This window comes from Prionailurus viverrinus, chromosome D1 (assembly GCF_022837055.1).
Source record: "Prionailurus viverrinus isolate Anna chromosome D1, UM_Priviv_1.0, whole genome shotgun sequence".
Classification (NCBI taxonomy): domain Eukaryota; kingdom Metazoa; phylum Chordata; class Mammalia; order Carnivora; family Felidae; genus Prionailurus; species Prionailurus viverrinus.
Window position 1 is genome coordinate 107539993 of NC_062570.1, and position 264854 is coordinate 107804846.

The 264854-nt window shown below is 54.4% G+C and overlaps 14 protein-coding genes and 4 long non-coding RNA genes across 39 annotated transcripts; 7 read left to right on the forward strand and 11 right to left on the reverse strand.

Moving 5' to 3' along the window:
- The first annotated feature begins 7630 nt into the window (after positions 1–7630).
- Positions 7631–10909, forward strand: AP5B1 (adaptor related protein complex 5 subunit beta 1). Its single transcript, XM_047824250.1, has 3 exons — positions 7631–7679; positions 8022–8189; positions 8293–10909. Exons 2-3 carry the CDS (start codon positions 8040–8042, stop codon positions 10777–10779), a joined length of 2637 nt encoding a protein of 878 aa, XP_047680206.1. The 5' UTR covers positions 7631–7679; positions 8022–8039; the 3' UTR covers positions 10780–10909.
- Positions 10910–29087: 18178 nt separating this feature from the next.
- On the forward strand, positions 29088–33045 carry RNASEH2C (ribonuclease H2 subunit C). 3 transcript variants are annotated; one of them, XM_047878080.1, is made up of 4 exons: positions 29088–29332; positions 29521–29714; positions 29827–29946; positions 32781–33045. In XM_047878080.1, exons 1-4 carry the CDS (start codon positions 29161–29163, stop codon positions 32919–32921), a joined length of 627 nt encoding a protein of 208 aa, XP_047734036.1. In that variant the 5' UTR covers positions 29088–29160; the 3' UTR covers positions 32922–33045. The 3 variants fall into 3 exon arrangements, with proteins under 3 accessions (XP_047734036.1, XP_047734035.1, XP_047734037.1); XM_047878081.1 differs by lacking the exon at positions 32781–33045 and adding an exon at positions 30259–30394 and having other exon boundaries at positions 29094–29332; XM_047878079.1 differs by lacking the exon at positions 32781–33045 and having other exon boundaries at positions 29090–29332; positions 29827–30251.
- On the reverse strand, positions 30562–38203 carry KAT5 (lysine acetyltransferase 5). Of its 4 annotated transcripts, XM_047878076.1 has the most exons (14): positions 38003–38203; positions 37837–37903; positions 37448–37516; positions 37220–37356; positions 36774–36929; positions 36610–36684; positions 36430–36504; positions 35609–35857; positions 35442–35531; positions 33947–34087; positions 33774–33867; positions 31317–31476; positions 31113–31194; positions 30563–31023 (listed from the first exon to the last, which is right to left on the reverse strand). In XM_047878076.1, exons 1-14 carry the CDS (start codon positions 38012–38014, stop codon positions 30889–30891), a joined length of 1542 nt encoding a protein of 513 aa, XP_047734032.1. In that variant the 5' UTR covers positions 38015–38203; the 3' UTR covers positions 30563–30888. The 4 variants fall into 4 exon arrangements, with proteins under 4 accessions (XP_047734031.1, XP_047734032.1, XP_047734033.1 ...); XM_047878075.1 differs by having other exon boundaries at positions 30562–31023; positions 37837–38029; XM_047878078.1 differs by lacking the exon at positions 36774–36929 and having other exon boundaries at positions 30565–31023; positions 38003–38201.
- On the forward strand, positions 38202–41201 carry LOC125176514 (uncharacterized). Its single transcript, XR_007156291.1, has 3 exons — positions 38202–38322; positions 38581–38713; positions 39425–41201. It is a non-coding gene; the product is annotated as an uncharacterized LOC125176514 (long non-coding RNA).
- A 25464-nt stretch (positions 41202–66665) lies between these two features.
- Positions 66666–75260, forward strand: RELA (RELA proto-oncogene, NF-kB subunit). The gene is made up of 11 exons (XM_047878073.1): positions 66666–66806; positions 67437–67463; positions 67566–67717; positions 67867–68015; positions 68669–68760; positions 69125–69256; positions 70093–70197; positions 70419–70631; positions 72840–72920; positions 73010–73084; positions 73839–75260. The coding sequence occupies exons 1-11, from the start codon at positions 66800–66802 to the stop codon at positions 74471–74473; spliced, it is 1668 nt and encodes a 555-aa protein (XP_047734029.1). The 5' UTR covers positions 66666–66799; the 3' UTR covers positions 74474–75260.
- Positions 75261–77103: 1843 nt separating this feature from the next.
- On the reverse strand, positions 77104–88810 carry SIPA1 (signal-induced proliferation-associated 1). 4 transcript variants are annotated; one of them, XM_047878005.1, is made up of 16 exons: positions 88714–88810; positions 85636–86396; positions 84808–84935; positions 84546–84722; positions 82322–82496; positions 81514–81617; positions 81099–81256; positions 80409–81018; positions 79804–80078; positions 78670–78891; positions 78444–78555; positions 78242–78350; positions 78042–78143; positions 77892–77946; positions 77591–77669; positions 77104–77496 (listed from the first exon to the last, which is right to left on the reverse strand). In XM_047878005.1, the coding sequence occupies exons 2-16, from the start codon at positions 86306–86308 to the stop codon at positions 77350–77352; spliced, it is 3126 nt and encodes a 1041-aa protein (XP_047733961.1). In that variant the 5' UTR covers positions 86309–86396; positions 88714–88810; the 3' UTR covers positions 77104–77349. The 4 variants fall into 4 exon arrangements, with proteins under 4 accessions (XP_047733961.1, XP_047733960.1, XP_047733959.1 ...); XM_047878004.1 differs by having other exon boundaries at positions 77892–77967; positions 88714–88809; XM_047878003.1 differs by having other exon boundaries at positions 78242–78555.
- A 685-nt stretch (positions 88811–89495) lies between these two features.
- PCNX3 (pecanex 3) lies at positions 89496–110231 on the reverse strand. Of its 5 annotated transcripts, none has more exons than XM_047877995.1 (35): positions 109432–110231; positions 108871–109058; positions 108542–108641; positions 108380–108419; positions 108185–108280; positions 106822–107949; positions 106190–106313; positions 105926–106104; positions 105372–105462; positions 104881–105016; positions 103465–103586; positions 102523–102676; positions 102202–102234; positions 101768–101939; positions 101549–101659; positions 101094–101185; positions 100810–100919; positions 100523–100628; positions 100323–100415; positions 99994–100144; positions 99056–99200; positions 98528–98705; positions 97388–97496; positions 97091–97220; positions 96641–96699; positions 96321–96536; positions 95159–95412; positions 92568–92798; positions 92293–92396; positions 91839–91986; positions 91516–91746; positions 91157–91431; positions 90641–90774; positions 90259–90557; positions 89496–90182 (listed from the first exon to the last, which is right to left on the reverse strand). In XM_047877995.1, exons 1-35 carry the CDS (start codon positions 109582–109584, stop codon positions 89985–89987), a joined length of 6090 nt encoding a protein of 2029 aa, XP_047733951.1. In that variant the 5' UTR covers positions 109585–110231; the 3' UTR covers positions 89496–89984. The 5 variants fall into 5 exon arrangements, 4 of the variants coding, with proteins under 4 accessions (XP_047733951.1, XP_047733950.1, XP_047733949.1 ...); XM_047877994.1 differs by having other exon boundaries at positions 103465–103607; XM_047877993.1 differs by having other exon boundaries at positions 103465–103625.
- A 69-nt stretch (positions 110232–110300) lies between these two features.
- On the forward strand, positions 110301–126670 carry MAP3K11 (mitogen-activated protein kinase kinase kinase 11). 4 transcript variants are annotated; one of them, XM_047878006.1, is made up of 12 exons: positions 110301–110387; positions 110621–112504; positions 116759–116939; positions 117135–117283; positions 117388–117563; positions 117700–117943; positions 118435–118548; positions 119083–119218; positions 119307–119398; positions 122152–122235; positions 124733–125152; positions 125801–126670. In XM_047878006.1, the coding sequence occupies exons 2-12, from the start codon at positions 111763–111765 to the stop codon at positions 126136–126138; spliced, it is 2676 nt and encodes an 891-aa protein (XP_047733962.1). In that variant the 5' UTR covers positions 110301–110387; positions 110621–111762; the 3' UTR covers positions 126139–126670. The 4 variants fall into 4 exon arrangements, with proteins under 4 accessions (XP_047733962.1, XP_047733964.1, XP_047733963.1 ...); XM_047878008.1 differs by lacking the exon at positions 110301–110387 and having other exon boundaries at positions 110677–110767; positions 110864–112504; XM_047878007.1 differs by lacking the exon at positions 110301–110387 and having other exon boundaries at positions 110891–110991; positions 111206–112504.
- LOC125176496 (uncharacterized) lies at positions 122855–129853 on the reverse strand. Its single transcript, XR_007156258.1, has 4 exons — positions 128635–129853; positions 127622–127793; positions 125427–125487; positions 122855–123394 (listed from the first exon to the last, which is right to left on the reverse strand). It is a non-coding gene; the product is annotated as an uncharacterized LOC125176496 (long non-coding RNA).
- KCNK7 (potassium two pore domain channel subfamily K member 7) lies at positions 127717–130996 on the forward strand. The gene is made up of 3 exons (XM_047878010.1): positions 127717–128482; positions 129841–130239; positions 130492–130996. Exons 1-3 carry the CDS (start codon positions 127966–127968, stop codon positions 130695–130697), a joined length of 1122 nt encoding a protein of 373 aa, XP_047733966.1. The 5' UTR covers positions 127717–127965; the 3' UTR covers positions 130698–130996.
- Positions 130997–131295: 299 nt separating this feature from the next.
- EHBP1L1 (EH domain binding protein 1 like 1) lies at positions 131296–147637 on the reverse strand. 4 transcript variants are annotated; one of them, XM_047877997.1, is made up of 19 exons: positions 147083–147637; positions 144307–144364; positions 143544–143639; positions 143192–143245; positions 142922–143100; positions 142689–142831; positions 142039–142107; positions 141784–141946; positions 139648–141649; positions 139030–139187; positions 138893–138941; positions 137780–138442; positions 133943–134012; positions 133767–133822; positions 133554–133677; positions 133188–133287; positions 132143–132216; positions 131943–132057; positions 131296–131809 (listed from the first exon to the last, which is right to left on the reverse strand). In XM_047877997.1, the coding sequence occupies exons 1-19, from the start codon at positions 147184–147186 to the stop codon at positions 131710–131712; spliced, it is 4377 nt and encodes a 1458-aa protein (XP_047733953.1). In that variant the 5' UTR covers positions 147187–147637; the 3' UTR covers positions 131296–131709. The 4 variants fall into 4 exon arrangements, with proteins under 4 accessions (XP_047733953.1, XP_047733954.1, XP_047733955.1 ...); XM_047877998.1 differs by having other exon boundaries at positions 140905–141649; positions 147083–147635; XM_047877999.1 differs by having other exon boundaries at positions 141625–141649; positions 147083–147631.
- A 2018-nt stretch (positions 147638–149655) lies between these two features.
- FAM89B (family with sequence similarity 89 member B) lies at positions 149656–151916 on the reverse strand. Its single transcript, XM_047823969.1, has 2 exons — positions 150891–151916; positions 149656–150482 (listed from the first exon to the last, which is right to left on the reverse strand). The coding sequence occupies exons 1-2, from the start codon at positions 151188–151190 to the stop codon at positions 150204–150206; spliced, it is 579 nt and encodes a 192-aa protein (XP_047679925.1). The 5' UTR covers positions 151191–151916; the 3' UTR covers positions 149656–150203.
- A 146-nt stretch (positions 151917–152062) lies between these two features.
- ZNRD2 (zinc ribbon domain containing 2) lies at positions 152063–153992 on the reverse strand. The gene is made up of 4 exons (XM_047823968.1): positions 153308–153992; positions 153060–153211; positions 152846–152930; positions 152063–152439 (listed from the first exon to the last, which is right to left on the reverse strand). The coding sequence occupies exons 1-4, from the start codon at positions 153324–153326 to the stop codon at positions 152096–152098; spliced, it is 600 nt and encodes a 199-aa protein (XP_047679924.1). The 5' UTR covers positions 153327–153992; the 3' UTR covers positions 152063–152095.
- Positions 153993–162947: 8955 nt separating this feature from the next.
- On the reverse strand, positions 162948–168450 carry LOC125147115 (uncharacterized). The gene is made up of 3 exons (XR_007145016.1): positions 167590–168450; positions 166601–166765; positions 162948–163004 (listed from the first exon to the last, which is right to left on the reverse strand). It is a non-coding gene; the product is annotated as an uncharacterized LOC125147115 (long non-coding RNA).
- Positions 168451–168514: 64 nt separating this feature from the next.
- LOC125147116 (uncharacterized) lies at positions 168515–172398 on the reverse strand. The gene is made up of 3 exons (XR_007145017.1): positions 171431–172398; positions 170752–170858; positions 168515–168570 (listed from the first exon to the last, which is right to left on the reverse strand). It is a non-coding gene; the product is annotated as an uncharacterized LOC125147116 (long non-coding RNA).
- An 817-nt stretch (positions 172399–173215) lies between these two features.
- LTBP3 (latent transforming growth factor beta binding protein 3) lies at positions 173216–190984 on the forward strand. 2 transcript variants are annotated; one of them, XM_047878365.1, is made up of 28 exons: positions 173216–174044; positions 177052–177381; positions 177517–177719; positions 177898–178003; positions 178223–178315; positions 178491–178613; positions 179116–179274; positions 179361–179546; positions 180124–180140; positions 180214–180286; positions 180464–180562; positions 182411–182536; positions 182626–182757; positions 182881–183009; positions 183248–183370; positions 183614–183736; positions 186332–186454; positions 186701–186820; positions 187695–187823; positions 188129–188296; positions 188474–188557; positions 188821–188949; positions 189054–189191; positions 189289–189429; positions 189579–189740; positions 189828–189908; positions 190025–190156; positions 190323–190984. In XM_047878365.1, exons 1-28 carry the CDS (start codon positions 173714–173716, stop codon positions 190472–190474), a joined length of 3912 nt encoding a protein of 1303 aa, XP_047734321.1. In that variant the 5' UTR covers positions 173216–173713; the 3' UTR covers positions 190475–190984. The 2 variants fall into 2 exon arrangements, with proteins under 2 accessions (XP_047734321.1, XP_047734322.1); XM_047878366.1 differs by lacking the exon at positions 180124–180140 and having other exon boundaries at positions 179361–179547; positions 180213–180286.
- SCYL1 (SCY1 like pseudokinase 1) lies at positions 190843–202157 on the reverse strand. Of its 2 annotated transcripts, none has more exons than XM_047878368.1 (18): positions 201975–202157; positions 201485–201625; positions 201171–201293; positions 200865–201091; positions 200433–200523; positions 200201–200356; positions 197686–197844; positions 196714–196821; positions 195828–195941; positions 194180–194335; positions 193429–193617; positions 193231–193306; positions 192787–192951; positions 192405–192547; positions 191693–191761; positions 191387–191596; positions 191244–191298; positions 190843–191106 (listed from the first exon to the last, which is right to left on the reverse strand). In XM_047878368.1, the coding sequence occupies exons 1-18, from the start codon at positions 202083–202085 to the stop codon at positions 190982–190984; spliced, it is 2418 nt and encodes an 805-aa protein (XP_047734324.1). In that variant the 5' UTR covers positions 202086–202157; the 3' UTR covers positions 190843–190981. The 2 variants fall into 2 exon arrangements, with proteins under 2 accessions (XP_047734324.1, XP_047734323.1); XM_047878367.1 differs by having other exon boundaries at positions 191693–191764.
- Positions 202158–256798: 54641 nt separating this feature from the next.
- On the reverse strand, positions 256799–259795 carry LOC125177065 (general transcription factor II-I repeat domain-containing protein 2-like). Of its 2 annotated transcripts, XM_047879095.1 has the most exons (4): positions 259721–259795; positions 259359–259441; positions 259108–259252; positions 256799–258702 (listed from the first exon to the last, which is right to left on the reverse strand). In XM_047879095.1, exons 2-4 carry the CDS (start codon positions 259431–259433, stop codon positions 256901–256903), a joined length of 2022 nt encoding a protein of 673 aa, XP_047735051.1. In that variant the 5' UTR covers positions 259434–259441; positions 259721–259795; the 3' UTR covers positions 256799–256900. The 2 variants fall into 2 exon arrangements, with proteins under 2 accessions (XP_047735051.1, XP_047735050.1); XM_047879094.1 differs by lacking the exon at positions 259721–259795 and having other exon boundaries at positions 259359–259695.
- Positions 259796–264854: the final 5059 nt, after the last annotated feature.

Here is a 264854-nt window from a genome sequence, read left to right on the forward strand (position 1 = left end):
AGGGAGCAGAGGAGGGGAGGGGGCAACGTTATTTGCACCGGCGCTCGCACGCTCCGCGGGTGATGAAATGGAACTCGCCCAACGGGGCCCGGGCCCGGCCCGGCGCGTCCCGGCGCCTGGGGAGGCGCGAAGCCGTCGGGGCGGGAACGCGCGGCCCCGCCCACACTTGTTGAACCGGGCCTGGGCCCAGGCGGCCCGGTTCCCGAAGGGCTGGCTGAGCAATTCGTGCTTCAGCCTAGAGGTATTCGCCGGGCTCCGGCTCCGTGCGGGAAGGCACGCGAGGCCTGAGTAGCGTGGGGGAGGACGCGGCCGCGGTGCAAAGCGGAGAGTGCCCTCGGAGAGAGCAGATCGGCTCATCACTGCCCAGAGCCCGCTTTCTGGCCAGGGAAGTGCGGAAGGCTTCGTGGAGGAAAGGGCGTTTGAACCGGTCTGAGTCCACCGAGATGCCGAAGGACCCCAGCGCCTTAGTCACTGGGACTTACATACCAGCAGACACCCTCATCCTGGTCCCAACTGGCCAGATTTCAGTGCAGCCAGGCCGGGGCCCAGGCCCTCTGGAATCAGACCCAATCTGCTTTGCTTGGTTGCAGCCACTGCAGGCAGGGAGCTCCTGTCTGCTTCCCCACTCCCCACCCCCCCATAGCCCACCCTGGCCCGAGGTTCAGCCTGGGACACACACCCTCCCTCTCCCCCCCAACCATTCATCATGCTCTGCCCAGTCCCCAGGCTTAGCTGGAGGGAAGCCCACCCTCAGAGCCCTTGTTGGCTTGTCGCCTTCGGTGTTACTGTGGCGCTTTGGCCCCGGGCCATGGCTGGGCTTCTCATCACTAAGGTCAGGAATGGGACCCCTTCCTCTTTTTAGCTCTCCTCCTACCCACCTGTAAAATAAACATTTCAGAATCTCTACCACACATACACCTTTCTCACGTATTAAATGTTTGCTGGAACAGGTTAGGAGGAAATGAGTCTGATAAATGAATGCACTCTATTCAAAAGCCAGAAGTCCAAGAGGAGCAGACCGCTGATGTCCGACTTCCGGGCAGGCCCTGTACATTGCCCCGCCCCCACTCCCAGGACTTTCTGGGAGCACCCCCTAGGTCAGCAGGGAGAGTGTGGACTTCAGGAGCAGATAGGCCCCCTCCCTCCCTCCCTCGTGGGGCCTGTGAGCTTGGCCAAGGGGCTTTCCTCTCCCCGCCTGTTTCCTAATGTCTATCACCTGAGAATCCTGTCACCTGCCTCCTGGGGTCACTGGCCTCTGGCAGGCGGTACTCTTAGTGCCTTCACCCTCCTCTCCCAGGGCTCTGCCGTCCTCCCCTCTTACCTGCACCCTTGGGTTCAAGTGACATGACTTGAGTGCCGGCCGCGGACTTAAGCGTTTGAATAAATCCTGGAGACACATCATTGACCAACCCTGCCTAGGAGGTAAATTCAGCTAATGAACTCAACAAACACTTACTGAGCATTTCGGTTGGTGCCAGACCCTTACAGGGGCTCGTCACCCGGTAGGTGCTTCGTGGAAACTATGACGAAGTCTTCACCGATGACCCTGGACACGAGAAGCATAGTCTTTCTCGTGGGGGGGGGGGGGCAGTGAGGAACAACTCAAATATCTCCACTTGTGAAAAGAATGTTACACAGTGTTTGGAATGTGGCCCCGGGAGGGAGGGATATTCATCCATGGTTTCCGCTGCCCTATCTACAACTGTTGCTGGCACATAGTGGATTATCAATAAATATTTGTTGAATGAACGAATATCTGGTTTTCTTGACTCATGGGACCCATTCAGCCTTTCGCGTTCCAACTCTTGGTAGAGGCATGGATACAGAGCAAATTTATCATAAGGAAAGCGATGGTGCAGGTTCAGTGATAAAAGGCTGTCAGGGAGAGAGAGAGGGTGGTGGGGACCATGGAGAACGTGCCTATCGGAAGGGTGTAGTAGCAATCATGTCATTTGAGCAGAGAAACCCGGTGTGGCCACATCTGTCCATTTTGGGAAAAGAAGCCCCCCCCCCCCCAAATATCCAGATTTGTACGTGAAATACACCAATGTTTAAAAGCTGGCTCAATTTTTTTAAAACCACGGAACGAGTCAAACACAATACCTCTGTAGGGCAGATGGGAGCCATAGACTGCTGGCGTGTCGCTTGTGGTTTGCTAGCAGCCCTGGAACCAGACGGCATGTGTGAACCTGGACGAACACCAGGCTAACCTGCGAGCTCCATGAGGGCAGGCACCTTCTGCTCTGTTCACACGGCATCCGTTAGATATCATTCGTTCAGTCCTTAAGCCAGTCAACAGATACTTCTCGAACACCCACCATTGGCTGAGCACTGGTGATTCTATGACGCGAGGCAGACAGAATACTAAGGAAACTTTTAGCGTGGTGCACGGCTTCGGTGATGGGATAGTGACGGGCCGGGGGTGCTGAGATCTACCCAGGAGCTGTGCAGAGCAGGGAAGAGCCTGACGGCTGGTGCAAAGACCCCAGAGCGGGAGTGAACCTAGTGTGCGTGAGATGCACAGAAAGACCAGGCAGCGATATTGTCAAGGGGATGGGAGGGTGTCGGAGCCGAGGTTGAAGAGGCAGGTGAGCCGTGTCACGTGAGGCTCAGAGTGGTGGGAAAGCCTTGGGGTCGGCTAAGGGGAACGGAGTATGTGTGTCCGGGGGAGGGTGATGAGGGTGGCCGTAGGGAGACCAGTAAGGAGGCTGCTGCAGTTGTCCAAGCAGGAGGTGGCCTGGGCCATCTGCTAATGGAGCCGTGAGCTCTGATTCTAGGCATTCTGAGTGGACATCTCTTGTTGGGGTGGCGGACAGGGGTGTAAAGGAAGCCAGAGCCCCAGCAAGCAAGCAAGCAAGGACCATGCTCCCCAAAAAGTAGTGGCCGGCTCCCGCCTTTGGTGCCCTGAGAAGCCCAGGGAGGCCCGAGGCAGAGTTGGATGGAGAAGGCTTGGAAGAGCCCCTTCCTGTTCTCAGAGAAAGCTTAGCAGGGGAGCCGGGACGGGGTGCAGGGAGGGGGCAGGGCTGGGAAGCACAGAGGCTGAAGGCAGAGGGTTTCTGGGAGATGAGATGTGCTGGGAGGAGAAGCAGGAAAGGGCCGGGAGTTGGGCTGCCCCAGACTTTTAGCCTCCGGGGACTCAAGCCAAGCCGCCTAACCTGGCAGGGCCTCAGTTTCCACATCTGTAAAGTGGGGCTCCTGGTTCCAGCTCTGTTCCTCCGAGCGGTCAAGAGACGCTGTTGATTTGTTTTTGAGCAGCCTCTAAGAATGGACCCAGCCTTAGAGCAGGCCGATGGGGCCCTGGCCACCAAGGCCTCTGCTCAAAAGGTGGCCTTTCCGGCCCCGTCTAGCAATGGCCTCGGGGAGGCCGCAAAGCCCTTGACAAAGTGTAAGTGCTGTGAGGACACCAACTCCTCCATGTCTGCTGAGGTCCTGCCCGTGGGCCTGCAGCCCTCCCACGGTCATCGTGGGCAAAAGGCTCAGCAGGTGGGGCTGGCGGGGGGACAGTGGGCAGAGGAGGAGGCTTCCTGGGCCATCTGGAACCTCTGGAGCAGTGCAGGGAGAAGCCAAAGCTTCCTGCTGGAGGAGACCAGGCAGCCAGGTGAGGCTCACCACTGTGGCCACCAGGCTTCACTCCATCCTTACTTCCCGTCGTGAAGACTGGAACTGTCAGCTCCCAAGTCCTCAGCACCCAAGCCCAGAGTCATCTGCCCCCCGCCTTTCCTCACCCTACACATCCACCCACCGGCAAGTCCCCTCCGCTCCCAGATCGTCCCGCATCTGCCCACGCCTCCGTCTCCACAGCTACCACCCTGGTCCAAAGCCCCGTCACATTTCACCTGGCCACGGGACAGCTCCCGCCCCCAGCTAGCTGTCTCCCCTCAGCTCAAGCCCTCCCGTGGCTCCCATGGCAGCTGGAAGAACGTCTTGGAGGCCGGTGCACCTTGATCGCGTGCTGACCTCCTGACACACGCGTCTCCCTTCCCGTGGGCTCTGTGTGCCCGCGTGGCCCGCCACCCACCCAGCCTGCTGAGGCCTGGTCCCGCTGAGGCCTCTCCTCCGCTGCGCCTTCCACCCGGAAGCCTTTTCCCCACCTGATGACTGGTTACCTCTTGTCATTCAGGTTTCGGCCAAGCGTCCCTGCTTCTGAGAGGCCTCTCTGGCCACCCTAGCTAAATCCTTGTGCCCCAGTCATCTCTGGTCCATTACCCTGTTCTGTTTCCCTGGAGGCATCTTTTAATCCGTGAAATTTTGGTTTGTCAGGTTTGTCCGTGGCCCTCCCCCGCCTGGCCCCCACAATGTACGTTCCGTACACGAGGGACCTCTTTCTTTTAACACTATTTTGCTAGCTTTGCTATTTGCTAGCTGGCTCAGTCAGTTAAGCATCCGACTTCAGCTCAGGTCATAATCTTGCAGTTCGTGGGTTCGAGCCCCGCGTCGGGCTCTGGGCTGACAGCTCGGAGCCCGGAGCCTGCTTCGGATTCTGTGTCTCCCTCTCTCTCTGCCCTTCCCTGCTCGCACTCGGTCTCTATCTCAAAAATAAGCATTAAAAGACTTGTTTTAAGGGGCATCTGGGTGGCTCAGTCGGTTGGGTGTCCAACTTTGGCTCAGGTCATGATTTCGCAGTTTGTGGGTTCAAGCCCCGTGTCAGGCTCTGTGCTGACAGCTCGGAGCCTGGAGCCTGCTTCGGATCCTGTGTCTCCCCCTCTCTCTGCAGTGTGCCCCTCCTATGTTCATGCTCTGTCTCTCTCTGTCTCTCAATAATAAGTAAACGTTAAAAAAATTTTTTAATGGTTTTAAGATATAATTCATATACCATAAGTTCACCCTTTTAACGTATATAATTTAGGGGGTTTGGTGTCTTCACAGAGTTGTGCAGCCATCACCAGTCTTCCAGAACATTCTCATCACCCCAAAAGAAACCCCGTACACATTAGCAGTCCTTCCCCTTCCTCCCTTCCACTAGCCCTTGGCATCTATTACTCTGCTTTCTCTCTATGGATTTGCCTATTGATGTGTTCTTTTTTTTTTTTTTTTAACATTTATTCATTTTTGAGAGTGAGAGAGACAGAGCATGAGCAGGGGAGGGGCAAAGAGAGAGGGAGACACAGAATCAGAAGCAGGCTCCAGGCTCCGAGCTGCCAGCCCAGAGCCCAACCTGGGGCTCGAACTCACGGACTGAGAGATCATGACCTGAGCCGAAGTCGGACGCTTGGACGCTCAACTGACTGAGCCACCCAGGCACCCCTGATGTGTTCTTTTTAAAGCATCCCTGTATACCCAGCGTTGGGAAGATGGGTTGGTCATGTCCCCATTTTACAGATGAGAAAACTGAGGCTCAGGACCCCTCAGAAAACTGACTTTCCCTTTCTAAGCCTTGTGTCTAGTGTCTTCCCCAGAGCTGGGCTACGCCTCTGGGGAGGATGGAAACTCAGCAGGAAGAGAGGGAGTGAGGTGTGAACATCGAGTAGGGAGTTCTGAGCAGGGAACCTGGCTGCGGCCCACACCTCTTGGCTGGGAGGCCACTTTCCAGGGCAGGCCTGCAGACCGCACATTCAGGGAACGTTTGCGCTCTCAGTGCTGGTGGGCCGAGCTTAACTCTCTGGCTGGCCTGCGCCACAGGGGAACGGGGCAGGGACTTCTGCACCAGCAGGTAAGGAGAAGGCCCATCCCGGGACCTGGACACCCAAGAGGGCTGAGGGCAGCTGGTTGTGGAAGGAGGCCGAGTCAGGGGCATGGAGGGGCTGTCTGCTGAGGTCCAGGCTCCACCTCTTAGGAGCTCTGTGACTTTGGGCTGGTGACTGTACTTCTCTGGGCCTTCCTTTCCTCATCTGTGAATGGCACCCACCCCCAGGTAGCCCAGGGTTGCTGTGAGCTTGGGAGTACATGTGGATGTGGCCACCACAACATCGGGAACCACACGTGGGTTCCCTCCCTCCAGACCCCTGGCCCCAAAGGAGCCAAGGCTCAGAAAGGCTGGCGACTGTCCGAGGCTGAATGAGGGCCAAAGTCAGTGGTGGATTTCCCGACCCTTTGAAGCCTGTCTCCTCAACTGTAAAAGAGGCTTAATAATCACTCCTCCCTCCCTGTGAGGGGTGAGGGCTAGGGGTATGTAGTTATCAGCACCCTCTGGGCCTCAGACAGGGAAACCAGACAGGCTTCTTGTTACCCCCAAGCTGACTTCCCTCTCAGGGCTGCTCTCATCTTGGCCTCTTTCATCTTAGGTTTAATTAGCCAGGCTGCCCCACCCCACAGTCTCTTGGGCGGCAGTCATCACTCCCATTTTATAGATGGGGAAACTGAGGCACCTAGAGGGAAGTGGTTTGGGGCTGCCGCCTGTGAGTCAACTGTGGAGCCAGGGCCCAGAGGAGTTGGGACCGGGCTTTCCAGCTGGACCTGTCCCTGGGGGTGGCTCCCTGTCTCCATCCCCCTGGCATCCCCGGCACCGTGGGCACCCAGACAGCCTCTTTTCCAGCTCTCTCTACCCAACCACTCCCTATCACCTCCCATCTGGAGGGCAGCAAGATGGGGTAGGGAGGGGCCTGCGAAGACTGGAGAAAGGAGAGAAACTAGTTGGCAGCGCTAAGGTGGGGGCTCAGGTCTGTTTCATCTTCAAAGCCGGCTAATTAGAGCCAAAGGCGTTACTGTAGCTGGTGGGGCCTGAACGCCCGAAGTTCTGGGCCCTGGAAGCCAGCAGTCAGCGGGGCATCTGCAGTGTGGGTCAGGGGCCCAGGAGATGCTGCTTGATGAGCCCCAGGCGAGCCCCTTCAGTGCCGCCAAACAGCTCTGATCCAGCCCCTTGAAAATCAAGAGTGCTGAGTTCGTGCACTGCTTGCCCCCAGGTCTTCAGTGGCGAGGTCTCGGTTTCTGAGTCCGTGCTAGACATGCCGTGAGCCCGGTGACCCGCCAGGCCCTGCCACTCTGCACGTCTGCATCCCGTTGTTTTCCGGCTTCACGGAAGCTTATGGCCTTGCCCTGCCAGCTTTACGCTGGCTCGGCTGCTGCCGCAATCCTTGCCGACGGTGGTGTGGCCTAAGGCAAAGGTCAGCGGCTTCCGCCCGCCGTGACCCCGGCGCCGGCTCCGCGCCCCCAAGCCGAGCGGGTGGGGGACCCGGCCGGCGTCGGAGAAGCGAAGCCAAGCCCTGAGGCGCCCGACCGACCGGTTCAGCCGGGACTGTGAGGAGCACTTCCTGCGGGCGCCCTGGGACCGCACCTTGCACCCCCCCCCCCCCCCCCCCCGCCCAGCGGGCACCCTGGGAGTCCAAAGACTCGCACCCGACGCCCCCCGCAGGGTGTGGTGCGCCGAGACGCCGGCGGGGGGCGCGCCGGTTGCCATCCTCGCCGGCCCGGTGGGCGCCGTCCACCCGAAGGCCCTGGGATCGCCGCCCGCGCGCGGACCGGACCCCGGCATCCGGGAGCCCGGGCCCACCCAATTCCACCGCCTCTGCCCGGGCCTGCGGCGGTTTCGGGGAAGGGGGGCCTGCGCGCAGCGGGACAGTTACTCAGCCCCAGCGAAACCGGCGAGTCGGCACCTGCTGGCTGGGCGGGAGGGGAAGGCGGTGGCCCCGTTACGGCCCCGCCTACGCCGCCCACGCGCCGCGCGCCCCGCCCCGCCCCGCCGCGCGCCGCCGCCCGGAAGGAGCCGGCCGGCCCCAGTGCCCACGGCGGCTGAGTCAGCTACGGTGAGAGCTGCCGGCCCGTTACCGCGGGCGCCGGGGGCCGGGGCGGCGCTGTGGTTTCGGTGCCGGCCGCGGGCGGGCGGCCTAATGAGCTCTCGGCACGCACCCCGCGCCGGCGGCCCTGCCCCGCGGGGACCCTCGGCTCCCCGCCCCGGCGTCACCCCCGAAACTTCTCGGTTTCATCCCGGGATCCAGGCGCGGGGTCTCCGCTGGCGTCCGCGCGTGGCAGAGGGCAGCTGGGATTTGCGAGGCGGCCCTGGGGTGGCCGTGCCCCTTTGGGGTGCAAGCAGGTGCCCGAGCGCCCTCTGGCGGCCGCGAGCCTGATGCTCCCTAGCTTCTTTGCAGGGACCTGCGTGCCGGACCATGGGACCCCTGAGCCGGGAAACCTGGGCGCAGCGCCTGGGCGCCTTCCGGGCCAGCCCGTCCGCCTTCATGGCAGGTCCCGAGGGTGAGGACCTGGGTCGTGAGCTGCTGAGCGAACTGAGAAGTGAGAAGCTGAGCGAACAGACCAAGGTAGGCCCTGCGTGCGCTCACTGCGCTGACCCATCTGGTCACTTCAGCCCACCGCGCCCTGAACCTCATTTTCGTGATTCCCACCCAAATCCCCCATCTCCAGGTTTCTTTGCTGGCCCTGAGCCTGGAGTATCCAGCCCAGCTGTGGCCGGACGCCACTGCAGCCGAGGCAGCCGCCACCTCCCTGTTGGACACCCTGGTCCTTCTACCCCCACGGCCCTCGGCCCTGCGGCGGCCCCTGCTGCTGGCGGCCACCACGGCCCTGGTGGCAGGAGATGCGCTGGGCCCCACTTCGGAAGCCTCCCGCCGGCTCCTGCCCCTTCTTCTCGGCTTGGCCTCCGGCCGCGATCTGGGGCGAGGCTTTGGCCCCGCCTCGGAGCAGCGCCCCCTGCAGGCCACGGCGTGTGAGTGCCTGCGGGAGCTGGAGAGCTGCAAGCCTGGGCTGCTGGGGGGCTGCCTGGGGCTGCTGCGGGGTCTGCTGGGGCAGGAAGGCCCGGTTCAGCCGCTCAGCCTGCTGCTGGCGCTCGCTCTGCGCAACACCTTGGCGATACAGGCCAGGGCCGGGGCCAGGGCCGGCCTGCAGGGCCTGCTCATGGCTGGGGATACTCCCTCTGGGGGTGATCCCTGGAACTGGGCGCTAGCCGAGGAGGGGGATGCCCGCCTTCAACCGCAGGCACCCAGCTGGCCAGCAGCGGAGGAGGAGTGTGGCCTTGCAGTGCTGGAACCCACTCCTGAGGAGGCCCGGGAGCTGCGGGCTGCTGTGGCCCAGCTTCTGGACACTTCCTGCCTGCTCACTCCTGTGGCTCAGGCCCAGCTTCTGTGGCTGCTGGGCTGGGCCTTGCGGGGTCTCCGGGGACAGACGCCAGTGCTCTTCAAGCCGCAGTTGGTGCGGCTGCTGGGCACAGCGCAGCTCACGCTGCTGCACGCTGTTCTGGCGCTTAAGGCAGCCTTTGGAGAAGCCCTGTTCACGGCCCAGGATGAGGCCTTGCTGCTCCGCCGGCTCACCGTGGCTGCCCAGCACCCGGCGCTGCCCCTGCCTGCCCACCTCTTCCACCTGCACTGCCTTCTGAGCTTCCCCGAGAACTGGCCCCTGGGCCCCACCGGTGAGGAGGCCGCGCCGCTGCTGCTGGGCCCCCGGCTATGCCGCGGCCTCCTGCCCAGTCTCCTGCACGACCCGATGGCCCTCCTGGCCCGCCTGCATCTGCTGTGCCTGCTCTGCGTGGAAGATGAAGAAAAGGAAGAGAAAGGCCAGGATTGGAGCCCCCGGCATTACCTGGAGGAGCTGCTGGCTGGCTTGCGGCAGAGGGCAGCCCTGGATGGGGGCCCCCGGGCCTCGGCCACCCTCTGCTTCCAGGCCTCCTACCTGGTTGTTCAGTGCCTAGCCACGCAGCCTACGGTGCTGACACCCTTGACCCACGGACTGGCCCGGCTGTACCGAGCCCGGCCGGTGCTGGCTCCGCATTTTGTGGACCTCTTGGATCGCGTGGGCCCGGAGCTGGGGGAGCCCCTGAGAGTGGCGTTGCGGCAGGAGGTGGTGTCCAGGCCGGGCAGAGATGAGGCCCTTCGTTGGCACCTGCAGATCCTGGCAGAAGTGGCAGACGGGAATGCTCAGAGTGCCACCCTCGGCTTCCTGGGAGCCGCAGCTGCGCACTGCACGGACTGGGGCCTCCAGCAGGCCCTGCTCCGGGTCTGCCGGGCCTTGCTGCGGGCGGGTGTTGGGGGTGGCCTGGCCGACTTGCTGCAGGCGCTGGCCAGGCAGTGGGAGGACCCTGACGGGCGGGACCATGCCCGCCTCTACTACATCCTCCTGGCCCACCTTGCGGGGCCCAAGCTGGGGGTGGCCCTGGGCCCCTCGCCTGCTGCACCCGCGTTGGCCTCCTCCCTGGTGGCCGAGAACCAGGGCTTTGCTGCGGTGCTGATGGTGCAGGAGGCCCCAGCCCCGATCCGGCTGAGCGTGGGGCCCCACAGAGCGGCGGGCCCGGGCCCGGTGCTGCAGCTCCACGTGGAGGTGCTGGAGCCGGCGTACTCGCTGGAGCTGCGCTTCCGCGTGGAAGGACAAGTGTACGCGCCCTTGGGGGCCGTCCACGTGCCCTGCCTGTGCCCCGGCCGCCCTTGCCGTCCTCTGCTCCTGCCTCTGCAGCCCCGACGCCCGGCCCCCACGAGGCTGGACGTGCGTGCCCTCTACACCACGCCCACCGGCCTCACGTGCCATGCCCACCTGCCACCGCTGCCCGTGAACTTCGCTGACCTTTTTCTGCCTTTCCCCCAGGCCCCCGAGGGGGACAAGCTGGGCTTCTTCGAGGAGCTCTGGGACTCCTGCCTGCCGAAGGGCGCCGAGAGTCGCCTCTGGTGCCCTCTTGGGCCACAGGGGCTGGAGGCCTTGGTGTCCCGCCATCTGGAGCCCTTCGTGGTGGTGGCCCAGCCCCCCACCAGCTACCACGTAGCCATCCGTCTGCCCCCGGACTCGAGGCTGCTGCTGCGACTGGAGGCGGCCCAGGAGGACGGGGTGCCCGTGGCCCTGCGGACCGATGACTGGGCTGTGCTGCCCCTGGCTGGGGATTACCTCCGTGGGCTGTCAGCTGCTGTCTGAGCCTGGAGGCCAGGCCGGGTGGGAGCAGGACGACTGTGGCCCTTACAGGGTCTTGTCCAAGAAGGGCACTGAGGGCCAGGACCCAGTCCTGTGGGTCCTTTCTTTAAAATAACCTACATTTCACCAGTGACTTTACTGGTTTGTTTTCTTTTGAACCCCACTTGGGGCCACGCACACTGGGGCGGGGGCGAGAGGCTCCAGGAAAACCTCCAGACTAGGAACCCCCACCCCTACTGCAGGGGCCCAACGTATCTTTCTGCCCCGGTATGCTGGGCTTCTCCAGAATCCCTGCCCAGCAAGTAGGAGAAAAAGTATCCTTGTCTCTGCTTCCCAGAGTGGGGCCGGCGGTGGCCCAGAGCCTTGCGGCAATTTAGAAACGAGGGAGCTGGATTTAGGCCTCCTCACCTGGGACTGGTCCTTTCTAATTCCAGAGCTTTGCCGGGTGCCTGCCCCAGGGAGCTCAGGCTAGCTAGCGCAACGGACCGGACCGGAGACCAGTCGCAGAGAGGGCTTAGCAGCTCCTTCCCGGGAGGGGGGGCTCCCCGTGCTGTGTCGACTGGAGCCAGCTCTAGGAAGGGCCTGTCAGTATATTTGGGGAGCTAAGACAGAAAGCCCATAACGTGGGCTAAAACTAAGCTGACTCTCCTTCACTGCAACCCGACCTGTGGACCTAAGAATCTTCTAGCTAAGAAAAACTAGTCCCTTTGTTCTCCAAATATGCAAGACAACTTTGAGTTCAAGTGTATTGGCGCCGACCCTGCTGCCGGGCACCAAGCTGGTATTTTCCACCTACACTGCCTCGTTTCATCCTTGCAACAGCTCAGTGGGGCCCCACACATGAGGAAATCTGTAGGCCAGAGGGGTTGAGTGATTTTCCTGTGGTCACCCAGCTGGTTAGTAATGGTGTTTCGTCATCTTGGAGCAGGCTGCCATCACCGCACCGTGAGGACAGAGACCTGCACGGATCACAGGGCAGCGGAGTCCCCAGGCCTCTCTGCCCTGGGCCAGCCCCTGGGGTGGCGGTGGGGGGTTGTGGTCCATCAGCGGTGATCAATCAGAGGTGCCGGGCAGAGGATGACCAGAGGCTGGGGCCTAACTATTCTGCTCCGGAAGGGCCTCTCGTGTGGCCCCTGCCTCCTGGGCTTCCAGCCCACAGGTTCCTCATGGGCCATTCCTGCCCCTCCTAACTGTGGCGGGCTGGGAAAGGAAAGCAGGGCCCGGGATAAGCGGGCTGTCACAGGTCAGGTCGGGAGGTCTGTCCCAAGTTGGGGCCACGGCGGTAACTTGCTGGGTGATCTGGGCACGCCATTGCCAAATCAGGAAGGGTTTGGTTCCAGGAAAGAATCCAGGAAAGGGATTTAAGACACCCGGCTACTTCCAAAGTGGCTGGGAAGGCTAGAGAAGGGGGCCCCCAGGAGCTGCCTGTGGCACTGCTGAGTTCCAGCACCCCCTGCCCTGCCTGCAGTCCAGCTCCTCTGAGCACCCAGAAGCTGGGCCTCGATCCTGAAATGTGGGTGGGCTGCCAGAGCCCAGGTTCCTCTTGGCACCCACAAAGCCAGAGCGCTGGCCCTGCTACAGACAGGCCGAGCCTCCCGCAGCCGCTGAGTGGCCTCCGTCTTGTTTCCTCTGCCCACGTCATTTAGAGGACATCTGTTTCTCACACAGACCTCTAGCACAAGGGAGCCTGGGAAGTGTACTCATTTTCTTTTTGACTTCAGATGCACTAAGTAGTGATAATCCTCAGCCTAAGATTAAGATCACTGGCCCATGGAAGGACTCACCAGCCATCCTTCTGTCCCATCTGTCCACCCATCCATGCATCCGTCCCATTTTGTCCACCCACTTCTCCAGTGCTGGGCACCAGATGACCTCCAGCTCCCCTGCCCCCACCACAGATATGCCACAGCGAGCGTCACAATATGTCCCTTCATGTGTCTATGTGGCAATTTCCCTGGGACACATGCTAGGAAGAGAATTGCTGAATCATAAGGCATGCGTGTGCTTAATTTGACTAAGAGGTGTCTGAGTAAAGTTTTCAGTTTCACATCCTCTCAGTACGCCTGGGAAGGTAGGGATGGACATGAGCCCATGGCATCCACCACAGTCCACCCCTTTGCATGCTCAGTCTCCACATACTTCTGCTCATACTTAAACTTCTTGAAGGTCATAGCAACAACGACATGCTCCCGCAACTACCCCTCTTCCAACCACGACTTCTTCCCAAAGGGAAGACCCCAAGTTCCATCAGCCACTGGCCACCTGTCTGGACATTAGCAATGTTGCTGGCTCTCCACTTCTAGGTACATTAGTCCCCTTCCCCACCTCCCTGAACTTAGGCCTGGACATGAGACCAGCTCTGGCTAATGAAACGTAGAATGTCAGTTCTGGGGCAAAGCACTAACTGCTAGCGCTCAGCCTCCCGGCCCTCTCTCCCCCCAGCATGGCAACTGTGGAAGTGTAGATTGGTGTGGAGACGCTTGGTAGTTGAGTCATGATCCCATCTCGATACACTGTAACAGGTGCACTGGGTTATGAAGACAATCATCAATAACACACTTTACATAAGACAAGGGAAAGATACTGGCTAAGCTAGATTTTACTTGCAAGGAAGAAAGTGTTGTGTAATGAGTTACAAGGCCATCATTAGGGCTTCCAGCGTTAGCAAATAAAAATACTGTACAGGGTGCCCAGTTAACTTCAAAGAAACAACAAATAATTTTTTTAGGACACACTGATACTAAAACAAGCAAAAGTTGTTTCTCTGAAATTCAGGTATAACTGAGCATCCTGTATTTGATCTCTCAACCCCCTAGATTGGCATTTATAACTTATTTCTTCTATGATCCATTGCATGGGCTGTTTGTTTGTTTGTTTGTTTGTCTTCAAGGATCTTTACCTAGTGAGGTGACCTTCTTCCCCAAGAGGTCTAAGTCCTTGGTAAGTCTGCCTGTACTGGGTGTCTTTAGTTTTTTTAGTGAAGGTGATCACTGGGCCTGGCAGTCCTGGTGAGTCCTGGGGACTCCCCCCTCCACTGTATGGCAGCAACAATTTCTTCCTTTGATCATCAGGATCAATCATCCTTTTATTTTTTATTATTAAAAAAACATTTATTTTGAGAGAGAGAGAGAGAGAGAGAGCCCGAGCAAGGGCGGGGAAGAGAGAGAGGGAGAGAGAGAATCCCAAGCGGGCTCCACACTGTCAGCACAGAGCCCGATGCGGGGCTCGAACTCATGACCCATGAGATCACGACCTGATCCAAAACCAAGAGCTGGACACTTAACCGACCGAGCCACCCAGGCACCCCTCAGCCATCCTTTTAGAGCTGTTGGTACCCAGGCATGAAGAGGGCAAAAAGACAAGGTAGCAGTCTTCCCTTCCAGTTCAAAAGAACCACTAGCATTCTCTTGGGTACTAAGGACTCTAAACTGACAAGGGCCAAAGCTGGAGGGATGAGAAGCGAATTATTTTGAGAGAGAGACTTCCGGGTAGCTAAAGACAATGACAGTAGCAGCCTAGTTCCCATCTCCCCCCACCCCCCCCAAAAAAACCAATATGGAACGAAGAGAAGAGAAAGATATAATTACGCAAAACCAAGCCCCCAGTAGAGCCTGAAGGTCGAATGCTCAGACTTAAAAGTACCTGGAAGTAAAAACAAAAAACAGTGACAGCACACCATCTCCGGTGTCCCTGTCCCACCCTCACCCTGCCCACACGGGTTCTGAGCAGACCGGCTGAGAAAAGCTAGGAGAAGCAGGGAGCTGGTAGTGGCCCACACTTGATGGAAGACCTCACAGAAACACTGCGTCCACCTGACGTCTGAAAAATGTGAAACCCTGTCTGGAGTAGGTCAGACGTTTGACGCTAAGGGAGGGATTTCAAAGTACACAGTGATGTAACCGGCCCGTCTCTGAAAACCACAGATTCCTGGAGAGCAAAGGGCCACAAGGAAGGGAGAGGTACCCTTTGGCTGTCAAAGGGGAAGAAAACGGAGAGATTTCATGGTTCTGCAAGGCGAAAGAACAAAACCAAAGGACCCCCTCTCCAAACAAATCCATGAAAGCATCTGGACTTTGCCATGTTGGCAAAAGAAGGAGCATTCGATTAGGGAGAAAACACCCAACAGCACAGAAATGAGCAAGAAAAGACGAACGGATTCTTACAGAGTCACTGCAAAATATCGCAAAATGAATTTCATCACCTGTCAAACCAAGAACAATTTACATCCCCCCCTGAAGAAACAGCCACAGAGCAGCACTCTAACCAGAACGCAATACACCCCAAACAAGTGTTAGAAGATATGCAAAGCCACCTAGAATGAGAAAAAAAAAATTTTTTTATGTTTATTTATTTATTTTAAGAGAGAAAGAGGTCAAGGAAGGGGCAGAGAGAGAGGGAGAGAGAGAATCCCAAGCAGGCCCTGAACTGCCAGCTCGGAGCCCCACTCGGGGCTGGAACTCACCAACCATGAGATCATAGCCTGAGCAGAAACCAAGAGTCAGATGCTTAACTCACTGAGCTACCCGGGAGCCCCTGGAAGGAGAAATTTTAAACAGAATGGAAATAGATAACACCCAGGAAAAGAACGAAGAAGGTTGGTAGAACTCAGGAGAGAAATGGAAGAAACGCACAAAATTATCTAGAAATAAAGATTACGTTATAAGATGCCCAAGGGAGAATTGACTCAAACATACAATAAGGGTCATTGAAGAAAGACAGAAGAACAATCAAGAGAATGAAAACGTGATAAAGAAGTAGAAGAAGGAAATAATGGTAACAGAAGATTGTCAAAGAAGGAATCCCATTGGTATAATCGGAGTCCCTGAAGAAAAACCAAACAATGAACCAGAGCTGATATTTAACACTATAAGAAAAGAGCAAAAAACCTGTACCTTGAAAGGGCCCACTGGGAACCTTGGAAAACTAACCCAGAACAATCAGCGTTGAGACATATCCTCATAAAACTATTAGCTTTCAAGATATTTTTATACTTCTAGATTTTATTTATTTTTAAGTAGGCTTCTACTGGGTAGAAGGTAGGCTACTAACTTCTGTCAGCACAGAGCCCAGTGAAGGGCCTGAACTCATGATCCTGAGATCAAGAGTCAGATGCTTAACTGACTGAGCCACCCTGGTGCCCCTGAAAATACTCTTTATAAAGAATTCTTGGGGCGCCTGGGTGGCTCAGTCGGTTGAGCGTCCGACTTGGGCTCAGGTCATGATCTCCCGGTCTGTGATTTCAAGCCCCGCGTCTGGCTCTGTGCTGACAGCTCGGAGCCTGGAGCCTGTTTCAGATTCTGTGTCTCCCTCTCTCTCTGCCCCTCCCCCGTTCATGCTCTGTCTCTCTCTGTCTCAAAAATAAATACACGTTAAAAAAATTTTTTTTAAAGAATTCTTGGGGCGCCTGGGTGGCTCAGTCGGTTAAGCGTCTGACTTTGGCTCAAGTCACGATCTCATGGTCCGTGAGTTCGAGCCCCCTGTTGGGCTCTGTGCTGACAGCTCAAAGCCTGGAGCCTGTTTCAGATTCTGTGTCTCCCTCTCTCTCTCTGACCCTCCCCCGTTCATGCTCTTTCTCTCTCTGTCTCAAAAATAAAATAAATAAACATTAAAAAAAAAAAAGAATTCTTGGGGCACCTGGGTGGCTCAGTCGGTTGAGCGTCCAACTTCGGCTCAGGTCATGATCTCGCGGTCTGTGAGTTCAAGCCCCGCGTCTGGCTCTGTGCTGACAGCTCGGAGCCTGGAGACTGCTTCGGATTCTGTGTCTCCCTCTCTCTCTGCCCCTCCCCCGCTCATGCTCTGTCTCTCTCTGTCAAAAATAAATAAACATTAAACAAAATAAAAAAAAAGAATTCTTGGGGCGTCCAACTCTTGATTTCGGTTCAGGTCATGATCTCACAGCTCGAGAGTTCGAGCCCCACATCAGGCTCCATGCTGACTGTGCAGAGCCTGCTTAGGATTTTCTCTCTCTCTCTCTCTCTCTCCCTGCCCTTCCCCCACCCCCAAAAAAATCTTAAAAAAAAAAAAAGAATTCTTAAGATCTTCAGGAAGAAAGATCAAATAACTTACAAAGACAGAAGAATCAGAATGGCATCAGATTTTTAAAAGCCAAAATACAGGGGCACCTGGGTGACTCAGTCGGGTAAGCGTCCAACTCTTGATTTGGGTCCAGGTTATGTATGATCTCACGGTTTGTGAGATTGAGCCTCAAGTCAGGCTCTGTGCTGACAGAGTGGAGCCTGCTTGAGATTCTCTCTCTCCCTCTTTCTGCCCCTCACCCCTCTCAAAATAAATAAATAGACTTAAAAAAAAATAAAAGCCAATACAGCGATACAATAATGGAACAGCTTTTTTTTTTTTTAACGTTTATTGATTTTTGAGACAGAGAGAGAAAGAGCATGAACAGGGGAGGGTCAGAGAGAGGGAGACACAGAATCTGAAACAGGCTCCAGGCTCTGAGCTGTCAGCCCAGAGCCCGACGCGGGGCTCGAACTCACGGACCGCGACATCATGACCTGAGCGGAAGTCGGCCGCTTAACTGAGCCACCCAGGCGCCCCTAGCATTTTTTTTTAACCTTCTATTTTTTAAAGCATGAACCAAGGATTTTATATTCAAACAAGTTGTCCTTCAAGTATCAAGGCCATAGGAAACAGTTTTCTGTTTTTCAGCAACTACTTGGGGAAGTGTGCACCCGTGAGCCAATCTGGTAGAGAATGCACTTTACCCACCCTAGAGATGATGCAAATATATATACGTATGACTTTAAAACAAAGATGGCATGGGGGAAAAAGTAAACATGTAACATATTGTGATAATTAGTGTAATTCAAAGCGTGGGAGAAGAAGGGACAGGGAGAAAGGAAAATAGGATGAAATTCACTGATGTCTGTTTGGGTGCCTCTCCGCTCCAAATTCACTCTTAACGGACCTCTCTGTGAAAATACGCTGGGGCTATTTAAATCCGGGTCTTTGCCGGCTGGCTCACTCTTAAACTTGCCAGCAGAGGGCGCAGAGGAGCCAGGGCAGAAGGAAGTTTTCTTTCCACCTTCTGAAGGGTCTCACCAGACCGTCTCGTGAAGCTTCTCCAGGACCCGTGGCTCCTCGGGCATCAAGCACCCAGGGCACCCATGGCTCTGCCGGCACCAGCCTCCTCTAGCGCCCGACAGCCAGCCGTTAGCAGCTTCCCAGTACCTCCCCTTGGACTGTTTTGGCACAAAGTATCTCCACTGAGACACCTGCCCATAGACAGCTTTCCGTGGCACCCTACAGAATGGTTTTCCAGCAAGTTCCACCTGCACCACAGTTGACTTCGCTAACACCCTGTGAGCCACAGTCATGCTCTGTCCAACCAGATCTGGGTCTCAGACCTATGCGTGGGAAGAGAGGTATCTCCTGGGCACAGCCTTGCTGTAAATGGGGGTGGGAGGGCTGCTCCTTATATCTGCTATTTCTTTCTGTTTTTTTTTTTTTTAATGTTTATTTATTTTAGAGCTAAAGAGTGCCAGCGGGGGAAGGGCAGAGAGAGGAGGGGACAGAGGATCCAAAGCAGGCTCCACGTTGTCAGCACAGAGCGGCTGCAGGGCTCGAACTCGCGAACTATGAGATCCTGACCTGAGCCGGAATTGGACGCTTAACTGACTGAGACACCCAGGCACCCCAACATCTGCTATTTCTATATTCGTTGGAGTTATTATTGGCCAATGCCTTGGTACTTCGGTCCCTTGTTATAATTAATAATTCTTTATATCAAACTCCCCCTGTTCAAATTACTGTGTGATTTCTCTCCAGATTGGACTTTGACTGAAAGAACAGACAATAAGTAGGAGTTAAAGGTACCAGTAAAAATGGATAAGCCAGACAGAGTTTTGAAATTGAGGTTTTTGGTTTTTTTTTTAAGGTATAAATACAATGGTAAACACTAGAACAAAAATATAAGCCTTCCTAAATACCAATTTATCTTATAAATTAAAGATCAAAAAATACAACTCAAATATCAAATAGAACAAATAAGCATAATTATAAAATATTATGACAGAGAGTTATTACCAAACACACCAATTATATTGATAAGTGTAAATGTAAGGTTTAACTCACCTATTTTCTTCTTTAATTTTTAATGTGGCTGAAATAGCAAGACCCAACGATGTTATCTACAAGAAAAGCACCTCGAGCAACATGATTCAGAGAAACTAAAGATAAGGGACAAAGGTATACCAGGCAAATGGAAACAAAAAATCAGAGGTAGTGCTCTTGATCTAAAACAAAGTAGGATTCAAGCTGCAAAGCATTAAACCTGACAAAAAGGGCAATTTTAAATATTAAAAGCCACAATTTACAACCACGCTGTGACATTTGTCACGGTATTTATGCGCCACATAGCATAACAAACTTTTTTCTTTTAGTAACCTCTACGCCCAATGTGGGGCTTGAACTCCTGACGCGGAGATCAAGAGTCGCAGGCTCTTCCAACTGAGCCAGCCAGGTGCTCCAGTAAACACTTTCCAGATACAAAAACTACAGGTGATGCAAATAAATATAGATAGAAATACGCTAATTACAGGGGATTTTAATATATCACACTCAAAATAAGACAGAGGAAAAAAAGGACCCAAAATAAGGAATGACATTGAAGACATAAACAACATAATCAATATAGTAGATCTCAAGAATGCCTATTGAACTCTATACACTAGCAAGGAACAATCCAAGAAGGAAATTAAGGGGACACGTGGATGGCTCTATAGGTTAAGCGTCCAACTTCAGCTCAGGCCATGATCTCATGGTTCGTGAGTCTGAGCTCCACATCGGGTTCTGTGATGACAGCTCAGAGCCCGGAGCCTGCTTCAGATTCCGTGTCTCCCTCTCTCTCTGCCCCTCGCCTGCTCACCCTCTGTCTCTTTCTCAAAAATATATAAACACTAAAAAAAAAATTTCATCAAAAAGGAAATTAAGAAAAAATTCCATTTATAATAGCACCAAAAAGAATAAAATACTTCAGAATAAATTCGATCAAGGAAATGCAGGAGTTATACACTAAAAACTACAAAATATTTCTGAAAGAAATTAAACAAGACACAAATAATGGGAAGGCATCTATGTTTATGGATTGAAAGGCTGAATATTGTTAAGATGGCGATACTCCCGCCAAATGATCCACAGCTTCGGTGCGGTCCTTATATCACAATCTGAATGGCTTTTGCAGAAACAGAAATGCTGATCCTAAAATTCATATGTAACTTCAAAGGCAAAAAATAACTGACAATGGATCGAGGACCTAAATGTAGGAGCTAAAGCTATAAAACAGAAGAAAAGATAAGGGTAAATTTTCATGACCTTAGACTTGGCAATGGTTTCTTAGATATGACACCAAAAAGCATAAGCAGCAACATAGACAAACTGGACTTCATCAAAAATTCTAAGGGGCGCCTGGGTGACTCAGTCAGTTAAGCATCTGACTTCGGCTCAGGTCATGAGCTCATGGTTTGTGAGTTCGAGCCCTGTGTCGGGCTCTGTGCTGACAGCTCGGAGCCTGGAGCCTGCTTCGGATTCTCTGTCTCCCTCTCTCTCTGCCCCTCCCCCACTCATGCTCTCTCTCAAAAATAAATAAACTTAAAAAAAAAATCTAAACTTTGTGCATCGAGGGACACTCTCAGGAAAGTGAGAAGACAACCCAAAGAATGGGTTGCAAGTCATATATCTGAAATATTGAAAATTGCAAATATTTGCAAGTCATATATCTGAAAGGGTATAGTATCCAGACGTATCAAGAACAATTACAATTCAACAACAAAGAGACACACAACCCAATCAAAAAATGTGCAAAGGGCTAGAATAGATATTTCCCTTAAGGAGATATGTAAGTGGCCGAGAAGCACATGAAAAGATGCTCAGCCTAATAAGTCATCAGGGAAATACAAGTCCAGTTCAAAGCACCGAGAGAGAACTTGTGAAGATACAGTGAGAAGGCGACCATCTACAAGCCAGGAAAAGAAGGGTCACCAGAAACCAACCTTGATGGCACCTTGATCTTGGATTGCTAGCTTCCAGAGCTGTGAGAAAATGGATTTCTGTTGTGTAATCCACAAGTCTGTGGTCTTTGGTGACGGCAGCTCTAGCTAATACCCACTCGAGTACACACGCAAGAGAGATGAAAACATATGTTAACACGAAACGGGCACGTGAATGTTCATCATAGCATTGTTCATAATGGCCAAGAAGCAGGAACAACCTAATGGCCATCGCTAAATAAATGGATAAACCAAATAGGGTATATCTGTACAGTTGAATATTAGTCAACCATAAAAAGGAACGGAGTCCTGACACGTGCTATAACACAGATGAGCCTCGAACACGTGACACTAAGTGAGAGAAGCCAGAACCAAAAAGCCACGTACTGTGTGAGATCGTTGTTATGAAATTTCCAGAATAGGCAAATCCCCAAAGACGGAAAGCAAATTAATGGTTGCCAGAGACTGGAGGAAGTAGCCAACAAGAAGTGTCTGCAAATGGAAATAGCATTTCCCTTTGGCGGGATGGAAATACTCTGGAGTCTGATCATTGTGGTGGTTTCGTAATGGTGGGATTATACTAAAATGACTAAATTTTATACTTTAAAGGGGTGAATTTTACGGTATGTGAACTGTCAATAAGACATTTTTTTTTACATTTTTTAAACATTTATTCATTTTTGAGACAGACAGAGACAGAGCATGAACGGGGGAGGGGCAGAGAGAGAGGGAGACGCAGAATCGGAAGCAGGCTCCAGGCTCCGCCCGACGCGGGGCTCACGCTTCCCCCACCATTTAAGAACTGACGGGTGGGGCCCCTGGGTGGCTCAGTCGGTTAAGCGTCCGACTTCAGCTCAGGTCACGATCTCGCGGTCCGTGAATTCGAGCCCCTCGTCAGGCTCTGGGCTGATGGCTCAGAGCCTGGAGCCTGTTTCCGATTCTGTGTCTCCCTCTCTCTCTCTGCCCCTCCCCCGTTCATGCTCTGCCTCTCTCTGTCCCAAAAATAAATAAAAAAACGTTGAAAAAAAAATTAAAAATAAAATAAAATAAAAAGAAACAAAGAAAGTGCAACAAACAAAACAGTTGAAACATGGTTCAAATTGATCCAACTATATCAATAATCACTATCTTTTTGAGTACACCCAGTGAAAGACAGAAAGTGTCAGCATGAATTAAAAAAAAAAAAAAAAAAAAAGCCCCGGGCGGGCGCCTAGGTGGCTCCGTTAGTTGAGCATCCGAGACTCTTGGTTCCAGCTCAGGTCATGATCTCACGGTTCACGGATTCGTGCCCTACATTGTGTTCTGCAGCTGGCAGCACAGAGCCCGCTTGGGATTCTGTCTCTCTCTCCCTCTCTCTCTGTCCCTCCCCCTCTAGTGCTGTCTCTCTCAAAATAAATAAACTTAAAAAAAGAAAAAAAAGACCCAAGCCTATGTTGTCTGTAAGAGATCCACTCTAAATATCAAGACACCAGAGAAAAGGATAAAGACAGATAAACCATGCGGACGCTGCTCCAAACAAAGCTGGACCAGCTATGTTAATTTCAGACAAAGCAGGCTTCAGAACAAGGAAAATTATCAGGGATAAAGAAGGGCGTTATAGAATGATAAAAGGGTCAATTTTCCAAGAAGACTTAACAATCTTTAATGGGTATGCGATACGCCTAGCAACAGCATCAAAACATATGAGGCAAAAAACTTGACAGAACCGAAAGGAAAAAATAGATAAATGCACTACATGTGGGAGACTTCCATACCCTTTCATCAGGAACAGCCAGCTCAAGCAGGCAGAAGATCAGTGATGATGCAGTTGAACGGAACAGTACCACTAATCCATTGGACTTATAGAATACTTCTATAGATTATAGAATAGTTATAGATTACAGAGTACTGCATCCAACAGCAGAATACGTATTCTTCTCAAGTGCAGGTGGAGCATTCACCAAAAAAGACCACATCTGGAGCCATGAAACACACCTTAACAAATTAAAAAAAAAAAAAATAGAAATCTGTTCTTGGACCAGTAGAATTAAACTAAAAATCAATGACAGAAAGATAGCCGGAAAAGTCCCAAGTATTTGGAAAGTAACCAGCCCCCTTCTAAATAACACATGGGTGAAAGAAGTCTCAAGAGAAAATTTAAAATATCTTGAACTAAATGAAAATAAAATGTAACTTGTCAAAATCTGTGGGATGCAGTGAAAATTATACTTCGAGGTTTTTGGCATTGAATGCACGATTAGAAAAGAAGAAAGATCTAAGAATCAATAATCTAAGCTTCTGCTTTAGGAAACTCGAGAAAGAAGAGTAACATAAGCCTAAAGCAAGCAAAGGGAAAGAAATAACACAAATTAGAGCAGAAATCAATGAAATTGAAAGCAGGAAATCAACAGAGAAAATCAATGAAACCAAAAGTTGATTCTGTGAAAAGATCAGTAAAAATTGTTAAGCTTCTAGCCAAACTAAGAAAAAAAGAGTAAAGACACAAATCACTAATACCAGAAAGAAAAAGGGGTCATCACTACTGATCCCGTGGCCATTAAAAGGATAATAAAGGGGGTGCCTGCATGGCTCAGTCCAGCGTCTGACTCTTGATTTCGGCCTAGGGCATGATCTCACAGTTTGGGAGTTCGAGTCCTGAGTCAGGCTCAGTACTCTGCATTAACAGTGTGGAGCCTGCTTGGGATTCTCTGTCTCCCTCTCTCTCTCTCTGTCCCTCCTCTGCTCACTCTCTCTCTCTCTCTCAAAGTAAATAAACATTTAAAGTAAAATAAAGTAGAAAAATAAAGAAAAGACTAATAAAGAAATATTACAAACAACTCAATGTGGACAATCTGATAAATGAAATAGATCAATTCCTTGAATGATACAAAGTAACAAAACTTTTCCAAAAGCTTATTTTGAGAGAGAGAGAGAGACAGAGAGAGAGAGAGAGAGAGAGAGAGAATGTGAGGGGAAGGAGCAGAGAGGGAGAGAGAGAATCCCAAGCAGGCTCTGTGCTGTCAGTGATGGATGTCTTAATTAACTAAATGAGAGGAATCCTTCACAGTGTATACATGTATCAAATCATCATGATGTACAATTTAAATATCTCACAATTTAGCAATAATACTTCAATAAATCTGAAAAAGAAAAAATTATTAAAAAATTTTTTTAAACATTTATTTATTTTTGAGAGAGACAGAGAGACAGAGCATGAGCAGTGGAGGGGCAGAGAGACAGAGAGGGAGACACAGAATCTGAAACAGGCTTCAGGCTCTGAGCTGTCAGCACAGAACCCGACTCAGGGCTCAAACTCAGGAACGGCGAGATTGTGACCTAGGCCGAAGTCAGAAGCTTAACCAACTGAGCCACCCAGACACCCCTATTTTAAAATAAACAACACAAAATAATTAACAACCTTCAAAAAAAAAAAAAAAAAAAAAAAAAAAAAAAAAAAAAAGCAAGAAAGCACCAGGCCCAGATGGCTCTGCTAGTGAATTCTAGTGGGAAAGCAAGAAAGCACCAGGCCCAGATGGCTCTGCTAGTGAATTCTAGTGGTGAAAACCCATTTAAAAAAACTGAAAATTTTTTGTTTCCGATTCTGTGTCTCCCTCTCTCTCTGCCCCTCCCCTGTTCATGCTCTGTCTCTCTCTGTCCCAAAAATAAATAAAATGTTGAAAAAAAAAATTAAAAAAGGGGTGCCTGGGTGGCGCAGTCGGTTAAGCGTCCGACTTCAGCCAGGTCACGATCTTGCGGTCCGTGGGTTCGAGCCCCGCGTCAGGCTCTGGGCTGATGGCTCAGAGCCTGGAGCCTGTTTCCGATTCTGTGTCTCCCTCTCTCTCTGCCCCTCCCCCGTTCATGCTCTGTCTCTCTCTGTCCCAAAAATAAATAAAACGTTGAAAAAAAATTAAAAAAAAAAACTGAAAATTTTCTACGATCTCTTCCAGAAAATAGAAGCAGAGGTAATACTTTCTAACTTATTCTATGAGCTCAGCATTATTCCAAAACCAGATAAAGACATTCCAAGAAAAGAAAACTATAGACCAGTATCTCTCATGAACACAGGTGTAAAAGTTTTCAACAAAATATCAGGAACTTGAATTCAATATACATAAATTTATGCTAATGATTTAAAAGAATAAACAATGTACATGGGGCACCTGGGTGGCTCAGTCGGTTAAGCGTCCGGCTTCAGCTCAGGTCATGATCTCGAAGTTCATGGGTTTAAGCCCTGCATCGGGCTCTGTGCTGACAGTTCAGAGCCTGGAATCTGCTTCTGATTCTGTCTGTCTGTCTGTCTCTTTCTCTCTCTGCCCCTCCCCTCCCACTCTGTCTCTCTCTTCCTGCTTCTGATTCTGTCTGTCTGTCTCTCTCTCTCTGTCCCTCCCCCCCACACACTCTGTCTCTCTCTCGAAAATAAATAAACATTTAAAAACATAAAAAAAAAAGTTAGCTCAGGAGCTAACTTGAAGACATTTACATTGGCAATTGACATGACAATGTGAGGATCAATAAGAATAATAATCACAATTAGCTGAAACAGATCAAAATATTAAAAATCTATTTTTTAATAATGATACTTTAAAAAGGTCCAGTCAGAGCATGCCAGGAAAACAACTTATTATTTTATTTATTTATTTTTATTATTTTTTAAAATTTATTTGAGAGAGAGAGTGGGGGAGTGGGGGGGAGGGGGAGAGGGAGACTCTGAGAGAGAGAGAGAGAGAGAGAGAGAGAGAGAGAATCTTGAGCAAACTCCATGCTCAGCTCAGAGCTCAACGTGGAGCTCCATCCCACGACCCTGGGATCACGAGTCAGATGCTCGACCGACTGAGCCACCCAGGTACCTGTAAGACTTTATTTTTTTAAGTAATCTCTATAGCCATCGTGGGGCTTGGACCCACAACCCCGAGATCACGAGTTGCAGGTTCCACTACTGAGCCAGCCAGGCTCCCTTCCATTTAACTTTTAACTATGATTTACCTAAAGCAGAGGTTGGCCAATCACACATATGGTCTCTGTCGCAAGTACCCAACTCTGTCACTGTAGCATAAAACAGCCATAAACAATATGCAGATAAATAAGCATGGCTGTCTTCCAGTAAAACTTTATTTGCATAAAACAAGCAATGAGCAGGATTTGGTCTCCAAGCACCGTTTTCAGGAGAGCTATTGATTCTCACACATTTGTTTTTTAAGCCAGATATATACTAAAGTCTTTTGTTATTTCTAAGAATTTTCATTTTATTTTCTTGGGTTTCCCAGAATTAGTCCTTCCACTTCCAAACAATGATAACTTTGCCTCCTCATTGCTGCATGCAATTTGCTTTCTTTTCTAGCACTTTCGGAACAATCTCATATGCTGCTGGTTTCAGTGGACACCCTCTCCTTTTTCCTGAAGTTTTCGTGGGAATGCCTGTCTATTTCACCAATAATCATGAAACTGCCTTTTGATCTGTTATATATGTCTCATTAAAGCTACCCTACTAACTCTTTTTTAACTCAGGAGTAGATGTTGGATTTTATTTTTATATTTTTGATTCTGCAACTTTCCCATCATCTGGATTCTAGTGACTGCATTCCTAGTGTTATGGTCTTCTGTCCTATATTTCCTGCCAATTACTAATGAGATCTAGAAGTTTCATCTGATTCTGTGAGGGGAGGAGGCAAGACTGTTCCAAGGGGGTGCATAATACCTCATGTCTCCTTTTTGTGAGATTAGCAGCCATAGAGATCACCACGTAATCCGTTCATTCATTACGAGCTACGAAGCCAATATTCTAAGTCCACCATTTTTCTTTTACCATCTAGAATACTTCTAGAAAGACCATCCCCGCTGCCCTTAATCAACTATCTGGTTGCTCATTGGTAGAGTGAGTATAAGAAAGGCAAAAAAACTGCTTGATACTTTCATTTCCATTTTTAAAATAATAAGGAAAATATTTAAATTTTTAAATATGTAATTTAAATATTTACATTAAAATTTTTAAATAATCATTTCCATTTTTAAAATAAAAAGTTGAGGGGTGCCTGGGTGGCTCAGTGGTTAAGCGTCCGACTTCAGCTCAGGTCGTGATCTCGTGGTTCATGAGTTTGAGCCCCGTGTCGGGTTCTGTGCTGACAGCTCAGAGCCTGGAGCCTGCTTTGGAATCTGTGACTCCCCCCCACCCCTCTCTGTCCCCTCCCCAGATCATGCTCTGTCTCTGTCTCTCAAAAAATAAATGAACGTTTAAAAAAATTTTTTAAATAAAAAGTTGGTTGAGTGTCCGACTTCAGCTCAGGTCATGATCTCATGGTTTGTGGGTTCGAGCCCCGCATCGGGCTCCGTGCTGACAGCTCAGAGCCTGGAGCCTGCTTCGGATTCTGTGTCTCCTTCTATCTCTGCTTCTCTCCCACTCATGCTCTGTCTCTCTCTCTCTCAAAAATGAATAAACATTTTTAAAAATTAAAAATAAAATAAAGTAAAAATCAAATCAAATCAGATCAAATCAAATCAAATCTTAGGGGCACCTGGGTGGCTCAGTCAGTTGAGGATCTGACTCTTGGTTTTGGCTCAGGTCATAATCTCTCAATTTGTGGGTTCAAGCCCTGCATTGGGCTCTGTGCTGACCGTGTGGAGCCTGCTTGGGATTCTCTCTCTCTCTCTCTCTCTCTCTCTCTCTAGCTCTCTGCCCCTCCCCCACTTGCACTCTCTCTCTCTCCCCCAAAATAAATAAATAAATTTTTTTTTAAATTTTTTTTTTCAACGTTTATTCATTTTTGGGACAGAGAGAGACAGAGCATGAACAGGGGAGGGGCAGAGAGAGAGGGAGACACAGAATCGGAAACAGGCTCCAGGCTCTGAGCCATCAGCCCAGAGCCCGACGCGGGGCTCGAACTCCCAGACCGCGAGATCGTGACCTGGCTGAAGTCGGACGCTTAACCGACTGCGCCACCCAGGCGCCCCTAAATAAATAAATTTAAAAAATATTTTTAAAGTAATAAAAAATAAAATGGAAAATCTACTTAATAACAGAAACAAAAACTACCTAATAATAAAATATGTAAAAACTGGGGTGCCTGAGTGGCACAGTCTGTTGAGCATCCGACTCTTGATCTCTGCTCAGGTCATGATCTCATGGTTTGTGAGTTCAAGCCCCACATGGGGCTCTGCATTGATGGCATGGAGCCTGCTTGGGATTCTGTCTCTCCTTCTCTCTGCCCCTCATCTGCTTTGTTCTCTCTCCAAATAAATAAACTTTAAAACAGTGAATATATCAACAAACTTCACAATTGCACAGATGCAAAAGGAGACATGAATAAATGGTATTATGTATCTTATTCTTGATAGAAAACTAAAGAAAGACTCTCTAATTTACCAATACCCTCCAGCCAAAGACACCAAGAGCACCTCTATAGTTGCACAAATGGGTTTATTACTTTTGTGCTATGGGGCATCTCAGTAAAAGGGTGTTTAGGAAGGATTTATAGGATTTGGGCTTGTGCTAGGTGACTTGGGAAGGGTTTAAGAAGGTGAGAGTTCTTCTTTGTATTGGAGTTGTCAGGAAGTAGTATTTCGAAGACGGGATATGCTAACAAATCTTACCTAGACAAAGGCTAAAACTGTAATTGGTAAAGGTCACTTACATTACCCAAGATGCAAGGATGTTTCATCATCTTTGTGGTTTGGACAATGTTCCTGTCTTTTTTGGTGTTCACATGATTATAGAGTGATCTTGTTTTTACCTTGATCCCTCACATCACAGAAGAACTTTGTTTAATGTTGATGTTCTGTGAAATTGTTCATGTGTAACAGAATACCACCGCCAACACCTGGGTGTCTGGAGGTGTGTTTCGCTTTCTCAAATCTATAAATTAACTGCAGTTTTAACCTTAATTACCAGTTTTGTACATACTTGTGGTATGAAATAACTTGTCAAAACATATCTAAGTTGGGCATCTGAACAAATAAACATTACGGAAGAGTTAGGAAACTAAAAAAACAAATATTGCGAACACAAAAAAGACATAAGAGGAAAAGGTTGATAAATTTACAAAAAAACACAAAAAAACATGTCACAGTTGGAAAAACAAACCACAAACTCAGATAAAACATCTTCAACACATTTGAGGAAGGCTGATGTCCCCAGTAAAACAAACAACTCTCTTACCAATGACATGAAAAGAATACTTTTCGAAATAGTTTTAATTTTTTGCAACAATAACGTCCCACTGGAACACATTTTCAAGAAAAAATGGCTGGGACTTTAACACAGAGACACGGGGCTCGCAGAGGAGCCTCAAGGAAGGACTACGCCTCCCAGGAGGCTCTGCGCTGACCGTCTCCGGCCTCCCGACAGGCTCCGCGTGCTTTACGCGCCAGCTTTGGCCTTAGCCAGCGAGTGGCAGAGTCGCGGCAGAGGATGGAGAGCAGCGATGAAGCGGCCGTGGAGAAATGCCGAATCCACTTGCGCCCCGGCACGCTGCGCGACGCACCTCCCGCCACGTTGCACCTTCTGCCCTGCGAGGTTCTGGTTAGCCGGCCTGCCCCCGTGGGGCGCTTCTTCACCCCAGCCATCCGCCAGGGTCCCGACGGTGAGCACTCACGACCGGACTACAGCTCCCGGCAGCCCCCGCGCCCGCGCCACTCTCTTCTCGGCGAGGAGCGGCTCGAGGGCTCCTGGGGATCGTGGTCCACTGGAGATGGCGGGAGGGCCCCAGGGAGGCTGCCCCACTAGGCCTGAATCGGGCCCTCACTGAGGCCCCGCGCCTGTCTCCTACAGGACTGGAAGTGTCGTTTCGGGGCCGCAAACTACGCGGCGAGGAGGTGGTGGTGCCGCCCGGGCTCGCGGGCTACGTGATGGAAGAAAAGGGAGAGGGGTTGGTGGGGAAGGGCTTCTCGGAGGGTTCGTCGAATGACAACGAGCAAGAGCAGCAGGAGCTGGTGGAACCCCCAGAGGCGCTGGAGCGGGACTTTGTGAGCACGGGGGCGGGTCGGTGGGGGGGATAGGGCTGGAGGGGGGATAGGGCTGGAGGGGGGATGCGGGCGGGAGCGGTGGCCCCAATGTTTAGCCGAGCTCCCTCCCCAGGACCGGTTCATTGGAGCCACCGCTAGTTTCAGTGGCTTCACGCTGTGGGGCCTGGAGACCATCCCCGGTCCGGATGCCAAAGTGCGCGGGGCCCTAACCTGGCCCAGTCTCGCTGCCGCGGTGAGTAGATGGATGTGCCCTCTTCCAGGCCCCGTCCGTTCCTCTCTGACTTCAAGCTTATTGCCTAGGTTATCCAGAATCTTGCCCCGGCAGTGGATTTGGGGCTGCGGGGCGGGGGAGCACAATGGGGCAGGTGGAGCCTGGGTCTGAATGGAGGACTGGGCTGATCAGGGGCAGCGTGGCTTCCCCACCTAACCTCTGACCTGTCTAGAAGGGGCTGTCATTCTGAGTAGCTGGGTCCCTCCCAGAGTAGGTGGGCCGCCCAGTCACGACATGTCAAAAATCCAGTGGTAGAGGTGACTCCTGTTGCAGATTCACGCACAGGTGCCTGAGGACTGAGAACCGGAACCTGAAATTGAAAGCCACTGGTCCCTTCACCCCAGTAAACCAGCTCTTCACTTTGGAGCCGCTGATTCCATCACCCCAAATAAATGAGATTTTCACAGCACCTGTGAGTTTGTGGGCACCTTGGAGCCCCTGAGCTGGCATTGCCCTTTCTCCCACAAGAAACTTTCGTGGCTCTGGCCTATAGAAACAATTTATTGCCAAGGAGCAGTGAGGGCAAGAGAGGCCAGAATTTTGCAGCCAGTACCCACCCTCCCCCCAACTCCTACTTTACAAAAGGAATTTTTACAGCCACTAGTCCTCTGTACAGAGTGCACCCACCCCCCCATGTCACTGTACACAGCTGCCTGGCTCCCTCCGGTCCCTGGTTCCTAGCAGGCCCAGACCTGTGGTCAGCTGACCTTGGAGTTGACCTGAGCCCCGAGCTCGCCTTGGTGCTGGGCCCCAGCCGGCCCAGGCCCTATGAGGCCCGTCCTCTCTTTATGGAGCTGTCCTCAGCCCCACCTCCCTTGGTATGCCTCCTGGGGACCCTGGAAGGGGTGGGATGTGCTGTCAGCCCCGCGTGCTTTTGTTGCCACTGCTGTGGACAGTGCCTGGTCACCACTTTCCCCTCTTGCTCCAGTCCTTGGGAGTGAAGTGCAGACACTTGGAGTCGATCCGAAGGAGACGCTTGAGCATAGCTCGTTCGTGCCCATCGACGATGTCCTCCGACAGTGTGAGGATATACTGGCCCTAGAGGGGAGATGGGGGGTGGGGTCAGCCCACGTGGGGCACGCACCCTGCAGCCCTACACAAACCTGTCTCCCCCTGCCAGCCCCTACCTTGTAGTAATTGATGAGGTTGAGGTACTGTAGAGTGGAGATGACATCCTCCTTCTTGATGCTGGTGATTTCACTGATCTCGCTGTGGGAGGGCAAAGATCAGGTTCTCTGGGGACCTTCGTCTCTGCCCCAAGCCTCCCAGGAACCCCAGGAGTGAGGACAGGGCATGCCATGCACCCCCGGGGTAGGTAGGGCCAGGCTCACTTGATGGTGATCTGCGGCCTCTCCCCACTCTCTGACTTCAGCCCCATCAGGATCTCCAGGATGGTCTGGGACCAGTAGCTCCGGTAGGATAGGAGGCCAAGGTCTGAGAGGGGCTTCTCAGGGGTCCCTGTTTTCCCTTCCACTTTGGAGAGTTCATAGCCTACGGCAACAGAGCAGGAAGGGGTGGGTAAGCCGTCACAGCTTTGTGCAACCAGTGTTTCAGAGCGTGGGTTATGGAAGTAGACTGCCGGGGCCCCATCTTGGCCCTGCCAGGTGGTCGTTCTGTGACCTGGCATAAGGGGATTGTCTGTGGTGTCTCCGTTTCCCCATAAAGAACTAATGAGCATTCACTCTTGACCTCTGCTGTGGCGGGACCTAGGGTAGAAGCCACAGTCAACTAGGAGGGATACTCAGGAGCCAGTGAGGGCTTACAGGCAGAGCAGGGGGCGGGGAATGCAGAGAAAATGGCTTAGGAAAAGAAAGTGCCTCTGATTTTCATCATTCCAGACTCTCTCTGCTACGGTATGTGAGGAGGGAAGGCAGACCCCACCTCTCGTCTAGGCCTGAGGGTTCTTGGACTTATAGTCAAATCAGTCCCCCTAGTTGCTACCTGAGGGCCATCAGTGCTCCAGGACCAGGCTAGGCCTAGCTAGGTGCTGACACGAAGCAAGGAGAGAGGTGCCTGGGTGGCTTGGTTGGCTGAACATCTGACTTCGGGTTGGGTCAGGATCTCGCGGTTTGCCGGTCTGAGCCCCATATCAAGCACTCTCCCGTCAGCATGGAACCTGCTCTGGATCCTCCTTGCCTCTCTCTGCCCCTCCCCAGTGTGTGCACGGCACGTGGTGCACACGCGTGTTCTCTCTCTCTCTCTCTCTCTCTCTCTCTCTCTCTCTCTCAAAAATAAACATTAAAAAAAAAAGAAGGGAGGTAAAGCAAGGAGAGCGGCGCCAACGCACCCCCCCCAGGTCAGGTCATTCTTCAGCAGGTTACCTGATCTCTCCAGGACTCCCTCCTCCCCTCCCCCCCTGACTGCTCTGTCCTCCTCTACCCTGCTGACTACTGGGCACTGGCAGACAGTTTCCAGCGAGCCCCTCAGCTGCTGCAAAAGCCTGTGTGGCTTCAGGTGTCCTGGCAGAGTCTTCATTCTCTTTCTTCCTCAGGGTCTGGGGCGTCCCCTTACTTGTAAAAGCCCTTCGCCCTCAGTCATCAACTATGTTGGGCCATGGCCCTTTCTGCCCCACTCCTCCCTATCTTTATCTGCCAGTCTTTCCCTCTTGTCCAATCTCCTGTGACTTCCACCAGCAGCCTGGTGGAGGGAGGGACAGAGGCCGGTTCTTTAGAGAAAGGCAGCAACAGAAAGGAACAGGGGTGAACCCAGGTTTCTACTCAACTTTGCTGGGCCCACCAGTGCATGTGGAGTCCTGACAGATCAACTGGAGGCCACACTCACCTCCTTGGCTGCAGGGAACTCCTGGCCCCTCCCCAGTGAACTTCCACCTGTCCTCAAGAACTGCCTGGAATGGGTGCTTCTGGTGCACCGGTCTGCTCCTGCTGGGGAGAACTGAGTACATCTTGGTGACCTTGACCATAACCTGTCTCCACTGAGGTCTGAGCTCCCAAGCTTAGATGCACTTTAAGTATCTGCCTGCTCTACCAGACTGAGGGCTTCCTGGGGATGTGCCACCATCCAGCATCATTCTACTAATAAAATTCCTCAAATGGACCACGACCTGGATTAAGTCAAGCCTCTGTGTCTTCACCAAACAGCTAACGCTCCCTCCCATCTCCCAGGTCAGAGCTTGGTTATCCCAAGGATTCAGTGAGTAGAGAGTTGAATGGAGTGGAGATAAGATACTGGGAAGCAGAAGGGGGCCTTGCAGTTGGAGGAACAGGGAAGAGTTCATGTATTACGAGGGACAGAGTCCCTTCTGGGCTTTATTTAAAGAGACTGATCTGCCTGAATCCAAGAAGCAGAGGCCAAATCCACACAAAAATTTGCTGAGTTAACACCATTTTGATGTTTGATGACATTCTGATCATCTGTCTGCAAGGCTCAGGCAACAACTAGGGAAACGGAGGCACTGGTCCTCACCTAGGAACTTGTATGACGGCACAGAAGCAGACAGATAAACAACAGTGGCTCACCTGGCCTCTGCCCGTGGCCCTCGGCAGGAGCCTATGAGTCAGATTTGGGGAAAGTTGGGTGGTGCTTAGAACCTTAGCCAAGGAGGAGTGAGGGGCTGAGAACCTAACAAACGAGCAGGGCAGTCACGCTGAGAATGGAAGAGAACCTCAGGAGAGTCTCATCTTTATTTCTGGCCAGCTCCCCTGGTGATGGGGCTGCACAGCAGGGCTGACAGTAGCCTGGCATGTCTAAGAGGGAGGCACAACAGGGGCACTGGTGCCGGGCCCGCCAGTACCCAACCCCGGCCCCTGGCCGAGGGCACAGGTACTCACTGAACTCGATCAGCAGCTTGCCGTAGCCCCGGCGCTGGTAGGGAGGCAGGGTCAGGATGCAGGCCACGTTGTAGTCTTCCGTGGATTCCTTTTCCTAGAAAGCAGGGGTGGGTGAGTGAGGAGGGGGACACAGCTCAGGGCAGGGCCGAGAGAGGACCCAGGTGAGCGCTCACCTTGGAGAAGTAGCCCACGATGTGGAAGCCCTTACAGTCATACTCCGTCATGACATAGAAGAGGAAGGGATCTGTGTCATAGTACAATGTCTTATGGTCGAGAAAACACTTGGCCAGGAGACACAGGTTCTGGGAATAACTCTGCAAAGGAAAAGGCCTGTCACCATTCTGGGTACCCAGCCTTAAACGTAGTCACTTAGTTTCTTTACCCGAGGCTGACAGGTGAAGAGCCTTCCTCCCTGGGGTCTGATCCATTCAATCGGTCAGGCTGTCCCTGCCACTCAGGCAGAGCGACTTCTCAGTGCTGAGCCCATATACCAGCTCCACGATGGTGCCTGACCACCTGCCTTGCTGGTGGGCTGGGCGGGCTTACCCCCGGGCCCCATACCTCCACCTAAGTCTCGCCCAGGGGGCTTCCACTGCCCTCTGCTGTAGTTGACAACAGTCAACAAATTGCAGCGTGTTCCCAGGAAGGCAGACTGCCACGGCTTATGAGCAGCTCTACCCAGGTGACGGTCCTAGGAATCTACCTGTCCAAAACCACAACACTCTCTGGCCCGCGGTCGCACCTACTGGAGGCTGACCTCCTATCCTACAATGGAGATTAGGTGTTCTGAAACTGAAAGGGAACAGCCTCCGGGGTTGCCCAGCAAAATGATTAATCTTGCTGCTCTACCTCTATACACATTTTTCTCCTGCATACCAGACGTGGCTTTTTAACCACCTGCTGGGCACTGCCATCTGGATGCCTAAATCCACATTTAACCACGAAGAACAGCGGTTAAAGCGTCTTCCTGCAAGCTTCCCCAGCACCCACGCCAGAGCTCTCACCTGCCCTTCAAGATGCTTCTCCCTCACTGCCCTCTCTGCCCTGGGAATGACCTCACAGTCCTAACGGTCCCTCCAGATTACTCCTTCCTTCCCGCAGCCACAGACTGAGGCAGGTTTGGAGCCCAAACCTGCAGTGACCCCTACTCCTCCCCCAACGGACCTCATTCTCACCACCTGAGCTCTGCTTCTTGTAACAACCTTGCCTCACGCTCTCTGCCTTTCAGCCCAAATGGTCTTGAGCCCTCACACCACCTGTACGTCCAGGCCTACCCTTCAGGACCCTCCTGCTTGTGACTCCCTTCCCCACCTTACCCTTGTGTCAAGGATCAAAGATGACCTCCTCTGTGAAGTTCCGCTGGCCATCTCCTCTGGGTCCTGAGCCCCCTCCCCTCCCCCCCGCCCTTTGTTTCATGACACTTATCCCTGGAATCTGAAGATACTGGCAAATCTGTTTTTTCCAGACTGTGAACGCTTAGAGCCTTTGTCTAGTTACTGGTCATCTTTATACCTCCCCACACCCGCCCTACGGCAGGAACTCCATAAAAATGGGATAAACTAATCTGCTGACCAGACTGCTGTGTTCCTGAGCAGGAGGAAGCTGCTCATTTAACTCCCCCCTACACCACCAGGGCCAATGGCTCCCCACTGCCCCTGAGCCACAGACCTTGTTCTTACGTCCATCAATCTCAAAGAAAGAGATGGTGCCCTTGCGGTAAATCTCATTGCCCGGAGGATGTCGCAGGTCACACTTGGTCTGAGGAAGACAGGAGGATCAGAGGCAGGGGCAGGGTGGAGGGCAGCAGGCAGGCAGCCTCCTGGGACCCCTCATACCAAGTGACGCTGCAGACACTTCAGGCTCCGGCCGTATTTGAGGCAGAACTCGCAGAGGTAGAGGACGGGCAATGTGGTAAGCTCCTGTGGGTACGGGGAGAAGTACCACGGCTTCAGGCGGTGCCGGCCCAGCTCGATGCACTCGATGTTCTTCATCCGGGTAACGATGTCGTCGTGGCTGCGGTCAGACACCAAGCTGCCAGTCATGCGTGGAGCCGACGGTATTCCATCTGAGCTGTCCTGGGAGTCCTGCCCAGGGCCAGGGGAGAACACCAGGTTACAGGACACAGCTCGCATAACCCTTCCATAGCTTTCCTTGTTCGAGCCTAACAACAACCCTATGGGGTAGTGTGGTACTATATTCAGCACTTTCCAGGAAAAGAAAAGGAAACTAGGAAAGGTTTCAATTGTAGTTTGAAAAAGATCACCCAGTGACTGATCTGGACCAGCTCTGCCTGGCTCATAACCCTACCTAGATCCTTCACTGCCTACAACCTCTTATTTATTCATTAAAAAAAAAAATTTTTTTTTTAACATTTATTTATTATTGAGAGACAGACAAAGACAGAGCATGAGCACGGGAGGGGCACAGAGAGGAGACACAGAATCCAAAGCAGGATCCAGACTCTGAACGGTCAGCACAGAGCCCGAGGCGGGCTTGAACTCACTGGGAGACCATGACCTGAGCAGAAGTCAGACGCTCAACCGACTGTGCCCCCCAGGCACCCCAACCTCTTATTTATTTTTAAGCCAATCACTGAACTCTCCACCCTGCCTGTGTCCCCTCCTTTTCACCCAGCTTTCCTCTTCCCCAGACCTACCTCATCAGTGCCCAAGCAATTTGATTTTCGCTTCCGTCCTGGCTGAGCTGCCACTGCCCTACGGGCGGATCCATTCTGCAGGTGAAATTGTAGCAACAGAAAAGGTGGCTGTGAGATGAGCTTTAAAGAGGCCGCCAGAGGGGAGAAGCGAAGACGAAAACAAGGGTTTGGGGAACTTACCTGAGGAAAAACGGAGGCTGGTGCTGTCTCGCTGGGCACTGGAGTTGCTGGTGAAACCACCTCCACCTTCCGTTTCTGCAGAGAGAAACCAAGAAAGGTGGGTCAGAAGGTAGAGAAGGTGGGACCTAAGAGGAAAGCAAGGTCCCTGGAATTGCTGAGGGTACCGTTGAGCGGTGGTTGGGCTGCAGGCAGGAGCTGGAGGAGAGCGGCTGGTCAGGCTCGCCACCGGGAATGGCCTCCCGCTCCTTGGGCAGGTTGAAGCGGAGTGTGATCTGGACCGGGATTGGCAAGGTCTTCCCGCTGGCCTGGGCGGAGGCCGGCTGTAGAGATAGGTCCAGGGTCTTCCTCTGGGGTGGGGATGGTTGTGGGATGGGGAAGGGGAGTAGGGGCCCCTCAGCGTGGAGTGATCAAACCCCACCCTCTGCCCTCTCAAGGACATAGGAATAGCTACTGGACTCTGGAAGCTACATCTGCAATTTGGCCCCCATCCTTTGCAAGCTGAAGCCAGAGTGGAAGGGTGTGGACTCCTACCCATCCAGGAGCCCCTGAGGCCAAGAGATGAGAAAAGTAGGAGGCAGGAGAAAAAAGGTGAAGCACGGGACCTACTCACCACCTCTCTCTCTGGAGAGCCGGGGCGGGACCCAGGAAGTCCGTTCTTGGTGGGGGTCTTGGCCTCTTTCTTGGGGAACTGGATCTTCTTTAGGTCCAGCCGCTCGTGGGTCACCCATTCATCCAGGCGTTTGTTGACTGTAGCAGTGGGGATGGCTCAGGAAGGAATGCCAGAGGCTGCCTCCCAACCCCACCCTGCAGCCCTACCTCACCCCAACCTAGAACTCACAGTCAATATAATGAACGTAGAAAAGCTTGCGGCCACTGATGTCCTTCACACTCAGGATCTCGGCCAAGGCTGTGGGAACAGCACAGGCAGGAGCCTTAGACGAGCCAGGCGATGAGGATCCACCCTCCTAAGACCTGATCTCCACCCCAAGACTGGATCCCCAGCACTTGGAAGCCTTCGCCCAAACCCCTTTTTAGTCACCAAGTGCCGCCCCCTCTCCAGGCCCCGCCCTGTCCGTCTCCGAGCGGCTGAGAGCCACGCCCCTCCCGGGTATCTGCGCCCCGCCCGCCCCAGGATTATAGAGGCCCCACCCCCTCCCGAGGGTTCGGTTGACTCCCTCCCGCCCCTCGCCCTCAGGTTCCTTAGCCCCGCCCCCCGACGTCACTCACGCCACTCATCTTCGTTGTCCTGGTTCCGCCGAAGCACGGGCAGGCGGCAGCCCTCGATTATCTCCCCCTGGGGAGACAGCGCGGCGCCAGGGTCGGCTACTGGGGGGCCTCGGGTTCTACCCACCTCCCCTGGCTCCCTCCGCCCCGCCCCGGGCACCGGACTCACCACCTCCGCCATCTTCCCTCCCTCCACTGCCACTTCCGGCCCCTCTGGGAGACGTCACTTCCGGGACTGATCGCGCTGTAGGCCCGCGCCTCCTGAAGCCGCTTTAGAAGAAGACATTTAAGAGACACCGCTATCCAGCTGGAAGCAGGCAGGCGTCCCGTTTGGCTGGCGGGAGAGTGGGGTGTTTTAAATGAAGGCCTGGGTCCTAGGTGGAATCCCCGAAAGGCGCACAACGATTGGAGGAAAGCTGAGTCCGTCACGTGACGCCCACCGGGTGCGACGCCGATCACGTGGTTACGGCGCGGGTCACGTGGGACTAGGTTTGTGCTTCCAGGACGCCCGGGCTCGAGCGTCTCCTCGTGGCAGCGGGAGGCGTCGCCGGCAGGGACACAGCCTGCTGGGCGCCGGGGGCGGGTCTGGGGGTTGGGAGGCTGGAGAAGTGGGCGGGACTGCTAAGGAAACTCAGTGCCTGGCCGCTTGTGGACGTACTTCCTTAGAGATGGGGATTCAGATTTGTAGGCATATTCTTTTGTATATTAGTTTTCTAATTTTAAATGTAATGTATTAATCATTCATAGAATCAACAGATATTTAGTGATCCCGTAGCATCTGCCAGGCACTACTCTAGGAGCCTGTAATACGTTAGCGAATGTGTGAAAGAATCCGACCTCATGGAGCTTCCAGTCTTGAGGATTGGGAGGAAAAAGAGAGGTATAGATAAAAAATGTATTTAAAATTGGGGCGTCTGGGTGGCTCAGTCGGTTAAGCATCTGACTCCTGATTTCGGCTCAGGTCATAATCTCATGGGTTCGTGGGTTCCATCTCTGTGCTGACAGTGTGGAGCCTGCTTGGGATTCTCTCTCTCCCCTTCTTTCTCTGCTCCTCCCCCACTTGCATGTGCGTTCTCTCTCTCTAAAAAAATAAATAAACTTAAAAAAAATGTTTATCCAGGGCCAGCTATGGATCACAGCACAGTTTCAGTCCCTGCCGCCTTGTCAAAGTCACCCGTGACCCCCGTGGTAATCCCATGGCTTTTTCTTGGTCCTCTCGTGAATGGTATTTGGCACGGTTGGTCATTCTCCAGTCCTTGAAACACTTGCCCTTGTTTTCAGGATACCAGACCCTCCTGGTTCCCATCCAGCTTCCGTGGCTGCCCCTTATCTCCTCTGCTAGTTCCTCTTCCTGTCCGTGACCATTAAATGTTCACAGGCCCCAGGTTCAGTCCTGGACTTCGTGGCTTTACATAACATTCACATGCTGAGGTTTCTCAAACTTGTATCTTCAGCTTAGATCTCTTCCCCAACTCCGCTCTCGCTGCCCGTTCAGCATCTCTGCCTGGATGTCTAGGGGTCATATCCGAAAACAAACTCCTGGTCTTCCTTCCTAACGGTCTCCTCCCGCTCTCTTTCTTGTCCCTGTCAGTGAAAATTTTATCCATCCGGCTTGTCAGACCAAGAACCTTGAAGTCATCGGACTTGACTTCTCTCACATTCAGTCCGCCAGCAAATACTTGAGGCTGTACCACTTCTCTCTGCCTTCACCACTGCCAGCCTGGGGCGAGCTACCGCCATCGCCTCCCGGAACTGTTGCAGAAGCCTCCTACCCAGGAACGAGAGGGATCGTTCAAAAATGTAACTCACACCGTGTCACTGTGATGATCAGAATCCACCAGTGATTCGTCATTTACTCAGAGTAAAACCCCAAATCCCTGTATAAATCCAGTGCCATTACCATCTGCCGCTTCCCTCTCCATTGTACTCTGCGACTCACTGCATTCTACCCACACGGGCCTCCCTGTGTTTCCAGGACATAGGAAGTTCCTTTCTCTGGTCCTTTGCTGTTTCTTTCCTGCAACACTTTCTCTCCTTTTATCCACTTGGCTTAGTCCTCACCTCATTCAAGCCTTTGCTCACATGTCACCTTCCCAGTGAGGCCACCTCTGACCTCCTCAGTTAAGCCTGCCCATCCGCCACCCACCTCATCTCCCCGCTCCTTACTTCATTGTCCTGCATAGAATTTTCACCAGCCATTGAGCCATATAGTTTCCTTATTTACTCAGTACTGTCTTTCCCTCACTAGAATGTAGGATCCATGAACACAGTATTTGTATTGTTTTGTCCAGCGCTATGCTCCTAGCTTCTAGGATAGTGCCTGGCTTCCAGGAGGCATTCCATTAAAACCTGTCAAATGGATTAAGCACATGATTTCTCCAGGGAGCCAGAGATGCAGACTGACATTTACTGCAGAGAGTGATTAGTCTCGTAAGATGGGAAGGAAACCTAAGCTCAGAGGAGACAGATCCAGGGAAGGATCTCAGAGCATCTGATGTTTGACCTACAGTTTAGAGGATGAGCAAGCGTTAGCAAGAGAAGGGACTTGGGGGACATTCCGGGAAGTGAGGACGGCAACAGCAAAGAAAAACGGAGAAGAGAAACAGTTGGCGAACAGGGCGTCGGGCATTCAACAACATTAATTGAGCACCACCTGTGTGCCGCAGCCCGCAGGAGCAACTTGAATGAAAACAGATGAGGCCCCTATTCTAGTGGGTTGGACATGAACAGTTAGCAAAAGAAAACAAAAACAATCCCCTTGGGTAGTGGTAAGTGCAGTGTCGATGATAAAACTGTGATCCGGTGGGGAGTGAGGTGCCGGTCAGTGCGGACCTCTCTAAAGGGCTGTCAGTCAAGATTGCTAGGCCCCAGAGTCACGCAGTGCCTTTTTTCTTGGTCCGCGTGGCCCCAGAGGCATGCAGGGCTTCAGGATGGCTTCGTCTGAGAACTCGACATGTCACCAACAACGAAGTTTCTGTCTTTCCACTCTAGCCTCCTCGTGGTTACCTTCCTCCTACATTAGGGTGGGCTCTTCTCGTGATCACAGGACGGCTGCCCCCAGCTCTAGGACCTACATGTGTCCCAGGCCATGTCCAAGGAGAAAAATGTCTTCCCCGGCCGTGGGATTCCCTCAGAGTGAACCGTTATGGGGCATGTGTCTCTGCCTCAGCCAATGCCTGTGGTCAGCAGGGAGAGGAAGAAATGGCCGTTGAGGCAGCCAGGACGGCCACTGCAGGAGATGACATGTGACCTGAGACCCGAATGAAGAGATAAATGAGTGGATAAAGAAGATGGGGTGCAAACACGCAATGGAATATTACTTAGCCATGAAAAAGAACGAAAGCTTGCTATTTGCAACAACACGGATAGAGCTAGAGTGTGATGCTAAGTGAAATAAGTCAGAGAAAGACAAATAGCCGTACGATTTCACTCGTGGAGTTTAAGAAACAAAACAAATGGACAAAGGAAAAAAGAAATGAAAACATTGATTCTTTAAAAAAAAATTTAAGTTTATTTATTTTGAGAGAGACTGAGACAGCATGAGTTGGGGAGGGGGAGAGAGAGGGAGAGAGAAATCCCAAGTTCGAGCCCCGCGTCAGGCTCTGTGCTGACAGCTCAGAGCCTGGAGCTTGCTTTGGATTCTGTGTCTCCCTCTCTGTCTCTCTCTGCCCCTCCCCAGCTCGTGCTCTGACTCACTCTCTCTCTCTCTCTCTCTCTCTCTCAAAAATAAATAACATTTAAAAAAAATTTTAAAGAAAAGGTAGAAAAGCTTAAATAAAAATGAAAGAAAATTATAAAAAACTATGAGCTTGTATTTATTCGGTGAGGAAGATCGCCTCTGGAGGGAAACCAGGGGGCGCTACAAGGAGGAGAAAGGAAATTTCTTTAGGACGTGCATTAGTTGGATACTCTCGGTTGTAAGTAACAGAAAACCAAGAGTAAACTGCTTCAATAAGCCAAGTATCTTACCTCCTTGGAGGTGGAGCAGCCCCAAGACTGCTTGGCCCAGTAGCTCAAAGACGGCACCACCAGGCACCCAGGTTTATTCCATCTCTCCAGGCCACCAACCTGGTGGGTTGGCTTTGTTCTCTAGGGGATTCCCTTAAAAAAAAATTTTTTTTTAACGTTTATTTATTATTGAGAGACAGAGTGACACAGAGCATGACCAGGGGAGGGGCCGAGAGATGGAGAGACGTAGAATCCGAAGCAGGCTCCAGGCTCTGAGCTGCCAGCACAGAGCCCGACGCGGGGCTCGAACTCACAAACCACGAGATCGTGACCTGAGCCGAAGTCGGAGGCTTAACTGACTGAGCCACCCAGGTGCCCCTCTAGGGGATTCCCTCTAAAGCAGTAGGAAGCCTACAGTAGTCACTGGGCCGCATCCTTCTGCTTTTCCACCTAGCGTTTCCATGCAAGAATTCCTTCTTGGCATCTCTCAGGAAATGTGTTTTCCTGGATCCTAAGCAGGGTCAATTTCATGGGGATGTGACCTGTGCAGTTACACAGGGCCCAGAGCTGAAGAGCGTCCCACACTTAGTTTAGCGTTCGGTTGTTGCCATCTTGAAAATTCTTAATAACTGGGGCGCCTAGGTGGCTCAGTTGGCTAAGCGTCCAGCTCTTGATTTCGGCCCAGGTCATGATCTCATGGTTCAGGTCATGGGGGTCCCGTGATGGGCTCTACGTTGACATCTCGGAGCCTGCTTGCGAGTCTCCCTCCCTCTCTCTCCCTCTCTCCCCCTCTCAAAATAAACATTTTTTAAAAGGCTTTGTTAGGTTGAGGCACCTGGGTGGCTCACTTGGTTAAGCATTCAGCTCTTGACTTTGGCTTGGGTCAATGATCTCACGATTCAGGGGTTCAGGCACCGCATTGGGCTCCGTGCTGACAGGGCAGAGCCTGCTTGGGATTCTCTCTCTCCCTCTCTCCCTTCCCCTCCCCCCACCCGTGCTCTCTTTCTCTCTCAAAATAAATAAATTAAAAAAAAAAATCTTTGTTAGGTCACTGGCTGACTGTGCTCTCTGCCGCTTCCCCGCTCGTGCTCCCTCTCTCTCTCAAAATAAGCTTTAAAAAGAGAGAATTCTTAATAACTTTTAAACAAGGGCCCCACAAATTGTGTGGCGAGTCCTGACCCTGAAAAAAAAAATCAGGAAAAAGTATTACAATTCCCCTACAACAGTTAAAGCTTAGTGGTCAACGTGGAGACATTAATGCTTCGAAAGAAGCTGCTGATATCAAGTCGAAAGCAAATGCAGAAATACGAGTTCATAGGAGAGAAGTCATCATGACGAAACTAGTTTCACTTATAGTCGTTTCCAGACTGTTAAGTGTGGTTTCCTGGCCCTGCCTCTGCCAACAGGGAGGCATTCTTTCTTTCTTTCTTTTTTTTAAATTCTGGCAAAATATCCATAACCTAAGACTTAACATTTCAGCCACTTTTAAGTGTGCAGTTCAGTGGCATTAAGTACATTCATACTTTTGCACAACCGTCACCGCTGTCCTTCTCCAGAATATTTTCCGTCATCCCCAACGTTAACCCTCTACCTATTATACGATCACTCCCCGCTCCCCACTCTTCCCGGCCTCTGGCAACCACTATTCTTTCTCTCTCTAAGAATGTAACTGCTCTTGGCACCTCGTATAGATGGAATCATATGCTATCTGTCTTTGTGCGTCTGGTTTGCTTCACTTAGAGTAACGTTTTGAAGATCCATCCATGTTGTAGCATGTATCAGAATCGTATTCCTTTTTAAGGGCAAATCACATTCCAGTGTGTGGATACTAGGTCTGTGGGCAAACTGTTCTTTATACAAATCTTATGAATGGTGTCCCTAAGAAATAACACCTTCTGGAAGTAAAATAAGTCCTTAAGTTGGTCATTTTGACCTAGGATTCCACGCAGTACTTTCAATCTTGTTAGGAGATCCAAATGCCACATTATTCAAATACCACCCAATAATGTCCACTGGCGTATTGTGGCATTGAAATAGCAGCTGTAGGCTACGGCTCCTTGCGAAAACTTTAAGAAGAAAAACGCAAAGAGATGAAAAAGATGTGAGTGCTATGAAATGCTCCAGCAGGAAACCAGAAACTGATCCGAAATCTAAATTAACGATACTGATCTCAACAGCAAAACCAAAATCAGGACCAGCAGACAAAAGATTTTCCTCATTAAAAAAAGGAAATGGGCAGGGTGCCTGGGCAGATCAGTCAGTTGAGCGTCTGACTCTTGATTTCAACTCAGGGATTGAGCCCCGTGTCGGAATTGCACTGAGCATGGAACCTGGTTAAGATTCTCCTCTCTCTGCCCCTCTACCGCGCTCCGGAGCACGTGAGTTCACGCTCTCTCTTTCTCTCTCTCTCTGTCTCTCTGTCTCTCTCTGTCTCTCTCAAATGAAACAATGAAAAGGAAAGGGGCTTGTATGAAGGATACATGCCTGAGTTGAAGTTGTTTGCAGATGCTCTTTTAACAATTTGATCAAGGTCAGTGCCAAATGAAAGAAAGGTTTTTACATCTGGAATATTTGTTAACAAACAACTGTCAAGACTATCAGATAGGCAATTAATGCTTTGTGTGTTTTACGTTTTCATTTTAAGAAGTGGTAACTTCTAAATATTAACTACTAAATACTTGTATTTATTTCTCAGTAATTGGCTTTTAATTGACCTTGAACTTGTTCATTTCCCTTCTTTTTATCTTTTCCATCATCAAATGTCTGAATCAGGTAGAGATTTTTTTTTAAGTTGATTTATTTATTTTGAGAGAGAGTGTGCATGTGAGCAGGGGAGGGGCAGAGAGAGAGGGAGGGAGAGAGAGAGAGAGAGAGAGAGAATCCCAAACAGGCTCCTCACTGGCAGTGCAGAGCCAGGTCCAGAGCTTAAACTCATGAACCATGAGATCATGACCTGAGCTGAAATCAAGAGTTGGGCGCTCAACCGACTGAGCCACCCAGGCGCCCCTGAATCAGGTAGAGATAATTTTTACTTGTCATTGACACATATGGTCTTGTGATATGTTGGTTCATAACGATAAATCTTTCAAGCATATGTGTGTGCGTATGTGTGTGTATATATACATACATATATATGTATATATATAGTATACATATATATTCGTATGTATGTATATATATACATATATATATACATATATATATATATATATATATATATTTACAGAAAGCTCTGAAACTTTCATACAAGTCTGTTATAGGAAAATAATTCAGGGCTCCTGGGTAGCTCAGTCGGTTAAGCACCAGTCTCTTGGTTTCAACTCAGGTCATGATTTTGAAGTTGGTGAGATTGAGCCCCGCATCTCCTGCCCAGTGGTCACTGTTGTAGCCCCTCAGACCACTCCCCGAGTCTCTCTGCTGAGGTGGGGGGGTCTGTGCTCCAGGGGCTTCTGCCCCATTTTGGCTCTGGGTTTCCCGGAGCAGGGCTGGCGGCGGGTGGGTTAGTGGATTGAAAGGTAGGGTCTGTGTTCAAATGATGTCTCTGCTAATCCTTGGTTCTATGGCTTGGTTAAGTCCCCCAAAGCTCTGAGCCTTCATGGGTCACCCGTCAAACGGGTACAGCACCTAATCCCATTCTCAGGTAATTGTGGGGTCAGATTCATTCCTCCCGCAAATGTTCATTGAGAGGCTCCTTTGTGCAGGCACCACGCTGGCACTGGGGAAATCCGGACGGGCGATGCAGAAGTGGCCCCGGCCCCACAGAGCCTGAGTTTGGGAAGGTGGGGAGGGAAACACACATGTCATCAGATGACAGGCAACCCCAGCTGTAAGGTCCAGAGGAAGAGCCATCTGGGCTGAGAAAGCATCGAGGGGGCAAACAGGAAGAGCAGTGAAAGGTCAGAGGGAGGGCCCCAGGTGGGAAGGAAAGAGTCCCGGACTTAGTGCGAGACACCAGCTCTTGTCTGTCTCAGCCTCTAGGGGGCCTCTCCCCCTCCCACCTCCTTTCTTTCTCTCACCTGTGTCCTCCCCATTCCCCATGTATGATCCTGCCAAGCCCACAAGTTATTTTGTATCTTTCACAATATTTGATATGTTAAAAAAATTTTAAGTTGTTTGTTTATTTTGAGAGAAAGAGCACGAGCAGCGGAGGGGCAGAGAGAGGAGGACAGAGGGTCTGAAGTGGGCTCCATGCTGATAGCAGCGAGCTCGATGTGGAGCTCAGACTCACGAACCGTGAGATCGTGACCTGAGCCGAAGTTGGACGTTCAACTAACTGATCCACCCAGGTGCCCCCCAGATATACTTTTGGCTTAAAAATATTTCTATTCTCAGGGTGCCTGGGTGGTTCAGTCATTTCAGCGTCCAACTCTTGATTCCAGCAAAGGTCATGATCTCACAGTTGTGAGATCAAGCTCCGCATTGGGCTCTACACCGGGCATGGAGCCTGCTTGAGATTCTCTCTCTCCCTCTCCCTCTGCTCCTCCCCTGCTCACACTCACAAGCACGTGTGTTGTCTCTCACATATACATGTGTTTCTATGTCAATTCTCTGATTATACACAACCAATACAAGGCCTGGCCCACCTCCAACAGTGGCACCATTCTGTTGACTTTGCTTCTCTAGAGCACGTGATGAATACATGGTCATAACACGTGTGTTTTTATGGCTATAGGATTGTGAGTATGTGCAGACATTTTTGTTTGGTCTCATAGTCACTCTTAGTGCTTTGAGCCAATCAAATGTGCTTTCCTCACTCAGCAGCACCTCGTGGGACCCCCTTCAAGCCTGCTTCAGTCGTTAATGCCTATAATATTACACAGGAGGAATTCAGCTCTCTGGGGTCTTTTGCTCTGTTCTTGGTTTTATGCCAACATGAACACAGCTACAATAAATCCCTCAGAGTCTAAAGGATCAGTTTCCATGAGTGGGATCACTGGGTTGAAAGAATATTCAATTTAAGTCAATAATAGCTGTGTGTGTGTGTGTGTGTGTGTGTGTGTGTGTGTGTGTGTGTGTTTTAAGCAACATACCTTAGTGCAATGAATGATATACTTGGATTATATCCTGTCGATATTACTTTATGGCTAGAATTTATTTTACATTGTTATTTCTTCTATTTTTTTCACTTAAAGTAAATCTTATCTACAGGTGCCTGGGTGGCTCAGTCAGTTAAGCGTCGGACTCTTGATTTCAGTTCAGGTCATGATCTCACAGTTCGTGGGTTCAAGCCTCACATTGGGCTCTGTACTGATGGTGTGGAACATGCTTGGGATTCTCACTCTCCCTGTCTCTCTGCCCCTCCCTCCCTCTCTCTCTCTCTCTCTCTCTCTCAAAATAAATACATAAACTTTAAAATAAAATAAAATAAAATAAAACAAATCTTATCTATGTAAAAAATGTTGAGTAAAATTGATGTTGCAGAAAGAATCCCTACTTTTGCCACTTATTAGCTACCTGATTGGATAAGTAATTTAACTTCTCTGAGCCTCAATTTCCTAATCTATGAAGTATGAATAATTACACCTCTTTCAACTGGTAGTTGTAACAAATAACCACCGAATGTAAAGGGCTCAGTAGAGTAAGCACACAATGAATAGTAGCTAAAATAAACTTTGTTGAATCAAAGACTGTTTGTCTTGTGATGTCATGGGGCCTTAGCACTGCTGAGGTCTTTTGAGGTTTGAGAACCTCTTCCTAGATCTCTTTTCAGGGGGAGTGGGAGACCAGGTGCTTTGTTGGGGGGTGTGCATGGGTGCAGAGGCAAAAGGAAGTTCAGGTTTGGAATAGTTGATGATGAGGACTGGAGAGGGAGCTGCCCACAGGATGGGGTGAGATCAGGATGCAAACTATCTTCATTGCAATAGTCAGGAGGCTTCTAGTGTCCTCAGAAGATGGATCAAAGAGAGAGTAGGAACCTTGCTGGGCAGAGCACGGAGGGCCTGGCTGGAAGAGGATGTGCAAGAGAGTTGCTGGTTAAGAGTAGTTTAGAAGTCAAGATAGAAGTTGCTGCTATGGGGTAGGCTGACAAACAGGCAACACAGGAGGAACAGATGGGTTTTGTCTGTGACATTAAAGAGCAGCCATCTATCATTCATCCATCCATATCTGTCCATCCATCCATCCATCCATCCATCCATCCATCCTTCTATCCATCCATCCATCCTTCCATCCATCCATCCATCCATCCATCCATCCACCCATCCTTCCATCCATCTATCTATCCACCCATCCTTCTGTCCTTCCATCCATCCTTCCATCCATCCATCCATCCATCCATCCATCCACCCATCCTTCTATCCTTCCATCCATCCATCCTTCCATCCATCCTTCTATCCTTCCATCCATCCATCCATCCATCCATCCTTCATCCATCCATCCATCCATCCATCCTTCCATCCATCCATCCTTCCATCCATCCATCCATCCATCCATCCATCCATCCATCCATTTATCCAACCATCCATCCATCCACCCATCCTTCCATCCTTCCATCCATCCATCCATCCTTCCTTCCATCCATCCATCCATCCATCCACCCATCCTTCTATCCTTCCATCCATCCATCCATCCATCCATCCATCCATCCATCCATCCTATCCATCCATCCATCCATCCATCCATCCATCCTTCCATCCATCCTTCTGTCTTTCCATCCATCCATCCATCCATCCATCCATCCATCCTTCCATCCTTCCATCTACACAGCATGACAACACTGTTGAGAAAGCAGAGAACCTTTATTTTCTCCATAATTCATCTTAATCTCTGTTTTGAGATCTGTCATACCTGGGGGGTGGGGAATCTAATCTCAGTGATTTTTGTGATGTGGACATGAATCTACAGTAGAGATGGAGGGAAACAGGGCTTACCTGTAGCTGTAGTGTTGGTCATTTGACCTGCTGGTTGAATACTATAGCCCTCTTTGGAACAAGAAATATTACCAGCAAGAAAGAGAGACATTTTATAGTTGTAAAGGGATTATGTCATCAAGAAAACATGAAAGTCCTAACTGTACGCATTCGAAAAAGAGTTTCTTTTTTATTGTTTATTTATTTTTAAGAGAGAGAGAGAGTGGGGGAGGGACAGAGAGAGAGGGAGACAGAGAATCCCAAGCAGGCTCTGTGCTGTCAGTACAGAGCCCGACTTGGGGCTCAAACTCATGAACTGTGAGATCATGACCTGAGCTGATATCGAGAGTCAGATGCTTAACAGAGCCACAAAAGAGTTTAAATGCATAAAGCTAAAACTGACAGAACCAAAAGGAGAAACAAAAATCCACAATGAGAGACCTAGCACTCATCTCTCAAGAACTGATAAAAAACAAACAAACAAACAAACAAACAAAAACAGGTACAGAAAATATCGGTAAGTATATAGAAGACCTGAACAACACTATCGACCAACTTGACCTAACTGATATTTGTGTCTGTTCCCACTAGTCAGAATGAAGACTTCATAATACTTGGGGCTTTGGGTCCTAGATGGGTCTTGCTTCAGTAGTGAGGAGTGATTAGCCCCAGACTAAATGCTGCTCTGCTCCCCCCAATAGATCTTTGGTTTAATTAAACATATATAGTTAGTCTTTGTCCTGGTTCCTGGCACAGAGCTCCTAGAACACTTGGAATTTACTGAATGATAGGAATGTTTCTAGATATTCATAATAAGCCCCTTTCAGTGATACTCAAATCTGTGTTAATGAGGTGACTTTTGGTGGACCCCTGAATAGCTTCAGGATGGAAGCTGGTAGCCAGAGGAGCCAACCATGTGATTAGAGTGTTAGAACTGTTAGCCCCACTCCCAACCCTGAGAGAAGAGAGAGGGACTAACGGTTGAGTTCATCACCAATGGCCAATGATTTAACCAATCATGCCTACATAATGAGACCTCCATAAAAACTCCTAAACGATAGGATGCAGAATTCTTCTAGAGCAGTCAACACCCAGTGCTACGAAGGTGGTGTGCCCAGAGAGGGCATGTAAGCTCTGTACCCCCCTACCTTGCCCTTTGTGTCTCTTCTATTTGGCTGTTCCTGAGTTAGAGCTGTTGTAATTTGTAACAATTACAAATACACCAGTAATTGTAAGTAAAGCACTGTCCTGAGCTCTGTGAATTCTACTGAATTTTTGAACCTGAAGGAGGGGAGGTCATGGGAACCCCTCAAATTTGTAGAATGCCAGGTAGAAATGTGGGTAGCTGGAGCATCCCATTGGCAACCGGCATCTGAAGTGAGGGCAATCTTGTGAAACTAAGCCCTTAACCTGTGAGGTCTGTGCAAACTACAAATAGTGTCAGAACGGAACTAAATAGTTGGACATTCAGTTGGTGTCAGAGAACTGGCTGGAGTGAGGGAAAAAAAGCTCTCCAAATCTTAAAAGCAAGACTCAAAAGGATCAAACCATTTCAAAGTAATTTAACTGTGTCCCAAAACACGACTCAAGAATATCTAAGGGAGGGGGTGCCTGGTGGCTTAGTTGGCGAAGCGTCCGACTCTCGATCTCGGCTCAAGTCATGATCCCACAGTTCTTGGGATCGAGCCCCACGTCTGCTGCTTGAGATTCTCTCTCCCCCTCTCTCTCTGCCCCTCCCCGCTTGCTCTCGCTATCAAGATAAATAAATAAACTTAAAAAAAGAAACTGAATTCGCAAATTAAAACTTTCCCACGCATGGAATGCCGGGTCCAGTTGGTTCACTGGTGAATTCTATCAAAGTTGAGGAAGAAGTAATACCAATCCGCCACAAGTTCTTTCAGAAACAGAAGAGACATTTCCCGCTCATTTTAAATTTTTTTTTTCAACGTTTATTTATTTTTGGGACAGAGAGAGACAGAGCATGAACGGGGGAGGGGCAGAGAGAGAGGGAGACACAGAATCGGAAACAGGCTCCAGGCTCTGAGCCATCAGCCCAGAGCCCGACGCGGGGCTCGAACTCACGGACCGCGAGATCGTGACCTGGCTGAAGTCGGACGCTTAACCGACTGCGCCACCCAGGCGCCCCATCCCGCTCATTTTATAAAGCCGGCATTGCCCTGACATGAAAACCACACCTATCGTAAGGAAACAGGATGTTGACAAGTATCCCACACGAACGTAGATACAAAATGCTTTAGCAAATGATATCAAATCATCCCTTTTTTCACCACATTTATCTCCACTTGATATATTGCCTCTGCGCTTGATATCTTATGCTCGTACGTGTGTCTTCCAAGCAGAATATAAGTTCCCCGAGTGCGAGGACTTTGGTTCGTTCATGGCTCTCCTCTCCGCACCACCATCCCGACATTTAGAACAGTGCTTGACCAATACTAGATGCTAAATAAATATTTGTTGGCTGAGTAAATGAGAGACGGATTCCCAAGTGCTTTCAAGAGACACATCGTTTCCCTTGTGAGCCCAAGTACAAACAAAGATAACGGGGCACATTTTAAAAACAGATTAAAATGAGTTACCCAGTCCTGCCCCACGCTTACACTATTCTGTTTTTATTTATTTATTTATTTATTTATTTATTTATTTATTGTTTTATTGTTTTATTGTTTTAATGTTTGTTTATTTTTGAGAGAGAGAGAGAGAGAGAGAGAGAGAGCATGAGCGGGGGAGGGGCAGAGAGAAGGAGACACAGAATCCGAAGCAGGTTCCAGGCTCTGAGCTGTCAGCACAGAGCCCGATGCGGGGCTCGAACTCATGAACAAGGAGATCATGACCTGAGCTGAAGTCAGACACTTAACCGCCTGAGCCGCCCAGGCACCCCTACACTATTCTGTTTTTAAACGTCACTAGATATATGCCATTAATTTATTAGTAAAGGTTTACTTCTTTGTTTTGCTAAAAAATACGTAGCAAAATATTTTTCATTTTAAGCGCTTGTAAGTGTACAACTGAGGGGCATAAATGCATTCACAGTGTGGTAAAACCATCCGAACTATGCATCTTTTCCATCATCCCCAACGTCATCTCTGTGCCACGAACAATAATTCCTCATTTCCCTTTCCCACTCCTGCTAACTTCCATTTCGCTTTCTGTCTCTATGAGTTTCCCTATTCTAGGTACCTCATGTAGGTGGAACCAAATAATACTTGTCCTTTTGTGTCGGGCTTTATAGCATTTAGCATCACGTCTTCAAGGTTCATCCGTGCTGTAGCGGGTCAGAATTTCCTTCCTTTTTAAGGTTGAATAAAATCCCATTGTATGTTTAGACCGCATTTTGTTTACCCATTCATCTGTCCATGGACATTTGGGTTGTTTCCGCCCTTTGGCTACTGTGAGTAATGTTGTGATAAACGCTGGTGTGGACCTATCTGTTTGAGTCTCTGCTCTCAGTTTTTGTGGATATTTACATAGGCGTGGAACCGCTGGATCCTATGCTAGCTCTGTGTTTAACTTTCTGAGGACTCGCCAAACGGTTGCCCACAATGCCTGTGCCATTTGACATCCCCACCAGCAGTGCCTAAGAGTTCTGATTTCTCCACATCCCCACCAACACTTACTTTTTAATAAGGGTTCAGTCTTAATAATTATTCAGATTGTATTGTTTGGTTGCTCCATGGCCACAGTTAACAATTACATATTCTAGAAACTTGATTAAAATGTATCCTATTTCTAAGCAGCCTTTTCATTTTGAGAATGAGATTCAATTTTATAGATTCCTAAAAGAATCTCAATCAAAATCTCGGCAGGCTTTACTGGTAGAAATTGAGAAGTTGATTCTAAAATAAATGCAGAAATTCAAAGGACCTAGAATAGCTGATGTAATTTTTGAAAAAGAAGAATGAGATCAGAGGACTTATAACACAGTATAATATTAGCATAAGAATGGAAACATATATCAAAACATAGATCTATGGGGGCGCCTGGGTGGCGCAGTCGGTTAAGCGTCCGACTTCAGCCAGGTCACGATCTCGCGGTCCGTGAGTTCGAGCCCCGCGTCGGGCTCTGGGCTGATGGCCCAGAGCCTGGAGCCTGTTTCCGATTCTGTGTCTCCCTCTCTCTCTGCCCCTCCCCCGTTCATGCTCTGTCTCTCTCTGTCCCAAAAATAAATAAACGTTGAAAAAAAAATTAAAAAAAAAAAACATAGATCTATGGAACAGAATAGAGTCCAGAAATAGATCCACACACGTATAGTTAATCGATTTGCAACAAAGGAGTCAGGATAATTCCATGAGAAAAGGACAGGCTTTTTAGCAAATGGAGCTGGACCAACTGGACGTCCATTTGGGGGAGGGAAAAAGGACATTTGATCCTTACTTCTAATTTTTTTTTTAATGTTTATTTCTGAGAGAGAGACAGAGCATGAGTGGGGGGAGGGGCAGAGAGAGAAGGAGACACAGAATCCGAAACAGGCTCCAGGCTGTGAGCTGTCAGCAGAGAGCCGGACGCGAGGCTCGAACTCAAACCGTGAGATCATGACCAGAGCCGAAGTCGGTCGCTCAACCAACGGAGCCACCCAGGCACCCCCTGATCCTTACTTATTAACCCATACAAAACCTAATTCAAAAATGGATCAGTGGGACGCCTGGGTGGCTCAGAAGGTTGAGCGTCTGGCTCTTGATTTTGGCTCAGGTCATGATCTCATGGTTTGGTTAGTGAGATTGAGCCCCATGTTGGGCTCTGCATTGAGTTCAGATCCTGCTTGGGATTCTCTCTCCCTCTGCCCCTCTCCTATGCTCTCTCTCTCTCTCTCTCTCTTTTAATGTTTGTTTATTATTTTTCAGAGAGAGAGAGACATTTGATCCTTACTTCTAATTTTTTTAAATGTTTATTTCTGAGACAGAGACAGAGCATGAGTGGGGGGAGGAGCAGAGAGAGGGGGAGACACAGAATCCAAAGCAGGCTCCAGGCTCTGAGCTGGCAGCACAGAGCCTGACCTGGGGCTCGAACTCACAAACTGTGAGATAATGACCTGAACCAAAGTCAGCTGCTTAACCAACCAAGCCACTCAGGTGCCCCCCCCCCCTCTCTTTCTAAAAAAGAAAAAAAAATAAACATGAAATAACAATTTTTAAGATTTTTTTAATGTTTTATTTATTTTTGAGAGGGAGAGTGTAAGCTGGGGAGGGGCAGAGAGAGAGAGAGAGAGAGACAGACAGACAGACAGAGGATCCTAAGCAGGCTCTGTGTGACAGCTCAGAGCCTGGGGCTTGCTTTGGATTCTGTGAATTTTTCTCTCTCTGTCCCTCCCCTGCTCACACTCTGTCTCTGTCTCTGTCTCTGTCTCTGTCTCTCTCTCTCTCTCAAAAATAAACATTAAAAAAATTTTAAAAACATAAAAGAAAAATTTGATGAAATAAAAATTCACTCTTAGAAAGACATCATTAGCAAAATGAAAAGGCAAACCACAGACTGGGAGAAACTATTTGCAATACTTGTATTGCAAATTCAAAAGACTTTTATCCAGACATATAAAGAACTCTAAAAACTCAAAGCAAAAAAATTGAATGGAAACTTTACAATAGATGGCATTTGAAGCCAGATACAAAAGAGTACTCATCCCACTGTATGATTCCATATTATGAAGGGTTAGGAAAGACTCACTGAATTAATAGTATGAGAAAGCAGTCCACTTAGGGGCACCTGCATGGCTCAGTCGATTGAATGTCCAACTCTTGGTTTTGGCTCAGGTCATGATCCCAGACTCATGGAATCGGGCCCGGTGTCAGGCTCCATGCTAAGCGTGGAACCTACTTGAGATTCTCTCCCTCTTCCTCTGCCCCTCTCCCCTGCTCATGTTTTCTCTCTCTTGAAAAAAAAGGAGGGGGAGTAGGAGAAGGAGAAGGAGGAGGAGAAGAAGAAGAAGAAGAAGAAGAAGAAGAAGAAGAAGAAGGAGAAAACAGATCACTTAATGCTTAGGGCATGGGATGAGTGTGGAGATTGACTGGGAAGAGGCACAAGGGAGCATTTGGGATAATGGAAATGTCCTGTGTCTTGATTGTGGTGATGGACACATAGATGTGTATATTTGTCAACACTTATCGATCTGCATGCTCAAAATATATGCATTTATTGTATGCAAATATATTTTAATAAAATTGATTTTTTAATGTGTCCTTTACTGTACTGTGTCCTTGAGGGGGTGTCTTCACCCCTCTGTGCCTCAATTTACGCATCTGTAAAATGGGGATAATAGTATCTCACAAGGTTGCTTTGAGATGTAAATGAGCTCCGTTCACATGAAGGGCCATATTGTGAGCAGTCCACAAAGGCTAATGGAGTGCTAATACTATTAATATTGGGGAGGTACCCTGCTGGTACCTATGGTTCCTTCCGCATCTTGGCCTTCCCTGCTCTCAGGGCGGAGCCTCTCCAGGCCTACCAGCTCTTGGTGCCCAAACCATACAACTCTTGGTTGCAGGGGAACCCTTCTGTGCCCCATCCCTCTCAATGCCCAGGGGCTCTGTGAGGCCCCTCAAATCACCTTCCAGGCTCCCACTAGCCATCATCTTTGAGGACATCCTTGACCCTGACTCCAGCCCAGAAACACGACACAGGCATGGGGCTGCCAGCAACCCAATCCCTCTGGGCTCTCTTTTTGTTTCTGTGCCTTAGCCAAGGTGGGGGCTGGGCCGGGGCTCGGATACAGTGGGGGGACACCCCAACTTCTTGGGTCTTTTCTGAAACCTCTGATGTCCCTGTCTTGTCTGTTCCTCATCCTCTCATGATCCCCCTTGGTGGGGGTGGTAAGCTGATAGACTCTATTGTTGACAACTCTATTGTTGTCATCTATCGTTATGACATTGAAACCAGCATCATGATTTCTTTTGTTCCACTGTGTCCTGAGTCAGTGACTAAAGAGAGTCATGGAATAAAAGGAAATGTGTGTGTTTGACTTGTGATACTATCTCAAATGTTCTCCTATTCCAAATATCTGTTGGAGTAGGGCTGGGGAGGTGAACAGGAAGGGTGTAAGTCTGAGGGAACAGTTCTGACACTTGATCTTGGGCCAAGGCTGAACTGGAGACAGAGTTGGGAGGTGGAAGAGACCAGAAGATTGGAAGGGTGGCTGGGACAGGGTGGGAGGCAGTGAGAATAGACAAGGGAGCTTTAGGCTAGAGAAAGGCAGAATGTGAGTGAGTTGGAAGTGCCTATGCACTCTGGCTAGGGAAGGATCTGGGGATGGGTGAAGGAAATAGTGGGCAGGGGTAGGAGTGGGAACTCTTGAGTTTGGGAGAGGGTAGGAGGCCAGTGAATTGTGCCTTTCTTGCTGTCTGCTTGTTTGGTGTATGGAGATGGGGAAGCAGGATTTCCATTCTTTTTTTTGCTGGGACTTGGACAGAGTAAAGCTTTGGGATTGCCCTGGACCTATGGCCCATCCAAACCCCAGAAACAAGCCAAAGCATCTTGCATGGGGTCATCACAGCCAGCCCCATGGTCTTGCTCTTTGTATGACTACCTCATCTGAGACCACATTTTCAAAGGATCTTGAATCTGGAAATCTGGCAGCTCTTTCTGCCCATGGGTCCTGTCTCCATGCTTTAATAAAACCACCTTTTTGTAACTGATGATGTCTCAAGAATTCTTCCTTGGCCATTGGCTCCGAACCCCAACATTTCCACAGATAGAAACAATGCCAGGGACTGCTGACATTCAGGGATGTGGCCATAGCATTCTCTCAGGAGGAGCAGGAACCATACAGGTATAATTCTAGAGAATCATGGAAACTTCCCCTTCTTGGGTCTCCTTGTGTGGAAGCCAGAGCTGGTCATCTTTTTGGAGGAAGAGAAAGAGCAACAGTATGTGAAGAGAAAGGAGGCAGTAGCCTTACACTCAGAGAGAGAGAGAGAGAGAGAGAGAGAGAGAGCTCATGAGGGGGAGGGGCAGTGAGAGAGGGAGAGAATCTTGGGCAGGCTCCATGCTAAGGCTTAGCATGGAGCCCTATGCAGGACTAAACCTCACAATCCTGAGATCATGACCTAAGCCAAAATCAAGAGTTGGATACCCAACCAACTGAGCCACCCAGGCGCCCCTGATTTTTATTCTTTTATTAAAAAAAAAAATGTGGCAGAAAAAAACAGCAACTTGTGCTAACCTAAAAAAAAAAAAATCTGGAAATCTGGAATGATCCACAGAGACTATCAGGATGTGTGTGTGTGTGTGTGTGTGTGTGTGTGTGACTATCAACATGAAACTTATTGTATGTTTCCCTCTTTAAAATGTCAATTCCACCAGGGCTACCATTTTGTCTTGTTTACTGCTCTGTCCCAGGCACATTGTGGACACATAGTAAATATCTGGTGAATGAATGAGTCAAGATCTGAGGGGATTCCCTATGGTGTGGACTAGCTTTATGTCTTCTATAAGGCCCCAGAGGGCAAAGGGCTGACCATCTAATGGAAGCCAAAGGGAGGCAGATTTGACCTACATCATGAAGGACCTTGAAAACCCAGAGCTGCTTCATGCATCTTGCTGCAAGGGCTGACCATGTTGGGGCCAAAGATAGACTTGGAGAGACACTAGGGAAGATGGCTTGCTTCAAGGAAGATCTGAAGGGCCCTCAACACTGCATCTGGGACTTGGCTCCAGGATCACATTGATGTAGGCAATTGCAACAAAGCGTCGGTTCTCAAGGCAGACAGAACAGGTTTCAATCTTGGCTTCTCCATGAAGCTGTGTGATCTTAAGAATGTTACCCAGTGTCTCTGAACCTGTTACTTCACATGTAACGTGGAGGTAGAATGGTGCAACACCTACCTCAATGACTGGCTGTGAGCATGAGATTCAAATACTCACCCATGTACAGCATTTAGCTCAACATCTGGCACACAACCAATGCTCAGTGTTAGCTATTGTCACGACGCTGGAAGTGGGCCAGCGCAGCTGATTCCCAAGGCTCAGTGAACCAAGACAAGTTGCATGCAAAGTAAACCAACTGGTCGGCAGCCAGAAAGGTGAAAGGCAGTGATTTCTTTACATATCCAGGTGCACTTTTCTCATTTGATACAGTTTTGATTCTCACATTCCCAAATCATGACTGGGAGGACAAACCAAGAGATAGGGAAGATGCCATTCTTAGGAGAGTTATAGAAACAGATATTAAATCCATAACTGGTGTAGATATTTGTCATATGTAACAGAAAAACTGACAGATAACTTCATTCTAAGTCCCTTATATAAACTTAGGAGGGTTTAAAGACTAGTTTAAAGAGGTTCAAAGACTAGTTCTGCTCTTCCCCATTAGAACAACCAGCTCCAGGAGCGCCTAACTGGCTCAGTCGGCAGTGCGTGCAACTACTGATCTCAGGGTCATCAGTTCAAGCCCCGTGTCGGGTGTGGAGCCTACTTAAATAGCAATGACAACAACCAGCTCCAACAAGAAAACTATTTAGATGGTTTTATAGACAATATTTACATTGTTTTATTAAACTGTGTTGATTCTGGTGTCAATCATTTGTAGAAAGAGTAATTTTATCAGTAAGACAATAAAATCGTAGTTTTAGAATATCTTAATTTTTTTTCAATGTTTATTTATTTTTTTTTTTTTAATTTTTTTTTCAACGTTTATTTATTTTTGGGACAGAGAGAGACAGAGCATGAACGGGGGAGGGGCAGAGAGAGAGGGAGACACAGAATCGGAAACAGGCTCCAGGCTCCGAGCCATCAGCCCAGAGCCCGACGCGGGGCTCGAACTCACGGACCGCGAGATCGTGACCTGGCTGAAGTCGGACGCTTAACCGACTGCGCCACCCAGGCGCCCCTAATGTTTATTTATTTTTGAGAGATGGAGAGAGACAGAGCATGAGCGGGGGAGGGGCAGAGAGCGAGGGAGACACAGAATCCCAAGCAGGCTCCAGGCTCTGAGCTGTCAGCACAGGGCCCGACCCAGGGCTTGAACCCATGAACTGTGAAATCATGACCTGAGCTGAAGTAGGACACTTAACTGACTGAGCCCCCCGGGTGCCCCCAGTTTTAAAATATTTTAAATATCTAGCAAGCACAATTGACATTAAGCCAACACTTTTAAATTCTCAGAACAAGAATAAGGATCAAACGCTGATTTTGAGACTCCCAGTTAGCGCTAAACCCACAAGAGAGGCTAAATTAGTACTCAAATGGACTCAGTGGTCCTGTTACTCCCACCTCCACTGAAATTAATAGCAGAAACAAAAGCAGGAGCAAACCCTCCATGGAGGGGGGCTTTCTCAAGTTAAGCCTACAGGACTGTTTGATTTCTCAAACAACCACCACCAAACACATGAAAGTATCACATGTTTTACTCAGCAATAAATATCGGCAGAGACAAGGAACCACTTATTATATATGGTGTGAGGTAAGGATTAAGGTTCTTTACTCCCCACCCCTCCCCTGCCCCATTATTCCATCACCACTTCTTGAAAAGATTAACCTTTCCCCATTGAATTACCTTGGCACTCCTGTTGAAAATCAATTGATCATGTATGTATATGTGTAGGTCTCTTTCTGTTCTCTCTAATTTGTTCCATTTATCAATAGGTCCGTTTTTACGCTAATATCCCACTTTCTTGTTTACTACAGCTTTTTTTTTTACTTCAATAAACCCTTCTTTAATCAAAGCCCAATATACAGTTTTTTCCCAATATACAGTTTTAAAATAAATTTGAAATCAAGTAATGTAATTCTTCAAACTTTGTTCTTTTTCAAAGATGTTTTGGCTATTATAGGTCCTTTGCATTTCCATATAAATTAAAACAATTTTTTTAACATTTATTTATTTTTGAGAGACAGAGAGAGACAGAGCACAAGCAGGGGAGGGACAGAGGGAGAGGGAGAGGGAGACACAGAATCGGAAGCAGGCTCCAGGCTCCGAGCTGTCAGCACAGAGACCAACGTGGGGCTTGAACAAACTGTGAGATCATGACCTGACCTGAAGTCAATGTTTTAACCGACTGAGCCACCCAGGCACCCCTCCATATAAATTTTAGAATCAATTTGTCATTTTCTAGAACAGATTCTGCCAGTATTTTGATTGAGATTGCACTAATTCTATAGATAAATCTGGGGAGAATTGATAACTTAACAATACTGAATCTTCCAATCCATGGACATGGTTGCTAGCCCAGTGAGTTAACCCAAACCTAGGTAAGGAAGGCAAATTCATACCCAGAATGCATGCCAATCCTTGTATGGACAATATCACAGCCACTCCATTGCAGAAGCACCCAATGTAATTCACTTGCCATCAGCTGTGATGAAAGGGAGCCCACATCATTGGGCCATAGGTAACCTGCATCCCTACCACTGTGGTACTCTATTCATGAACCAATTGTGCAAATGCTGGAGTCGCCTAAGACAAAAGCCGACTTACATCTATGAGACAAGTCGTCTTGTCCACCATATTGTTTAGTTTCTCTCTATGATGGATGCTGTCTGGGTAGGTAGTAACACCAGACACAAAGATCCCTGCACTTTCTTTCCACTCTCATAAGGCCACTTACATGCTTCTTCCCCACGTCTCCTTGTCTCTGGGCTCTCAACCTTGCTACTCCCAGGCTCTGACGAATGAGTTTGTCACTGCCCAGGAATCCATACATAGCGCTATTCCAGGCCATTAATTTCTCAAAGTACACCAAGGTGATGACTAGGTCTACTGCTTGAAGCTCTGACCACTGGGAGGATTACCCCTCGCTATTTTCCACCCTGAGTAGGTCTGTAGAACAGCAGCAGACCATTTTTGGTTCATTCCAATTTATCATACTGACCCATCAATGAACCAAGCATGAGCTTCTCATCTTTGTTAGCTGGTCATAGAGAATCCCTAAGAGGCCACAGGCATGAGCTGATGGGGAGACATCGATGCAACAGACACAGTGGGGATCAGGCCACATAGTCATGAAACTTACATTTGCCCTTTGGATCTGTACAGGCCCAATTGTGAATATGTCACTTTGAACTTGATGGGGTTGACAATTCGTAGATCATGATAGGCAGAGGCCCTTGGACCTTAACCTGCATACACATAGAGCTCTCTCTTGCTCCAGGCTCTACTTAAACGTGGCAGGCTTCAAACCATTCAATGGATGGATCAGAACAGAATTCCTAAATGTAGTATGTGCTGTTGTCTAAATCTAAAAACTGCCTCACAGACACGGGGCTTCTTTTCCATGGTAGAAGGTGCAAGGTACGATAACTGTAGTCCATTGTGTGACTATTCCACAATTTGTTAATCCACTCACAAAGGATTATTACTGACGGACACTTAGGTAGTTTACAGTCTTCTCATATTATAAAAAAGCTAGAAACATCTCTGTACATTTTGCGAAAGCATTTTTAAAAATTCATTTTTGGAAAATACATCATAGTGAACTTGCCGGTCATAGAGTGAATGTAGATTTAACTTCACACGTGCCAAACAGATCCCCAGAGTGGTTGTACCATTTTATGTTCTCACCAGCAAGAGTTCAAGTTGCTTCACATCCTCTTTATCATTTTATGTTTTAGTCTTTTTATCCTAGTGTGTGGGAAGTGGTATCTTATTGTAGTTTTAATTTGCATTTCTTTGATGACTCTTGATGAATACTTTTTGTGTGTTTATTACCATTTATTTGGATATCTTCTTTTGTGACGTTTCTGTTCAATTCTTTTGCCAACTTTTATTGTTTCTCTTTTCATCACTGATTTGTAGAAGTTCTTTATACTCTCGTCTAGAGACGAGGACTTCCTTGGATGTATGTGTTACACATATTTTTCCCTGAGGCCTATCTAGTTATTTTACTAATAAGTCCCAGAAAGAACATATGGAAAGCATAGAGGAAAGGTAATATATTTAGAGATAATGGACACAAAGTTTTCACAGCTGAAAGGAAGGACAGGTTTCTAATAAATAAGAGAATAACAGCAACCTTCTCAACAAAGGAAGCCACAAGACAAGGGAGTGATAGCTGCCAAGCACTGAGAGAAAATAACCAAGTTAGAATTGTGTGCTTACCAAAATTATCTTTCAAGAACAAGGGCGGAGAGGTGCCTGGGGGGCTCAGTCGGTTAAGTGTCCGACTTCGGCTCAGGTCATGATCTCATGGTTCGTGAGTTTGAGTCCCGTGTAGGGCTCTGTACTGACAGCTCAGAGCCTGGAGCTCCTGCTTCGGATTCTGTGTCTTCCTCTCTCTCTGCTCCTCCCCGACTCTCTCTCTCTCTCTCTCTCTCTCTCTCTCTCTCTCAAAAATAAATAAACACCTTTAAAAAAAATGAGGGTAGAATGAATGTATTTGCATATAATCAAAAATTAAGAGTTCAACAGCAGGAAATCTGTTCAAAGACCTTTTATTTTTTAAAACATTTTTATTTATTTTTGAGAGGCAGAGAGCACGAGCAGGGGGTGGGGGAGGTGGGGTGCAGGGTCAGGGTGGGGGACAGATAGAGAGGGAGACACAGAGTTCAAAGCAGGCTCCAGGCTGGGTGGCTCAGTCGGTTAAGTGTCCGATTTCAGTTCAGGTCGTGATCTTGCGGTCCATGAGTTTGAGCCCCTCATCAGGCTCTGTGCTGACAGCTCAGAGCCTGGAGCCTGCTTTAGATTCTGTGTCTCCTTCTCTCTGCCCCTCCTCCACTCATGCTCTGTCTCTCTCTTTCTCTCAAAAGTAAATCAACATTTTTTTTTAAATTAATAAATATATAAAAAAATAAAAACGAAATCCTTACATGTAGACATACATAATTCTGTACTTATGAGTTAATGTAATGGTTGCTTTTAAATACTCCCTAAAATGGAGCAAAAAAAAAAAACCCAAAAAACCCAGGAAGGTTAATAACTTATGTAAGCTGAAGGATGGGTATGTGGGGGTTAACTATTCCAGTCTCTCTAATACGGAATGTATGTGAAAATGTTCCTTATTGAAAGGTTAAAATAATGAAATAAAATCGACCGAGATAACAACAGCCACAGTCAGTTTCACTGGTGAGTTTTACCAATTGTTCAAGGAAGAAATCATTCCAAACTTAAACAGACTCCTCAAGCGAATAGAAAAGGGGAGATTTTGGGGCGCCTGGGTGGCGCTGTCGGCTAAGCGCCCGACTTCAGCCAGGTCACGATCTCGCGGTCTGTGAGTTCGAGCCCCGCGTCCGGCTCTGGGCTGATGGCTCAGAGCCTGGAGCCTGTTTCTGATTCTGTGTCTCCCTCTCTCTCTGCCCCTCCCCCATTCATGCTCTGTCTCTCTCTGTTCCAAAAATAAATAAATGTTGAAAAAAAAAATTTAAAAAAAAAAAGAAAAGGGGAGATTTTTCCTCCAATCTTTCTGAGGCTGGTACAATTTTGATACCAGAATTACACGAAGCCGGGGGCGGGGGGAAGGAAAATGACAGCAATTTCATTCACAAATATAGTTGCAACACCCCCTCCTCATTTATCAGTGAATCAAGTCAGCAACGTAACACACTGATGACCAAGCTAGTTTTATCCCAAGAACACAGGACTGTTTCCTATCAGGAAGTCCACACCATACTCTACATTAACAGATAAAGGAGAAAAATCATCTGCTCTTCGCTATAGATGTGGAAAAACATTTGAAAAAAAAAAAAATCAGGGTGCCTGGGTGGCTCAGTCAGTTAAGCATCTGACTCTTGATTTCGGCTCAGGTCATGATCTCGTGGCTCTGGGTTCAAGCCCGGCATCGGGCTCTGTGCTGACAGTGAGGAGCCTGCTCTGAATTCTCAATCTCTCTGCGCCTCCCCTGCTCTCTCTCTCTCTCTTTCAAAATAAATAAACAAAAACTTTTAAAAAGAAAAAAAATCAACACCTACTTACCATACACTTTCTTAGTAAACTAGAACGAGAAAGGAGCTACCTTAACCTGATAATGGATATGTACCCCAAATTATATATAACCTATGGACAAATACTACAAAAATATATTTTCAATAACTCCACGCATTATTGGTGGCAGTTGGTGTTATTATTCTGAGAATGTTTTGTGTACAATGTGAAATACATCAAATGAGTAATTGGTCGATGTCATTGAGAACAGAGGTATTTATTTATTCCTTTATTTATTTATTGTGATAAAATATACATCGTATAAAGTTTACCATTTTAACTATTTTAAGTGTACAGTTCCATGGCATTAAGTATACTTACATTGTTTTGCAACCATCACCACCATCCATCTCCAGAATCTTTCCACCACCCCCAGTATAAATTCTGTCCCCATTAAACACTAACTCCCCATTCCTTCCTTTCCCCAGCCACTGGTAACCAGTATTCTACTTTCTGTCTCTATGAATTTGACAATTCTATATGTAAGTAGAAGCATACAACTTGGGGAGGGGGGAGGAGCAGAGAGAGAGGGAGAGAATCCCAAACAAGTTCTGTGCTGTCAGCACAGAGCCGGACACGGGGCTCAAACCTATAAACCATGAGATCATGACCTGAGCCAAAATCGAGACTCGGTTGTTTAACCAACTGAGCCGCCCAGGTGAGCCCCCCGCCTCCACTATGCTTTCTTCTAAGAGCTTTAGGGTTTGGCTCTTTAAGTCTTCAATCTATTTTAAGTTAGTTTTTGTATATAGAATAAGGTAAGGGTCCGGCGTCATTTATTGAAGGTGGATATCCAGTTTTCCCCTCACCATTTGGTAAAAAGACTGTCCTTTCCACATTGAATAGTCTTAGCACTCTTACCAAAAATCATTCAACCCCATATGTCAGAGCTTGTTTTTCTATTTGTTTGTTTTCTATCTATTCCATTTCATCAATCTATGTCTGTACCACATGGGCCTGATTAGTATTCTTTTGTAGTAAGTTTTGAAATCAAGAAGTCTTACTCTTCCAACTTTGGTCTTCTTTTTCAAGATTGTTTTGGCTATTCAGGGTCCCTTGAGACTGCATATGAACTTAAGGATGAATTGTTCTATTTCTGTAAAAAGAGAAATGAGATTTTTTTCTAACACTGGAGAAATATGTAAGATGATTGAGGGTGAGTTAAAACCCTGTAGTCCTAAATTTAAAAAGGAGATATCAACATGAACTCCTAATACATTTTATATTATATATATAGCCTAACTGTTCATTGAAAAGATCTACAATGACTAACCCAGTACAGTGAGGGATCAGTAAGTACCCCTAGTACTCAGGCTGTGGTCTCTAAATACCATTTCCCACTAGGAGGAATGAGGACTCTTCAGAAACCTTCCCAATTCCAGATCTTAGACACTAGAACTGCGGAACTGTGTCAAAAGGAGTGAAGAACAAAATTGAAAAATTTTCCACTGGCCAAAGATGGAACAATTTAAACTTCAATAAGGAAAACAATAGATCAAATATTAATAGATCAAAATGCATCAGATATGTTTAAATCCATGCATTAAGAGCTTTTTTAAGACTGGCTATCTTTAAAAACAATTTTTTTTAAGTTTATTTATTTTGAGAGAGAGCACAAGCTTGAGCAAGGGAGGAGTAGAGAGAGAGAGGAAAAGAGAATCCCAAGCAGCCTCCTCGCCGTCAGCACAGAGCCCTACACAGGGCTCAACCCCATGAACCCCTGAGATCATGACCTGAGCTGAAATCAAAAGTGGGAGGTTTAACTAACTGAGCCACCCAGGTGTCCCAATATATGTGAATTTTAAAAAGAGGATCATGCAAGGATCACTGATTGAGTGTCATTAACCAAAGATTGTAAGTGATCACTTCTGTCGACCTGAATGCCTCCTTCTCAAAAGTGAGCTGACTCTTCAAATCGGGCTCAAAACAGGAGAAACTGAAATGAGTGGGAGGGGTGGTTAACTGTTTTCACTTTTCTCTTCGTGTTTTTTCAGAGCCTGGGAAAGCAAGTCAGAATTTCCAATCTTTTCCAATTCCCACATGATTCCCTAATTTAGAACAAGTTCAGTCTTTCTCCATCTGGGGAAGAATCTACTGCCTGCCTTGGAGCATCTTCGTTTGGGGGAAAAGCCTGGGGGGGGGGTACTCCAGCCTCCTCCCTCACCCCACAAAGAGGCCTTGAGCTTGGCCTTGGGGACTATACCTCCGCGGAGAGGTCACAGGAGGGTTAATTAGTGGAATTGCTTCAGCAGATGGTTGGACCCTAGCAGTAGGCCCTGGGGAGATGGGCGGGGGAGGGGGGTGCAGGACTTTGCGGGTTTAGGTGGCCCCAGGGGTCTGGGACCTTCCAAGACACAGGCATCAGGCTATAAAGACAAAGCTCCTCGGAAGATTTACCCTTGGGCGCCTCCAGCCCTACCATCGCCCCTGGGTGGGGGGAGGGGGGGGGGCGCTGGGGGCCTGGGACCTGGGGCTGACAATGTGAATGAACCATAAACGCTTATGAACCTTAAACCTACTAGCCCTCGGTCCGCCCTCGCCGGCGGGAGCAGATGCGGCGCAGTGTCCTGGTCGCCCCTTGCGTTCTGCAGGCTCCGTGAAGCCCACGGTCCAAGCACTGCCAGGTGGAGAGGTCCGGAAGTTCCCCTTTGCCCCTGCTTTGTTAGATTGGGGTGAATGGCTAATTAAAAAGTGCTGCTGCCGCGACACCACCAAGAGGCACCTTTGGCGATTAGGAAACTTTGCGGAGATCAGCCACCTGGCCTTTGCGGGCGAAGCAGGCCCGGGCCTTTCCCCGCGCAGGGCGGGCGGCCGCAGCCCAGCAGCCCTGGCTGGGCTCCAGACCCGGCCCGGGTGACATCACCCAACTCCTTCGATCAGCGGGAGGGGGCCCCGAAATCCCCTAAAAACATTGTGAGTAATCGCTGGGCCCGCCCTCCAGGCGGGGCCTGGACCCGGGAGGCAGCCCAGCAGCCCCGCCAGCCTCGGGAGTGGCGTCGGGACGAGCAGCCTCTTGGTCCCCGGAGCGGCGCGCTCTGGTTCCCAGACTCCAGCGGCGGCGGCGGCGGCGGCGGCGGCGCGCGCGGCCTCTCAGACTTGAGCGCGGCGCGCGCCTGGCCCCGCGCGGGTGGCGGCGGCCGCGGCGGCGGCGACGGCGGCTGAGCGGCGCAGCGCGCAGGCGCGGCCGGATTCCCGGCAGTGACGCGGCGGCGGGCGCGCGCGGCGCATTTCCGCCTCTGGCGAATGGCTTGGCTGTAGCGCGCGCTGCGGGCCCAGCTGCGACCCCGGCCCCGCCCCCGGGACCCTGGCCATGGACGGTGAGGGCACCCTCTGACCCCGCGGGGTGGCCGCGTCGGGGTCTCCGGGACGGCGACGGGAGCCCCCCGCGCCGCCTTCCGCCCCTTCCTGCGCCGACGGGCGCTGCGCAGGGAGCGGCCGGCCGGATGGTGGCGCGGGGCGGGGCGGGCATGGAGGGGTCTGACTCAGTTTCCCCTTTAGGTGGCGGAGACTTGACTCAGTATCCTCCGGCGGGGGAGGGGGGAGGGGTGGCTGTGAGCTTTGACTCAGTTTCACCCCGGGGCCGTGGGGGCAGTTCCGACTTGGTTTCCTTGTCAGGGGAGAGACTGTGTCTGACTCCGTTTCCTCTCAGGATGAGGTGTGGGAAGTGCCCTCCCTTAGTTTTCCTTCTGGAAGTAGGAAAGGCCCCGACTCCATTTCCCTCCGTAAAGAGAGGACGCTATACCCAGGGTTCCCTCGCGAAGCAGGTGCTTCTGCCTTCTTTACCCCTTCTCCTTAGTTTCACCCGCAGGTCCCAGGGAACAGGCCTTGACAAAGTCTCCTTCGGAGGGAGGGAGCCTGGCTCCATCTCCTCTCCGTGGGGAAGCAGGCCCTCCCTGGTAAGGATGGGAAGTGGGCTTGTGCTGACCCTCGTCTCCCTCCCCTTTCAGACCTGTTTCCCCTCATCTTCCCGACTGGTAAGTGGACCAGCCTTTCCCAGTGACTGGGGAGGAGCTCCCCAGGGTTAGGGGCATGGAGGGCAGCCGCCTGACCGGGGCTGGTCCGTGTCCCCGCCGCAGAGCCGGCCCAGGCCTCTGGCCCTTATGTGGAGATCATCGAGCAGCCCAAGCAGCGGGGCATGCGCTTCCGCTACAAGTGCGAGGGTCGCTCCGCGGGCAGTATCCCCGGCGAGAGGAGCACGGATACCACCAAGACCCACCCCACCATCAAGGTCAGCATGGCTGTTAGCGGTGGGGTGGGGGGCACAGAGAGGGTTTGCGGGAACGAACGGTGGTAGGCTTGCTTCCGGGCCCCGGTGCAGTGTCTGGGAGTTGGGTCTGGAATTCCTGAGTTTCTAGATGTTCTCTGTACTTTGAACAGATCAATGGCTACACCGGGCCAGGGACAGTTCGCATCTCATTGGTCACCAAGGACCCTCCTCATCGGCCTCACCCCCATGAGCTGGTGGGAAAAGACTGCCGGGATGGCTTCTATGAGGCTGAGCTCTGCCCAGACCGCTGCATCCACAGGTGAGCTCCTGACCAGCAGGGTGTGGGGGTGGGGGGACAAGAGGCAAGGCAGTTGTGTAGCTGTTACTGTCTGGACAAGGGGCCAAATGCCTCACTCCCAGCTCTACAAGCAGATTCCCTTGGTCTTGGAGTTACCTGTTTGTGCACCTCCCCTGTCAAGTAGATAAGAGCTCTGTGGGCTAGGGCTGGATCCCCAGTCACCTCAACACCTGAGATAACTTCACAGATGAAAATAAAACAGTGTTAGGTTGGAAGAATAATCTGCTGGTGGAGGGGAGGGAGGTAGGAGAGTCAGGAGGTCAGGAAAGGCCTCTCACTTAAGGCTTGAATAGTGAGAAAGAGCAAAGAAGCATGGAAAGAACATTCCAAGCAGAGTGAACACATGCAAAGGCCTCAAAGTGGGGGGGTGAGTTTGGCGTGTTTGGAGAACAGACAAGAAGCCACCATGGCTGAGGGCAGGGAGCCCGCAGGGACCGTGGCCAGGGCCGGGTCGCAGGGCACAGGTGCTTTTCAGCCACAGTAAGGAGTGGGGTTTCTTTGCAGCACAGGAGGAAGCCATTCGAGGGGGTGAAGCACAGAGGTGATCTCGTGAGTGGGGGGAGGGGGGCAGCCTGGGCAGAGACCGTGGGACTGATGCCTGGTGGGGGACTCAGCTTCCAGAACCTGGGGATCCAGTGTGTAAAGAAGCGGGACCTGGAGCAGGCCATCAGTCAACGTATCCAGACCAACAACAATCCCTTCCAAGGTGAGGGGGCGAAAGCCTGGGCCTGCTTGAAGCACCCCCACCCTCTGTCGCCCCTCTGAAGCCACCTTCCCTGCACCTCTCCCTCACTGGCCAACAGTCATAGTGCAGACGGAATCTTGCTGCCCATTCAGTACACACTCCCATTTTTCCATTGGGGAAACTGGGAGCCAGTGAGGGGACATGACATCCAGGGTCCCGTGAGGGTCATACAGGTCAGTGATGGGTCTAGAACCTTGTCTCTCTCCTGCTTTAGGACTCCTACTGTTTGACACACCCTCAGCTAACCCTCCTGGCCCAGAGCTCCCTGCCCCCCCTCATTCCCTGCCATGCCTCCCAATCTCCTGACCATGTGCTTTTGTGGCAGTTCCCATAGAAGAACAGCGTGGGGACTACGACCTGAATGCGGTGCGGCTCTGCTTCCAGGTGACAGTGCGGGACCCGGCAGGCAGGCCCCTCCGCTTGCCACCTGTCCTCTCGCATCCCATCTTTGACAACCGTGAGTGGCCGGGCTAGCCGTGGAAGGGAGAGGGGGATGGGCCTGTGAGGAGGAAGGGGGTTGGCTGGGTATGGCCTGCGAGAGGAGCTCTCGCTTGGTTCAGGCATCTTGTGGATTTGTCACCTCTTCTGTGTCCCGCTCTGTGCTGGCTGGGGGGACAGGGCAAAGAAGACCCGGAGCTGCCTGTGAGGTGTCGCTTCTAGGCTGGCAGGGAGTCCATGCGAGACAGGCATTTCCACTACATGATGGGAGGATAGTGTGCCCGGAACGGTACTAACGACTCCGGGAAATGAACTCCCAGGAACAAGAAGATGTTACCAGAGTAGTAATTCAATGATGAAATCTCATAGGAAGTTCACAGATGATTTGGGCCAATGTTGATCCGTTGCAGCCTTTAATCAAGTAATCAGCAGGATGAGTGGGAATAAAAGGGCCCTGGAGCCCCAAGGACAGAAAACCAGGATGAAGTGGAGGTCAGGAGGGAAGGGTCTGTTACCAAGCAAACTGGGTCTTGAAGGGTACTTGGGTCTGATGGAAAAAGAGGGTATGTGACCAGATTGGTTCCCCCAGACTATAAGCTCCACGAGGGCAGAGATGATTAAGTTTTGTTGTGTTTTCTGTGCGTGGAACAGTGCTGGGCACATAGTAGATAAACAGTTGCTGAATACGTTGGGCTGAGGGGTTCTGGGGACGGTGCAGCCCTGGCTGCGGAGGTGTGGTCCGCAAGCTCTGAACAGCCTTGACTCTGGGATGGACAGGGATGTTGCATCCCCTGCAGGCCAGCCCCGGAGACCTGCGACGGTTCAGGGCTTCCCTCCTTATTCCCACGCCCTCAGGTGCCCCCAACACCGCGGAGCTCAAGATCTGCCGAGTGAACCGAAACTCTGGGAGCTGCCTCGGGGGGGATGAGATCTTCCTGCTGTGTGACAAGGTGCAGAAAGGTACACACCAGGAAGAGGGCTGGACTCTGGAACAGGAGGTGAGGGGCAATGCTGAGCGGAGATGGTGAGTGTCAGGAGACTGGCTTTAAACACTCCCCCTAATGCCTCGGGGGCAGCAGAGTGATGTATCTTGGGAAACAAGTCTCAGCGATTGTGGGGGGGCGGGCAGCGAGCCGTATGAGTCGAGCACGGTGACCCACATTGCTCCCCATCTCCCGCAGAGGACATTGAAGTGTATTTCACGGGACCAGGCTGGGAGGCCCGAGGCTCCTTTTCTCAAGCTGACGTACACCGACAAGTGGCCATTGTGTTCCGGACACCTCCCTATGCCGACCCCAGCCTGCAGGCCCCCGTGCGTGTCTCCATGCAGCTGCGGCGGCCTTCAGATCGGGAGCTCAGCGAGCCCATGGAATTTCAGTACTTGCCAGACACAGGTACACAGCTGGGGAGGGAAGCAGCAGGACTGTCGTCTCCAGCCAGCAGACGTGAGGCTAGGGCTAGACGTCTGGGGCTGTAGTAGTGGGTCAAGAACTGGAGTCAGGGCAGGGATTTATACAGGAATCAGATTCTCTTTCTTGCCTCAGTTAGTAGTAAGGATCCCTGAGATTGGCTGAGTCCTTACATGTTTGCTCCTATTCCAAGCGTATCAGTGAATTACCTGATTTTGTTCCCTCGTGAGCTTTTTGAGGTAGAAGATGGCATCTAAGTTGCCTGAGGTCACATAGATAGTGAGCGGCAGAGTTAGTATTTAAACTCAGGCCATCTGGCTCTAGGGTCCTATTGCCAGGCGATGTGTCTCGTCACTCCCACGTAGCCATGATTTGGTCAAGGCTTTCGGGCATCTGACCACATTAGGAACAGCCAGAATGATCTTCGGTCCCAAGCCCGTCGTCGAGCCTGAGAGTGTTTTCTGTCCCAGGAGCAGCCTGATAGAGTTTGGAAAGCAACCCCCGAAATAGCCATCGGTTCATTCCACAAATAGTTATTGACACCCACGTGGTGTCAGGGCCCGTGCCAGGTATTGTGAACACAAAGACGAATGAGATGTGTTCCCTGCTCTCCAGAAGCTCAGCCTCATGAGAAAGACAAACATGCAGGACAGATTCTTAAGTGACAGAAAGAGCTGTGAAACAGAGGGAGGTGCGTGCAAAGAGCTGGAGATGGCTGCATGGGGCAGGAGTGTTTTAAGGTGGAGAAGGCCCCAGAAGCACATTCTCCAGGTAGGTGGACAGACACCTGGAGGCGCAAGGGCGTTGGAGGGTGCCCATCGCATTTGGGGGCAGCCTTGTGGGAGCTGTCGGCGGGCACTGAACAGGTGCTGGCAGGAGGGCCTCGAGTGTCAGACTCAAGGCATTCATCCAAGATTTCATCCTAAAGACAGTGGGGAGCCACCAAAGGTTTAAGAAGGAAGGGACACGCTCACTGTCCTGGATCTGGAAGGTGGATCTGGAAGCTCACTCTGGCAGGAATGTATAGAGGATCCGAGAGGGAGAGACTCCAGGCAGGGAGGCTCTTGTGGAAGATGCCGTAGTCCGGTCCAGGAGAAGACGTGGTGTGAACCTTGCAGAGCCAATGGCAGAGGAAGACAGTCTCCTCCACCGCTGTCTCCCTTGGGTGCCCTCCGCCCCCAAGCCCTTCTGTCCGACACACACCAAGCGGAGTCCCTCCTCGGGACCTGTGCTCCAGCTGTTGCCTCTGCTTGGAGTGCTTGGATCTCCACATGATGGGCCCACACTGGTGTTTCCATGGCCACCTCTAAGCTCGACTCCCCAACCTCACTTCCGGTTCTGTTACATCAGCCTGTGTCTCTTCCTTAGAGCTCCTGTCACTTGTATGTGGTTGTGTCCCTGTCCCCCTGTCATGAGGATGTCCACTTTGGGGGGAGCAGGAGCCTTTGTCTGCTTACAGCCATACCCCCAGTGACTAGAATGGAGCCTGCACGTGGTGGGTGTTGGTAAACGTGTGTCATGTTAGTAGATGGTGGAGAGTGAGAGAAAGGAAGATGCTGAGGATGATTCCAAGGTTTCTAGTTGGGGTGACAGGGCAGACAGGTGGTGAGGGGCCACTGGAGAAGGAAGAACCAGGTTTTTGAGGTGAGATGATGCGGCTGGCTTTGGACTGATGGTGTTGAGTACTGATGGTGTTGGAGTTATCCATGTGCTCCAGTACTTAGAAAGGCAGTCCTGGAGGCTCCAGACTGAACTAGCAAACCATCAAAGATAAGAATACAAGTCCTTGTTGGTCTTTAGCAAGCCTATTATGCTGCCCCAGAGTGCAAAGATCATGGCCAGGCCTGGATCAAGGCTGGAGGTGAGCTAGGACGTGGGCAGTGCAGGTAAGAGAAAAAGCTGGAGACGGCTTCACGAGGGCTCCTGTCCCCTCAGAGCATGACCCCTACTTGGAGGCACCCACGTGGCCTTTGAGGGGGGTGGTCAGATTCAGTGACCAAGGCCTTCTCAGAAAGCTGTGGGACTCTCAGAATTGCGTGTCAGTGTCATGAGGCCCTTCTCATTGGCAGGCAATGTTTGGAGAAAGGGTCTTACGGAAAGGTGGTCTCGTCCTCTTCCTCCTGCGGGTCCTTTGAAGGCTCTGGGGATCCAGCTGAGAAGAGCAAGACCCACTTCTCCCCATTACTTTTCTAGATGATCGTCACCGGATTGAGGAGAAACGCAAAAGGACATACGAGACCTTCAAGAGCATCATGAAAAAGAGTCCTTTCAATGGTGAGAGGGGCAGTGCAGAGAATTAGAAGGTGGTGGATAGGGGAGGGGAGACCCTGGGGGCTAGGAACTGACCCAGCCTTGCCCCACAGGACCCACCGACCCCCGGCCTCCACCCCGGCGCATTGCTGTGCCTTCCCGAAGCTCAGCTGCCGTCCCCAAGCCAGGTAAGAATTTCCTGTTGCCCCACCAGAACTGTGGGCTCAACTCTATTCAGCCTGTGGCTCTGGGCTGGAGGGGGTCAGCTTTACCAGCGGGTGTCTGAAGCTTACTGTCTGTGGGGCTCACAGGGCTTAAGGTCTAGTTACCCACATCAGAGTCATTTGGGGGGGGGGGGGTAGTGAAGATGCACATTCCTCGGCCCCATCACTGACCTGTGCAATCCAGAGGCTCTGGAAGCGTGGCCCTAGAACCAGCTCATGAATTAATGCACGTTGTGGTCTGAGAACCACTATGTCAGCTAAACCCCATACTGGATGCCGCAGGAGACCGTTCAAAAATGCAGTCTTCACCCTCAGCTCTCAGTTGAATTAGGGAAGCAAAATCTCCTCCAGCAGAATGTGCATGCTGGTATGTAGCTCACAAAAGAGCGACCAAGTGCCCTGCTTCAGGCTTTGACTCGCCGGGCGCTCACTGGGCTCATGGTCTGTGGCTTGGGTTTTACCAGCTGATCTCTGACAGCATCCCTTCCTCTAAAAGGCTGGGAGAGCTTTGCGGGCTGGAGGGCTCCACAGGAGGACGTGGGGATGGAACCGAACAGGTCAGACTGAGGAAGAAGGAGTGAGGGTGCTAGCCATGACCTTCTAGGGAGGGACCTCCTCCTAGGGACTGATCCTAAGCACTACTGACAGGGGCTGGGGCACAGGTGACAGGGTGGGTCTCTGCAGCCTTGTCTGACCCGACTCTGTCTCTCTCTCCCAGCTCCCCAGCCCTATCCCTTTACGCCATCCCTCAGCACCATCAACTTCGAGGAGTTCTCCCCCATGGTCTTCCCTTCCGGGCAGATCCCAAGCCAGACCCCTGCCTTGGCACCAGCCCCTGCCCCAATCCTGGCCCCGGCCCCTGCCTCTGTCCCGGCCCCTGCCCCTGTCCCCGCCCCTGCCCCGGCCCCAGCCCCGGCCCCTGCCCCAATCTTAGCCCCAGGCCTTGCTCAGGCTGTGGTCCCGCCTGCTCCCAAGACCACCCAGGCTGGGGAAGGGACGCTGACGGAGGCCCTGCTGCACCTGCAGTTTGACGCCGATGAAGACCTGGGGGCCCTGCTCGGCAACAGCGCCGACCCAGCAGTGTTCACAGACCTGGCATCCGTCGACAACTCTGAGTTTCAGCAGCTGCTGAACCAGGGTGTATCTGTGGCCCCCCACCCAGCTGAGCCCATGCTGATGGAATACCCTGAGGCAATAACTCGCCTGGTGACGGGATCCCAGAGGCCCCCTGACCCAGCTCCCGCTCCCCTGGGGGCCTCTGGGCTTCCCAACGGCCTCCTCTCAGGGGATGAAGACTTCTCTTCCATTGCCGACATGGACTTCTCAGCTCTTCTGAGTCAGATCAGCTCCTAAGGGGGTGACACTTACCCTGCCTGGGGTACTGGGTTGCAGGGGATTGAAGCCCTCCCAAAGCAAGCACTTATGGATTCGGGGAGGGGGGTGTGCTCCAACTGCCCCCAACTTCTTTGGGTGATGTCTTCCGGGGGCTGCATTTTATTCTTTTACTGGCAGTGTCTATCTCTCTCTCTTTTTGGAGGTGCTTAAGCAGAAGCATTAACTTCTCTGGAAAGCGGGGAGCAGGGAGGACTCAAACTCTTCCCCTATCCTGATGTTCCGCTCCCTTCTCTTTACAGGGAATTCTGGGGGCCCCCATCCCTACCTTCCAGCTTCTAATACTCTCCTAGAGAGAGGGACAGGCTGGAGCTATGGCCTTTGAGGCCACAAAGCCTTATCACCAAGTGTCTTCACATGATGGATTCATTCACATCTTGTGCCAAAATAATGCCTGTTACCAGCCCCTCTGTGGTGCTGGCACGTTGTCCTTGAACTAACACCAGCATTTGAGGGCCTGGCCTTCTGGCCCTGCGGAGGTCTCTGCCAGCTCTCCTTGCTCAGCTGTGGCTGTAAGGGAACTGGTGGGACAACACTGGCCCTGTCCGGGATCCTGGGAGGTTCGGTCTGAGACCTCTCTGTTCCCCCTTTCCTCAAGTGCCTTAATAGTAGGGCTAGTTGTTTGGAGAGTAGGGGGGAGGGCAGGCTGGCAGCTCTCCAATCAAGAGGCTCAGTTTTTACTGAAGAAATCAAAGCAGTTGGACTCTTGCTCTTTCTATTCTGAACTAATAAATTTGTTGCCAAGCTGGCCAGAGATTCCCCTTCTTTCAGCAAACAGCACACTCTTTGCTGGTCATGTCAGGCTGGACATTAGCAATACAGAGTTGGATGAATAGTTACACTGTCATCTAGAAGCCTGCAGTCCGAGGATGTCCTTGGAATGAAATGCCCGTGGATGAAAGCAAGCAGCTGATAGGGGTGGTGTCCCAGCACAGTGAGAGCTCAGCAGGGCCCAGTGGCTGTGGGGATGGAGTAGTTTCAGGAAGAGCTTCACAGAGGCCATAGGGGCAATCAGCTTCAGGTCTTTGATCAGAGGAGGGTCAGTCTTGCAAAGGGTCCAGCCAGCGTTGGAAGGTGAGCCGGGTAAAAGAGACAATGTTGGAAAAGTTGGATGGGGCCAGGCTATAAAAAAACATGAAGGACGCTGGACCGAGAGGTTTGGATTTCATCTCTTGGGTGGTTGAGGGAGAGTTCGCATCTGTTGGGGAAGGGAGGTGCTAGGTAAAGGTCTATGCTTTGACATCCTGTTCTGCGAGGACCAAAGAAATCTTAAATCTGCAGCCCCGAGAGCCTAAACAAAAGCCAGGCCACAGCCCAGAGGCCTGGAGCTGCACGTACTTCCGGCTTGACCCGACGCAGGCGCAGTAAGGCAGTGTTCGCGAAGGCTCGGGCCCGCAAGACCCCGCCTTCTCAAGTGCGCACGCGCACAGGCGGCATTCCGCGAGGGGCGGCCCTGTAATGCGCTTCGGGGAAATCCCAGTCCTGAGTCGGATGGCATGTAAGTTCTGTGCTCTGCACGTCTGCGGGAGGGTGAAGGTAGAGGTATGCGGGTTACTAGTGGCGCTTGCTGCAAAAACTAGCGTGTACCCTGGGAACGACAGTAGGCCCTGGCTGCAGACTCCGGTGGCGGACTGCCTGCCGGCGAGGAAGACGCCAGAGAGCGGCAAAATGGGGTATCGGAAAGCGTCTGCAGAGCCAAGCTTGCGTTCCAGCCTCTAGCCCAGCGGGCGGAGCCAGGGGCGGGGCCCGAAGCAGGGTGGGCCACTCAGGGACCAGGCCAAGCTGCGCGTCCGCGTACGGGGCGGAACCCGAGTGTGGTCGCCAGGTCAGGACCCCTGCGAACCCGCGGCCCCATCGCCCAGGGAGGCCGGGTTCGGTGGAACCCCGGCCCCGGCCCCGGAGGCGGGGCCCGGGCGAGCCGGAGGAGGGAGGTGAGAAGGCTCTTGACCGGAGGAAGCAGACGGCGTAGCTGCGTACGGTGGCCCCAGCCTGAGGCCCGAGGGCAACGAACCGAATGAGCCCTGGTCCCCCTACCCGGGCCACGCCTCTCCCTTGGCCTTCCCAGTGTCTTGCAGTCACCTGCCAGGGGTCGAGGGAGCTCCAGTCTTGGGGGCTCGGTGACTACAGAGAGGAGAAGTGGGGCCTTCACTGGAGGGCAGGGCCTGGAAAAGGACTTTCCATCGGGGCATAATCAGCCTCTCTCCTTGACCCCTAAGCTCCTCCCCCACACCTGCAGGCCCACCTCTGTCCCTCTGCCCCTGGTCTCACTCCCTCAGGTTTGGTTCCAGGGCAAGGGCCTGGCTGGGCCTGGCTCCCATATAAAGCAGAGTAAGTGTGGGGCGTGGCCATCTGCTTCCCACCAGAACAAATAAATGTTTGTGGGAGAGAAACCAAGGGGTGGCCTAGCCTCAGAGAACCCCTCAGCGAGTGCTGACCTAGGCCTGAGCCAATGTCCCCAAGGCCTGTCCTTCTAACTGGTCCTGGGAACTTGGCACGAGCCTCTGGGGTCAAAACCGATTTGCCCCCAACCCCCCCCCCGCCCCCCCCCCCCCCCCCCCCCGTCGTGTCACGAACACCCACACAGACACAAATAGTAGTGGCTTCTTTACTCCCCAAAGTCCCCTCTTCTCCACAGAATATTTACAAACAGGGATGGGGGGTAGGGGCAACTTCACCACCAAATAATGGACTGGGGAGTGGGGGCAGTGCTAAGACGTGCCTCTGTGCGCAGGGAGAGTTCCTGAGGAGGGCCCCGGGCCCGTTGTGACCCAGGTACCCTGAAGGACCTGAGCAGTTCCAAGCAGGTCCACAGCCAGGCTGAGGCTGGCCCAGACAGCTCAGTCCAGGTCGGCAGTAGGTGAGCCCAGCTGCTTGGAGGCCAGGAGCAGGCGCGTGGCTGCACTCTCTGATTCGGCCTGCAGCCTCCGGTTGTTGTGACGCAGGCTCCGCACCTCCTCCTCCAGGGCCGCCTTGTCTGCCTTCTCCTGGGACCGGTGGGAGGCAGGTGTCAGAGCAGCGCCTCCTTTCCCAGGGCGGCCCTGTAATTCCCCGCCGGCCCCCAATCCGCCCCGTCGTCACCTTCTGCAGATCTTCCTGCAGCTTCCTGAGCATGGACTCCAGGCGAGAGACCTTCTCCGACAGGTTCCCAGGTTCTGGCCTGAGGACGTGGGGGACAGGTTCATGGGACCAGGGTAGGTGTCAGCACCTCCGGCTGGCTCCCAGCCTGCTTAAATGAGATGGGCCCAACCCCTGTGTTCTCAGACTTCTGTGGGTGTGAGCGCGGAGCCCTGCCCAGGACAACGCTTAACTCTAGCGGACGGGCACGTATGGAGGCCACGCAGGTACAGTGAAGGGGCTAGATCCGCACAGGGAGGCTTACTCAGCATCAGACTTCGGAGTTCCCTTGGCATCCCCGCTCTCTGGGATGGGCTGTCCTGTGGGGACAGAGGGACCATCTGGGCAGGAGGATAAAGGGGGAAAGATCCCCACCCCATCCTGGCTCCTACCCCCGGCGCCCTGGTGGCCTCACCCTCCCGGGACAGTGACTCCAGGATGGTGTTGCAGGTGGAGGCGATCTCTGAGATGGACTGCCACTCATCTTCCAGGGTCTCGCTGCCCGCCTCTGACATGACTGTGGGCACAGGGAGGTGGGCTCAGCCCAGGGAGAGCTCAAGCCAGCCCCTCTTCTGCCCGACCCCACCCATGACCCACACCTTGCTCCAGACTCACTTTTGCTGATGGAGTTCCTCAGAGACAAGGTTCGTGGCAGGAAGGAGGCCCTCAGCTCTGGGGCCGGGTCGCCCCTGTCCTCACAACCACTGGGGCTGCCTGGCCCATCCTGAGGGGTATTAATGGGTACGGATGCAGTGACGTCCACACTCCCCACTGTGCCCACCACCGCCCTTTGGGCTCGAGTCTTGTTTTTGCTCACCCGGGTGGGTGGTGTCTCCCGGCCAGCACTGGGTGCTGACGGCTTGGCCGTGGCGGCCAGGAGGAGGTCCGGGGTGGTGTTAGGAAGGACCGGGGCCTCGTCTGACAGGGAGCTGGGGAGAGCAGAGACAGTTCAGCGAGAGAAGCACCCCAGGGCCCCCGCTCTCACAGACCGCGGCTGTCCAACTTCACTGGGCTGGACAAGAGGGAGGGCCGAGAGGGAGCACCTGCGGGGTGACGGTGAGTCCTGACTGTGCAGGAACTCGGTCCTCTCTTCAGCCAGATCCCCAGGCCCCGTGGAACTGCCACCCTCCAGCAGGCACGCTTGTAGCAACTGCTGCGTGGTGGGCTGCAGGGTCGCCGCCCCGGGGGCCTCATCCTGCACGGGCTCTGGGGCCCCCCGCCGGCTGGGCTCCTGCAGAGACAGCGTGTACAGCTCCGAAAAGCTCCTGGCGGGAGAACGGGCGGCGTCAGGCAGGAACACCCTGTCCCCGGTGTCCCGCATCTCCAGCCCCACTCCCGGCTGTGCCCGAGGCTCACTTCCAGGAGGAGAGCTCTCCAAACACCCTAACGACAACGAAAACTGTTTGCCTGACTACTGGCCATTTTTTCCACCCAGCGCTGCCCCTGTGTATCCTGGGCAAATCACTCTGAACACCCGTTTCTCCGTCTGCGAAATGGGTAAACTGTTCCAATTGACAGCCCGCTGTGAGGATTTAAGTAACCCGGGGTAGAGATCTAAAACCTCCTGCCTGGGAGCCAAATCCAGCCTGCGCCTTTTTTTTTTTTTTTTTTTTTTTTTTTTTTTTTTTTTTCTGTTTTAGCAGATGTGCCTGTTTTCCTACTCCTGTGAGCCAAGAGTGGTTTTTACATTTTTAAACAGTTGGCAGAAATCAGAAGAACATTTCATGACACACGAAAATCAATAAAATTCAAATCTCAGTGTCCACAAATAAAGGTTTAGTGGAACAAAGGAAACGAATTCGTTCATGTGTCCTCTACGGATGCTTTTGTGCTACAGCACAGTTGAGTAGCTGTAGCAGAGACCAGGTGGCCCAGAAAACCTAAATATTTACTGTCTGGCCCTTTGGGGGAAAAGTTTGCATATCCTGGCTTAAGCCGGTAAGCGGCCGGTTGCATGTATGCGTCTGTGGGTGATACTTTTTAAAAGATGGGGCTGCTATTGGATCTTGGCTTCACTCTGCACCTGCGACTCAGAGAGATTAAGAAACGTGGGATTCGCTGGAGGAGAGCCCTCCCCACGGGTATTCTTGGGAGAATGCTAATGGCGACCCGGGAGGCACAGGCTCCGCGGTGGCCAGCTGCCAGGTCCTCCCACCTCCCCGCATCCAGGCCCTGACCTGCGGGGCCGGCCGCTCTCGTCGGGGGGCAGGACGGTGACGCAGACCTTGGGCGCCGAGCGCAGCAGCTGGGCAGCGGCCTCCGGGCCCAGCCTGGGCAGCGGCTGGCCGCACACGCGCAGCAGGCGCGCCCCTGGCCTCAGCCCCGTTGTCTCCGCGAACGTGAAGCGCTCCACGTGCGTGATGAATCCCTCGGCGTCCACCTCGAAGCCCAGGCGGCCTTGGCCTTCGCGGGGCAGCGCCAGCTCGAGGGTCTCGCAGCCTCGGCTCACCAGCTGGGGCGTGGCGGGGCGTGAGCAGGGCGGGCACTGCGCCAGCTCCAGTCCAGGTCCCAGACCGCCTACCCCACACCCCCGCACCCCTACACCCCGGCAGATGAGGACCTGAGGCTCAGAGACCGGAAGTCACCTGCCCGACGACCTCCCCGCCCCCCCCCCCCCGCCCCTGTTCCAGCTCTGCCAAGCGCCAGGGTAGGGTTTGCCCCCAACCCCCAATTTCCCCTTTCGCGGGAGAGGCGGCGGCGGGAGCGAGGGGTTCCACAGCCCGCTCCGCCCCCCGAGGTGGGGAGGGACCCGGCGGCGAGTTGCCTTACTCCCGGGCCTCACCTGCAGACGCGCCACCACCTCGCCTACGGCATGGCCGGGGGGCCCGTCGAACCGCAGCGTGATCGCCTCCCCGCGGCCGTGGTACAGGTCGAGCCGCTGCTCGGAGAAGGTCCAGGCCAGCACGTCGCGACAGGCGCAGTTGAAGACCACGCGGCCGTCGCGCGGCGCCACCAGCACCAGCGTCTCAGCGGAGATGCCCAGCAGGCAGGGCACCTCGGCGTCGTCGGGACCACGGGCCTCGGCCCCCGCGGCGCCCCGCGCTCCGGGCGCCGCGCGCACGGCCCACACCAGCGCCCCCGCCGCCTGCAGCTCGGAGCCCGGGCCCCGAGGGGGCGCCCTTCGCCTCCCGCCCAGGGAGGGCAGGCCAAAGCGCGAGGCCGAGTCCAGCGACGTAGTGGTCACCTCGTTGGTGGCCAAGTCCTGCAGGTACTGCTGACGCGTGCGCGTGGCCATGGCGTGGAACTGGCGTGCGTGGCCTGCTGCCTGCTCGCCATTGAGCGCCTTGGCCAGCAGGAAGGCGCGGAAGTCGGCGTTGGCCGGGAAGGGGCCTCCGCCCTGGGGCAGAGACGGCCCAAAGGCAGGGGTGTCCTGGGTGCGGCTCACGGCCACCCTGAGGGGAGGGAGGCGGTAGTTAGGGGCCACTGGGAGGGTCCGTGGCGGTGGCAGAACTGGGACCACCCAGGCACCCACCTGTAGGAGGTGTGTGGCGTGCAGGGTGCGTGAGCCCGCACCACCAGGAAGATGTGCTGAAAGTGCGAGCGGATGGTGGCGGGGCAGAAGGGCTTGCTGCCAGGTTCCTGGAACACGATGGTCACGATGTCGTTGCCAATGTGGCGTTTCCGAAGGAGCTGGGAGTTAGATGGCAGGAGATGTAACCCGGACCCGTCTGCCCAAGTCCCTCCTAATTCTGGCAGGGCGGAGGCTGGGCACCAGGGGCTCCCCCACCTGCCCCTGGGGAAGGTCTGGGGTGATTGTCTTTGGGGAGGGTTGTTTGGGCCTCGAGAGATCTCGGGTCAAGGTTCGAATGCCACCGCCCACGCGACCCCCCTCCATGGTTCCCCAGAAGCCCGTGGCCATCCCCCAGCCCCGCCATAGCTCTTCACACCTGCTGCTGGTTATTGGGGGTGTAAGGCAGCATCGTGGACACGTGGAACATGATCTCGTGGTCCTGGTACGTGGTATACAGGGAGTGTGTGCCTGTGGAATCCGCTGTGGCCAGGGGTTCGGGGACACGGGGGGAGAGCAAGAGGGATCGGCTCGAACTTGGCATCCCTGCTTGCGGTCTCGAGCTCCTGTGCCCCCCAACCAGCAGGCGGACCACCCCTCGCGCCACCAGGTCACGAAGTCATGGCTTCGCCTGTGGCTGCTCCCTGCCCCGTCCCCCACAGGCTCCAGCCTCCAGCCTAGGCTCGGCGTGGGCGTGCGGAGATAGAAGAGGACCTCAGTGAGGAGTGGCCTGCTCTGAGGGGGGCGGAGGTGGGTGTCCCAGGAGAGGACAGATTTGGCCCAGGAACCAGCATGCGTGGAACAGCTGAGTGGAAGGAGGCCAGAGGTGCTCCGAAAGCGGCCCTGGGGCCCTTCCAACCCGGGAGGCGGGGGCATTCCCGAGGAAGCAGGGCTGGGGGAACGTGTGTGTTTGACGGAGGGAGCGGTGCCTGCCAGCCCGCGTGGCTCCAGCTCAGGCAGTAGGGCATCAGGGCCTTGGGGGACCGTCCTAGTCCTTCCTTCCAGCCCGTGGCTTGCCTGGCCAGTGTGGCCCCTGACCCACGTCCTCAACCTGCCCAAAGAACTCTTCAACCCGGGCCTCAGACCCAGGACACTACAGGGGGAGCGGTGACAAGCCAGGGGGCTCTCACCAAGGCCGCCTGCCCCTCAGCACCGGTCCGCCCCCACTCCCAGCCCCGGGGCCTCACTTTTGGTGTCCAGCTGGGCCCTGTAGCTCTCAAAGCCTTTGAGCCGCACCACGTCGCCCAGCAGGGTGAGGAACTGCGTGAAGGCCGGTCCTGCCTCCTGGTTGTTGTACATCTCCTCCTCCGAGCCCTGGCCGGCGCGGCAGTACAGGATGCCCACCTTGCGCTGGAAGCTCAGCTGCGGGGCAGCACAGGCAGAGGGCCCAGGCCTCAGTCTCTCGGGCCCTGCGCCCACCGGGTCTTGGGCAATGGGCTGGGGGCTGGGCTGTCTCTGCGAGCGGCCCTGAGCACCTCCCTCGCTAAGCCACCTCTGTGTTTCTGCCTATAAGTGGGTTTGGTCTGTCCTGCCCCCTCCCCCCACCCCACCCAGTGCTCAGGAGGGTAGAGGAAGTCACAGGTGGGAAGGCACCAGGAGGGGGGTGGTTCTCATGTGACCACAGACGAGGTGATTCGTGGAAAGGACCCGGCCCACGGTGCGCTCCCTCCATCTCTGTGAACGTTCACATTGTCATCCTCCTTATCTCAAGGCTAGCCTGTCCTCCCCTCCCTCGAACCCCAGGCATCCCCAGCCCAGCCTCTGGAGGCCTTGAGCCCTGCACCCCCTCCGCTCACGCTGCTCCCGGCTCCTTTCCATCCGGGGTTAACCGTGCACAGCTCAAGGTGCTCTGGCCCCTCGGGCTCCAGCCTCCTTTCTTCACGAGAAGCTTGTCTACACTCAGTCCCCACTTCAATTTCATCACTCCTGACTCCTGCAGCCCCGCTTCCACCCCAGCTCCAAATCCCTGCGGCTCCTTCAGCCATGGGCGTGCCTTACCCTGGCACGCTGTCTCCGTGGTGGGCGCCTGGGACAACTGGAACTTCACTTCACCTGAAACCCTAACGACCCCACTGTCTCCGGCCTGGGCCTCTTCTCCGCCCGCGGTCTCTGCCCTCGGTGACGGTCGCAACCGTCTCCACGGGAAGAGACTCCAGTCTCTGCCTCCAGCTCAGACCTTCCTTCTGAGCTCCAGACCCGTTTCTCCGGCTGCCCAAGTGTCCTTCCGCCCACTCGGCACCTCACCCCCCTCACTGTGCCGCTCCCATCCCACCCACCTACCCCTGGACTGTCATCTCCTCTTCACCTCTGCCATCATCACCATCAGGTCTGGCTTGGATGACTACAACAGCCTCTGGCCTGGCCTCCCTGCCCCTCCAGTCTGGCCTCCACACTGCCACCTGAAGGCTGCTCTACCTTTCATACCTTCCATGGCTCCCCAGTGCCCCCAGGACCAAATGCAAGCCTTCCCGAATACAAGCCTTCCCCATCCCCCTTCCCCCCAAGTGCTACTCCTGCCTCACAGAACTGCCTATAGGACCCCAGTGTGACCTGCCCTCAGTCACTAAGCCTTCACACAAGTTGTTTCTTCTGTCTAGAAGACACCTGTTCTTCCTGAGCCAAGCCCTTACATTTCCACCATGATACTAAACCCCAAGCCAAGGAAGGGCTGTCAAGACTACCCTTGGCGCCCCGCGGAGCCTTCAATATTCCTCTTTCACTGCTCCACGATTAACTGTGGGTCTCTCTCTCTCTCTCTCTCTCTCCCCACTGGCTGTGAGCTACTCCAGGACAGCACCTGGTCTGGACATGTCCCCAAGTGTCCAGTCCGGGGCCCAGCATCAAGTTGCGAGAAAATGTTTGTTGAATGGCTGACAGACCGAATGACACAGAGGAGGAGAATCGGAGCCAGTGGGCAGCTTTCGGCACAGGGTCGGGAAGGACTTCCACTGGCTTGATCTGTCCCACAGTGGAACAGGCAGTCCCAGGAAGGAGTGAGCACCCCACACTGAGAGGAGACTAAGCAGCACCTTGCAGGGCAAAGTGACAGGGAAGGAGAGGGACTTGCAGGAAGGGGAACAAGTGGTCAGATCAGTGTTTCTCAACTGAAATGTACATGGCAATTAACTTGCGATCTTCTGAAAGTACAGGCTCTGATGCGGTGGGACAGGCAGGGCCCAAAAGTCTGCGTTTCTGACAAGCTCCCAGATGGCGTGGATGCTGCTGGTCTACGGGTTATACTTTGAGAGGCAAGGCTCTGGATGACCTGTGCTGCCCCCTCTGAAAAGCCAGCTCTCTTGGGGTCACCGTCCAGCCCAGGATCAGGGTCAGGGCTAGGCGGCTGGGAGCTGAGCAGACTGGGTTCAGACCAGGTCTAGCTGTAGGGGCTGCGCGGGGACACCGGCCACTCACCACTTGCTCGTCCAGTGTGAGCAGCGTGCGGGGCACCTTCGGTGAGGCTGAGCCCAAGCGCAGGCAGGTTGGGCTCAGCCGCGGCGCCACGTGCTCCAGAAGCTTCCTCGGGGACAGACCCCGCGGGGGCCCCGGCGGCAGCGCATCCTCCGAGATGGTGCCGCGGAGGGTCCGGAGCTGAGGAGGGGACATGGGGGCGCTCAGAATCCATACAGGCTTTCGAGGAGGCGAAGCGCGCTCGGGTCCCATGACCTCGGCCCACCTGTGTGGTCCGCACGATGACGCGGTAGCTGTGCAGAGTGCCTCCTCCGCTGCCTTCCTTCTCCTCCCGCCGCAGGCTCACTGCCACCGGGCCCAGCACCTCGTCCAGTCCGAAGAAGTTCTGGTGTTCTGGAGGGGGGTGCGGGGGAGGGCCAGTCGGTGGATGACCGGCCCCACACCCCCCCGGGGGTCCCACCCCCGCTCGACCACGCCCATCACTAAATCCACCCCCCCCCTACACCCCATCCCCTCACCTAGTGGGGGGACCCTAGACTAAGGCCCACTCCCTCCGCAGCCCCGCCTCCGTTCTACCAGGCCAAATCCCTATCCGTGTTTGGCCCTCTGCCCCGCCCCCTGGGCGGCTCGGCACACCTCACCCCTGCCCCAGACCCAGGGGGCCAATGCCCGCTCCCTTCCAGGCCTAGATCCTGCCGGGCCCCGCCAGCCACATCCGCCCATCTTCTGCTGCAGGACGTCTGGGGCCCTCCCTTCTGGGAACTGACGAGAACGAGGTTCCCAGGTGCAGAGGTTTCCACACCTCACTCTTCACCTCACAGAAGTGTTGATAGAAATTCTCTCCCCAGCCCGGAGGGGTAGGAGGGGTAGGATGAATCGATGGAGGCAGAAGGCCTCAGGTGGTTAAAGCTGGTTAAAGGTGGTTAGAAGGCCTCAGGTGGTTAAAGCTAGGCCCTGCAGGGCAGCCTTGGCCCCAGAGGCAGACCCTGACCCTTCACGCAGCCGGCCGGAAACTTGACAGGGAAATGACAACTCCTGAGCCCTACCGTGTGCTGGTCAGGTGACAGGGCCTGCTGCCCAGCCCTCCCCTTACCTTTGCCGTAGAAGTACTTGCGGTAGTAGCCAGCACCCAGGTCTGCGTGCTCCAGGCTGTAGGCCGAAGTTCGGTTCTGCGGCTCCTCCAGGATGGACACGGCCGCGTTGGGCAGTGCAGGGGGCACGGGTGGGGACGCCGGTCCACCCAGGCCCAGCTCGCCCTCACCCCCGAGCTCACTCACGAAGCCAGGCGCTTCGAGCAGCAGGTCCGAGCTGGCGGACAGGTCCTCAGCGGAAGCCGGAGTCCCAGAGCCAGCCTCTGCGTGGCCGCCCGTCCCCCGCGGCCTCGGAACCCAGTCAAAGAGCAGACTCTGCACGTCATAGTGGGCGAACCAGTGGGGCTCAGGCACCGGCGGGAAGGCGGGCTCCGGCTCCTCGGCCGGGAGCCCCAGCAGTGCCAGGGGGTCAGTGAAGAGCCGGGTAGGGGTCGCGGCAGGGCGGCTGGCCTCCTCGTGGCTGTGGGCCCGGGCGCGAGGGCTGGCCGGTGTGGGGGGCCGGGCCTCGCCGGCATCGCTGCCGCTGCGCAGGAGCGGGCCCCGGGCTGGTCTTGGCTCGAAGGTGTGCGGTGTCAGCGGGGGCCGGGCCGGCTGGCGCAGCTTCCGAGCGAAGAGGTCATCGGTGGGCGCAGGGGCCGGGCCCCGCCGAGGGCTCCCCACGCCACCGGCCCACATGGGCGTGATGTGGGCCCGGCTCTCCGGGGGCCGGGTCGCATTGGCAGGCACGGGTGGTTGGTGCCCGGGTGGCAGGCCAGTTCCTGCCCTGAGGGAGGAGGGGGCTGTTCAGTGGGGCCTGGGGAGAAAACAGGAACCCGGGCCCCCAGCCTGGCCCTCCACCACGCGGGTTGGCTTCCGGCCCCCCTCCGCGACCATCAAAGCCTCTTCCGCTTTCCTGGCCACTTCCTCGTCTGCCCTAGGCTGAGGTTTCCAGCCCCCTCCTCCAGCTAAGTGAGGGGCAGGGCCAGGGGCCGGGCTGTCTGGGCCTTGGCCCTGAGGGTCTTGGAGTCCGGGCAGCCCTGGGGCGGTCAGTTCCTATGGCACACACCGTGGCTCTGGCCTGGGCCCAGAATGAGGGTCCCCACCAAGTCCTGGCCCAGCGAGACAGACGATTCGTCTTCACTGGGACGGGAAACCCACGGGGCCACTGATGTCTGGGTCTTACCCACTTGACAAAGGGAGGACGTCCTGTCCCCAGAGACCTTCCTCCCTGCCCCTCCCACTTCCTTCAGGGTCCCGGAGGAGCCGAGCACCCAGAACCTGGGTCTCGATGCCCTGGCCCTCATGGCCTCAATACCTCAAGGACACAGAGGTTCCCGGGGGGCACTGGGAGGGCAACACAAACGACAAGAGTACTTCCTTCAGTACAGGAAGTGGCCCCAACTCTGAGCCCAGCCCCCTGCCCAGCACCATATCCTGAGGAAGGTGCTGGGGTCACACCAGCTCAGTCATGGGACCCATCCCCCTGGCCCGAAGGACAGGCCCAGGCTCACTCTCTGCAGCCTACTGTGGCCATGCCTGGGGGCAGGGGAAGGAGTCACACTGACGGAACCCCTTTGCTGGAACTGGGACCCACGGGACGGCTGCCTACCTGGCCTCACTGATGCTGACAGGGAGGTCTGAACCCCATGTGACAGATGGTCAAACAGATCCAGAGAAGGGGATGCTCTTGCCTGAAGTAATTCCATGTTACAGCAAGGATTTGAACCTAGCTCTGTCAATCTCCAGGGCCTAGACAGCGCCGTACCTGCCCACTCCCGTCCCTGTGTGTGTAGGTGTGGGGTGAGCGGGGGGTGTTGGGCTGAGGCTCGAGGTCTCACGGGACGTAAGACTGAGATACCCAAGGTCCCAGGGACCTGCTAAATGCGGAAACGTGTCGAGGCCAGGGGCAGGGGCCAAGGGTAGTGTGAGAAGGTGAGGGAAGCCACCCCAGGTGAACTCAGGTTGGTGTGGGCAAGCAGGACAGGGATGTGGGACCCTCCACTAGGAACACAGGCGACTGCTGGTAGGGCTTTGGGCATCCTCCGGTGACACTGTGTGTGGCCGGGGTGGGGGCCAGGGCTCTGTCCACCCTTCAGCTTAAGCTCTAAGACAAAGCAGGGGTAGGCCACCACGCTCGGGGTGCCTCCTCCGTTAGTTTCTCCTAGGACAACCTCTGACCTCACCCCCGAGTCTCTGTTCCCTCATCTCTAAAATGGGGTTAACCTTCTGCCCTTTCCCAACACCACTGGGAGCCTGAAAGGAGGTTGAAGAGTGTGAAGCTGACCATGTGTGGTGATGATGCAGGCCCTGGTCTTGGGCCTGGGTTGTGAAGTGTGTGTTGGAGTGGGAGGGGACACGAGAGAGGGGAGCCGTGTAAGCCCCTGCTCCGCGTGGGCTGAGCTCTGTGTACGTGTCTGTGCACAGCCCATGGGGTGCCTCTCGCTCTGGCCCAGTGCTGGGCTCTAGCCTTGCCTTGGGGGGTGTTCTTGGGCTCTGCCCCCCACCCGGCAGCTTCACACAGGGTCCATTGAGGCCGGGACATTCCTCGCAGCCTGTGTCACTTGGGGGGAGGGGGCCGGCCCCGCCCCCACAGATCCGGAAGGCCTGGCTGCCCCAGGAGGAGGCCCTGGACGCTTCCCAGCACATCTGGAGGTCACGACCCCATTTCTGCTGCCAAGGGGGCGACAGATGTTTCCTCCCAGGCCAGGCCCGAGACTGGGGGACGGTGCGCAAAGGCTGAGGAGGAGGCCGCCCCGAGACAAGGGGAGCCCCAGAACAGGGGGAGCCCCTCACACAGCCGGCAGCAGGGGCAGTCGCCAGCGCCGCCCAGAGGAGTCGGGGGCCGCCGCATCCAGTCGCCGGCACACTGGACGGGCCGGGCCATCACGCAGAGCAGAGTGGGGGCCGCCGGCCGGAGGCAGGGGACTGGACGTACTGATTCGGGACTGGAGCTGGAGCCCAGACGGAGGTTGGGAGGGTGCAGGCGGCGAACGCGGCGAGGACCCCCCTTCCACACGCACACCACCCAGGCCCACGCCAAGCCACCTTTTCCCCTGTCTGGCCCGACCTCGGTGCTTCCACTCCCCCGCTCCCGCCGGTACCTCTAGGGCTCCCGCCTGGTGGCCGCCTCCCGCGCTGAGGTTCCGCTGCCTCTCCCGTTAGCGCTAGGGCGCTGGCTCCGCCTGGGGGCGGGGCCGTGCCGGGGGGCGGGGCCGCCACGGAGCGGGCGGGGCCGGCCTGGGAGCAGCCTGGGCCGGCGGGAAGCACCGCGGGCGGGGACTGGCCAGGCGTCGGCAAGGCGGGCTGCAGTCCGAGCGCTGTGGGGCCTCCAGCCTCCGCCGAGAAACGCTGAAGTGTACCTGCCGTCCAGACCAACTCCGAGGGCTACAGCAGGATTCCTAGAGCGTTTAGCAACCCCCTCCCTTCCCACCCATCCACCCCACGCAGCAGGTGCCCAGAAACTGAGTATTTATGAGCACTTACTAAGCACTGAACCCTACTCTCCACGCGCTCTCATTTATTCTTAAAACATTTTGGACAGGTGTCCTCTCTTCTTTATAGCTGGATAAATTGAGGTTCAGAGATGGGCTTCGGCTAAAGTCAAGGCTGATAATTATAGGCACTAGCCTCATGAACTGGAAGTGTTTGAAAATACAGGGATGAGAAAGTGAACAAAATGAACTTCAGACCAAGGCTTCAAAAGGAACAGGTTGGGGGGGGAAGGGACCTAGGGCTACGTGAACCCTACCTGGGCCTTACCTCTATCTCCATCATAACCCAGCCCCACATCCTTTATCCTCCTCTTGGTGCTCATCTACCTTGACTTGGCCGCCACCTCTACCCTCCACCCAAACAATCCCAGACAGAAAAAGAGGACGCCAACCAAAATCAAAAATAGTGTTATTCTGGTGTCTCTGAAGCACGAAAAAAAAAAAAAAAAAAAAAAAAAAAAAAAAAGAAGAAAGAAAGAAAAAAAAAAAAAGAAAAGAAAAAAAGAAACCACCCTTCCCACATTTCAGCCCCCGGTCCAGGCCAAGGGGCTGCCCCTGCAGGCAGTGCAGGCCCAGGGGCCAAGACAGTCCTGGCCACGGGCTCGAAACGGGACCAGCCCATGGGTTTGACTTCTAGGGCCTGGCTGGGAGGCTGCCTGCCTCAGTTTAGGGAGCCCAGGCCCTCGACTAGGGATGAGAGATCAGGGATCAAGGCCGGAAGTCTGGGCCACTTAGTTCCGGTACGCTGGCTAAGGCAGCCAGAGGTCAGGGTTCAGATGTGGAAGCCAAAGCCACTCAGTTCTGTGGTCCAGCAGAGGGCCAGAGACCAGGGATCCAAGTTACTGAATCCTAGGGCTGGGATCCAGAGGGTACCAGGCCACTCAGTACTGATGCTCCAGCAGGGGCTGGGCAGCCGGGCTCTCACGCTCCTCAGCAGGGGCAGGCCAGTCACCCAGGATCCCAGTGGGTGTGCCACTTTCAGGAGCACTGCCGTCCAAGCAAGGAATGTCCTGGGCTGCTCTGGCGGGCGAGGAGGCATTGGTGCTGATATCCGGGCTGAGGCTGAGGTCTAGGGGCGCCTAAGGGAGGGGAGAGAGGTTGGTGGGAAAGCAGACCCGAGTAGCTCAGGACCCAACCCTTCCACAGGACACTTACCTGAGATTTGGGGGTGCCTCCTTTGGGGCTCCCTGAGGCTGGCTCTGCCTCAGATCCCCCCAGCCCCTTCCGACCCCCCAGGGTCCACTTCCCGCTGGGACCCTCAGAACTGAGGAGACCGGGGCCAGGGGTTCTTGAGGGCCGGGGACCCTCAGTGGGGGCGGGAGAAGAAGGGGTTGGTCCAGGGAGCCGAGGGGGTGGCCACTGCAGCAGAGGAGGGGGGCGCCCATCACCAGAGCCGCTCAGGGAAGGCCGAGGGCCCCAGCCTGGACCCGGAGGGAGGGGCTGGTCTCCACTGCCTGTGGGAGACAGATAAGAGGGTAGAGATCTCAGCTAGGCCGTCCTCCTCACCCACCAGTTCGGCCCGGCCTCGCCAGCTCACCTGCTGTGTTCTCAGGTGTGGGGTGTGCCAAGGGGGGGTTATTGCTGAGGGAGCCTAAGCCACCGCCTCCGCCACAGTCCGAGTCATCCACGTTCCCGCCACTATTGCAGCCGGCACCACAGCCCTTATGAAGCCTGGGATGGGGGCAGTGGGGAGGGACAGGTTGGCAGGGGGAGGGCCAGAGACCTTGCAGGCACAAGCCCCCGGCTCCAGGACAAGTCACCTAACATCTCTGAGCCCCAGGATCCTGTCTCTAACAGATTTTGCCATCTACTTTGCAGGGTCTTCTAAGAGAGGCGTTATCAATGGCTCTTAAGGCTAAAGGCCACCTTCAACTCTGGGAGAGCAGGATGAAGTCAGGTCAGCTCTGGGACGGTGTCAGCTCTCGGGGCCCAATCCTGGCTCCAGCACTTCCTCATTCTGAGCCCTAGGAGGAAGTGGCTTCACCTCGCTGAGCCTCTGCTTCTCACTCCAGGACCTCAGCCCCACAGGCTCGGGGTGGTGTTCTGGGCTCACCTCTCCCAGCTGTGCAGAAGCCAGCGGGCAATGGCACTCAGGCTGACAGGGCCACCCCACAGTGCCCGCAGCTGGGGGTGGCTGCCGGCCAGCGAGGTGGTGAGGGGGGACACATAGATGGGGTAGCCCAGTGGCTGGTCACAGGAAGAATTGATCATGTTGCGGAGGGCCTGCTTGGCGTTCTGGATGCTACCGCGTTCGGGGTTGCGGTTGCGCAAGAACACCAGCTCCTGCTGCTGCCCGGCCCACAGGCCACGTACACACTCGCGGTTCACCTGTGGGCGGCCACACACAAGGGTCAAGGGGTCAGTGCCAGGAAGGGGGCCGAGCGGGCACGGGGCGGGAAGGGGCATCCCCACCTTGATGACTCGGAAGCTGAGGTGGCGCCGGTTAAGCATGATGATCTTGTACTCGTCGGAGGCGTCATCCAGGACGTGACGAAGGGCCAGCAGCGAGGGCGTGTTGCTGAGGATGGCGCTGCGCCAGGCTGGGTCGCCCTCGTGCGAGATGACCAGCCGCTCCTCGTTGGCTGCGATGGCGTCGTACAAGGCGGCGGGCTCCTCATACTCATCTGGGGACGTGAAGTGATCCTGCGGGGTGGACAGGAGGGCCGTGTCAGTGGCCCCGCCCTGGGGAGGGGCTTCACCCCACGGCCCGCCCTGCCTGGGGGCGTGTCCCCTACCTGGTGGAGCTTGAGGGCCATGCGAACTCCAGGCGCCACCACGCGATGAAGTAGGTCCATGTCGGCAAAGACCCACTCATCGCGTGGGGAGGTGATGCGGAAGTCCCCCTTGAACAGGGCGTGCAGGCCGTACAGGAAGGGCTCCAGGCTGTGGAAGAGAAGGCACAGGCGAGCGTGAAGGTTCCCGAGCTCTGGCTCTCCAGGCAGTGGTTGGAGCCGGAACCGCTCTTCCTGCGGGGCCTCAGTTTCCCCAGCCTGACAAGGTCCGTCTCCGTCTGGGTCCTTCACGGGGTGGTGAGGAACAGGCATGATCATAACTGGGAGGTGTCTTGCCCACAGAGAGGAGCCACCCTGAAGGAGGGACTGATGTGGTTCCTGGGGGCTTCTGGCCCAGAGCTGTTCGTGGAGGGGGCAGGGGGAGTACAGGAGGCGCGGCCGGACCTGTGGCACTCACCTGGCCGACATGCTGTGCGAGGCCGTCCCCAAGGCCCGCCGGCCCAGCACGCACAGGCCAAAACACAGCGTGACCAGCGGCGAGTTCCAATCCTGGTCCACGGGCTGCAGCACAAGGACCCCGTCCCCAGAGCCCAGCTCAGACCAGGACAGGGAATTCGGGGCGGGGGGCCGGGCCCGGGCCGAGGGAGGCTGAGAGCAAGGGGGACTCGCACGGGGAAGGGAGAACTGGTGGGGCGAGGGAGGGAGGCAGCCCCAGGGTCGTGCTGGCCGGACCTGGCTGCGCCGGGAGGCGCAGTACTGGATCCACTCGAGGTGCACCGCGCAGAAGGAGGGCAGTGAGAGGCCGGAGAGGCGGAGGTCATAGTCCTCATCCACGCTCAGTGAGAAGGTGGGGTCCGAGTCAGCGTAGCCCGGCGCCCTCACGGGCCGCAGGGCTGCTGCAATGCCCTCGTGGCTCAGCCACGCCTCCAGCTTCGGTGAGCGGCTGACGTAGTAGATGATGCTCTAGGAGGAGAGGGCAGGCATCAGAGCTGGGGCCAGTGACTGCGGTCATGCCCTAGTCGTGGGAGAGAAAGCACCAGGATGCTCCCTGGGCCATCCACCCTCGGCCCCTCTGAGTTCCCTGAAGCCACACGGGCAAGTGTGCCCCCCTCTCTTAGGCCAGGAAGCCCCCCTCCTTACACAGCGTCGCCTGGAAGGTTCTGCCCTGTGGCGAGTGCTTGTCTGCTTGCTTCAGAAGATCCCTCATTTGAAGAGAGACTGGGGCTTAGACAGCAGACTTGCCTGAGGTTACACAGCAAAGCAGACGCAGCTAGGGGGTTCTAAACTGAACCCCCAGAACCTTCCACACCATGATGCTATGGGATCCAGATCTCAGAGACCTTGGAAGGTCAGGCTGAGGTAGTGGGGCTGCCTGCAGGCCATGCCCGTAGGTCATGGGTCCCTTTAGGCAGGTGAGATGTGACAGCCACAGGGCTTCCACTCAGAAAAAAAGGCGAAGGCACAGTATCCTGTGCCCAAAGTCGGCGGCTCCTGTACCCCTTAAGTGAACGCTGGTTGCTGAGCAGGTGTTTGGGCAAATGGAGAAGAGCTTCTGGAAGGTAGACAGTCAGGATGGATGGGCAGTGTGTGGCTGGCAGTTGGTAACCAGCAAGGTTACAGGGATTCCATGGGCACCCTGGGATGGAGCCGATCTGGTCCTGTGCCCGGGGACAGGGTGGCCAGTCTGGGGCTGGGGAGGGTGCTGCAGCTGGCCATGAACAGAGGGCACCCAGACAGGACGAGGAATGTCCAGCAGGGTGGCTCCGGTGGGGCACCCTGCCCCGCACACCTGCCACCACGCCCGACTTATCCTTCCGAACTTCACCCCACGCTGTCCTTGGCAGAGCACTCCCCAGGTCCTCCAGACACGTGTACCCAGCTCTGACCGTGCCCAGCTTTGGAGGCAGCTGCATCCGTGGCAAGTTAGCTTCCCCATGGCACATTAAACTTGGCTGGGGTGGAGCTCATCTCAGCCTGCCAGCCCAAGCCTGGCTAGGTGCCTGGTGCACAGCCATGAGAAGGCTGCTGTTGGCCTTGAGCTGGGTTTCCGGGAGGCAGCAGGGTGACCTCAGTAAAAGCACTTTTCTGACAATGGGGGGAGCGGGGGGGGGAGAGGTAGACAGAACTGTGACCCCTGGATGACCTGAAGCTGGGAATGTCCCGGTCTGGACCACAGCCTCCTCCTAGGTGACAGTGAGAGGTGTGAGGCTCACAAGCCCTTCCTTAGAAGTGGATGGGTGGATAGGAAAAACCAGAGAAGAATTACAGTTTCTCTGACGTGTGCTGCAGAAGGGATGTCACTGGAGGCGAGAGGACAGCTGGGAGATGCAGACGCCTGCCCCAGAGATGACCTCAGGTGAGCAGGCCTATCTGGGCCCCAGGAGGCCTCCCCTCCAGACCCTGTGCCAGGAGCCCCAGGGCAGATGTTAAGAGGGCACAAGGGACTGTGGCCAGTGACCACCCTCACCCCACTCCCTCGGTTCCCTTACTCTGGGGGTCACAAAGCTGCATCATTCCTGCCATCTCACAGAACTCCAGTAATCCCCACTTCTCAAGCGGATAAACCAGACACAGCAAAGGAGGTGACATCGCAGGCTTCCCAGAACCCAGTCCAGGGCTCCTGCTGGACCCCACACTGTGCCTCACAAACCCCACCACCCCCAGCAGGTACTTGGCACACCCAGACTGAGACAGGGAGGCCCAGGCTTGGGTCTAAGACTGGCTCTGCCACTTTTCTCCTGATTCTGGGGCCTCAGACTAATCGCCTCCTTCTGCGAGCCAGCTGCCATGGCCGAGACATCAGGACCTCTCTTGAAGGGTATGGTGGGCTTCAGCCAGTTTAGGAGCCTGTCCCTTGGTAAGTACCACTGCTTGGCAGCCACTTCTATGATTATCACTTAACGCCACCATTGGTAGCATTATCGTCCCTCTGTGCTGGTGGGACCTGGGCCAGGGTCCTGGTGGTCTAGAAGACTGGCCTCAGCAACTGCCCTTCTCAGGACCAGCAGCCCAGTGAGGGGACCCATGCACATACTGCCCACTTTCCCCTGATACTGCCCAAGGTGCATCTTCCAGAGGAGGGTGACAGGGAGACCCCCGCCCCCCAGTACCCTAATGCTAGAGCCACACAGGCCACTGAGGCCCCTGAGTCCTGCTGTCTGGTGGTGGGTGGCACCTTGGAGGATGCTTAACCTCTCTAAGGCTTCTGCTTCCCTTGGGAAAAACAGGTTCCCAACAATCCAGAAGATGACACTCAGGACGCTCCTGGGCAGTGAGCATTCGCTAGTGGGGACCCCTGCCGCCCAGCCACCTGCCCGACATACCTTGACGTAGTAAGTGATGAGGATCTTGCGGAGGTCAAACACCTGCAGCATGGAGGCGGCGTTATTGTCGCTGATGCTGTAGCCCTCCAGGACGTACTTGCTGGCCGTCACCTCCCAGGCCAGCCAGCGCTGCCCAAAGGCGGCATTGAAGGACAGGACCCGTGGCAGGTGGCCAGGCTCACAGCAGCAGCAGCCCTCATCCTCCTCCACGCCCTCCGTGATGGCCTCTACCTCGCGCTGCTGGCAGTAGGTACCTGGAAGGGGGGGGGGGGGGGGCAGTCAGGGGGCCACCAGCACATCCCGCCTGCCTTCTCCCCAGCCAGCGCCCCGGCCTTCGTCATTCCCTGCCCGGGGATGCCGTGTGAGTAAACGTTATTAAATGAACGGATCGACAAATGAACCCTTTCCCTTCCTGACTCCCAGGGGCCACAGCAAAGACCGAAGCTCGGGGGTGCCTGGGTGGCTCAGTCCGTTAAGCGGCCGACTTCGGCCCAGGTCATGATCTTGCGGTCCGTAAGTTCGAGCCCCGTGTCGGGCTCTGTACTGACAGCTCAGAGCCTGGAGCCTGTTTCAGATTCTGTGTCTCCTTCTCTCTCTGACCCTCCCCCGTTCATGCCCTGTCTCTCTCTGTCTCAAAAATAAATAAAACGTTAAAAAAAAAAAATTAAAAAAAAAAAAAAAAAAAAAAAAGACCGAAGCTCAGAGAGAAGCGACCTGCTCCAGTTCATAGTGCTCATGAGCTGTGCTTAGAGCCCTTCTGCACCCTCAGGGGCCTTTTCTGAAGCTGACATCCAACATGGACGTCTTCCGAAGGCAAAGAGCTAGCTCACCCACCAGGGGTCCTAGGTGGCACCCAACCTGGGCCAAGCCCAAGACCACAGGGCAGGCAGTTGGGAGCGGAAGGGAGATCCCAGAGCTCCGGGCCCAAGCTTGTACGAGTGCAGCCTGTTCAGTCCCTGTGGACCCCGAGTCAGGGCAGGGACACAGCTTGGCCAAAGGAGACCCTGCCGCCTCACCATTTATACCGGGACACCCAGGCCTAGGGAGGAAGAGTGCCTTGCTCAAGGTCACCGTGCAAACCAGGGCAGGGATGGACTAGAATCCAGCCCTCACGCGCTATGCAACGCAGCAGCCTGCGTCAGGCCCAGGCCCCGCGGCTCACCCCGGAACTCAAGGCCACGCAGCTGGAAGGTGACGAGGCCATTGCCAACCTCGATGAGGTGCACCAGGGCGTTGAGGTAGTCAGAGGCCAGGACGAAGCAGTCGCCGGGGCCGTAGTTGCCCCAGCGGCCCAGCACCAGGTCCCCACACAGCGTGTGCTGCAGCGAACGCGTCAAGTGCTCATAGAAGATGGAGTTGAGGTTGTTGTCGTCAGCGCCTGAGACCCAGGACAGACAGACAAATGGGCAAAATGACAAGTAAGCAAGGCTCCCTCCCCAGGGAGGCCTGGCCCTAAAAGCCCCCAGATGGCCAAGTACACACCTGGGTTCCGATCTAGCTGGGTGACCAGGCGGGTGTTGGAATGATCCACACGTTTAGTGCTGTTCAGAGAGAACGACAACACGGTTGGCTGAGAGGGTGAGGCTGCCCAGGGTTCAGACGATGATTCCCGCCAGCCCACCATCGCGTCCTCTGAGCCCACACCCCTGTTCTCCGGGCAGATGCCATGACAGCCCCACTGCACACGAGACTGAGGCTTCGGGACGTGAGGGGACTCACCTAGGACCACATGGCCAGGAAGCCCAGGGTGTGAGCCCGAGGCTCGGCCTGACTCAGGTTTTGCCCTCATCAGATCACCCATCTGAAGCCCACGGTGCCCGAGCACTTGCAACCTTGCTGTGGCACCCCCCTGCACCCCACCCGACCTGGGCCCCGAGCTCCTCTCCCTTCCAGGTCCCCTCTGGGTGACCCGCCTGCTCCCGCAGTACTCACTTGTAGTCGCGCTCCCAGAACTTGAGGGGCCGCGCGTAGGACATGATGAAGACGGCACTGCCCAGCAGGGGGTTAAGTGGCGTGGAGAAAAGTGCCGAGAGCAGGGCCTGAACGAACAGCATGGCCGAGTCTGGGCGCAAGTCAAGGAGGCGGCAGGCATACAGGACCCTCCCTGACCTCCCTCACCACTCCTTGACCCCCATCAACCTGCCCCGTGCCCCCAACCCCCCCCCCCCAATCCAGGCCACAGCCCTCCTCGCACACCCCCACCCAGGCAGCGGGCGGCAGGCTGGGTACGTGGCACGGCAAAGGGCTGGGCAAAAGCGTGGAAAGCCGAGCCCCAGGTGATCTGCCAGGGCGCGATGTAGGTCAGCACAAAACGCAGCTTGTACAGCAGGTCCCACAGCTGGCAGGGTCGGAGAGGGGAGAAGTGAGAGGTACACAGGTCACTCACAGAGGTGGGGTCTATCAAGTACCCATTCACAGCCTCGAGCCTACCCCAGTGGCTGCCCACGTGCGAGTCAAGCTCAAGATCACTCCCGGCCCTTTCTCTCTGGACCTGGCTCAAAGTATCCGTTACTGTTAGCAAACCCTCTACGGGAGCATTAGCCGTCTATATGCAGGACCACCCTGGGAGCTTCCTATTCCTGTCCCATTTCACAGATCGGAAAGGTGAGGTTCAGAAAAAGGTAGGGCAGGCAAATGACTTGCTCAGGCCACCAGTCAGTGATGAGGCTGGGCCTCAACCATGATACTGAGAGTCAAGAGACAGTCACAGGCCCCACCCTCAGAAGGGGATACAGTTTGGATCTCTACCACTCTGGGCCAGACCAGAAAACCAGACCAGAATACCCATGTAAAAGAAAAAGGCTCAGGGTTATGCTGGGATCCTTGCTGGGATCCCAGGGCTAGGAAGGTACCACTACAGGCTTCCAGTACAGTGCCGAGGAATGGTTCTTTGTTCACAGTGATCCCCTCCCCCAACCCCTGATCAGGGGATCCCACAGCCTGGCAGAGCAGTCTGGATATACCCAGGCCCCAGGGGCTTCTGAAACTCAGCTCTTAACTGCTCCCCAGGGCTGTGGCTGGCAAAGGGGCAGAGCTCAGAGGCTGGTATCTAGAGGACAAGGCCAAGTCTGAACTGCCTTAACTGCTTATAAGGAAAGTGACCAAATACCATGATTCAGAGAAGAGGCAGCCAAGTGAGACAGACCTGGATTCAAGTCCTGGCTGGCTACCAATTCTCCGGGGGACCTGAGGCAAGTCACTTTAGCCCTTTAAACCAGTTTCCTCCGTGCCCCTGGATAAACTGCTACGAAGGCCCACGGTGGGGCCGATGTGGAACAGCAGCTGCGAGGGCCGCAGGCCCCTGGGGGAGTTCTCCCCGCCACCCCGTTCCCGCCGCACAGCCTAGAGACTGCAACATGACCACCTCACCTTGCTGCAGAGCAGGGACATGAGGAAGTAGTCAAGCAAAAAGCCCTGGGAGAGGCGTGGGTAGTCGAAGTGGAAGAGCAGAACAGTGAAGGCCAAGGTTAGGTACTGCTGGGGCGGGCAGCAGAAGGCTGAGCGCAACAGCTTCAGCCCAGCCACGGTCATCAGCAGCGCCCGGCAGCTGTAGACGAGAAGCAGGCATTATGTGCCAGGCAGGGCTCGGGAGGCAGAGGAGATGGCTGCCCATCCCGCCCCGGCCCTGGCCTGGGCGCCGCTGGGCTGGGCCCTGCTCTTTTGGGCTGGTGACTCTCAGCCTCTGCTCTCTAAAGGGGTCGCCCTTTTTAGACACATCTGGGAGACACGTTTGTTTTCCAAGAGGCAACCGTCTCAACAGAAAGGGTCAGAAGCCCGAATCCTGCTTTAGTTGGCTGGGCAACGGAGGCAGGTTTTCATTCCCTCTGTGGGCTTCGGCATCCCACGTGTCGCGTGGGAACGCAAGTGGTGGGATGGTGGGGGCGGGGCAGTCCTCACTAGAGGCAGAACTTGTCCGGGTGGCTGACGACAGCATGGGCGTCCACCGTGAGGGCGTTGAGCACCACGGCGGGGTAGATGAGGTACTTCTCGATGCACTGCAGGCCGGCATACAGCTTCTCAAACCACATCACCTGCGCAGCGCCTGCGAGAGAAGGCAGGACTGTTGACTCTGTGTGCTCCCCTCTTACCGCAGGGCCAAGTCAGGTGCGCTCCCAGAGGGAAACTGGAGAAAGGGCAAACCAGGGGACATGGCTCTCCAGGAGCCTAGAAGCCTTGCGGCAGCTCAAATGAGGGCAATGAGGCCCGGACAGGGCACCTCAGGGGCCCAGGGCACGCTCTTTGCCTGTTCTGTTGTCTGAAGACAAATGGAATGAGGCCATCCAACATGCCCACTGGAGCCAAGGCAGGCTGGGTGAGGCCCCTATGCACTGTGACCTTGAGCTGCAGGGCCCTTCATAAGGGGCCACTGCCACCTGGCTTGAGCTGATCATCGTCAGGCGGGGATGGGCAAAATCTTTTCTCGCTTAAGTAAAACGGCACGTGGAACTTTGCATAACAAAACCAGACGATTAAACAGAGACTTAAAGGTGTTTTTATCACAGGGCTCAAATGAAAATCAGCCAGGCAGACCTGGTCTACTGGAAACCAATCTGTGATCCCGGACGACACATCCCTTTAGAGCCTCGGAATTCTACTTCCTCCATCTCCTCAGAGAAAGCAAAAGAGGCGGGAAAAGGGCAGGGCAGGCAGGGTGAGAGCAAAGCAGGGGCCAAGCTGGGGCACAGCGGGCAGGAGAAGGCAGGCAGGGCCCTCGAAGGGGCTGCAGGGTCGGCGCGGTCAGGACAGCCCGGGTGGAGGCTGCCCCCTGCCGGCAGGCTGCAGGTCAACCAGGAAATCAGGGCGGGAGGGGCGGAGGGGTGGGGGCAGGCACTCACCTCGAACTTCATACTGGCTGTACTCCAACGGCTTCAGCACAGGCTGCGACAGGCAGAACCAGGGCAGCTGTTTGCGGAGCTGCGGCAGCAGGTAATGCGTGAAGAAGCCCACGGCCCCAGCCAGTGCGTACAATACGAACCCCAGCACCGACTGCAGGAGGGAGAGGCCAGAGGCTCAGCCAAGGGGAGCAGGCCAAGGAGCCAAGGGGGCCTGGGCACGGGCTGGGCAGGGGCAGAGAAAGACACGAGGCCATGGCTGCCCAGGGCCCTCGGGTGGAGGAGGCTCCGGCAAAGACCCAGGGGACAGGGGTGGCCCATGCCACACGAACCTTCAGGGCGATGAAGACGGTGCTGGCGCTGATGGCAAAGGTGAGCACGGCGATCACCACACACATCACCAGGTCAGAGTGCAGGACCTCACGCTGCAGGGCCGGGAAACACCAGCGTGGGTGCCCGCCGCCCCGGGGGGCTGACCACACCCTGTCAGCTCCCCACCCCAAGACTAGAACCCTACACTCCAGCCCCTCACCACCGACTGGCGCATCTTGTCTGGCAGTGGGTCTGGGGGCTCGGCCCGAGCCGTCTCCAAGCTCCGCTCCTCCAGCTCGGGGAAGAGCTTGCTCCGAATCAGAGACCTGGGGTGGGTGAGAAGAGGCAGAGGCCCGGGTCTGCAGAGGCCACACTCCTGCCGCAGGCACCAGGGTCGGTTGGGGCCAGGCACGTGCACGGAACACCCCCGCCCCCGCAACCCTTGCCATGCACGGACACACACGCAGACACACACATGCGCACGGACAGGCACGTGCAGGCACCCACCAGAGCACAGTGGGGTCACTGCTCTGACGGCTCAGGTGGTAGGACAGGGCCACCAGGAGGCCACAGAAGACCGAGAAGAGGACAGGGACGTGCTGCTCCGGCCAAGGAGTCTGGGGAGAGAACCCATGCTGGTCAGGGGAGGCAGGGTAAGCGTGGGGGGAGGGGAGGATCCACCGCCCCCTCCCCCTGCCCCGGGAGAAGCCACTGCTGAGCCCAATTCACAGTCCTGTCCCAACAACACCCCTGGGCCTCAGCATGCCCCCCACCCCACAGATCATCCCTACCTTGATGGCCCCAAGGCAGAAGCCGTAGAGCAGGGCAGCAGCCAACAGGCTGCGGGAGAGGCTAAAGACGGCAGTGAGCGGGCTGGTGGCGGCTGTCAGGTGAGAAACAGCAGGTAAGGCCCGACTGCTACCTGCTGCTGCCCCACCTCACCCGCACCCCACTGCCCTCGATTCTCACAGGCTAACCTCCCTGGGACCCATCACTAGCCCATTGTTCTCTGCTCCTCGAGCCCTGAGAGGCCTTCAGGGCTTCTGGCATTCTTGGGTTGAAACCACTTGTTTGGGGAGGGGAGGAAGCAGGGGGAGGTGACGGGCTCTTGATCCACACCTATAGATACCCACAGTATAGACACAGGAGAAGACTCAGCAAAAGGCTGGAGCCACACACCCAACCCAAGGCCCCTCCTGGGCCCCACACTGCCTCCCGACACGCAAGCCACCTATGGGCCCCCTACCTGTACCCCCAAAGCCGTGCATATCTATCTGCTCCAGCAGGTACATGAGGCAAGTGTTGACCTGGGGCAGGAGGCCCAGGAGGAAGACGAACGGGAAGCACAAGGTGAACACTGCCAGGGAGGGAAAGCAAAGGCCCGGCCGGTCACCCTGCAGGCCACCCCTTGGCCCACCGTTGGGGCCTCACTCCCCTGAGTCACCTCAAGGCTGCCCAATCTCACCAGTGGCCACGTCCCGGGCACAGAAGAAGAAGGAGGCAGAGAAGAGCGTGAGGCCGTACAGGGAGACGGGTGGGAAGGGCTGAGCTGAGCCCAGGGCGTCCAGCAGCCAGATGAGCAGACAGCAGATACAGAAGTAGACAGGCCGGCTGTATGCGATCACCCAGTTGTGGCCCTGGGGAGTGGGACTGTGAGGGGCCAGGCCTCCCCCACTGACCACCCCGCACACATGTGCGCACACACACGCACATGCTCACGTGCCCTACCCGTGGCCCTGGATCTAAGACAGAAAGCCTGGCAGGGTGAGGGCAGCAGGACTGAGGATCTGAGGCCATACGGGTGGTGAGGGAGCCCTACCCCTCCCAGACCCCTGCACACCTGATCTCAGCCCCTGCCAGCCCCACATTTGAGCACCCTCGGGAAAGCACTCTACTCACGTGCATGGGAGATGCCGCATCAGGCTGGACACTCTGGAAAAAGACAGGAGCTACATTCGCAACAGAAGCCAGAGCCCAGGACCTGCTTGGTTCCACCACTGGCTGTCAGGAGTAACCAGGGCAGGATCCTAAACTGTCCTGAGCCTTGGTTCTCTCATTTGTAAGGCAAGGGGCTGGTTACAGGGAATCTCAAGCGTCTTATCTGCTTTCCAGCTCATACCCCTCAAAATGGATTATGGGAAAGGAGGCATGTGGAAAGAGGTGGGGCGGGGGTGGGGTGGGGGGGGCGGGAGGGAGGTGGCCCAGGGAGTAAGGACTGACCTTCAGCAGGGAATACTGGCAGGAGGCAATGACCAAGCAGAACTGGAAGACCCAGATATCCGTGAAGAAGCCCTTAAGCAGCAGCAGGTAGCCCAAGAAGGCAACGAGGCTGCTCAGGCCTACGCCGAGTATGTTCTCCACCAGCCCCCGAGTCCTGGAGAGACAGCAAGGTCAGGGCACACCCAACTCCTTACTGGCTAGGGGGGCAAAAGTGGGTGGAACACAGAGGACAGGACCCAGCCACAAAGGCCCACATTTGTGCCTGTGCCCGCGCCACCCCCTCATCCTCTGAATGTCGGAATCTAGACCTCTCAGGGATGGAGGCCAGTTCGCACCTCTTCTAGGAAGCCACCCCATTGCTACCCTGAATCCCAATCTTCGTCCCTTCTAGACCCTGTAGGCTCCAATGCCACCGCTCCGGGGAGTGCCTGTCTCTAGCCTACGCGTGCCATGCACACAGGCGGTGCCCCACAAACAATGGCTGCAGTGCCGGGAGGAAATCCAGACCACGGAAGCCAGGACACGGGCTCTTAGGCCCAAGTCAGCCATGTAGACAAGAGAAGTCACTTGACTTCTCTATCTGACTTCCTGGGCCTCAGTTACCCCTAAGAAATGGGAAAGCTGAGACAAAGAGTTTGCGAGCTTTTTTAGACCGTGGACCTCTATTCAAGAAAATCTAAAATAGAAACAGACATAAACAAGAGACCGGACAAGAATGGTTTGTCTTGAGTGGAGCTTTGGGACAGAGGAGTAACTAGAGCACCATCCGCTTGGCCACGCCTTCACCCCTTCACGCTCCAAAAGGACCTAGCAGAAGCCCACTCCAGCCCTTGACACACCTTCAGTGACCCCCAGCAACGGTTAGGCTTCCTGCTGCCATGATGGCCTCCATATGTTCATAGGGTTCAGAAGGCCAGGGGGCCGAGGCGGGTGGGCACTCACCGGTCCAGGAGGGCCAGGAGGGCCAGCCGCTCATAGCGCACAGACGTCCAGCGGCCAGGAAGAAGCCAGTACTTGTAGCTGTGCTGGGCACGAGGTGGTGCCTCCTCCATCAGCGTCTGCTCCTGGGATTCGTGCAGGGAGTCCTGGTCCAGCAGGTCAAACTGCGGTCCCCACAGCCGCAGCCATCAGCCCCTCGCCCCCCACACGGTCCACTGCCACCATCCCCCTGCCCGGTGCACACTGGCTGGTCAGCCGTTTCCTCCAGCACAGAGTCCCCGCCATCGAGCAGCCCTGTGGCCTGTCCTGACGCTCCATCACAAAGGCCTGATCCTCTCTCCAGGTTCCTAGGACTCAATGGCTCAATGGCTGCTGGGGACCTGCCGGGGCTGCTGCGGGCCACGGTCACCAGTGCCGTCCGTGTCTTCCCCGCTCAGGCAGCCTCTCCCACCTCTTCCTGGGCTCGGTGAAATCCACATTTGGGATGCAGTGCAATGCTACCCTCCTCCTGGACAGAGCCATCAGGCTCGCTCTGACCATCCTATCCCAGAGCACACAGGGAACCAGCCCTGATGACAGGCCTGGGCGCCAATGCCAGTACTGTGAGGCCCCGGGCAAATACCTAATCTCTTTGGATTTCTTGCATCTTTCGTTCAACAAATACTCATGGGGCACAACTATAGGCCTCGCCCTGGGCCTTAGGGACACAATGCAGAGCCAAAGATGCACAGCCCCTGCCTCTGGATGTGGCCATCAGCTGTCTCAGGACCGTGGTGCCTATCCCGTGTGACAAGTAAGGAGAATAAATGCACCAGAAAGGGACACGTGGGGCTTCTGGGCACTGCATATGCTGTTTGTGACCCTGAGTGTTAGATGAGTGGGTGCTCCTTTCACGACTGTACTCTAAACTCTGACTCTGGCTTTGAAGCATTTTCAATGCTTCTGCCGTTACTAGATCCTGTAAACTGTTGTCCAAACTGGGGTACTTTTGGGAGTGAGATGGGAGCCCATGAATAACCCCACTAAGGCAACAAGCTCGAACAGAGTGCCCCGTGCTATGCAGTGCACCTGGGCCCAGCACAGGGAGCAGCACAGCCAAGTACGTGGAAGAAAGCGCCTCTTCCACAGGTATCACTGTCGACACCCGTCATCCCCACTTAGTAGGGGCCCCTCTGGGGTAAAGGAGATACCCTAGACACGCCTGTTGAATAAGCAAATAAACAACTCCTTGGGCCCCAGAGATCCAGAGAGCCTGCACGCCCAGTGTCAGCCATCAAAGGTCAGGATGGACACCTCAGGGCCCCCGGGAGCCCTTACTTGGAACGGCTCGTCCCTCCTGGTACCTGGGCAAGTGCTCAGTGACCTGGCCCCCCACCACTGCCCCTCCCGCAGGTCCTTCCCTGACCGCTGGCTCCTCACCTCTGGGATCTCCAGGGGCACGCGGCGCACCTGCATACCCTGCAGAACCACTGGCCTTGGCTGCAGCAGGTTCAGGCCACCTGCCGCCTCAGGGACATCAGCCGAGTGGAAACTGGAGGAGTGTGAGTGGCGGTCCCTGTGGGAACAGCAGCCATGAAGGTTAGGCCACTGGAGAGCCCTGGGACAGCAGGGGGACTGAGGCCAAAGTCAGGCCACAACTGGGGCCCTAAGGGGGCTGCTCGGATACAGAACACAGGAAACAGGTGGCAGAAAGACCTCCCTCCCAGGCCCTGGTTCCTAGAAGCCTCCTGCCTAGAGATGTCGTGTTCCTACAGCGTAAGCACCCCTATAGGCCTGCCCTTTGCCACTCTCCACCCTCTTCTCCTAGAGATTCTGAGCTGCCCCTGCCCCGGCCCAGGGAAGAGAGAATATCCCTAGAAACAGCGGCCCAACAGGCTGCCGGCCGGGCAAGCCCAAGCTTGGAGACTCACCAAGCTCCATTGGCTGCCTGCTCCCCCTGTTGCCCCACAGGGTTCTCGTAGCCGCCTCCAGCCAGGCCAAAGGTGTAGGAACGCCGCACGCCTGGGGCAAGGGTATGGGACACAAAGCAGCAGATCAGGGACAGGAGCACCCAGGCCTGACCCACGTGGACCGTGATGCAAGGAAGAACCGCGAGCTACGTCCTCCTGGGTGGCAGCCCAGCCCCTAGGGACCATGAGCTGGAGAGGAGAGAGACCGCGGGTCAGCCCGCCCTGGGTGTGGGATTGTCTCCCGCCACTTGCTCAGCTGTGACCTCAGTCTGTGTCTCAGCCTCCTTAGCAGCAGGGCAAGGATTACGAGGCTACCCCGTGCCTCGGGGCGGCTGCAAGTTTGAGGTCAGGCAGCACAGGTAAAGCGGTCGGTCACCACGGGGCTGAGAGCGTGGCACGTGCCCGACAGAGCAAGCGCTGCTGCGAGGACTACGAAAACCCCCGCGTGAGGGCCAGGGGGTGTGGGGTCAGCCGGGCTCAGGGGCTCGGCCGCTGGACTCGGGGGAGGGGCTCACCGCTCTCGTCGTAGAAGTAGTGCACGGCGCCCTCGGAGGTGTCATCAAAGGTGCAGGCCTCGTGAACGGTGGCGCCGGCCCGGGTGAGCAGCAGCGAGGAAGCAAAGTGCAGGGCGGAGGGCAGCGTCAGCGCCCGGGAGTGAGAGGCGGCCCGGCCCCGCTGAGCTTCCTGTAGGCTGCTGAAGAGGGGGGTCGGCCCACGGGTCAGGGCCACTTAGAGCCACGGGCCCCCACCGCCCCTCCAACCAGCCAGCAGGGGCTCACCTGGGCGGCGAGCCCATAACAGAGGCTGGAGGGGTGGGGTTGCTTCCCGCATTGTGGCGCCTGCGGATCGCCTGAGTACGCCTCACACTGCTTGTGCGGTCCCGCTTGCCGGTCTCCTCGGCCGCTGCCCAGAGAGAGGCCCCAAGCATAAGCGACACGGGCTTGGACACGTCGGGGGGAGTGCGGGGCGGTGGGGGGGCGGGGGAGCAGGCAGCAGCTGCTCCTGCACGGAGCTAAGTGTCAGGCCTCATTCAACTCTGTCCTGCCTCTGGGGCCTAGCCAGGTCACCTAACCACACTTGTGCCTCAGTTTCCACGCTTGGAAATGAAGATAGGACCTTGCCCTGCCCCACTGGCGGCCCAGGACAACGAATGCAGATGCTGAGGATCCTCGACGGGCGGAGGCTTTGTACTAACTGCCAAGATCTGGAGCCAGGTGTCTGAGGTCTCTCGGCCCTGCTCAGGTGAGGGGTTCAGCAGACGCCTCTCACTCACTCAGTCCACCTCCACCTGCTCCCTGAGACAGAGGCTGAGCTGACTCTGACCAGCTCCTCTGCAGCCTGGCCCTTGTCCAAACCCAAGCCCATAGCTAGCTCGTCTCCCCACCCCACCCCCAGCAGAGCGGGCACTCACCTCCCCCCACAGCACCTTCCTCTTGCAGCTCCCCCCGCCAGCCGGGCTGGTTGGCGGCAGGTCCCCTGTGGGCCTCAGCAGGCAGCAGAGCGGGCTCCCCAGCAGCCAGCTCCACCCCCGCCTGGGCCTCCAGCTCAGCCTTGGAGCCAGCCAGGGGGGCCCTGAGGACATCGCCCCCTGCCCCATCCATGCTCAGCACTCGGGCATGCGTTTTGGCGCTGGCGGTACTAGGCGTCCGCTGGGTCCCATAGGGCCGCTTGGGGGGCACAGCCGTCCCCTCCTCAGCCCCATGGGGGGCCCGTCGCTTCCGGGGTCTCCCTGCTGCACCACGGGAGCTCTCGGGGGAATAGCAGGAAGTAGAAGAAGAGCTGTCAGTACTGTAGCGGCGCTGAGATCGGAGGCTGGAGGCCGGGCTCAGTTCGCTGCCCTCGCTGGTGTCTTCGTCCTCAAAGAAGCCCCCGCCTTCAAGCAGGGGCCGCCGAGGGGCACGGCCAGGTGGGGAGTGTCTTCGCATGGGTGGCCGCCGTTTGCTGGGCCGCAACAAGGCCAAGTCCTTGGGCCGCACGACCAGGAGCGGCTCGGCTGGGCCCGGTGGCGTCCCTGCTCCTATGACCGTGTCAAAGGAACGCAGGGTGTCATCTGAGGGGACTCCAGCATCTGGTGACGCAGGCAGCTCAGCCTCAGAGGGTGGGTCTGTGTCGCTGCCCTCCGGGGCTTGCCCCCCAGGGGGACTGTCCAGGTGGGTGGAGTTGGTTTTCTCACTCTTAAAGCTGCTCAGCGTCTCCCTGTCAGTGCCACTGAAGCAGGAATCCGAGGAGCCGGCTTTCTGGGGTGTGGGCTCCCCAGAGCCCCGCCTGTCCAGGGGCTGGTAGCCGCCTGCTGCCCGGCGTTGTTCCCGTCGACTGCTGGTCCTCACCAGGGCCCGGTCAGGCCGGGTCAGGGTCAGGAAGCTCTTGCTCAGCTCCTGGCTGAGGCTCCCCTTCAGAAGGGGGCTCATGGGAGTATCGGCCACACTGCTCCCCCTCCAGGGGGCTCCATCCCCAGCCAGGGGAGAACGTTCTGAAGAGTCTGTGCTGGGGAGAGAGGGGTCTGGGGCAGCCCCCGGGGGTGTCTGGGGAAGGTCTCCAACTATCAGAGAAAAGGAAGACAGAAAGTGAGGGAAGGGCATGCTGCAAAAGGAACCGGTCGCTAAGAGGGTCCTAAGGCCGCTGCTTCCCCAGAGCCCAGCGGGGGCAGGACAATGAGGAGGCCCCAGCCTGAAGGACAAAGAGAGCCCCGGAGAAACAAAACTTGGGGTGACTCAAAGACAAGTCAGCTAGTCCTCCCGCCGCTGCCAAGTCCCTGCCCTATCATGCCCACTCACTCAGTTTCTCCTGTGAGCTTAACTTCAGCATCTCTCGATCAGCCGAGGTCACGATCACGTTGTTGCTGCCCTGCTCCCGAACCAGCTCCTTGATGTCTGCGACCATGGCCCCACAGGTGTCAGCAGGACTTCAAGGCACCGGTGTGCCATCCCGTTCCACACCACCAAACTCAGCCCTGAGCAGGAGCCACCTACCTCTGAGGGGCCCGGAGTCCTCCATCCGGGGCAGCAGCTCCTAGGCACACAGACAAACAGATGAAGGAACACGCCGGGTAAAATGAAGGTTCAGGACGTACCCACAGTGGGGTCGGGCTCCCAAGAGAGAAGTGGGACAGACTGACGCTAGGAACCACTCACCGAGACCTGATTGAAGCCAAACACGGAATGCTGGGAGCTACAGCGTACCGGCGGTGTAGAACTCACTTTCCGAAACACTGTCATCTCCACTCCGGGGTCCCTAGCAGTGGAGAAAAACATCAGCTTTCAGCTGACCTCCCCCCTCCCCCCATTGTGCTTCCTCCACCATCCCCGGCACTCCTCTCTTCTCCAGGGTCCTCTCGAAAGTCTGGGGCTGACCGCAGAGCTAGCACTCAACTGCTCACGGAGCCAATGTCCCCTAAGCCCCCAAACCTTAAGGCCAGGCACCAGGACCCCTCAATTCCCAACACAACCCCTACCCCACCCACCTGGGCAAACTGCTGTCCCCCTGTGCAGGCTCTTCTTCCGGCTCCCCCATGGTAGAGTTGCGCTTCTCCACGATCTCGCCCTGGTCGAACATAGCATGCAGCCGATAGTTCACAGTCTTGATAGTAGCGAAGATGACAGCCACCACAAGGCAGTACACACCGGCCACCATCAAGCTGGGGGGCAGGACCTGGAGATGGCAGCAAGTCAGGCTCCTCTTTACACAGCCCTGGCCCCATGGGGTAGGCCTACCACCACAGTCAGAGCCAGGATTCGCAAATTCACAAGACTTCATCGCCTATCTCTTGCTACAACTGGTACCAAGACCTTGTCGAGAAGCTCGGTCCTCTAACTGGAGTCAGATTAAGTGAGGGGCTCAAGGTCACCCAGCCCAACAAGAGAATAATTTGGCCACTCTTCCACCTACCCCAAACGCTGCAGTGAATCCTCTCCACACCCCAAGTGCCCAAGGCACAGCCCGGAATCCCTACCAGGTTGGCACCCCTCCCTGACATCCACCCTCCCTTTCCCTGCGAGAGTCACAGGTGGCGGCAGCATCTCACCATGTACAGCAAGAAGGGAAAGGTGAGCAGGAAGATCCAGACATAAAGGTGGAAGCAGTTGGAGAAGGTACTCTGGTGCGGGTCGAAGAACCAACCGCCGGTGAGCGAGGCCCACACCCCCTGGCGCAGGATCTGCAATACCTGCGACCCCATGGCCCCGCCGCTGATGCGCGCGCCCCCCTCCCGGGACCCTCATGGGGGCGGCCGCCGGCCCATGCCCCGCCTGGCGCCCGAGGGCCCCGGGGCCCGGCCTCGAGCTCACGCCATGGCCTCCCCCAGCGGGGGAGAGGGGTCGCCCGGGCAAGGGGGCGGGCAGGGGGCGGGGCCGGCCGGAGCAGTCAGCGGAGCGAGGCCTGGGCGCGGGGGTGGAGCCTCATCAGGGGCGGGGTCCAGGCCCCCACCCCCGGCCCAGAACTGTTCCGAGGGGCCGATCCGGTAGGCAGGCGCGGGGCACGGGCCGGGCACCCGTCGGCGGCATCCAGAGATGGGCGTGGAGTGGGTGCTCCGGGGGTGCAGACGACGGCTCCCTCGGCTCTGGCCCGGGGAGAGCCCCGGGACCCTGAGGTCCACTTCCGGGGTTACAGGTCACTCTCTTCGGGCTCCGCGCTCGCCCGGCTACTGCAGGAGCCGGCCCAAGGGGGAGGCCGGAAGGAACCGCGAGCCGCCAGCCAACAGTGGCGCATGCGTGCGACGGGCCTAGTTGAGACCCGGAAAAGGAAAACCTGACGGCAGGAAACCCGACGCACGCGCAGGAAGGTAGTGGAGCGCTAAGAAGCGGCGGAGCCCTTTGGGCGTGCGCAGAGTCCAGGTCTAAAAGAGCTCAAAAGTGGTAGCGCTCGAGCGCATGCGCACACCTAGGCGTTGTCAACACAGTAGACACCACTGGGCGGAACCGAAGGGTTAGCTGATGAGTGGCCACTGGGTGACGGCGGAATTAATTGGCACAAACTCTCCCAGTGAGTTACAGGAGGCGGGGTGGAGGCGTGGACTCCCCAGGGCTACAGGGACAGCTCTGCACCACCAAAGCACGCCCCTCTCGGTCCGCCCCTTTTAGTGCTGGACCTCACACCGGCACTCTCGCCCTAAGCGGTGTCTACTTCCGGGTCAGAGCTCCGATTTAGCGGTTAGAGAGTAACCTTACAGAACAGGCATGAGTAATAGAAATAGGATAACGTCGTTTTTCTTAAAGAGACAGGCGCAAGGCAATTGGAGTCCATCCAGCGGCTATGAGGGCGATTTAGCTATTCTGAATCCAATCGCGGGGCGAAATTCTGGAAGACAGTCTCAGGTTTCAGCCCACTGGGGAAGGGGCATGAAGAACCGGATTGTTTTCCAGGTGAGGAGCAGAGGACAGCCTTAGACAACCCGTTCCAAGAGCTTGAGGTGCAGCCAGTCCCGTCCTCCAATCTTGCCCACTCTCATCCCAAACTAGCTCTACAAAGCAGAGCTTCTAGTCTCTGTTTCAGCTATGAAGGGAATGAGGCGAAGAGAAGATGAGTCACACAGTCCTTCAACTTCGGAGCCAAGACTAGACTCGGCTTTGCCCCACTCCCAAGCCAGGTTCTTTACCCCGTTTTGCTGATGCGGATGCAGAGGGGATGATGGCCTGTCCTTAGCAAAGACCAACCTTGACCCTGAACCTCCTGCGATGGACGGTCGGGACTACCCATCCCCTCATTGCCCGCCTACCCGGGAACTCCCGGGACCTGCTCCGGCAGCCTCTGGGAGGGGAGCAGGGCTACCCGCCCGCGTCATCTGATGCTGTTTCCTGCAGGAGGGAGAAGAGCGGAAAAAAGTGAAACTCCACCCTCCACCTCTGCCTCCCGCCCCCGGGGCCAAAGTACAAAGGGAGGAGGAAGAAGGGAACGGGGTTGGAGCCGTCGGGCTGAGGGAGCCGGGCTGGGAAGCGGCAGCTCGGCCCAACTAGGGACACTCCAGCCACCCCCTGCGCAAAAAGACCCAACCGGAGTCCAGGCGCTGCCCCTTGCTGGCCCCACCTTACACTTGGCGAGTGCCGGAGCCAGCCTCCCAGGACTGCTCCAGGACTGAGGGACTTTCGGGCCCCTCCAAGCTGGCCATGGTGAGACGCCGGAGGCCCCGGGGTCCCACCCCCAGAGCCTGACCACACTGCCCTGGGTGGCCCTCTAGAAGCCCGAGATGCGGGGGGCCGGGAGGCAATACTCCTGGCTCCCCAGAGAGGTTTGGGTCTGGGGCTGAGGGCCAGGGCCCGGATGCCCGGGTTCCGGGACTAGGGCCTTGGCAGCCAGCAGGGGTGGGGACCAGGGGCACCCAGGGAAGGTACCCCACTTGCCCCAGTATCGGGTCCCAGCCATGGAGCCCTTGAAGAACCTCTTTCTCAAGAGCCCGCTGGGGTCGTGGAACGGCAGCGGCAGTGGGGGCGGTGGGGGTGGCGGCGGAGGAGGCTGGCCAGAGGGGTCCCCGAAGACAGCGGCTTATGCCAACCCTGTTTGGACAGCCCTGTTTGACTACGAACCCAACGGGCAGGACGAACTGGCCCTGAGGAAGGGCGACCGTGTGGAGGTGCTGTCCCGGGATGCAGCTATCTCAGGCGATGAGGGCTGGTGGGCGGGCCAGGTGGGCGGCCAGGTGGGCATCTTTCCATCCAACTATGTGTCTCGGGGCGGTGGCCCGCCCCCCTGCGAGGTGGCCAGTTTCCAAGAGCTGCGGCTGGAGGAGGTGATCGGCATCGGTGGCTTCGGCAAGGTCTACCGCGGCAGCTGGCGAGGTGAACTGGTGGCTGTGAAGGCAGCTCGCCAGGACCCCGATGAGGACATCAGTGTGACAGCTGAGAGCGTGCGCCAGGAGGCCCGGCTTTTCGCCATGCTGGCACACCCCAACATCATTGCCCTCAAGGCCGTGTGCCTAGAGGAGCCCAACCTGTGCTTGGTGATGGAGTATGCGGCCGGTGGGCCCCTCAGCCGTGCCCTGGCTGGGCGACGTGTGCCCCCGCATGTTCTGGTCAACTGGGCTGTGCAAATTGCCCGCGGGATGCACTACCTGCACTGTGAGGCCCTGGTGCCCGTCATCCACAGAGACCTCAAGTCCAACAACAGTGAGTTTTGGGGAGCATGGTTGGAGGGCGGCGTGGGCCAAGCACACACCTGCCAACTCTCAGCTGAGCCACCTGGGGATCTAGGAGAGGCAGGAGCTCCTGCCCTAGGGGAGTCCCAGCTGACTAGGGGCGCCATGAGTCCACACGGACCCCAAAGCAGGAGTCCCAGGCACCAAACCGTCCTTCACGCCCCGGCCTCAGATGGAGCCCTTAACCCGAGCTCATAGCTGCCAAGTTAAAAAGTTGGGAGCTCTCAGGTGAGCCATAAGCATCCTGTCTAACCATGGGCACCACTTCAAGGAAGCTGGATACTGGCGCTCATCTTCCTCTCCCCCTAAAGCTCACACTTGTGATGTTGCTGCTCTGCTCTTGTGGTGGGAAGCTTCTCCAGAACAGAGATCTTGGAGAGGAAAGCCCCCCACCCTTCCCACCCCTGGGGGTCAAGGCTGGGGACAGGGCTGGAATTCTGGTCCCGCCCATGCCCCTGACTGCATGACCTTTAGCTCCTTGTTTCAATCAGATCCTCAACTTCAGACTCTGTAAAAAGGGAGTGACGAGGAAGGTGAAATGGCTTAAGGGACTGGGCAAGCCTGGCATCTGATGCCTGGCACGCAGTAGGTCTGCAGCTGTGGGTGTGAGCATTTGAGGGCTGGATCACTGAGAGGGCCTTGCCTGGAATGAGCAATTGGGGTGGGCGTGGTGGGGCTAAGGGAGCCTCAAGCAGTAAGATTACTCCCTCTCCAGCCATGTCAGGCCAAGAGGCAGGACCACCCCTCCCAGTAGTGGGGACGCGGGGCTGGGTCTGCTGGGGCTCAGGGTACAGGCCGTAGAGCAACAGGAGGTGCGGGAGGGGCTGATGGGTTATTGGAGAGGCATGGGCAACTCTTGGGGGAGGTAAGCATGGATATTTTGGGCGGCCTGGCCTGAGCTGACCATATGCAAGTAGCTTATGGAGAGCACACTGCCCTGACCCAGTAATATCCAAGTCCTTGACAGGCCTGGAGGGGCTGGGGAGGCCTGCCAGCCACCCCCACCTACTCCCCTCATCCAGTGGGGCACTTCCCTCTGCTCACCCTCACTCCTTGGCCCTAGCCTTCCAGGGACCCCCACTCACTGCCCCAGCCTGAGGGAGATTCCCCGAAGGCCTTGGGGGAGGGGACTCCCTTCTTCTGTTTTTCCTCCAGTTTTCTTTCCAGAGAAAATGGAACAATAGCCCAGGCCCCTGCTCCCCACCCTCCCCACTGCTTCCTGCGTTTCCTGCTGCCCCTGAGCCGGCTTCCTGCCCCTGCTCCAGCCTCTGCTCCCTCCCCAGCCCAGCTGCCTGCAGGGGAGGAAAGAGCCAAGGGTTGGGGAGGGGGGGGGTTATGGGAGAGGAAGGAGCCAGGGATTGCACACACACCCCCCCCCCCCTCCAGTTCCCCTGTTTCTCTCCCAGAGTCTGGGTGGTGATGAAGGCAGGCGAGGTGCCCTCAGCCTCTCTGAGCCTGGCCTCCCACCTCGAAGACCCCGGTCCTAGGCCTGGGGTGCTGTCTGCGGGATGGTGGGGGGAGTCCCTGGGCTGGGGGGGGGGCACAGGCAGGAAACAATGGCGTGATTTTCCTGGACAATGGGGGCCTTGTGAGGAAGCCTGGCGGGGAGTGGAGGGGGAATTCTCCAGGCCCACGAGTCACAGGACTGACCAGCCAGCCCGGCCTGGGTCTGACCTCCCCCAATTCTCCCCCAGAGGGCTCCCCCCAGTTGGAAACCTGGACCAGGCCTCCCAGAAAGGAGAAGTAGGGACCAGGGAAGGGAAGCGGAAGAGGTGTGAGCTGCCTAGGCCCCCAGAGGCCAGCCTGTGGAGGGAGCTGGGGGCCAGGCCCCTTTCAGAGGCTAGGGAGCCCTAAGAGGGGGCTGAGAGCTTGGGATCTCCAGCTCCCTCTCCTCCAGGTGGCCCCTGATCACCCCATCCCCAAGGTTTGTATCAGATGCCAGAAGGGCAACTTGGGTTGGGACAAATTCAAGGCACTCGATATAAAGCAGGGGATGCGGAAGTGAGGTTGAGGCTTCAAAGGTGTGACGCTGGGGGTGGAGGGTGACAGAAAGGCCACCAGGGACAAAGAAGTCCTGAGACTTGGATGAGAGGCTGCCTATCTCTGGGCCTCAGATTACCTGACCGAAAAGGGGAAGCTGGCCTCCCAGCCAGAGATGCTAGTGAGAAAGTGCTTCACTAGTCTGTGAGGTACAAGTAGCTAGAGACCTGGCCAGTTGGTCTCCAAGAGGGTGGGTGGGTCCTGTCACCAGGAGAGACCAGCACATAGACCCTCGGGCCCTAGCACATAGACCCCTTTGCTTGGTGCCACTCCAGCCACCTGCCGCCCTCCCCCCCCCCCCCCCCGCCCCGCCCCCCGTTGCTGTTCTGCTGCTTTGGAATGAACTCGTGTAAGGTTTACTAACTGGTCCAGTTCTGAGCCTCCAGCAGCCAGCCCAGAGTCCATTGCAAAGCAGGGAATATGTTGTGACAGAGGACCGCAAGGAGAGTCAACACGAGATGGTAGAGACCTAATCTTTAGAGGACAGCTGACACTCAGCACCAGATGTCACACCCTGTGCTAAGGATTTAAGAAGTGTGATCTTGTTAAATACTCATGACAACCCTCTGAGGTGGCTTTCGTTGTCGTCCTTAGCTTTATTAACTGTTTGGGACTCAGCCCCAGTCTGGCTCAGAGGAGAGGACGGACTGCAAGACTGTTCTCTGAATTAGGAGAAATTGCAGGGAGATTTGCTGTGTGCGGTGGGATTCAGGAGGTGGTCGTTGAGGGCATTTGGACATCAGACGGGGCGGTGATGGGCAGCTGAATTGGCTTCTGGCCTAGAGCTTCAAATGTGGGAGAGTCCAACAGGGAGGGGGCAGCTGGCACTTGGGAGAGGCCAAGACAGCCTGGGGGCAGTGGGCAGAGGTTGAGGAGAGGCCAGGCTCTGAGGAGCACTGGCACCGAAAAGGCTGAGGGGAGGGGAGGCCCTAAGGAAATAGCACAAGCAGCCAGAGGCCCCAGAATCAAAGACAGCTGGGGGGGGGGGGGGGGGACGGCAGTGCCAGATGGGGCCGCAAGGCCCAGAAAGCTTGGCCAGCAGCAGGAGCAGGGGTTATGGTTTCAAGCCTGGAAAAGTGAATACCCTGGTTCTGCCACCTCCTCCAAGAAGTCCTCCCTTTTGCCAGGCTGGGTTAGGTGCCCATCCCCTCTGCCCTCAGTACCCTGAGCTGCCCCCGTAATGGTGCTTTCACCCTGGACAGCAGGGCTGAGTGGTTGGTGTGCCCTGAAATGACGTATGTTCAGAAAGGTAATTGGCTTGGATGTCACTTCTCTACAATAACTAGCAGAGTGAGAGGCCCCCTTCAAACCCTTGATGATTCTATGACTTTAGCCTCTTTCTGTTCCTCAAAACCTCTCATCTGAGCCACGTTTGTCCCGATGAGAGATTTGCAAGTTGCTGCTTCTCCTCTGTCTACAGACTATGGTGGCCCCATTGGGGTCAACACCATGAACCCCTGCCAAATCTGACCATCCACTCCCGTGTTTGTCCCAAGCTCCTCCTTTCTGGCCAAGGACCTTCACTTCTCAGACTCCCCATTTTCTTCATGTCCAGCTGCATCAGTAGATATCTTTTGTTGGGAGTCTTTCTGTCCTCACGGAGAGTGGCTGCACTAGCCACTTGGCTGCACTAGCCAAGACGAGACATGGGCACCGGGGGCCTGCAGTGCCTGCTGGGTTTCCTTTCTCACCAAGGGGTTCCCTCCTGTTCCTCACGAACGGGGGTTCTAATTCACACTCCTGTCTCAGCACCGTGACAAGACATGGGTTTCTGTCCAATGCAGCATTAGGGAAAAGTTGGAACGCTGGCTTGAGAACCACACAGACTAGGTTGGCCTCCGTTCTTTATTTGCATGTGATCTTGACTAAGTGGTTTCTCTGCTCCGTTTCCTTTTCTGTAAAATGGGGATAATGATGGGTACCTCGGAGATGGTTCTGTGAATGCTAGAGCTGAGTGTTAATGCCTGGCCTCAAGTAGCCCCTCCATTAATGTTTCCCAGCATTATTATTTTTGTCTGATTCTACCCCAACCTCCAGCTGTGAGTTCTCCAGAGCAAGATCACCTCTGTGCTTCCGGTACCTAGCCAGCCTGTCTGTGAGATGATGGTTTGCTCCTAGCTCCTCCCTTGTCCCCACTAACTGAGCATGGAGCACCCACAGTCCTGCCCCCCACCCTCTTCCCCAGTTCTGCTGCTGCAGCCCATTGAAGGTGATGACATGGACCACAAGACCCTGAAGATCACTGACTTCGGACTGGCCCGAGAGTGGCACAAAACCACACAAATGAGTGCTGCGGGCACCTATGCCTGGATGGCCCCTGAGGTTATCAAGGCCTCCACTTTCTCTAAGGGCAGCGATGTCTGGAGGTGAGGCCTGGGTAGAGACAGGACAAGGCCATCCGTGGGGCTGAAGAGGGCAGAGGTGGCTGCCAAAATCTAGGGCTGGGCAGACAGGCAGAGCCCAGGGGGAGGGACCCAAATCATTTGGTTCCTAGTTGCTTTGGGGTGAAATAGTAATAAGTAAGTAGAGGACGGGACACAGACCCTTTGTCTTGCTTACAGTTTTGGGGTGCTGCTGTGGGAGTTGCTGACTGGGGAGGTGCCCTACCGTGGTATCGACTGCCTCGCTGTAGCCTACGGAGTAGCTGTCAACAAGCTCACACTGCCCATCCCATCCACCTGCCCTGAGCCCTTCGCACAGCTCATGGCAGGTAAGGATATGGGGCTGAAGGGTGTGGGGCAGAGCCCTTTGGCACAGGACACGCTCACCCACAGACCCTTTCTCATTCTGTTCCCCCTCCACTCGTGTCCCCAGACTGCTGGGCGCAGGACCCCCACCGCAGGCCCGACTTTGCCTCCATCCTGCAGCAGCTGGAGGCGCTAGAGGCGCAGGTCCTGCGGGAAATGCCGCGGGACTCCTTCCATTCCATGCAGGAAGGCTGGAAGCGTGAGATCCAAGGCCTTTTCGACGAACTGCGGGCCAAGGAAAAGGTGGGAGGGGTCGGGGTGACGGGATTGGAAAGAGAGGCCGGGAAGTGCCTCCACGGTCTCCGTGGGGCAGAGAGTGGGGGCGGACGCTAGGGTCCTTACTGGGCTGATCCCACCACCTTCCTTGTCCCGGGCGCAGGAACTTCTGAGCCGCGAGGAGGAGCTGACCCGCGCGGCGCGTGAGCAGCGGTCACAGGCAGAGCAGCTACGGCGGCGCGAGCACCTGCTGGCTCAGTGGGAGCTGGAGGTGTTCGAGCGCGAGCTGACGCTGCTGCTGCAGCAGGTGGACCGGGAGCGGCCGCACGTGCGCCGCCGCCGCGGCACCTTCAAGCGCAGCAAGCTCCGCGCGCGAGACGGCGGCGAGCGCATCAGCATGCCCCTCGGTAAGGGGCGGGCTCTAGCGCGCCTCCCAGTCATTGGTTATGAGCGGAGAGGTGGGGTCGGGCTTGTGCTGGCCTCACTGGGATTGGTCTGGGGTGCTGGTGGGTGGGACTGTGAGCTGAAGGCTGGAAGGGGTGGGGCCGGGGGGGGGGTGTGTTGTTTTCTCATGTGGGCGGGCTCTGGCGGAAATATTTGCATGGCGGCCAGGGAGTGGCTGCTCCCGGAGAGGGGCGGGGCTCATGAAAGTTCGGGGAAGGCCGTGGGCGCCCGGCGGGTCGCCTCCGGGGAATCTTCGGTTGGTGGTGGAGTCCTGGCTGTCCGCTTTCCTTATGGAGAGCCTGAGGCCCAGGAGAGCGGTGACCCCGGCTTCAGTCACGCAGCCACCGTGCCTGAACCGCCTTCGTGGCCTGGGAGCTGGCTGAGGGCTCTCGAGGGTTGGAATCCTGGCTCTCGTTCACCACAACCCTGCACCCTGCTTTCCCCCCAACCCCAGACTTCAAACACCGCATCACCGTGCAGGCCTCACCCGGCCTGGACCGGAGGAGAAACGTCTTCGAGGTTGGGGCTGGGGACTCGCCCACCTTCCCCCGGTTCCGGGCCATCCAGTGTAAGAAACCTCTCCCCATGCTTTTCCCCTCGGCACCATATCCTTCTGTCAAACCTTACCCTGGGAGCTGGATCCCACTGTCTTCTCCTAACTCCCCACACCCAGACTCCCTCCCCTATCTGTTTAGACCGATATCTCTGCGTGCCCTGGGCGGCATTTATTTGATCTAAGTTTCATAGATGAGAAAAATGGAAAAAGTAACTTGCCTAATGTCACATAGCTAACCAGGGGCAGAGCCAGCAAACCCAGGCAAGTTTGCCACAGCATGCGAACTACTAAGCAGCAAATGCCAACTGGAGAACTAGATGAGATACCCCACCCCACTGCTAACCCCACAACCCAAACCTACCTACCCCATCCCAGTTCTGTTCAGTTTCTCTGTGGCCCAAAGCCCACCCTCGGAATAGTATGGGTTCCCACCTGATCCCCCATCTTCTTCTAAGAAGTTGTCCCTGGAGCCAGACTCTTATGATTGGAGGACAAGGATCAGGGCTCTTGACCTCAGCTCAGACCCTCTTGGTTTTCCACCCACAGTGGAGCCTGCTGAACCAGGCCAGGCATGGGGCCGCCAGTCCCCTAGACGTCTGGAGGACTCCAGCAACGGAGAGCGGCGAGCATGCTGGGCCTGGGGCCCCAGTTCCCCCAAGCCTGGGGAGGCTCAGAATGGGAGGTGAGTGCCAGAGAGCCCCCGCCCCAGCATCATCTACCTCCCCAATAGTCCTGAGATTCACGAGGCCCAACCTCCCTCCCCTCCCCAGGAGAAGGTCCCGCTTGGACGAAGCCACGTGGTACCTGGATTCAGATGACTCATCCTCCTTGGGATCTCCTTCTACACCCCCAATGCTCAATGGTGAGTGGCCTTTTCTCCCTCCCCCTACCCCCACCAGCAAACAGCAGACTCCTGCTGCGCTCCTATGGGTACTATGCTATGCGGAAACTGCAAAAGAATCAGCAGCAGGGCAGGTCGTTCCTAGAACCCCCGTCTGACCTACATAGGTCCACAACTGAGCCAGGTACAGCCCAGGTTTCAGGGGGCCCATAGTGCAGTCCTCGTGATCAGGCCTGGCCCGCAAAAGGCCTCTTTTCTGCCCCGGTGGCAGCTGCTGTGCCTCAGCAGGCTGTAGGGAGGGAAGGAAGACAGTGATGGTACTCCCCATTTGGGACCCAAGGGAAGCTGGGTCCAGAGAGGGGAGGGAAACTGTGCCTGTGGAGTGGACCAGGCAGGTGGCTGCCACACTGTGCTCAGAGTCCCTTCTGAGCAGCCTGTAGGTAGAGAAGAAGATGAGAAAGCTGAGAAGGTGGGGATTCAGAGCCCATTCTCACTGCACCTGGGGCAGTTCTGAGCTTTTCTGTCCTCCATGAGGATACGAGCAGTTACTGCGCGTCAGGCATTCCCTTTAAGCAACAACCCTGTGAGGGAGGTGCTGTTATTATCGGCATTTTAGAGATGAGAAAGCTGTGGCCCCGAGAGTAAAGTGACCTACCTGGGGCCTTCAGCTAAGGATTTGAACGCAGAGAGACTTTGGCTTCCTCAGATGCTTTCACCTGAAGAAAGGGTTTTTCGCACACAAACTGCTTGGGAAGCTAGTGGGTTGGGCAGAGATCAGGGCTCCTGTGTCAGAAGGACAAGCAGCTCAGGATTGGCAAGGGGTAGAAAGCCGCATCCTTCTTTGCCTGTGGATCCCGTCAGAGCCCCTCTCGCCCCACCCAGCACATCACCTCCACCATTATTTGAGTAACATTTGATAGTAGTAACAACAGGTAACATTTACTAGGTCCTTCGTATGTGCCAGGCAATGCTGGGTATTATGATTAGGACCATCTCATAGAGGCACAGAGAGGTTATGTGGTTTGATGTAGGGCACACAGCAGAACAGGGATCTGAACCCAGGTCTGACTCCAGCAACAGGGCCACGGACCCTCATCTGCCGCTCCATTTTCTACTCCAGAAATTACACTGCCCCAAGCTAGCTGTACTGTAGAGACGGAACTGAGAATTAGAAGGCCCAAGGGGCAGCTTGGTTCACCTGCTCTAGAATGTACCAAGCTAGAAGGGCCAGTGGAGAACTTAAAGTCCTGTCAACCCAGGTGTGTAGGTTGAAGCGGCCCCTACCGTGTTCTGCAGAGCCCTTTGACCTTGCTCTTTCTGAGCAACCAGCAGCAGGGACACAAGGGTCTGAACCCCATCCTTCTCAAGCTTGCCCCTGACCTGGAAGGATATCACCTATCCCAGCCCAGCCGCCGGCTGAACACTTGGTTCCCTAGCAGGAGCCCACACTCCAGTGGCCATCTTGGGCCTATGAGAGTACGTGACCTTGACCTCCCAGCCACCCACACAGTCAGAAGCCTGGCTGAGAGTCAAAGAGGACCCTGTGAGGTTGTCCCAGGCACACGCCATACTACCGGGGAACGGGTTGCCGTAAGGTCCCTGTTGGTGGATACAGTCCGCCTATGCTGACGGGACTGCTCTGTGACTCTCTGGAGCCGCTAACTACCACACGGCACGTCCTCTCTGTGAGGCCCCATGGAAGCGATTTCACCTGCATCTCTGGGTCAAGATGGTTGTGCTGCTTTAATTCAAAGCAACAGAGTTGCCAACTCTTAGTGCTAGGAAGGGTGGAGGCAAATTCAAATCCCTGCTGAATTACCTTGAAGGCACTTACCTCTCAGAACCTCAGTTTCTCAAGGCCATTGATCACAGGAACTTCTTCACACTCTCATATTCTGTACTGACTTCCATCCGCCCTTACCTTTGTCTCACTTTTCCTGCTCGTTTTAGTTTTTATTTTTTTTAATGTTTATTTTTGAGAGAGAAAGAGAGAGTGTGGGGGAGGGGCAGAGAGAGAGGGAGACACAGAATCCGAAGCAGGCTCCAGGCTCTGAGCTGTCAGCAGAGCCCGATGTGGGGCTCGAACTCACAAGCCGTGAGATCGTGACCTGAGCCGAAGTTGGCTGCTTAACCGACTGAGCCACCCAGGCACGCCTTCCTGTTTGTTTTAAACATGTTTTTCCCCTGTTCAGTTTAATATCATTATAACTCTTAGTTTCATCATCTGTAAAGTCATATAATAGTGATCACCTTATGGGGCTGTTGCAAAGATCATAAGAATGGATGCCCCCATCAAACATATATTGATGCATTTTGTGAAACAGGCATCATGCATATTAGAAATCAACCCTGGGGCTCCTGGGTGGCTCAGTCAGTTGAGTACTTGCCTCTTGATTTCGGCTCAGGTCATGATCCCCCAGGGTTGTGGGATCGTGCCCCACCTCAGGCTCTGAGTGTAGAGTGTAGAGCCTGCTTAAGATTCTCTCTCTCTCTCTCTCTCTCTCTCTCAAATAAAAAAGAAGAAGAAAGAAAGCTCTCTCTTTCTCTCTAATAGAAAGAAAGAAAGAAAGAAAGAAAGAAAGAAAGAAAGAAAGAAATCAACCCTGCCCTGCCCTGGGGGAGGGCCTAGTGGGGGGGAGGGGCAGACTCAGATACAAACAAGTAAGTGGTGGGGCAAAGGCTGTATAAGGCATAACGTGAGCAGTAACTCCACAGGTTAGGAGAGATTCTGGGAAGGCTTCTAAAAGAGGGAAAAAACTCTTGTTTTCCTCTAGGCACTACTCCACTTCTGGCACCAAATGTGGGGTTCCCGTTCAGTTCTAACACAGTCTACCTGGAGTTCGCATCGGACCCTCCAGGTGAAGGGCTCAGTCCCACAAGACTGCCCCCCACCCCACTTCACATGCCAGTCACAAGTCCAGGGTGTCCTGTGTGCTTCTGACCAACCACCGATAAGTCAGAGGTTCCCGTGACCTCCTCCTCAGGTTTGGTAATTTGCTAGAGCAGCTCACCAAACTCAGGGAAACAGTTTACTTACTAGATCACCAATTTATCATAAAGGATACACATCGAGAACAACCAGATGGAAGAGGTGCTTAGGGCAAGGTCTGTGGGAAGGGGGGAAGTGGGGCTTTAGGACCCTCTCTGGGTGCACCACTCTCCTAGCACCTCCACGTGTTGACCAATGGAAGCTCTCTGAACCCTTTGGCTAGGGTTTTTTTTTTTATAGAGCCTTCATTATGTGGACACGATCAATTGGTTGAATCATCGGCCGTTGGTGATAGACCTCAGTCTCCAGCTCTCGTCACGTGGTTCATTCCCCCAGCAACCAGGCTTTCCAAAAGTGACCTCATCAATGTGAACTTAAAATTATTTTTTTTAATGTTCATTGATTTTTGAGACAGGGAGAGAGATGACAAGAACAGGTCGGGGGAGGGGCAGAGAGAGAGGGAGACACAGAGTCTCAATCAGGCTCCGGGCACTGAGCTGTCAGGACAGAGCCTGACATGGGGTTAGAACTCACGAACTATGAGATCACCACCTGAGCCAAAGTCAGATGCTTAACCGACCGAGCCAGCCAGGTGCCCCATCGTTAATGTGAACTTAAATGTGATTCAAAGGGGCTTGTTGGGAAGAACAAAAAATGTTCCTTTCACTTCTATCAATGTGATCACTTAGGAAAATCTAAGAGTTTTCAGGGTTCCATGCCAGGGATGAGATGAAAACCAAATATGTATTTCTTATTATAATTAACAGTATTACAGCTTCACAGGGGCTTGAATGGTGACTAAGGGATCACAGAAAGCCGAGGTGGGAAAGTTGTGCTGGGCAGAGGGAACGGTGTGTGCACAGGCACGGGGCTTTCCACACCTGAGGAAAAGGAAACCTCGGAGGAAAAGTTGAGAGCTATGGAGTTGCAGGCCTGAAGCCGTAGGTGGGGGCCAGGCCTTCATCCTCTGGGTCTGTGGGCCCGGCTCAGCCCCAGCAGATGTTTGTTGAATGAATGAGTGGGTGACACTGGAAAAGGAGGCAAGAGACAGTTTAGGAAGGGCCTGGAAACGATGGGGAGTTTAGCCATTTGCATTTTAGAGGGCAGGGGTCTCGGCAGGGGCAGATAAGTCAGAGAGACTGGGTAAGGGTTGTGGCTGAGAAAAGGGACCCTGAGCCAAGCCCTGGTAGTAAAAGTTCAGTTTCCCCAGCCTTGCATTTCCTCCTCTGGACCCCCAGCCCCATGTTCCACGCCAGGCCTGGCCCGAGGAGGGTGGAGTAGAGGAAGGCTTTGAAAGCTCAGCCAAGGAGCTTAGACTTTATTTTAGTGGTAATGGAGAACGATGGCAGATTCTAGAGCCAGAGAGGAACTGACAAAATTGGGCTTTGTGGGAGGCCATCATAGGACCCTACCACCACCACCTTCTCAATGTCAGCTTCTCCAGGCCTATTCCTGGTGGTCTAGAATGGAGTCAGGCCAACCTTGGGCCCACAAGTAGGACACTGATGTTCTGAAATCCAGAGCAGAGTCCAGCTGGGAAATGGTGGAGACCAGCCTCCACCTGGAGTGAGGCCATCTCCGGCCCTCACTGGCTGTGCAGTCTCAGACAAGCGCCTAACTTCTCTGAGCCTGGAGACCCTGGGGCACGAGGATCAGACAACATAATGCCCCTGAATCATTGAGCTCAGGCCTGGCACAAACAACTGACCTCTCTGAGCCTCAGTTTCCTCATTTCTAGAATAGGGACAGTGATGTGTGCCTCTCCAGGCTGTCGTTGCATTGGAATTGACCTGTGTGGCTGATCGAGTAGGGGCAGGTGGGCAGAAGGGCCAGGGCTGACCAGTCAGGAAGGAGGGGGGCACAGAGCACAGGGCATCGATCCCAGCCTTGTCCCTGGAGCCATGCAGATGCCCCTGGCTGGCCACAGAGGCCAACGAGGTCAGCTGTGATGCGACCTCAGCTTGCTTCCTGGTGGACCCCGCCTCCCCTTCTCACCCCAACCCCCATCTCTGGGCTCCAAGGCACCCTGGCTGCCTCCCAGGCTTTGCTCCTGCAAGCTCCTGAGCATGCCTGCCCTCCCCACACCTGCCACTTCTGAAAGGCCAGAGAAAGGCCAGAGTGTGTGTGTGTGTGTGTGTGTGTGTGTGTGTGTGTGTGTGTGAGAGAGAGAGAAAGGGAGAGGGAGAGGGAGAGGGAGAACGCGTGATGGGCGAGATCGGTGGGCAGGGAGCAACCGGGTCGGGGAGTAAAGGAGTCAGGGAGGACGTTGGTGGGGAGCAGAACTCAGTCCTTGTTCTAGGCCGCTGAGGGCCCCCTGTGGCCCCCGCCCGGAAGACGGCCTAACGTGTGCCCGCCCCCGCTGCCAGGTAACCCCCCGCGGCCGAGCCCGGAGCCCGAGGAGCCTCGGCGCCCAGGCCCCGCGGAGCGCGGTAGCGGCTCCGGGACGCCCAAGCTGATCCAGCGCGCGCTGCTGCGCGGCACAGCCCTGCTCGCCTCCCTGGGCCTGGGCCGCGACCTGCAGCCGCCGTCGCCGTCGCCGGGCGGCCTGGGCCGCGAGCGTGGGGAGCCCTCGCCAATGCCCCGCGCGCCGCTGCCTACACCGTCAGCCGCCGAGCCACCCCCCTCCCAGCTCATCCGCTTCTCCCCCAAGAGGCCCGACGCCCCCCCCTCCCCGCTGAGCCCGGACGCCCCCGGCCCGCCCACCCCTGCGCCCCTGCTGCTGGAGCTGGGAGTCCCCGTGGGCCAGCTGTCAGCCAAGAGCCCCCGGCACGAGGAGGAGAGGCGCGGTGAGTGGCCCGAAGCAGGCCTACTGTGGGTGACAGCGGGGAGGAGAGGCCGCTGGGGACGTGTGGGGCAGGAAGGCTGGGGCCACAGCCATCTGCTGGATCCCAGACCAGGCCCTCAGGGCACTGGGGACGCACGGAAGGAACTGAGTTCTAAGTTCAGCCACCCAGTGGCGGGAGAGGGGGCTGGGGTGGGGGGGGCATGGCCAGGCAGGTTGTGAAAGAATAGAAATAATCCTGGTGAGATAATGACAGCAAACGCCTACTGGTTGCTTACTTGTGCCAGGCGCTGTTCCTTGAGCCACGGAGAGATTGTCTCACTTAATTACATGACGGGCCTGTGAACAAAATACTCTTGTTATACCCATTTTTTAGATGAGGTTTAAGGCACAGAGAGATGAGGGACCCAAGGCTCTCACCAGTTAAGTGGCAGAGCTGGGATCCAAGCCCAGGCCCGTCTACGCCAGAGGCCTTGCTCTTAACCACTGGGTAATTAAACAGATGCACCACAGAGTATAAAGGGCCATGGAAGTTATGAGTCAAGCAGCTCGCTGTGCAGATAGGAAAGCTCCAGAGGTGGGCGGTGCCTCCTGTGGACACCCAGGATTTGGTGGCTGCCTGACCCCGTGCCCCCTCCCTCAACCTTCCTAGGAAGTGCTGTCTCACCGCCGCCAGGGATATCACGCTCTGCTCCTGGCACCCCAGGCACCCCACGCTCACCGCCCCTGGGCCTCATCAGCCGACCTCGACCCTCACCCCTTCGCAGCCGCATCGACCCGTGGAGCTTCGTGTCAGCCGGGCCACGGCCTTCACCTTTGTCCTCGCCACAGCCTGCGCCCCGCCGGGCACCCTGGACCTTGTTCCCGGACTCGGACCCCTTCTGGGACTCTCCACCTGCCAACCCCTTCCGGGGGGGCCCTCGGGACTGCAGGGCACAGACCAAAGACATAGGTGCCCAGGCCCCGTGGGCGCCAGAGGCAGGGCCCTGAGTGGGCTGGGCTGCTCCCTCACGCTCCAGCTGCCCTACAGGAGCCACAGTATACACTGGAACAGGAGCCGGGCGAGCCTCTGTAGCTGCCTTGGTTTCCCCCAGGGACCCCACCCCCTTTGGGGGTCAGGAACACTACACTGCACAGGAAGCCTTCACACTGGAGGGGGGGAGCCTGCACCCCCCCCACACCTGCAACCTGTGGGTCCCCCGACTCACCTGCCCCGTTGGGGCCCAACACTGTACCCAGCTGGTTGGGAGGACCAGAGCCTGTCTCAGGGAATCGCCCCCAGGGGTGTTGCAGGAAGGAGGGGAAGTACAGGGGAGAGGGGCTGGCCTCGGCTGTCACCAGCACTCTTGACCAAGCCCTGCTACTGTGGCCCCCGCCCCAGAGCTTAGTGCCCGGATGCCCCCACCCCTGCCCTGGGGGTCCTCTGGGGCCAGGACTCTCTGGGTGCCCTCCTGCCGCCCCGGCCAGGGTTGGGGCCTCGGCCTCAGGATCCTATGAAGCCAAATAAACTCCCCGAGCTGTCTCCCCGGGTGCAGCCTCTCACCTTTTTGGGACGTAACTGGGGCATCCGAGCCATCACGCAAACCTGGTGACTTCGTGCCCTCAGCACAAGGGCAGTTGGCCTGAGGCTAGGCTGGGACCAAGGGCACTGGCCTCGGTCAGGCATTCCAGGCCCGCCTCAGCCTCCTCGGCACCCACACGCGCTGCTCTCGCCCACCTTCTCCCCACCCTTGGCAGGCCTTTCCTGCCATTTCAAGAATCGCCCCGTTCTTCCTGCTGCTTAGCCTCGGGACCCAGCTGCAACATCACCTCCCCTGGGGCGTCTTCCCTGGCCATGCTGTGCCCGCCACGGCCAGCTCGCGGAGCTCGGGCGTCCAGAGCCCACTGGGTAGAATCTTGGGGTTTGTCCTGGGTTTGTCTCTATTCCAGGGTCTGGACCAGGAGGAGTGACCACCCTGGCTCATGGCTCCGTCCACACTTCTCTTACTGGCTCATGGCTCTGTCCACACTTCTGCGGGTTCTGCGGGGGGGGGGGGGGGGGGGGCACCCCACACCAGGCCCCGGGGCGGGGCCCTTGCGCTCAGCCCCTCCATGGTTCAGGGGAGTAGTAGTCTAGGCTCCCCGCCCCTGCACACACCCTGGCAGCCAGGCTCACTGTGTTCCCAGTGTTCAGTGGGGCGGGACTCAGGAGGGCCCAGCACAGGGTTCTCAGGGAGAACTCAGAATGGAGGTGTGAGAGCGTCCTCTGGGCGGTGGCCTTGGCTCCTCTCAGCTCACTGCCCTGCCCCCCCCCCCCCCGACTCTTCCCAAATCCCCACTCCTGTCCCCTCTTCCTTGCAGGCTGCCTGCTGTACCCCCCTCGCACCCCCCTCCCAATAGGTCTACCTGGGCCACTCTTGTCCTCTCGGCCCTGTGTCCTTACCCCCCCCCCCCGCCCCCCGCCGTTCCTCTCACACCCCAAGCTCTCTCCCACCTTGACTGGCTTCCGTTCCCCAGCTGAAATGTCAGTCTTCACTCTTCCAGGGCCTTCCCCCAGAACTTCAGGGCATGTGTGACAATTCAAACTTGTCACATTCTCTTGCTAACAGGTTTCTTGTGGAACAGCAGGAGGGAAGGGACCTGTGTCTGTCTTCTTGTCCAGTGTCCTCAGGAAAAAGAAGTACTTGCTGAGGGGATGCAGGGAGCGGGCCGGGCTCGAGTGAGCTCCTCCCTGAATAAGCCGCCCTGTGTGACTTTGAGCCAGTCTCGCTCGCTCTCTGGGCCTCAACCTACTCCACCCCGCCCCCATCTCCCCAGCTTCAGGGAACTGGGCAAATAATGTCTCGTCCCCAGAAATTAGGAGGAGGGACCCAGACCGACCCCCTTCCAGCTCATTCACACTCTCCCTCAGTGAGTCCCTGGCGTCTGTCTTCAGCCTCCCACGGGCACCTCCTCCCAGCCGCACCCTGCCAGCCCCTCCCAGGTGCCTGTGGAGCCGCCAGCTCCCACAGCACCTCCGACCCCAGGCGGCACAACATGGGGGCTCTAAGGCCCTGGGCCCGGTTCCCACTACTGGTTGTGGCCCACCTGCTGGCCCTGGGGATCGGGGCTGCTGTGTTTCAGGCCCTGGAGGGGCCGCCAGCCCTCCGGCTCCAGGCCAAGCTCAGGACCGAGTTGGCCACTTTCCAGGCAGAATATGGGGCCTGCCTGCCACCTGGGGCACTGGAGGAGCTGCTGGGCACCGCCCTGGCGGCCCAGGTACGCGGGGTCTCCAGCTGGGGCGATGGCTCAGAGGCTGGGAACTGGGATCTGCCCTCGGCCCTGCTCTTCACTGCCAGCATCCTCACCACCACGGGTAAGGCTGCCAGGCGGCCGGGCAGGCGGGGGTTCCTGGGGGGCCCTGGCGATGTAGCCCTTCCCTCAGTCCCAAAAGGCCAGACAGATCCCAGGCCTGACTCGGCCTGACATCAGAGCTGGGGCTTCCCACACCAGTACCCCAGCTGGTACCTCAAGTTCAGCGGCCAGGCAGGGTGTGTCCTCCTCAGCCACACACCCCGACGCCCCCTGACATCCGGGAGAGATGCCCAGACCCCGTGGCCCGAGGCAAGGTGGGGAACAGGTATTGTAGGGTGGATTCTTTAACGCAGGAGAATGGAGTGAACCCAGGAGTGCAGGTCAGGACCACCGACTCCGGAGAGAGTGGCCAGGGGGAGGAAGTCCTGATGAAACGTTAGCCATGGCAAGAGGGCACAGATGTGAGGGATGACGGAATTCCTGGCAGAGGGAACAGCATGTGTGAAGGCGCAGGGAAATAAAGGAGTGGGACCCACAGCCCTGGAGGTTTTTTTGTCCTGTGAGTGGACGTCGTCCGTACAAACGTCTGCAGAGTGTCTAAATGTCGTCTAAATCTGTATTCCCAACTTCTCTTGGACAATCAGGAGAGCTACATTCACTCTGAGCCAGAATCCCTGCAAGGCGGCATATTGTCTGGAGAGGAACAAGGCCTGTACTTTTGGACAGAACGCTTCCTCTCCAGGCCAAGCCAACGCTCTTGTCTCACATCTGGCCCCTCTAGGCATTTGCATTTACAACCTCTGGACTAGCTGGTCCTGTTCTCCCAGCACACCCTGCTCTCCCGCCTCTCCCTGCCTTGCACACGCTTTTCCAGTCCTGACTGCCCTCTCTCACGCACGCTGCCTCTTTTGCCGCCGTTCATGTCGTGTCTCCACTGACTTTCCTGCATCGTCGTCTCCACCGAAAGGCAGGGCCTGGGCAGACTCAGATTCCAGTGCAAGGCCTGGCACGCAGGGTGTCTCAAGACACCTTTGGGCAGGGGAAGAGTGCGTAACGTTCTTCCCAGTGGATTTGGAAGCATCGTATTGGTCAAGGGCAGAGCTGAGGAACCGGAGAAAACCAAGCTTCCTCTGGGGCAGGATAGGGGTTCTCAGAACTGTCCCAGCCCCAAGAGGCCTAAGGTGACTGCCTCTTTTAATGTTCCATTTCCCAGAAAAGAGTGGGCACAGAGGTAAAGGGACTTGTTCAAGACCCCCAGCGGATGAGGAGCAAAGCCAGCCAGAGCACAGGCGGGAGCCGGTCCCTCAATCTCAGCCACTAGAGGGCGGTCTTCTGCCAGAGGCCTCGTTGGGGGAAGGGGGGGACCACAGCCGGCATCCCTATCGAGTGCTCATCGCCCACGACCTCTTTCCTTTCCAGGTTATGGCTGCATGGCCCCGCTGTCGGCGGGCGGAAAGGCCTTCTGCGTGGTCTACGCGACCCTGGGGCTGCCAGCCTCGTTAGCGCTCCTGGCCGCACTGCGCCGCTGCCTGCTGCCTCTGCTCAGCCGCCCAGGGGCCTGGGTAGCGGCCTACTGGCGGCCGGCCCCGGCCAGGGCCGCGTTGCTACGGGCAGCCGGACTGGGCCTGCTAGTGGCTGGCGCCTTCGTGCTGCTGCCAGCGCTGGTGCTGTGGGGCGTCCAGGGTGACTGCAGCCTGCTGGAGGCCATCTACTTCTGCTTCAGCTCCCTCAGCACCATCGGCCTGGGGGACCTGCTGCTGGGTCACGGCCGTGGCCTGCATCCGGTGCTTTACCACCTGGGCCAGCTCGCACTTCTCGGTGAGTCCAGCTGCCAAGGAGCGTGAGGGCGAGAGGAGGGAAGAGGCGTCCGGACTACGACTCCGTAAACCACTGGGGAGGCCGAGCCGCCCAGGTGGAGGAACCCTGCCCTGGGCTGTGGTGTGGGAGTCGTAGAACCCTGACGGCACCTCTGCGTGGCGCCGGGTGCCGGGGTGGCGGGTCACCTGGCTGGGAGGTGGCAGGGAGCATACGGGCACTTCCAGAGCCGTGCCAGCAACCTCTCCTCACCAGGTTACTTGCTCCTCGGGCTCCTGGCCATGCTGCTGGCTGTGGAGACCTTCTCAGAGCTGCCACAGGTCCGCGCCGTGGTGAAGTTCTTTGGGTCCAGTGGTCCGCGGACGACTGAAGACCAAAGCGGCATCCTAGGCCAAGACGAACTGGCCCTGAGCACCCTGCCACCCTCGGCCGCAGCCCCAGAACAGACCCCAACTTGCTGATGGGTGCGAGGTGATGGAGCTGAGCTCTGTTCAGGTGGACGAGCTTGAGGAGGAAGCCCCCAGTGAAGGGAGGGGAGGGTGTGATTGTAAGGACCTCAGGCAATAGTGGTTTGTTTTGTTTTGTTTTTTAAAGGAAAAAGGCAATAGCCCTGTTCTGGTCCCTTCTTTCAAAATGGGACCCCCAGGGGCGCCTGGGTGGCTCAGTAGGTTGGGCGACCGACTCGGCTCAGGTCATGATCTCACAGCTTGTGAGTTTCAGCCCCGCATCGGGCTCTGTGCTGACAGCCCAGGGCCTGGAGCCTGCTTTCGATTCTGTGTCTCCCTCTCTCTGCCCCACCACTGCTTGCACTCTTTCTCTGTCTCTCAGAAATAAATAAACGTTAAAAATTTTAAAAAAAAATTTAAAAAATGGGATCCCTAAAGCGATCAACGACCCAAACCCCACCATCCTTAAGCCCCATCATCCTTTGAAGGCGAAGGCCGAGGGGGGTCCTCCGCCGCATCTGGGAACCTCAAAGCCCGCCCAGACCCACTTCGGATCGCAGACAGCCTTATCGGCCTAGCCCCGCCCCCTTCCGTCTATTGAAAGCCCCAGGGCTGAGAAAGGCGGGCCTGGTGTGGCCTCGTCCAACTTTATTGCTCGCGAAGATCAGGAAAGGGGGGAGGGCGGGGGCGCAGCGGCTCACCGGCCATCCCTGTCCCCCCCGCTGGCCGGCCCGGGCCCTGCCATCGGGGAGGGGTTCTGTAGGGGTGCTCCTGGGACCCCCAGGCCCCGCGAACACACGCACACACACTCACACGGACAAATAAATACGGCCCGGACGGCACGGCCGTCCAGCCGCTCCTGTCTGTCGGGCCCCCAGAGGCCGCCCTTCTTCCCCCCACACGGGGGCGACGGCGGCCCCTACGGGCGGCGCGCCGCGTCCGTGCGGCCCGGGTCCTCCGCAGCGCTAGTCCGGGGCGGCGACCGGGCGCGGCAGCGAGAAAGCCTGCGGTCCGAGTGGTTGAGGCCTCAGCTCAGCGAACAGCGCTCGCGCCGGCTCAGCTGCCGGCTCAGCTTGCGGCGCCGCTGCTCCAGGCCGCGTTCCAGGCGCTCGTCCTCCTCCAGGGCGCTGGGAGGGAGCGGCTTGAAGTCAGAGTCGGGCCCCAACCCTAGTCTGCCCCCTGGCCAGAGCGAGCCCTCCTCGGGAGTCCGCCCCTAGACGCCCCCACCCCCACCCCCAGCGCGGTCCCCACCCCACTCACATCCGCTCTTTGTGGTCCAGGTCTCGGACCAGCTCATCCCGCTGGTTCACCAGCGACACCAGCTCCTCCAGCAGAAGCTGCTCTCGGCGTTGCTGCGCGGCCGTTTTCAGCCAGTCTGAGGGCGGAGGAGGCCGAGGGTCAGGAGGCGCCCGTCCCTGCTCTGTAACCGGCTCTCACCCTCTCCGGGCCCCATCTCCCACCTTCGATAGCTAGCATCGCCCGCAGCTCCCGGCTCAGCAGCTCGAACCTCCGCTCCAGGTCTTGCTCCTCGATACTGGGGTGGAGGGTGCGGGGTGGGTCAGGAAAAGGGGAACAGGAGAGGAAGGGGTCCCGGGGCTCTGACTACTCCCTGGCCTCCCATCCCACCTCATTACCAGTTCGTGTGGAGGGCTGGGCTGAGGAAAGCGTCCCTGCGGACCCCGTCCCTGCCCCAGATCATCTTCCTTCCAACTGTTCTCCAAATGCTGGATGCTTATAGTGTCTCTTCCCATCCCCACTGCTTTTTATTTTTTAATTTTTAAACATGTATTTATTTTTGAGAGAGACAGAGCATGAGTGGGAGAGGGGCAGAGAGAGGGGGAGACACAGAGTCCGAAGCAGGCTCCAGGCTGTGAGCTGTTAGCACAGAGTCCAACGTAGGGCTCGAACTCATGAGCCATGAGATCATAACCTGAGCCAAAGTCGGACACTTAACTGACTGAGCCACCCAGGCACCCCTCCCTTTTTTTTTTTTTTTTAATTAGGAAACAACCTTGCAGGATCATTTGGATGAACATTATTCATCAGCAGCAAGTATGAGACACTAAAATTATTCTGAAAAATGATCTATAATCCAAAAGGGAGGCAAACTTGCCTTCATCCTGCAGGACTATCAAAGCAATCATGGTCAAGAGTTGCTTTTGACCCCACTTGGAAACCAGCTCAGATCTCTGTGGGCCTCAGTTTTTCTTATTGGAAAGGAACAGGGTCAAAGGAACAGGCACTCAGCCCTGACTTGCCTGTACCACGTTTTTCTCTGGGCCTTAGTTTTCTGATTCATAAAAACAGTACCAATAAAAGAGGTGTACAATTCATACAGGACTTTTGAGAAGAAGAAAATAAGGTGACTGAGCAATTTTCCAAAAAGACCTTTGCAGAAAGAAGAAAGTAGTGAATAGTTCTAACCAAAGTGGCCAAGATTCCCCTCTGTCCTGCACGCCCGGGGCGGGCTGGGGGCGGGGCCTGGAGTGGGAGGGGCTCACTCACAGCAGCTGCAGCTGGTCCTGCCTGCGGATGAGAGCGTTCTTCTTGTTGACCAATGTGAACCACTCCTGGATCAGCACCTCCTCCTGCAACCTGTTGGCACCTGAACCCGGCCAGGACAGTCACCAGGCCTGCCGTCAACCCAGGTGGCAAGAGCAGGGTGGCTGGGGATCGGGGCTCGCTTCCTTACGGCACCCCAGAAGCCGGAGCCTGGTGCCTCCGGCAAGCTGCTTCCCTTGTCCCGCTGTAAATGGGGACAGTGACCCCAGCCTTGCCTCCTCCCAACTCCTCCCCAGATCAGGAAGGGCTGCAGGGCTGGGCAGATCTGGTGGCATGTGTTGGGGAGTGGACTCCAGATGTCTGCCCCACCTGACTCCATAAGGCTCCTCAGCTGTGTCTCCACCTCCGCTGCCCGCCCATCTATCTGTCTCTGCTCCTGTTCCAGGGCCTGCAGCTCTGCGCACACGTACTGACTTGTGTCCTGGAACCGTTGCTGCAGAAAAGGGGGGGCAGGGGGGGCTCAGTCCAGGCTCTGCCTGGGAAGCACCACCCACCAGCTCCTCCCTCCTCAGCCCTCCTTACCAGCCCAGCCTCTTCCCCTGGACTTGGGGGTGGCTCCTCCGGTGGGGAACTCCCACCTGCAGACAGAGACCGGGTTAAGGCACTTCCATCTGACAGCTGCCCCCAGGGCGTCCCCAGCTCAGGATCTGTGAACAGCCTGAACTGAGCTGGGTCACTACTCCTTCACAACTACTCACCAGGGGGCTGCTGTGGGGCTGTGGTTGTAGATGGGCCAGGGGCAGGGCTGGGGTCAGGGCCCAGGCCTTCCTGTGGAGAAAGGGGCCGGTGAGGGCTTGCAGGGCTCCCAACAGCCCTGCCCTAGGGCCAGCCAGAGCCTCATGCACACGCAGGGGAGGAGAGGCCCTCAGTTCCAGGCCCTGCCCTCCCCAGCTGCTTCTCCAGTCCTGCATGCACAGAACTCCACCCTCCGTCCCCTCCAGGGAAAGTGCCTCCCCAAGGGAAGGCCATGGCCTTCACCCTGCCTGGCCCTGTGATCCTGGGCCAGTCCACGCCCACTCTGGGAGCCTCACAGTCCTTGTTCCCTGGGCTGGGTTTACAAGGCTTTTGTGAGAGTCAGGGGTGAAAGGCTGTGAGGGGCCTGGCTGGGGCCTCTCCTTCTCCCTCTCACCCTTTCCTGCTTGGAGCTCCCTCAGGCCACCTCCGACTCCCATCACCTGGTGCTTGAGTCTCCATCATGGCCAGGGGCCCACACGGTGACACTGAGCTCCCTTGATGCATGCACCTCATCTCCAGACCCAGGCCATCTTGGGCCAGCACCTCCATATCCTGGCCAAAAGGGGGCACCCTCTCACCTTATCAATTCCCACGCCCAGACTGCTGTGCTCTTCGTAGAACACTCAGAACAGGTCAGGTGGGCTGGGCCTACCAATTTCAGTCTCCAAAGGCAGGGCTGGCCCTTAATGTGCCCTGCCCCTGGCGACTTGCCGGGTGGGTGGGGGGTCAGCTCCGGGGGCTCAGGTCAGCAGATAGCCTGGCCCCTTTGATGGCTCCTGCTCGGGCCGCCCTTCTAGGTCACAGGGTGGGGAGAAGGTTGAACTACCCCACTGTCCACTCCATCCTGCGCTTCTCTGAGAAGCGTCCCTGGACAGATGGCGGTCAGATGCCATCCTCTCTGGCCCGTGTCAGTGGCCACTACCCATTCCCTGCCTGCTGACTCTATCCTCAAGTCACAACTGAGGGGTCTTCCTAAAACCTTCACCGGATGGTGTCACTCCCCCAGCCCCCCGACCCCTCTCAGCGCCCAATCTTGTTGCCAAGGCCTGTTGGCAGCTCCAGCCTCAACTCCTACTACCCCAGACCCCACCCAGACACCAGCCGTTGGCCATAGCAATGGACTTTCGCTTCCCCAAATAGCTTCCTCAGCCTGGACTGGCCTCTATCTGGGGAAACCTGACATCAGCAACCTTCATGACCCGGCTCGGCTCCACCTCCATGAGGCCCCTTCGGGCTCCCACACAGCTTTCTGTCTCTCTTCCCGAACTTCACCCCTCCTGAAGCCCAGAGAGTGCCCCCCTCCATGGCCTCCCAGGCCCCTCCCATCCCTGCTTGCACCCCCATCATAGCTGCTGGTTATCTGTGTCTCCCTGCCCAGAGGCAGCCCCTGCAGACAGGATGGGGCCCAGAGAATGCACTCAGGGCCCACCAGTTAGCAGCTGTTGACTAGACATTGATGCGTTGGACACGGTACATATAACGACTCCACCAGTCCCCCTAATAGCTCTGTGATTCAGGGGTCATAACATCACCACTTCACAGAACAGGACACCAAAGGTCAGAGATGAAGCTCGTATAGGTCTGGCCTAGGACCCAGGGCCGTCTAATCCAAAGATGTGTTCCCAAGCTGGGCCACCCACTGGCTGTTTGCCTCTGGGCCAGTCATACTCCCTGGGCTTCTGTTTGTCTTTATGTGAGAGAAATCCGAACCCTGTGGAAACTGGGGGTGGCAGGGTTCCAGAAAGGCATCTAGGGAAGAACACAGTTCCCCTTTCTTGACGGCACCCTGAGGTAGTATCTATCTCAAGGCCACTCCGTGAAGGACTTAGGCATTTGCTGCTTCTCCTCAGGGAAAGAGGACAGAAAGGTTAAGTGGCTCGCCCAGAGTCCCGCAGCCAGCCAGCCAGTAGTGCTGAGCCTAGTAGAGGGCACCGTTTCATAGTTCCAGCTTCACGGGTGTTCTCAACTTTCTCCCTGAACCTCAATGTTCCCACCTGCAAATGGGGTAATCATTCCTCCCCGGAAGGGACATTGTGAGAAGTCAGTTGGGAGCTAATAAGGGGTCACGGGGGCAGGGCCTGGCATGCAGGGTGCACTCCACCCACAGAGCAGGCAGAGGCAGAAGAGCGGAGGAGAAACCCCAACCTCAGCAGCCACTGAGCTTACTCACTCAGCCCCGATGGGAATTCCAATGCTTCCTCCCGTCTGACCCCAATTCCCCTTTCTATATCCTCACGCACGGCCCCTCCTGCAGGAAGCCTTGCTGGGCCGCACCAGAGGCACCCTGCCCTCCTCTAGGCGTTGCTTCGGCCCCACCCCAGCTTCAAGGTGCCTGACTTCATCCCATCCAGGACTTTGGGAGCTCCCAAGGGCAGGGACAGGCCTGACCTCCTCCTACTGCATGCATAGGGCATGGGGGATGGGAACAGCCAATAAGGAGGAGTCCCCTCCAGCCCCATGGGTCACAGATCTCCTGTGGGACAAGGGCTCGGGAGGGGCCTGGCTCAGAAGGACCAGATGCTGGGACTTGGGCAGAGAAGGGTGTAGGACGGAGCCTCCCCTCTAAGATTTAAGGAGCCAGTGACATATATTAATGAGACTGTGGCCAGAGGACAACAGACAGGCCAGGGGTGACTGTGTCCCTCTGGCCCTTGCGTATCACATCTCCTAGGGGTGCCTCTGGTGCCCTCTCTGTCTCTCATTCACAATGCTGTGCCTCTGACCCGCTCAAGGCTCCCGCTCTCCAAACCAGCCTTATCACTACCTGCGGACCTCGTGGGAGATGACTGGCAGATCCCTAAAGGAGACCTGAGCTTTCCTGCTAAGAGCACACTTTTACTTAAGCAGGTCCCCCCATTTGAGAACCATCTCTTCCCATCTTATCAGCCTAGCTCACATGGCTGCTTCTTCCAGAAAGCCTTTCCCGGTTTATTCCCTCCTTTCTTTGGAACGTCATCCCTGGGCAGCTGAAGGCTTGCAGTGGCCTGACAGGGCTGCCCCTGCTGTTGCGGGCAGGATGGGTGCAGGGGGTGGAAGGAACCCCAGCTGGGAAGCCACTTCAGTGGCACTTGTCCTTGAGCAAATCCCTGCCTTCTCCGGGACCACCTCCCCTTCAGTGCAATGACCATATGACACCCTGGGAGACCCAAACCTGAGAAATGCAGGGGCTGGGGGAGTGGGGTGGAGGGGGCACCAGGCAGGGTCTCCCAGCTTCAACCTCCCATTATCAGAGAAGAATGGGTCTCCAGGATCTGGAGTTAAAGATCCGAATCAGAGATACTTGGAACGGGGAGGCCCTGGCTGGCCCCGCTCAGGACAGAAGCCCTGCCGGGCTTATAGGGCAATGGTGGCTGCTGAGCGACCCAGGGCCAACCGCAGGGAAAGAAACGCCCCCACCCACTTCACAGTCCCTAAAGAGCAGCGTGCTGAGTGATGACAACGACGGAGCGTCTTAGGAACTTCCTGCTACAGCCCTGATTCCACTACCTGGGTGTCAGGCATTAAGAACCATTAGCATAGATTCCAAGCTGGCAGCAAAGGTGGAGACCCTGCCCAGGAGGCCGCTCTGGGCCTGGGGGGCCTCGGCCTGCACGTGTCCCCTGAACAGAAGCCCACTCCGTCGCCGGGGGACTCTTCCCGGACACCACGGCCCCCGCACTCAGAAAGCGCCTCGCCGCGTCCAGCCGAGTCCTGCTGGCCTGAAGCCGCCGCCCCTGCGCCGTCTCTGCCCTTGGGGCCCCTCAGGACCCATCCCTCTCTGCCGGGCCACCCTCGACCCCGCGCCACAGGAGGGCACTCACCGCAGCCGCGGCCCCGGCGGCCCCCGCGTCCGGGTCTTCCACCGAGAAGGAGTTGCTGTTCCGCAGCCGCGAGCGCCTCTTCTTCAGCAGGTCGGCGTCGCGCACGTGGGAGAAGGAGCCGTGCGCGCGGGGCGGGGGCACCGGCCCGGCCTCCCCGTTGACCGACGGCCGCCGCAGCCTCACGCCGCCCCCGGCGCCCGGCGCCCCCGCCCCGTTCACCAGCCCCTCGGCCGGGGGCACGGACGCCCGGGCTCCGGGACCGTCGGCAGGGGCTTCCGCGGAGCGCGCCTCCGGGGCGGCCTCCGCACCGCGGTCCTTGGAGGCCGCCTCGGGAGCCGCCCCGTCCGCGCGGTTCTCGGGCTCCTTGAGCCCCTTGGGCCCCTTGGGCTCCTCCGGCGCCTCGGCCCGGTGCTCGCGCAGCCGCTGCGCCAGGCCCCCGGCGTCCAGGCCGTCGGGCGGGCTCGGCTGGGCGCTGGCCACGCGGTACGTGCCAGCGCCGCCGCCGCCCTCCAGCTGCACCAGCTGCAACTCCTGCCCGGTGCAGAAGGCGCGGATCTGGCACAGGTACGTCATGACGATGAGCTTGTCGGGCACCGACAGCAGCACCATGTCCGCCGGCTCCAGCAGCCGCGACACGCCCAGAGCCGCGAAGCCATCGAAGGCCTAGGAACGGCGCGCTGGGGATCAGCGGCGGCGGCGGCGGGTGTTACCCAGCGACGCTGCGGCCCCGCCCAGGACCGCCGGAGGAATCCCCGCGACTGGCACGCTGGGGTTTTGCCTAGCAACGCCTTCACCCTTCTATTGGGGGAAATCTAGCAACAGGGCCCGCCCCCGGGTCACCCAGCAACTGCACACCAAAGGGCGGTTTTGGAAAAACCATCTGGGGGAAATAGGCTTTAAAACAAAACAAAACTAAGAAAAACGAACAGTTTAAAGACCAAGAGGGAAAAAAAGTGACAGAACTTCCCAAACCCACTTGCTGGGGCCCTGCAGCCCGTAGGTTCCTCTTCTAAGGACAGACGGACCCTAAATGTTGGATCTACCGTCTGGCTCTGGACCCTTTCCCCCTCCCCCCCCCCCCCCCCCCCAGGCATCGCTCCCTCTCCATCTCACCTGCTTGTTGTTCTGCTTGATGTTGAGTGGGTCCAGGGAGGCGTAGTCGCTGCAGAGAGAGGGCCGGTCAGAGGCTGAAATCACACTGCCCTCCCAGCAGGCTCCCTCATTCATTCCCACCCCCTCTGGCCGCTCACATCTTGTCTGGGTAGAATCGGTGCAGGATGGCACAGAAGGCCAAGCCGTTGCGCCAAGATGTAGTGAAGTTGGTGACTCGGACACCACGGTAGCCAGCGGTGACTTCCTGGCACCACTCCAGCAGGGATTGACTGGAGCTGACCAGAGCACGTGGTGCCTAGGGACACAGGGATGGGCTCAGGGAATGTGAACGGAGGACCTGTATACCCTCTGACCCCTGGGCACAAAATAGCCCTGGCTCTGGGTTTGCAGGGGTCACCAGAGACCACTGGCCAGAGCCTTGGGACTAGGCAAAGGGTTTCCAGCTCTGTGGTTATCTACCAAGGTCACCTAAAAGGTCAGTGGCCCCCAGGCAAGATCAGAGGTCACCAGCAGCCACACCTCAAGGTCAGCCCAGAAAATCAGCTTAGGGGTGTCCGGGTCCATGCAGCCCAGGGAAGACAGATGGGGGAGCCAGGGCATCCTGAGAGAGGAGAGGGTGAGGGGGGCTCCTTGAAGCTGAGCCCCTATCCCACCGCACCCCAGTCGACCAGGTGGGTCCATGCAGAGCCGCCGTTAGCTCAGCCCCAGGTTAGTGGAAAGCAGCGGACTGGGCCCTCGGCGGCCCCCATCCCTACCTGGCTGCCTGGCAGCCTCCCGTCCTCTTCAGGCTCCTCTGGGGAAGAGGCCCCCGAGGGCTTGGGCACCCCAGCCCCTGCCCCGCTGGCCACCTGCACCTCAATCAGGCTGGCCTCTGGGAGGTTTCCCTCAGCTTCTTGTCCCTGCTCAGTCCCTGAGAACCCGGCCTCTGCTTCCTGGGCCTCAAAAATACCAGATTCGTTCTCTGGAGGCCCTAAAATCTCCGTCTCTGCTTCCTGGGCCCCCCAAGCCCCAGACTTGGCCTCTGAAACTCCCAGCACCTCAGCTTCTGCCTCCTGGGCCCTCAAAACCGTGGTCTCTGCCTCTGCTCCCTGGGGCCCTAAAACTCCACGCTTAGTGATGGAATCCTGCAAAGCTTCATATTGGAGAGTCTCCCAGAGCCCAGTCTCTGCCTCCTGGACCCCCAAAGTCTTAGCCTTGTCCTTCTCAGCCTCTAAAACTGTCGTTTCTGTCTGTTGAGTCCCCAGTCCCTCGGCCTCTGCCCTTCCAACCCCTGGCCCTGAAACCCTTGAATCCTCCACCTCTGTCTCCAGGGCTCCTGCTATCTGATTTTCTATCCTGGGAACCCCTGAACCCCCAGCTTCTATCTCCTGGGTCTCCGGTATCTCAGCTGCTGCTGTCTCAGTCTCAAACCCTGGGATCCCTGAGCCCCCTACCTCTGTTTCCCGGGTCCCTGCTGTCTCAGACTTTATCCCTGAACCCCCCACCTCAGCCTCTCGGGTTTCCAGTATCTCAGCCTCTGTCGTCCCAGCTTCTATCTCTGGCATCCGGGAACCTCCCACCTCTGTCTCCCGGGCCCCCAATATTTCACATTCTGCTATCTCAGCTGCTATCCTCAGTATCCCTGAACCACCAGCTATCTCCTGGGTTCCCAATATCTCAGTCTCTGCCATTCTAGTCTTTGTCCCCAGAAATCCTGAACCCTCAGCCTCTGTTTTCTGGGCTCCCAGTTCCTCAGACTCTGCCATCCCAGCAGCCTCTGACTCTAGGAGCCCTGATCTCACGATCTGTGTCTCCTGGGCCCCCGACGCCTTGGCTTCTGCTGTCCCCATCTCTATCTCTGGGAACCCTGATCCCTCCACTTCGGTCTCCTGGGTCCCCAGTACCTCTGACTCTGCCACCCCTGTCTCTGTTCCCAGGACCCTTGAATCCCGAGTCTCTGCCTCCCAGACCCCCAGATCCCTAGACATCACCCCCTGGTCAGTTGCTGGCGGGGGTCCCTGGTACCCGCTCACCTGGGGCCTGGTGCTTGCTGCTCCAACAGAGGGACCCTGCTCCAGGCCTGTCCCCCCAACACCAGGGGCTCTGCCTCTCACCTCTGCACCCTCTCTCTCCTGGCCTGCAGCAGCCCTGGCCCCACTGAGGTCACCGAGATGCCTGGTGTGCCCTGCAGGGTCTGCTGGGGGTGGGCTCAGGACTGTGGGAGCCTCATCCCTGGTCCTGACCCCTGTCTTCCCCTGAGAGCCCCTTGGAGGAGCCTCGGGAGTCCCCTTGAATCTTGCCTCAGACATCACCCCTACAGCCTCTGGTCCCTCAGTGTCCACATGTCTCACCTTTGACATCTGCTCAGCATCCACTTGACTCCCTTCTAAACTCTCTTCAGCCTCCCCGGCTCTGACGTCTGACCTCTTAGTGTTCACCTCTCTGACTCCTGACTCCTGCTCAGTGTCCGTCCCCCCAGCCCCCCGCCTATCCCCAGCGCTCCTCCCCTTAACCTTAGGTTTCTGCCCCCCCAAAGAGTCTCTGGAGCCTCCACCCTCAATGCCTGGGGCCAGCCTGGCTCCCTGAGCCTCTGTCCCTTCCTGCGGGCTTTCCTGGGCCTGGGTCTGCCCAGAAGAACGCACTCCTGCCGGGGGATCCCCTGAGGCTTTGGGAGCCTCATCTTCCCCTTGGGGGACTAGGGGCCAGGGGGCATCAGAGCCTTTCCGGAGCCGAGGGGCTGGGGTGGGGGCCACCTCCTGGCCGGGCTGTCTTGAAGACCTGAGGAGAGAGCAGGAGAGAGCATTTTTAGCCCCATCCCCGCCCTTCAGGTTCTTAGGGCCCTGGAAAGGCACGCTGGTAGGAGTGCAGCTTTCTAACAGTGGGCAGGGGACAGGGCTTGTGCCAAAGCTCACCTCTTCTCTGGTGGGGTTCCCGGGGGCCTTGGGGCCTTGAGGCCCACCTGGCCCCCTGCTACAGTAGCTCTTTCAGACCCCTGGCCCTGGGAGGTCCTGGCTGGGGGCGCAGGGGCACTCACAGGGGCCGGGCTGGTATCCTCCACACTAGAGGGGTTGGCAGCTGGGGAGGAAGGAAGGGAGGGGTGCTGAGGCCTGGGCCCTGAGGCTGGAGGTCCATTCCCTCCCTGGTCCCAGCCCGAGCCTGGGCCTCACCTGCCTGCTGGTGCTGGGCCCGGCCCTCCTCCTCCTCCTCACAAAGTGTCTTCAGCTCCCGAGGGGGATCTGGGGTGGGGATGGTGGGGGGGCAGGTCAGCCCAGGGGAGGGCCCTGCAGGTCTGACCCCCTCCCCCCAACCAGAGTCCTGGGCCTACCTGGGAAACGCCCCAGCCTCAGGGCACCGCCCCGGCCTGAGAAGAGACAGGCCCTCGGATGCAGAGAAAGAGAGAGAGAACCACAAGGACAGACAGAAACAAAGCCTTAACAAGCAAAAGGGAGGGATGAGGAAGCCAGTGAGGAGGGCCAGGGTGGGTGGCGAGGGCTGGGGAGATCAGACTCCCCTCTGCGCGTTTGGCCCTGCCGTCTCCGGGCAGGTACCCGCTCAGGGCTGATGAGAGGGCCAGCGGCTCTGGGAACCCATCCTGCAGGACTCAGCCAAGAACCCAGGCCGCCGCAGGACCAGGAGCCAAGTTTGGACAGTCAGGGCTGCCGGGGCAGGTTGGGGCTGCCCGGGCCGTAGTGAGCCCCCTCACTGGGCGTGCTCAAGGCAGGCCCTGGCCCGGCACAGCGAGGGGCTTATGGGCGGGCTTATCCCCCACCCTCCCTAGGTCTTGGAGATCTCAGTCCATAGTAGGCTGTGAGCCCACCTGGCTGGGGGACACGAGCCCGTGCCTCAGGGGCACCTGGACCATTGGCCTCCTCCTCGTCACTCTCAGCGAAGTCGTCCAGGTTGCCCACGTCACTAGGCTTCACGCTCATGAGGCTCGCAAGACTCTGCATATCATCGTCCCTGGGGGTGGGGGTGGGGGTCAGAGGTCAGGGGTCAGGGCTGGGGACAGAGATTACAGACTAAGGCCAAGGGAGGAGGATGGGCACTCACGTGGCACGGCCCTCGCGCAGCAGAACCCCCGAGAGAGTGAGGCTCAGCTCCGCGTGCACCACCTTCACCGACTTGGGCTTCAGCCGCAGCCGCAGGGGGACTGGGGCAGGCACGGGCCCCGCATGGCGGGCCAGGTCCACCTCTGCGGTGGCCAGCACCTTCCGCTGCCCCTTGGATTCCTGTGGGCCGGGGAGAAGGGCCGGGGGGAGGAGCATCAGTGCCGCCCCCGAGGCCCCAAGAGCCCAAGCCCCGGCCTGCCCTGCCACTCACATTCTCAATAATAAACGTCCACTCTTTGGCCTCGTACTGGTCCACGTGAGGGTCCTGGGAAAAGGGGGAACTGGTGAGTACGGGGGCTGCTGGGGTGAGGGCGGTACCGGGAGAAGGGCCAGCCGTCTCTCACGCTGCTTCTAGCAGCTATGTGTGCGTGCTACCTGCTCCAGAGAGACCTCCTGGGCCACCCACACTGAGCGGGCTACCCCCACCCCCATCTTGCTTCTTGGCCTCACCCCTCCGTTCTGATTTGGATGGATAACACACTGGGATCTGGGATCCCTCGTGGCTGCCTGGGTTGTAATCGGCCCCTCCCATTCCCACCTACGCAGGAAGGTTAGAGACTCACCCTGTATAGGGTCACAGAGATGTCCACATTCTCTGGAACCATCCACACCACGGTGCCCCGGTATGGGTTCTGGATGCCTGGCTGCCAGCTGTGGGCCTGCAATGAGCAGTCTGAAGCCTCCCCTGACTCTTAAGTCTCCCCTTGTCCCCTGTCCTTATCCCCAAACTTGACCTCATCTTTCTCTCCATTCTGTGGATTCTTTTGTTTTTGGTTTTGTTTTTAATGTTCATTTAGTTTTGAGAGAGAGAGAGCACAAGCAAGGGAGGGCAGAGAGAGAAGGGGGACACAGAATCCGAAGGAGGCTCCAGGCTCTGAGCTGTCAGCACAGAGCCCAATGCTGGGCTCGAACCCCCGAACCACGAGATCATGACCTGAGCCGAAGTTAGACGCTTAACCGACTGAGCCACCCAGGTGCCCTAGGGTTGATTTAGGTTTGAGAGAGAGAGAGAGAGAGAGAGAGAGAGAGAGAGAGAGAGAGAGCATGAGCAGGGGAGGGGCACAGAGAGAGGGGGACAGAGGATCCGAAGCAGCCTCAAGATGACAGCAGCAAGCCCAACGCGGGCTCCAACTCGTGAAGCACGAGATGGTGACCTGAGCCCAAGTCGGAGTTTCAACCAACTGAGCCACCCAGGAGCCCCCTTTCTGCGGATTCTGGTCCAAACCCGAGCTGACTCCACTCTCCCATCAGTCCTCACCCACTTACCCCGCACCCACTGTTGGCCTCACCCCCAACCTGGACCCCCCAGCTGACAACCTCCCCCACCTTGGAGCAGATGCGTCTGTTCCGCCGGGTCCATACCACCACCAGCTTATCCGGTTGCCTAGGGGTGGGGAGAGAGGGGGCTACTCAGTCGGGCCCACTCGCCCAGCCTCTCCATCTCCTCCGGGGTCTTCCTTCTGCCCATACCCTCCTCGCCCAGGAGAGGGACTGGACAGCCCATTATCTGGAGCCGCCAGGAGCAGGGTGGAGCTGCTTGAGGCAGGGTGAGGCCCAGGGCAGAAGGGCAAAGGCCCAGATGTGTGTGGGCCGACAGGGATTATGAAGACAGGCAGCCAGAGAGACAGAGACATATAGAGAGACAGGCACACACAGAGACAGGGAGAGACACATAAACACAGCGAGGACCCTGCAAGAGACACACAGACTTAGAGACACAGGGAGAGACGGACTTGGAGGAAAACAAACCCCATCACTCACAAATATGTGGGGAGTGTGCACTGTGAGCCCAGCCCGGTTTAGGGGCAGAGCAGAGCACAGAAGAAATGAGACCCTTTCGGGGGCTGAGGACAACAGGGGTAGGGGTGGAGGGCCAATCAAGAAAGAAAAAAAGTGAACAAGCTGGCTTCAGGGAGATGGGAGAGAGCCACTGGGGTCTCCTTGAACTTGGGGTGTCTGAGCAAGGCATGAGTGGGGGAGGGACAAGCTCGTGAGGCTCTGGAGGAGGGGGGTTCAAGAAGGGATGGCAAGTGCAAGGGTCCGAGGTTGGGGACGGAGCAGGGGGGGTGGGGGCTCGGGATCAGAGCGAGGGGCAGAGGGTGGGAGGTGATCAGAGACACACAGGGTCAGTTTGTCATCAGACAACCACCCAGGGCCTTCCACATCCAGCCCTTCGCTGGGGTCAGAGGCCCTGAGAGCCAGCCATGCCCCCACCTCTCAAACCCAGAGCCCTGGACTCTAGCTCTGCAGGGCCCCTGACTCCCACAAGGGGCATCAAGAAAGACTTCCAGAAGGTGACATCCAAACCAACTGCATACACCGGGGCCGACTCAGAGAAGAGGCAGAGACGTGAAGAGACAGACAAAACAAGGGCCAAGAGTTGCCCGTGCAGGGCCCAGCCCCACAGCGATAACACGTGGGTGCGGGGAGAAGGTCCTTTTGGGTTAGAGGGTCCAAGTGCTGCCCACGAGGGTGGGGGTGGTTGAGGGGACCATCAGGCCGAGGGCAGTACAAGAGCCCTCTTTGCCTGCACCCGGCCCCAGGCCAGGGCACTTAGGTTCACCCACCTCACTGCCCCTCTGTAGGCGGGGCCAGGATAAATGGCTCTCCCGTCAACCCCTGAGAATCCTGAGGCCCGGAGAGGTTGGGAGCCAGGCCAGGTCACAAAGCCAAGCACAGAGCCCGCCAGCCTGCAGCCGAGCTCCTCTCCCCAACCCCAAACTGCAGGTGATGGCTGAGCAAAAGTAACCACCACGGGGCCTTCCCAGAAAGGGGAAGCAGACAGGGGTGCCTAGAGAGGGCGGGGCCTGGCTGGGCAGCCTGACTCAGGCCAGGCACGCCCTCCTGGGGAGCCTGAGATCTGGGCAGGGGCAGCTTCCTAGCCTGGGCTCCTAGCTCAGAAGCCCAGTAGGCCCTGCCCACCCCCGTGACTCAGATGCATTGACACTGCCCGCACCCTAGGCCTGCTCTCTGGGACGATGCCCAGCGTCCCCTTGGGCTCATCCTGGATGCTGGGGCAGAAGGTAGCCAGAGACCAGAGTTCAAGTACTAGCCCTGTGCTGTGTTACCCTAGTCAGCCCCTGTCTTCTCTGGGCCTCGCCAAATGGAGTGAAGGGCCCTCCAGCTGGCCCAGTCAAAACCACGGATATGGCTGCTGCCCAAGGGACCCTAGCCTCCTGCTCACTCCCCTCCCTTTGGACCCCATGATCCCTTCCTGCCCCAGCAGCTTTCTCTTGGGAGCCTAAATTTAGCCCCGCCTGGCGGGCGAGGCCCCCACAGCTGCGCCCTAATCCAGCCAAGGGAAGCCGACACCAGTGAGCACGTATATTTAGGGTGTGACGCAGGGGTCCGGGCAGCTGCGGGTGGGAGCCATGTGAACAAGATGCCCCCGGCTCCTTTGGCAGTCTGAGCCAGGTTCTGTGCTCTCTCACACATCTCCCCCTGACCGGGCCACCTCGCCCTCCCTAAGCCCTCTCTCCTCCCAGACTCACAGCCTTCTAGGCCCTCAGGCCCCTTTAAGCCGATCCCTGCCTCCCTCCTCATCCCTCTCAGTACTCAGTTTCCCCTTTTAAGGACATTGTGGAGACATATCCAGCCTCCCAGCATCCACTCTGGCTGAGGCCTGCGTGTGTGCGTGCGTGTTCCTCTGGCTCAACAAGTGGGCAGAGGGGGAGGGGGCAACATCCTTGTTCTGAGCTGGACCCGTCGATGGAGGTTTCTGCCGCGGCCTGGCCACCCGCAGACCTCAAAATTTGCTCCCTTTTCCGATGCCACCCGGAACCATCCCTCTGGTCAAAAAAACAGGAGGCCTCCCTTCCCCCAGCCCTGAGCGCAGCCGAGGAAGGTGTGGGCACAGACAGACAGATTCCCAGGCCTGCAAATTCTGACCTCCACTCCCCAACAGCTACCCACACCACCAAGTCTAGGGGCCCCACAAACTGCAGAGGCACTTTTGAATCTCTGTCTGGGACGCCAGGGCCCAAGGTGGGGCAAGGGGCCTGTTTGGCCCCTGGGTTGGGGGCAGGGTTCTCTCAGGCTTCAACGGCGCCGCCACAGGGTCCCGGCCAGCCCGCGGAGTCCCCCAGGCCTCCCTGTCACTCACCATTTCTTGGTGCACTCCACCACCAGCTCGTGGTAACAGGCCACAAACTGGAACTTGGCGGCCCGCTTGCCCACGCGCTGTAGGCGCTTCCACACCGAGGTCATGGCCCCCGCCGCCCCCGCCGCCGGATCCTCAGACTCTGGGCTCCCGCTGGCCCGAGACCGCTGGCCGGCCCTGGGTCCCCATGGCCTCCGGGGCTGCTATCCGAGCCGCCCGTCCCGTCCGTCGGAGATGTCCGAGGCTCGGACCCGGGGCCAATCTCCCCGGGGAGGCCGCTGGGGCCCGCCGGGTGGTCCGGCTGAGTCGGCGGGTTGTCCGGGGCGCGTCGGGTCGCTGGAGCGCTGAGCGGCGAGCGCGCCGTTTCCTGGAGCCGCACCCCCGTCGGAAGGCGGGCGGGGCTCCGGCGGGGGCGGGGGCCGGGGCCCGGGCGGGAGCGGGGGGCGGGGCGGCCCGGCTTCCGGGGCCTCGCGCCTCTACCGCGGTTGGCGGGGAGGGGAGGGGTACCGAGGGGGACGCCCGGTCCGCAGCGCCGGCTCGCAGCGCGCCGAGGCGGTGCGGACGCGGGGGCCAGGGGAGAGAGCGACCAACAACTTGGTGCCGCCCTCTCGAGCATTGCCCTGGCCGCCACCCTTCCTGCCCGCAGCCCTGGGAGGTATGTACTGTTGGCCCCATTTCACAGGTGGTGGAAACAGAGACCCGGGAAGAACAGACTTGCTCAGGTCCACACTGAGAACCTGGGCCAGAGCCAACTGGCTCGACAGGGGTGGCGGACTCCTGCTGCCACCTAAGTCTTAGCCTAAGTAGGAAGGAGCAGGGTCAGGGGGTCAACCTGGGTGGCCCTACCTGTGGGCAGCACCCACTTGCCAGTCTCCGAACCTGACTCCTTAGCTGGCAAGTGGGAAGATAGCCCCGACATCACACAAGCAGCTGACTTGCAACAAGTGTGTGACCTTGGGCAAAGCACCAACACTCTGAGCCTCAGTTTCTACCTCTGTTAAGTAGGGATAATTATAGTTCTGCCTCTTACACAGTCACTGAGAATATGAAATCCTGGGAAGCGTTTAGTACGGAGACTGGCTGATTTTCTGAGGTCTTATTAAATGGAATCCGCTACCTGGGGCACCTGCGTGGCTCAGTCGGTTCAAAGTCCGACTCTTGGTTTCAACTCAGTCCCGATCTCATGGTTCGTGAGTTCGAGTTCTGGCTCTGCACTGGCAGCATGGAACCTCCTTGGGATTCTCTCTCACTCTCTCTCTTCCTCCCCTCCCCTGCTCACACTGCCGCTGGCTCTCTCAAAATAAATAAACTTAAAACAAATAAATGGAACCCGTTATCACAGACTGGAAAGTGTGTGTGTGCACGCACAAATGAGTTTACTCTCCCTGCCCTAAGAAGCCTGCCCCAGGCATCAACCGCCCTGTTCACACCTAGATTAGAACCCTTATCGCCTACCTGCATGGTAATGAGCAACTGCAGGTATCAGGCCGAGTTAGAGAACTGCGGCGCACCAGTCTCTTTCCCTCCCTGCCTGCCCTCTGCAAGGCTTGTGAATGGACTGCAGGCTGGTGCTTAGTAAATACTCGGTTTGAACAGGATAACTGATCTGCCAGGAGTGCCTGCCTTTGTGTCCAGGAGGCAAGGGACCGTACAGCAGGGTGTGGGGGTGAGCAACCTGTAAACCTAAGCCGTGCAATTTCGAGGTCCTCTGTTTTTCATCTCAGGAAGTTATGGGGGCGTTATGTGTGTGCCTGGAGGTCTGAGCACCCACCGTACCCAACTGTGCAGGCTTCCTCCAGCGAGCCTGACACCTGGGTTTGGGTTTGGCTCCCAGACCCAGCAGTGCAGTCTCGGTTTCTTCTGTAAGAGAAAGCCCTTTACATATAACTCTAAAGGTTCCAAGTGCGACGGGGGGGGGGGGGGGGGGGGGGGAGCTAGGCAGCCTGTAGGCGCGGGATGGGAGTATCTGGCACCCAGTCGCCCCTCATCAAAGCTGGGTATTATGCACGGAAGCCCGGGGCCCTGCCCCCAGCTCCCCTCCAGGGCTTGTGTGGCCTCTACGGAGGCCTGGGCCAACGCAGCTTCACCCCATTCGGCTTCTGCAGCTGTTTCCTTCCACCCAAAGAGCACTCACTAACTCCCAGGCCCTTCCTGGAGGCGTCTTCCCCTCTCCTGCCGAGGGGCCCCTAGGCCCGCTGGCTCAGGCCCACCCATTTCCTGTGCCGCCCCAACTCCGCCCCCACTCGGGGTGGAAAGTTTCTCTCAAGATAGGCGGCTCCTTCTCCTTCCTTCCCAGCCGGCCAGGAAGGACCAAAGCGAGGCGGGGGGGAGAGGGGCTGGACTCCTAGATGTCCAGCCAGAGAGGGGAAGTTCCTCGCCAGCCGTCGCAGAACCGCGGGACCAGCTTGGCCAGCTCCCCAACCCCGTCGGTGGAAGGAGGTTTCGCATTCCATCACCGGCCAGCCCTTCTTCCACTCGGGGGGGTCTTGGGCGCCATCTGCCGGCGAAGCGCGGGGCCGCACTTGCCAGAAACACCGCTATCTTCCAGCCGCAGAGCCAGGCAGTCAGAACACAAGAACGCTGAGAGAGTATTTATTTACCTCCGTGCCCAGGAGTCTGGCCCCTAAACTTAAATATCCAGCATGGAGCCTTGGCCCTCCTGGCCGTGGGTGGGTGCAGGAATGGGGATGCCCTGGTCTAGAGCAGTGGAACCCAGGGACCAGAGGTGGGATGCCCCTGAGCCAGCAGCTGCCAGTAGCAGCAAAAGGTGAAAAGGTGATGGGAACCAGGCACTCATCCCAATCCCAGAGACGCTAAGGGGAGTGCCAGATGCTTTGGGCCCCACCACCAGACTGAAGGCTGGCCAAGCTGGGGTGCACACGTGTGGCAGAAGTGGAGGTCCAGTGCCACGGGCAAAGGCTGTAGGCCAGGTGCCTGCCCCAGTGCCAGCTAACCAGAGTCAGGAGAGAGAGGGTTGGCAATTTTGCCTCTGAGGGGCCCAAGCCTTGCCTTCCTATCAAGTGAGGTGGTATGGGGGAAAGCAGGCACTAGAAGTCTGAGTACTTACTACAGGTGAGTTTCTGAGCCTTTTGCATGGGTGCATATTCCCCCCACCCCCAGCTCTTCAGAGGCTGATGTGGAAGGCGTCCTGCAGCCACTGGTCACGGGCATTGTGTGTCTGGGGCACAGTGAGGGGTGGCGGGTCCGGGGGCAGGCTGGCATCAGGAGGTTCATCATCATCAGATAGGCCAGCATCAGGTGGATAGGAGCTGTCTGAATGCAGGGAGGATGACAGGTCCTGGCACAGGCTCAAGTCTTGGCACAGGTGCTTATAGTCTTGGATTGACTCGTACAAGCCCCACAGCTGGCACAGCAGGGACATGTCCAGCTGCCGCAGCCCCACCTGCAAAAGACTGAGGGTGGGCTGGGGTTGGGGTCCAGGCCACCCTCGGCCCTAGCCAATCTTCCTGCACCTTTCTAAGCACAAACTTTTGTGGACATCAGATGCCACCTGCAAGCTATGAGTCTTTAGGCAAGTCACTGACCCTCATCTGTAAAACGGGGATAACATTGATCTAGCAGGATGCAATGAAATAACACGAGTAAAGCTCTTAAAAATACATGGTAACTAGTGCCATAAACAGTAACTATAATTATTGTTACCATATCCCCTCTGACCCAACTAGCTTCTGCAGATCTTGAGACGCAAGCTATGCGTTCCCCGTTCCGTGCCTCTGCCCTCCGCCCCGCCCCGGCCCCTCACGCTCAGTGGCAGACCCCCGCCCAGTAAGTCCGGGGCCCAGCTACTCACCATCTCCTTGCGCAGCGCTGCTAGTGCCGAGTCGAGATTGACAGGACGACGCGGACCGGGGGCACCGGCGGCGGGTCCCGCGCTGGTGGCGCCCGAAGCGTAGCGGGGCCCATCTGGGACGCGGGCGGCGCGGCTCAGCTCGTCGTGGATGCGGCTGCGCTGGCTGTAGACGCGCTCCAGCTCCCGCCACGAGCCCCCGCTTGCGTTGAGGAGACCGCTGAGGCCGCGCGGCAGCGGAGGGAGCCCGGCTAGGGCGCAGCCAGCGCCACCCGGCGCCTCGGCCGAGGGCAGCCCATTCATGGCCCGGCCGACGCGGACCCCGCTGCGGCCTGCTTCCCTTCAACGCTGCGCCCGGGCCGCCGCCCGCAGGCCCCGCACCGCGCGGCCCAGCCGGCCGAGCCCAGCCGCCGCCCGCAGGCCGCGCTTTGTTCCTTCCCCGACTCCTCCGACTCCGCCCCTGCCCCACCCCCTTCGCACGGGCGGGGCCTCCCTTAAAAGGGCTATGGTGGTGGGACCACATCTCGAAAAGCTGATAAAACGGAATGGGGCACCCACTGAACAGGAGCCAGAAAAGGGGTGGGGGTGACCAAAAGCGGCGCACGCGGTTCCTTCGTGGTTCTTTTTTGCTCCCCCCACAACAATGTGTTTAATCATTCTGCCCAATTATAACTCCCAAGGGAAAGGATCCAAAACGAGGGGGCTGGGGCGGTCGGGAGACTTGGGTAAGTCCATACTTGGTCCCTGACGTCCTGTCAAGTGTCTGAGTACCTGGGCTGGGCATGAGGTGGGTCAGGATGATGGTACCAGAATACTCCGGGGAAGGAGAAGATGCCAAAGGGGCCTGGAACCCCCAAATGTCACTGGAGGATGGGAAATGAGCACTGGATGGCTGAGGAGGCTGCAGGGGTGCAGAGAGGACCACCCCTCTTCCTTCGGCTTTTGGAGAGGCTTTGGCCTCCTCCTCAGAAAGAAAGTATCACATAGTCCTCTCCCTCCTCCCTCATTCTGGGCGGGGAAACCAAGCAGAGACAAGCCCAACGAATCTCTCAGGGCATCAGGAAGAGCAGACAGTAGTAGGGTAAGAGGCCAAAGGCAGGGAAAAGGCTCACGGAGCCGGGGCTGGCATGCAACTCAGAACCAAGAAAAGAACAAACCACACGAGAGGACAGCTGTTTTTCTAGAGGGTTTTTCTCAGGAGGGGCCTCTTAGTGTCGAAGCTGCCGCAGGCTGCGCAGAGCCTCAGCACAAGCTCGGATTAGGCTACACAGCTGGATGCTAGTCTCCAGGGAGGTGCTAGAGCCCAGCTCAGCTGAGGCCCAGGTCAGCTTCTGCAGGAGGGCCTCCTGTGTGCAGGCCAGGACGTCTGCATTTGGAGGCCCGGCAGGAGGGGGTGGCCCCTGGGCTGCCTTGAGCCCTGCTGCAGCTCCCTCACAGTGCTCTGGACGGGGTACTGGGGGCTGAGGGGCTGGCCGGGAGCCCAAGGGGAGCTCCGAGGCAGAGGCAAGCTGGTGTTCCCGAGCTTGGGAGAGGGCAGCCTGGGCGTTCAGAGCTAAAAAAAGGAGAAAATGGGTGAAATGGTCAGGGCGCCTGTCCCCTCTCGGCCCTGAGCCACCTCCTTACTCTTTACTGCTCTGCTCTTTCTATGCTTGAGATGTTTTTCCTAACCCCTCTATTAGGTAACGCATCCATTTTCTTCTTTGTGTCGAAGTTACTTGTGCCCTTGATTCATCTCTCCCATCAGGACCGTGCCCGATGGAGCTCAGACTCTTCACAGTGTCTGGCACAAAGTAGGTGTTTAGTGCTCTCACTGAACGAATGGTCCTTTCTAGAGCCGAAAGGAGAAAGCACCTTACCTCCGCCCCACCCGCAGACTCCACTGTCCCCTCCCAAACCTACTGTTCCGGGGCTTCTAATTAGCACGCATCTTCTCCACCAAGCACACTCGACCCCCTCACCCGGATTATCTTTATCCACGTCTGAGTCGAGCTCCTGACAAGCCACGCAGTAGATTTTCCGCTGTTTGTCTTGGAGGAGGATCGTCTAGAAGCAGAAAGTACGGGGGCAGGGGTGAGACGCGAGGCCACGGAATCCAGGGGGGAGAGTTGAGGAAGGGCCGTTGAGGCCTGGTCCGCGGCCCCATCCCCGATCCCACGTCCCGAGTCTCCTCACCCCGCAGTCCGCGCACGTCTCGCCCAGCATGCGGTAACCACGCAGCAGGTAGTCGCCCATGAGCCTGGAGATGCGATCCTGTCGCTCCCGTCGCGCTTGCAGAACCTTCGTCTCCGCTTCGCTCGGGGGCTCCCAGGAGAAATCGTCGACTTCTGGCGGAAGAGAGTCACAAGAGACAGAGAGGTCTTGCCCGAGCGGGTTGCCTCCGATATCCCGCAACCACAGGCCCCCGCAGCCCAAGTCCTCACCAGCGCCGTTCAGGGCCATGTTGCCGTTGTCGCCACTAGGTTCACCGGAAGTGACGTACAAGCAGCGCGCTTTCCACCCGGCTCCGCCCCCTTCACGCCCTCCTAGGATGAGGGCGGAAACGGCACCCCTCAGACGTCAACACGCCAGGAGTGGGGCGTGGCTGCTGCCGGCGACGCTGGCCTGCTGGCGAGCCCCGCATCCGGAACCGGGTCTGCGAACTTTGGGCTGCTGGGGCCGCAGGAGGGGAGTCCCCGGGGTAACGCCGCTCGGGCCGCAGGACCGGAAAGTGGTGGGTGTGCGGGGTCGCCTGTCTTACCCGTCGCAGATGAAGAAGACCACTTGGCTGGTGAAATCCCCGCTGGCCTCCACCTGCCCTAGGGCTTCCCTTTCCGCACCGGTCGCACCGACAGGCCGGGCAGTGTCGTCTAGTGGCCCCCTGCGCGCGCGTCCAGCCTCCTCGGGCCTCAGTACTTCTCACTTCAGAAGGCAGGCCAGGCGGGGATCGGTCTCCCTTTCTATTCCTTTCAGCCTGTTTCAAGACACTCCCACCCCTTTCTGCCTGTTCGGAGTCCCGATCTGCCGACCCCTTAGCCCCAAGGCCTGGGACTGATGCAAAGTCCGCCCCTGACTCACTCTCTCTCTTTCTTTCTTTCTTTCTTTCTTTCTTTCTTTCTTTCTTTCTTTCTTTCTTTCTTTCTTTCTCCCTTCCTTCCTCCCTTCCTTCCTCCCTTCCTTCCTCCCTTCCTTTCTTTCTTTTCCTTCCTTCCTTCCTTCCTTCCTTCCTCCCTTCCTCCCTTTCTTTCTTTCTTTCTTTCTTTCTCCCTTCCTTCCTCCCTTCCTTTCTTTCTTTTCCTTCCTTCCTTCCTTCCTCCCTCCCTCCCTCCCTCTTTCTTTCTTTCTTTCTTTCTTTCCTTCTTTCTCTTCCTTCCTTCCTTTCTTTCCTTTCTTTCTTTCCTTTCTTCCTCTCTCTCTCTTTTTCTTTTGACTCATGCAATGACCGCCCCTAACTTTTCTTTTTCTTTCTCTTTCTTTTCTTTTCTTTCGACTAATGCAAAGTCCGCCCCTAACCTACCTTCCTTCCTTCCTTTTTTTCTTTCCTCCTCTTCTTTTTAAAGTTTAAGCCCTCAATAGGGCGCCTGGGTGGCTCAGTCGATTAAGCGTGGGACTGACTTCAGCTCAGGTCATGATCTCACAGTTCGTGGGTTCCCGCCCCACGTCGGGCTCTGTGCTGACAGCTCAGAGTCTGGAGCCTGCTTGAAATTCTGTGTCTCCCTCTCTGCCCCTTCCCCTCTCCCCCTCGGTCTCTCTCTCGAAAATAAACAAACATTAGGGGCGCCTGGGTGGCTCAGTCGGTTGAGCGTCCGACTTCGCTCAGGTCACGATCTCACGGTCCGTGAGTTCGAGCCCCGCATCAGGCTCTGTGCTGACAGCTCAGAGCCTGGAGCCTGCTTCAGATTCTGTGTCTCCCTCTCTCTCTGGCCCTCCCCCCGTTCATGCTCTGTCTCTCTCTGTCTCAAAAATAAATAAATGTTAAAAAAAAAAAGAAAGAAAGAAAATAAACAAACATTAAAAAAAAGTGTAAGCCCCCAAACGCTGGCTGACTGAGAAGTGCTGTGCTGGGCAGGCACCAGAGCTGGTCCAGCTGCTGCGGAGAGGTTCCCGCTGGATGGTGAGGCTGAGGGACCTAATAGGTATGACTGTAATATTGTTTTTTAGGTAGGTCTCTGTTAAAAGTACTAGGGCTCCCTGGACATTGGTCTTGACTTTTCCCTCTCTTCTGTGTTCTTTTTCTTTATACATTCTCTCCTTTATTAGATTTAGAGAAGCCAGACGGGGCAGGCAGTGGTCCCCAGATGTGCAGCCCGAAGTGCCTTAAGGCTGTACCCCAGGGCAGAGGAGAAGGAGCTAGGATTTAGACCCCCATCATCTAATCGGCAACTTCCTTCTTTGGCTACACAGCACATGCTTCTGCAATCTTACCTGGAGATCGAGTGCCCTCCTTTTGACCCCACCTTCTTTCTTTTTTTTTTTTTTTTAAATTTTTTTTTTCAACGTTTATTTATTTTTGGGACAGAGAGAGACAGAGCATGAACGGGGGAGGGGCAGAGAGAGAGGGAGACACAGAATCGGAAACAGGCTCCAGGCTCCGGGCCATCAGCCCAGAGCCCGACGCGGGGCTCGAACTCCCGGACCGCGAGATCGTGACCTGGCTGAAGCCGGACGCTTAACCGACTGCGCCACCCAGGCGCCCCTGCCCCACCTTCTTTCTACATAGACTCCCCGGAACTGCCATTTTCTGACCCTTGCTGCCTCCTGCTTACTTGGAGAGCTCTGTGCCCCTCTTCACTCTCTCCATTTACCAGCAGGCTCCTGGGCATTAGTGCTCTTGACTCGCAGGCTGACCCGAAGTCAGTTCAGCCAAGCTGACTGGTGGAACTCTTGAACTCTAACCTGTATGCACAGACCCTCCAGGTCCATACCGCTTCAGCTCCCAGCCCCATCCTGAACTCATCTCATCAGCATGGCCAGGATCCCCTCAACAGCTTATTCTTCCTGGAGCCAACTAAGATCCTGACATTCATCCTCCCGTTCCCTCCCTTTAGTTTACTCCTCATGACAGCCTTATCCGGAAGGTACTACTGCTATCCCCATTCTACAGAACAGGAAACAATAATGCTTTGAAAATTTTTTATAGCATTTATTCATTTTTGAGACACAGAGGGAGCATGAGCGGGGTGAGGGGCAGAGAAAGAGAGAGACACAGAATCTGAAGCAGGCTCCAGGCTCGGAGCTGTCAGCACAGAGCCCGACGTGGGAATTGAGCCCACAAACCGTAAGATCGTGACCTGAACCGAAGTTGGATGCTCAACTGACTGAGCCACCCAAGCGCCCCAACAATAATGCTTTTAAGGCCTATATCAGGGTGCACCTGGGTGGCTCAGGCGGTCAACCATCCGACTTTGGCTCAGGTCATGATCTCACACTTGGTGAGTTCAAGCCCCACGTCGGGCTCTGTGCTGACAGCTCCGAGCTTGGAGCCTGCTTCGGATTCTGTGTCTCCCTCCCTCTCTGCCCCTCCCCTGCTCCCACTTTGTCTTCCTCTCCCTCTCAAAAGTAAATAAACGTTAACAAAAAGACACAAATCAAGTCATATCGCTCTTTTGCTCAAAATTCTCTGGCATCTCCCCATCATACCTAGACAAAAATCCAAAGTCTTTCCTATGGTCTCCAAGGTCCTATGAATTTGGCTCCCGGCCCACTTCCTCTCTTCCCACTCTCCCTGCAAACCTGCCCTCCCATTACTCAAGGAGATTCTCATCACCTTTCTCTCCTCAGAGCCCGTCCCTGCCTCCAGTTGTGCAGGAGGGTAGACAAGGCACAGGTCGGGCATCAGCTAGGCCTGGCTTTGATCCTGGATTCGCCGCTTACTGCCTCTGTCACCAGCAGTAATTCCCTTCGCTTGTCTGGACTTCCAGCTCCTCATCTGTGAAACTGGGTCAGTTACACCTACTTGGCAGGGTTGCCGTGGGGATTTAGTGAGATGTGAGGAGAGAGGTGGCAGGAGACAGTTGTCCCCCAGCCTCTCACACGAATGCAGGTTTCGTGAGCAGAGACACTACCTTTATTCTGAACTGTCTTTCCCAGGATGTTTGTAGAGTCAACAGCCTTGGACAACAGAGATAGCGGCTCCCTCTAGAGCAAAGGGCAGACATACTTACTGCCCGTTATGAAATCCCTGGGTGGCCCAAGCTCAGGGTTCCTCTACTGTGACACAACTGGCCCTGTGTGTGGGCATCCACATGAGTCCACCTGCATCGCACTGGTGAGACCTGAGGGTAAGGGGAAGTGACAAGTATTCTCGTGCTCATAACGCGTGCTGTGCTGTAATGAAGTCCTTTATATCTCTGGCCCAGAAGTCTCATGTCTTCTGCCAGTATCCCTGAAATTGTGTCACCTTGTTTATTTGAAAGTAGGGTGAAATGAGAGACCCTATGGCATACAGGTGTGCTGTTTCGAAGGGACACATGCACCCCCATGTTCATAGCAGCACGATCGACAACAGCCAAAGTATGGAAAGAGCCCAATGTCCACCGACGGATGAATGGATAAAGATGTGGTATAGCTGTACAAGGGAGTATTACTCGGCAATCAAAGAGAATGAAATCTTGCCATTTGCAACTACGTGGATGGAACTGGAGGGTATTATGCTAAGGGAAATTAGTCAAAGACAAATATATGACTTCACTCCTATGATGACTTCAAGAGACAAAACAGATGAACATCAGGGAAGGGAAACAAAAATAATATGAACACAGGGAGGGGGACAAAACAGAAGAGACTCATGGAGAACAAACTGAGGGTTACTGGAGGGGTTGTGGGAGGCGGGGAGGGGCTCAATGGGTCAGGGGCACTAAGGAATCTACTCCTGAAATCACTGTTGCCCTAGATGCTAACTAATTTGGATGTAAATTTTTAAAAAATATAAAATTAGAAAAAATAAATAAATATCATAAATTGCACACAAAAATAATGATAAGAGACCCTTTCACAGTTCTGGACTGTTCTCGCACTGAGGATGAGGTGCTGACGGAAGCACAGTTTTCCGTAAGAGGATGTATGAGGACCTCACGGGCTGACGAACACATGTGGAGGGGAAGGCCAAGGGAAGCAGCAGCGCACAGGTTGACCAAATCGTACAATCAACCAATCAATAAACGGCCTGCGACTTCCTTTCCTGTTCATGAGAACGAGTGAGGGAGGTCGTTGCAGGTGGGGTACCTGGAAGTAGGGTCAAAGCCAGCTGCCAGACGCTGCCCAGGTTGTTGCTAACTCTCCTCTGGGTGGGACTGGGGGATGCAGGGGTAATGGCCCACAGCCTGGCAGGCAGCCTCGGGTCTGCCCCGTTGTAACAACCAGCCCTAAGACTCATTTGGGGCCTGCGGGAGTTTCCAGCCCCTTTCAGACGGCACATACACACTGAACAATGAAGGGAGGGAAATTTACTACCCCTGTGGACCAAAGTCAGATGAATCATGAGAATTTTGTTGGCTCACTTGGGAGACGAGGAGAAGGACATGGGATGCTTGTTAAGGAAGGACAGTAACAGCGGGACCATCTTACAGCTCAGTCCTTCCTACAGTCTATCATGCGAATCTTTTTTTTTGTTGTTGTTACAGTTTTTTAATGTTTTAGTTATTTTTCAGAGACAGAGAGAGACAGAGCACAAGTCGGGGAGGGGCAGAGAGAGAAGGAGACACAGAATCCGAAGCAGGCTCCGGACTGTCAGCACAGAGCCCGACGTGGGGCTCAAACCCACAAACTGTGAGATTGTGACCTGAGCCGAAGTCGGACGCTCAACCGACTGAGCCACCCAGGCACCCCTATCATGCGAATCTTATACCCATGCCAAGATGATGATGAAAGGTCTCAGCTTTGCTTAGTTTTTTGTTTTCATTTTTGTTTTTTTGCCAATGAGTCCTAGCTGCTATATCGAAGCTTTATCCCACTCAGGGAGATTCTCTTGAGACAGACAAGCTCCCTTAGAAAACCATAGATGAGGCATGGATTGCTCTTTGGGTTCTTGTCTTAATATGGGTTCACAGTGCTGCTAAAGGTGGCCAAAAAAAATCTGGATAAATTTTTGTGATCAGCTCCACTGCCCTAGAAAATGCTCCTAGCCCTTACATTAAAACCAGGAAAAAAACCAAGATGTTATTATCACAATGAGACAGAGCCTCGACCAAGGTAGTTTCCTTTAAAAGTCACAGACGTGCAAGTCAAGTCCAAGTACTGACAGACATCTATAGAATATTCCACCCAACAATAGCAGAATGCATATTCTTCTCAAGTATATATGGAACGTTCTCCAGAAGAGACCATATGGTAAACCATAAAACAAGTCTCAGTAAATTCAAAAGGGTTGAAATCATACAGAATAAGTTCTCAGACCACAATGTAATGAAGTTTTCAATAACAGAAGGAAATTTAGGAAATTCACAAATACGTAGAAATTAAACAGCAGACTCTAAAATGACTAATGAGTCATAGAAGAAATCACATGGAAAAAATAACATGAGAAATTAGAAACTACTTTGAGATTTATGAAAACAAAAACACGACATACCAAAACTTACGAGATACAGTCAAAGCACTGCTTGGAAGGAAATTTATAGTTCTCAAATCTTATTTTTTTAAATTTTTAAATGTTTATTTATTTTTGAGAGAGAGAGAAAGAGAGAGGATGCAGGCAGGGGAGGGGCAGAGAGAGAGGGAGACACAGAATCCGAAGCAGGCTCCAGGCTCTGAGCTGTCAGCACAGGGCCTGACGCGGGGCTCGAACTCAGGAGCCGTGAGATCATGACCTGAACCAAAGTCAGACGCTTAACCGACTGAGCCACCCAGGCACCCCTGAAACCTTCAATTTAAAAAGAAAAAAAAAAGATCTAAAATCAATAGCTTAAACTTCCACATTAAGAAAATAGAAAAAGAGGGTGGCTCAGTTGGTTAAGCGTCCGACTTGAGCTCAGGTCATGATCTCACGGCTCCTGAGTTCGAGCCCCGCGTCAGGCTCTGTGCTGACAGCTCTGGGCCTGGAGCCTGCTTCACATTCTGTGTCTCCCTCTCTCTGTTCCTCCCCAACTTGCGTTTTCCTCTCTCTCTCTCTCTCTCTCTCTCAAATATAAATAAACATTAAAAAAAATTTTTTAAGAAAATAGAGAAAGAAGAATAAGCTAAACCCAAAGCAAGCAAAAGAAAAGCTACAGTAAAGATTAGAGAAAATCAACTAACCTACATATTAGTTCATTGAAAAGATCAACAAAATTGACAAACCTTTTGCCGGACTGACCAGCTCAGGCCCAGGTTAGCCAAAGGGTATGAACCTGGCAGCTGCAGCCAGAAAGCAATGTGGCTGTGGTTGCTATGTCAGGGAGTCCCCACATGTGAGGTCAATGCCAGTGATAGTAACCCTGCCGCCCAATAGGGGGCTTCACATGGCAATGCTTTCAGCTAACTGTGGAAACAAACCACAGCTGCTCAATACGGATCGCTCATGTAGCTGCCCATGCTATGGGCCATTCTCTAACGAGACTGGCAAGAATCAAGCTGTTGATCGGTCCTGCATCACCCAGGTTGTCTCCATTTCTTCCTGGGTCTTTCATCATACGCAACACGTCCACCACCATAGAGTGGGCACAAAGTAGAAGATTCTAGGCTTCTGATACAGAGGCCACCACTCCCTGCCAAACTTGTGACTCCTGCCGAACGTTCATCTGTGTGTCCTACGACGAGGGAGGCCACAGCGTAGGTAGTGTGGCCCCTGTTCTCTCCGGGGGAATTGACTACACAGAACCTTTCACTCCTTCTTGGGGCTATCGGCGGTGCCTTTTTCAGGGTACGGTGGTGCTGTGCCAGTCCAGCCAGGCAGCTTTGGCCACATCATTGTGGTTCTTGAGACTCATCTGTGCATTTTACTTTCTGGATGATTTGTAGCGTAGGAACAGGGCAACTGTTATCCCAAAAGCCACGCAACAAGGGGCTGATGGTCTAGGGATTTGGTGGCCCTTTCATGCTATCATCCGCAGGCAGGTGGCACTGTTGAGTGTTGAAGTAGTTTCCTCAAAACTAAACTCAAAAAGCACGCAACTCTTGATCTTGGGGTGGGGAGTTCAAGCCCCACGTTGCGGGTAGAGTTTACTTAAAGAAATAATAAACTCAAAAATATTTCTGGCCCTCCCCCCGGTCCACACAACTCAGTACAGCAGTTCAGTCACTGAATGTGGCTGTCCCCAGGATGGGACCATCTCCTCTTGGCTATGTCCTTTGTAATGATCAGGATGAGAGGGGTGGGGTTTAGATAGACCAGTTTTAAAAAGTCACTGGGGGGGGGGGGCGCCTGGGTGGCTCAGTCGGTTAAGCGTCCGACTTCAGCCAGGTCACGATCTCACGGTCCGTGAGTTCGAGCCCTGCGTCAGGCTCTGGGCTGATGGCTCGGAGCCTGGAGCCTGTTTCCGATTCTGTGTCTCCCTCTCTCTCTGCCCCTCCCCTGTTCATGCTTTGTCTCTCTCTGTCTCAAAAATAAATAAAACGTTAAAATTTTTTTTTTTAATAAAAAATATATAAATAAATAAATAAAAAGTCACTGGAGCACCTGGCTGGCTCAGTTGGTACAGCAGGCGACTCTTGATCTCAGGGTTGTGAGTTCGAGCCCCATATTTGGTGTAAAATCTCTAGAAAACAAAAAAAATACATGATTCTTTGTTTCCCCTAACACTAGCCCCAGCCTGGTTGCTGCATTTCCTCGGTGGCAGCTCAAAGGGGACCTACGAGATTTACATTGAATTGTAGTTCAACCACCTAGGTTCTCTTGTTGGACAGATGTGGTCCTGGATCATGAAAACAACTGGAGTGTTCTCTCTTTGAGTCCTCAGAAGTGGCCCAAATGTAGACTGGGGGACCTAATGAGTCCCTGTAAGTTTTATAAAAATGTCCTTGTCAGGGGCACCTGGGTGGCTCAGTCAGTTAAGCATCCGACTTCGGCTCAGGTCATGATCTCATGGTCTGTGAGTTCGAGCCCCACGTCGGACTCTGTGCTGACAGCTCAGAGGTTGGAGCCTGCTTCAGATTCTGTGCCTCCCTCTCTCTCTCCTCCCCAGCTCATGCTCTCTCACTTCTCAAAAATAAAAACGTTAAAAAAAATTTTTTTAAATGCCCTTGTCCTTCTTGCATCAGACCCTTCCAGATGAAAGATGTCAGTAGGGAATGCTTGGAAAAAGGTGACGTTCTGGCTACTGGAACAGAACAGATTGATCTTGTAACAATGGAAGTGAAACAACCGCCTGGGCAGCTCGGAGGGAGCACTTCAGACACAGGAGCCATGAGGGAGAGAGAGACATTAGTGATCTTTGTCTTTCCAAGGCACCTGGAGCCTCCCTTACTAAGGAAAACATCCTGGTCCAATGCACGCAAACTGTCACGAGTGCCTTAAACTTAACTACCCGCTGGGTCTGTTATCGTCCACTCGACAGCTCTGACCTTGCTTTGATTGTCATTCCGCTTAAGCTGAGAGGCCGGGAGCAGCAGAGGGTGGCCTCGGCTCCTCTGCTTCCCACATAAAACACCTGCCAACACCAGCACCTCCGGGTGTCTTCCTCATCCCCAAGCCTGTAGCCGTCATCACTCAGACATTCCCTGGGGTAGATGAATGCCATCTGGCTGGTGGCAAGGACAACCCAGAGAGGTTGGGCCCTCAATCAGTCCCTCCGAAAACAAAGACTAGACTCGATTATTTGACTTGGACTGGGCACTCTAAGGCGACTAGCGCGTGGAGAAGCCACACTGGAGGCGCTGTCAGTTGTGCCCCCAACTGATGCAGGTCCCACTTGGCGGGGGAGGGGGGGGGCAGGTTTCTTCCCAGAAGCACCATGTGCATCCTCGAGACTGCACGACTTGTGTGGAAGTTAAATGTTAACTTGCCTCTTTCTTGAAAACAGGATGACTTCAAATTTATCCGACTTTCTGGGGTGCCTGGGTGGCCCAATCGGTTAAGCGTCCGACTTCGGCTCAGGTCATGATCTCGCGGTCCGTGAGTTCGAGCCCCACGTTGGGCTCTGTGCTGACGGCTCAGGGCCTGGAGCCGGTTTCGGATTCTGTGTCTCCCTCTTTCTCTCTCCTCCCCTGCTCATGCTCTGTCTCTCACTTTCTCAAAAATAAAAATGTTAAAAAAAAATTTTTTTTTTAAATTTATCCGACTTTAGTTGAAGTGATCAGTGGCACCACCTTGGCCTAGAAATCTTTTAGGAGAGTTTTAATTCACTACCTCGTGTTGCTATGGAGGATAGAATTTCCCTGGACTTCTTCCTTGCCGGCCGGGGCAGAGTCCGTGCAATTGTGATATATTCTGCTATACCTACCTGGGTTAACACTTCTGGTCAAGTGGAAAGGTTGATACCTAGAAGCAAGCAACCACCCCCACCCCGCCTTTTTTTTTTTTTAAGTAGGTTTCACACCCAGCACGGAGTCCAATGTGGGGCTTGAACTCAAGACCCTGAGATCAAGACCTGAACTGGGGGACGCTTGGGTAGCTCATTCAGTTAAGCATCCAACTTCGGCTCAGATCATGATCTCACGGTTCATGAGTTCGAGCCCCACATCGGGCTCTGTGCTGATGGCTCGGAGCCTGGAGCCTGCTTCTGATTCTGTGTCTCCCTCTCTCTCTCTGCCCCTCCCCACTCACACTCTGTCTCTCTCTTTCAAAAATAAATTTAAAAAAAAGACCTGAACTGAGATCAAGAGTTGGGTGCTTAACTGGTCACCCTGCAACCTCGCTCTTTAAGGGAGATCTGATGCTTAATGAATCTGTTGAACTAGGAGCCTGAGGGGCATGGTTGAGGTTGAGGTCAGTACTATAAATTGACCTCATTCTGCCGCTTGATTTCCTGTTGAAAGAAGCCTTACATAATGCTGTGTGTGACAAATTGAACAGATTTGGTCCCAGACTCTGTTGATCAGATTTACTGATGATGTGGTACCCTCATGGGAAAATCTGCCAAAATCAAAGTTCAGAAATGAGGATTGGTTATTATTGCAAGATAGTTCTCCGGGAGTCTCTTAAGTTTCTGCGCATTTTGCAAGAGAGGGACTATCTCCCTTGTCCTGGACTCCTCTCAAGGATGTTGGTACAGTGAGCAGCCATGGAAGAGAAGATGGAAACAATGTCTCCTCCAGAGCAAAGGACAGACATGCTTGCTGGCCATTAGAAAAGATGTGGGTTCAGGGGTGCCTGGGTGGCTCGGTTGTTTGGGCGACCAACTTCGGCTCAGGTTATGATCTCACAGTTCATGAGTTTGAGCCCCGCGTTGGGCTCTGTGCTGACAGCTCAGAGCCTGGAGCCTACTTCAGATTCTGTGTCTCCCCTCTCTCTACCCCTCCCCTGCTCACACTCTGTGTCTGTCTGTCTCTCAGTAATAAATAAACGTTAAAAAAATTTTTTTTGAAAAGAAAAGATGTGGGTTCATAAAGAAGATGTGTATGTACACACACACACACACACACACACACACACACACACACACACTGGAATACTACTCGGCAATGAAAAAGAATGAAATCTTGGCATTTGCAACAACGCGGATGGAACTGGAGGGTATTGTGCTAAGTGAGGTAAGTCAGTCAGAGAAAGATACCATATGTTTTCACTCATATGTGGACTTTGAGAAACTTAACAGAAACCATGGGGGAAGGGAAGGGAAAAAAAGTTACAAACAGAGAGGGAGGCAAACTATAAGAGACTCTTAAGTACACCAACTAATCTTTGATAAAGCAGGAAAGAATATTCAATAAAGACAGTCTCTTCAGCAAGTGGTTCTGGGAAAACTCGACAGTGACATCCAGAAGAATGAATCTGGACCACTTTCTTACACCAGACACAAAAATAAACCTAAAATGGATGAAAGACCTAAATGCAAGACAGGAAGGCATCAAAATCCTCGAGGAGAAAGCAGGCAAAAACCTCTTTGACCTCAGCTGCAGCAACTTCTTACTCAACATGTCTCTGGAGGCAAGGGAAACAAAAGCAAAAAATGAACTATGGGGACCTCATCAAAACAAAAAGCTTCTGCCAGAGAAGGAAACAATCAGCAAAACTAAAAGGCAACCGACGGAATGGGAGAAGGTATTTGCAAATGACATATCAGATAAAGGGTTAGTATCCAAAATCTACAAAGAACTTATCAAACTCAACACCCAAAAAACAAATAATCCAGTGAAGAAATGGGCAAAAGACATGAATAGACACTTCTCTAAAGAAGACCTCCAGATGGCCAACTGACACATGAAAAACGATCAGTATCACTCATCAGGGAAAGACAAATCAAAACCACAACGAGATACCACCTCGCACCTATCAGAATGGCTAACATTAACAACTCAGCCAACAACAGATGTTGGCGAGGATGCGGAGAAAGAGGATCTCTTTTGCATTGTTGGTGGGAATACAAGCTGGTGCAGCCACTCTGGAAAAAAGTTATGGAGTTTCCTCAAAAAATTAAAACTAGAACTACTCTACGACCCAGCAATTACACCACTAGGTATTTATCCAAGGGATACAGGTGTGCTGTTTCAAAGAGGCACATGCACCCCAATGTTTATAGCAGTGCTATACCACTGGAAAGAGCCTAAATGTCCATCAACAGATGAATGGATCAAGAAGATGTGGTATACACACACACACACACACACACACACACACACACACTAAAGTATTACTTGGCAATCAAAAAGAATGAAATCTTGCCATTTGCAACTATGCGGATGGAACTAGAGGGTATTATGCTAAGAAAAATCAGTCAGTCAGAGAAAGACAAATATCATGACTTCACTCATATGAGGAATTTAAAATACAAAGCAGATGAACATAAGGGAAAGGAAGCAAAAATACTATAAAAGCAGGGAGGGGGACGAACCATAAGAGACTCTTAAATATAGAGAACAGATAGAGGTTGCAGGAGGGGTTGTGGGAGGGGGGATGGGCTAAATGGGTCAGGGGCACTAAGGAATCTACTCCTGAAATCATTGTTGCACCATATGCTAACTAACTTGGATGTAAATAAATAAATAAATAAATAAATAAAAAAGAGAGACTCTTAGGTACAGAGAACAAACTGAGGGATGATGGGGGTGGGGGCAGGGAAAATGGGTGATGGGCATTGAGGGGGGCACTTGTCGGGATGAGCACTGGGTGTTGTATGTAAGTGATCGATCACAGGAATCTACTCCCGAAGCCAAGAGTACACTGTATATGCTGTAAATTAGCTAACTTGACAAAAATATATATATTAAAAACAAGAAAAGATTTGGGTTCTCTAAATTTAGAGCCCTCTCCCTAGTGCAACCCACTGTGTGCAGACATCTATCTGGCCCATTGATGCCACCTCCATGGGACTTAGGGACAAGGGGACTAATGTCAATAGGCTCATGATCACACTGTTTACTGTGCCTTGAGTAATGAAGTCCTTTGTCTCTGACCCAAGAATCTCATGTCTTCTGCCGGCATGCACAAGACAATGGTGGGCTCTCTTCTTACTCTGCAAGTAGGGGGCAGTCTCAGCCCCTTGCCAGTCTTTGACAGGGGTACAAAGAAGATCCTAGAAAAGCTGGTGGTAAAGCTTATTCATAGTAGTCATGGAAAGCAGACCAGTTGTCTGGGAAGCAGTGGGCTTGGACTCTTTCAGACTATTCCCTCACCAATGAATCTATCACACCCTCATGTAAGCCAGCCCAACATCTGTCCCTACCTGTGGCACTGCTGACATGGCAATAGTTTGGCCATTCCTCAGTGGCAGCAAACACCATGGTGGCAGATATACTCGCACAACTCAATAACAGCCACCCTTGACTGCCTCATTTGGAGGTCAGGTTCACATGGTACCAAGTGTGGTCTATGATGCACAGCTGTGATTCTGAAAAATATAATTTATGTTATTGTATCTTCACACGAACAGGCACCCGAAAGGTATCAGCTTTCTTCTTCTTTTTAACTGTACTGTTAATTGACCTGACATTTCTGTGGAACAGGAAAGGGCTTGATGATACAGTGACAAAAATACTACTACTCAACTTGTGGTGTATGTTTTCTTTGGGGTGGGCACTGTGCTAAGGGCTTTTCAAGACCTATCTCGCTTAATGCTCGGGACGACACCGTGAATTAGGTCTTATCATCATCTCTAATTTACAGATGAGGAAACTGAGGCCTGGACAGGTTAAGAGATTTCTCCATGAGCACTCTGCTCGGATGTGACAGGGCTGGGACTCCATCCAGGCAGTGTACCTCTAGAGCCTGATTCTCAGTGGGCTTTTCCTGTGTTTGAAAGGTAGAGAGGGGTGGCAGGGCCGAAGATGCTGTCTGATTGATCAAGCATGAAGAAAGCGTCATTTCATTTTCCAATCCCATCCCTTTGTCACAGTATGTGGCACATGGGAGGGACTCAGTGAAAGCCACTCTCGCCAAAGTGTCTTGGGAGAGAGATGCTTCGGGGCAGAATCGTCCTCTCCAGGCCTCTGAAACTTTCCACCCTCACCTTCAGAACTCATGCGTAGCCCCCCACTCCCCTACCCCCCAGAGTCATGTCTTCAGAGCCTAGAAGCTTCCTAAAGACATTCAGAACTCTGAAGGTGGCACAGAGCCCCTCTTCTAGTGGTTGTACCCCACCTCCCCACAAGCAGCCCATCATGGTTCCCAGACCCAGATCACAATGACAGGAGTTAACATATACTGAGTACTTACCACGTGGCCAGAACCCACTAAGGGGTTCCTAAATGCCAGCTCATTTGCATCCCTGTTTAACAGTGAGGCAATTGAGACATAGAGAAGTTGAAGAGTTTTCCCAATTCCCATAGTTGGTGCAGGATGCAGCCAGGAAAATCTAAGGCCAGAAAACCACCGCTGTGCTCCGCTGCTTCCTGAAATATAACTTCCTTATGCAGGCTGCCTCTCTCCTGTCCCGCCAATTCCCCCAATGAGGCATTGGGAGCCCTAGGTTTGAGTCCTGGCTCTGCTGTTGACCGGCGCTGTAAACTTGGCCAAGTCCCTTGCCTTCTCTGGGCCTCAAGAACTCCCTCCACACAGAGCCGCCCCTAAATTTAAGCAGGTCTGAACATTTCCCGGGCCTGGGTCCCCTGCCTCATGTTTGTCCCATTCCAGTGGAGCTCATCATTCCCTTCAGGGCCCCACGCACCTATCTTTAGGACATTTGTGGGACCCTTCTCACTCCTCCCTCCCAAGAGTACTTGTGTATGTTTCGGATCAGGCAGCCTTGAGTTCCATTCCCACACTTGACTCACCTGATGACCTGAGTCTAACGGTTTCATCTTTCAAAGCCTCAGTACCCCCTTCCCGGGGTCACTAGGAGGATGTGACAATGTAAAGGTATAAAGTGCGTGGTAAATGATGGGTGTTCTTGTGGCTCACTCCACCAAGCCAGTCAACAAACTTCAGCACCTTCTGTGTGCCAGGCCCTGTGCTAGGATCTGGAGACAAAGGTGTGCCTTCCTGGGATGGCTGGGAGACAGAAAATAAAGAAGTAAACACACCTACGGGGCTCCTCGATGGCTCAGTTGGTTAAGCGTCCGACTTCGGCTCAGGTCATGATCCCACGGTCGGGCATCACCACGTCGGGCTCCGTGCTGATGAGCCTGGAGCTTGCTTCAGATTCTATGTCTCCCTCTCTCTCTGTCCCTCCCCCACTCGTGTTCTCTCTCTCTCTCTCTGTCAAAAATAAATAAACATTAAGAAAAAACTTAAAAAAAAAAAAGAAGTAAACACCCCTATAAAGAAGAATGTTCCAAGGGTGACTGGGTGGCTCAGTGGGTTGAGCGTCCAACTCTTGATTTTAGCTCAGGTCATGATCTCACCGAGTCGGGCTCTGAGCTGCTATCGCAGAGCCTGCTTGGGATTCTCTCTCCCTCTCTCTCTGCCCCTACCCTGCTCATGCTTGTGCGCGCTCTCTCTCAAAATAAATAAACATGAAAAGAAGAAGAAGGAGGAAGAGGAGGAGGAGACGGAGGAGGAGGAGGGGGAGAGGGAGGAGGAAGAGGAGGAGGAGGAGGGGGAGAAGAATGTTTCAGGCTGTGATGAATACCAGCAGGAAACAAATAGGTGATGGGACCCAGAGGGCCAGAGGTGGCTGTTTTAGAGAAAGATGTAAAGAAATGCTTCCTAGAGGCAAGAACCCTAGACAAAAAGGACTGACCCCACCCTCATTCCCTGCAGAGTCAAGAACTCAGCACCTCTGAGGCACAGAGGACCTTGGGGGCCAGCAAGCAAAGGGAAGCCACTGGAGGCTTTTTAAGCAGGGGAGTAGCATGATTGGAATCAGGTTTGTTGGTTTTGTTTTTTTTAAGTTCATTTATTTATTTATTTTGAGAGAGAGAGAGAGAGAGAAAGCACACACGCACGTGTGAACAGGAGGGAGAGAGAATCACAAGCACGCTCCGTGCTGAGAGCGCAGAGCCCAACGCAGGGCATCGGACTCTTGATTTCAGCTGGGGTCATGATCTCACAGTTTGCGGGTTCGAGCCCCGTGTAGGGCTCTGCACTGATGGTGCGGAGCCTGCTTGGGATTCTCTCTCTGCCCTTTCTCTCTGTCCCTACTCGGCTCGCACGCTCTCTCTCTCTCTCGGAATAAACAAACTTACAACAACAACAAAAAAGGCAGCTCTGGCACCAGGTAGAAGAGGGACGAGGGCAGAAGTGGCAGTGGGGAGACCCGTTGGGCAGCAGAAACGATCTGGAATGACCAAAAAGGTCATGGTCTCCTTGGACTTACAGGAGAACTCTATCCAGGAGGCAGGGAAGCATGTTGGTGGATTCTAGGGAGATGGGGTGCTGGGAATAGCGACGCAGGAGATGAGGCTAGACAGGGGCAGGCCCCAAGAGCTGGACTGTCAAAGTCTACCCTGCTGGTCCACTCTGCCTCTTTGTCCTCCTTGCTCCATGACCAACCTCAGGTGCTGAAACCTCCCAGGGGCCCCTGCCCACAGGCTGCTTTGGGGGCTCAGGCCCTGGGAGGCCCAGCAGGACAAGAGGAGACTAGAGTAATATGGCCTCAGCCCAGCCCCCTCTCTGGTGCCCAGGGTCTCTGCTGCAGGCCCCAGCCCCAGCTCCTGTGGCTCTAGGCTTAGGTTAGTGGGGTAGAGGGTCCCCCCCACCCCCAAGTCCCTTCAGCGGCCAGGGCTTCCCTCTGTTGCCCCTGGTGGTCTCCTTGCCCTCTGTAAGCGGTCCCTCCCATCCAGCCCCCTCAATCACCCACATGCAGGTGTCCTCTGTTCCCTGCTGGCTCCCCACTGAGCTTAAGGAGTTTGGTGATGATGACAGATAACATTTACTAAGCACTCAGAATGTGCCCGGTACTGGACGGAGTGCTTGCTTTCGCTGCCTTAAGTCACTGAGTCCCCTCAGCAGCCCCTGAAGAAGGGCGGTCACCACCCCCTCCTGCTTTCGGCAGCAGCGGGGGACACTGCTGGCCACACACTCCTCCCAAACGCTGCTCTCAATCTTTCCTCCGTGCTCCCTCCTGCTGCTCTTTGTGAGTCACTTCCGACTCTGCCTCCTCTCCCTGACCTGGGAGTGGGGACCTCCCTGGTTGACCCAGGGCCCTCTTCTCTCCCAGGCTGAGCCCATCCTTTCCCATGGCCATCGATGCCCCTGTAGGCTGTGGACCCCAAGTCTGTGTCTTCGGGCCAGACGTTCTGTCTGAGCTCTAGACCGCTGGGTTGAGATGTCTCTATCTGGATGACACAAGCATCTCAAACTCAAGCAAGGGCCCAAACAGAACCCCAGCATCTTCCCAGCATCTCCCTCTCCGCCACCTTCCTCACCCACCCTCGGGCTCAGGCCAGACTCCCTGAGCCATTCGTGCCACCTGCCTGTCGGGTACCGGCCACTCACCCAGTGTCTAGATTCCACCTCCCAAATACATCTCCACTGTGCCCAGGATGTAGCATCTCTTCTGCGGTGATGGCAGCAACATCCCCTCTTGCCCTGATACAGTCCCACTGAAATGAAAAAAATGAAATTCCTCTGGGTGGCCTCCCACATCCATGTCCTCTCCCACGTTGCACCCTGTTGTTTTGCTTGCCTTCTTTTAGTTCCTAGAAGAACTGAATCTCTCTCCCCTCCCATCCCCCAGCCCTGCATACCCTCTGTCCATCCCCCTCCCATCCCCCAGCCCCGCATGCCCTCTGTCCATCCCCCTCCCATCCCCCAGCCCCCCATGCCCTCTGTCCATCCCCCTCCCATCCCCCAGCCCCCCATGCCCTCTGTCCATCCCCCTCCCATCCCCCAGCCCCCCATGCCCTCTGTCCATCCCCCTCCCATCCCCCAGCCCCCCATGCCCTCTGTCCATCCCCCTCCCATCCCCCAGCCCCGCATGCCCTCTGTCCATCCCCCTCCCATCCCCCAGCCCCGCATGCCCTCTGTCCATCCCCCTCCCATCCCCCAGCCCCGCATGCCCTCTGTCCATCCCCCTCCCATCCCCCAGCCCCGCATGCCCTCTGTCCATCCCTGCGCCCTCAATCCCTCAGGCCTCCTGCAGGCTTCCCTCCCGCTTGGCTGGCTTCACACGTACCCCCATGATCTCCTGTTCCTCTTCCAGCTTTCGGCTTAGAAGTCCCTTTGTCAGAGGGGCTTCCTGGACCTCCAGGTCCCACCACAGCAGCGGCAGGCCTCTATTGTAGCCACAGTCACGTGTGAATTGACTTGTCGCCTGTCAGTCTCCTCCTCTACAGAGGCTCCAGGTGAGGCAGGGATGGGTCCTATACCTTAGCAAGAACTTGGTACCTGGTGGATTCTCGGTTGGTTGAATGAACAGAGCCCCATTTCGCAGGTGAGAAAACTGGGGCTTGGAGAGATTAAGACTCCAACCCTGGTCTGTTTGTGCTGTGTTCCAAGGGGAGCCACAGCCTGTTCTCAACAGAGGAGGGTCGGGTTCAAATGAGTAGGAGGAAAAAATGACTACGGACCGGACCGCTCAGCCCTGAACCTGGCAGGTGGTAAGCGCTCACTATTATTCCCTGCCTCGGTGTGTGATCTGAGCCCCGGGGGAGGGTGGGGCTGTCTCTCGTATCCACTTTGGGACTCCAGCAGTAGGGATCCCTTGAGGACACGGCCTCATCCCGTCCCTGCAACACCAGGCTGTATGAACAGGTCAGAGCCCACTGGGCACTTCAGGCAGAGGCTCCACTTAAGGGTTTCCCTCAGTCCCTCCAAAGCTATCCAAATAAATCCACCCTCACAGTAAAAAACCATGAGTTCCTTGGACAGGTGTTCCTAAAGGCAAGTCCCTGAACCCCCTCCCCCGGTCAGACTGCCACCCCCAGGGCCCAACAGGAGAGGGTTTGGTGCTGCTCTGACTTGGCAGTGAGCTGCTCAGGATACCCTGGTCACACCCACCCCCTGCTGAGTTCTGTGAGTCAGACACTGAATCCTGGGGTCTCCTGGCCGGGCCCTGTCGGCACAGTTGGGGCCCCAGGACACAGCAGGCCTCCAGGGCTTCTCCTTTCCAGACCAGTGGACAGGCCTGGCTCCTCTGCAGCTTTACCAAACCCAAGGCCCCTCCCCAGCCCCTGCCAACCCCTGCCCTGGGGCCCTGCTGTGCCCCTCCCCAGCCCCCTGGGCCCTCAAGCAGCACCCCCCTCCTCCCGGCTGTTAGCCTGGGAAGGGGGCCAGGCCCTGAGCTCAGACCTTGGCGATTCCAGAGTGTCTGAGGCCCAGAGCCAGCCCCGCCAGCCCGGCCAGACAAGGCGAAGGGGGTGGGGGCAGGGTGGGCACCAGGAAGCCATTCGTGGGGGGGGGCGGGTGGTGTTGGCAGGGAAGCCGGGCCTCCAGCTTCGTTCTTTCGGCCCCTCTTCCGGCTCTCGGAGCCCCTGGCCCAAGGGTGCCCTCTCCTGGAGCCCCCTCCTCGGAGGCGAGTGGAGCGGCACTAATGAGAAGTGACTCTGGGGTGGTGAGCCCCCCACGTGCGCAAGGGAGGCTGGGAAAGGGCTGAGAGGCCTGGGTTCCAGCCCCACCTGGCCGCCCCGGCGGCCGCGTGACCCGGCCGGGCCCCGAATTCCTCCCCCAGCCTCGGTTTCCCGCTCTGACGCGGCCTCGCCGCCCCGCCCGGAGGAATCCGGCGGCCCGGCCGGCGGCCCAGGTGAGGGCCCTCTGGCAGGCGCCCAGCGCGGCGGCGGCGGGTTCCGGCGGGGCGGGCATCTGGGGTGGGGACCGCCCCCCACCCACCCCGGCCTCCGCCCGCCCGCACGCCCTCGCTCCTCCGGGCGGCAGCGGCGACGCTTGAAACTGAAAAAAAAAAAAAAAAAAAAAAAAAAAAAAACTGTCTCCCTGGCCCGGGGCCAGCGTCCCAGCCCCCTTCGCCGCCGCCGCCGCGCCGCAGCCAGGGAAAACAACTGCTCACTTCTCCCTGCGTCCGCCCCGCGCGCTCCCTGCTTCCCGGCGGCCGCGGGAGCCCAGCCCGGCCGGGGGAGGCGCGGAGCGGGCCGGCCGCCCGGCCTTCCTCTCCCCTCGCTCCTCCTCTCCGCCTCAACCCGCTCGGCCTCCGCGCGGCCGCCTCACTTCGGGGCCTTCGCAGGCCCCCGGCCCCGGCTCGTGGCTGGGCTCCTTCCCGGGGCTCTGGAAGTTTCTGGGCTCCCCGCGGTCCAGCCTCCATCTCTTGGCCTCGCACCGGGCCCCCGGCCGCGCCTGCCGTCCCCTCCCCGCGCGCTTCCTCTGTTCCTCTCCCTCGCTGCCCTCTCTCCCCCCCCTCTCCCGGGGCTCCCGGCTTGCTACCCCACCGCCCTCAACCTCCCCCCCCCGGGGGGCGCCGCGACCATAGCCCCGGCCCGGGCGCGCCCCCCGGGTCCTGCGGCCCCGGATGCCCGGGCCCCGCGGGGCTGCTGGCGGCCTGGCCCCTGAGATGCGCGGGGCGGGGGCGGCGGGGCTGCTGGCGCTGCTGCTGCTGCTGCTGCTGCTGCTGCTGGGCCCGGGCGGCGGGGCCGAGGGGGGGCCGGCGGGCGAGCGGGGCGCCGGCGGGGGCGGGGCGCTGGCCCGGGAGCGCTTCAAGGTGGTCTTTGCGCCGGTGATCTGCAAGAGGACCTGTCTCAAGGGCCAGTGTCGGGACAGTTGTCAGCAGGGCTCCAACATGACGCTCATCGGAGAGAACGGCCACAGCACCGATACGCTCACGGGCTCCGGCTTCCGCGTGGGTGAGGGCCCGGGGGCCCGGGTGGGGGACGCGGGAAGGCAGACAGCAGGACAAATGCGGGATACCTGGTGGGGTAGGGTCTGTGACACTGGGGGCGCAGGGTGCGGAGTGCAGAGCTCTGGGGGCCTGGGGCCGGGGGGGGGGGGACACGAGGGGCTTGGGAGGCTGGAGTCCTGCGGCCACAGCTGGAGGGCCGCGTGGACCGGGACTTCACAGCTTTGGGGCAGGGTTGAGGCCTAAGGTGTGCAGTCATGCTGGGGTCCTGCAGGATACAGGCCGCTGGGAAGGTGCTGGGTTCTGAGAGGGCGTCAGGGTCATTACACAGGGGCTTTTGAGGGATGTGAGCCGGGGCCAAGGAGGTCTCAGAGAAGGGACAAATTCTCCCCTGAGAAACAGAATTGCTGGAAGAAACAGGAGAAATCTTTTCAAAACGTCTAAAGTAGGGCCTGCCAGGGGTAGACACCTGCATGCTCTGGGGGGAGGAGCCAAGGTCAGGGCTGGGGGTGAAGAAGTTAGATGTTGGCAAGGTCTTGGAGGGGAGGGGTGCTGAGGCCTAACAGGCGGAGTGCAGGCCTGGAGGTGGGGGCTGTTTGGGGTCCTCAGTCCATCTGTTCCCTGGCACCCCATCTATGCCTCCCCCGTAAGATCTCAGGAGCTCCGCCTCAGAGTCTCCCCTCCCCAACAATCCCGCATGACTCCCCAGTTCCACTTGGAGCCTACCCCTTCCTCAGCATCTCTCTTCAAAGGGCAAGGCCTGGGGCTCGGCTCTCCTCGCCGCAAGGCCCTGTGGGCCAGGCTGGGGGAGGTGTCCCAGCAGTAATTACCCTCCTGGACAGGGTAATTAGGCCGGGCCCAGGATGGCACCAGCGAAACGGCCCCTCTTACACATTCCTATACTCAACATACCGACTCACAGACCCAAAGGAACTCCACTGATGTGGCTCAGAGTCTCATGAGATGTGCGTGTGTGCGTGTGCATGCATGGGCTTTGCAGTGACACTCTGTGATTAATTACATGTTCCTTTGTGTTGTCCTGGGTGTATGTCTCCAGTCACTATGGGAGTGTTTCTGTGAGCTTGTGTTGGTGCCAAAATGAATGTGTGTGTGTGTGTGTGTGTGTGTGTGTGACAGAGAGAGAGAGACAGACAGAGGAGATGACCGTGCATGTGAGTGTATATGGGCCCAGCCTCCCAGACCCCCTGGCCATCCTGCCCAGGCTGCTGTCTCCATCTGTGCTGCCCACATCCCCCAGGCTCAGAGCCCAGGCCACAGTGGGCGGGTGTCATTGAGAGGTCACCCTCACCGCTATGGGTGACTCACTGGGAGGCAGGAAGGAGAGGATCCTGCCTCCCCCAGCCCAGGACACACCCCTTCTGCCCTGAGAGTCCTGGCAGGATGGGCTGGGCCAGGATGCTCTCAGCCAGGCCCTGACGGCCATGGATGTGGGTTGGCCCTCTGAGGCCCTGCAGGTGTCCAGAAGAGCATCACCCCCAGCTTTCCATCCTGGGAAGTGAGGGCAGCCATGGGGCAGGCAGGAGAGGGGCTCGGTCTGGTGTGTGAGCTCAGGGCCCCAAGGCTGGATGTGAGACGTGAGTGTGTATGTGACAGAAAGACATAGGTCCCAGCCTGCCACTCAGCCCTTCAGTCATTCCCCCTGAACCTCCTCTGAGACCCAGAGCTGAGGCAGACCCAGCCCTACCCTCCAAAACACTCTTCGTGTTGTGAGAGACAGACATAAATATAACCAAGTTAAGTACCAGGCAGAGCAGGACAGAGGGTGCTAACTCAGGAGAGAGAACAGAGGTGTGGCGGGGATACATGGAAAAGCTGCCAGGAGGAGAAACTGAGGCTGGAAGGATACTATTTGACTATGTAGAGGTGGAGGGACAGGGCCCTGAGGGAGGGTGGCATCAATGAAGCCATGGAGGCAGGGGATGTGACCCATTTATAGGAGGAGGGAGAGGAGTCCTGAGGCATGGGGTGCACGTGGACAGAGCAGAGGGGGATGGACGAAAAGAAGGTTCGTTCTGGGCCATGGAGAGCCTTAAATGTTTGTGCAAGGAAGCGAGGAGTGAGCAGGGATGTGATACGCCAGGGCTTTGCCTGAGGCTCGTTTCTCTGGGGGTGCTGGGCTGTTGACAGGCAGGAGAGAGAGAGGGGCAGGAAGCCGGGGAGGAGGATGGGTGGCAAGACACAAGGCACCAGAGGGGCAGAGGGCATGGCGGGGAGGGACATGGGTTCATGAGACTGTAGAGAGGCCGGAACTGGGTGGAGTGGAGCAGGAGAGATGCGGCCTCTGAGGCTCAGTAGAACCACCTTGGCCGGCAGGGACTCCCCAGCGGGTAGTCCAGAGGGAGGGGTGGGGGCAGGATGCTGATTTCAGACAGTGTCCCCTTGGTGGAGGTGCCCAAGAGAGGTCCCAGAGAGGTAGCAGCTAGAGATGTGGGCCCTGGCGTGGCAAGGCAAAGGGAGGGAGGGAGGGAGAGGGCGAACCCGGAGAGGGCTGAGGTCTGAATGGGGAGAATTTAAGAAGCAGGAAGTGCCACATAGAGATCACATTCCCAGGAACGTTTGGAGGGAAATCCAGAGGAGAGAAAATCTGCTCCATCACCATGATCGTCCTCATCATCTGCTACTACTTACTAAACACTCAGCGTGCAGGGCACTGAGTGTTTGTACAGGCGTGACCTCATTTCATAGACACAACAAACATCCCTACAGACGAGGACACTGAGGCACGGGGCTCAGGGCCACACAGCTGGCACGTGGCCCCCTAGCTAGGATTTAAGTACAGGACTTAAGACTCCAGAAGCCAACGTGGGTAGTAGGATGTTGGAAGACCTATAGGGCAGTTTCTATGTGTTCCGAAAGCCAGCTTCTCAAGGACGGGGCCAGTGGGTGGCAAGGAAGTAGGGAGGAGGGGAAAGAGGCAGGCTGTGGGTGAGGGAGCAGGCCTGGGGGCTGGGAGGACCGGTGGGCCCGGTTCCTGATCCACCTCCCCTCCCCAGTGGTGTGCCCTCTGCCCTGCATGAACGGCGGCCAGTGTTCCTCCCGAAACCAGTGCCTGTGTCCCCCGGACTTCACCGGTCGCTTCTGCCAGGTGCCCGCTGGAGGAGCTGGCGGGGTCACCGGCGGCGCAGGCCCCGGGCTTGGCCGGGCCGGGGCCCTGTCCACAGGCGCGCTTCCGCCCCTGGCTCCAGAAAGCGAGTCTGTAGCCAGCAAGCATGCCATCTACGCGGTCCAGGTGATCGCTGATCCGCCCGGGCCCGGGGAGGGGCCCCCTGCCCAGCATGCAGCCTTCCTGGTGCCCCTCGGGCCGGGACAGATCTCAGCGGAAGGTACCGGACCACGGGCAGACCCGGGGTGGCCAAAGTGGGCGGACACTAGGGTGGCGGGAACGGAATGAGCGACCGCACCCGCAACCGGTGGTGCGGGGCAGCCCTGAAGCCACCGTGCCCCGCCCCCCCCCCCAGTGCAGGCCCCGCCCCCCGTGGTGAACGTGCGCGTGCACCATCCTCCCGATGCCTCGGTCCAAGTTCACCGCATCGAGGGGCCGAATGCCGAGGGCCCAGCCCCCTCGCAGCACCTGCTGCCGCACCCCAAGCCCCAGCACCCCCGGCCACCCACCCAGAAGCCCTTGGGCCGCTGCTTCCAGGACACACTGCCCAAGCAGCCTGTGAGTGAATCCACAGTCCAGCTGGACCGGACCTTCGGTCTCCCAGGGTTGTCCTGTCCCAACTAAACGGGGACTGCGCAAAACGGGGGCCCACGGGCTGAGGAGGGAGGAGAAGGGCCTGGGGAGGGAGGCTGGGTGGGGCTGGGCGCCCTGTGACCCCAGTCCCAACTTCCCCTAGTGCGGCAGCAACCCCCTCCCCGGCCTCACCAAGCAGGAAGACTGCTGTGGGAGCATCGGCACCGCCTGGGGCCAGAGCAAGTGCCATAAGTGCCCCCAGCTGCAGTGTGAGTGCCTGGGCTCCGGACCCCCGTCACCGCAGGGTGGACCTCCGCATGCCTCTTCCTCCCCTGCAGGGGAGGACCCAGCCGGTGCCGCCCGAGCCTCTCCCTGCCCACCAGATTCCTCTCACCCATCCCACTCTGCTCCTCCCCATGGCCCTCCTTTCCCCCCTCCCCTGCAGGACCCCCAGTGTCCTCCCCTGCCACCGTCTCCTCTCTCTGCAGACACAGGGGTGCAGAAACCAGGACCTGTACGTGGGGAGGTGGGCGCTGACTGCCCTCAGGGCTACAAGAGACTCAACAGCACCCATTGCCAGGGTACGGCCAGCCAGGAGATTCTGTGGGCTGGAGGGGCAAGCCAGTTGTCACTGGGGGAGGCCCCGAGGTGACTGAGGGAGCAGGCGGGGCTGGGGCAGGACCCTGAGGTGTTCGGAGTAGCTTGCTGTCACCCTATGGCCCCAGACTAGAGGGATCACGTTCCTGCTTACCACAGACATCAACGAGTGCGCGATGCCCGGCATGTGTCGCCATGGTGACTGCCTCAACAACCCCGGCTCCTATCGCTGCGTCTGCCCACCCGGCCATAGCTTGGGCCCCTCCCGAACGCAGTGCATTGGTGAGAATGGGGGGGCTCAGGTCCCTGGGAAGTCACAGGCATGGACCTCCAAGCAGCAAGCGGCAAGGATCAGAGAGGTCACAGAGGTCACCGTGTGGTCAAGGGTTGATTGCAGGAGGATCGAGGCCCAGAGCCGATAGGATCAGGGATAAGTGGGGTCAGGAGTCACTTGAGATCTGGTCAGAGGTCACATGGGGTCAGGGACTATATAGAGTAGGGTTGTAGGAGATCATGGTCTTGGTGGGTAGGAGGGATAAAGCCCTACATACAGCAGCTAGAATCAGGGGGCAATGGGGCCAGCGGTCACAGAGATTTCAGGGGTCACATGAGGTCAGAGAAAGACGGGTTCGGGGATCATGTGAGTTCGGGGTCACCTGAGGTCAGAGGCCACAGGAGGATCAAGGGTTGTCTGGGCCAGAGAGGCAAGGCCTGGAGCAGCTTGGAAGAGGGACATGGGCGGCGATCAGGCCCAGGTGACCATGCCTGCCACTGGCCCCCGCAGCGGACAAGCCAGAGGAGAAGAGCCTGTGCTTCCGCCTGGTGAGCCCCGAGCACCAGTGCCAGCACCCGCTGACCACGCGCCTCACCCGCCAGCTCTGCTGCTGCAGCGTGGGCAAGGCCTGGGGCGCGAGGTGCCAGCGCTGCCCGGCTGATGGCACTGGTGAGCGTGGGGCATGTGGGGCGAAGGGGCCGTCTCTGTGCCCGTCTAGGAAACACTCACTTCTCTGCCCCTCCCTCTGGCCGCAGCTGCCTTCAAGGAGATCTGTCCAGCTGGGAAGGGCTACCACATCCTCACTTCCCACCAGACCCTCACCATTCAAGGCGAAAGTGATTTTTCCCTTTTCCTGCACCCTGACGGGCCACCCAAGCCCCAGCAGCATCCTGAGAGCCCCAGCCGGGCACCGCCACCTGAGGACGCGGAGGAAGAACGAGGTCTGGCCTGAGCCTTTCTGTTCCCTGACAGATGATGAATGCCTTAAGACTCGATCCCCTGGCTCCCCACCCACAGATGTGACCTCAGAGTCTAACCCCTAGCTCCTCATCCTTGACCTCATCACTGACCCCCAGAATCGACCCTCTCGTCCCGAACCAAGGTTGTCACCCCAGGATTTGACCCCCCGATGGACAGGATCTGACCATCCGTTGCCCTCCGGATCTATTCCTCTGACCCTGGAACCCCTTTGATTTCCAAACCAGGGCACTGATCCAGTCCGAATGCTGTCCCTAGATCTGAGCTTCTGTCTCCCGACCCAAGGATTTGGCCCTAGCTGTAACCTCCTGAGTCTTGCTCGATAACCCAAGGACCTTGACCAACCATCGCTCCCCATACCCGCTCCCCTGACCCGTGATGCAAACGCCCCCTGGCTCCAGGATCTAACTCTCGACACCTGACCCAGAGACATGACTGCTGAACTCTTAGAGACCCTAACCACAAATACCAACTGCCAATCCCAGTCTTAACTCTCTTTTCCCAGCCCTGCGCTAATGGCCCCATCTTCCTCCCTTTTAGGGGTGAGCACGGACTCAGTGAGTATGAGAGCCCAGGTGGGAGGAGCGGGAAGCCAAGGAGACAGAGGGCTCATGCTGCTGTCACTCACAGCCAGTGATGGAGGAACAGTCGGCACAGCAGAGCCACCTGACCGCCACCACATCTCCTGCCAGGCCCTACCCTGGTGAGCTGGGCGGTGCTGGAGGAACCAGTCCTCAAGGACTGTCACTGGGGGGTGGTTGACAGCTTAGCCATCCGGGGATAGTGAAGATGGGTGTGAAGTCCCAGCCCCTGGCCTGCCTGGAGAGGGGCGGCTCTCCCATCCTCCACACCCCCTGACGGCGACCACTGTCACCTACAGAGTTGATCTCCAGGCCCTCGCCTCCCACCGTGCGTTGGTTCCTGCCAGACCTGCCCCCTTCCCGCAGTGCAGTGGAGATTGCTCCTACCCAGGTCACAGGTAAGACCTGCCCACGTAGGCCATGTCCTGGAGAGGCCAGGTCCCTGGCTTAATTTCAGTCCTCCCTTACCGCCCCCTGCCCCCATCATTCCTGAGCACTAACCCTCCACCCAGGCTTCCTGTGTGCCTGGCCCTGGGCTGGGCTCTGGGGAAGCCTTGGCGTGCAACCTTGAAGGATCCAGGTATTGTGGTGGTCAGCCCAGTCTGACGGTGCTTATTCATTCATTCAACAAATACTTATTGAGTACCTGTTATGTTCCAGACACGGTTTTGGTGCTGGGGATACAGTAGTAAGCAAAAGGCAAAACTTCCCTGTTCTTGCACAGTAAATAGAAAACAGATCAGGAACTAAAAATCCAGGATGTCTCATAAATGCCATGAAAAAGTAAACCAGAGAAGAAAAGAAGTCTGGGGATTATGATAATATGTAGGGTGGCAATGAGAGAAGGCTAGCAGGGCTTTAAAGAGGGCTGGAAATTAATGAGAAGGAGCGGGGAAGAAATGGGTGTGCAGGTTGGGAAAACGGGACGTTCCAAGTGAAGTGTAGGCAAAGGCACGGAGACATGGAAACGCTGGCGGAGGAGGGAAAACCACACAGCCCCGTGTTTCTGAACCAAGGGAGGGCCGACGCGTGGAGCCTTGTTCAGAGGCTTGGGTTTGATCCCAAAGGCTGTGGGAAGTGTCTGTAGGGTTTGGGGCATCATGATAATTGCTAGCTATGGCTGAGCAATTGCCTCGTGCCAGGCACCGACCGGAGAGTTGTACGTACTAAACATCACTTAACCTTCTCATACTCTGAAAGTGAACACTGGTAGCTTCATCTTCCAGATGAGAAAACAGTCGCTCAGGTTCAGTATCTTGCCGGCAGATCACACATCTGAGCCAGGTTCAAGCCCAAGTCTGTGTGGACTCCAAAGCTACAAGGGAGCCACCGGCCCCATTGAAATCTAGGAGGCTAGATGGGCTGGGGGCGGGGGGAGTGATGGCTCAGGCAGAAGGTGGCTGCCCAGGAGGCCTGTACAGGCTAGGGCAATGCAGTGACAGCCCTGGGGGTTGTGGGAATGTGGGGGAAGAGGCATCTGGGGAGGCTTCTCAGAGGAGAGGGTGTTAGGTGTAGGGAGAGATACTCTAGGCAAAAAGGGCAGCTCACCAGGTGTGTTTGGGTGGGGCAGGGTTCAGGGTCAAAGCCTGGGCTGCAGGTGGGGGGGAGGAAGGGAGAGGGGGAGTGAGGGAGTTCAGCGAGACTGTTGACAAAGAAAGTGAAGGGGGTTTCTGGATCTGACTGCCTACATATCCACAAAGGGGCAAGCCAGATTCCCAGGAAGGAGCTCCTTGCCTGCCTTGGGAAGGGGAGGAAATCAACCATTCTGGAATGGGGGACCCGGGTCCCTAAGGCAAGGGTGTTGGGGTCACTGGGCTAGAGGATATGGGAGTAACAAATGCTGCGGGATTTTAAATATTGAGGTGACTGGAGGGGAGGGTCTTCGAGCCCCTTGGGTAGGGGCATTGGGATGACTGAGGCCCTTGAGGGGACGTGATCGGGTTTGGGGTGACGGGGAGGCAGAATATAGTGAGTAGAAATAGAAATATCAGGGATCCTGGAGTTGAGGAGAGGGATGTCAGGGACCCAGGGTTGCTATCTGGGGTCGTGATGCTGGGGTTATCTGGGATAGAGGTATAGGAAATCCTAGGATTGGCGTATGAGTGCACAGGGGCCTGAGGTCATGGTGTGACCAGGCTCAGGTATCTGGGTTATTAAGAATGGGGTATGGAGGTCCGCCCGGGGAACGTGGCAGAAAGTGAGTGCTCCCTGCTCAGCCCCATGCTGCCCCCCCCCCCCCCCCCCAGAGACAGACGAGTGCCGACTGAACCAGAACATCTGTGGCCACGGCGAGTGCGTCCCGGGCCCCTCGGACTACTCCTGCCATTGCAATCCGGGCTACCGGTCGCACCCGCAGCACCGCTACTGCGTGGGTGAGCGCGGGCGGCCGGGCGGGCGGCCCGGGGGCGGCCTCGGGTCCCCGTATCCCTCTGACGTCTCGCCGCCCGCGCGTCCTCCCCAGACGTGAACGAGTGCGAGGCGGAGCCGTGCGGCGCCGGGAGGGGCATCTGCATGAACACGGGCGGCTCCTACAACTGCCACTGCAACCGCGGCTACCGCCTGCACGTGGGCGCCGGGGGGCGCTCGTGCGTGGGTGAGCGCGGCCGGGCCGGGGCGGCGCGGAGGCTGGGGGGATGGGGGGCCCTCGTCCCGACCGCTGCGTAACCGCCTCTGCCGCCCCTGGCGCCCCCCCTCGCGCCCTCTTCCTCCCGCGCAGACCTGAACGAGTGCGCCAAGCCCCACCTGTGCGGCGACGGCGGCTTCTGCCTCAACTTCCCCGGTCACTACAAGTGCAACTGTTACCCCGGCTACCGGCTCAAAGCCTCACGACCGCCCGTGTGCGAAGGTGGGGGAAGACCCCATCCGGGCCGACAGGGGGTCCTCCGCTGTCCCTCGGCCTGGCGTGGGGGCAGGGGGCCTGGACTCCAGCCCTGGGCCCCTCAGAGGTTGGGGTGCGGGAGCCCTGAGGTCCCAGTGGGCCCCGTTGATCCGTGACGGAGGGAGGTCCTGCCAAGGATACTGAGGGCCTGGTCGGTCACGATGTCCCCAAATGGGTCTGCCTCCTTCTCGCCTCACGCACGCAGACATCGACGAGTGCCGAGACCCGAGCTCCTGTCCGGATGGCAAATGCGAGAACAAACCCGGGAGCTTCAAGTGCATTGCCTGTCAGCCCGGCTACCGCAGCCAGGGGGGCGGGGCCTGCCGCGGTGAGGGCGGGGCCTAGATGCCGGACGGGCGGCTTCGAAGGCAAATGGGCGGGGCCCATCCGGGAGGGGTCCCCGGCGACCGGGCAGTTTCGGGGTCCGGTTAGGGCAGGGGAGGGCTTATGTTCGTGAGAGTCGCCTCGCAGGCGGCGCCCCCCATACTGGGCGGGGGAGACCCCCACCCCCACCCCGACACAGTGCCAGGCCCAGTGGGGTGGCGACCGAGGTGAGTCTCCTCTGCCGCAGACGTGAACGAGTGCGCCGAGGGCAGCCCCTGCTCACCGGGCTGGTGCGAGAACCTCCCAGGCTCCTTCCGCTGCACGTGCGCCCAGGGCTACGCGCCTGCGCCGGATGGCCGCAGTTGCCTGGGTGAGCCCCAGCCCTGCCAGTCAACGCCCCCCGCACCCACGCCGCGCGCAAACTGGGGACCGAGTCTGTCCCACGGTGGGCAGGAGATAGATAATGCACCCTCCAGTTCACGGATCTAGTCGCTCATTTTCTCAGCGAACCTAGCCCATGGAGAGACCACCAGGATTTCTGTGTAGGAAGGGTCTTAGCAGGCAAGGCTGTAGCTGCTTTTACAAAGCAGGTTCCTTAAATTTAAAGAAAAGAAAAACCTATAAAAGAATGGGGAGGGGCGTTAGGAGGCCCTCTGCACTGTTTCTTTTTCTTTTTTTAGAGAGAGGGGAGAGGGGCAGAGGGAGAAAGAGAGGATCTTAAGCAGACTGCACACACAGTGTGGAGTCTATCCTACGACCGGAAGATCGTGACCTGAGCGGAAACCAAGAGTCAGTCGGTCACTTAACCTAACCGACGGCCACCCAGGCGCCCTGGCACTAATGTTTCTTAGGCACCAAGAAGTCTGGAGAGTGCAAGGCCGTGGGCCTGGATGGAATGTGGGTGCAGGGCTGGGAGGAGGGGAGACCTGAATTGTCTTAAAGAACCAACAGAAATTAGCCAAGCAAAGGAAGTCAGCACCAGCGGACGCAGAGGTGAAAAACAGCGCTGCATGTGCAGGGAACTGTAAGGTAGAGGCAGAGAGTGGGGGCTGAGGCTGGCTGGTGAGGGGCAGGACCCGAGGCCCTGGGCCTCAGCCCCTGGAAGGCCCCTCTAAGCCCTGCCCGGGAGGTTAAGCTTCATCCTGAGGGCGCTATAAGGCACCTGAAGCATTTTAAGGGGAAGGGGGACAAGATTCACCATTTGCTGTAGAAAGTTTCCTGATGCTGGGTGTGGAGAGTAGCTGGAGGTCTTCTGATGGCTCAGGACACAGATAGTGGTGGATGTGATGAGAGGAGTTGCCTCAGGATGGTCATGAGATGATGTGATATTAGAGAAATATTAAAGCAGATTCCCCGGGGCTTCACTGTATGCCCAGGTGGGGGTGGGGGAGGGGAACAAGGAACCCTCCAGGGGTCTGGTTTGGGTGGCTCTGCGGGTGGTGCTGTTCACTGGGATAGGGTCTCTAGACGTGGTGCATATTTGAGAGGGAAGACACCCAGGCTTCATGCTGGACAAGTTGAGTGGGTGGTTCCTGGCGGGCCTCTGGGCTGGAGATGGCAGCAAAAGGTGGGCCGTACAGGTTGGAAGCCTTGGGCCAAACACCGCCCCCCCCCCCCAACACACACACTCCTAGAACTGTGGACGTCGGGGGCCGTGGAGCCTTAGGGTGCGTCTGCTCAGCCAAGGGGGGGGGGTCCAGTGAGGGGAGCCTCACAGAGCCTTGTGGGCAATACCACATCAGCGGAAGGCAGGGGTCTAGGAGTGGGAGATGGGGAGGAGGGATGGAAGGAGGCCCAAGGAGCACCAGCTGAGAAACTGGGGGAGGAGAGGCTCCCAGGGCAGAGGAGGATAAAGCAAATGCAACAGAGAGGTTCTTGCAAAATAAGAACTAAGAGGTAAGATGAGAAAGCTCCCGGTGACCTTGTTAGGGTGGTTTCTGTGGCACGAAGGGGTTGGGAGGTGGCAGCTAGCAAGTGAGGAGGAGCGAGACCTGGGGCTACCAGAATGGGGTGTAGGGTTGTAGGCTGAGGCGATGCCATGAAAATGGGCGAGGGGATGACAAGGGCAGCTGGGGGAGGGGCCATGGACAGGGGAAGGGACATCTCTTGCCCTCATGGGAGCCAGAGGGGAACGGATATCATGATTTGCAGGAGGTTAAAAGAGATTCCTCTCAATTCTCTCACGTACAGGGAAGAGCCTGAGTCCAGTAGGAGACTTGTAATGACCAGTAGAGGTTTGGGACTGCCCAAGGGCATGGGAGCTGTCTAGGGGCTTTCCAAAGGTCCAGGCTTGGGAGGTGGGGGAGGGTAGCCTTGGCCACACTGAGGGTGGGGCGGGCCCAGAGGCCAGAGGGAGTGGCTGTGGCCCAGGGTGCACAGTCTGGCAGCTGCCTGCACCCCTCTCGGCACCCAGGATCTGGAGACCCAGAGGCAGGCATGGGGTCAGGTGCACCTCGGAGGCGGAGCTTGGTTTGGACGGGGGGGTTGGAGGTGTGGCCAAGAGCCAGCTTCTGGCAGAAATGACTGCAGAGAAGCATGCTCTCAGGGGAAAGCCAAGCTCCTTCACTGCACAAGGAGAAGAAACTATTATGTGAGAAGGACAGAGAATAGAGGAGCTTATTCACATGGGAAGAAAGGGAGCCATGGCAGGTAGGGGAAGGGGAGAGCAGCTGGGGCAGTATGGGAAGAGGGGATGGGGAGGGTGCCCTTTTTGGAGAGGATGGATGAAGGATGGTGAGGCTTGAGCTCTTTGGAATCGGACATGGCCCAGGGTCCCTGGCAGCACCTGGCCTGGTCACTAGGGCCTGGTGTGCCACATGGAGGGCGGGTTAGGGTCCCGTGCTTCCCTTCAGCTCCCCTGGCCTCCCCTCTGGTGCTCCACGCCATAGGCACGAGCGGGAAAAGGGCGGCAGACGCCCGAGACCATCCCCATGCTGGCCCTCTGACCCCGCCTTGTGCCCTGCAGATGTGGATGAGTGTGAGGCCGGGGATGTGTGTGACAATGGCATCTGCACCAACACGCCAGGCTCCTTCCAATGTCAGTGCCTCTCCGGCTACCATCTATCAAGAGACCGGAGCCGATGTGAGGGTGAGTGGGGCCTAGAGCTGGGGATTGACTTGTTCCTCCCTATCCTGGGACTTCTAAGCCCAGGCTCCGAGTTCGGAGCTACCTGTAAACAGGTCAGGCACTCCCATGTCCAGCCCGCATCCCTATCCAAGATTGGGCGTGGAGTGTAGACCTGACCCACAGATTGAGTGTGGAGGGGGAGCCTCGGCAGCCTCAGGCTGAGTAGGGTCAGCTCATGAGATTCTCCACCTCTTTGATCCCCTACAGATATTGATGAGTGTGACTTCCCTGCCGCCTGCATTGGGGGTGACTGCATCAACACCAATGGCTCCTACCGATGTCTTTGTCCTCAGGGGCACCGGCTGGTAGGCGGCAGGAAGTGCCAAGGTATGGGGGTATTGGCTGAGAGTTCCTCAGGAGGAGTGGCAGGGAATGACAGTAATCTCCTAGACACCCTGTTGACCTGTCTTTCCATCCATCTGTCCATCCACCCGCTCACTCACCCTTCCACTCCACCCACAATAGCAACAGTAATAATGACGTAGTTGCATGGTGACCTTTCCATGCATTAGTGGACAGGAGTTTCCAGAGAACCTACTATTTGCCAGCTTCTATACTATGTACTAGGAATAGAGCAGTGATCCAGGACTCCCACTGGGGGAGGCTGACGTGTATATTGATTCTTACTGTTCAGAGTGCTGGGAGCCAAAAGAGGTCTGGAGGGGTGATTAATTGCAACGGAGATGTGACAGTTGAATTGGAACTTGGAACATATATATGGTCCCCTAAAGCATAAATAGGTTCCCTAAGTAGAGAGAAGCATGGGATGGCATTCCCGGCCCGAAGAACAATGTATGTCAGAGCACGGAGATCTGGAAGGAGCTAGTTGTGATTTTAGGGGACAGTGCCCTGAACGTAGACTCGGGAGTGCCGGCGTTTAGAATACAGGGTGATGAAATTGAAAGGTACCAGGAGACCAAACTCAAAGGCCTTGAATGCCAAGCTGAGAGTGAGGGCTCCATTCTGTTGCCGGTAACAGCCACTGCAGGTTTTGGGAAGAATACAGTGAATGTGCACACATCTACCCACATGCACAGACAGGCAAGAGCGCACTCCCTATAGTGTGCACTTTGAGATCAAAGCGGAAGTTCGGGTTCTGAACTTGTGTGAGTCCCTGGAGGCACATCTCCCCTTCCTTCCCCCCGCAAGAAGCGACTGGTTTCCTTGGAGCTACTCTTCCTGCTTCCCTCACTCCCCACAGACATAGATGAATGCAGCCAGGACCCCGGCCTGTGCCTTCCCCACGGGGCTTGCGAGAACCTGCAGGGCTCCTATGTTTGCGTCTGTGACGAGGGCTTCACGCCCACCCAGGATCAGCACGGCTGTGAGGGTGAGTGTCCTCCAGGCTCCTCCTCAGACTAGACAACTCCCCTGAGCTGCAGCTGCGGTTCAGAGACTTTTCCTGGTCTCGCCCTCTGGAATCTGGGGAACGGGAAGAAATCCCTTTTGCCCGAGAGTCCAGTGGACCTGGACCGCACAGGAGAGTCCTGAACCTCACATTGAGGATGGAGCTTGGCTCTGACGGGGCGGCTGAGGGGAGCGAGGGAGTGTGGGGCAGCCGGGGCATGAGGTCGGTGGGCAGCGTGGACAGCAAGACCGTCTGCAGGACCCTGAGCTGCCCTCCCCTCCCCTCAGAGGTGGAGCAGCCCCACCACAAGAAGGAGTGCTACCTTAACTTCGATGACACCGTGTTCTGCGACAGTGTACTGGCCACCAATGTCACCCAGCAGGAGTGCTGCTGCTCGCTGGGGGCTGGCTGGGGAGACCACTGCGAGATCTATCCCTGCCCAGTGTACAGCTCAGGTCAGGAGCCGGGCAGGTCTTTCCCCTTCCCAGAGTCTCAGTTTCTTCATTTGGAAACGGACGGGGAGAAATGGCCCCTCCCTGGATAGGTGGGAAATGAGGTGGAGAGCCCCGACAGAAGCACGCACGCGCTCAGTCCCGCCTCCTTTCTTCCCCACGGCCGCTCTCTCCCCGCAGCTGAGTTCCACAGTCTCTGCCCAGACGGGAAGGGCTACACCCAAGACAACAACATTGTCAACTATGGCATCCCGGCCCACCGTGGTAAGCCCCGACACGGCTCCGCCCACCGGACACGCCCCTCCCCGCCCCGCCCACCGAGCTCGGCAGTGCTAACTGGGGTAGGCCCCGCCCACACCGTCATCGTCTGCCCCGCCCCTATCACGCCCTCGTCCGCCTCCGGAAAAGCCTCTCCCACTGAGTTTGCTCCGCCCCCGCGGTAAGCCCCGCCCACACTTCCCTGGCTGCGGGCCTGAGCCGCCCCGGAGGTAGAGGCCGCAGGGCGCCCACGGCTGGTCACTCCGCAGACATCGACGAGTGCATACTGTTCGGGGCCGAGATCTGCAAGGAGGGCAAGTGCGTGAATACGCAGCCCGGCTACGAGTGCTATTGCAAGCAAGGCTTCTACTACGACGGGAACCTACTGGAGTGCGTGGGTGAGCGCAGATGGTCCCAGTGGCCGTGGGCCAGCAGCCGGGAGACACGCACAACCACCCGACTTCGGGCTGGTTCCCTCCACTCGTGCTTTTCCTCCCCGCAGACGTGGACGAGTGCTTGGACGAGTCCAACTGCCGGAACGGAGTGTGTGAGAACACGCGCGGCGGCTACCGCTGTGCCTGCACGCCCCCCGCCGAGTACAGCCCGGCGCAGCGGCAGTGTCTGAGCCCGGAGGAGATGGGTGAGGCCCGGGCCTGCCGGCTGGGGAAACAGGAGGGGAGCGGGGACTGGGCCAAGCTGTGACCGCCACTCCCATCCATGCCCTCGCTACCCCCTAGACGTAGACGAGTGTCAGGACCCGGCAGCGTGCCGCCCTGGCCGCTGCGTCAACCTGCCGGGCTCCTACCGCTGCGAGTGCCGCCCGCCCTGGGTGCCCGGGCCCTCCGGCCGCGATTGCCAGCTCCCAGAGAGCCCAGCCGGTGAGGGCAAGAGTTGTCTTGGGCCGATTCCAGGGCCTGGGCTGCCGGGTGGAGCCCCGGGGTCGCGGCTCCCCACGAGGCTTGGTTGGAGCAGGGACCTAGTGTCCCCGTTTCGGGCCCCCCAGCTGAAGCCAGGTCTCCCCTGGCAGAGCGTGCCCCGGAGCGACGGGACGTGTGCTGGGCCCAGCGCGGAGAAGATGGCATGTGCGCGGGACCCCTGGCCGGGCCAGCCCTCACCTTCGACGACTGCTGCTGTCGTCAGGGCCGCGGTTGGGGAGCCCAGTGCCGCCCTTGCCCGCCACGCAGCGCTGGTGAGCCTCCCCAGAGGGGTTTGCGGAGTGCTGGGGCAGGAGCCAGGGTGCTGCTTTCGCGTGGCTGACCGCCCCCGCTCCTCCCAGGGTCCCAGTGCCCAACGTCACAGAGTGAGAGCAATTCCTTCTGGGACGCGAGCCCCCTGCTGCTAGGAAAGCCCCCTCGAGGTGAGTATAACGGGAGGGCACAGAGAGGGGGCGGGGGGGGGGGGGGCGGAGGGGGGTCCTCAACCATCTGCTGGCAGAGGTGAAGGTTGATGTCTGCATTTTCCCCACCCGCACAGAAGAGGACAGCTCGGAGGAGGACTCGGACGAGTGCCGCTGCGTGAGTGGCCGCTGCGTGCCGAGGCCCGGCGGCGCCGTGTGCGAGTGTCCGGGCGGCTTCCAGCTCGACGCCTCTCGTGCGCGTTGTGTCGGTGAGCCGGACCGCGGGGGTGGGACCGGCCCCCGGGCCAAGACCAGAAGTTGGTGGAGGGGCCGGGGCCAAGGCTGGCAGCCCGGGGGAGGCACGGGGCCACACGCTAAGGGGGCTGCGTGCCCTGGCGCCCTGGCGAAGCTCGCACCTGTCGCCCCCACCTGCAGACATCGATGAGTGCCGAGAACTGAACCAGCGGGGGCTGCTGTGCAAGAGTGAGCGCTGCGTGAACACAAGCGGGTCCTTCCGCTGCGTCTGCAAAGCTGGCTTCGCACGCAGCCGCCCACACGGGGCCTGTGTGCCCCAGCGCCGCCGCTAACGAGGCCCTCAGCCATCAGCGAGGGGTTCCCGCCTGACCCTCGGGGTGAACTCAGTCTCTCACCTGTGTTCCCACTCGGGGCTCGGACCCAGGAACTCTCCGGGGGTCGTAGACCCCTTCCTGCGCCCCGAGTTCTGAGGGCGCCCTTACAGGCGCCGCCCGGTTCGCAGGTGGAGTTTGGGACTCTCAGGCACTGAGGTCCTTCCTCCCAGAGGGCGTTTCCTGGAAACTGATAAATCAAATCATGCCTCTGCACTCTCGGCTTGTCCAAGCGAATTGATGTTCCCGTCTGTGGTGGGCGTGGACTTCGCAGGGCAGCGCCGTACCCAAGCCTCCTGGGAGGGGCTACACTGAGCCCAGCACAGGGGTGTGAAATAGAATTTATTGTGGCTCTGATTATGTACACGTGAGATGTGCCTGGCCGGGCTGGCCGGGCTGGCATGGTTTGTACAATAAATACATCCGCGGGGCCTGCTCTCCGCGGCTGCGAGCGCCCATATGGCAAGTTCAGTCCAGCTTCCGAGTTCCCAGCTTCATGGGGCCCTTGGCTGCCTTCTTTTCAGCGCGTTTGGCTTCCATCTCCCGCCGACGCTCCTCGCGCTTCTTCCGGGCCAGCTCGGCCTTCCCTTGCCCTGGGAGCAGGAGGAGGAGGAGGAGGAGGAGGAGGAGGAGGAGGTGGGCGGAGGACTTCAGGACCACTGGGGCCTCAGCTTCCCAGCCTGCCCCTGCCCCCAGTCTGTGTGCCCGGACGAGAAGGGGAAGCACTCACGGCTCTCGGTCTCCAGACCCTCCCAGTTGTCATCGCCCCATGAATCAGGTCTCGGCTGAAAGGGAAGTGTGGTTGGAGTGGAGGTGGACTCCCGGCTGAGGTCCACCCCGGTCTGAACCCTCATGGGAAAAGGTGCCAAGTACCTGAGCGCTGGTCTCCCGGCGTGACGACACAGCAGCAAAGGGATCACCTTTGTCACTGGGCTCCGAGCCACCCCAGTTATACTCGCTGGCCAGCCGTGTGCCCTCAGGCGGTGGCTCCGGGGGACTTGGCTCCTGCCAGCCCTGCTCCCACGAGCCCTCGGCTTCCCAGCTGCTCCAGTCTGACTCGGATTTTGGGTCCGGGTTGCTGGTCTGCAGAAGATGGGGAGGTAGTGCCCAATGGTGGGGCGTGCCCAATGGCTGGCCTCCCCCTCCCCCATAGGAACACCACTGTCCCACCCTGCTTACCTGCCCGGCACGGCTAGCTCGGCCCCCAGTACTCCAGTCCTCCTGCTGGGCCAACACCGAATCGGCCTCCTGCTGCAGTGTGGGAAGGAGAGCGCGACCATAGGCGCTCCAGCCCCCACCCAAAGGGCAAGGAAGCCTGCCTGCCCCTTCCCAGCCACGGGCTCCACCCTTTCTTCTTTGGCATTCCATCTCACTTGCTCCTCAAGCCTTGCTTCCCATCTATAGAGTGGACATGCATCACTCCTCTGAGGCTGGGGAATGAGATCTAGATGTTCTACACCGTTCCCCACAGCCTCAGACCCGAGACTGTTGTCAGCAGATGGGGAAATCGGGCCCCAAGGTCTGCCCCCATTCCCATCAGGGTAGCCCCACTCCATCCTCAGCCCATCCCCCACAGGCCTGGGGGTGGCCTCTCCTTACTGATCCCTGGAGCTACTGGAGGACAGGGAGAAGAGAGTGAGGAAGACAAATGGGCTGCCCCCAAAACCACCACCATTTCCATCCCCGCGCCCAGGGGCCCCTGGGGCTTAGTGGGGACAGCTGCCAACTGTTACCCACAAGGGCCACTCGTGACACCTACTCAGCAGGGATGCTGTGCAGATGAGGACAGGCGTGACCAGCCAAGCCCACCTGAGCTCCTTGAAGGCAGCCTTAACCTTTGACCCGGAGTTACCTGGGAGTCGCCTGGGGAGGCCCCCTCAGCCCCTCTCACCTCCAGGCTGCCCCAGTCTTCATCATCCCATCTGTCGGCAACACTGCTGTCCTCCGCTGTGTCCGTGCCCTCCTCTTGCGTCTCCCAGTGGCCTGAGGTTGTGGATGTGGCAGGGACGACGGCGGGGGCCGGGGCGGGAAGTCCTGAGGAGCAGAGGCTCACTGAGGTCCCGGATACTGGGCCCCAGGAAGGTCTCAAAACAGGGCAGAGGTTTCTGGGGTCAGGGGGAAGGTGCAGAGAGCAGCTCGTGAAGGGACTAGACCCCGCCTGTCCCCTACGTCCCCACTGCCACCCCCGGAGAAGCCAAACAGTCATAGCTCCTAGGTGCCAGCACCCCCAAGCCCTCTCAGTCACTGATGCGGCCACTCTGGGGCACACTCACCCTCGGGCGTGGGTCTCTGGGGGACGTTGGTCTCAGCCGGGGCAGCTGCTGGGTGTGCACGGATCAGCTTGGACGTGAGCGAGGAGACCCCTGTGACAGCCCAGCCTGCCCAGCTGGCTGCGGCTCCTCCCATTCCAGGGCTGGAGGCGGCATGGACATCCTTCTCTGGGCAGTGTCAAAAGAGACAAGTATAGTCACCTCAGGCTCTCATGGGGAAGGTGACAGGAGCGCAGTAACGGACACAGAGCAACCTGTAGCGGCCCCCCTTCTCCAGGCCTGTGCTCCCCCATCTCTAAGATGGGAGGGGTGGGGAGCAGTGGTGTCGGGTCTGCTCTCCGAGGTCGTTCTAGCTTTCAGAGACTCCAGTGACATGGAAGGGGGCTCTGACAGGTAACAGTCAAGGATGTGATGGAAGAAGAGGGCACACGACTGGGGGCCACTCACCCACTTCCGCTAGCTGGGTTGGGTCCTCTGACACAGACTCCAGTTTGGACAGGAAGCTTCGAATGGCCTTGAAGGCCTATGGGGTAGGAAGGGGCAAAGCTGGGGACTCCAGGGTTCCCATGAGTCCGCGGGGCCAGCTAGGGCCCAAACGCCCCCCTGGAGCCTCCGCTCCAGGGCCCGGGCCCAGCTGTGCCTCACCTGGTCTCGCACGGATTTCTCAGGATCCACGGTGAGGCCACAGAGCACAGGCAGGATCTTGTGGGCACAGTCATTCATCGAGTAGAGGTTGTGGGTGGCAGCAAAGCCCAGGACACCCGCCACCCGCGAAGGTGCAAATGGGTCTTTGGTGGCCCGGCTGAAGGCAGAGGTGAGGACCCTGTGTCGGGTCTGGGGTGAGGCAGGAGAGAGGGCTCCTGAGTTCAGGATCAGTACTGGGACCCAGAACTCCCAGATCTACTTCCCGGAGCAGAGGCCATCCACGGGCTCCCCCAGAATCTGAAAAATGTGAGCTAATCACTAACAAACGAGGAGAATTTTTCCTGGAAACTCGACCTGGGCTTCTCCTCCCAGATCACCCTGTTCATGCTGCCTCAGGACAACAGGGGCTGGAGCCGCTGGCCTGGGGCCGAGGCCTGGGCCGCCGTCACCATTCATTCATTCCTGTTAACTGTCTGGGCGCTGCAGACATCTGCGTTTACAAACCCTGGCTGAGGGAGTGCACACAGGCCAAGGGGGCCAAGCAAGCCTGGGTTCAGTTCCCAGATCCACCGCCTACTGGCTGGGCGACCTGATACATGCCTCAATCTACCCTCACACATCTGGGCTGGGAGCACCCAGGGCCTAGGTCTCTGGGAGGATGGCAGCCCCTGCACAAGGAGGCCTGGCCCTGGAGGACACTGTGGCCCCGGGGACAGTGAGAGAACCCCCAGGATCCATGTAGGGCACTCACACTGGCACTGAGGTAGGAACCGATTTTGCCCAGGCAGACGGTGGTATTGCAGCGGATGGGGCCCTGCTCATCCTTGGCCTGCAGCCGCGCGAAGTGCTTCATCAGCTCCACATTGAGGTTGGCCTCGTTCAGCTTTGGGGCCAGGAGCAGCATGGACTGTGGGTGCAGGAGTGTGGAAACTGTGGGCCACGGCCGGCCAAAAGACCACACGCAGAAGTGGCTTCCGGGGAGGGTGGGTGGGCCAATAGTGGCACTGGGTGCTGAGGGAACCTCCCAAACCTACCCCCCAACCTGGTCCTGGCCCCTACCCAGAATGCCGTGGAAGGGGACGCTTCTCTGTCCCCTTTACAGCAAAACCTCCGAAGTTTGTGCACACCCCTGTCTCCCGTCCTTCTCCCTCCGTTCTCTCTTGCGTGCACTCTACTCACGCTTCTACAGAAACACCGCCCCCCACCCACTCTCTACCAACTGGCTCCAGGAGGTGACCAGGGACCTTTGTGTTGCTAAATCCAGTGGCCGATTCTCCGTCCAAACCAGCTGTGACCCCTCAGTAGCTCTGACACTCCTGAGTTCTCCTTCCTCCTTGAAACTGCCATCTCTGGTCCTCCAGGACCCTGCCCTCTCCTCACTCTCCTCCGACCTCATCAGCTGCTCCTTCTCGGGCTCCTGTGGCCGAGATCTTACGGTTCAGACCCCCACTGGTGCTCACCAGGCCTCTTCTCTTTCCACCTCACCCTAGGTGACCTCACCCCTTTCGTGGCTCTGAATGCCCCTGTTAGCTGACAAAGCCCAGATGAGCAGCTCCGGTCCAGACTTCTTCCCTGAACTTCACACATATATAACCAGCGGGCGAACAGACATCTGTACCTGCCTAACTAGACCAACCTCCTCCCGCAAACCTGAGGCTCCCAGTTTCTCAGTAAATGGCAACTTAACCTTCCAGGTGCCCAGGCCAGAAACCTCGGAGCCACACTTGGCTCTGCAGCCATCCATCAGCACATACTGTCGGCCCCACCTTCGGAATGTGGCCCCGTCTGTCCCCCACTGCCACCTCTCAGATCTGAGCCACCATTACCTCTCAGACTCCACCTCTCACAACCACGCCCCTTCAGCCATGCTAAACCTCTTACTGCTATTTCTACACTGGCCTCAGGACCTCTGCACATGTTCCTTCTGCAGGGAACCCGTTTCCTCCAGATCTCCACCTACCTTGATCCCAAGCCTCCTTTCCTTAAATGATACCTCCTTAGCAAATTCTTCCCTGATCGCTGTTTTTAAAACTGCAAACCCTTTTCTTCACACTGTCACTTTCTAACATAATGTACCTTTCCTAATTCTGTGTACTGTCTGCCAAGCCCACTCCCTGTCACCTCAAAAAGATGCTCCATGAGACATAGTGCATCCCAGCATGGGGCACAGGGCCGGCCAGGCACGAGAGGTGCTCAGCCAGTGTCTGCTGAACGGAGGACTATAAGCCGATCCCAACCTGCTTCCCTCACCAGCTGCTGAGCTGCTCCCAGAGCCCGGCCCTACATGCAGGGTCGTGCCTGCTCCTCCCTTAACCTGCTCAGACCCATAGGCCAAAACCAAGGCCGCTGTGCTCTCAAGTGAGCCCTCTCTGAGCTTTCAAAGACCAGGGCACGCCCACCTTGACTGTCTGCTCCCGGATGGCAGGGTTGGTGTCCAGGAAACCGTGCACAACGTGGGGAAAGATCTGGGTGTTGACTGTTGGCTCATCGAGGTATTGGATAAACTGTTCCATCTGTGGCCCAGCGAGGGGGAGAACACAGTCAGCACCCCCAACCCTGATCACAGCCACCAGCTCATCTCGTGGCTTTGTTTTTCCACCTGGCAGGCACCGGCTAGCCAGGTGCATCTCCTGAGCCCCCTACCTCGCATCTGGCCTATCTCTGGCCTTCGGACCACGCAGAGTGATGAAGAGAGGCCAGGAGGGTGCTGGGAAGAACCAAGGACTGGCAGCTGGAGGGCCTGGCCTCCGGTCCGGCATCACATCCCTTCTCAGAGCCTCTACTGTCTCTTCTATAAAAGGGGTTATAAACCCCAGCCAGAAAGTGGCGTGAGGTAGGCTCACGTGTTTGGCAGCTGGGGAGGGAATGATACCTGGGAGCCTCTAGGTACTTGCTGGCTCATAAGAGGCCCCCACCCTTGATCCCAAGGATCCTGTCTGATGCTCCCAGCTGCCCAGGGATTGGCAGGGGAGACACTATCCCCACTCTATGAACAGCTAAAGCGATCAAGTCAAGAGACTGGGGGAGGCGGACAGTTGGGGCCCTGCAGTCTGGGCAGGCTGTGCCTTCCCAAAGGTGCCGATGAACCTTGTGATGGTCTCAACTTCCTGAGAGCCTAGTCTTACCAGTCCCTCATCTGTGCGTGTTTGGGGAAAGGTTTCTGGGGTGCTAGGGCAGGGGCTCGGGCCACCAGCCTGGGGCTGGAAGTGAGACAAGGGTCTCCCCAGCAGCCAAGGTGGGGTCTGGGTGGGGTGGAGGGGTATAGGGTCTGACCACAGCCCCTACCTGCTGTAGGAGGCGGATACGCATGGCCCGGTCAGTGGATGAGAACATCTTGACCACAACAGGGATGATCTTCTGCTGATACTCCTCAGCGTTGAGGAACTTGCCCACCTTCGGGAAAGAGCAGGAAGAGAGGGCTCGGCTATATGCACAGAAGCAGGGTGACTTTACTGGGCTCATTTACCTTCCTTGGACTCCCTGCTGATCTCCCAGGGTGGGAATGGGGTGATGGTAGAGGGCGTCAGGCACTTCTTCAGCAGCCCCTCTGCCCATACTCCATCTCAGGCAGCCCTGCCCTTAACTTTTCGGGTCCAGGCCCCTCTTAGGAGACTAATGAAAGCTCTGTGCCCCTCCCTATAATCAGGCACCAATGTACCACATGCACACTCATACACACAGAATTCTGCCTATGATTTCTGGAGGCTCCCAGCCATAAGGATTTGCTTGCTGTCTTCCCTCTTGCCCCATGCCAAGCCCCTTCAGGAGAAAGTGTTCTCCCAGGGTGGGCAGAGTGGGGAAGAGCAGGTGCCCAGGTAAGGGTGGGCTGGGGTCTAAGGGAGTGGGGGGAGGATCCAGCCCCTAGAAGTCAAGAGAACTGAGTGCCAGTGGTCAGGAGGGAAGAGGGAAAGTGGGGTGGTGAGCAGGTGATCTCCTGGGCCTTGGAAACACAGTGCACACGTCAGACCAAGGGCACTGTGTTGGGGAAATGGAAGAAGGTCTGTGGGCTCTCAAGCAAAGGGTCTTTGGAAAAAGAATTTTAGAGGCCCAGGGTTTCGCCTCCTCAAGGACAAGGAGTCCACCCAGCCTCCCTGACAGCTGATCAAGTGGTCCTGGATTGCTGGACCAAGGGGACATCAGCAAGAAGTCCCTCATGTGTGTGGATCTGCCCTGACCGGACTGCCCCTCCCCCAGAGCCCTCTCCTTTGCCATTCAGACCCACCCGGCCAGTCCCTGGGCCCCACGGGCCTTGCTCACCTTGAACAGGGGTGTGAGGACAACGGCTCCTGCATTGCCAAACTCGAAGGCGGTCAGCAGCTGGGGCAGCACCTTGTGCCGGCAGAAATCCTCGGGGAAAGAGTCCAGGCTCTTGCTCAGCTCTTGGAAGAACTTTTGCTTCTCAGCCGGCTCTTTGATCTGGGGGTATCAAGGACAGGATACGGGGAGGAGATCAGCCTAGATCAGCCTCAGCTATGGGCCGGGACAGAGGGTCGCCCCCAGCCTGAAAGAGAATTGAACTATACGGGCTCTGGAGCCCCACTGCCTGGGTTCAAATCCCAACTCCCTCATTTAGCAACCACGTGACCTTGGGCAAGTTCCTCCAGCTGTGAAGCGGGATAATAACTATACTGAGTTGTTCTGCAGATTCAACCGGAAAATGCACGTGAAAGCTGCCAGCACAGTGCCTGGCGCACCGTGGGCGCCTAGTCAGTGACTGTCATTCTCGTCACTACCCCTGACCCGTTGCTGGGAAAGCAGCCACTTGGGCCATCAGACCTTTGTCGGCATCACCTCTACTCCTCACAAACAACAACCCAAGGTGTGAGTACCATTAACCCCAGCACACCAATGAGAAAACTAAGGCTCGGAGAGGGGAGGGGGCTTAGTCCATCCACGTGACCCTGGCCAGGGTGGTATTCGTGGCAAGCTGTGCGGAAGGCAGGGATCAGGTATAGTTAACCCCGAGACCTGGTCCTCCCACTGAGCCAGACAGGCCAGGCCGTCAGCTCAATGGTCCCCCTAATCTGCCTCTGAGGCCACAATCCCCGTAACTCACATCTCCTGAGGACAGACTATGCCAGGCAGAGTTACATGCTAAAACCTTTACACAGGTTAAATGATCCCCCCACAACTTTACCGGATAGGTGCCAACTTCATCCACATTTAATCCCACAAGGAAGCTAAGGCACAGAGAGGTCAAGGAATCTGTCAAAAGTCACACAGCTAAGCAGCAGACAGGGAAGAGTTTGACTCCGTGGGCTGTCACCTACCCTGTGCTGCACCCTGTGAAGAGATGCTGTCATTCCCTCATGTATATGCAAGGAGGCTGAGGCTCGAGGTCACCAGCCGAGAGTGACTGGCTAGGGATTATACCCTAGTTCTATATGCTTCCAAAGTTCCTGTGTTTTCTACTGTGCCCTCATTCCCCAAGCAGATGCCTGGCCCAGAAGAGCTGACCTCTGGCTGGGAATGAGGAGGACCTGGTTAGCACCTGAGTACCTCAGTCGAGCGTGGGAGGCAGACTTGGTGCTCTGACAGTCAGGTTCATGGGGCACCAACGCCCAGAGAAGACCGAACCGCATTCAAGGTCGCATAGCTGGGCGCTCTCCACTGGCCAGCCCAATGACAGGAAGACGGGCCCCAAGGCCCTGCCCTCCCACATTCTCCTTGGGCTTGGCCAGAAACAGCCCATTTCCTATGGAGCACATTATAAGAAGGGTGGCCTGGCAGAGTCAGAGACGTGAGGACTCCAGGTGACAAAGTCCCTGCTGCCCCCACCTGCCCAGGAGGCACAGGGCCCAGAACCTCCAGCACTTTTCCCTCAGGATGAAGCTCAGGTTCTCCTGCTCTAAAGGCCCTCCCTGCCCGACCAGCTCCATCAAGGTCAGGTAAGTGTCTCACTCCTCTCCCCCCCCAGATTCTCAGTCACTTTTCCGTGTGCCCCACACTCAGCTGGGTCAGAGCAGGTATCCATGGCTGAGCCCCCCCCCCCCCCCGCATTCCCTACAACAACCTACAGGCCAGCAGAAACTATCATTATCCCCATTACACAGATATGGAAACTCAAGTTCAAGGAGATTAAGCCAAGGAGTCCTTCCTCACATCTTTCCATTCGCTGTTCCCTCGGCCTGGAACGCTCTTCCCCAATTCCCATCGCCATGGCTCCCACCCTCCCACTCTTCAGGTCTCAGTTCAAATGTCACCCCTGAGAGAACCTCTCCCTGAGCACCCTGACCCACTATTTTCCTTCCTGGTACTTGTCCCTATCCTGGGAGCACACATTTCCTCATTTATGATTTTCTGTCCCTCTCTCCCAGTGAGAGTCCCTCAGGGTTGGGACCTGGTCCATTTACTCCCTGCTAGATCCTTGAGGGCAGGGATCTGGGTCTGACTCTTCCTCCTGGCCCCGCTGCCCACAGCACAGCGCAGCACCAGGCATGGCATCCATCAGGGCCAAGGCCAGTGTGCACGGGGGAGTTACTGGAGTGCCAGGGGCAGTCACTAAGTACCTACTATGTGGCAGACATTATATTATGCGCTTCCCACTCACTGAATCCTCACCGAGTTCCTCTGAAGCAGGTACTAGTGTAGAAAGAGCATCTGACAAGTCACAGTAAATGAGAGCTGGAGCCAGGGTTCAGACCCAGAGAGCCTGGCTCCCTAGTCCATGCTTGTCCCCCAGGGTCTAATTACAAGGGAGCCCACAAAGTGGGGAGGGAGGACTGGGATGAAGGACACAGGACCAAAGCCCAGGGCGGGGTGGGGGGCTCACCTGAATCTCCTCCAAAAAGAGGTTGGTCTCCACAAAGCGGTTGTTCATGAAGCCACCGGGCGCCCGGCAGTTCTGCAGGAAGCGGGCTGGGTTGGGACGCACTTTGGGGTTGGCTCCAACTAGCTCGCAGTAATGGGGCACCAGCGATTTAGGGATCTGCAGGAGAAGGGTCAGTGTCAGGGCAGGGCTGGTTGGCTGGCAGACAGGGGCTGGGATTGGGTCGGACACTCACCTTTCCAGGGTTGCGCAGGGCGGCTGCCCGAGGTAGGGGCCCGTTGAAGACTTCCCAGATGAGGCAGCCCAAGCGCCACATGTCGGCTGACCTGAGGCAGTGTGACCAGAGCCGCTCAAGGCCCTGCCACCTGCTAGCACAGACCTCCAACCCGCCTTGGGCACCAGACACTAAGCTGATCATCCCATCAGCCCTGAGAAGCAGGGCTCGTTAGTCCCATTTGACAGATAAAGAGACTGAGGCTCAGAAAAGCAAGGACATCCACCCCACCTCATACGTCTTTGTTTCTCCTGCCCTACCTCCCTGACGACCCTAGGTCCCTCCCCAGCTGGGCAGCAGGGGACAGGGAAGGGCCAGCTGGTTGAGGGGTCCCGAGGCTGCTGGAGCTTCCAGAATAGGGCAGGTTGGGGCATGCCGCCCCCAGTCACCCACCATTTCTCTCTGACTGCTCTGCCACTGCCATCAGCCAGCTCCGGGGGGTCATACTGCTCAAGTTCAGGGACCCCCTTCCGGGGGGGTCCCCCGCCATTGCCCTGGGCAGAGTACATGTAGTCCAGGCCCCCCAGCTTCCACTCGCCGGCCCGGTCCACGAACACAGCGGCCATGCAGACGTTGTTGTGAATGAGGCTGCAGTCATTGACCAGGAAGCTGAGGGCTTTCTGGGGGCAGAAGGAGCCATCGCACTCCAGCAACTGGAGTCCCCCACCCTGCCCTCATCACCACTGCCCCCCACCTCACCACAATCTGGTGTAGCCCCCAGGAGAGCTCCAGATCCTTCAGGCCACCGGCCTCCGCTCGCTCCTTGAGGTACGTTCCCAGTGGGGTCACTGCCTCTGTCACTACATGGAGGCACTTGTCTGTCTGAAGAAGGGGACATGGCCGGAGAGGAAGGGGAGATGAGAGGCACAGGGAGAGAGGTGGAGAAGGGGAAATCAAATCTAGGGGTGCAGAGGCAGGAGGGGTGGAAGTGGAGGGGCAGGAAGGCAGAAGACAAGGCTGGGAGCCTGGGAGAAAGTGAGGGGCACGGATGGGACAGCCTGGGCAGCAGGTACCTCCAGCCCATCGATGTAGGCCAGAATGTTGGGGTGCCGGAGAGTTTTGAGGCGCTTGAAGGCAGCTTTGGCCACCTGGGTCTGCTCTTCGGCACCGGGCTTCACGTCGTACACGAAGATGGACACCGGGCTGCCTGTGGCCTGGGGGTAGGACAGAGGGACCTCAGGGATGTGGGCCGGGCCCAGGCGACCACTCCAGTTCCGAGATGGGCCCCCGAGCTGACAAGTGGCGGGAGAAAAGGGCCGCCGCCGGGTATCTCCCCAGGTCAGCCTTTAGGGACTCAGCCGGGCCCACGTGACCCCGGTTCCGTCCGCCGGTCGTCCCTCGGTCCTTCCGCCCGCCACGTCGGCACTGCCCGTCCCCCTCCCCCGGCCGGTTGCCCCGGAGGCTCCGCAGCCACGTCAGGCGGGGCGCGACGCGGCGGGGCCGGCGGCGCTGACTAGGCGAGGCCGAGGTCGGCCGCGGCCTGCGGAGCGGGGCCGCGCTCACCTTCTTGCGGCCGCGGTGCAGGACCCAGGGCCCAGGCGGGCCGCCCTCGGGGGGGTCCGGGCTGAGCTCGAACGGGAAGTCCCGGACCGGGTCCCGGGCAAAGAACCACATCGTCCCCGCCGCCGCCGCAGGCCGGGGCGCCTCAGCTCCGGGTCCTCTGGCGGCAGAGCCGGGCGGGGCGGGGCGAGGGCGGGGCCTGAGCGGTGGGCGGAGCATATAAACGGGGCGTGGTGTGGGGCGGGCACGGGGCGGGGCGGGCGGGGTCTAAGCTGCGCGGAGACCAGCTCTAGAGCAGCCGGGGCCAAACGCTCGGTGGCCGGGCGCCGCCGTCTACTAGGTGCGCGGCCCTGGCAGATCACGGAAATCTGAGCCTCTGTGTCCTTATATCTAAAATGTGGGTGGTAGTAGAGTCCACCTCCCAGCGTTATTATGGGGATGAGAACTTGGGAAGGAACAGGGGATGGAGAAAAGGCATGGAGGAGGAGAGATATCCCCAAGCCAGATGCTGTCTCCCACCAGCCAGTGGGGGGCTCCAGTATACAGTGAGGCATCAGTGTTTGTGGAATGGCCTAGTGACCAGGGGAGAAGCACAAGGAGACAGAGCTCCTGAGAATCGATGGGGGGAGGAGGGTGTGGAGTGAAGCAAAGGTCCAGGGGAGGCCCAGGAACCCTGTAGCAGGGAGGGAAGAAGCTGTAATCCCAGGAGGAGAGAAGAGTGGAGAAGGAACAGCCCAGCAAGTCCAGAAGAGGCCAGAGGGCCAGGAGGGGCTGCTGCCATCAGACCTGGCGCTCTGGTCTACAAAGCCAATGCCTTTTCCCAGCTCCCCAGTGCCACTCAGAAGAGTCTCATTGTCTCCCTTTTCTTCTCCAAGTACCTGGAGGGACAGTCACGCAGAAGGAGGGTTGGACAGGGTGTTGGGTGCTCAGAGCAGAACAGAAATAACAACTAGAGATCTTCCTGTGTGCCTTCTACAGGAAGACAAGACAACATTGTAAATATGGAATTTGCAGTATTAGGAGGTAGGGGGCTTACTATCACTGGAGGGGAGCCAGCAGAGGTCTCGAATGCCAGAGAGGAGAGTCTAGAACTTTATCGTACTGGAGAGGTGAGCCAGAGCCTGAGCTGTGTGTTTGGGGTGTGAAATGATGGAGCGGTGACACTTTGGAGGCATGGGTGAAGGGCCTTTAAGAACACAGGGTTCACGTGGTGGCATGTAGCCAGCGGCACATTCTCTTGGCAAATGTTTGGTCTGTGCAATGCAAGGGGCCTCGCCTGGAGATGTAACAGGTGCAGAAAGGGAAGACCCCTGGGCTGGGGGAGATCTGGGTATCCCTAGTGCATGGAAAGACAGCAGGGAGGTAGGGGCCAAGTCTGGAACAGGCTGGGCAGGGCTACACCAGAAAGCTTAGTTACAAATGAAGAATCAGAAAAGGGAAGGTCCCTACAAATTCTCTGTTAACGAACCCTGCTTCTTCAGTGCAACTCAGCACAGGGACGCTGGCATCTTAGGAAGGAGACGGTGTCCCTTTCCCAAGTTCTCACCTTGTGCCCGCCCTGCCCTCACGTCGTGAGCCTCCGTGTCATCACCTATAAAGTGGGGGTAACGCCAGTTGCCCATCACTGCCCTGTGAGGGGGGACCGGTGTTCTCACGTGCAGATGAGCACCCTGAAACTCTGAAAGCCGACGCAGTAGGAAATGGCAGCCTGCGCTCTGGGCTGCTGGCTGCCTCCCTCGCCAGCCAGGACAAGTCCGGGCACCCCTGCAAGCGTCCGGCGACCTGTAGACGTCCTGGGGCAGCTAGGCATGGGTTCTGCAGACCACCAGAAGGCCAGCTGCTCCAGAGGAGCTACAGTAAGAGGTCAAGCCAGCAGAACCTCGAGGTGGATGTCGTGGGTTAAGTCCCATTTTATGGGGTCTTGAACAAACCACTCCGTGCCTTTTCCTCGTCTAGAGAATGGAGACTAGAAAAGTAACTAAGCGTTCGCCACTGTGGCTAGGAGACGTACTTGGCCCCAGATAAATAGCACGCCACCAAGGGAAACGGAAGGCCTGGGAAAGGAAGTTGTCGACAAGACTTGTGGCTTGAATACAACATAAGAAGGGAGAAACTGGAAAGGCTCAAGGATAGAAGTGATTTATTAACCAGAGACCTTCGGAAGATGACACTGGACAGGAAACACAAAAACTCCACCAAAGCAGGCAAATTAAACCCTCAAACACGATGCCCCTGACAAGGCGGAGCAGAGGGAAATAAAGCTGGAATCACAGTCAATGTTAGGACAGTATTTTTGGTCCTGCGATACGTTAAGGTAACAAATTATTTTTATTTTCTCCACGAAGCTGAGGGTTCTTTGTTCCCACTGTAATTTTTTGTTTATTATTGGGAGAGTAATATTCCTCTCCTTTCATTAAGGAGAAACATTTTTCGGTTACTCAGTTGATACGAAGTTGTAAAAATCCTTTGGTTTTGTGTATTCAAGCGACAGTCTGCCCTCAGAGCTTCTAGAGTCGGGTTGAGGAGAACTTCTGGCTTTTAGGAGCTGCTGGGGCGAATTAAGTGACACGGCTGTGGTGAAGGACAACGTGGCAGCACCTGTTACACTGTCCCCCAGTAATTCTGCTTCTAGAAATGTATGCGACACAAACCCTCATTCTAGTATGCAATGATTTATGCAAAGTTGTGTAGTTGAGAAAACCTGGATTATGGAGCCAGACTGCCTGTACCCCAGCTCTCCTGCTTCTGAGCTGTGTGACCTTGGGCAAGCTACCTACTCTCTTTGTGCCTCGGTTTTTTCATCTGTAAAATGGGTAGAGTAATAGTATTTACTCCATGGGTGAGGCAGGCTGAATGAAGCCCGCTCACAGGTGTCCACCTCTTAATCCCTGGACCCTGTGACTATGTTACTTTATGCGGGAAAAGGGACTTCACTGTTGGGATCAAGTCAAGGATCTTGAGATGGGGCGTTTATCCTGGATCATCCGCGTGGGCCTGATGTTGTCACAGGGGTCCTTCTCAGTGGGAGGCAGGAGGATCACAGTGAGTAGTAGGAGGTGTGCCTGGGTGGGGGTGGGGACAAGAGGGTGGAGCCAAGGGGGGGGGGGAGTGGGTAGCCATGAGCCACAGAATGCAGGCAGCCTCTAGAAGCTGGGAGAGACAGAGTCTCCCCGGCAGCCCTCAGAAGGGACACGGCCCTGCCAACACTTTCATTTCGGATTCCTGACATCCAGAACTGTAAGGTAATAAACGTTGTGTTGTTTTAAGCCACTCAAGTTTTGGAAGCGAATAGAATAGGCGCGTTGTGAGAATTGGAGTCACTATATGTAATTGCTTCAGTGCAAAGCATATGTAGGCTGAGTGTTCAGGGGCGGGCAGCTCTTCTGTGGATCATAGGGCTGTTCGTAATAACGGAAGAGTGGAATAATCCCAATGTCCATCAGGAGTTGAGGGATTCCACACTCCATCCGTACCGCGGAACCACGGCCATGGCCAATAAGGCAGAGGCTACTCTGTAGGTATTGACGTGGAGACGCGATAATGCCAACGACAGGGACGACGATGATGATGACGTAACCGCTGTTTTCTGAGTCCTCCCTGCGTGTTACACACTGAGCTCAGCCCTCTCCCTCCTTCCAATCCTCATAACAATATGTGCGATCGGGTTCAGGCTGAGGGAAACCACAAAGTAATTTGAACAGGGAAAGTTTAATATAAAGAATTCTTAACTAGAACAGGGGATTGGAGTAACAACGGATCGGCTAGTAAGAAGTAAAGGGAACTCGGGCGCCTGGGTGGCTCAGTCGGTTGAGCATCCGACTTCGGCTCAGATCATGATCTCTCAGTCTGTGAGTTCGAGCCCCGCATCGGGCTCTGTGCGAAAGCTCAGAGCCTGGAGCCTGCTTCGGATTCTGTGTCTCCCTCTCTCTCTCTGCCCCTCCCCTGCTCATGCTCTGCCTCTCTCTGTGTCAAAAATAAATAAACATTAAAACTCTTTTAAAAAGTAAAAGGAACTCTAAACACGACCAGACTAGCAGATGTAAGGAGCAGCCCTCGTCCCCAGGGCCAAGACAGAGCACTTCCTCCCCTAGCCAGAAGGGCTCCCATCCAGCCCCAGGTCTGAGATCCAGACCTCGTTGGAGAGGGAATGGCCGGGCCGTGGCTCATTGGATAAGTGAAGTTGCTGAAGCACAGCACAGGCCCCATGGAACTTACTGGAAAGCCATCCTTTAGGGTGCTGGGGAAGAGGCCCTCCACTACTCCCAGGGTGGGAGTGGGGTGCTAGGGGAAGCAGCGGTTCTGGCTGCCTCTGCTGAAGGAGCCGGCTGCTGGAAAAGCTGTCCCCGTGGCAGGAGCTGAGCTGGAGAAGTTAGCCCTGCCGCATCACCACCAGGAAGTAAAGCCTCTTCCTCAAGAAACGGCTGCTGGCGCCCTCTAGTGGCAAAACTCAGCATTGTTCCATCTGGCAAAGGAAAATAAAGGGCCCAGACCCATTTCCACAGAGCGGACAAACATGATGAATTTGGAGCCCAGAAGCAATAAACACGCGGCACAGAACCATTAGTTCCATTTTCGCAGATAAGGAAACGGAGGCACCAGAGAAGGGAAGCAGCAGCAGCGGCCCTAGGATTTGCTTTGCTCTACAAAGTGTTTAGAAAGCAGGTTGCGATGTTATTCATGTTATGGCATTGTGGTAATAACCCCGCCAACCGTGAACATGCACAGACATACTCTCCAGCCTGGAAAGATACACACCAAATGCCAGCGGTTCCCTCCAGGGCACGGAGATTACAGGGAATTCTCCTTGCTGTATTATTAGGTTGAGCAGTATGAAATCGCTGATCGTGTAGGTCAAAAAAATAGTGAACGTGGGGCGTCTGGGTAGCTCAGCTGGTTAAGCGTCCAACTTTGGCTCAGGCCATGATCTCACGGTTGGTGAGTTTGAGCCCCACAAGGGGCTCTCCGCTTTCAGCACAGAGCCCACTTCGGATCCTCTGTCTCTCTCTCTCTGCCCCTCCCCTGCTCTCTTTTTCTCTCTCAAAAATAAATAAAAACTGGGGCGCCTGGGTGGCGCAGTCGGTTAAGCGTCCGACTTCAGCCAGGTCACGATCTCGCAGTCCGTGAGTTCGAGCCCCGCGTCAGGCTCTGGGCTGATGGCTCAGAGCCTGGAGCCTGCTTCCAATTCTGTGTCTCCCTCTCTCTCTGCCCCTCCCCCGTTCATGCTCTGTCTCTCTCTGTCCCAAAAATAAATAAAAAAACGTTGAAAAAAAAAATGTTGGTATTACGTATGTGTGCTTCGGAAAGTCCTTCTTCTGGCTTTTGCCTGTAGGGGCATCTGTCCCTCCGATAAAATAGAAACTTTAAGCTTAGCTGACAGGGATCCAAAGACTTCAGGGGAAAATATTTGTCGTTCAACCCGCCGTGAGGTCGCAGGAGCGTCTTGCCAATGACTCGTGCTTTCATTCTTGACATTTTCCCATGTGAAGAACCTGTCGCTTGTGTTCTTTCTGCTTATTTTATATCTAGGTCATGAAACAGAAAAGCTGCTGTGAAACAATAATGGCTCTTATGCGACAGTAATCAAATTTTAATTTTAGAAAGGATTTGACTTGTGCTTTGTCCTAAGTCTGAATACTGAGAATTAAAGGAGACACTCCAATGTCTGCAAAAACATGAGAATAACTTCAAGGCAAAAGTTACTTTGTGTCCTTACTATTGCTATTCCCCGAAATGGTTACGTGGGTTTTTGTTTTTTGTTTGGCAAACACCATACCCAAAAAGGAAGCTGCTCGTGGTTCTCGCCTGTTGTGTTAAGCAGCATAATGACCCCACCCTCTCCCCCTCCTAATGTCCGTATCCTAGTCCTCAAACCCTGTGAATATTACATGAAAAAGGGGAAATTAATGCTGCAGAGAGAATTAAGTTCATTAATCAGCTAACCTTGAGTAGCCTAGATTATCCAGGTGGGCCCAATGTAATTACAAGAGTCCTTGAAAACGAAAAAGACCCATTTTAGCAGAATATACATTCTTCTCAAATGCACATGGAGTGGTGTTCAAGATAAACCACGTGCTAAGGCAAAAAATGAGCCTCCATAAATTTAAAAGCATAGAAATAACACAAAGTGTGTTCTCTGAACATAGGTGAATGAAATTAGAAATCAATCATAACAAGAAATTTGGGAAACAAATGTGTGGAAATTAAAAACGACACACTCCTGGGGCGCCTGGGTGGCTCAGTCGGTTACGTGTCCCACTTCCGCTCAGGTCATGATCTCGCGGTCTGTGAGTTCGAGCCCCACGTTGGGCTCTGTGCTGACGGCTCGGAGCCTGGAGCCTGCTTGGGATTCTGTGTCTCCCTCTCTCTCTGTCCCTCCCCCGCTCCCAAAATAAATAAATAAACCTTAAAAAAAATAAATAAGACATGCCACCTGCCTCAAAGAGTAAAGCCAAAGTACAGCGGAATCTTCGCCCAGCACGTCCACCGTGCGGCGTCTCACCCAACCCAGAGGACCCGCACATGTACCCAGAGCAGACCCGGGTGTGCGACCACGGGCCCTCTTCTCTGCTTTTGGCTCATCTGATGACGCTTGCCTGTAGACAAGAATCTTTCCTGATAGGTGATTCCTGTGGGGAGACTTGGAAGGAGCCCTGGGTTTGAGATGAGCAAGATCGGGTCAGGAAGCGGGCAGATCAGGCAAGGCCCTCTGGGAAAGGACTAGAAGGAATAAAAGAATCATCTAGAGTACAGTCAGAAGGGGCTGGGGCGTGTCTGGTGAGGGCAGCCTGGTCGGGCCTGACTGGGGGCCGTGGGCAGTGCAGAGACTGTGTTGGGGGGTAGAGAGTCAGGAATGAAAAGAGAGAGCCAAATAGATCTATCTCACATAGACGCCGAATATTGACCCCTCAGAAACCCTTGCTGGAAGAATTTCCAGAAGGGCCTTAGGAAGAAGGGCCTTGGGCCCAGAAGGGCGGAACAGGATTCGAGAAAGCCAGAGACACTGGCACAGGAGTCGGTCAGGTGAAATAATAATCCCTACCCATAAGGGACAGCCGATTAGCATGCACGTGGGGAGACGGAAAAACAAGGTGGCCAAGAGGCAGGGGTGGCTGGAATTCTTCTGGGGGGGGGGGCGGGTACAAAGCCCGCATTTAGCGGTGCTGTTAAGTGCCCTGCTTCCAAATGCAAGGGGATAACAAAAGATTAGAAATAGTACACGTTTGGAAGCAGCGGAAAGAGAGACAAAGGAATCAGGAGAAGGTGGAGGTGGGGGAGGGTGGGGAGCTGGAAGGACCCACAGCGGAGGGGGGTGTGGAGCAGGTCAGCCCAGAGGACCGTCTGGAGTCGAGGGTATGACCCCACAGCCAGCCAGCCTCCAGCCTCCTGCCTCGGGGTGATTTTCCTCCTGTCCTCGCATGCGTGAGCCCCAACATTTCATCGAGGCTTAACTCAGACGCTTTCTCCTCCAGGAGGCCTACCTCCCACCGGGCCCATGAGGCCCTTTTCCTGACCCCCGGGCACCTCACCTTGTACCTGAGCTCGAGTCAGAGCTGACCACGCGGGCTCCCTGAGCCCGGGGCCTGTGCCTGCTCCGTCGCCGGCCGGGGGCCACAGTTCGCTGGCGAGCGTGTGCAGAGTGTGTGAATGGGTGTGTGCAGGCTGCCAGGCTTCAGATGCCAGCTACTGACTGTCGGTAGTGTGTGTGTTTCTGTTAGGAGTGAATGAGCAGGGCTAGTGCAGGACGTGACAGGGTGGCGGGGTGAACCACAGCCTGGCATCAGGTCACACAGCCAGTGACGAGGCAGGGCGCGGGGGCGGGGAGGGCGCCGGAGACCAGAACACAGGGCTCCAGGAGGCCCGGAGACCAGGGCAACTTTATTTATTTGTTTGTTTGTTTATTATTTTTTTAATGTTTATTTAATTCTGAGAGAGAGAGAGAGCATGAGCCGGGGAGGGGCAGAGAGAGAGGGAGGGGACAGGTTGGGCCTGCGGGGACGTGGCTGGAGACGCCAGAGGGAGACACGGGAGCAGGCAAGGAGGCCCTTGTGCAGGGAGGGGGGCACCCACGTGGGCGTGTCCAGCCCAGATCTGAAATGGGGGTTTGAGACTCTCCGAGGGGAGGCGTCACACGTCGAAGCTTCTGGCGGAGGGACAGAAGGTGAAGTCCGATCATGCCCCAGGGAGGCCTTCCCCGCCCGCGCACCTCCCGAGTCGGCAGCCGAACCTCTTCCTTTCCCTCCGGGCCACCATCTGGGTGGTCCCTGGGAGCCGGCGGATCTCACCACGGCCTATTTCTGAGCACCCCAAGTGCATCCGTTCTGATCACCCGGAACGCGTCCGCTCGGCCATCCCACGGGCCTTTCGGATGCGAATCCAACGCTCACCTCACTGTCGTCACCTGCCCGGGAACCTCTCAAGCGCTCCTGCCTGCCCCCCTCCGGCTGTCTCGCGGAAGGCAGGCACCTTGTCCCCTGCACACCCCCCCCCCCCCCCCGAAACCGGAAACCAAAGGCCTTCCTCACAGCCATTCTCTCCCTCGGTCCCAGCCTAAGTATCTCGTCGCCTCAACGCCCCTGGTCCCCAGACCTCGGGTCTTTCCTCACTGACGTTGTGGCCAGAATCAGGTTTCACCACCTGCTCCCAGGGCCAGCGCCCTAGCCTCTCTGGTGTTCTAGGACCTTAACCATCGGCTTCCAAGCGGCCGCTCCAGCTTCTTCCTCTTCTCCGCTGCCGGCCCTGCCCCCCACCCCCCCCAAGAAGTGCAGCTTTATTGATGGACAATAATCAAACCGTTTGAGGCGTACAATTTGATGAATTTTGACATCAGTGCACGTCTACGAAACCAACGCTACGGTCAAGGCAACAAGCACGTTCATCATCTTCAAACTTTCTTTGTGTCCCTTTGTAACTCCTTTTTTTAATGTTTGTTTATTTTTGAGATGGGGGGGGGGGAGATTGAGCACAAGCAGGGGAGGGACAGAGAGAGAGAGAGAGGGAGACAGAGAATCCAAAACAGACTTCAGGCTCTGAGCTGTCAGGGCAGAGCCCTACGTGGGGCTTGAGTCAGGAGGGCTCAGACTCATGAACTGTAAGATCATGACCAGAGCTAAAGTCAGACACGGGACCGACTGGGCCACCCAGGCGCCCGCCCCTTTGTGACTCCTAATCTGCTGTTATTTCAGGTTAGTTTTTATCTTTTGAGAATTGTTTAGAAATGGAGCCAGACTGCGTGTACTTTTCAAAAACTGGCTTCTCTCTCTCAACAGTTATTTTTAAACTCCTTTATGTTATTCCGTACGTCAATGGTTCATTCAAGATTTAAAAAACTTCTGGGGTGCCTGGGCGGCTCAGTCAGTTGAGTGTTTGACTTCAGCTCGGGTCACGGGTCTCGCTGTTGTCAGCGTGCAGAACCCACCGCAGATCCTCTGTCCCCCTCTCTCTCTGCCCCTCCCTGGCTCTGGCTCGTGCTCTTTCTCTCAAAAATAAATAAACGTTAGAAAAAAAAATGTAGTGGGGTGCCTGGGTGGCTCACTCGGTCGAGTGTCTGACTTTTGATTTCGGCTCAGTCACGATCTCACTGTCCCCGAGCTCGAGCCCTACATCGGGCTCTGTGCTAACAGTGTGGAGCCTGCTTGGGATTCTCTGTCCCCCTCTCTCTGCCCATCCACTGCTAACCCTCTATCTCTCTCTCAAAATAAATAAATAAACATTTAAAAAAACAGCCAGGTTTAAAACTTCTCTTCAAAGACAGTTACAAAAAAATGAAAAGGCCAGGCACATACTGGGTGAAATATATTCAAAATATACATGGACAAAGGACTCATATCTCGTACTTGTAAAAGGTCTTACAACGCAACAAAAAGATAAACATCCCAATAACTACACTGGCAAAAAAAAAAAAATGAATAAACACCTAACAAAAAAATGTGTATAAATGGTGAGTAAGCACAATGAAAAGATGCTTCACATCATTAGTGATTATAAAACCCAATTTATTTTTTGTCACACTTTTATTTATTTTGGAGAGACAGACAGAGACAGAGCGTGAGCAGAGGAGGGGCAGAGAGGGAGACACAGAATCTGAAGCAGGCTCCAGGCTCTGAGCTGTCAGCACAGAGCCTGACACGGGGCTCGAACTCACAGACTGTGAGATCATGACCTGAGCTGAAGTCGGACGCTTAACCGACTGAGCCACCCAGGCGCCCCTATCACAAATACTTGTACGCAAATGTTTATAGAAGCTTTGTTCCTAACTTCAACAAAGTGGTAATAACTCAAATAGCCATGCAATGGAATACTACTTAGCAATGAAAACGTTCATTGAACATTCAATCGGGTTATGAAGCATTCCAAGGACAGTGCATGCAATGCCGCATTCACCCACTAGAGGGAAGCAAAAGCCCACTCATTTCCAGTTCCATCAAATTTGTGCAGTCCTTACCACAGCAGGCAGGCAGACAGGGCATTAACCCATTTTATTTAATCCCATTTAACTGGTGGGAAAACAAAGGCCTGGAGAGGGCAAGTGACACCCCATGTTTGCCAACCTGCCAGAGCCAGGAGCCAGGACTTGACCCACACCTCCTGGAATTTGTGTGGGTTTCGGAATCAACAACCCGGAGAGACACTCGCACAGCTCTCCCCCACGCTCTGTCCCATCCCCCCAAGTCCCCTCACTCTCCTAGCCGTCGTCCCTATACTGAAGTCGGAAATCTGCGGCCTGGATCCATAGCAACTGGGCTGGGCCTGGGAGGACTGAGGGGAAGCTTGGTGAGGCCAGGAAATGTGGAGCTACGGCTTGAATTCAGGTTTGTTTTAGAGACACCCGGGAGGATCAGGGTGATGAAGTGCAAAACAAAAAACAAGAGCACGTTGTCCAGCTGGAGGGTCGTGTAAATGCCTAGGGTTTGTCTATAATATCAAGACCTAGCCTCTTAAGTTGGACGTAATCTTTGGGGGAACTTTATGTCGGCCTGCTCTCCATTCCCCTTTCGTACTCAGAGGGTAGCAGTGGCTTCAGGCCTACTTTTGTACCTTCCTGTCCCTGACTCTGTGTCTGGCCTTTACCTTTCCAGTCCTGGCCAACCCTAAGCATGCTCGGCACCAGGAACCGTGTAGCCCCTGGTGAATACAGGCCTCTCTCTCTCTCTTACTACTTTGCAATGAAGTCTTTCCGGGGAGGCTTCCAACTCTGGAAAAAACGAAGACCTTTCTCCAAAAGACCCTAAGACGGCGTCCATTCAGAATAGGCAATCAAGTCCAGGGGACCATGGTTCGGCTTCTCCCTGCCATCTGCCTCTTACGAGATCACTTCAAGGGAAGAGGAAGTCCCTGTGCCCAGGGTCTGCACGGGCTGGGTGGCTTGGAGGTTGGTCTGCTGCGGACAGTGACATACGCACTGAAATAACAGCAACAGAGTCAGCCTTGAGACTGACCAGGGGTCAAATTCCAGCCCTGCCACATTGGTTGGCAAAGCGACCCAAAGCCTGCTTTTCCATTTTTAACACATGAGTAACATCTTCCAGAGTTGTAACGTAGAAAAAAAAAAAAAATTCGGTTCACTGAGGCCCCTCCACTGGACTGATCTGTGGCCATCAGGTGAACCAGGATGGGAGGCCTCTGCTGGGTGTAGCATCTCCTGTAGACCAGGGTCCCCCACTCTCCTAGGCTTGGCTGGGTGGAATGAGCCTCTCCCACCCCTTCAGGCAATAGGTCAGTTGGGAGTGGAAGGGACTTAGCAGCCAGGTTAACACCATGAGGGTATTTCATTGGGGGGCTGGGCAAGGTGGTATTTCAGTATTTTCACTTTAACTGAAAAGGGAAGACCTGAAGACCACCTATCCAGGCCGTTCCACAAAACAAGGGGACTCCGTGACCAACTTGTCTGGGGCACCAACAACTGATTACGGGTGTTATCAGGAGTAACAGATGGCCACAGAGCTACTTCTTATTAAACGCACAAAGCGCCCCTAGGCCTGCAAGTGTTGTTTCACTGAAGCAATGGAGAGCTCTCCTTCCTCACTCCCAGCTGTTTCTCTACACCCCGGCCCAGCTCCCCAACTGCTGCAGGACGAAGCTCCTGCTGCTGCTTCTGTGGGGACGTTACTGGGTCCTTTTAGGTGGTGGACTCTCTACCACTTCCCCCAAGTCACTCCCCTACTCAAAGATTATGCTGATCTTTCACACGAGCCAGTAACAAGGTGGACAAACCCCCACAAAACGCCCCATCTTCTCTCAGCTGCTCACGCACAGAAGTTTGGTTCATAGACAGAAGAATCACACATATGAAAAGTTTTCCTTTTTATTTTTATTAGTAAGAAATTTTCAGCTTTCAATAGTGAGGTTTCTTCATGTACTAGATGCACGGGGACTACCTGAAAATTAGAGACAAGTTAGTTATCATCAGGATCCCACATAAACACGAACTGATTTCGGTTTCTGACGAATTTAACAAAGTCCTCTCCCACCTTCCCCAACCCCAAAAGCCTAGAACTAGAGAGAAGGAAAACGGAAAGAGTTCTGAAGACAGAGGTCAGAGTCAAGCAAAGACGCCGCAGGGATTTGAACCCCGTCCTGGAAACCAGGAGTGCCAACCACCAGCATCTTTTGCTTTTTTTTTTTTTAAGCTAGGAAAAGGCCAAAAAGCAAAACCTGAGAAAACAAAACTTGTTTTCTCAGGAAAAGAAAAACCTTTACAACCCTACTGAAGAACACTGGAGAATCTGCTTCAGCTAAGATGCTAGCTTGGCCAAGTCTGTTATGTTCACCTGAAAAAGTCTTAGCAGAGAATTTTTGCAATCCCACCCGACAGTCCTCGAGACTAAAGCGCCGATGTTTCTTCAGTTTACAAGGTAGATTCTCCCACCCAACATGACAGTCTTAAAACATTATTCTCCATTCACTGGTTTAAGTGTTTTAATCACTGGATAATGGGGTTATAGATTTAAAGTTATCTTTGAGCTTTTAGTTGTGGTTTTAATAACGTTAACTATTTGCAGGCAAATTAATGGCCTCTTCTAGTAGTGCAACCCACCGGAAGGAACAGCTCAGCACCACTGTTACCTTGAAACCGATTATGGATCATGGCCTGAAGGATCCAAGCTACTGGCGGCATCGAGGTGAGGGGTGAAGGGTCTGCGCTAGGCCAAAGGCAGGGAGTGGCGATGTGGCAGAGAAGTCACTTGTGGGGAGACCTTGCTTTTTAACAGGCTTCTGGAAAAGCTAGGGAAAAGTGGTTGCCCGCTTTCCCCTTTCCCTCCCCTTCAACCGTCACTGGACGTTTGGGCTTTTTAAAGAGCTGCTGTAAAAGCAGCACAATCAAAGGTCAGACAGGCCCAAGAGTATACAAGGTACTCAAAGCATTCCTTTAGATGCCCCATTCTCCAAAAAGAGCCTCAGTGCATGTCTGCCAAGGGCGTGGAGGCGAGTCCTCGTTTCTAACGGAAGATGGGGTTATGAGGCCGACACCGTTTTTATTGACCTTAGTATAAGAGCGCATTGTTGTCTCTCTTGCCACAGGAAGGCTCCATGGTTGTCCTACTTTAAGCCTTCGGTGCCTTTAGGGAAGGATACCTGAAAAATCTTAAAAAAAGGCTTAGCGCCCACCTCACCCCTCCACCCCCAGGCCAACAAACAGCTTGCTCACATGCTATTCATTCCAGCATAAAGCTGAAACTATTTAACACTAAATTAATTTACTCATCATGGATCCGACTTGGTACGTAAATATAGAAAAAAGCTTGTTCACCTGTTGTCCTCATTTTGTCCACTGGTGAATTCAACTGGAAGCTCCTTCTACATGTCTGAAGAATACCATCTGAAAGAACTAGTGGTTCCCAATCCCCACATTTTAAATGGAATGTTTATTTAAAGTAAATAAGCTATTTTTTTTTCCTTACTGGTCTGGCTTCTCTGGCCCTTCGCATACGTCTGCTGTTTTGAATGTTCCTGCGTATAAGAATTAAGACCAAGGGAGGGGAGAGAGAAACCCACACAAAGACAATGCACTAAGACCACTGAACTGATAAACATTTCCACTTGCCAGTTACATTTCTTGAAGACTGTTGCTTGTTTGGAATTTATTTCTTGTCACTGATTTTAAGGTTGCATCTGGAAAAGACTAAAGGCTTCAGTGCCCTCCCCACCGCCCCCTACCAGAAGTGAACAAAAAGCATTTTACCTAAAGAAGCACAGCAAAAGGTACTTGACTTCAATCACAAACACGAATGCTTAAAGCTGCAGAAATTTCCTCAACACTCAGCCTTTATCACTCAGCTGGATTTTCCTTCAACAATCACTACTCCAAGCATTGGGGGGGAACACAACTTTTAATCATACTCCAGTCGCTTCACAATGCATTCTAATAGCAGCAGATCAGAACAGTACTGCATTACTTGCCAACAGAACAGACAGACCTGAGGTCAAGACAACTGCATTCTCTGTGTGGTCTGTAAAAAAAAAGCTAAAACAAGTAAGCCCCACCCCCTCCTCCCTTCCCTCCAAAACAGGGGAAAAAAAATTTACTTGAGTATTATGCGGATACACTGCAAGGTCTCACACACTCACTAGGAGAGCAGAAGGCAGAGCCAAGCGCTTATATGCAAGTCAAAATCCTGAACAGCTTCATGAAGGATGAAATGAAGCCTCTGCAAAGGAAAATTCTTTAAAAACCCACATGCCCCCCCCCATACCTATACGAAAGGCCAGTTGTATAAACGTTGGCTAACACCAGATGAGATGATTATAAGCATTTAAAAGTTAACATGCAAACTCTGGAATGTGGACAGTATTGTATTACTCTACCACTGTCAATTTATAGACCCCTGACTTTCTAGAAACAGTGTTGGTGTAGTTACCTGTTATTCTGATCATACTCTCCCACCTGTCTAAGAGGTATTTATTCCTTATTTAGAGGGCCTCTATTGCCATGTGCCTGGAATTATTAAATGCTCATCACTTTACGAAGGATAAAATGTTTTTCCTGCCTTAAAGTTAAATTCGTTCTTCCGCTCAATTCCTGATCTTGTCCATTAAAGTGTGTTTCGCAGACAAAGTTTCTGAAAGATTAGAGAAGAATCCCCCCAAGATTGCCCAACACTAACTACAAACAAACAATACTTTATTTAAATGAGGAGACAGCTTTCTAAAAGCATACATTCTCTATATTAAAATGGTTTTATTTTGAACGATTTTATGTTTTCTGCACAACGTACATCACAACACAATTAAATTTTAGCAAGATTAACAGCATCCGATTCTTAACACATTATGCTATCCTTTTGTAGGATTTAAGCGATTCAATGCTAAACAAGTTTTCTTAGTTTTATAAAACGCCGCCTTATTATATAAAGGCACCACCCTCAAGGCTTTTAGGAATTACTTGCCTGAGTGAGGTGTGCGATCCCATCATGGAAGCCCACAGGTACAAGTCCTGTCTAACTTTACAAAGGCTAGATGGGAAAATTCCTCACAATCCTGGAATCCCCTAGGGAAGGGATCAGGAAAAACGGCCATGTTCAATACTCAAGACATCCACAGCTCTTATTTAAAATAAGCACTTATCCCTAACATGCAATACTGCAGGTGCAAGTTAAACTTATCTGTTAACAGCTGCCTGCTGTTTTCTGCTCCCAGATGAAATGAAGCAACTCTTCTGATAATGAAGAGAAACCTGTCTGAGGCAAACGAAAGATTGGCAAACAGCACAGCCTCCTCCTCTCAATCCACTTGATCCCACTCTGAATTATTTCAGCTTCTTTTATTCCACGATTAATGTAGTATTATTTTCATTTCATTTCTTTATTCTGCTTTTGTAAAAGCAGCATTTTGAGATGGACACTTGATCTTCGTTGCATTTCTCATCAATTCATTATATTATTTCTCATCAATTCATTTTTGTGTGTGGGTATAGCTTGATAGGCCAGAACTTTTAAATGGTAGATTCCATTAACTTTAAATTGGTAGTTTCATTTGGTTAATTTTTTTTTTTTTTTTTTTTTTGCATATGCAGACCATGCGTTCATCAGTAGTAAGGATCTCAAGGTTATGCTTTTTCCCCAATGGAGGTATGAAATAGAATCTTTTCTGCCTTTACTTATCATTCACCAAGGAGCTGTTCCCTCTCCATCTAGGCCATCATATTGCCAGGCTGGTTATGACTCAGAAGAAGTTATCTGAAAAAAGTCTACAGAAAAAAAAAGGTTTCCCCTCCCTCATCCACAAAGACCCACCCTCTGTATCAGTTACGATTAAAATACACAATTTACAGCAATTTTGAAGCATACCTTAGCATCTCGTTTGCAGTCATACAAAAGAAAAATACTTTTCCTACACTAAGAAAAAAACTTGCTTATACACAACTGAAAATAGAATCTTACTTGAGAATATAAAAGCTACCATCAGAAGAAATCCCTTCAGGATCATTAAGCCACTTCCTTTGCTCTGAAGCTCCTACAGTAGTATTAAGTTATATTAAATCACCTGAAAAAAATTCCAAAAGAGAACCACACACTACCATATCCAAACAAACTTTAAGTCATTTTTCAAAGTTCCCAAAGTTTCTAAGTCAGCCAGTGGGCTAGACCAACCCCCAGTCCTGCACTTTCCTTCCCCAAGCCCTACACTGTGAATCCAATGGATCTTCATGAACTTCCCCAGCTGCCCAACTCAAACATTGGGGGAAAACAAAAACTAGAGGATCGGGAGTTACTTGCCAACTTGGAAGTTGAGATTTCTTTAGTTTTTCCATCCTAAGTATTTAAGTTCTCTGGCATGAATTATCTGAAATCATAAACTAAACAATTACCTAACCCCAACCCTCCCAAATCCCAACCATTAACAGGCCACTGCCAACTACCAATTGCCAAAATTTGCCCTCCCCTTTAATAAAAGTGATTTTAAAGGTCACGTTACTTGAAAACTTAACTTCAACATTTGGCCTAGTCAAGCTCTTCTGAAGTGCTCCTGAGAGGACTGAATATGAACCAAAGCTGCACTGTGCTGTACCACTCCAGCTTCAACTGGGAATACTCTTCCAAGGAAAAAAGCAGCTCCAATCCCTGAAGGTGTTCGTGCCAACAGCATAGCAGTACAATCCTTCTCTAACCCAGTTTGTCAATAGTACTATAGCATCTGTGGAAAATCTTAGAAAGAAAATTTTCTCCCCCACCCTCTTCCCTGTTAAGACCACCCCAAAATAAGTAAATATGACAAATTTAAAGGGTTATGTATTAAAAAGCTGACAAAGGGGTGGAAAAAAAGAGTAACTACCAGCCATTTCTCCAATGGACAGCTCCGCCACAGAACTCAAAACTGAGAGCTGCTCGTGCTCTAGTTTCTAGAAACTGTAAACCTGTGGTGTTCTGATTATCCTGATACTGGATTTTCTTTTTTTCTGTTACCTTGAGTCATTTGCCTTTGGGAGTCTAGACAGACCTAAGGGGAAAAGAACTCAAAACATATTTTGCCCCCCCCATCCCCACAAGAAAACTTCCCCCCCCCCCAGAGTTACACACCCAAACTCCACATTTACATAACTTTAATACAGGGTGAGGGAAGAAAAATAGGTCATCTATTCACAAAACTGAAATGCTTCATTACCCCAAGCTAAAAATAAAAACTTCTTACAAAACTTGCCAAGATCTTGTCTCAAAGTTGTTCTATCAAATTCATTTGGTTCAAATCAAATTGGTTATAAACAAAAAAAACTTGCCATCTACCATTCCTCCGGGCCTTGGAAGTCTGCCCTCAAAAGCTTCAGACAAGATGCATGAGAAAACAAGCCTGAAAAAGAGAAACCTACAACACCCGGAATCGGCCTACATCCCGTCAAATCCCTTGGCGCTTAGATACACAACTCCCCCGTTACCATTGGAAAAACAAATAAAGGTTACCATACTCCAGTTACAAAAAACACATCAGCCGACCTCACGGATTTTTACCACACCACTCGCTCGCTCGCTCTCCCTGCGGCCTTGCACACTGGGATGCTTGCTGCTCTAGGATCCTCTATCTATCCTCCACACCGCCTGCTCGCCGCCTCCTCGTGGTCACCGAGCCACAGCCGCCAAGCCGCTCGCTAGCTTCATCACCACATCGCACTGGCTCCTCCTCCTTCCTGGAATCCTCTCTCCTAGCTTCACCTCCAAATCGTTAGGGCTCCTTCTTTCTTCCTAGCTTCCTTCACCAAACCGCACTGGCTCCTGGACTTCTCCTTCCTTCCTTCCTATCTTCACCACGAACTGCTGCTGGCTCCTCAGTCCTAGCTTCACCAAACACTGGTTCCTGGAATCCTGTCTGCTGCTCCTGTCTTCCTAGGTTCACTGAATCCACTTCTGCGTAGCACCTGGGTCAGCTGCCAATTACGCTAGTCCTCAGGATTTAAAATCATCTTAGCCCAAAGTCCAATGCAGAAATGTTAAGTTGGAAGTTATTCTTGATCTTGAATTACTTCAGTTATGAAAGTTCTTTAAATTTTCCAAAAGACACTAAGCTACTGCGTTTAAAGACTTTGAAATTTTTAGCTCTCCAAAAATATGCTACCTTGGTTCTTAAATAATTTCAAGTCTTTTTAGTACCAAGGCCATGAAACGCTGTAATTTTAAACTGATTCCCCTTCTAGCTTCTGAATAATTCTTCTAAGTTGGCGCCGGTCTATAGTTGTTTTAACACCCTCATCTTCTCAAATCTAGCTTCTGCACCACCAGAAAGTAAATTCATGGGCGTTTATAAGAAATTCTAATAAACATTAATTTCCTCCTTAGTTTTCCTGTTCTTGTACTTAATCCAATTTTTTGTTTTTGGCTTTAACCTTTTCTATCTTCTTTTTGACGTCTATCTTCTAAGCTTGCGCTCAATAGTCGTCCTAGCTTTTCGTATTCTACCTGAAATACTTTCCCTGAAGGGATCTTCCACCTCGTTTCCAACTTCTGGTTTTCTCCTGAACTTGTAATCTGAGACCTTAGTGGCCTTGGTTTTCTAGTTTGTCTAAACACACCTTTTCTTCTGCTTCCTCCCTTTGGACTTTTAATTTTCTGTCTTCTAAAAGCCGTAATTTTTCTTCCAGTTTTCCTATCTTCTCTAAGTCTTTTCTTCACCTTCCTGTACTTCTGTCTTTAAGTCTTCACCTTCCTGAACTTCTGTCTTCTGAGTTCTCCACTTCAATTTTCTAAGCTCTCCACATTTTTATCCTACTACTTCCAATTAGTATTTGTCATTTTAAGAACTAGGTTTCAAATGATGCAATCCTCCCTGCGCCATGAGTTTGAAGGCCTATCTCTTAAGGCACCTTCAACTCAAATCTTTTTAGAATAAACTTAAAAAAATTTTTTAATCGTCTACAACTCGTCTTTTTAAAATAGCATTTAGGCCCTGTTTAGGTCGCTTACATTTTTAACGTCAATCTACACGGCTGCCCTTTAATTTAAGGATTTTTTGAATCCCGGGCTTGGCAGTTCTGGCCTCAATTTTTAAAGCCTAAGTTTTTTTCACTGCATGAAGAAGCTTCGTCTCTTAACCTCCGTCTTGTTCTAGAAAGATCTTTCCTCTTTCTCAACCTAGAAGTCTTCATCTTTTCCCTTACAGAAGATCTTTTTAAGATTAAATTACTCTAAGAGTTTCATGCTAAGCAATATCTCAATAAGCATTAGCGCTATTTACGTTTCCTAAAGAATCGTATCAATTCCTGTCTATCTCTTTTTAAGAGAAGAACTTATCTGCAATCTCCTCAGGCAGTGCCTCCTGCCTCCCAGCCGCCTCTGCGCTCGCTGCCTGAAAGCCTGCCGCAGAGCCCCGGCGAGGCGTATTTATAGACGAATGACGGCTCACACCGCGATCTCAATAACCCTCCGCCGCCTTTGTGAGGGAAACAAAAATAGTTCCAGGGCAGGGTTAAAAATAGAATCCAGTTTTACAAGACTTTCCAGATTTTTCGTGACAGTTCACGCAACTTGATTGCCCACGCGTATTTTAAAACTTAACTAGCCAGCACATTTGAGTTGAAAATGTAGGCAAAAACAGAATCACACATAAGTAGAGCAAACAGCACACCCCCACCCCCACCCCCCCCCCGAAAAACCCCACACCCATTACTTGGGAGTTTTTTCGCAACTTTTAAAATGCCTGTCATGTTTCCTCCGGAGTACAGTAGGTACTATGTAATGCTTTTTGAAGAAAGGTTACAATGGGTTTACCCACGGCCTTCATCTCCATTACGTAACCCAGCAGCAGCCTGGGAAACACCGCAGCCATTTTAGGCGCGGCAAGGTGTCCCTTTGTCCCCCAGACCGCCTGGGGTCCTGCGGGTTGGTGCTGAGCTTATACTGCACGCGTTCTGATTGCCCTGTTACTGGAGAAGCCCGAGCGGCCTGGGGTTAGCTGCTTAAGAATTTTACTAAATGTAGAAATCGCTTCCAGAAAGGGCCTCTACTGGCCTCTGTGTGCGGCTGTCTCTTGCAACAAGAGCTGGCGAGCGAGCGGGGGGGGGGGCTGCCGAGATCTAACGCATCCCGGTGGGCTGGCGTTCCTTCCTTCACACGCTTACCCTTCCTGGCTTTGTGTAAATGCTTGCTAGACGTCCCCCAACCATTTTTGGTTTTTTGGCTTTTTTTTTTGGATCATGCCTACACTTTGCTCCGTCCAAACGTGAGCCGTTTCGGGGCTTCCAGTCTTCTCGCTAAAGTTATCAATACCCCAATCCGCTGGCAAAACCGAGTCTCACGAGTTTCGCCTCCAAGGACATAGCGACCTTGGGCAACCAGTTCGGGAACGTCTTCTCGAATATTCGCAAAGCTTTGCTTATGGGTTTGCTTTACCGTGTGTTTTAGAGTATGATCCCTGGCTTGGCTCCATTCTCCCGATTTTCTAAACCGGACGTGCAAAGGATACAAAAGGCTTTCCCCCTGACCCAAAGCCTTTCCTTTCTGCACAGTCCGCGTTTTGCTTTCAAAGCACCCCCTGGAGTTTCCCAACTAAAGGGAAAGCTAACTAAGCACCGCGTTGCAAGGATTCTGGAAAAAAAAACACCTCGGCTCCCGGGGACGCAAAGGGGATGTGACTCCGGGGCGAGGCCGGAGGATGTGGAAACAATGGCGCTGCGGGGGTGGGGGTGGGGAGGGGGTTTCCACGCGGCTAAGGCGGCTGCGCAGAGAAGCACGGGGCGAGGCGGCTTGTGAGGGGGTCACGTCCGCTCCGGCTCCGCTCCGCGCCCAGGACCCTCGGGCCATCGGGGCCACGGGGAGGACAGTGGGCACCGGCTCGTCCCGAAGCCCGGGCTGCCCGCGGCCCCAGAAAGGGGACAAAGGCTGGGGGAGGGGTGCCGGACCGCACCCCCACACCCGCCCGGCGCAGGGATACGCGGGCCGTGAGCCGCCGCCTCGCTTTGTGAGGCTTCGGCTCGCGGGCGGGCACCGCTGGCTCTAACCGGCTCCAGCCGGTCCCGGCCGCCTCCCTGAGCGGTGGTGGTTGACGCAGCGCGCCAGTGCGCGTGCGCACCCCGCCCCGCCCCAGACCATGTTCCAGTGCCAGAGAATGGTGGAGGGGGCCGGGTAGGGGGGAAGCTGGGTTTGGACAGGGGGCTTCCCGGCCGAGCCTCGGCTGTTGGCCACGCTCGAGCTGCTCTTCCCTTTTTGTGGCTGCTGCTCTCCCTCCCTTTGCAACCCCCGTCTGCCTTTCCTTCCCCTTTCCTGGCCTTTGTTCCTCCATATTGTATCAAAGTCATCCGTTAGTTGAAAATCCGCACAGGATCCCCCTGTCGTTAGCAAATGCTGTTTCTTTATTGTAACACACTTCGGGTGTTTGCGTGGCGCCGGGTCTTACTAGTCTAGGATGCAGGAGGCGGAAGAGGGTCTCCGAGACCTGGCAGCTGGCTGGGTTTTTGGAAAAGAAAAGGATGTAGCGAGAGTGAGGAGCTCGGGGACAGGGTGGGACACCCATCCTCTCTCACCTCCAGGGGCTTTCTTGTACAATCTGCAAGATGGCATAAATTCAGAGAGGGGAAGGTGGAGTTCAATGACAAGGTCTAGGTTAGGGTGGCAACTTAGGAATGACATGGCAATTGTGCAGACTTGTTTCTGTTTTTAAAAACCCCTTTGGCTCCTGTAAATGACGGGTTGTGCAGGGGAGCGGGGGATGGGGGCAGGGGGAGGGCGAGGGTGCAAAGGGACCGACCCGCCCCCCCCCCCACCCGACTGACCCTGGCAAAACTGTTCTTGTATAATCGTTCTTCCCCACTTTCCCTTTAAGAGTGGAATTTTACTGAGATGCACAGGATTCCCCTCAGACACAGACTTGATGTTTTTTCTGGGTTGGAAAATTTTTGGTGGGATTTTTAGCGCTGGAAGGAGGAAAAAGGAGTTGGGTCACCTCGATTTACAAATGGGGAGTTGGGAGCTTGGGGAGTTTGTGATCTGGCTAAAATCGGACACAGCTAATTAGTACCAGAACCTATTCTTGCATCCCTGAATTTGACCTCAGGCTGCCTCCCCTCCTCCTCTCTCCTACCTCCGCCCCACCCACCCCTCCGGGCCCTCTCCCTGTGCCTCTGTCAGCTTCCACTGCTGTTTTCTCCAGGGCTGGGGGAGAGCTGAGGGCCTCATCTTTCATCCGTGCTCTTTCTCTCCCGCCCTGGAGCTCGTGAGATGAAGAAGAGACTTAAAGTGCTTTAAGTAACTGTCAGAATTGCAAAAGAAGTCATTTCCATTTCCTTATAGACTATAGCATTTTCCTCATACTGTTAAAATGGCTGTGTATCACTTGGTCAATTCTCCATGGGTTTGGGGAATGAAGGTCAGCATTCAGGAATCTGACTTGCCAAGGCCAGAGAATTTTTTTGTACCAGTTGGTGGGTGAGTGCTATTTTGGAGGAGATTGTGGACTCTCACCCCCGTTTTTACTATGTAGGCCCAAGCATTTATTGACTTCATCTCTCCTAGCTTTTGTTTGACAAAGGGAGCTTTTGCTGTCTCCAAAGTATTCTGATTCCTTCCTCCTCTTTATATAGTGAGTCCCTTCTTTCCCGGAAGGTTCGTTTCAACAAGATGGCCCCAAAGCACCACATTCTTTGGTGGAGATATTAACACGTTTGATTATGTGCCCTTTTCTCAGCCCCTTGAGGATCCCTTTAACATAAAACTACATTTTTTCAAGGCATCTCCTCTCTGGCCTGCATCCCAGTTCCTTTCAATTTCAGAATGTCTGATGGCAACTGGTCTCCCCACTGGTGTTTCCATATTCAGTGTCACCTGAATCTACAATTTAGTCTTCATTTGAGCCTAACGACTCAAATATAAGAGGGTAAGGGCGCCTGGGTGGCTCATTCAGTTGAGTGTCCGACTCCGGCTCAGGTCGTGATCTTGCAGTTTGGGGGCTCGAGCCCCCTGTGTCGGGCTCTATGCTGACAACACGGAGCCTGGAGCCCGCTTCCAGTTCTGTGTCTCCCTCTCTCCCTGTCCCTCTCCCACTCTTGCTCTGTGTCTCCCAAAAATAAATGAACATTTTAAAAAAAATGTCAAATGTAAGAGGGTAAATCCATTTTAGCCAGTTGTTTCTTGCCCTCCCCACCACCACCCTCAAAAAAAGCCTTGGCTAAAAATAGGTGGCCCTTGGTCTGTTGGGGGCAGTCACCTCACTGACCAACACACCCGCGTGACCTTGGGCACTAACCCAAATAACTTCTCGCTGGCAATTTCCTTCTGTGTAAATTGAGGAGATTAGATGAAAGAAGTGATGACGCTAATTCTATAAAATGCAGTCAGCGAAGAGATGGGAAGAGAGCAGGAAAAGGATCAGGCCTCCTGGCTGCGGCTTCGAGGAGGCGGGGCAATGGAAAGGACTGTGGGAGCAAAAATTTAAGGTCAGGCCTCCAGGCCTTTTGTCAGCAAGGCCCTACCTAATGCTCCAGACTCCCGTCTGGCCAGAAACCTCCAGAGAATGCCAGAATCTACTCCACCTCCTCCCCTTTTTAGCAAGGCCAGTCGAGCTTACTCAAGAGAGAAACTATGGGTGCCCTTCATTTCTGGGTCTGGGGTCCGGAGTTCAGTCTGGGGGAGATTCCAGCGGCCACCTCTTTGGTTTGATTTCATCGAATCCTGTGATTTTTATCTAATACTGCATTACCAAAGACTCTTCTGGAAATGCAGATCAGAAAGGCAAGGGGAGTCCCGCAGAAACAACTTTTTTGTTGTCTGAGGACTAGGAATTTGCAGTTCCCAGCCCCCTCCTGCCGCCCACCTTCCCAGAGCTGATCTCTGGAACAATACCGGTTCAGACGTGGGGCTCCCTCGCAGCAAGAAAATCGATTCCACAGAGGCCACGCAGCTCAGGGCTCCATCACACCAAAGAGAGAGCATTGTTTTCCAGGGGATTTTGGACAGCTAAAAATGTACCCTGGAGAAACTCTGAAATCAGCCCCTGAATCCCAGCAGACTGTTACCTTGCAGAGAGCTGAGGGCAATTCCAGCAAAAACAAGTTTACAGAAACTACAGGCCGCAGTGTCACTGGCCTTCCCCGAATGCGGTTAGAAAAGGCAGCCGGGGGCCTCTCCCTCTCAGGCACCGAACATCACTAGGCAGAAGAGTAAGGAAACATTCTCCTCCTGTCTTCCTGAGAGAAGCATCCATCTTCTAAATGTACCCTCCTCTAAGATGTAGTGTGAGATAGAATCCTCCTCAGAGGTGGGGGTGGGTTGGGGGGGGGGACAAGGGGGAAGGCATCTTAGTAAGAACAGCTCCCCCACCCCCAGCCTATGAGCTCCCTGCTGCTAGTTCCCTTCTTTGGTTTATTCACCACATAATGTCCTTGGCGCTGGGCCCTGCAGCCTGTTTGTGGATCTTTCTGGAAGGTCTGGCGGTGGAAGCCTGTTGGAGGACAGAGTGACAACAGGGCAGAAAGTGCTCTCTAGGGGAGCGGCTTTAGCTTCATCTCCCCAACTTAAGAGCTCTGCAGGGCAGGGGAGGGGGGTGGCCCTCACAGCCTTCACCCGGGGTTTCTAGACCTTTCCCCCACGCTGTCCTCCTCCCTCTGGCCTCTCTTCTTGTCCCAGTTAGTCTTTCCTGGAGACTTACTACTGACCTCCTCTCCCCAGCAGAGAACAGTCTGCTTGCTCTGCCTTCCTGGCCCCTCCGTTGTCCCTGATGTGTCTGCGGGACAGTAAATTCGGCACACGGCTTTATTTTCTGTAACTGGTAGCGAGGGCTGCGCTGCCACCCCCTTGCCCGGCATAATCCCCTTTCAGCTGTCACCCCAGCTCCCTGTGAGGGACGTGCTGCAGTCCCCCAGACGGATGAGGAAACTGAGGCCTAAGATGGCTCCCTTGGTACCACTAGTGGCCGGCACACAACAGAAGCTCTGTACGCTCTACTGAGTAATGACTAAATGAATAAACCGGGAAAAGCATCTCGTTGGAAGTTAAAACCCCAAGCCGAATAGCTCAGGGGCATGTGTGGTACGTGCTCAGCTGTGCAGTGTGACTGACTGACTGACAACTGAGCACGGGAGGGGCTCTGAAGGGCCAAGCGGTCCTCGTTCTGGAATGTCCCGTCCGGGGTCACTCGTGGGAAATAAGCTCCGTCATAATGTGAGGTTTTCAGTGGTTTGCTGTGCTGCTTAAGTCTTGAACGGTGGTAGGAAGGAAGAAGGAAGCGATTAGACCCAACTTGACGTGCCGTGAGAGGAACTAAAGGCATCCGGACTTGACATAGATGTCACTGCTCATCAGGGTGCAGCGCGATGGCAGGGAGCAGGGCTACGTAAGTCTCCGGAGAACTTCCGGACAGACTGATGCACGGGTGCAGGGGAAGAAACTTCCCGACACACTGACCCACAGGGGTCAAAAACAGGGGAAAGTACAGGGGAAGAAACCCGAAGGCCACCTTAGGTATCTCTCCACCGAGCTCCGGCTGAACACTCAGGCTGTAGAGCGAAGGGGCCGGCTGAAGGCTCAGGCCTCATTGTCATCCCCCTGTATGGGGGTCAGGCTTCGTCTGTGCCGGGACCTCTGCTTACTCAGCCTCGGGGCCTGCTGAGTGGACCTTTGGAAATAGCCCAAAGGAGCGTGAGTCTCCACATTCTTGTATCCCTGAGCTGTTCAGTCACCCACTTGGGGACCCTGGCGGATGTTTGTGTTAGCATCGCGTACCCCGCCTGATGCTTATTAAACATTTCACATCTTCTGTACATACGCACACACACACACACGCACGCGCGCACGCGCACACACACACACACACACACACACACACACACACACACACTGGGTGTGCCATTCGTCCTCGACACAGCTGTGGCCCACATCCCATGCAGACAACTTTTGTGGAACAAGGGGGCAGAGGTCACCCAGTTCTGGGAACTTCGCCTGAGGTATATTTCTCAACACAGGGCGGGTAAAAACAGAAGCCCGTGGCATTACAGGTCCTCCTCCAGGGCTAATGTAACAGGAGAGCCATGCAGGGATTGAGGTGGAATGGACCATAAAGCTCATTAGGCGATGGGAACTCACTAGAAAGCAGGAGAGGCACGAAGGGAAGACTGGAGCGAGGGCTGGGGGGTTTCAGTTACCTGGAGGGGGAATTTGGATTCTGCTGTTTGGGCCTTTCTGGACTTGAAGCAACCCTGTGACCATAGGGAGTATTATATGGCGGCTCTTTGGAAGGTGGCTGAGCTGGGAGAGGTGGCAGATGGCAGGACACTGGAGTCCATTGTTGCAGCCCAAGCCAGAGGTCATAGAGGCCTGGATTGGGGTGGGTGGCGGCTAAGGGACAAGAGAATGAAGATGGAGAAGTCTGCCTGAGGCTCTGAGCTCCCCAGTGTTTTCCTCCTCTCTGGTTCCTCAGCACCCTCAGCACCCCGGCCCTTTCCAGACTCATGCTCTTTACTCTCAATGACACATCTCTGCTCTTTCCTCTCGATGACATAGCTCTTCAGGTGACACTCATTCTCATCACCCCGCCTAGACATCACTCCTCCAAAAGGGCCTCTCTGACCAGCATATCCAAAGTCATCTCAGATCACCACCTCGTAGTTCCTCTCTGTTACAACGCAGCCTATGTTCTCCTGGATACCGATGCGTATTAACATTAACATGTTCCCCTTGTTCCTCTGACAGTCAAAGGGACTCCAGGTCTGTAGCAGGTTGGCAGGGAGGATGGGGTGTCACTGCTGGGGCCTGAACGGGGGAGAGGGGGCAAAGAAGCCTCAGGCTCACTCATGCACAGACATGGGAGAGGCAGGTCTGTGCCAGCCTCCCTGAGAGACAGTCCCTCCCCCAGCTGCAGACAGAGAGTGAGGACACCATAGGTACATCATTTGGCTCCGTCCTGTCTGGACCCTGCATTTCCAGCTGTGGCTGTTCAGGAAGAACCTAACTAGAACCTAACCAGGGGTGGAGCGGGGAGCCCAGCAGGGGGAAGTGGGGGGAAGGCAGAAGAGGAGAGAGAGCTTCCAGTGTCTTCCCAGCCCCACTCTTTCCTTAGAAGTCACTCTTCCATTTAGAAGCTTCTAGAAATAAGTATACAAAATACTACCCCCGTAAGAAAATAGAACATCCAGATAATTTCTGGGGAGCAGAAGTGGTGCACCCCCAATATTCAGGTGCCCCAATATTCAGGTGTTCCAGCCTTGCTGAGCTGTCCTCTGGGGAAAAGACACCCATGTGGAGTTGACCTGGCTCAAGAATGCTGCGGTGATTGATGGCGGAAGCTGTCACTCCTCCCCTTTGCCCTCCCAGGACCAGGAATCCTGGGGTCTCCGGGACCATCAGTGTGGGTACAGATCTGGCATTCCATAGCACCATGGTGCCCTGCGCCTGAAGTTCTGACAAGTTTTTTGGCTGTCCCCAAGTCCCCAGGGCTGCCCCAGGCCTCTTCAGCCACAGCCTACACAAGCAAAAGAACTCAGCAGAGCCTGGGAAGAAGGTGGAGCTGAGAACAGCTTTGGGAAAAGAACCTAGGTGGAAATTTCCATCACTGTTCTGCTTAGGCAAAGACCAGCTGAGGCCCAAGGTGTAGGCAGACACTGCAAAGGGGTTACAAAGGGTCACTCTCCCTCATTCTTCCAGTGTTAATCACCTACTGCCCCACCCTCAAGCTGGGCCATAAAGCTCAATCAGCGGTGTCCCTCCTGTGTCCCCACTTCTGGCCCTGTTTACTGCCAGCTCCCTAGTTCACGGACATCCACCACCTCTGCCCTGAGGATATGCCCATTCTCCCTGCCAGTCGGAGCCCCCCCCCCCAACTTTAGAAGCCAGGCAGTGTGCCTTTGCTTTTACAGGAAGACTTCCCTGCTGAATGGTCAGTCTGTCCTGCAGCCATCGTGGTCCAGTGACCTCAGCAGCAGTCCTGTGGTCACACCCTTCCTCCAGTGACTCATCTGTTATTACCTTCAGCTATGGCATATTTATTGTTTGTCCTTGTCGTTTAGCATCCTTGAAAACAGAGTCCTATAGCCCTGCCTCAGCTGAGAGCGGCTCGTCCATGCCGTTGATCCTGTGTGGCCTCTGGCTTGGGCTGGCACTGGGGACTCTGAGAGGCTCAGCCCACCCCACACTGTTCCAGACCTGGTTCCCCAGATCCGCCCCCAGCCCAAGCCAGCACTGCCTCAGCCAGAGTGGAGGGAAAGGAATGTTTGTAGGCTGGACTTCCTCCCCCCACAGCCAGAATGCCAGCATGGCCGGTGCTAGAGGCTGAGACGACTGGGCCTCGGGCTCTGGCCAAAACCACCCCTGGGGCCTGTCTGGTCTCACCCATCAGCCCTCTGCTCTGGCCTGGCAGCTTAGGTGTGCTGGAACCAGCAGGTGTTTCCTCCCTGTCCCTCCACCCAGCCTAAATGTCACCCTCCTTGGTTTGGTGATGGTCCCCTGAAGACTGTGGATATCTCCCTCCTGTCCCCCACCCATCTGGGACTACTGCAAGCGTTCTATGGAGGAGTCACGAAGAGAGCGGCCCCAAGAGTCCCACACACTCGGTCTGAGCCTCGTTTGTTCCTCCGCTTTCTGCCTGAGCTCTGTGACACCGGCAAGTTACTTAACCTCTCTGAATCAAGTTTTTGCCTCAGTGAAATAGGAATGATCTGCACAGTACCCCCTTCTCAGGGTTGTGAGGTCGTCAGCAGCTTGGTTCAGTGCGTGGCTCAAATGCTGTGCTCTATAAATGGTGGCTGTCATTAACCAGCGGCAGCTTCCCGGCATGACTGGAGCCAGGCACGTCTCGGGAAGGGGTTAACCATTGGCAGTGACTTCACCCCTGCAGTGGAGCAGGAAGGAGGCAGAGGAGGTAACAAAATCAGGCCTCAGCGGGGTGGAATTTTCCAGCGCTCATAAAATCGGAGTTGCAGTCAGGTTGCTAAGGGAGGTCACCATGGAAACGGGCAAGTGCGCTTGCTTCTGGTTATTCCAACCTGGCTCCAGGACGATGACACAAGTTCCAGGCGTCTTCATTGGCTGCCACCTTCCTCTTGCCACCGAATCTGGCAGGAGATTGGCCGAGAGCTGTTGCTGGGCTGGAGCTAGACCTCTTTCCCACTCCCCTACACCCGGAACCTGCTGGAAGCTGTTATTTTGAACCCGAGGAAGGGGGAAATAGGCTGCCAAAGATGTTGCCATAGCAACTGCTTTCCTTTCTGCCCTCCTTGGAGTTAGCAGTTGACTTCTTTGTAGCTGAAGTACTTTTGCAAAGACAGAGGGGGTAGCAAGTAAGGGCAACTCCCTCACCTTCCAGAATAGTCAAGGAATTTCTGAACCTCTCCTTATGGCCTTGGTTACTAGCCCACCCCTGGGGGCCTTGGTTTCTTTTAGTGAAACGGGGTATTCATCCAGGATTCACTACTTGTGCGGCCACCGTGTGTCTTTAACTGACCGGCACTGACATTAGCTTAGTGTGGGATAACTCTATGAGGTCGGGTTGGAGGCCCCACAGACTTGTTTAGCCAAGCCTGGAGCCTTCGGGACCCAGGGGCCCCTCAGGAGTCTATTTCTTCTGCCAACAGCTGCCCTCTGGAACCATCGGCAGTTCACATAGCCCCCCAGGGACTCATTTTCTCTTTCTGTAAAAGGATTCTTCTGTAGATGATCTTTTTTTTTTTTTTTTTAAATATTTTTTTCAACGTTTATTTATTTTTTGGGGGGACAGAGAGAGACAGAGCATGAACGGGGGAGGGGCAGAGAGAGAGAGAGACACAGAATCGGAAACAGGCTCCAGGCTCTGAGCCATCAGCCCAGAGCCCGACGCGGGGCTCGAACTCCCGGACCGCGAGATCGTGACCTGGCTGAAGTCGGAGGCTTAACCGACTGCGCCACCCAGGCGCCCCTTCTGTAGATGATCTTGAGAAGCCCTTTCTAGCTCGGACATTCCACAGTCCTAAGTTAAAGGGCTGCCTGCTTCCCGCAATAAATCTGTGGAACTCATCATCCTCATAGGAGGTAAAAATACAGGCAAATTCCCTATGCCAAGCACTTTCTATGTGGCAGGCCCTGCACATGCATTAGCTCAATGTTCACAGCAACCTTTGAAGGTGAATATCACTATTACAACACCTACCCATTTTACAGGTAAGGAAACCGAGGCCCTGGAAAGGTAGGTAAATTTGCCCAAGGTCGAGATGTAAAGCCTGGGGGTCTGGCAGCAAGTCCATGCGGGTAACTTTCCAAGCACCAACTGACATGAAGATTAGACAATGTGGGTCGACTCAGAGTAGGTAGAACACTGGGTGGAATGAATCCCGCACTAGGAATCACAAGCCTGGTTCTACTCTAGGTCCTGCCGTTAAGTCCCATTGCGTTGTCTCCAGAAAGTCACTTTTCCTCTCTTGGCCTTAGTTTTCCCATCCATGAAAATAAGAGATTGTACCAGATCTTTGAGGGCCTCTCCGGGTGAAACACTCTGAGTCTCTGAGAGAAAAATTGGCTTAGAGGAGACCAGGGATGGCCTTCCCGAGTCACAGAGCAAATAAATGCAGCCTCAAATGGCCTGTCCGTTAGCTTTGATCTCACCCTTTGAGGTGTGGGAAGGATTGTTTGAAGCTGGGGCCCACAGACCAGCATCAGTCCACATGATTTTTTCCAGCAAAATACATTTTGTCTTAAGACTGGCCTTTTTTCGGGGCGCCTGGGTGGCTCAGTCGGTTAAGCATCCAACTTCAGCCAGGTCACGATCTCGCAGTCCGTGAGTTCGAGCCCCCGCGTCGGGCTCTGTGCTGACAGCTCAGAGCCTGGAGCCTGTTTCAGATTCTGTGTCTCCCTCTCTCTGACCCTCCCCTGTTCATGCTCGGTCTCTCCCTGTCTCAAAAATAAATAAAAACGTTAAAAAAAAATTAAAAAAAAAAAAAAGACTGGCCTTTTTTCAGTGAATGAGCCCTTCCTGCATTTTCGATGTTATAAAGTCATTTTTCTTATGAAATGATGGTGATAGCAGATGGTAGCTATTTTGTTGTCATGTTCTTACTTGGGAAATGTTGACTCATTGGGGAAAGTTGGCTAACCTTAGGTCTATCTATTATGGAAAATTTCAAGATTTTATTTTTTATTTTATTATTTTTATTTTATTGTATTATTATTATTTTTTTTATTTTTTAAGTGAACTCTGTGCCCAACATGGGGCTTGAACTTATGACCCCAAAATCCAGGTCACATGCTCTACCAACTGCTAGCCAGGTGCCCCAATTAGGGAACATTTCAAACAGAAAAAAAAGAAAGGAAGAAGAATAGTTTAGTGAATCCCCATGTTACCCTTCAACAATTATTAACCCCTGGCCACTTTTGTTTCTCAACACCCCAAATACCTCCACGCCCTGAATTATTCTAAAGCAAAGCACAGACGTCATATAAATCCATCTGTAAAAAAAAAAATGTTTAGAGTCGCCTAGGTGGCTCAGTTGGTTAAGCGTTCGACTTCGGCTCAGGTCATGATCTCGCGGTCCGTGAGTTTGAACCCCGCATCGGGCTCTGGGCTGACAAGCTAGGAGCCTGGAGCCCGCTTTGGATTCTGTGTCTCCCTCTCTCTCTGCCCCTCCCCCCGCTCATGCTCTGTCTCTCTCTGTCTCTGTCTCAAAAATAAACATTAAAAAATTTTTTTTAAATAGCCACATTAGCATTTTCACACTAAAAAATTAACAATACTTCTTTAATACTAATCTTCAAATACACAGTTTGTCTCAATTTTTTGCAGTTGGATTGTTCAGTCGAGATTTATAGAGTCTACACATTTGCTTTGATTATATGTCTCTTAAGATTCTCTTAAATTCTGTAGGTTTGGCTCCCCACCTTTTTCCCCCTGTAAGTTATTTGCTGAAGAATCTGGGTTTGCCCTTGGAATTTTCCACACTCTGGATTTTGCTGATCATATCCCTGTGGTGTGGTGTAACTTATTCTTCTGTCCCCTCCACATTTCCTGTAAACAGGTGATTAAATCTAAGGGCTGGAATCCAGTTTGGGTTTCCTTCCTTCCTTCCTTCCTTCCTTCCTTCCTTTCTTTTCTTTCTTTCTTTCTTTCTTTCTTTCTTTCTTTCTACAAGAATATGTTATACATGGTGTTGAAAATATCCAATTAAAAATAAAAGTATATTGGGGCACCTGGGTGGCTCAGTCGGTTAAGCGTCTGACTCTTTGTTTCGGCTCAGGTTATGATCTCATGGTGCATGAGTTTGAGCCCGTGTGAGGCTCTGTGCTGGCAGCTCAGAGCCTACAGCCTACTTCAGATTCTGTGCCTTCCTTTCTCTCTCTGTCCCTCTCCCGCTCATGCTCTGTCTCTGTCTGTCTCTCTCTCTCTCTCAAAAATAAATAAACATTAAAAAAAAAACCTAGCTAGCTAGTTCACTCTCACTGTATGTTTAAAAGCGGATTCCAATTCCCCGCCCCCCCTCAAAAGATGACTTCAATCCTTTGTGTAAAAGGTAGATATAAAGAGATTAAAAAAAAATTAGTTATACAGTAGGACCTAGTGGTCTTTACTTCTGGCTTCCAATTCTTGACTCCTGGGACAGAACTTCATTCATTCAACAAACACTCAATGAAAGGCACCGCTAGTGGAAATGAGGCAAGAGGAAGCCAAGGCCAAGTTTTCTTAGGAGCTAGTGTTGGAGTCAGGCGATGACTCCAGAGAACAGCAGTGTATAAATGTTCGAAAGAGAGTAAGGTGGAGGGATAAAGGGAGCCAGAGGAGAGGACCAATTTTATACAAGGAAGGTGACATTTGACCAGTGATTTGGAGGATGAGAATGAACCGGCTTTGAGCAGAACGGAATTCTAGACGGAATGAAGAACAAGGGTGGACAGATGAAGTCAGGGCCACAGATATTTTCCTCTGGGAGATGGGCTGCTCCCCAGGCAAGGGAATGAAAGTTCCTTCCCCCTCTTCCCCCCTCCCCCACCCCCAATCCACGCAGGAAGTCTCCCAGTAACAGGCCATCTGCTCTTGGCTTAAGACTGTGAAATATTCAGCTGTTCCTCCTCGCAGATTCCAACCGCCACCTGTGTTGAAACATATGCCCACGTCTTCCTTTGTGGGTGGGGACCCCAGACCTTTTGACTCTTGGGCTTAGAGGGCAGGCAGCTTCTGAAGCCCTGGCTTCTGGCTCCGCATGTGTTCTGGCGGTGATCCTTGCTCCAGAGCCTGTGCCATGGGGGGGACCAGATCTCACCTTGACCAGCCCAGCCCCAAGGGAGCCGGCCTCCCTCCCCACTGGCCTCCAACAGAGCTGGTAGCTGGGGAGATTTTCAAAGCCCAGAGCTGAGCTTTCACTAGGCATCTCCAAATTCTATGGTCAAGTTCAAACCAGAAGAGGTTCCGCCCTCTCCTGTTTAAGGGCTTAACCCAGTGGGCATAGGTAGGAGGGCTTCCAGAGAAAAGTGATCCATACGTTCCAAAGGATCCTAGAACATCAACCAAGAGACTTGAGACTTGGTTTTGTCATGGCAAAGCTGTCATTATCTAAATCACTGCCCAGTCTCTGCCGCATAGTAGGTGCTCGGTAAACATCTGTTTAATGAATGAATGAGCCAAGCATAAAGGAGTATTAACTTCAAGAATTTTCGGGAGTGGGCGGGGGAGGGGGAGGGGTGGGAAGAATTTTCAGGGGCGCCTGGGTGAGCCTGGGGCTCAGTCCGTGTCTTGGTTTCAGTTCAGGTTATGATCTCAAGGTTGGTGGTTTGGAGCCCGGCCTCTGGCCCCAAGCTATCAGTGCGGAGCCTGCTGGGGATTCTTTCTCTCTCTACCCATCCCCCACTTTCTCAAAATAAATGGATGAACTTAAAAACAAAAAACTTTAGTGGTAGTAATAGGTAGTGAGCTCCCTATTAGTGGGCGGAACCAAGGAGCTGCTGGATGCCCACTTTCATGGGGTCCCCTCTTAAAGCATGGTGAGGGCCTAGGAGAGCCTCCCTTTGCAGGGCGGTGTGAGGCTGAGAATGATCTGGAACGGCTGACAGTCTGCCTGCTTAACCGCTTTGAACCCTAGGCCCCTCTGCGGCGGAGCCGAGGGGCTCAGTCCACGCGCTCCCGCACTGGAGGCTGCCTCCCGCCCCCCTGCACAGCCGGAAGGCCGGGCCTCCGCCTCCGCCTCCGCCTCGCGCTGCTCCCGCCCGGGTAGAGGCGTTGCGAAGGTGGCCGGAGCTGACGCAGCTGCGAGCGTCCCCCGCAGGCTCTGGCTCCCGGGAGGCGACGCGAGGCCGCAGTTGGAGCTCGCGCGTCACCGCCGAGTGAGCTCAGCCCGCTGCCTCCGCCCGCGCCCCTGCGGCTGGGGGGTGGGGGTGGGGGTGGGGGCGGGGCGGAGAGGCGGAACGGAGAGAACCGAGCGAGCACCTGCCGGGTTCGCAGTTCCGGACCCCACCCCGGCCCCGGCGTGGGGCGGAGCGGAGCCTCGGGCACCACACCCCTCCTTCCTTCCGACGCTGTCCCTCACCCCCACCCCGCGCAACAGCGTCACTTGTCACCGGATTCCCACAGTGGCTCAGTGACCTGCCCACCCAGCTCCCCGCCCCGTGCGGCTCCCAGCCTCAAAGCCCTTTCCCCCGCGAGCGCCAGGCCCTGTGTTCGCACACGCTTTGGTTCCGGGCTTGGGAGGCCGGGAGGGAAGTGGGGCCGCGATGGAACTGGTTGACCCTCCCAGAGAAGGCTTTCCAAAAGGGGCTGCTCTGGAGCTGGGTACGGGAGTGGGGGGCGGGGTCCGGAAGACCGAGTCTGGGTTGCAGGGGAACAGAAGGCGCTGCACGGAGGAGTGAGAGCGCCCGGGTGGGGCTGCGCGCAGAGCAGAAATGTAGGAAGGGGCCGGGGAGGGCACTGGCTGGGATGAGAGGGCTCGATGGTAGGCGGTGGATGGAGCTGGGTGCCAGGAATGCCGCTGGCCCAGTGTGTGTATGGGAAAGGGGAGATGCCAGCCCAGTTAAGGCGTAGCAGAGCTTGAAAGCTGTTTTGGAGAGGGTGGAAGGACAGAAATATAGACAACCTTTCCAAGGACACGCATTCCCCCATATCCACCTCTGGGGCACAAGACCGTGGGTCTTTCCTCGGGTGCTCCTGCCAGGATGCTGCCCCCATTCTCTTTCCAAACCTGGGACACTCTTCTCCCTCATTCCTGAAGACCCCTACCCATAGGAACCCCAGCTATGAGAGGCATGGTCTAATGACCCCAGGGTTGCTCCTTCTAGAGCCTCTTTCTGCCCTAGATTCATTCCCCTTCCCTGCCTGGCACTCCCCGTGTGTCCCAATCTGGAAGGCCAGGGCAGAGACCCTGGGATGAGGAGAAGCGGGCCTGGGGGCTTCCCCCCCCCCCCCCCCCGCTACCCCACCCTGAGTTGGGACCTCTGGGCCCAGAGAGACGGCCCGTAGGTTGGCCCAGCTCCGACCCCGGCGCCACGCCAGATCTTAACGGGATGACACAGTACGCGCCGCACCTCACGTGACCGTCCTAGTAATCAGACGCCCGGGGCTCCTGGGAGTCACCGGACTGAGCCCCACCCCCCAACAGGCTGGGGGCGGGCAGCGTCGGATCCGCGAGGTCCCCTCATCCGAGAGTGTCATTCGGGGGTGGACAGTTCGGGGGAGTGGGGTGGCCCTCAGCAGGGCTGGGAAAGAGGAGCCTCGCGGGAAGGAGGGAACTCTGGGGGCGGGGGTCTGTCTCCGCCTCGACTTTTGGGAACCGCTTTTCCCATCGATGTGGCTCAGCTTGGTGCTTTGATAGTGCCTGGGCGGGTATGGCGGCCCCGGATCCAAAAAAGGCGCAGAAACGGGACCTGGGTTGGGGCTCAGGGCTCAAAGGATGGTGGAAAGGACCCTGTGGCCACGTCTCATTATTTTCTTTCTTTTTTTTAATGTTTACTATTTTTGAGAGCGAGCGCGCACGCGTTCAAGTGGGGGAGGGGGAGAGAGAGAGAGAGAGGAAGACAGAGGAGCCAAAAGAAGTCTCATTCTAGGGGTCCCCCGGGAAGAAGACGGTGGGACAGTGCCTCTGTCCTCGCTCGCTCAGCCTGATGTTCCCTTCCCATCCTTCCTCCCTACTCCCTCGCATGGGCCTCGACTCCTGCTGGGGCTGCCTCCTCTGTTTCCCCCTGCCCAGCACCCACAGCACCCAGGGCACCTCCCCAGGACTGAGCCTCTCTGGATTCTCTGGGGTATCCCGGACCTCCTCCCCACATCATCTGCCTTTAGGAAGCTCTTGCTAAACCAGTCTTTGGTATTGTCCCACCCTTGGCTTGTCTGTGGTTATGCCAGGCCCTTCAGGAGCCCTTTAGGCTGCCCCTCCCCCGCTCAGCTCCTCCTGCCGCTCCTGGCTCGCGTTCGTCCTCCCCAGTCCTGGTGAACTCCAGCTCTCCTTACATCTCGGCTCAGCCCTCAGCCCTCAGATCTCACCTTGAAGACGTGGGTGGAAGGGCCCTGCCGCAGGACTCCCTGACCTGAAGGAGAGAGCTGACTCATTCCTGCTCCCTGAGGCCCAGCTCAGGCCTCTAGAGGAGGGCGCTGATGGCACCCGGCCCCAGGGTTGTGTCCTCAGAGCTCAGAATGCTGCCACCGAGTGTGGTCAGTCCGCTTCCCACCCAACTCAGACTAATAACTCTGGGTCGGGATCAGCAGAGAAGATTCTGAGAAGAGGTTAAGTAACACACTTCTCTGTTAAGAAATAATTATTCAAAAATTGGAAATAAGGCAAAAGGATGACTGCCAGTCCCAGCTCAAGCAGATTGATAAGGTGTCGAGAATTTCTGCCGGACAGAAAAGTCGGCTCTGCAGGCACTGGTTTCATTACCTGTAGGTCGTTGGCAGCTGTGCTTGTAGCTTAGTAGCCTCGTGCTCGGCTTTTTAGTTTCACTGAACTTAATTTAACTTTTTTGATGTTCTCTTTGAGTTAGTTCTTCCCACCTTACTGGTACCCTCCTCAAGGCATTCGGTAATCGCTGACACACACACTGTATTAAGGAGGGCCATGCCTTTAGCTTTGGAAATTATATACTGTGACACTTTGGGAGACTGGCCCATCAAGATGTCCAACCGGACTCAGCGGCCAGAGCCGATGAAACTTTGTTGCAGGAAAAATATGTCATGGGCTCACCTGAAACACTGCCTTTCCTACCTCGGGCTTCCTGGCTCCACCCTATGATTTATTATTGTTATTTATTTAGAAATATTAAGTACATGAATACTTTCTTATTGTAAAAGTAGAAAATTTTTTTTTAACATTTATTTGTTTTTGAGACAGAGAGAGACAGAGCATGAACAGGGGAGGGGCAGAGAGAGAGGGAGACACAGAATCTGAAACAGGCTCCAGGCTCTGAGCTGTCAGCACAGAGCCCGATGCGGGGCTCGAACTCACGGACCGTGAGATCATGACCTGAGGCGAAGTCGGACGCTTAACCGACCGAGCCACCCAGGCGCCCCAGTAAAATTTTTAAAAATGTTTATTTATTTTTGAGAGAGAGAGACAGAGTGTGAGAGGGGGAGGGGCAGAGAAAGAAGGAGACACAGAATCCAAAAGCAGGCTCCAGGCTCTGAGCTGTCAGCACAGCCCCGTTCAGCAGGGCTTGAACCCATGAACTGTGAGGTCATGACCTGAGCTGAAGTCGGACGTGTAACTGACTGAGCCCTGCCCCTCTTGTTGTAAAATTTAAACAGTACAGTTAAAGGCCCTTGGACCATCACCTCTCATCCTATGCCTGTCCTAAAGTTGACTACTGTTATTCTGCCATACATATATATATATGCATCGGTGTGTGGAATATATATGCTCCGGTTTATATATGTCTATATACATGATATACATATGTTAAATAATGTGCATTATGTATATACACATACAATACACACATATATGTATACTTAATATATGTATATATATGTACATATTCTATTTAATATATGTGTATATATAGTATATACACATAAATAGAAATGTATTATTTTAGCAGTTATGAGATTTTTTTCATAAAAGGTATTATACTGAAGATACTGTTTTGCAGCTTCCTTTTTCTTTTCTTTTAAAGTTTATTTTTTGAGAGAGAGAGAGAGCACAAGCAGGGGAGGGGCAGAGAGAGGAAGAGAGAGAGAACCCAAAGCAGGCTCCACATCATCGGCGTGGACCCAATGTGGGCTTGAACTCACGAACCATGAGATCATGACCTGAACCCAAATCGAGAGTCACTTAACTGACGGAGCCACCCAGGCTCCCCTCCAATCTTATTTTTCAATGAGAAAAAGCAAGCTGCTGGGGCACCAGGATGGCTCAGTCGGTTGAGCTCCTAACTCTTGATTTGGGCTCAGGTCATGATTTCCCAGTTGGTGAGATTGAGCCCTGCGTCAGAATCTGTGCTATGGGATTCTCTCTCTCCCTCTCTCTGCCCCTCCCATGCTCATGTACTCTCTCTCTCTCTCTCTCTCTCTCTCTCTCTCTCTCCCCCTCTCAAAAATAAATAGGGGTGCATGGGTGGCTCAGTCAGTTGTGCATCTGACTTTGGTTTAGGTCATGATCTCGAGGTTTGTGAGTTTGAGCCCTGCGTTGGGCTCTGTGCTGACAGCTTGGAGCCTGGGGCCTGCTTCGGATTCTGTGTCTCCCTCTCTCTCTGCCCCTCCCCTGCTTGTGCTCTGTCTCTTTCTCTTTCTCAAAAATGAATAAATGTAATAAAAATAAATAAGATAGATAGATAGATAGACCTAAAAAAAAAAAAGATTGGATGGGGCGTGGTGCACCTGGGTGTCTCAGTCGGTTGAGTCTGACTTCGGCTCAGGTCATGATCTCACGGGTCATGAGTTCGAGCCCCGTGTTGGGCTCTGTGCTGACAGCTCAGAGCCTGGAGCCTGCTTCAGATTCTGTGTCTCCCTCTCTCTGTGCCCCTGCCTGCTCACACTCTCCCTCTCTCCTACTCAATCTCTCAAAAATAAACATTAAAAATATAATATAAAAATAAAATTTTTAAAATGAATAAACGTTAAAAAATAAAAATAGAAATGTGTGAGACTTTACATAGAAAGGTATTAAAAATTTTGTTATAAAAATTTCAAACAGGGACGCCTGATTATCTCAGTAGGTAGAGCATCTGACTCTTGGTCTCTGCTCAGGTCATGATCTCTCAGTTTGTGAAACACAGCCCCGCATCCGGCTCTGTGCTGATGGTGTGGAGCCTGCTTGGGATTCCCTCTCTCTGCCCCTCTCCCTTTTGTGCTCTCCCTCTCTCAAAATAAATAAATTAAAAAAAATTAAAACAAAAGGTTGTAATATTTACAGCCTTATCATATTTATACATTTTATAAACAATGAAATGTATAAAGCAAAAAGTGAAAACACACACACACACACACAGACACACACACACACACACACACACACACACATAAAGCAGCAGCCCTGTGTTTCTCCAGGCTTCTCTACCTTTCTAAGCATATTTCTGGAACTTGCTTTAAGACGCCTCTGTGGGGAGAGTTGTCACATCTATAAATAGCTGCAGTGCCATGTGGGCCGTGCGAAACGGCTGCTGAGCCACCCGGTGCACTGGGGACTTGCGTCAGGGAGACAGTCATGAGCACAGGGGTGGGGCTTTAATTAGGACTGAAGGATGAGGTGGCAGATGAGTTGGGAAGAACATTCCAGGCAGAGGACTTGATCTGGGGGTGGGATGACATTTCTTTTTTATTTATTTATTTTAGAGACAGAGAGAGACAGGGAGAGGGAGGGAGAGAAAGCGCCAGTGGGGGAGGGGCAGAGAGAGGGAGTGAGAACCCCAAGCAGGTTCCATGTGGTCAGCATAGAGCCCAACTCAGGGCTTGATCCCACTAATGGAGAGATCATGATTTGAGCAGAAATTTAGAGTCGGCTGCTTAACTGACTGAGCCACTCAGACGCCCCGGTGGGATGACATGTCTCCATGCAGAATCCTGACCAGGGTGACACTGAGGCCCCTGGAGAGGAGTGTAGGGCTGAGCCAGGCAGAGGCTGAGCGTCCTGGCTCTACCCTTGTGCAAAGCTAAGCTAGAAGCTGGGAGGCCACAGCCAGACCTGTGGCTTGACTTCCAGTCCCAAGAGACAGGAAGGGTCCGGGCTGTGAACCTCCTGCGCCCTGCAGAGTGGGGTCCATGGAGGAGCATCTCTTTGCTGCAAAGAGGGGAAGTCTGGTCTTTCCAGAATGCCGGAGCTGGAAACACGCTTGATGCGGGAATGGGAAGTACTTGTGCCGCAGCCCCGACTACATCGGGCACTGCCCAGAGGTGGAGCCCGGAACTGTAGGCGGCCTGTGTCCCAGTCCTAGGGCTCCTTGGGAGTCCCTTTGAGGAGCACACCGTCCCTAAGGCTCTGGTGCCTCTGGTGCAGGCAAGCAGTGCGGGGAGGGGACACCTGCTCCTTGGGGACCTTCACCCCCTCAGCCTTTCCCCAGCCAGGCTGGGAGCAGAGTGGGTGGCAGGGCAAACAGAGGGGGGCCTGGCTCAAGGCCCCTCAGAGGATGTGAAAGCGGCAGGTCTAGAATTCAGATTTCCTGCTCCTTAGAGTCAGGCCAGGTCTACGGCTGGTCTTTTATCGGCCCTCAAGAATCATGGCCAGATCCCTTTATTACTTGCCTCAAGTTGCCCAGCCAAGGCACGTCAGCATGAGTGTGCTAGGCCAAGGTCTAGGTCTAGCAGGCCTCCTTCAGTTTCACCTGAAACTCCCACCCCACCGCAAAAGGACAGAAGTAAAAATAGGCATTTGTAGGGGCGCCTGGGTGGCGCAGTCGGTTAAGCGGCCGACTTCAGCCAGGTCACGATCTCACGGTCCGGGAGTTCGAGCCCCGCGTCGGGCTCTGGGCTGACGGCTCAGAGCCTGGAGCCTGTTTCCGATTCTGTGTCTCCCTCTCTCTCTGCCCCTCCCCCGTTCATGCTCTGTCTCTCTCTGTCCCCAAAATAAATAAACGTTGAAAAAAAAATTAAAAAAAAAAATAGGCATTTGTTGGATCATGTAACTAAAACACCCAGAGGCAGTCTCTGTTCTGGCTTGGCTGGACCCTGTTCTCCATGGCCCTCCACCCTGAGGCCCTGCTACCCCCAGGCATGCCTTCCTTCCCAGACCAGCCTTCTCATACCACTTAGATAAAGTGATTTATATTGTGAAATAAACAGGGAATGCTTGTTAAACTGGTTTAACAAGTGCTTAAAAATGGATAGTTTACTGTGATGTACTCATGCTGTGGAATATACCAGAACTGCAAGAGACCACAGGGTTTCACCGGGGATTCCAGGGAGCTATTTCCAAGTTGTCCGGACACTACACTCATCAGACCACCATGAAGCTGGAAGGGAAAGGGCAGGGTCAAGGTCAAAGCAAAACAGTCAGACCAGGCCCAAAGAAATGCAAATGTGACGGTCAAGGGATAAGAAGACTGGGAGAGAGACAGGCCCCAGGAAGTCTGGGTGTTGAAGTTCAGTGTGAGTTCAGGAAACAGGTGATCTCTAGGGGCTGAAGGGAGGGAAGGGCAAGCAAGTTCTCTGCCCCGCTCAGCACTGGCGCAAAGATGAGGACCGCAGTCTCACTTGACTCTGACTCGTTTCCCACGCTCCGTAACTGGAGGGCTTGCAGGGCACAGACTCAGTGTGTGGCCAACAGGGGCCTTTTCTGCAGCTTGCTCTGTTTCGTGGGCCTCATTTTTGCATGGTGTCTCTGTTCTTCTTCTTCTTCTTTTAATGTTTATTTTTGAGTGGTGGGGAGGGGCAGAGAGAGGGAGACAGAGGTTCCGAAGCGGGCTCCGTGCTGACAGCAGAGAGCCTGATGTGGGGCTCAAACCCACGAACCACAAGATCACGACCCGAGCTGGAGTCAGAGACACTTAACCTACCGAGCCACCCGGGCGCCCCTGTGTTTCTGGTTCTAGTGCTCTTCCATTTTCCTGCTGAGCCCTGCTGAGTTCTTCCCGTGTTCCCGGATTCTTCTGGCAATTCTTATTAGGAGATAGTCATCTGTGGGCAGGAATGGCCAGGGGTTGGGCATTTTCAACTAGAAGGACTCTACATATTTCATGGCTTCCTGTGAGGTCCTAGAACACACATTCCTCTACCAGGTCTGCTTCCTGGTCACAGGAACCTCTGCAGCCCGCGGACATCTCTCTCCTGGACATTCTTGTATCTCTGTCTCAGGAGGTGTCAGGCCAAGCATTAGCTCACAAAGGGATGGGGGCAAATGAGGCTGCAAGATGAGCTGTGGAATTGTCAGGCTTCCTCAAGCTTTTAATGAGGAGCCTCCATCCTGAAGATGCCCAGGAGCCCATCAAGAGTCGTCCCATTAGAACAAAAGACACTCAGCGTGCCTGGGTGGGTCAGTCGGTTAAGCACCAGACTCTTGATTTCGGCTCAGGTCATGATCTCACAGTTCAGGAGTTCCAGACCTGCGTCTAGCTCCACGCTGACAGTGTGGGGCTTGCTTGGGATCCTCTCTCTCTCTCTCCCTCTCTCTCTCTCTCTCTCTCCCTCCCCCCTCTCCCACTCTCTCCCTTTTGCTCAAAAATAAATAAATAAACTTAAAAAAACAAAAACAAAAAAACAAGACACTCCTATCACCCAGGAAATTCCAAGGGATTGCAGAGCTCCGTGTCAGAAACAGGTCCAAAACCAAACGTCAGAATAAAGGATGCTCCTAATGCTGTTATCACTTAGGAAGTTATAGGAGTTTAGGAGCCCTGTGTCAGGAACTGGGGCAGAGACCAATATATTTGCTATTATCTCACAGGCTGCTACAATACCACAGAATACCACAGACTGCATGGCTTAAACAGCAGACATTTCTTTCTCAGTGTTGGAGACTGAAGTCTGAGATCTGGGCGCCAGGACGGTCGGTTTTGGTGAGAGCCCTCTTCTGGGTCGCGGCTTGCCAACTTCTCACTGTGTCCTCACATGGTGGAAAGAGAGCAAGGGAGCCTTTCGTAGTTCCGTTTATAATGGAGCTAATCTGCCTCATGAGGGCTCCACTCTTATGAGCTAATTCTCTCCCAAATATCCCACTGGGGGCTAGGATTTCAACATAGGACTTGGAGAGGACACAAACATTCAGTTCATTACAAGTATATTGTGAAAACCAAGAGATTTGCCTTGGTGCAATCCAGAGACCTGATTCAGATTTTAATGGTTTTACACACACTCATTTGTATGTGCGTTGTGTAACACTGTGTAATTGATGTCATGTGTACATTTATGTAACCACCATCACCATCAAAATACAGAACTGTTCCATCATTACCGAGATCCTATCAGATGCACCCTTGTCCCTAACCCCTGGCAACTACTAAATCTGTTCTCTATCTCTATAATTTTGTCATTTCATGAGTGATATATAAATGGAGTCATCAAGTATGTAACTTTTTGAGATTAGCTTTTTTTTTTTTCATCAGCATAATTGTTTTGAGATCCATTCAAGATGTTTTGTTCCTTTTTATTGCTGAGTGATATTCCAGGGTGTGGACACACCATTCATTCATCGAAAGACACTGAAATTATTTCCAAATATTGGCTATTACAAATAAGCTGCTATGAACATTCACGCACATATTCTGAGTAGACATATGTTTTCACTTCTCTGGAATAAGTGCCCAGGAGTGTGATTGCTGGGTTGTATGATAAGCGTATGTTTAGGGCAACAGAAACTGCCAGGTAGTTTTCCAGAGTAGCTATACCATTTATATTTTCACCAACAATGCACAAGAAATGCAGTTTCTTTCTATCCTCCTCAGCATTTGGTATTGTCACCATTTTTACTTCAGCTGTTTGAACAGGTATGCAGTTACCACTGATCATGTAACTGATTTTCTACCTTGGTCTCAGGGGGCTGGTTTCTCTACCCCTCTATAGAGAGACTATACTATACATCTATTTGTCCCTATTCATTAGGGCATAATGACCCCTTGACAAGTGTTATAACTGGTCACTATCCCTGTATGAGACACTCACGTTAATGGGACAAGGGAAGACGCACAGAAGTAGACCCTTCCTGGAGAGCAGCAAGTCACAGGGTGAAGGTCAGCAGTTTTCTAGTTCTTCCCCATCCTCCAGAGGTCACTATCCTGTTGTCTTTGTGCAGTTCCTCTGAAAGGTTTGTACTGTTCTTCACCCTTTGCCTTCTAGGCTGACTTTGCCGCCCGGTGGTATAAACTTAGGGGTTCTCTTCTGGCTTTCAAGGATTTCTTTTTTTTTTTTTTAATTGAAGTTTAGTTGACATACAATATTATATTAGTTTCAGGTGTACAACATAGTGACTTGGCAATTTTATACAATTCTCAGTGCTCACTGTGATGTGTAGTCACTATCTCTCACCATTAATGTTATTACAATGTTATTGAGTATATTCCTCATGTTGTATTTTTTCATCTCTGTGACTTTTTTTTTTTTTTTTGAGAGAGAGAGAGACAGAGAGACAGAGAGAGAATGAGTGAGTGAGGGGCAGAGTGAGAGGGAGAGAGAATGCGGAGTCTGGAGCAGGGCTCGAGCTCACCTGACGCGGAGCTAGAACTCACCAACTGTGAGATCGTGACCTGAGCCAAAGTCGGATGCCTAGCCAACTGAGCCACCCAGGCGCCCCTGGCTTTCAGGATTTCAAGAGGCATGTGTGGGTTGCGGACGTGTTAGGATCATCTTATATTGAGCTGTAGAGTGTCGTCCGTGGATATCTAGCTGATTGTACAAGACTGACTTGAAATGAAAGGCAGGTATCTATGAAAGATGGTCAAGGGTATCTCACAGGGCCCAGTGCTGGGTGGGAATCAGTTCTTTTCTCTAGAAAAAGAACTGGGTCTTCTTAGACACGGGCTCTGTCTGGAGTCAGGTATTGGTATAGAGTTCACTGTTGGCCTGGGTGCCCCCAACTCAAGGTGAATGAAAAGCCACTCGGAAGTGTTTGAGGGGGACAGCAACACATTCTCCAGGGCTTGAAGGAATAGCTAGACGGAATATGAGCTGAGACCATCACCTCTAATAATAGAGATCACAGCAGGAGACCACCTGTGACTCTGAAGGACAAGGTAATTCTATTTAAGGTTGTAGGATCAGTGATCCCATAATTCCAAGAAGGGTGTGGATGCTGAGCCCCTTCTCAGATTCTAGAAACATGCAGGCTCTAATTCTGTCTATTGTCAGAAGCCTGCAGCAACATTTAAACTGATAAACTCAAGACACAGGCATAGTGACTTCATAAAGAGTTTTGAGAATTTGTTATACACTCTGGATACAAGTCCTTTATTAGATATTTGATTTGTAAGTATTTTCTCCTAGTCTGTGGCTTGTCTTTTTCTTCTCTTAACAATGTTTTACAAACAGTAGAAGTGTTGATTTTGATGAAGTCCAAATGGCCAAATGGTCATTTTTTTCTTTCATGGATTGTTTTTGTTGTCATTAAAAATTTTTTTTTTATTTTTTAAAATGTTTATTTTTGAGAGAGAGAGAGAAAGAGAGACAGAGACAAAGTGTGAGTAGGGGAAGGGTAGAGAGAGAGGGAGACACAGAATCCGAAGCAGGCTCCAGGCTCTGAGCTGTCAGCACAGAGCCCGACGCGGGGCTCGAACTCACGGACCGCGAGATCGTGACCTGAGCGGAAGTTGGACGCTTAACCAAGTGAGCCACCCAGTCACCCGTTTTTGTTGTCATTTCTAAGAGATCTTTGCCTAATCCAAGACCGCAGAGATTTTTCTCTTGAATTTTCTTCTAGTAGTTTTAATAGCTTTAAGTTGTACACTTAGGTCTATGATCCATTTTGAGTTAATTTTGGTATAAGATGAGATGTTTGGACTGAAGTTCGTAGTTTTGCATATGGATGTTTACTTGTTCCAGCATTACTTGTTGAAAAAACTATTGCCTCTCCACTGAATTGCCTTTGCACTTTTGTCAAATATCAATTAACTATGTATGTGTGGGTATATTTTCTAGACTCCCTATTCTGTTTCATTGATGTTATCTGTCCCTGTTTACGCTAACATCACACGGCCTGGATTGATCTAATCTTCTAAGTCTTGGTTGTGTAAGTCAGATAGTTCAAGTCTTCTAGCTTCATGATTTCCCAAAGTTGTTTTTGACTCTTCTAGGTCCTTTGCATTTTCACATGAATTTTTGAATTAGCTCGTCAATCTTTATTTAAAAGCCTGGGATTTGGGCTGGTATTGCACTGAATCTACAGTTCACTTGGGAAAGACTGACATCTTCACAATATTGAGTTCGTCATACCTCATCTCAATATTGAGACAGTATATCTTCATTTTTTAAATCCCTTAATTTCTCTCAATAATTTTCTATTATTTTCAGAGTAAAGGTGTTGCCATTTTTCAAATTCATCCCTAGCTATTTCACTATTTATTTATTTACTTACTTACTTATTAAAGTGTATTTAAAAAGTTTTTTTAAATATTTATTTTTGAGAGAGGGAGAGACAGAGTGTTAGTGGGGGAGAGGCAGACAAAGAGGGAAGGAGAGAGAGCCCAAAGCAGACTTCAGGCTCCGAAATGTCAGCACAGAGCCCAACTTGGGGCTTGAACTCACAAACTGCGAGATCATGACCTGAGCTGAAGTCAGACACTTAACCAACTGAGCCACCGAGGCACCCCTTTAAAAGTGTATTTTTAAGTACTCTCTACACCCAATGTGGGGCTCAAACTCATGACCCCGAGATCAAGAGTCACGTGCTCTAACAACTGAGCCAGCCAGGCACCCTGGAAATTAAAAATTTTAAAAGACAATACCATTTGCAATAGCACTTAAAAAATGAAATAGTTGAGGTGCCTGGCTGGCTTAGTTGGGAGAGCATGTGACTCTTGATCTTGGGGTTGTGAGTTCAAGCCCTGTGCTGGATGTAGAGATTACTTAAACTTAAAAAATAAATAAATAAAAATAAATACAATAAAATTTCCAATGGTTCATTGACAGTATATAGAAATACTATGATTTCTGTGTATGGATTTTATATCCTGCAACCTTTACTTAGTTAGAAGGCGCCCTTGTCTTTTTTTTAATATAGACATTTAGTGTATAAATGTCCCTCTAAGTACTTATTACCTGCATCCCATAAATTTCCATATGTTGTGTTTTTTTATTCTCATTTGGTTCAGGATACTTTCTAATTTCCCTTTTGATTCCTTCTCTGATCTATGGGGTATTTTAAAGTATGTACCGACTTCGGCTCAGGTCATGATCTCGCGTCCGTGAGTTCGAGCCCCGCGTCGGGCTCTGTGCTGATTTCTCAGAGCCTGGAGCCTGCTTCGGATTCTGTGTCTCCCTCTCTCTCTGCCCCTCCCCCGCTCATGCTCTGTCTTTCTCTGTCTCAAAAATAAATAAACGTTAAAAAAATTAAAAAAAAAAATAAAGTATGTTATTTAGGGGCATCTGGCTGGCTCAGCTGGTTAGCATGAGACTCTTGATCTCGGGATTGTGAGTTCAAGCCCCACATCGGGCTTAAAGCCTACTTTAAAAAAATAATAAAGTATGTTATTTAGTTCCCAAATATTTGGGGATTTTCCAGAGATCTTTGTGTTATGGATTTCTAATTTAATTCCATTGTTGTCAAAGAATATACTTTCTATGTTTTGAATCCTTTCACATTTATTGAGACTTGTTTTATGGCCTAAAAATGGTCTATCTTGGTAAATTTTCTGTCCTAGAAAAAGTTTATTCTGCTGTTGTTGGGTGGAGTGTTCTATAAATGTCAGTTAGGTCCAAAAAATATCAATTGAGTCAAGTGGGTTGATAGTAATGTTCACATCTTCTGTATCTTGACTGATTTTCAGTTTACTTGTTTTATCAATTATTGTTCTATTTGATATTGAAATTTATGATGATTACTTGACTATGCCTATTTCTCCTTGCAGGTCTGCCGGTTTTTGTTTCGTGTATATTTGAAGCTCTATTATTAGATGTATAAGCATTTAGGAAGGTTCTGTCCTCTTTATGAATTGACCCCTTTATCATTATGAAATGACCCACTTTATCCCTGGTAATTTGTTTTGAAACCTAACTTGTCTGGTATTAAAAAAATTCTTTTGGGGGCACCTGGGTGGCTCAGTCGGTTGGGTGGCCGACTTCGGCTCGGGTCATGATCTCACGGTCCGTGAGTTCAAGCCCTGCGACGGGCTCTGTGCTGACGGCACAGAGCCTGGAGCCTGCTTCGGATTCTGTCTCCCTCTCTCTCTGACCCTCCCCCCGTTCATGCTCTGTCTCTCTCTGTCTCAAAAGTAAGTAAACGTTAAAAAAAATTATGAAAAAAAAATTTTTTTTTAATATTTATTTTTTCATTAAAATTTTTTTTAATGTTTATTTTTGACAGAGAGAGAGAGAATGAGTGGGAGAGGAGCAGAGAGAGAGGGAGACACAGAATCTGAAACAGGCTCCAGGCTCTGAGCTGTCAGCACAGAGCCCAACGTGGGGCTCGAGCTCACGGACAGTGAAATCATGACCTGAGCTGAAGTCAGATGCTCAACTGACTGAGCCACCCAGGCACCCTGATTTTTAATATTTATTTTTGAGAGAGAAAGAGAGAGGGGTGGGGGGAGAATGGGAGAGGGGCAGAGAGAAAGGGAGACAGAATCTGAAGCAGGCTCCAGGCTCTGAGCTGTCATCACAGAGCCTGATGTGGGGCTCGAACTCACAAATGACAAGATCATGACCTGAGGTGAAGTTGGATGCTTAACCGACTGAGCCACCCAGGCGCGCCTAACTTGCCTGGTATTATTAGAGCCACTGCAGCATCTTTTGTTGTTGTTATTGTTAGTGTATCTTTTCCCATTCCTTTACTTTTAACCTATTTGTTTCTTAAAAGTATGGTTCTTATAGGCAGTATATGGTCGGGTATTGATTTTTTCATCCATCACATTTAATTGGAGTGTTAGGACCGTTTCATTTAATGTTGATAGTATTTTGCTGCTTGTTCTCTATTTGTCCCCTCTATTGTTTCCCTTACCCTCTTTATTGTATTCTTCTAGATTGTTTTTATGATTCTGTTTTGTCTCCTTTTTTGGCTTATTAGCTATAACTCTTTGTCATGTCATTTTGGTTGTTGTCTTAGGGTTTACAGTATACATCTTAAACTTATCACAGACATTATATCACAGAATGTATAAGCACCTTACAGTACTATGCTTCTATTTTGCCCCACTCTGCCTTTGTGCTATTATTTTCATATATTTTATTTATACATTTGTTATAAACCCCACAATACATTATTTTGCGTTAAACAGCCAATTATCTTGTAAAGAGATTTAAACAATAAGAAAAAAAGCTTTTTAGGGGCACCTGGGCGGCTTAGTCAGTTAAGCGTCTACCTCCTGATTGCAGTTCAGGTCCTGATCCCACGATTCGGGAGATTGGGCCCCACACTGGGCTCTGTGCTGACAGCACAGAACCTGCTTGGAATTCTCTCTCTCTCCCTCTCCCTCTCAAAATAAATCAACCTTTTTAAAAATGTTTATTTCTTTTTGAGAGAAAGAGAGTATGAGCAGAGAAGGGGCAGAGAGAGGGAGACAGAGGATCTGAAGCAGGCTCTGCGCCATCAACACAGAGCCCAACGCGGGGCTCGGATTCATGAACCATGAGATCATGACCCGCGCTGAGGTCGGACACTTAACCAACTGAGGCACCCAGGCGCCCCTAGATCTTGTTTTCAAAGGGTACCCTCAAGATCCCTCCCCACCACTCCAGAAAACACTCAGGCATCCACAGGGAAGAGAGACGTTTGCTTTCAAAACTATACAAAGTTGAAAAGGTTGAAAATACACAATTCGAAAGGTAATTCGAAAGCAGGTTTGAAAACACAGAGTCAGAATAAACAAGGGAAAATGAAACTGAAGGGAGAACTGGATATACATTTGAAAGGAAAGGAAGTCACTGTATTGTTCAGAAGGAGTAGGAGAACTATGACATAAATCTGTAAAGCATTCACGATTTAAAGGAATAAAATACCTAGGAGCCTTTCTGTTAGTGTGGTACTTTTTAGACTGAATTGTGCCCCCGTCCCTGATCCCCAAGTTTATGTGTTGAAGTCTTAATCCTCAGTACCTAAGAATGCCACTGTATTTGGAGGTAAGTTCTTTAAAGGGGTGACTAAGTTAAAATGAAGCCATTAGGATGAGGCCCTAGTCTAACATGGCTCACGAGAAGTGGAAGGGTTGCCAGGAACGGCCATGTAAAGACGCATCAAGAGGGCAGCATCTGCAAGCCAAGGAGAGAGGCCTCAGAATATACACCGGCCAATACCTTTTCTTGAACTTCCAGTCTCTAGAACTGTGAGAAAATAAACTTCTGTTATTTAAGCCACTCAGTCTGTGGTGTTCTGTGATGGCGGCCGGAGCAAGCTGATACAAGGATATAAAGTTCTATTAATGTTATCGTTTGTTGCTGGATCCAGCTGGGCCTGAAGATGGAGGTTACCTCTGGTCTTCTGAGCAGACTTAGTGTGGCCATTTCCTGGCAATGGGAAGCTAGTTAATTTCTCTGTACTCTGTGTTTTTCATCTCTAACACTGAACCTAATAATACCTGTACAGCAGCCAGCACCGGGCACATAGAAGGTGATCAATAAACACCAGGTTATTTCCACTTTCTCACAGACTATATTTTGTCCAGTATCTTATAATAACCCCTGTATTTATACTGCATTTTTTAAAAGTATATTTATTTATTTTGAGAGAGGACGAGAGTGAGAGCGAGCGCAAATGGGGGAGACAGACAGGGACAGGGAGACAGAGAATCCCAAGCAGGGTCTGCACTGTCAGCATGGAGCCTGATGTGGGGCTTGATCTCATGAACCGTGAGATCATGACCTGAGCTGAAATCGAGAGTCTGACATTTAACCAACTGAGCCACACAGGCACTCCTATACTGCATCTTAACTGTATTTATACAATGTATTTCTCATATGTTTTTCTAATAGGCAAGGCAGAGATTAGTATTCACAATTTACAAACTAAAAGACTAAGGACAAGTCCAGAGAGTTGCAGGAGGTTACACAGTGAGGCTGTCATAAAGTCAGGAGACAGGCCAGATAGTCCTATGGGTGTTTGTGGCTTCTCTGCATTTGACTTCATTGCCAACTGGTGAAATGTACCAGTTGTCTGTCCTACACTTAATGGTCACTACAATTGTGCCTTTTTGAACTGTTTGCTTTTTAAAAAAAAATTTTTTTGGGGGGGTGTGGAGAGACGGAGCATGAGCAAGGGAGGGGCAGAGAGAGAGGGAGGCACAGATCCAAAGCAGGCTCCAGTCTCTGTGCTATCAGCACAGAGTGTGACACGGGGCTCGAATCCACAGACCGTGAGATCATGACCTGAACCAAAGTCGGACGCTTAACCAACTGGGCCACCCAGGCTCTCCATGAACTCTGTTTTTTAAATAATTTTTCTGTTTCCCTCTTTTGGGTGAGGCAGTCAACTGCCCACCTACGGCAGGCCTGCTATCCCATGGTAATTTCTTGTTTTAGTGGCTCTGATCCTAGAAATCAGACCCTACTTGATACCAATGTATATAAAACAGAAATCAGTAAGCTCTGAGGCCTCCAGGAGCTATGTTCTTAAATCTTATGCTATTGATTGTAACTGCTCAGAGGCCTTCAGGGCGCCCTTCTGGGGTGTGGGAGGCTAGCTGCTGGTTCCGTAGGACCCTGCCCGCCTGCCCGATCCCAGCGACACAATCTCACCTACAGCTGTGGCACAGTCAGTGCCTATTGAATAAACGGTCTAGTGGTTTTGGAACTGTCATATTTGACGTTGCCACCAAAGGGCTCTCCCCAAGGTCGCCAGGGATTCTAGTCTCTAAACCCAGGGGACAATTTCCAGTGTGGACAATTTTCAAAAACCAAGGATAGTTCCAAGCTTTCTAGCCGGAGCTGCACGAATGACAGAATTGCTACCAACTGCTGTAGGTGTAGATTTGGAGGAAAGACCAGCAGCTCCGTTTTGGACTTAGGAGAGAGAGGTCTGGCTGGAGGTGAAAATTTGGGAGTTAAGAGCATATTAATACTAACTTAAAGCCAGGAGACCCAGGGAATGTGCACCAACAGAAGAAATATAATTGGAGAAGAACCCCTGAGGAGCTTCAATGTTTAGAATTTGGGAGGTGAACAAGAACCATAAAGGAGGCTGAGAGTCACCAGTGTAGTGAGAGGAAAGCAAAGGAAATGTCAGAGGAGGGAGACATGGGCTGTGTCAGATTCTGTCGTTAACTACCTTGAGACCGCTGTGCCGGAGAGGTCATCTATAGCCCCGAGAGCCCCCAGGCTACACGGGGGTCTCTGGCTGCTTTGTGAATGAGACATCATGAACACGTGGCCCAGGTGAGCCTTCAGGTTGACTATAGCCACCACAGACATGTGACTGCAACCACACGGGCCTCTCCGTAGGCCTTTTCACAGCACGGTAGCTGACTTTCCTGGAGAAGTCATGAGAGACAGGGATCCTCTAGCCTCAGGAAAGCCTTCAGATGACTGCAGGTACAGCTGACAATTTGACTACAACGTTTTAAGAGACACTGAGCTGATGGGGTGTCTGGGTGGCTCAGTTGGTTAAGTGTCCAACTCTTGATTTCGGCTCAGGTCATGATTATCTCATGGTTCATGGGTTCCAGCCCCACATCAGGCTCTGTGCTGTCACCATGGAGCCTGCTTGGGATTCTCTCTTTGTCCCTCTCCTGCTTATGCTCTCTGTCTCTCTAAATAAATAAATAAATAAATAAATAAATAAACATTAAAAAAAAGAGAGAGAAACCACCCAGCTAAGCTACTCCCAGATTCCTGACCTACAGAAACCAGTGAGATAATGAATATTTATTGTTTTAAGCCACTACACTTTGAAGTAACTTGAATGTGGTTAACAGATAACTGATACGTGTGGCAACAGCCTCATTTTTTTTTTTAATTAATTTTTTTCAACGTTTATTTTTATTTTGGGGACAGAGAGAGACAGAGCATGAACGGGGGAGGGGCAGAGAGAGAGGGAGACACAGAATCGGAAACAGGCTCCAGGCTCTGAGCCATCAGCCCAGAGCCTGACGCGGGGCTCGAACTCCCGGACCGCGAGATCGCGACCTGGCTGAAGTCGGACGCTTAACCGACTGCGCCACCCAGGCGCCCCTGCAACAGCCTCATTTTATGGGTGAAGAAGGTAAAACTCGGGGGACAAGGTGACCAGCTCAAGATCATGGAATGAACGAATGACAGAACCAGCTTGCACCCAGAGTAGGATCTTGCACATGGTATGTTCTTGACGAATATTTGTTGAATTGGCCCAGTCATTTTCTTCTGCTGTCAAGTTGGGTTATAGTTGAAGTACAACAGTGATGAGTTACGACCAATTATTATAAACATAAAAACAGTCTGCATGATTGATTAAATGCTACGGGGCCTAGAGACATCTCCTCTCCATCTAGTGACATGCTGACTCAGGGAAAGGCGAAGGCTTGAGTACATGCACATTTGTCTTCCTTGTTGCCACAATCCAAACATGCTCGTTTTTGGGGTATCCCAAGAGAACTAAGAAATAGGGCCTGTGCCAGTCAGGGTCCAATCGGAAGAAGCCACACGATAATTTAAACCGTGATTTAACATAAAAGTTATGAATTCTCTTGTAAGAATTCTAAAGAAATACCAGGGATAAGGACCAGGTGCTAACTATCTCAGGGGCTGAGTAGATGCCCAGGGAAGAGGCTCCCAACTGGAGGGCTGAAATCCAGCCTATGTTGGATACATCCAGATATACAGAATAGATACAGAAGAAACACAGAGAAATTGTTGCAGTGCCACACTGGCAGAATTTTCTGGAAATCTCCCCTTTAGGGTACTGGGGAAGGCTGTTCATGGTGAAGTGTCTCAGCAGAAAGATTACATTATACAACTGCCTGTAGGGATAAGCCAGGGGATGCTGCTGACTGCGGGGCCCTGCAGGACACTGGTGCTGGAGACATCAGCTGCACTGCAGGAGTCGGCCAAGTGAGCAAACCAGGAAGGAAAACTCCTTCCTTTTGAAATGTGTCTCCAGTGCCCTCCACTGACAAAGCTTAACATCAGGCCTGCTGTCAGAGGAAAGATATTTAAAGGGCCCAGATCCATTTTTAGAGAGCAGACAACAAAGAATGAATTTGGAGCGGAGAAGCAAGTAATTGATAAATAGCACAACCTGGCTCAAAGATGCGTAAGAAGTCTACAGCTCAGGCATTTTGCTCGAGGCAGCAAGTGACGGTTTTTCCCTGGCTTGAGACAAGCAGAAAAACAAACACGAAGTATGGCAACCAGCTCCATCAGGCCGAAGTCTCAAACTAAAGTTGAGTAGCCAAGTAAGTTAGACAAGCAAGCGTAACAGGCCCAAGTATATGAAAAATCAAACGCCAAGGGAAAAACAAACAACCTAAACTTTTTTTTTTTTTGCAATCGAACCACACTGCAAGTGGGTAACATATAAAGTTTATAATACTGGGTGTTTCAAAGACAAAATTTAAAAATACATGTTGAAAAATAGAAATCTTTTAATTATTAAAATTTTTGTTCATAATCTGTTATTCCTTTGATTTGGAACCAGAAACCTGACACCTTTTTTTCTGCACCAAGATGTCAATGTCTGGTCTCATATTTCGAGTCGCAATGTGGAGAACTGAGTGTAATCCTGTATCCTTTAATTGGGAGCGAAACTTAGTTTTACTCAATTTCATAACAGAAAACAGCTGTTCACAGACATAGGTGCTTCCGAACATGGACAGAATTTTTGCACAATGTTTTCTATATTTGGGGTAGCTCTTGCTGAGGTATTTGTAGAATTCTGGTATTCCAATGTCATCATATTTCGTTTTTAATACCGTATTACACTGCAGTTCAATAACTTCCATTTGTAATTCTTCATTAACGCTATCGATGTTAATTGAGAAAGGTGAGCTAAACAGTATGAGTTCATTTTCATAATGTTTGAAATCAAAGAACCTTTTTTGGAATTCCATCTTTAACTCCACAATTTTGGGGATGTAGATTAAGCCATCACGTTCGTTTCTGGAAACCGATTTCAGTGTAGGAAAGTGAGCCAGATTATTTGCAGCCAAATGAGCTTCCCAGAGACTCAATTTTGCGAGGAAAGAGCAAACTGAATCATACATTTGTGTCACTACTTGTGAACGTCTCTGGAGGGAGATATTCAAAGTGTTCAGATGGTTTGTGATGTCAACTAAAAAGGCCAGGTCTCTGATCCAGTCTTCGCTGGTGAGCTGGGGAAGGGGTTTGCCCTTGGAAGACATGAACACGTCTATCTCTTTTATCAATTCAAAAAATCTCTTCAGCACCATGCCACGACTAAGCCACCTTACCTTTGTATAGTAAAGGAGATTGCCGTATTGGGCATTCAGTTCCTCGAGCAAACCCCTGAACTGCCTGTTGTTGGAGCCCCGGGTGCGTATCCAGTCTACTGTGTTAATCACTACGTCCATGACGTGTTCTAGCTTTAACTTTTTAGTACAAAACAATTCCTGGTGAATAATGCAGTGGATAGATTTAAGCTCTGCATCCCTGAAAAACATTTTGACCTTGGATTTAAGTTTTGCCACAAGTCCAGTGTTATCACAGACCATCGCAGGAGCACCGTCTGTGGTTACACTTACTAGTTTTGACCAGTCAACATTAAACTTTTCAAGACTTTTCTCAACATACAAAAACAGGTCATTCTCAGCTGTTGGGTCTGTCATGGGCACCATGTCCAAAAGTTCTTCAGTGATGTCAAAATTCTCATCAACACCCCGGATAAATATAATCAACTGCCTCGTATTATTTATGTATGTGCTCTCATCAACTGCAATAGAAAATGTCACAAATGATTTCACTTTTTCTCGCAACTTGTCCTGTAGGTTCTCGGCCATATCTTTTACTCGCTGAGCAACAGTGTTTCCAGTTAGACTTATGTGGGCAAATGCCGGTTTCTGCTCTGGACACAGGATTTCCGCAGCACTCAAGAGACAGTCTTTTATAAACTCACCATCTGTAAAAGGTTTCGATGCCCGGGCAATTTTCTCACTTATGACATAACTGCATTTCACAGCAGCATCACTTAGTTTATTTGTATTTGATGACAGATGCTGAAGAAAGTGTAGTCCTTTCTTTAGTTCGTTAAGTTTTTCATCACGCATCTCTTCCGTATACCGGTCAAAGTGCTTGCTATGGTTTGCCTCGTAATGGCGTCTTAAGTTGTATTCTTTTGACACAGACAAAGTCTGGTTACATATTAAACACACGGGGCTGTTCTTAACTTCCACAAAGAAATACGCTCGTTCCCACTTTTCCTGAAAGATGCGATGCTCTCGATCCATCTTTCGTTTTCCCACTTTTGACAGAGGAACAGGGACAAAAACAGAGTTCACTTTTCTTTACTGTAAGAGAAACACCACCACAAGCCTGAAGATAAAATGGTGCCTGACCATTGGTTCTGAGGAGTGGAGGAGGGCGGAATGGAACCTGCAGCAAACTGTAAAGCCTTCCAAAGGGCACAGCCACGACTCAGCCGGGGCAGATTGTTAGTATGTGGGAACCCAGGCCCCATTGCCACCAGATCTACCCAATTGCTGAAGCAAAGCCAGATACTGTATTTTAGCACAAAATCAGCCGACTTTTAGACACGGTAAATTAAGGCAAAATATGCTAGACACTGCGAAAGGCAAACCAAGTGAGTAAGTGTAAGGATCATAAAGAACCCCATGGTAACAGTTTGGCCTCTTGCAGCCCGACTCACCTCCTAGCATTCGGCCAACCACTTCCAGGGTTGCCAGGGCTTCTACCCCACACTGACCCAGGGTGGCTTCATCCTGCAGGGGAGAACCTGCCAGAAGCACGACTTTGTCTTCAGTGGTGAGGCCCTCCAGGAAGGCCACATGAGCCTAGGGAAGAAAGGGAGGGTCAAGAGTGTTCTCTGGGGGAAGTCACAGGAAGCCAGGCACAGGGCACATGGGTTAGGGAAGCTCAGGGATACACTATCACCTTTACCTTGATCTGGGCAACTGTCTCCAGGCCGGTCACTTCAAGAGTGTGCAGCTCCCGGGCACGGACAAACAGCTGCATGTCAGTGACTTGGCGACAGAGAAGAGTGAGGTCAGCAGCTGGGAGACTCAGGAAGAGGGGTTGTGGGGGTCCAGGACAGTTCGTGGGGCAGAAGAACACTAGTGGGCGGAACAGCATCCTTGGGGAATCGCGGGGCAGAGCTAACCAGAGCCCGCAGTGGGGGCACGCACAGGGGCGAAAGGTTAGACCTCCCCCGACCCCGGGCCCAGGTCCCGCTTCCCCGTTCCCCTAAGCCTTGCTGCCTTCGGTCCCTCAAGTATCACGTTTCCGTTCCACCCGGATCTTACCTGGGACCGAGCCTCGCGCCGCCGTAACCGTGGAAACGGAATCCAGAGGCTACAGAGCGAAGGCGCGAAGACACCCGCCACTAGGGGCGCATTGCGTCACCGCCCCGCGCCTCCTCAGGCCTCGCCCCCGCGCCCTTCGCCACGCCCCCCGCGGTCCGCGCACGCGCGGGCGCCCTCCCGGGCGGGCAAAGGCTCTCGGAGGCGGCGCCAAGATGGCGGCCCCCGCGCTCAGGCTCTTTTGGCAGAGCTGGAAAGCGGGCTCTCTGCAGCTTGTGGGATGCGGCAGGTGATGGGAGCCGCTTAGGCTGACGCTCACGCGGAAGTCCAGCCATCTCTCGGGACCTCGGAGCAACGAGTAGCCCGCTGGAACCTCGGTTTTCTCCTTCGAGGTGGACATCTGTTTTAAGCACAGATAGGGTGAGGGTGCAGAGAAAGAGAGGAGGTAGCAAAGAGTGCGCAGGACAGGGGCGCCTGGCTGGCTGAGTCAGAGGAGCGAGTGACTCCTGATCTTGCGGTTGTCAACTGGAGCCCCATGTTGGGTGTAGAGATTACTTAAAAATAAAATCTTCGAAAAAATGCGGAGAGGGACAGAACGACCACGGGGCTTCAGGTGTGGCCATGGTCCCTGATGGCCTCAACTACAAGTTGCAGCATGTTCAGTTCGGCTCCCTCTTTTCATTTAGACTTGGGGGCAGGAGGCAGACTGAGTGGGACGCCCAGGAACTGTGGGTCCCAGAGGGCCTTCGGCCCACCCCCACCTTGGCAGCCCCTTTCCGTTGTAACCCTCAGGCCTAATCCAGCACTGGGGTATTGTGTTGGAAAGAAATACTCCTCGAGGATCCTTATGGCAGAATAGTTGTCACAGATTGTAGGGGGAAAAAAAAAACAAAAACAAAAACCTAGGCCTGAATCCCAACTCACAATTTACCCTGAGGGTCTAACTCTTCTGTGAAGCTGGGCAGCAATAATTACTCTCTAGAAGGGTTGCAGGAAATAGGTACAACTCTCACTTAGCATGGTGTTGGGTATGCCTGCATAAAACTAAAACCAGGAAAAACGTGTATCAGAAAGACTTTTAAATGTTGAAAGCCTTTTATCTTGGCCTGGTATAATGGTTTAGACTTTGGAGCCAGACTGAATTCAGATCGCAGTTCCGTGGCTTACAATCTCTATGATCATCGGCAAGTCACATAACCTGTACCTCAGCTTTCTCATCTGAGAATGGGGATAAGAGAACCTACTCCTATGAGAATTGAGTAAGTCAATGTATTTATAAAGCATTTGGAGCAGTATCTGGCACGGAATAAGTGAAACATTGTTAATAAATAAAAACAGAGATATACCATGTTGAGTTAGACTTGTGATCCAAGCGTTTTTTCGTAATTCTTCAAACACAACTCACTTGAGCCTCACAGATGGGAGAAGCAGACACGTCAGAGGCCAGCCCTTTTCCAGTCTTGTAACCCATTAGCCTGGGTTCCTGGCCTTGGCTTCTGCTTTGCTCCCTGCCTGGAATGTTCTCCTTTCACCTGTTGAGTTTCTTCTATCCAACCTTGGAAGCCAGTCGCTAAGTTGGTTGTTTCTTTGCTTCAGACACAGACCCAGGAGCTGACTAATCACTCTACCATGGTGGAGTCTGGTTGAGTGCTAGTCTGTGGAGATCCTGCTACCCCCAGAAGTATCCCAAAGCTCCCAAAGCATGCACAATGTTTCATCTTGAGTGGCTGGCACCTCTACACATTTAATCCCAGGATATGGGGGTAGCTTGAAGGCTGTGAGGGACTTTCAGGGGTACCCTGAGGGCAATAGTATCCATCACCGTGGCCCTTGGTGTTTGTGGAAGAGCCCACTCCCGCATCCCATGGTCGGCCCGTCTTCATCTGGGGTTTGCCTGATGGACAGGACCTGTGGGGAAATTCCCCAGGGCTGACATCTGACTCAGGTCTTCAGGAGTGGCCAGAAGTAGAGCCCTCTGTCTCCAAACACTATTGGATGCCTTACAGAGCTTTCCCAGATGAGAACAAGTGAAGCACAGAGAAGACCCAAGTGCTTGGATTCCCCCAGTAGGCCTGTGTTCTTGGCCTTGCATCCCTATCTCATCGCTACCTGAGGTTTCTAATTCAAGAACATGTGGCATCACAAGAACATAGGCTTGGGAGTCGATGGATCTAGGTTTAATTTTGGCCCCGTCATACACTGTGGGTGTCAGTCTCTCCCAACCTCAGTTTCAGCAGGATAGAGATACTACATCTGACCTCAGAGGGCTGTTAGGATAAAATGAAGGTGCACATAAATCACTCAGAACTCTGTTCCTTTGTTCCAGAAATTTATCTGAGTCTTCCCGGCCTAAAGAAGGGAGAGATCGTTCTCAGAGAGTCACCTAAAACCCCACAGCAGCTGTGGCCTTTCTTTCATTTATACATTCATTTCTTCCTTCATTCCACAGACACTTACTGAGCACAACTCAAGCAGGAGACAAGTGCCAGGCCCTGTGCCCGACAGTGAGGTGTCAGGGTGAATAGTTTGTCCTGGCTGTAAACTTATGGAAAAGGGAGGCTCTTGACCTGGAGTCTGGAGGTGGCTTGGCCATTTGGTGCTGCCCGTCTGTAGACGCTGAGAAACCAGGTGCTCAGCTTTGGGGAGATGAAGCCTAGGGAGAACTGGCTTATCATCCGTATTCTTTGCAACTCCCCCCCTCCCGCCCCCCCCCCCCAACCCGCCCTACTCTGTAAGGTGTTTCCCGACGCACAACATCACCTACGTTGTATACGAGCACTACCCACAGCAACCTCCAGATGAGAAGAGGGGAGACATCTAGTCAGTGGGTAGATGGGTCAGACTTCTGGTCTCTTGCCTTTTCAGGGCTAAGGGGGTGGGAGCCCAGAAGGCTGAACTGCTCTCTCTGTCCTATAGAGGGATGAGGCACCCGGCTAGGACTGACTGACCTCCTTCCTTCTGGACATGGAGAGTTTCCCTCCGGTGGTACCGGGTTTGATGCCCATCACCTAGACCAGCCAGGTGATGGAGGATCATGCTGACCAAGGGCAGCTACGTCTTGGCTCCTAGAGAAGGGCTCCTGACGTTTGGCCAAGCAGCCTGCGTGACAGTGTTCCCTGCATTACAGACAAGCTCTCGAGGTGGTGGAAGAAGCAGGGCCTCAGAGCTGGGGAGAGGTGCTGGCACTGTGAGGCAGGAAGCACAGTGGCTGGAATCCTTGGGACCAGTCCCTGCCCTGAAAGGGGGAGGCATGGGAGCTTGCAGAGGTTGCCAGCAGTGGAGGAGGGAAGACAGGGCCAGAACAGCTACGTACCTTCAAGGACCTTCAAGGAGGGAAGACCCACCAGGAGTAGCCAAGCGAGGGATGGCATGGCTGATGGCCCCCGTGTGGTTCCTATCCTGACACAACTCAAGCAGGAGGCAAATTTAGGCTCTGGAAATGGGCATGGTGCTGGGAGGGGGTGAGCCTCAAACCTCTCCTTCGTAGGCCACTTTGTCCATGCGATCTCACTCCTGTAAGTGCCGCTGAGCCCCTGCCTCGTGCTAGGCTGAGCAGAACTGACCCAGAGATGGGCATGAAGGACAGTCCCGCCGCCCCCGCCCCGCCCCCATGTGGGAGCCGCCTCCTAGTCCCTTCAGATTCCCTTTCTCCAGCCCAGTACAGCAACCAGGAGTGGCTTCCCAGGGCCTTTGGGCTGGTGCGTGATGCAGGGAGGATGGGGGGCACAATTCCAGGGGACCCGGGGAAAGCACATCCCCCTTTCCTGGCTGCTCTGGCCTCAACTCAGGTCCAGGTCAAGTGTGGCCTTCCAGCTGGGTGATGAAGCTCTAAGGAGGGTGTCCTCTTTTCTTGTCTTCCTTTCCCAAGGTAGAAGGGACAAGCCACCCAAGCGCTGAAGGGGGACCTTGCAGGCAAGAAGGTGCTGGCCCTTCAGCTCCCCACCCCCTGCCTACAGTGTTATTTGGACATAAAAAAGAAAGAAGCATTGACACATGCTACAGCATCGATGAACCCTGAAAACACGCCAAGTGGACGAAGTCAGACCCCAAAGGACGATTATTTTATTTTATTTATTATTTACTTTTATTAACGAAAAGAAGAAGTTACTTTATTTTTCTTTCTTTCATTAAGATTTAAGGGTCTTTGGGGGGGGGCACGTGGGTGGCTCAGTCGACTGAGCGTCCAACTTCGGTTCCGATCATGATCTCACAGTTTGTGAGTTCTAGCCCCGCAGCAGGCAGGTGTCAGCGCAGAGCCTGCTTCGGATGCTCTGTCCCCCTTCCTCTGTGCCCCTCCCCTACTTCTTGAAAATAAATAACATATTTTAAAAATATATATAAGGGTTTTTTTTTCTTTAAAAACTTTTTTAACTCCAGGGGCACCTGCGTGGCTCAGTCACTTGAGTGTCTGACTTAGGCTCAGATTATGATCTTGCAGTTCCAGAGTTCAAGCCCCACATCGGGCTTGCTGCTGTCAGCGCACAGCCTGCTTTGGATCCTCTGTTCCCCTCTCTCTGCCCCTGTCCTGCTCATGCTCTCTCTCTCTCTCTCTCTCAAAAATAAGTAAACATTAAAAAAAAACCCCAAAACTCTCCTGCCTTAAAAAAAAAGAAAGAATATAAAAATTTAACTCCAGTATAGTTAACATACGGTGTTGCCTTAGTTTCATGGGACAATTATTTTAGATTCTATTTATATAAAATATCTAGAATTGGCAGATTCATAGGAACAGAAAGTAGGGTAGAGGTCACCAGGGGCTGTGGGGGAGGGGAAATGGGAGTAACTAATGGATGTGGCTTGTCAGGGGCTATGAAAGAGATTTGGAAACAGTGGTGATGGTTGCACAACTTTGTGAATGTAATTAATGCCATCAAATTAAAGACTTAAAACTGGTTAAATGGCAGGTTTTACATTGTGCGTGTGTGTGTCCTCAATAAAAATTTTTTAAACATTTAAAAAAGGCCACAAAGCCAAGCAAAATGCCTCCTGGTCAAATTCAGCCTCCGCGATGAAATCTGACACAGGACCTGGAGGCAGGAGAGGCTGGGGGTGAGGGGAGAGTCTAGGATCCACAGGGTCAGAAGGATGAAGAACCAGCGGAGAATGGAAGAAGGGGAAACTGAGGCTTGAACTTGCC

Bases quoted from the DNA above. Each gene is read 5' to 3' on its own strand.
- AP5B1 (XM_047824250.1), top strand. From the start codon at position 8,040: ATGGGACCCCTGAGCCGGGAAACCTGGGCGCAGCGCCTGGGCGCCTTC. The intron at 8,190-8,292 runs GTAGGCCCTGCG...CCCCATCTCCAG, and splicing joins AGCTGAGCGAACAGACCAAG to GTTTCTTTGCTGGCCCTGAG.
- RNASEH2C (XM_047878079.1), top strand. From the start codon at position 29,161: ATGGAGAGCAGCGATGAAGCGGCCGTGGAGAAATGCCGAATCCACTTG. The intron at 29,333-29,520 runs GTGAGCACTCAC...TGTCTCCTACAG, and splicing joins CATCCGCCAGGGTCCCGACG to GACTGGAAGTGTCGTTTCGG. The intron at 29,715-29,826 runs GTGAGCACGGGG...CTCCCTCCCCAG, and splicing joins AGGCGCTGGAGCGGGACTTT to GACCGGTTCATTGGAGCCAC.
- KAT5 (XM_047878075.1), bottom strand. From the start codon at position 38,014: ATGGCGGAGGTGGTGAGTCCGGTGCCCGGGGCGGGGCGGAGGGAGCCA. The intron at 36,685-36,773 runs GTACCCTCAGCA...TTCTCTCTGCAG, and splicing joins AGCCCAACCACCGCTCAACG to AAACGGAAGGTGGAGGTGGT. The intron at 31,024-31,112 runs GTAGGGGCTGGC...TCTCCCCTCTAG, and splicing joins ACCTCATCAATTACTACAAG to GGCCAGTATATCCTCACACT.
- RELA (XM_047878073.1), top strand. The intron at 67,718-67,866 runs GTCAGCATGGCT...TACTTTGAACAG, and splicing joins AGACCCACCCCACCATCAAG to ATCAATGGCTACACCGGGCC. The intron at 68,016-68,668 runs GTGAGCTCCTGA...TGGGGGACTCAG, and splicing joins CCAGACCGCTGCATCCACAG to CTTCCAGAACCTGGGGATCC.
- SIPA1 (XM_047878002.1), bottom strand. From the start codon at position 86,308: ATGTGGGCCGGTGGCGTGGGGAGCCCTCGGCGGGGCCCGGCCCCTGCG. The intron at 77,968-78,041 runs GTGAGGCCACCA...CCTCCTGCCCAG, and splicing joins GGAGTCACTGTCCCGGGAGG to ATGGTCCCTCTGTCCCCACA. The intron at 77,497-77,590 runs GTGACGACGGGG...CACCGGTCCCAG, and splicing joins TGCAGGAAGATCTGCAGAAG to GAGAAGGCAGACAAGGCGGC.
- PCNX3 (XM_047877993.1), bottom strand. From the start codon at position 109,584: ATGGGGTCGCAGGTATTGCAGATCCTGCGCCAGGGGGTGTGGGCCTCG. The intron at 105,463-105,925 runs GTGAGCCCCTCC...CCCTTGCCCCAG, and splicing joins CTACTTCTACGACGAGAGCG to GCGTGCGGCGTTCCTACACC. The intron at 97,221-97,387 runs GTACCCAGCCTG...ACTTGCGCCCAG, and splicing joins CCAGCCCTTTGCCGTGCCAC to ACTCGGCCATGCTGTTCGTT.
- MAP3K11 (XM_047878006.1), top strand. From the start codon at position 111,763: ATGGAGCCCTTGAAGAACCTCTTTCTCAAGAGCCCGCTGGGGTCGTGG. The intron at 112,505-116,758 runs GTGAGTTTTGGG...CCTCTTCCCCAG, and splicing joins AGACCTCAAGTCCAACAACA to TTCTGCTGCTGCAGCCCATT. The intron at 117,284-117,387 runs GTAAGGATATGG...TCGTGTCCCCAG, and splicing joins CTTCGCACAGCTCATGGCAG to ACTGCTGGGCGCAGGACCCC.
- KCNK7 (XM_047878010.1), top strand. From the start codon at position 127,966: ATGTCTCGTCCCCAGAAATTAGGAGGAGGGACCCAGACCGACCCCCTT. The intron at 128,483-129,840 runs GTAAGGCTGCCA...TTTCCTTTCCAG, and splicing joins CAGCATCCTCACCACCACGG to GTTATGGCTGCATGGCCCCG. The intron at 130,240-130,491 runs GTGAGTCCAGCT...TCTCCTCACCAG, and splicing joins GGGCCAGCTCGCACTTCTCG to GTTACTTGCTCCTCGGGCTC.
- EHBP1L1 (XM_047877997.1), bottom strand. From the start codon at position 147,186: ATGACCTCGGTGTGGAAGCGCCTACAGCGCGTGGGCAAGCGGGCCGCC. The intron at 143,246-143,543 runs GTGAGTCTCTAA...CCCTTTTCCCAG, and splicing joins TCTCTGTGACCCTATACAGG to GACCCTCACGTGGACCAGTA. The intron at 133,823-133,942 runs GTGAGTAGTTGT...CTCTGTCTGCAG, and splicing joins AGCCCCACAGCAGCCCCCTG to GTGGGAGTTCCCCACCGGAG.
- FAM89B (XM_047823969.1), bottom strand. From the start codon at position 151,190: ATGAATGGGCTGCCCTCGGCCGAGGCGCCGGGTGGCGCTGGCTGCGCC. The intron at 150,483-150,890 runs GTGAGTAGCTGG...AGTCTTTTGCAG, and splicing joins CAGCGCTGCGCAAGGAGATG to GTGGGGCTGCGGCAGCTGGA.
- ZNRD2 (XM_047823968.1), bottom strand. The intron at 152,931-153,059 runs GTGAGGAGACTC...TTCTGCTTCTAG, and splicing joins AGACGTGCGCGGACTGCGGG to ACGATCCTCCTCCAAGACAA. The intron at 152,440-152,845 runs GTGAGGGGGTCG...TCCTTTTTTTAG, and splicing joins CGTGGATAAAGATAATCCGG to CTCTGAACGCCCAGGCTGCC.
- LTBP3 (XM_047878365.1), top strand. From the start codon at position 173,714: ATGCCCGGGCCCCGCGGGGCTGCTGGCGGCCTGGCCCCTGAGATGCGC. The intron at 178,614-179,115 runs GTGAGAATGGGG...TGGCCCCCGCAG, and splicing joins CTCCCGAACGCAGTGCATTG to CGGACAAGCCAGAGGAGAAG. The intron at 182,758-182,880 runs GTGAGCGCGGCC...CCTCCCGCGCAG, and splicing joins CGGGGGGCGCTCGTGCGTGG to ACCTGAACGAGTGCGCCAAG.
- SCYL1 (XM_047878367.1), bottom strand. From the start codon at position 202,085: ATGTGGTTCTTTGCCCGGGACCCGGTCCGGGACTTCCCGTTCGAGCTC. The intron at 201,294-201,484 runs GTACCTGCTGCC...CCCCTTCTTCAG, and splicing joins CCTACATCGATGGGCTGGAG to ACAGACAAGTGCCTCCATGT. The intron at 200,357-200,432 runs GTGAGTGTCCGA...CTTCTCCTGCAG, and splicing joins CCCTGCGCAACCCTGGAAAG to ATCCCTAAATCGCTGGTGCC.
- LOC125177065 (XM_047879094.1), bottom strand. From the start codon at position 259,550: ATGCTGTTCCGCCCACTAGTGTTCTTCTGCCCCACGAACTGTCCTGGA. The intron at 259,253-259,358 runs GTAAAGGTGATA...TTTCTTCCCTAG, and splicing joins AGACAGTTGCCCAGATCAAG to GCTCATGTGGCCTTCCTGGA. The intron at 258,703-259,107 runs GTGAGTCGGGCT...CTCTGTCAAAAG, and splicing joins GGTTGGCCGAATGCTAGGAG to TGGGAAAACGAAAGATGGAT.